The sequence below is a fragment of the Cynocephalus volans genome, chromosome 4, assembly GCF_027409185.1.
Source record: "Cynocephalus volans isolate mCynVol1 chromosome 4, mCynVol1.pri, whole genome shotgun sequence".
NCBI classification, from domain to species: domain Eukaryota; kingdom Metazoa; phylum Chordata; class Mammalia; order Dermoptera; family Cynocephalidae; genus Cynocephalus; species Cynocephalus volans.
Window position 1 is genome coordinate 143405742 of NC_084463.1, and position 286774 is coordinate 143692515.

At 49.6% G+C, this 286774-nt stretch overlaps 2 protein-coding genes across 5 annotated transcripts; one reads left to right on the plus strand and one right to left on the minus strand.

Annotated features, from left to right (window-relative positions):
- Positions 1-6184: 6184 nt before the first annotated feature.
- Positions 6185-190171, plus strand: TSPAN18 (tetraspanin 18). The gene is made up of 10 exons (XM_063094308.1): positions 6185-6321; positions 131308-131448; positions 163852-163934; positions 170624-170696; positions 173113-173307; positions 180981-181055; positions 182113-182211; positions 182704-182886; positions 184941-185024; positions 187071-190171. Exons 4-10 carry the CDS (start codon positions 170634-170636, stop codon positions 187116-187118), a joined length of 747 nt encoding a protein of 248 aa, XP_062950378.1. The 5' UTR covers positions 6185-6321; positions 131308-131448; positions 163852-163934; positions 170624-170633; the 3' UTR covers positions 187119-190171.
- A 339-nt stretch (positions 190172-190510) lies between these two features.
- TP53I11 (tumor protein p53 inducible protein 11) lies at positions 190511-207771 on the minus strand. Of its 4 annotated transcripts, none has more exons than XM_063094311.1 (8): positions 207655-207771; positions 196802-196881; positions 196043-196202; positions 195363-195421; positions 195092-195140; positions 194591-194687; positions 193068-193169; positions 190511-192518 (listed from the first exon to the last, which is right to left on the minus strand). In XM_063094311.1, the coding sequence occupies exons 3-8, from the start codon at positions 196169-196171 to the stop codon at positions 192385-192387; spliced, it is 570 nt and encodes a 189-aa protein (XP_062950381.1). In that variant the 5' UTR covers positions 196172-196202; positions 196802-196881; positions 207655-207771; the 3' UTR covers positions 190511-192384. The 4 variants fall into 4 exon arrangements, with proteins under 4 accessions (XP_062950381.1, XP_062950379.1, XP_062950382.1 ...); XM_063094309.1 differs by having other exon boundaries at positions 196719-196881; XM_063094312.1 differs by lacking the exon at positions 196802-196881 and having other exon boundaries at positions 196043-196191.
- Positions 207772-286774: the final 79003 nt, after the last annotated feature.

Genomic DNA, 286774 nt, shown 5'->3' on the forward strand with positions numbered 1-286774 from the left:
CCTTGGCCAGGCACCCACCTTTAGAACTTTCGGTGGGGAGCTCCTAGATACTACCTGAAATCCATGGTTGACGGATGCTGTGTGTTTCCTTCCCATTCCTTCTCTTTGGGACTTGTTTGCACCAGGGTGCAGAAGGGGTAGACATGAGAGGCTCTGGAGTTGGGGACAAATAGCTCACAGAGGGAAGAGGGTATCTGTAAGCAAGTGAGGCTTGGAGAGCAAAAAGTGAGGCAGAAGGTTTGACCCAAAGAACAGTAATTTGGGAAGCAGAAGACAAACTCCACTTAACTCTGAAGTCAACTTGCTGAGAAGACTTGGCTAATGCACCCCTGCCTGCCCCTGCTTAACTGCAGTGTTCTCATCTGTAAAATGGGTCAGCTGCTGCGTGAGTCAAATCAGAAAATTCACTGATTGTGTGGATTGTGCCAGGGACCATACACATTCTCTGTTCTTACTTAGATTTGGGTGCCAGATTCAGAGCCACGTCCTGGTCCACAATTGTACCTTCATAAATATTTTTGCAAGACTGAATTATACCAGGTGCTCCTGGGGGGCCCTGAGTTCCAAATTTATAATCTCAGCAGCTCTACATGGAAGATAAAGGTGATTTTTAAAAGTCCTACATATGTTACATGCTTTCTGGTTTTCAAAGCCCCTTTGCAGATATCACCTTCGATGTTTACAACAGCTCTGTGGGGTACGTGTTATCATCTCCCTTTACAGATGAGGAGGCAGGCTCAGAGACAGTTGGCCACTCAGCCAAGGTCACAAAGCCAGAAAGTTCAATGCCAGGACAGGCCCCAGGTTTCCTGACCTCCTCCTTGCCCACCACTCTCTACCTGTGTCATGAGCATATGATCCCCATATAAGTAAAAAGGGAAAGATTTGAATTCCAGTTCTTTATTTTCTGGGTGACTTTGGACAGGTCTCTCTGAGTCTCCTTTTCTGTAAAACAGGCTTCCTAACATCTTTACTTTATGGAGTTCTTCAGAAGCTTAAGGCCTATTGCAGTCCCTGCATATAGTAGGCATTCTTCATATTAAAGATTAGCATTCTGAAGCACAGAGAGGCAAAGTAATTTGCCCAAAGTCACACAGCTGGTGAATGAAGGAGCCAGGCTTTGAGCCTGGGTCTGTCTCACCTCACAACCTGAGCTTCTACTCAAGTAAGCACTCCACAAATGGTGGTTATTAGTATTGTATTATTTACTATTAGTTAATTAAGAAAATGAAGGTGGAGGATGAAGGTTCAGCAGTCTCCTTACTCAGCAGGATCTCCCCTGCTGTTCCTGGGAAGTTACTTTCTGGAAAGCCCAGCCCCACAATACACCCAGAGGAAGCTTGGCCCTGGGCCACTCCCAGCACAGCCATCCAGACTCTACCTCTTTTCCCATAGGGGGCGAGTGTGTGTGTGTGTGTGTGTGTGTGTGTGTGTGTGTGTGTGTGTGTGTGTGTGTGTGTGTGTGAAGACCATCCCTTTCTTCCAGCTCCCAGCCAACAGCATTCCTGGGGGTGGAGGAGGAGCGGGCAGGCCCTTGGCCCTTGTGCTGAAAACACTCTTAGGCTGGCCATGGCTTGTGAGTAGATTGCTGCAGGGAGAAAAAGAGAGAAAGTGTAGGGATCCCTGAACTTGTCCAGGCCCTGAAGGGTCAAGACTGTACCTTTCACATCCCCAAAGGATGTTCCTAGGATTTGTAAATTTATTTCTATGAAAGTCATTGCAAAGATAAACAATTTTAATCACTCTCAGTTGTACATTTAATGAAATGTCATTTTTTTGGAGATGATTGCAAATTGCATACAAAAGGAGACAATTCAGAAAAGAATCAGAGAGGCAATGATTAAACATTTGAAATGCACGCTGCCTTGGAAAAGCTAGATGGTAAGATCTACCCCCTCCAGTCAGCCTTTCACCCCTGGGCTCATCTTTATTGAGCATGTCTTTAATGCCAGGTGCTGTGCCAGGCGCTTCCCATGAGAACCTTACAGCCACTCAATGCCAGAGTTGCGGTTACCATTCCCATTGTAGACATGCATCACAGAGTTTAATTGGCCAGCTCAAGGTGGCACAGGTAGGAAGTGGCATGCACATCCCCCTGAGTGCCAACTCTGCTCCAGGTCCTGGAGACGCAGAGATGAACAAGGCAGGGTCCCAGCCCTTAAAAAGCTCATAGTCTCATCAGCCATAAAGTTATAAATGTCAGGAGCCAGAGGTCATCCCTTCTAGTGATTTCAAACTCTTTTTAAGTGAAGGACACATTCTCCTTAAAATCTTATGTGAGATACCATCATGCTAAACAGATGAAAAGGGAGCCAACCTGTTTCTGGCTAAAGCTAGGAGAGAGATTTCTGTTTCTCTCCCATGATCCTTAGGATACCTGGGAGCAAGAGTTACCAGCCCCACTTGAAACCTGCTGATCTTGTCCAAATGCCTCATTTTACAGATGGGGACACTGAGGCCCAGAGAGGGAAGGGAATCATAAGATGGTCAGGACTGGAACTTGGAGCTATGGATTTCTTGTTTGGGGTTCTTTGCTCTGCATTAGTGCTCCTAGAACACTAGTGTGCAAGTGCTCACCCCAGGCACCCTGTGCCCAGTGACTGGGGCAGAGAACCTGGACAGCCCAGCACTGGCCATGCTCTGGTGAGTTTGGGGCTTTTAGGTCAAGTGAACACTGAAGAAAAGGAAGTCTAAGAGCCCCTTGAAGGAGAGGTATTTTCAAAAGAACCATTCCTACTAGACCCCCCAAATACCAGAGCAGTTGAAAGGACCTTGGCCTAGGAGTCAGGAGGCCTGGGTTCAACATCCAGGTCTCTAACCATGACAAGGATCTAGTCTGTGGTTTTTCCTGTTTCCTCGTCTATAAAATGAAGTGGTCGGATTACAATGAATTCCCTACAAGGTTCCTTCTGGAATGGGTGAATGAAGAGTCTAGAACCTTCTGGGCCACTTCTGAGTTTATGCCAACTTTGACTCCAATTGGTCAGCCCTGGCCTTCTCACCTCCTCCTCTGCTGATCCATGGCCCACACTTCCCCCTTTCCCAGCCTCTCCCCTCTCCACCCCCTCTCCTTGGTGAAGCCTTCACCGTCTCAGTTTCCTGACAAGCCACAGTCTTTGTTCCTTTCTTGTTTTCATCAAATAGCTAAAGGGGTTCTACAGGCTAGTGCCCAAACCCCCATTTTACATGTGGAAACACTGAGGCCAGAGAAGGGAGCGATTTCCCCAGCATCACCTTGCAGGAGGGGGGCACACTCTCTCTGCAGCGAGAAGCGAGATCACCTTACCATAGACAGGACTAAACTCTCTCGGGTTCCTAACTTCTGACAAAAAGTACTTTCTTGCCTAGTATACATAGAATCATGTCTCCTAATTGTGGGACATTGGAGATCTTCAAGGAGATTTAAGGTCATTCATTCAAGGGCCTCCAATATCCTGAAGAGGACTGCGGGGGGGGGGGGGGGGGTGTCTGTTTCCAGTTCCCTTTTGATCCTCCTGACCACAGTTTATTGCTCATATGTGTTTAACGCCTTTCTAGCCCTTGCTAATCTCCCTTTTTAAGAGAGAGGGGTCCTTCTGCTCAGCACCTTCCTCAGGTAACAGTATCTTGTTAGAATTTTTTTTTTTTTTTTTTTTTTTTTGTGGTTAAAGATACACTGTTAGAATTTAATACCACTTTTGTTTCCATTGTGTTTATTTTTATGGTTACCTTCTATTTATAGTAATGTGATGCTGGTTTTCCATTTATGGCAATGGTATAACGTATCTGTTTTAAAACAAGCTCATTTAAGTAAAACAAAAAATAACAAAATAGGAGTTGATTTAAAGACAGCTATTAAGCAGATGGCCCTGGCTGGTGCACAGATAGGGCAGATTCCCAATGGAGGCAGAGTGGCTGAGGTCTGGGAAAACTAAGTTGGAGCTGAAGTTATCTTCCCAGCTGAGTGGCTGCACGCTCTCTACCCCCACTCCCTCCTGATGATTCTGCCACCCCCAGACCCTCAGAAGCCCCCCCCCCCCACCGTCTCTGGCCTCAGGCTTCCCCAGCCCCAGTATCCTGACTCTAGGCTTATGCATTTTTCCTCTTTAAATTTATGTGGTGCGGTAGAACACTACATCTTACTCTTCCTATCTAGCTGCGATTTTGTATCCATTGACCACCCTCTCCCTATCCACCTCCCCCCTTACTATCTCAGAGAGAGAAGTAGATTAGAGGTTACCAGAAACTGGGGGAGAGGAATAATGAAAAGTTATTGCATAAACGGATACAGAGTTTACGTTTAGGATGAAGAAAAAGTTTTGGAAATAGAGGTGATGGTTACACAGCATTGTGAATGTAATTAATTCCATGGAATTGTATGTTTTAAAAGGGTTAAAATAGCAAATCGTATGTTGCATATATTTCACCACGATAAAAATAAATAAATATGGCATTAAAAAATTTAATGCATGTAAAAATTTATGCCTTGTGTTCAAGGAGGCGGGCACAGACAGCTGCTTCCATGGGTATCCCGCAAGCGCAGGGCCTGTGTGGCTTCTTAGTGAAAAGGGTCAGCCTCTCTCTGCAGCCCCATTTTGGCAGCTGAAGGGACAAATGTGGACCCTTGTCCTCGTCCTCATTTTACAGAAATGTCACTATTAGAGATTTTCTCCCCTCAGGTGAAGCATTGCTCACTCTGGATTCATTTTAAAACTGTGGACCCAGGGCTTTTTCTTCCAGCCACGTACTCACACTATTAGCCCCTCCTCAATTTACCTGGTGACTCCTTGAAGTGGTTGAAAGGGCCAGATATCCCCAAAGTCCTTAGAGGGACATATCCGGTTCCTGGAATGTGGGCAAGGAAAGGCAGCGATTTCCTGCCCCTCAAAACTCTGCCCTGTGGGCTGACATCAGCAACATTTATATCCAAGACAGGAATAGGTTCAACTCCTATCAGTCACTCACTCTTTAGTGAGAATCAGTTGGCCAAAGGACCTCTGGCAGAGCTTGGGTGTGCTTGAATGTCTACGGTCACAGGGACTGGGTTTGGAAGCTTCATAGCTGGGAGTCAAAAAATAGTTGTCAGGGGGAGACGAGGGGGCAGCCTGAGCCCCTCTCATTTGGGCAGTGACCAAGCACCTTCGCTTAGGCTGTCTGCTTTGATCTGCTTGCTTGACTGTTTGTCTGGGGCAGGGCTGGGTAGCTGTTTAACAGAGGAGGCTCAGAGGTTAAATGTCCCAGTGAAGTCATCCGTCAGGGGCTGGAGAGGGATTGTGTGGCTGTGGCGGTAGCACAAAGATGAAAAGATAAGCTCCCCCCACCCCCACCCCTACTCCTGCCTTGAGGTTGGAGACACAGGTCTGGCCCCTTGCACTCAAGTCGCTTGCATCTGCTCCGGGGTCCGGCCCCTCCCCGGGGGAGCTGTTGCAGTCGACTCTGTTATCCGCAAGTCAAAGGAGGGTGAATTCCCCAAAGCTTCAACAGGTACTCCCGTGGCAGCGAGGAGCTGAGAAGCGAGGTCGGGATGGAGTGTCATCCCTCCGTCCGCAAGCCCCGCAGTCGCGCCTAGGGGACAGTGTGAAAGTTCCCCGGGGATCTGCACCGTGGGTCTAGCGTGCCATTCTGCGCACTCCCGCAACGCATCTTCTGAATTCAGACGAAGCGAGGGCCCCGGAGAAGAAGGGGGAGGCGGGCGCGGGCGGAAGGGCAGAGGGTGGCCGCAGGGACCCCCCCGAGCTGGGCCTGCATGCGGGCGTGAAGGCGGAGACCGAGGCAGGGAGGAGGCGAGGGGCAGCCCGCCGGAGGAGACGTGCCTTCGCGGTGGCCGCCACGGCAGCGGCGGCGGCGGCGGCGACTGGAGGCTGCAGGGGAGGAGGTTTGGGGAGGAGGAGGAGGGAGCGCGGGGAGAGGGAGGGACGGAGCGGTGGCTGGGAGGTGGGGCCGGCGGGCGGGCGGCTGCAGCTGCCGCCGGCGTCTCGGGGGCTCCAGGCTGCAGCGCCGAGCGATCCACCGCGGAGCCGCGCGAGGCCGCCCGAGCCCGAGCCCCGGCCCCGAGCCCCGAGCCCCGAGCGAGCGCCGCCGCCGCCTCGCGCCTCGGGTCCCCAGACCCGCCGCCGCCGCCGCCGCCGCTGGGAAGGCAGCGGGCGCGGAGCAAGTTGCGAGCGCGCCTCTCCGCCGGGAAAGTTTCCCCCGCGGCCGCCGGCGGGAGTTGGCGCGGGGTCCGGCCGCCGCCGCTGGAAGGCAGGGGGCTCCGCAGCTCCGTGCCCTCGGTGCGCTCCGCCGCTGCGTCCCCGGGGACTTGGAGACCCCACGCGCGCGGCCCTCGGGGGACTGCTGGACACGGTGAGGGACTGGGGTGGGATGGGGGGGTCCCAGGAGGAGCCCAGGAAAGGAACCAAGTTCTACCCAAACTAGCAACCAGGGTGGGGGGAGGGGGAAGGGGAGACGCGCTCGCCCCCGGTCCTGCCCGCAATCCGCCGAGGACAGGGGCTTCGCCCGGGACAGGTGCAGTGCCAGCCGGCGCCCAGCGCTCCGGGTGGGTGAGTGGGGGCTTCCGGAGAATGGCGGGGGGTGGCAGGTGTGGTTTCAAGGCTCGGGGTTTCGGCAAGGGCTGCGCCCGGGCTGAGGAGGTGCTCGCCACGCCACCGTGTAGGAGGACAGGTAGGGACTAGGGACAAGGAGCGGGGAGGCGGGCCGGGAGGACTGTTGGGCCCAGCAGGGGCGCTGAGAGCGGGCCGCCTTTGGGGTCCTTGCAGCGGGGCAGGGCGGGGGCGCCACGCTTTCCTCCGGGCCCCCCTTTATTCCCTACGAGATGGGTGCGGCTTAGGAAAGCGGAGGCAACGTGGGCGTGCTGGGTGGACCCGAAGCTTGGGCATGTCCAGGTTTAGGGGGTGTCGTGGGAGTCCGCTTGGGGATTGCTTGGCTGGGGTGGGTTCGCGCCGGTTCTAAGTCCTGGCGGGATTGAGGTGAGTGGGCCCCCGCCAGGGGGCGCCCTTCCCCGGCCCTCTCATCCGCAGGAAGGCGAGTCCTGGCTCTTTGGAGACCACTGCACCGAAATCCAGGACACGCGATTCACAGACGTCCCAAGACGCGCGGGGGCCCGCCCCGAGGAGCACCCCCGCCTCCGCCCCAACCGGACTGGGGAGACGGTCCGAGGGTGAGGCTGGGGTGCCCCGGGTATAACTGCGCCGTGTGCTGGGAAGCTTGGCTGTTAGGAGGTGATTTTTCTTGGAGGTCTGGCAAGAGTGAGTGAGTGAATAAAAATTTCACCCCCAGAAAAACTAAAATGAAGTAACTACACTAACAGTGAATCGGTGTGGAGAGAGAGGGTTGGAGAATTAACTTGCTGAGGCTTCTTGGAGTTGCTGAAATCCAAACCACGGAATGCACCCTTTTCCCAAAAGTTACACCTTTTCCCAAAAGTTACACCTTTTCCCCTGGATCTGGCCAAATTTCTAGGTGTGGGCAGGCCGGGGATCTTGGGCTGTGTCCACTCTTATCCATCCTCTCTCTGGGCACAGTAAACCGGAGGCACAGGGGTGGGGGTGGTGGGCGCCCTTAAAGACTCTAGCTGTCCAGGCAGAATTGTTAAATTTCTCAGCAGTCAGCGAGAGCACCCCACCCCTTTGGGCGAGGGGTCTACTGGCCACATCTATCTGGTCACTTCATAATTGTTGGTGGAAACCTGCTCTGTGTCCCCTGACCTCAGGGTTGAGTCTGTGTGTGTGCCTTGGCAAGTGAGGTGGCTGCTGGTATATATGAAGAGTGCCATCATGTATGGGACTGTTCCACTGAAGGGACACTGGAGGGACTGCTGCCTCATCTTTCTCTCTAATTCCCTCCCTCCTCTCCACACCCCAAGTAAGCACAAATGAGCAAATCAAAGAAGGGGCAGTAGCCTCACAGTAGCCAGGGAAGTTTTCATCTTTCTCTTGGTTAGCAGCGTGTACTCATGGGATTGCCCCCTGCCCTCAGAGTCCCCTGCACAAAGGTGATGGAGATGGGATGGTCCCTGAAAGAGAGGTGAGATTCCAGAGTTCAATGTAGCCTGACAGATGTTTTTGTTGGATGCTACCAAAATACTCCAGGACAAAGTTGCCATAAAGAAAGATCAGCGTGATTTTTATTTTGAGTAGAGGAGGAGGAGAGGACAAAAAGGAAAGGGTGGAGAAGTCGGTTGTCTCTGGATGTGTCTTTAAGACATTCCAGGGGGCAGAAAACAAAAGGCGTTTTTTTTTTGTTTTGTTTTGCTGTTAATGACTTGTTTTTCTGTTGAGGGAAGCCTGCTTGGCACAGCCCTGCCCTTGGAACCTGTGTGTGAGCTTGGGGCCCCCAGAAAGCTGGCAGTTCCCCTGTTCTGCCCCTCCTCTCTGCCCCCACCCACACCCCACCTGTCCTGAATTGGAGAGATGGTTAAGGCCCCTGAAGGCTGCTGATGTCCACGTTCAGACTTAGCTCAGACTTAGTGTATCTTCTGGAGACTCAGACTTCACCCAGGCGAAGTCCAAGATCTCTGACAGCAAAATTTCAAGTCTTGGACACTCTGTTTCCTGGTCTCCCTTGTTCCCAAATCCATTAAAATGGCTGTTGTCTGGGATTTTTTACTCAACCTGAGGCTGAAATGGCGGTATGTCAATGAAAGCTGCAGGACACTTTCTAGAAGCAAAAGTTAATCTGGAGTTGGGTTTCGGGCACCTTGGGTTGACTCCAGGAAGGACCCTCTACCCTTTAAAAAATTCCATATCAACCTGGAAATAGCTCCCTGAGTTACCAAATGAGGTTTTAATGGTCTGGGGGGTGGGTTGGAGGACAGGGTGCTGGGGCAGGGACAGGTCTGGAGGAGGCATTCAGGCAAGGGATTATGGCAGAGATTTGTGGGAGGGGAGCCAGAAAAGGGGGAAACAGCAGATTTGAAATCCAGCACTTCTGGATCATCAATGTGGCCATGAATGGGTCACTTCCCCTGTTGAATCTGCTTTTCCAGCCTGTAAAATGAGGGTATTGCCCTAGGGGATTCTGAGGGACCTTGCAACTTAAAGTCAGGAGAGTCTAACCTTTTAGGGGCTGGACAGCCTGCTCCGTCCTGCCTTCTGAGCCTCTGCTGGCTGGCTTGCCCCTCTGCCCACCCTTACACAGCAAAGTCCTAAGGCGAGTGCACCTGGCAGATTCTAAAACCTACTGTCCTCCGGCTTGTGTGAACACGGTGCTCAGCGGTTTCGGGTAGAGAGGGTAGCATCGGTGGCCAGTTCCTGCTGGGACTCCTGTGTCTGTTGGCCTGCTCACTCATTGCTGTTCTCCGGATGCCTGTCCAGCCCCCCACTTTTCCCTGGGAAGAGCCAACGTCGGTGGCTGGGCTGCACATTTTAGGGACCCCTCCCTTTCCAGAGGGCTGCTCTTCTGACCTATTTCATCAGCCATTGGAGAAGGAAAATCGGGAACATTTGTTCATGCTCGGCTGGGACGCAGCAAAGGGAGGGGGGCTTGGAAACCAGCACTTTGGTCCCACGGAGCAGATGACGCCAGTTGATCAGGCATTTCTGCCACCTGATGCCACTGAGCAAATGTGCCAGCTTGGGCTCCTCCTGCTGCCTGGGCTGGCACCTTGGACCTGCATCAGTGCTCCATGCCAGGGAGTGGGGGGCAGATAATGAAACAGTAAAAAGAAGGAGATTGAGGTGATGAGCCCCAGTGTTTGCAGCTGCCAAAGCAGGTCTTTCATCTGGGCACTTGTTATCTTAAGATCCAGCCCTTGCCCTGTCTGCCCCCATGACTACTGGTTTAATTAGTGAATTAAACAACTTGGAGATGAGCAAAAACATGTTTGTGAGTCATGGGTATCTGTGTACATATGGGAAGGCAGCAGGATGGAGTGGAAAGGTTGCTGTACCAGAGGTTAGAAGACTGTGTTCTAGCCCTGATTCTGTTACAAATGGAGCTGTGTGGCCTCGAGTGAGCCACCGCCCCTCTCTGAGCCTCAGTTTTCCTATTTCTTGAGAGGCGGCATTGCATGGTGGTTAGACTGCCTGCGTTCAAATGTCGTGTGACCTTCGCCATTCAACCTCTGGTGCCTCAGTTTCCTGGTCTGTAATATGGGAGTAGTAATACCCCATCAGATTACTGTGAAGAGTCAATGAAATAAAACTTGGAAAACACTTAGCACAGTGCCCACACATAGTAAGTGCTCAATAAATTTTCACTAGCATCATTGTCATTATTATTACTATTATTGTGGAATGGGAGGGATCAATTTTGATCCTTTCTAATATTCTGTGCCATAGAGTGTGTGTGTGCGTGTGTGTGTGTGTGTGTGTGTGTGTGTGTGTGTGTGTGTTTGTGAAAATCTGCTTTTGGGGTGGAAGACAAGGGTGAATAAGTTACATTTTTGGTTCTTTTCCTTCTTTCCCTTCCTCACTGAGGAACTCCTCCTGGATCTTGTGATTATTCTCACAGTGGCCCCATCCTTGTGGCAGGAAGCCCAATTTGACGTCACTGAAAATATCCTGGTTTCTGGCACTTGCGGGATGATATTTCATCAGCTAGTATTTGCCTATCCTCTCTCTTTCACCCTTTGTTTCCCGCCCTGAACCATAGTATGAAGACCATATGTGCAGATAATGAGTTTAAGCTGATAAACAATTCTCAGATTCACCCAAATAAAAGGCCATCTTCCTAGAAGACACTTTTGACTTTAGAGTAAATAATGTGACTCTTCTGTTGCGTTGCTTGATGTCTGGCTGGCCCTGCTCCCCTCTTTGTGTTCTGCTCTTGGTCTGCTGCAGGGATGTGGGCTGGGTCAGGTCTGCGTCTAAGGCTTTGGACTTTATTGGTCCGTCCTGGCTGGGACAGTCTCTTCCAACTGCTTGGAGGGGACACCCACCCTCTGCCTCATAACCAGGAAGGCTGTTACTCTGAGCGATCCTTGTGATTGTTATCATGGGGCTAGACAGCTTGGGAGTACTCACTATCGGTTAGGGCTAGACAACGCTTTCCTTTCCCTGATGATGCCTGATGTGCATGGCTCTTTATAGATTACAGACTGTGTATATGGAAATTACTTCTGGGCAGATCATACTGTGTCTGTAACACACTGGAGGGAGGTGGGGCTCAGAGAGGCCTCGGGGCTGACGAGTCAGTGCACACAAGGGCAGCACTAAGCCTGGCCCGTGACTTTCAGCCCAGTGCTCCCATGATCTCTTTTGCTTTACTGAAATTTACTGCTCTGAGAACTTTTTCCAGGACCTTCCAGAACCTACTTTTGCTCCTATCTCTTCCCCCAATACCCAAATGATGTGGAGCTCTTGTATTCATCTTATATGTGTGTGTGAGTACTGGGGTGAGGGCTGGGGAGGGGACTTTGCAGGAACTATCTGGAAGCTGAGGGAGTTAGTGGTATGAGGTGAGAGAAGCCATGGTTTTAGATATTTGTAGTGAGAGCCATAGAAGTTTGGAGCCCATGTACACTGCTTGGGAATGCTGTGCATTCAAGCTTGAGGTGCCTCCCAGAGCACACATGGGGTTACCTGTGGCTCCTGTCCCACCTACGCAAGCCCGTGCTTGCCCTTTGCCTCCTTGTGGGATTAGGAAGGGAAGATTAGAAGGCCTCATGAGGCTTTCCAACCCTGCTTTTTGGGAGACAGTAAGATGGCCAGACCCAGGTTCGAATCCTGACTCCTACTTAGCAATCATTCATCTCTCTGGGCCCACCTCTATTTGCTCCTCTGCAAAATGGAAAGAATATAGAAATGGTAAAGCCAATCAAGTGCCTGTCACAGAGGAGGTGTCAACATGTTTGCACCTCACTCCTCTTCCACTTGAGCAGGAAGGAAAAGCTGCTCCAGCATGGGAACAGCCCCTCGGGAGAGGCCTGAAGCTGCCAGCACACCTGCTCAGACTCTGGCTCCCATTCCCAGCAGCCTCAGGCTAGGCTCTTGTTGAACTTGTGATACAGCTTCCATTTGAAATGGGAGGAGAGTTCGAAGCCCTGGACCTTGGATTTTGGCCTATCTTTTCATGTCTAACTATGCTGCGGGCATGGGGCTTAGGGGGGCTGCTAAGACAGGCTCCCTGCCACCCTCTCTCCCACCCCCATGTGGCTGTTTCTCCTGCTGGGACAGATTGCAGTGTGCTCACGCGGGCCAAGTGCGCCGAGCCTCCCGGGGGAGCAGTCCCACGGCCACCTGGTGCCTGACATTTAGGGCTGCCTCCAGCAGGGCAGGCCCAACTCTTCATTTTTAGCCCCCAAGGGAATGAGACACTTCTCTAGCCCAAACAGAAATGCCCCCTCCATGACCCAATGGGGAATAGCTCATGGGCTGGACACATGAATGGAGAGGCCTGAGGCTAGGAAGAGGAAGGGTCCTCAAGACAGGGTTCTGAGGTCACCCATTCCCCTCCTGGGCATAGTGGACACTTGTCCCTGGGGGCTCTGAGGAGAGTAGCCTTCCACTGGAGCAGGCACATGTGCCAGGTGACTCAGGCACCTTGAGGTCCTCCAAACTCACCTCACTCACTCCTGCCCCCAGACTCAGCTTCTGCAGCCCTCCACCTGAAACCCATGGAGCAGGGGCAGGGGCTTTGGAGCAGTTCAGTAGACTGATGATGTGGCGTATAGGTTTCCTAGGGCTGCTGTAACTCAGTACTACAAACTGGGAGGCTTAAAACAACAGAAATTTATTCTCATAGTTCTGGAGACTAAAAGTCTGAAATCAAGGTGTTGGCCGGATCATGTTCTCTCTGATAGCTCTAGGGGAGGGTCCTTCTTTGCCTCTTCCTAGCTTCTGGTACTTACTGGCAATCCTTGGTGCTCCTTGGCTTGTAGATACATCACTCCAGTCTCCACCTCCCTCTGTCATGATGTGGTATTCTCCCTATGTGTCCGTCTCTTCTCTTCTTATAAGGACACTAGTCACAGTGGGTTAGGACCCACCCTAATGACCTCATCTTAACTTGATTACATCTGCAAAGACCCTATTTCCAAATGAGGTGATATTCACAAGTACCAGGGGTTAGGACTTCAACTAATCTTTTTTGTGGGTACACAATTCAATCCATAAGAGATGGGTAGTATTAATACTCTATTCTGTAACCAAGGAAATTGTGCAAAGAGGTTGAGCAATTTGCCCAAGTTCATACAACTATACAACTAGTAAGTGATTGGTAAATTACTTTCTATACATTTCAGTTTTCTTATCAATAAAGTGGGGGTATATACCCACCTTATAGCCAAGTGATGAGCATCAAAGGAAGTGAATGTTTGTGTCAAAACATACTTTGTCAGTAGGTAAGCATTCCCCAGTAGCTGTTACCCATCTTTGTTCCCTCCAAACGGGTCTGGAAGGTGCTGGGTGTTCAGTCTGGGCTCAGGAAGCATCGGCGTATATGAATCATAAGTACAATTAGAGGTTGATAGAGTTAGGATGTGTTGTCCCCTCCGAAACTCATGTGAAAATTTGATCTCCAAAGTGGCAGTGTTGGAAACTGATTGAGTCATGGGGGCGGATCCCTCATGAATGGATTAATGCTCTCCCTGGGGAGGAGGGATTAATGAGTGAGTTCTCGCTCTATTGTTTCCCAGGAGAGCTGGTTGTTTTAAAAAGACTCTGGCACCTTCTCTCTCTCTCTCTTGCTTCCTTTCGCCATGTGATCTGCTTGTACCCGCCAGCTGCCTGCCACTTTCTGCCTTGAGTAGAAGCAGCCTGAGGACCATGCCAAAGGCAGCTATCCCAGAATCATAAGCCAAATAAACCTCTTTTCCTTATAAATTACCCAGTCTCAGGTATTTCTGTTATAGCAACAGAAAACAGACTAATACAGAGGTAGAACATTTTCTAGAAATAATTATTTGAAATGACTAAAGGAAAGGCACTGTTTACATTCTCTCAACTTGTCTTTCTAGAGTTGCCTGTGGGCTCCATCTCCTCTCTAGTTGAGAATATCAGTGTGAGATGAATTGCTCTTGCTTGATATTTATTTTGGGTTCGCCTTTAACACTAGAAACCACTGTGACTTCTGCAAGTTTGGCTTTTCTCCCCAGTGGCACGTCTGGATATCTCTGCATAGGGAGGGCCTGTGGGAGGACTTGGTGATGACTCTCAGCTCCAGAGCCCATCCCTTAGGGGCCCAGTATGGTTAGGGGGCCCAGCTGAGGCTGAGGGGCTCATATACTCAGCCTCATCCTGGTGCAACAAAGCGGAGGAGGCAACCTGCTGTCAAGGGTTGGGAGTGCAGCTTCTGAACACGCCAGCCTGTGTTCAAATCCCAGTTCAGCCTCATATCATGACTTTTGTTTGATCTTTGATAAATCACTTAAATTCTCTGTGCCTTCATTTTAACTCATAGGGTTTTATGAAGATAAAATTGTATTAAAATGCAGGGCTGGCTGGTTAGTTCAGTTGGCTAGAGTGTGGTGCTGATAACACCAAGGGCAAGCATTTGGATCCCTGTACTGACCGGTTGCCAAAAAAAAAAAAAAAAAAAAAAAAGGCTAAAATGCATAAATGTATCTCCTAGGATCGAATATGGCACATCAAAGGTGTTCAATGAATGTTAGAATTACAGGAACCGAAATATGTTATTTGTCATCTGTGTCCCTCCATAGAGCGAGAGCAGAGACATGTCTGCCTTGTTCTCCATGGAACCCAGCAGGGTGAAGCCCAGTGCCTGGAGTTGAGCAGATGCTCAGTGTATACATGATGAATGAATGAATTCTTAGTCATAGCTTCTTCAGGATTACACCTTTCCTCACTGTGCACCATGGCCTGTACCTGTGAGCCCCTGTATGTTGGGGGCACTCAGGATACCATGGCAATAAGCCAAAGGGGAGCTGTAGGGTGCCATGAAAACACTCAGGGGGCTGGGAACAGAGGAGACCTCCTCGTGGAGGTGAAGAACAAGTTGAAGCTTGGAGGATGAGGAGAAGCTGAGGAAGGGGGGTCCAAATTGTGTTCACCCCAGGAAGCAGAACACGATTGCTCAGTGGGGAGATCACATTCAGAACATGGGGCTTCTCCCATGACTTATGGGGCAACAGAATGATACGGCCACCAGAGACCACTCCTGCTGTTTCCAACACACCAAAGAGAGGACAGTCCTTCTCCAGGTTATTACCCAGCAGATGCACCTCACTTTAGGGAGCCTGGATCTATGAAAATGCCAGCTGGATTAGAGGGTCCTCATTCAATGTATAGACAAATTACTCGAAGACTCCTGTTGCTCCCTGCTGCCTTAAAAATGAAATTCAATTTACAGAAGTTCGACTTATACACTTTGTTAGGGAAAACATCTGTTGTGTAATGTTAGCTGCTTTGTGTGCAAAAAAGGCTTTCATGCAGCCTCTGTCCCTCCCCACCCAAGCCTGACCCTCTGCTCCAGCCCGCCTGCCACTTTGTTCCTTTCTCTTGCCCCCACCCACATGGGCCACTCTTCATGCTCTTTCTTCCCCTGGACTGCTTTTTCTTCCCTCTTTAATAACCTGACTCCTCCTCATCCTTTGGATCCCAGCCCCTGCATCACCTCCTCCAGGAAGCCCTCCTTGATTCCTGAATGGGCCAAATTCCCCTCTGTTGGCTCTGATCGCTACATAGTCCTCTCTCTAGCCATTTTTGTCACTGTTGGGCAATTGTTGACTTGTCTGTGTGATTATTTAACATCCATCTCATCCATGCTGGTGTAAGCCCTAGAATGCAGTGACTATGTCTGTCTGCTCACTCCCGTGTCCCAGGTTCCTGGCATAGACCCTGGCACTCAGCAGGTATACAGAAAGTCCTTTCCCTCCATTTTCTCCTCTGCAAGCCAGTCTTTTTTCAGGTTGTTTTGGGCAATGATTACAACTAACATGTATTGATCATTTGCTGGCTGCCAGGCACGTGTAAGTCCGATCTTATCAGCCAACAGAATGGTTTACAGCCAGGACTCTGGAGCCCTCCTGGTTTGAGGACCAGCTTTACCATTTACCTTAGGTGAGTTAACCTCTCTGTGCCTCATTTTCTCATCCATAAAATGGGACTAAAAATAATATCTAATTTTTTCAGTTGTGAGGATTACGTAAAGTAATTCATGTCAAATTTATTTTCTCCCAGTTTTAGAGGCTGTAAGTTCATGATCAAGGTGTTGCAGATTTGGTTTCTTCTGAGGTCTGTCTCTTCAGCTTGCAGATGGCTGCTTTCTTGCTGATTGATGTCTCCTGTGTGTTCAAATTTCCTCTTTTAAGAATACCAGTCAGATTGGATTAGGACCCACCATAAAGCCTCGTTTTAAGTTAATCACCTCTTTAAAGGCCATCTCTCCAAATACAGTTACATTCTGAAGTACTGTGAGCTAGGGCTTAAACATATGAATTTTGGGGGAACACAGTTCAGCCCATAACACCTTCTAATTCAGTACTATGGTTATTCCCATTCTATGGCTGAAGAAATGGGGGCACAGAAGGGTTAAGTCATTTGCCCAAGGTCACACAGCTGGTAAACCTGAGGTATAGAAATGTAAACCCAAGTAGTCCAGACCTTGAGCCCACACTCTACCACTAGCTGTTCTGTTTCCTGGCTGTGCTTCTCTGCAGGACACCAGGGTCTTCCCTGTTAGAGCTGGTTTGTTTCTTAATAGCCAATGTTTAGAGGAAATCAGGATCCAGGGGGCTCAACAGCCTCTTCTCTGGCCCTTTGTTCCCTTCCAGCCCTTAATCCCTTGTTGGTGGCAGCTGCCAAACCATTGAGGGAATTGGGACTTATCCTTCTGCACCCCAGCCTTGAGGGGGGACAGGCCACAATGGGGTGGGAGAGAAGAGGGAGGGTCCCAGGAAGTGAGGGGAATTTTTGATTCCAGGGTTTTCTCCCTCTCTGTAGTTTGTTTTTTTGATTTTCCAGGAGTTTTCGGCTCTTCAAAAATAATCATGTTTACTAGTGAAAGACTTAGGAAAAAATGAAGAGTGAACTTAGTAGGAGAATATGAAAGTAGACCAGAAGCATGATCAATGACAGGTAACAGCCTTAAACCAGACTCCTCGCCCAGAGACAACCAGTGTCACCACCTCATGCCTATCTCGAATTTTCCTTGCAGTATATGGGCACATCCGTGTACGGAGTGCCCTTCTTTTTTACATCCCTGGTGGTGTTCCATGCGTACTACCCTGCATCTTGAGCTTGTTCTCTTGTTCTGTATCAGCACAGACACTTCTACCTTGTTTTAGTTGGATGACTCCAACAGCAGAACCTGAGCAAGGACTTGGTGCAAACAGCTTATATATGAAGTTGATCCCAGACAGAAGTGAGTGGGCAAGGAGGAAGGGAGAACCCATAAAAGTGCACCAGTGAGCAGCTTACCACTGGAGCAAGTGGGGTTCAGTCCCCCCAGGGACCCCCCAAGAGACTGTGGGGCAGACCCCAGAATCATTCCAACAAGCGCTGATAAGCCCGGGCATTTATTCACCAGCACCTGCTGCACTGGCTGAGGGCTGCTCCCAGGGACACCAGCTTCCCGCACTTCCTCCCTGCCTTCTGGCCAAGAGACCCAAGGGGAGCTCGAGGTAGGAGCCACCAGAGCAAACAGAACTGTCCACTGAAGCAGCGGGGGTTCTCCAGGATGGGCTGTGGGGGCGTGGGAGAGACACAGGTCAATGACTGCTACCTTCTGCACCCTTTGTGATGGGAGCCTGGCATTCTGCTGCTGCACAGCAAGCTGGCTCGGTCTGGTTCTTACCACTGCACTGAAATGCTTTTCTTATACACACCACTTTCCCAACGTCCCACCAAGAAACCTGTGGACACCACCTATTGTGGGGTGACTGGGTTGATGGCCACCTTCTCTCTCATAGTTTCTTGGCCCTCTCTGGCCTCTCCTTCTGCTTCTCCTCATGTGGCCTTTTCATCTAATGGGGTCCGGGGGCCTGAGCTAGGTGGGGTCTGGTAAAGAGCCTCTGGGGCCCTTTGGGGAAGACGTGGGGAGGGTAGTCCAGGGTCAAGATAGAGGGTGATTCCTACCTTCCTCTAGTGTAGGAGGAGGGCGTCGGTTGGCAGATCAAAGGGCTTTTTGTTGTTGCTGTCTTTTCCTTTCCAGAGGCGGCTTGCTGGGAAAGCAGGCTGAAGAGCCAAGGCAAACAGGGGCCTCTGACCCGCTTCCTGCCAGGCCCTGGAGAGGGCAGGGCCCAGCCAGGTGGAGGGGATGGAGCTGGGGCCACAGGTGGGAGTTTTTCCCAGGGACTTCCCTCTTCAGTGGTGACAGAGCTCCGGGAATGTGGTATTAGCAGGGAACTGGGAGAGCAGGACCTCAACCTAGATCTGCCCCGTGCATCACTGTCCCACTCTTCTTCAGCTGACATGATGGTCCTGGTTTGGCCCTAACAAACTCGTGACCCTGTGGACTTCTGATAGCTCATCCACATTGGGGAGTGGGGGGCTGCCTGTTCTCTGGGTCTCCTTCTGAATCCAGAGCTGCTAGGTCCGCCCTGAGAGTCTCCACTGGGGAACATGACCCTGGAGCCTCGCACCCCTGGAGAAAAGCACTCAGGAAGCCAGGCGTGTTGTTGATGGAAGTGGGGGTGTTGTTGAAATGTATTAAGAGGAGAGAGGACAATCCATCCACAGGCATTATTTTCAATAGCTGGAATGATATGCAAAACATTTCCTCCCTTTCATTTGATAATTTCTCCTTCTCAAAGTAGTTTGAAGAAAGAAAGTGTCTGATGATTTGCTGCACAATGAGCTCAAATAAGAATATTCTTTTTAAAAAGTGGTTGCTGTGTAATTGAATTTAAATTTAAATAATGGGCAATTTTTGTTTCAGAGTAGCCCAACCACTCACAAAGATCTATTCAAACCTGTTTGAGAAGTGTGTGCGTGTGTGTGTGCGTGTGCGTGTGCGTGTGCGTGTGTGTGTGTATGTGTGTGTGTAAAGAAAAATGACCTCACTGATAGAATCTTTTTGGAAAAATAATAATGATAATAATACAGTTAAATAAAGATGTATATGTGAGTTCATGCATGTCTACTGGTGAGAAATGTACAGGATTAAAATGAAACACCCTTCTAGAAGGGGGGAGTTCTGGAGGCAGCTGTGGAGTCCTCGTGGCATTTGAATGGAGACAGTAAACAAGTGAGCTACATTCCAGCTTCGCAGAGTGTTTCTGCTTTCTTGGTCTTGGAGGATCCCCTGCTCCCTGTGTGGGTGACCTAGGCATGGTACTTCTAACATGCATGGAGCAAAAGGGACAGAGGAGATGGCCCCTCCAGCATCCAGATCACCTTTTTTCCCTGCTGCACACTGTCCTGGTGTTGGAGACCCTTTCTTATGGGTCCTGGCTGAGGACATTGGTGGGCCTAGCAGGCCGGGCCTCCCTGGGCCAGCTCCCTGTTCTGTACCTGCAGAGGGAGGGCTTCATGGGAGCCCTAGCCCCTGCCCTTACCCATCTGATACTGTCTGATTCCTCGGGACTGAATTGTGCCTTTTGATACTTGGAGGCTCATTAGAAAGCATCGTTCTTAAGAGCCCTCCTATGGGAGCTGGCAGATCATCTTCCTACCTCACATCTGGATTCTTCTCTCTCCTGCAGGGGCTGTCAACAGGTAGCACATTTTCCCCCTGAAAGAATTCAGGGGTTGGTGGCCCACGTCTGGGTGCACACACGTGCATTTGTATGGGTTCTGCCAACCCCGAACCTCTGCCTTAAGGCGTCCTCAAGGGCCGTGTCAGAAATAAGTGTGACATTGAAGGTGGAAGATGACAATGTTTTGAGGGTGAGGAGCAGCAGGATTAGGCCAAGTCCTTCCTGCCAGTTCAGTGAGTAATGGAAAGAGCTGTGTGTGCAGTGGTTAGAGCTGGGGTCTGGGGTTAGGCCATCGTGCGTGGATTCCAGCTCTGCCACTTTCTGGTGTGTGTGTATGACCTTGGGCCAGTTACATCCTGGTGCTTCCTTTTTGCTGCCATGTGAAACTAGATAACAGCAGTGCAGGTGGTGTAGGGGGATTAACTGCACATCGAATGCTGAGCACAGTGCCGGCAAGGCCTCCGCAGGGCAGCCATGCCTCGCCATGAACGGCCAAGTCCCCAGAAGTTTGAGGCCATGTGGGAAGATGTGTGCCCCAAGCTAGAAATTCCCCACAGTTTGAGTTGACCTTGGATCCTTTTCCTGTCCCATCAGTGCTGCCACTTCTGGGAGCAGTAGGAAGACTCACAAATGAGCTGGCCATTCCTGGAGTCCTACCTTTGCTTCCTCGTCCTGGACAGTCCTGCTGGGTACCTTCTTCAGCCCCACAGGAGGAAAAGACTTTGGAGATGCAGATAAAGCTGTATCTGAGGGAGGAAATGCCATTGGAACACAATCCAAAGACCCAGTTTCGGCACATTTTGCTAAAAATGGCCTCAAAAAGGCAGATTTGCAGATGTTAGGAACTTTTGGGTTCTTTTGAGATTTTTTTTGAAAAAAACTTCATTCTAGCATAGGGAGAAGAGAGCAAGAAGGAGCCATCTGGCCTGGCTGTAGGGAGAAAATGAGATTTCTTGGTTTTCATTTGCAGCAAAATGCACCATGAGTTTTTCCGCAAATGTTAATAAAGACAGAAAGCAGTAAGACAACAGAGGCCTCCTGGGCTGCTGCTGCAAACACCTCCACAGTGGCGCCTCCTCCCTGGGTTTGTGTGTATCATTGCTTTGGAAAAGAGCAATTTTCAGTGATGTCAGATCACCAATCTCAGCTGCATTAGGGAAAATCTCTTTCTTATAGCCCAGGGATCAACGTGAGATGGACGCCTGGTCTACTCTGGGCTGCAGTCCCTGCTCTGCACTGAGATCCCAGCCTGCAGCTGGCCTGGGCTCTGTCTCCACTGTTTACTGCTTACAAGGGAAGAAGTGAAACAGATGTGATTGGTTTGAGATGAATGAGGTTACTGTCATGTTTCTGGCTCTTTCAGTGGTTCCTAAGTGGTTGAGAGAAACTCCATGGAGTGGGGAGAAAGAACTCTGGATTAGAAATGGGGGTGTAGGTTCAAGCTCCAGCTTTGCCACAGCCTAGCTGTGTGACCTGGGACAAGCACTAGTCCTCTCTGGGCCTGTTTGCCATCTGAAGAAACCAGGACAAAAAAACAAAAACAAACACATAAACAAAAACACACTGGGGCAGAGATAAATTATCTTCACAGCTTCACAGGGTTGGTATGGGGAATAGAATCAAATAAGCTGAAGAATGGAGCCAGGCTTGGGTTTTTTCTCTGCTTCTCTTATAACCATCCTGGCGTAAGAAGGCTGAGCTGCTTAAGACAGTAGCAAGGATTTCGGGGGCCAATGCTGAATAGCAGGAGCAGCACCTGAATAGCAGGTGGAACCTGGATGGCAAATACTTTTCATCTCAAATGGCAACTCTGATTGATTCATAGGAGCTGCATTAAGCCCAGCTGAAGGTGGATGAGGCTGTTTTATCTAGGCTCAGCGTGTTGGAGGAGGGTGGAGCACTAGCATACAGAATAGTTTTGGGGAAACTTGGGGTACTTGGTAGAGCCAAGCGACTGGGGAAACTGGGTGCTCTGTCACTGGGTTTGTTGCTGTGTGACCTAAGATGATGGTTCTCAATTGGTCCAGATATCAATATCAAAATAATCATGCATGGGAGTCTTCCTTCCTCAGACAGTCTGGTTGGTCCTCTGGAGTTGGACTAGTTTGAAGTGGTTGCTCAAGGGATTTTAATATAATTTCATCCTGGTAGAGAAACATTAAGTACAGCTATTGACAGCCTGTTGAGGCCTCCATTCGTTCATCAGTGTGAGATGGGGTGTTAGACTTTGCCTCACCATGCTACGTGAACAGGTGAGGTACCAATGAGCTCATACGGAAGGTGTCTGGCCAGTGGCTAAAATGAATGAAATATACAGGATGCAAAGCAGTGGCTTGTAGGCCAGATCCAAGCTGCAGATGTGTTCTGTTTAATGTGCACAATGTTTAAAATGTGAAATTGACCCAACATTAGAATGTTGGGAAATGTAACCCAGCAATTCCACTCTTAGGGATATACCCAATGGAATTGCATACGTATGCCCCACAAAAGCCATGTGTAAGAATGTGTGCAGCTTCATTACTCATGGCAGGCAATAACTGGAAATGGTCCAAATGTCCATAAATAGTGGAATGGATAAAGGAGCTGTGTAGCCACATAGTGGAATACTACGCAGCAAAGAGAATGAATGGGTTCCTGCTGCTGACAACAACTTGGAGGAATCTCAAAATCCCAATGTTGGGCTGGCCGGTTAGCTCAGTTGGTTAGAGCATAGCCTTATAACACCAAGGTCATGGGTTCGGATCCCCATACCAGCCAGTGGCAAAAAAAAAAAAAAAAAAGATAATAAAAAGATTTGAGTAAATAAAGTGATATCTCATGCTCTTGGATTGGACTAATTAAAAAAAAAAAAAAAGAATCTCAGTGTTGAGCAAAAGACACCAGATGTGAATGAATATATAGTATGACTCTATTTATGTGAAATACAGTCAGAAAAGTGAATCTCTGGTGGTGGAAGTTATGTCATGATTGATTACTTTTGGGCAGGAGGTGGGGAGTGCTTGGTAGGGGTCACAGGGTCTTCTGTGTGATCGTCGGTTCATTTTCTTATTCTGATTGGTGATTATACAGATTTGTTCAGTTTGTGGATAATAACTGAGCAATACACTGCAGATCTATGTACTTTTCTGCAGTCACATAATAGTTCAAGTTTAAACATTTTATTGACAAAACAGAAATCATTAAAGCTGATTCTAACCAGGTGAAAAAGTGGGAGATGGAACATAAAGCTCTAGATTTCTAGATTTCAGACAATGAGGGTGGTCTGGCAGTCTGGACTTGTGCATGGCAAACGGGGCTAGGGGTGAGCAGCGGCCACCCCCTTTGGGACGTGTTGCTTCTTCCCCGTTTTGCTTCAGGGTCCTTGCTGGGATTTGAATATGGGGTCCGTGACAAAATGCTTCTCTCTGGGACTCTGCTTTTCTCCAGTCTCTGTCAGAGAGAAAGGCTTTGCAGGTGAGTTAGAAAGGAGCAAAGGTGTCCTGCTCATGCTGGGGTTCAATCCTGACCTATCTTCATCTACTATCTGGGTGACTTTGGGTGAATTAATTAGTCTCTTTGGGGCTCAGTTTACCCATTTGCAAAACGAGGGGAATTTGGGGGTTAGGACAAGATTGTGATTAGAAACTGCACAGCCTGCCTGGTCAGTGTGGATGCTAAGTGGAGCTGCATTTGTGCATAGTCCCCACAACCTGCCTGGTCCCCTCATGCTGTTGGGAGGGGAGACTCGCTTAGTGGGGAGTAGCCACCTGGACTCAACCTTCCCTTTGCTGATGTTGGGGTGGGAGATGGGAAACCATTCTCTGGGGCCCTGGCAGTGCTCTCCTCCCTGGCTCAGCCCTGGGCACCGGGGCCCAGCTTGCATGGAAGAGTCAGGGCCAGGTGCCCAGGCAGGGTGGTGACCACAGCTCACAGCAGCTAACCCTGCTACTCATGGCGCCAGGCACTCCCCCACAGGCGAGCATCTGCTTTGCCTTGTGGGGCAGCCGGCTTCCGGGAACATGCCAGCTCCCTGGCGCCTTCCTTCTCCATCCCGCCTGCAGCCGCCAGGAGCAGCCGGCCTCCAGGGGATGGTACTCGGAGACACAGCGCTTCAGCAAGAAGCTTGCTGCTCGGCTCTCTGCTGCCCACCAGGCTTTCTTACCCCAGAAATCACCTGGGCAGGGAGGTGTGGGGACCAAGTGACTTCCCCTCTCTGAGCCAAGGCTTTCCAACCTTATCTGGAAAATGGGTGTTAATAACACCAGCCTCTTAGGAAGGCTACGAGGAGGAAATTTCGTACTGAACCTGGTTGCTGCTCAAGAATCCTAAATATGATTGTGAGTGTTACTGTTGCTGTTATGATTGGTTATGAGAAAGCATCGAATGGGGCCATTTGGGTTGACTTTGGTATATGGGATGTGGTTTGAAATGGCTTCTTTGTCTCAAAACAATCTGTTTTGATTTATTCAACTGTGGGAATTTTAAAGCGGTCCAAATGTTTTTCCTCCTCCTGTTCTTTCTCTCTCTTTCTCCCCCTAGCACTCAGATTTCCTCTCTCTCACTCATTCACATCCCTCTTGCACACTCATTCTCAATCCTCTATCTTGCTCACACTCATCTACTCACACTCAAAGTGCAGGTGGAACTTCAAATGGCCCAAATATTTTTCTTTCTACCTCGGAGGCTCACGCTCTCTTAGCTGCACACGCTCACACATATGCACAGTCACTCGCACACTGGAACTTTCCTCTCTCTCAGCCCCTCGCTGCCTCCTTCAGCCCTCTTTTTTACCGACTGGTTCTATGGTTGTGTGACGTGGGCCAAGTCATTCAACCTCTCTGGGCCTTGGTTTCCTCCCAGTTAACAGAGGCAAAGCTACTAGTTTACATTTAGAGAGATCCTCACTTTCTCATACAGGATCTCAGATGATCTGAGATAACACTCTTTCTGCATCTTAAATTCCATGACTGTGCCAACGAGTGGATTCGATCTCATTAGGCAGACTGTATGCCAACATAGAATTATGTTTTAGCCTTTTCCTGGTACTGAAGAGACATCTTTTTATTTTGAGCTAGAAATTAACACAAGGTCAGGAGAAAATAGAAAGTTCAAGACAGTGATTCATTCTTGACTTTAGAGAACACGTCATAGCATCTCACTTGCTTTCATTCCTCTTTCTTCCTCCTGATGCCTCCAGCAGAGGTGACTGGGGAAACAGAGGCAGCGGTCAAGTTGCCACTGCGAGTGGGGGAGGGGTGGTGGAAATCAAGACAAAGATTCTATGCTTCGTGCACCAAATCCACCAGAAGGATCCACTTCATTTTGGTGTGTCCCCCTCCTCCCTACCAACTTTCAGGGACAAAGAAAACTAGAATTTATCAAGAACATATGGCATGCACTGTTCTGTTGAATCCTTGCAACTAATCTACAGGCTAAGTATGGATGTCATCCCATTTTAGGGTGAAACTATGAGGCTGAGTAACTAGCCCAGCATCACACAGCATATCAGTAGCAAGGCTGCACCTGGGTGGTCCAATTCTTGAGCTAAGCTTTTGATCAACAAACCATGCAGTCCTGAGTGTCCCAATAGGGCTGAGGTGGAGTGTGTAATAGCCTGTTTCTTTGCTTATAACAAAATACATGGAACTGGGTATTTTATAAAGAAAATGACCTTTACTGCTTATGGTCTCTGAGGCTGGGAAGTCCAAAGTCCAGGGAACACATCTTGTGAGAGCCTTGGTGGTGGCAACAGTGATGGCAGAGTATCCCATTGCAAAAATGGTGGAGCAGACAGAGACAGACTCTTCATGCTCCCCTTTAAAAGCCCTAGAACCATACCCCTGACCACCATGTTTAATTCTTTCAGTAGGCATGGTCCTCAGAATCAAATAACCTTTTAAGGGCCTCACCTTTAAATTACCGTAATAGGAGTTCCACCCTCAACAGTTACAGTGGAGATTTAAGCTTCAATGAGATTGGTGGGGGTAGGGCGCATCCCATCTACAGCAGAGTATAAAGACAAGATTTAAAGATGGTAGTCAGTTTTACTCCTGTTCTGCTACAAATCCATTATGAACCTTGGGCAAGTCCCTTCCACTCTTTGGGCTATAGTTAACCCATTGTAAAATGGAGGAGAGGGACCAGTTGAACCCCTCTTCCAGCACAGTGTTCTGTGTCTCTCTGGGGTGGTACATTTCAGGAAGTAATTAAGAGTCAAGGTGTTGTGGTTGAATCCCCACTTAGGAGCTATGTGGCCTTGGGCAGGTAACCCAACTTCTCTGATGCTCAGGTTCTCCATTTGCACAATGGAGAGAAAATCGAAACCTATTGCATAAGGTCGCCATGAGGGCTGAGGGAGGTGGAATGCCTGGGACAGTATAAGTGCTTCTGTATGGGTAAGTTCTTGTGGTTTTATGATTCATCTTGGTTGGCTTTCTTGCTAGGGATGGGGACTTGCTCCCTGGCATAGAGAACCCCAGCCTAGAGTTAGTGGAATTTGTTCCCAAGTGGTACTGTACGTGGGTCACCATGATGCCTTTGGATAAAAGCCATTGGGCCATCAGAATTCTTCGTTGTTTCTTAATCAAATTACCGTCTTCAACATTGCAAATGCTGGGCCGAGCCCGTGGCGCACTTGGTAGAGTGCTCCGCTGGCAGCGCGGCGACACTCCCGCCGCGGGTTCGGATCCTATATAGGACTGACCGGTGCACTCACTGGCTGAGTGCCGGTCACAAAAAAAAAAAAAAAAAAAAAAAAACGACAACATTGCAAATGCTAAAGTGAAAAAGACCTGGGATGATTTAGTGCTATTCAACTTTACTTGTAGCCATGGAACTCAAAGAAAGTTCTACATGGAACTTTCAAACGTGAAATCACTCAAAATGGAGCTGCTCTCCTGAAGCCGGTGTAAGGGCTGCTCCATCATCCCCAACTTCCTCCTTTTGGTGTCTCTCATGAAATCCCTGGGGAGCCCATTTTGAAAATCACAGGCCATTAGGTAACAGATAATGAAACTGAGACCCAGAAAGGGGCACTAACCCACCCAGAAATCCAAAGCAAGCACTTATGCTGAAATCATTTTCATTGGCAGTATTTTTTTTTTTTATAAGAGGGCTCTCATGTGTTTGTTTTGGCCAGTGATCTTAATTAATCACCTAGAGACACATCTTTCAATATTGACACTTAGTGGTGACATTTCTGAATTATTCTTTCTCCTACCTTCCTCACAGCCATAGGTAAAGGTTGGGCAGGTATTTATTGTTAAAGTAAGGAAAATGGGGCTTTTTATTTGGAAGCTTTTGAAAACACAGTATTTACCCAAACAATCCTGCCTGAGTCTGCAGGTATTTGAGACCTGGAAAAATACATAAATGAATACAAATTGTGGCCGGAATGAATCCACACATGAAGTGGTTTGCAGGGGCTGTCAAGAGCCCAATTTTAATGAAGTACTTCTCCCCACTCCCCACATTCTCTCTTTTGCAGCCCCCACCCAATTTGGTTGTCCAGGCCACGTGGCATTCTTCCTTCAAAACCTAATTTCCGCTTGGATTTAGCCAGCAGTGAGCCACCACATGAAGAGTGGGAATCAATAGGCGAGGGTCCCTGGTGTGGGCTGCATGCCTGCTGCATGTAAAACACACCTGCGAAGATGAAGAGCAGTGGAAGGAAGATTGATGTTCGCAAAGCATCTGGGTGTCAGAGCCCCTTCCTTTTAAAGGCGAGGCAATGCGGTTCAGAGAGGCTTGGTTGCTTGGCCAAGGTCACACAGTGACTTAGAGGCAGAGCCCATGTCCTCTAGGGTTTCTTGGCAGGGCACCTTTCCAACACACTGAACCATTTCTTTGCTGAAGGCAGGTGACCCTTTGCTTTATTATTTAGGCAATAAACCAGTTCTTTAGAGTGGGCCAAGAGAGAGATGGAGTGAACTATTAATTAGAGGCTGGCTTTTAAAGGAAATAAATGGAGTGCTATCTGAGTAGGCAGATATCACTATAGTGTGTCCAGCTGTTCTGTGTGATGGAAGGGTCAAGGATGGAGAAGACCCCGGCCTGCATGCAAGTGTGGGAGGGAGAGACATGTGAATTCAATTCAAGGCTGGTGAGGCTCTGGCTTAGCTTCCAGCATGCTCCGTGTTCTGGGAGTGGGTGGGGAACACAGTCTTCTCCAGGACGGACCCTGGCAGCCCAGCAGATGTGTTTATTTCTTCCTTTCCCACTTGGAAGGCAGGCGGGCATCTGGCAGGGTGGTTAAGCAGGCAGGTTCAGGGGCCAGGCTGCCTGGGTTCAGATGCTGGCTCCTACTGCTTGGACCTATGATCTCAGGAAGCTTGTGCTTCCGTTTCCAGATCTGTAGAATGGGGCTAGTGGCAGCACCTTTCTCATAGGGTGGTGTGAGGCCCTGATGTGATAATCCATCACTTGAGTGCTTAGAAAAGCAGCTTGCATGGGGAGTCAGTTTGGTAACCTTAGAAGGGAGTGTGTTTCTGTGTTTTAAAAATAATGTTTATCACTTTTCTTTTTCTGACTATAAAAGTCACACATATACGTATGCCAACTCTCTTAAGACAATATTTGGCCTCTATTTCTTCCCAGTGTTTCCCCTGTGCAGTGTGTGCTTGTATGTGTATGTGTGTGTGTTGTTAAATAAAATTTGTGGGAGGCCATTGTGTTGACTGAGCTCCTGTACTCGGCCCCAACAGAACAACCCAAAATGGAGTTACTCATGCTGAGGTTCCATATTACCAAACCTAAGCTATTTGCTTGTAAGATCTGACCTTCTGAGAAACCGGGCAGAGATGCCCAAACAGGCCAATTTAGCTGCTGTGATAAGGTGGTCCTCTCTGCTCAGCTCAACGGAGTACCTTTTTCTTTTTCACATGGGATGCTGCTCCATTCATAAATGACTAATAAAATCTAATTAGACCTTTGAAAAGCTCAATTTGTTGAGAATTTTGTTCTTTGACAGTCCTTGTATATAAATATATGTTTACACATACATATATTATATAATTGGGCATGGATTGTCAGTATAATTTTCAAAAAGTTGAAACCATGATTCTCATATAAATCTAGAATGAACATGGGTCAAAGACTGATTTAACTCATTAAGAAGGGAGCAGCAGGAGGGTAACGTGGGTTCTCAGGAGAAACAGAGCAACAGTGCTTATCCAGGTGGAATAAGGTGACTGGATTGGATACAAACCTGGTTATTGCCCTATGTAGGGCAACAAAACCATGACCTTGGAGGCTGCCTTTCTTGTGAGCCCAACATTCTACAGGTTCATATGTAACTTCTTATAAACAAAGTTACATTCCTCTAGAATCTCCAATAATTAGATGATCTTGGGTGGGCTTGCTAAACAGTGCACCAATATGATGTTTAAAAGTGAGGACTCTAATTTTTCTTAACAGTATCTATATATTCCTTCTAATCATAGTCTTTCTGAAAACACTGCTCCTCACCTTTCACACAATATTACAGCACATTCATTTTCGAAAGGTTTGAGGAAGGACCAGGCATCCCCCAAGGGGTGTGACCCGCCCATAAACCAGCCTGACTGAAGCACCCTCTGTGGGCACCCTCTACCTCCTGCCAGGGTGCCAAGCAGCTGGACTTGCCCATCAGTTTCAACGTAATCGTCAATTTCTCTGTCTCTTTCCTCATGTAGAGTGAGTTTCTTGAGATCAGGGATTTGTTGATCCGAACTGTCTTCCTGATTCTTCTGTTCCTAACCATCTATGTGGGCACAAAGTGACTCACTAAAGAGGTGCTTGCTGGGTGATGTTAAGAGACTTGGCTGTTGTCAGTTATGAACAGATGAGCCTTGCTGTTAGGGGCAGGCTGTTAAGGACAGGCTGTTAGGGACAGGCCGGGGCTCCTCTCCGGGACTCGCCTTTTCAGTCCTTGAGTCAGAGAAACTCCGAACCCCCACGCTGTGTGACAGCCTTTTTACTGTCCCCATCTCTAACTCTGCCATTTAATTGTGTTTGGAGAGTGGCAATCTAGAAAAGTGGTCTTGTCTCTCCTCTCTAGAATTCTTAACCAAGCTCTTTGGTCTCTTAACTTTCTTTCCTAATCAAGGTTTTAAAGTGGTAAAAGTTCTTGGCCTTCTCAAGCTGGGTTGGGAGGAGTATTACTTGAAGGATTAATCTCCACACTATGAATTTTAAAGCCCGCTAGTTGCATGTGTTGGGAAAACCCATCAAAATGCTAATGGCTCTGCGGTCTTACCTCCTGCAGACCCGTTTCTGCATTAGAATATATTTACATGGACTTGGGCCGGGAAGAATTACTAAGAGATGGGGCACAGTTTGGCGGATTCCACCGCAACCCTGTGGGTTATAAAGTCTGAATTAATAGCCCCAGTTGCAGAGGAAAGCTGTGGTTGGCCATGGGCTGGGCCATTCACTCAACTCCAGTTTTAAGTTCTCAGCTTTCAGCTTCCTTACTAGCTGCAGGGTGGCCAGTTTAGGAACATCTCTATTACTGTCATGTGGCTTTTTAATTCTGTACTGCTTCTCTCAGAAGCAGAATAGCCTTGGACATGAGTTCCTGTATTTTTAAGACTGCACATTGCGTCCACGTGGAGGTCAAGGTCTGGAACATGTTGAGGCGCAATTCATACCAAAGCCAACTCCAGCACTAAGGCAGTCTCTGTTCTTCTTGAACCTCGTGCCAAAGCACTGGCTGTTCTCATAGCCTTTAAACCCCAATTATCTTTGCTCAAACAGCCCAGTGGCCTGAGAACCTCACAGATGTATCTTTGGGAGAACGGACACTATGGTGCTGGCCACACACACCCCTAATGTGGGCTGGACTCTAGGTGCTGTGGCTCGGGTGGCTTTGGCTGCAGACAAAATCTTGGGTTCTGGTTTTGCCTCTGCCAGGTTTAGCTCTGTGACTGTAGACAAGGTCCTTGACCTCTCTGAGCCTTAGTTCCTTCCTTCGCTAGTGGGCAGAACACTGATCTCTTGGTGCAAAACTTACAGTGCTTACCTCTTTAGTGTGTTTGTTCAAGCAGATGACACGTGGAAAGGGTGTGGGACTTGGAGCCAGGGGCCAGGCAGTCTGGGCTCTACCTCCAGGGATAAGTCTCTTAAACCATAGGGCTTCCAAGTCCCTCTGGTACCAAATGCCTCAGTGACTACTGGGTCACTTCCTGCTGAGGGTTTCCCCCTCCTTTTGAGAATGAGTGAGCCTTAGCAGACATTGTTGATAGAATCCTTTATGTCTTCTGTTTCCCTTTCTCTGTGAACAGCTCACTAATGTTTAGATACATAACAAGACGCTGTGGCTCATTTCCTCTTCTGTAAAATGGGGATAATGTTAATACTTCCCTTGCAGTGTGGGAGAAATAAAAGTCAAGTTCAAATGTAAAGTGAGTTCTAGCAGATAGTCCTTGTCCTTACCCTCCTTCAGGTAGGGAGGAAGTGCTTTCAGACAGGACAAAGGGGGAGCAGATGCAGGGTGGTGCCCGCTGATGGCAAGGGGTCTCAGGCTCCCAGGGCTACACGTTCTCCTTCTTGGTCAGTTGGGCAGCGTGGCATTTCTGTCCTACACGGGTACTATGCGGGAGGGCACCCAGAGAACCTGGCTGGCATATGCCAGCTGCAGCAAAGCCCCAGACCAGATGCGAGGCGTGAGGGGAGATGATTATTAACAATAATTACATTGAGAATAAACAGTTTCATGTGTTAATTTATGGGTTTGGTACATTCCCTTCCTCTCTGGCCCTTCTGCCCTCCCCCAAGCCACCAAGAACGAATGGGCTCAGACTGGGAGTCCCATTGCCTCTGGGCAGACCCACTGTGCTCTGCCCAGTTACATGAAAGGGGTGCCACCCCTCAAGCAAAAATAAATCCCAGACTTTTTGAGGATGCCAGGGCTCTCACCTCAGCCACAATTAGCAGGCTGAATCAGGGCTTCTCATGGGAATCAAGCATGATGGGGCTGAGTGACAGGGAAGTGTGGGTGGGAAGAACCCTCTCCCTCCCCTCCCTCCCCCTCCTCTAGCATGACAAGTGCAGGTAGAGAGAGCTCAGGCTCAGGAGGCTTCATTAAGGGCTGCCCAGACCAGGGATCTTTGAGATGCAGGATGCAGCTCCTCTCCCTCTCTCTGCTGCCCCCACTCCAGCCCCCTGTGTTGTTAATTTAAAACAAAGCAAAACAAAGTCTGGGCTTTGCTTTGGAGCCACAAACTGCAGAACTTTAATCTGTCAACAAGCAATGCATCAGGCTGGCAGAGGCCCTACCTTGGATGCTGTGGCCTGGCATCCGCATGAGGGGAGGGGACCGAGGCTGAGCCACCTCCAGAGGCAGCCTCCTGGGTCCCCCTGAGGATGCTGCCCCTTCTTGGAGCATAAGACTGAGGGTTCTTGTGGTCTCAGAACTCAGAAGAGTGGCTCTTCTGCCCAGGAGCCAGGAAGAGATGTGGGGGATGGGGGAGGAGATGGAAAGAGAGAGGGAGACAGAATGGTGTAGATAGAGATTGCTAGCAGGAGCTGTCCAGGGAAAGGCTCTTGGTTGGGCTGTTCATCTCCTTCCCTCCCTCCTTTCTTTGCTGCCTCTTCTAGGAAGCCTTCCACTCTCCTCCTCTGAAATCTACTGACTTGGGACTCTAGGAGATAAGAGACTCTAAACCATGGTTTTCAATATTATCTGGAAATTTAGTGTATAAGATGTTCAAAAGTCCAGCTGTTGAGAATTAAATGATGGCATGTGTATAGGGTGTAGACCCTGTCTGTTCTTTGTGTGGACCCCGGAGGAAGGGAGGGAAGGACTCCAAGGAGCATAACTTGGAACCGTTGATCATGGCCAATACCCTCCCCCCTGCCAACTTTTGTTATTGTGGTAAAATACATGAAACAAAATTTACCGCTGTGGCATAATCCTGCCGACAACGCCAATTGTAAAGCTACTTGACCGCAACGATGCCAGTTGTGGTGCTTTTTACCTGCTGGTAATCCTGCACTGACTGGGCCGATTGTCGAGCTAAGTCTGGGTCTGGAGCCCACAGACCCCTCAAGCCTGTTCACAGTCTGGGTTACAAACCCTTCACATGACAGGCTGGGTCCCCAGACCCCTTCACACAGGTCTATGAGCTAGGTAACCAGCCAAAAGGTCCTTGGAAGCTGTGGGTTGGAAAGCATGGCTGCACCGGGTGGAAACACAAGGCAGACACCCACCCGCCTGCTTCACTAAAACTCCTCTCTCTCTCTTCTCTCTCTCTTCCTCCCTCTGTCTCTGTCTCTCTCTGAAGAACACAAGAATAGCAACAAATTTAAAAAGATACATTGGCGCACATGCGCACTAACTCCACAAACACACATGCACTCAATTTGCTTACAAAGGATGCTGAACCACACCCAACTGGACCTGAGGCGAGGGCCCTGACCAAACTATTCTATTTTCCCAACAACCACCTTGACCATTTTTAAGTTCAGTGGTATTAAATATATTCACCACCATCCATCTCCATGACTCTTTTCATCTTGTAAAATTGAAGCTATGTATCCATTAAACAGTTATTCTCCATTCCCCTCTCTACCCGGCCCCTGGTAACCACCGTTCTGCTTTCTGTCTCTGTGACTGTGCCTACTCTGCATATCTCATATAAGTAGAATCATGCAGTATTTGTCTTTTTGTGACTGGCTTATTTCACTTAGCATAATGTCCTCAAGGTTTATCCATGTTGTAGCGTGTGTCAGAATTTTCTTCCTTTTTAAAGCTGAATAATATTCCATAGTATGGATATACACATTTTGCTTATCTGTTATCCATCTGTGGACCCTGTTGTTGCTTCCGTGTTTTAGCTATAGTGAATAATGCTGCTATGAACAGGGGTGTATAAATATCTCTTCAAGACCCTGCTTTCAATTCTTTTGGGTATATACCCAAAAGTGGAATTGCTGGGTCATATGGTAATTCTATTGTTAATTTTTTGAAAAGCTGCCATACTGTTTTCCACAGTGGCTGGACCATTTTATATTCCTACCAACAGTGCAGAGGAGTTCCAGTTTTTCCACATTCTTGCCAACACTTGTTATTTTCTGTTTTTGTTTTTGCTTTTTGATAATAGCCATCCTAGTGGAAGTGAAGTGGTATCTCATTGTAGTTTTGATTTGTGGTTCCCTGCTATTAGTGATGTTGAGCATCTGTTCATGTACTTATCAGCCATTTGTATATCTTATTTGGAGAAATGTCTATTAATGTCTTTTGCTCATTTTTTAATTGGGTTGTTTATTTTTGTTGTTGAGTTTTTCAAGTTCTCTATTCTAGATATTAACCTTTCATCAGATATATTATTTGCAAATATATTTTTCCACTTTGTGTGTTGTCTTTTTATGTTCCATTGCCTTTTGGAGCACAAAACTTTTTAAATTTTAAAATTTGCATGAAGTCTAATTTGTATATTTTTCCTTTTGTTGCCTGTGCCTTTGGTGTTGTATTTAAGAAATCATTGCCAAACCGGTGTCAAATTGCTCCAGTTAGAACTTCCAGTACAAGTACTGTTAAATAGAAGCGGCAATATTCATCATCCCTGTCTTGTTCCTGGAAAAGTTTTCAGTCTTTCACCACTGAGTATGATGTTTGCTGTGGGTTTTTCATATATGACTTTTGTTATGTGAGGTAGTTCCCTAGTATTCCTAGTTTATTGGATGTTTCTGTCATGAAAGGATGTTGAATTTTGTCAGATGCTTTTTCAGCATCAGTTAAGATGATCATGTGCTGTTTTCCTCTTCATTCTGTTAATATGATGTATTACATTGATTGATTTCTTTTTTTTTTTTTTTGTATGTTGGACCATCCTTGTATTCCAGGAATGAGTCCTACTTGGTAATGGTGTATAATACTTTTAATATATGGCTCAATTTGGTTTGCTAGTATTTTGTTGTGTGTCTTTGAATCAATGTTTATTGGGGATATTGGTCTGTAGTTTTCTTTTCTGGTAGTGTCTTTGTCTGGCTTTGGTATCATGGTAATGTTTGTCCATTACCCTTTTTACAGAAAGTAGCAGCAGATTATATTTTATGAAATTCCTGCTTCCTCTATTTATCAAGTGCTTATTATGTGCTGGGTATCATGGGCATCAGTTGCAATTTATTAGCTCATTTTATCCCTAGTTCAAGCCTGCAAGGTAGGACTATGATTGTCTGCTCATTGTAGCTGAATATCCTGAGATTTAGTGGGATAAGCAACTTTTTCAAGGTCACATGGACGGAAAGAGGCAGAGCCAAAATTTAAACCCACACCTGAGACATGAAAGCCTTGTCTCTCAACCACAGTGCTTTACAGTCATTTGATGCCAGGGGCTCCGCATTTCCTATCCTGTCTCCTACCCATGTTGTAGACAGGCAGCAGGCTGTATTAGGGAATTAGTCCCCATACAAGCCCATTCACAGGTAACCATCCAAATGGTGCAGTGCTGTGCAGTTTTCCTGACCTTTTACCCATCTTAGAGTTCCCCCCAAATGATCTTTTTGTAGGGCAGTGTGGAGCTTCCATCAGCAGCCATTTTTCTGCCCTAAACCAGGCAGTTGGCCTATCCCATGCTTGTCTACAAGCTGGCCTATTGTACACAGTTGGCAAACCAACTGCCTTGCAGGCTGGGGCTTGACTCAGATACCGGAAAACTTTGGTCTCCTTATGGTGCTGTTGAATTTTTATCCACCTGGTTCAGCAAAGACCAAAGCAAGTAGTAGCTCTGACCCCTCCTTCTTGAAGGCCTCATCTTGTAGATCTACAGATAGAGCGGGTGGTGAGATGGGATGAAGTGGGGACTGACAGTGTTTGACCATGTGGTCTCTGTCAGCTCTGCAAACTCTGGAGGACTAAAGCATGATTCTTTATAACTGAGAGTCTCAGTCTCTCAGGTCTAGAGAAAATTATAAAGGTTGTTGAGAGTTATCCATTCCCTCTCTTTCCATTAACCTAGTTCTGCCTTTCTACAATTCATTTAACTTGTCTTTTTATAGATCCATTCATCTTTCATCTGTCCTTCTATTCATCCCTGCATTCATCCATCCACCCACCATATTCATTCATCCATCCATTCATCTTTCAATCCATACAACCAATTATAACCTAGTTCCTCCTTTCCACTGTGCAAGTTCTTTTATAGATTCTTTTCCCATCCATCCATCTGTCCTAGTGATTATCCATCCATTCAACCGTTATGTGCTGTGTCAGGAACTGAGACCCACAGAAGGAGTAAGATACCATCCTATTGTTGAGCTCATAATCTGGTAGGTGGGAAAAGTCACATGAACAAAAAATACTATTACCTCTGCACACAAATTATGAGAGCCCCCAAAATAATGATTTATCATGCCTGTTGGGTGACTGGGAAGATTTCTCAGAGGAGGTAATTGAAGGAAGGTTTTGAAGAATGAGTAGAAGTTTGCCAAGTGGGGGAGGGGTGATGCTCAGGGTTAGGAAAGGAAAAGGGAATTCCTGGCAGAGTGAACATTGCTAAGGCTGGGCTGAGCAAGCTGGTAGGGTGTGTGAGTCTAGGTGAACTCAGTTTGGCTGTGGCATCTGTGCATACTGCAAGGACCTGAAGATGAACCTGGAAGGCAGCTGGGGATCAGATGATAAAAGACTCTGTATATATGCAAAGAAGGTCAGGGAACCCACTGAAGCAGGAGACAGACACAGTGCTCTACACTTATGGGCTTGCTCTGACAGTAAAGGGCAGTTTGGTAGGAACAGAGGTGGCAGGCTGGCAGACGAGCTGGGAGCCCATTAGCAGCAGGCAGACAGGCAGTAGTGAGGCTGAGCCCAGGCAGGAACAGGCAGGAACTGTGGTGATGCAGAGTCAGGGCTGATGGGAGACATGACATGGAAGAAAAACAATAGCTGGGAAATAGAGAAGTTTCTAACCTGGGTGTTGGTTACACACTGTGAAAACTCGGTAGGTTGTATACTCATGGTGTGGGCATGCTATTGTGAATGTATATTTTAATTAAAAAAATAAAAATAGAATAGGAAACATCAGGCTAGATATTAAAGCTTCTCATTTGGGTCTCTCCCAGGACACTGAAGTGCCTTATTTATTTATTTATTTGGGCAGCTGGTGGGTACTGGGATCTGGACCCTTGACCTTGGTGTTATCAGTACCACACTCTCCCAAGTGATCAGAATTTTTTTTATAAATTGAGAGCTCAGCCTTTAGTTTGGAAGAAAGAAGAGGAGGAAGAAGATCTAACTTCTGAGGTTAACCTTGCGAAATGGGGGGACTTGGTTAAGAGTCATCGTATTCACTATCATTTATTATAAGCTCACTATATTTTGTGGATTCTAAGGCACTTTTTTTTTTTTTTCATTTTAATGTCCAGATGCATCATATGAAAAGTGACATCATAATTAATTTAATTAATTAGCAGTGTTTTTTTCTTTCTTAGAAGTACTTAAAATTAATCCATGGTGATTTACATTCAAGAACTATGATGTTGGGTGCCAGGCTCTCTGCTAAGTCCTGTGCATACATTTCTCATGGACCCTCACAACGTACAACATCCTATGAGTTGTTAGCAGTTGTTAGCCCCGTGTCCTAGATAGGGAGTTGAGGCACAGAGGAGGTAGGACACTTGCTAAAGTTCCCAGAGGTAGTAAGAGCTGGACCTAGGATTTCAACTGTGCCACCTCAAACGTTGGGGAGAACTTTGTCCAAAGCAAGAGCAAGTCTGGGGCCAGGAGGGTAGTGGTGAGGTGGGAGCTAAAGCTGTTTTCCCCTCTTGGCTTTTGCTTTCCAGAGCCCAAGAGTATAAGGTGAAGGGCAACTGTCATCCCCCTGCCCACCATCTTTCCACACTGCCTCTTCTTACCCTGCGCCATTTCCTGCTCTTGAGCCTAAACCCTGGGATTCTTTTCTCTCTCCCAGGAGAGCTCTGGCTCTCACATCTGTAATGACCCTCCTCCCCCACAGAGAGGAGGGGGCTGGAATGAGATCTCAGGGGAAAGAGGGCAGAAATTCCAAGTCCAGCTGGTTTTCCTCACACAATGCAGATTTGCTTAAATGGGAATTAGGATTAGTGCTGGATTTTGCCTCTCCTGGCAGACTGGTAATAAACTAATCTCCTCTCAGGCTGCAGGAAGGCAGAATTCCACCGAAGACAGGAGATGGCTTAAGGCCGGGGAGTGCAAAACCTGGAAAGTAATTTTGTCATTGACAGGCCTGCCCACACCTTCTGACATGCAGCCTGCAGCTCTTTCCTGGCATGGCCACGGCCTTTAATTTCATTAATGTCTGACATTCGCCCAGGCTGTGCAGCTGACGGGTTCACTTGACATTAATATGTGTTCTGCGCAATCCCCAGAGCTCATAAAAGCTCATCATCAGTTCTGAGCCAGTAAACGCAGTTCCTAGCTCAGGTAGGTGTGAGTTTCTCAGAGATGCCTCCAGCAGGGCAGCAGTGGCCATCTGTGCTAGCCAAGTAGCAAACTCCTCCCTTTGTCCAGGGCCACGAGGAGGTGACCAGAAAAGCCATTCCATAGGCAGAGCTCTGAGTTCCAATTTACATCTAAGAAAAGGGGTTCCTCCTGCCCTATGCACTGAGGCAAATCCATGCAGCATTCTGGGCAGGCAGTTTCTCAGTATCTATCCAAATGTGGATGTGCTGAGCCTCTGCCCAACTGACTCACTTCTAAGCACATAGGCTTTGAAATTACAGAAACATTTCCTCTCAAAGATGGGCACCCAGGGAATCATTGCAGTAGTGTTGTAGTGGCTCAAAAAGTGCCCCACCTAGACATGGTGGTAAATAAGCAAATGGTAGATAAATTGTGGTCCACACATACTATGGGATACTGAGCAGCTGTGAAAAAGACTTAAGATCTGTATATTCTTATGCTATGGGCAGACTTGTATCAGTGACAGATGACATTGAAGAATGTGTGTGGTGAGCTCCCATTTGTGTAAAAAGTCACACTGCATGTGACTCACAGAGGCACATGCTCACACACATGCACACACATATGTGAATAGGTAGAATAAGGTCTAGAAGGTTGCACTCCAAAGTTTTTGCAATGACTGTTTCTGTTAATTAGGATGGGTGGGTAAGGAAGAATGCTCACTTTTGTGGTTAAAAATGAAAATTATATATGTATGTGTATATATGTGTCTACATATATAACGAATTCTGCTGATTGGATCCTTAGTCTGGCCCACAATGCATGAGCCCCCTGGGCTGACACTGTCTGGATGGACATCTGAAGCAGAGATGGCCAAATACAACAAGGCTGTGTCCTCTGGCCAAGCTCGGTTTCCCATCAGTGGACAGGAGTTCTGAGAGCCCCTTCCATGCATGGGGTGCCCTGATGCTGGTGGCTGTGCAGTAGACCTTGAACTCACCACTCTTCTGCTTCTACTGTGGAGATGGCACTAGCACCACGCTTGGCTTCCCATGGCCTGAGTTTGAGTCTCATCTTTGCTGCATTAAATCCATGGGACCTTGAGCAAGTTATTTAACTCCACTGAGCTCACAGTCCTCATCCCTAAAGTGGTGATACTTTCTCAAGGGGTTATAAAGGGTGTAAGGATTATTGACATAATCATTTGAGACAACGTGAAACTTGATCAGTTTCCACCGTGCAGCCCAGTCACTGAGGGCAGGAGTCTGGGAGAAGAAAGACTGAGGAACTTGGCCGTCTCCTCTCTGCCCTTGTGGCTATAGGTTTTGCTCTTGTTTCTCAGTCGTGCATATGAACAAGCCAGTCTGCTGGGACTGGCCTAAGCCTCAGCTGGCAGGTATGTGGCCTGAACATGGTGAATTTGATCCTGCCCTGGTGACCTGGGGACTCTGTCAAACTGACACAGGGGAAGGGTGGGAGAGACTGAACTTCTGGCCCCTGCACTCTGGGGCTGAGGGTTTTTTTTCCTACCACCGACAACCTCTCCTCTTATTACTTATCTCTTCATGGATACCAGACCTTGAAAATATTGGTCTGCCTGCATTCATTAGGCAATGATTAATTCTCTTTCCCATTTTCAAAATGACTAAGAAAGGCTTTTTTCAGCCTGAGGAAGCTGGAGTTCCCACACCAAGTTGATAATATTCTAGCTAGAAGCGAAGAGACTTGGGGTGGTGTTTTGATTAGCATGTTCAATGTCATCACATTGGATGTTGTACAGGCTCCAGGCTGACTTGGGAAGACTGAAAATATGCTCCGATCCACAGGCTCTGGGGACACCATCCTGGGAAGCTTTGTGGGGCAGGGCACTTGGCTCTGGCTTCTCAGCCGTGGTTGCCCTGTCTGGCTTCTGCACCTGCAGAGATGGAAGGGCAGTGGGGAGACCTCAGGGACTGGGAGCCACATCTGTACTCAGGCGGCCCCAGAAGCCACCTGTTCCATGAACCCTTGCCTTTTAAAAATGTGTTTCTCTCTCTTCTCCTTCTAGAGTCTATCCTGAAGCCACCATTAGAAGGAGACCTCAGGAGAATCTCGGCACTGTGAGCTGAAAGGCAAGACACCAGCAGAAAGGTGTGATTTAGCTACATGGTGGGGTGGCATCTTATTCAAACAAGATGCTCTGATCTTCTCTCCTGTCCTCTCCTAGCCCTCCAAACCCACCGTTTCTGAGTGAGAGGGCTCTCAGCTCGTGTTGAAGGGGTCCAGGGCAGGCAAAGTGTGGCTTCACTTGTCCCCTGCGCCTCTCCCCTGATGTTTATTAAGGGATGGGTGCAAATGGCTGGGAGTTGATGCAGGAAGTGAAGGTCAATGAGTGGGGGGGAGTGAGCCCTCCAAGGACAAGCAGAGTTCCTGGGGGCTTACGGAGCTCATAGGGGCTCATGGAACCTGTGTGCAGGACCCCTCCCACGCTTCACCCCTCCCCAACCTCGTCCTCCCCTATACCCACCCCTGGTCTTGGGCTGTGAGAAGGAAATACCTGCCAGGGGTGATTTCTACCAGGATTCTCTTTTGGATAAAGTTTACAGCCATGGACTTGGATCAGCCACCACATTCCATGATGAAATTGAGAATAGAAAAGCCTTAGTCTGTTTCTGAGGCTCTGGGAAATCTTGGGCTGCCCACGATCCCAAGACTGGTGATGGGCTGGGGGGCTTCGTGGAAGGTTCTCAAATGAAGAGCCAGGATGCCCGTCCTCCAGCCAGCCTTGGACATGTCATTTGCGTCGCTGGGCCTTGTTTTGTCATCTGTGCAGTGAGGCAGCCACGGCTTGGATCTCTGTTCTGGTACTCAAGTCCTTTCTTCCTGAGATTCTAAAACCAGGGCTGAACTAGAGGGAGTGGCAGCTGGTTGGGGAGGGGGAAAGCAGGAGGCAGAGATGTAGTGGGGCTTGCTTGGAGAAGGCCCTGGAGAGCAGAGGAGACTTGAAAGCTCCAAGGAGATCTGATTGCCTGTCTTGGGCAAAGGACAATGACTTGGGCCCTAAGTGGTAAGCCACAGGGTCTGAGGTGCAGAGGGAGCAGGGTTTGAATCCCCCTAATCAGAAGACTCAAACTAACAACCATGATTGAGGGCTTCACGTGCCCCCTGCAACATCCCGTTCAGTCTTCTCAACCACCTGTGACCCTGGCACTATTGTCACCTCCATTTTAGAGAAGAGAAAACCAGGATTCAGAGAAGTTAAGTGCCTTGCCCAAGGTCACACAACTCTGAGTAATGTAGCCAGGATTCAAAACTAGTGCATGAACCACCCTACAATTCTTGTGTCTTTTGCTTACTAGCTCTGCAACTTGAAGCTTAAGGTTAAAAATAACCTATGAGCCAAATCACCTCTCTGAAGTTCCATTTCCTGAAAATATTAAGAGAATGGTTTGTTTCCTTGCTCTAGGAATTTTTTTAACTTTGAGCTTTTCATAAAATCCCTGAGGGTCTTGGTTTTCTGATCTCTAAAATGGGAGCCTAACAGCTACTTAGCAGGTGTTTGGGGAAAAGATGAGGAAGACTCAGGAAGCTCCCCGCATTGTTCCTTGTGTGTGTTCCCACACCCCCCACCTGCCTTCCCCACCCCGGAGCTGCTGTCAGGGTAGATGGGGCTCCACACCGTAAATGCTGCACCACCCATCTGGTGGCATTTTCTGTTTCACTGCCTCTAGTGCCCGTAGTTAGGAGGCACTTGGCCACTTTCTTAGTCACTGCTCTCATACTTCACTCTCCTTTTCAGAGTGTGCTGCTGGCTGCCCGGGATAATTTTAGGCTGGAACCCAAGGCAAGGTGGCCGGCCCCCAGCAGCAGATAAAGCAGAGCTGGGCCAGGCCTGAGTGGACAGTGGCAAAGGGAGGGACGGCGAGGCCAGGGTCTGCCCCTGTCCCTGGCTGTCCCTCACTGACAGCACCTATGTCATGCGGCTCATCTACTCTGCTAGACACCCAGGCTGTAATCTTAACTGTAACCCTCCTGGCATGGCTGCCCTGATCCCCACAGGAAGTGGCTGCCTTATCACAAAGCCTGGATCCTGCCTGGTTTTCTTCATCAGGAGAAGGCGCTGAAATGAGTTGGAGAAGCTTCATGTCCCCAGGACCTTTCTGCTAGGGATGTTTCTCCATCAAAGGAAGTCATGGGCCTCAGTGCGGAGAGGAAAGAATCTCTTTAAGTACAGAGAAAAGCAGCAGTTGGTCTTGTTCTTGGTTTACCTCTGGGAGGGGAGCTGAGGAGGGCACAACGATCTAGCCTTGCCCTTCTCATTAGCCAGGAAACAGGTAAATGTTATAGAGTCACAGGGAATATATCAAGATGAGCATAAAGCAACAGGCAGAGAGGGATGTGCTGCCGTGGAGAAGGTTTGCTGGGTTTTGCAGCCAGAATGGCAGAGGCTGAGTCCCAGCTCTGTACTTCAGGAACTGTTTGGCTCAGGGTGAGTGATCTGATCCCCAACCGCCTCAGTTTTCTCATCTATAAGATGGGCAAATAGCATGCACCTCACTGGGTGGTCATGAGGTCGAGGTGACCGCCAGTGGGAGGCCCCTGCTTGCTCTGAACGACGGCAGCCCACTAGAACAATGCAGCCTCCCAAGGTGACCTTGAAGTGGCTCAGGCTCCTGGGATGTAAGAGTCGAGTGTTTGTGACCAAACAGTGGGGTTACCCTGGAGACACATACCTCTTTCTGTGCATGGTCTATAAAAGGGCTGTGAGTGGGGTCTGGGTTGTGTCAGCTCTCTGTTCTGACGTCCTGGGGCTCGGAGCCACCTCAGGTGTAAACAGTTCTTCCTGAGCCTCTACCCTGTGTCTGACACTTCACTCCCAACCATCTTTACTGGACCCTTCCTGTAGATAATTGTTAATCCTACCCATACCCTGGGAGGCAGACATTATGAATAAGCTCTTTACAGGTGAGGACATTTGGGGTTTAGAGAAGTTGTAAATGACTCCAGGCTTCATGTCTAAAAGCAGCATCATAAGGACTCAAACACAGCCTTCCTGCCCCAAAGACAGTGTTGGCGGTAGCACCCTATAGCACCCAGAAAAGCACCCCACATGGCACCCCCCACACTCATGGTGGCACTCTTCCCAAGTTCTCCATCCAGCCTTGCTCAGAGTTAGGAGCCCAGGCAGAAAGGAAGGTCCCCTGATGTTTTTATCTGCCAGCCCTCTGTGGCAGGCTGAGTAAGAGGCAGTTTCTATGAAGTGTCCTGAGATCTGATAGCAGGAAGCAGGTGACGAGGGGGAGGGTGGTGACAGAGGCCTGGCTGCCACAGCAGAGCCCATCCCGGGCTCCAGTTTATCTTTTTCTTCTTTTGTTGCTTTTGGTGTCCTGTCTAAGAATCCGTTGCCAAATCCAAGGTCATGAAGTTTTATGCCTATGTTTTATTCAAAGGGTGTTATAATTTTAGCTCTTATATTTAGGTCATTAATCCCTTTTGAGTTAATTCTTGTGTATGTGAGCTAGGGGTCCAGCTTCATTCTGTTGCATGTGGCTATCCCAGCAACATTTGTTGAAGAGACCATCCTCTCCCCATTGAATAGTCTTGGCCCCCTCGTTGAAAATCAATTGGCTGTAGACGTATGAGTTTATTTTTGGACTCTCAACTCTATTCTGTTGGTCTATATGTCTGTCCTTATGCCAGCACCACACTCTTTTGATTACTATGGCTGTATGTTTAACTTTTTGAGGACCATCAGTATATTTTAAAGGTCCCCAGGGAAATCCAATGGACAACCAAGGTTGAGCACTATTGTTTTTTACTGTAGTCGAGGCACAGTCAGGCAAGCCATTTGAGAAGCTGCCAGAATGACCCTGGGCAGTGCAGGGCAGAGAGCCCTGAAGCAGAGCTGCAGTCATGGGGCTGGAGAGGCTGCGCTGGAGTTGACTGAAGTTGTAAGGGAGATACCCTGATTCTTCCTAATTCCAGAAGGCCTTGGAGATGCCAAAGGTGAGAAGCCAGTGGTCCAGGTGAGCTGTATTAACCTCCTAATATGATGGAGGATTAACCCCCCAATATGATGTGGAGGAAGTCCTCAGTCCCATCACAGCTCTGCTCCACTTTGTGACCTTGGCCAAGTTGCTCGACCTCTCCGAGCACCTTCTGTCAGGTGAATCAATACTCTCTACCTGCTTATGCAAAGGGTTGGCCGAGGGGCAAACAGGTTAGCTATGCAAAGGCTGGAAGGGGCTTAAAGATAATTGAATGGTAGAGTCTCCACCTCAAAGTGCCTGCTAGGTGGTTGTCAGTACACACCTGCAGGGCTCCTCACTTCCCATTGTAGCGTGTGCTGCCTTGGACTGGCTTTGACTGGTTGAAAGTGTCTCCTTGTGCTGAGTTGAAATCCATCTTCTTGCATCCTCCCTCTACTTGCCCCCACATCTGCCTTGCAGAGCTGCAGAGAACAAGCCCTGCCCCTTTTCTTCTGGGCTGTTCTCCAGCTTAAGCCATTCCACACCTCACCTGCTGGCTGAAAGGTCATGGTTACCTCTGCCTCCCTCTGAGGACACAGGTTTAGGTGCTCTCTGGATTTCATGCTCGGCTCCCTCTGAACAGACCCTGGCCTGTACCTAACATTTTCATAGTTCAGCCCTTAGAGCCATGTCCAGAGCTCCAGCCGTGTTCTGACAGGAGCCAAGGCAGGCAGGACCATCACCTCCCCCAGTCTGGACCTCTTCCTTCTATGGGTACAGCTGGAGAAGGCATTCAGGTCCAGTGATTTCCATACCCTGATTGTATTCAAGCTCTCATCTGCTTGTTGGCCAGGTAGAAAAGGAATTCACCGTTGCTAGATATATGACATTTACCATCCGGAAGTTATACATCATAAAGCAGGTTAACCCAAGAAGAAGAGCATAGCTCTGGCATTAGATGCATTTCAGGGCTGTTTTTTAGCTAGTATATTAGCGCAGACAAATGAACTCAGTTTATTCTCCTCTTAGATGAAGACAGGCAATTGCAGGCTTTGTGGTGAAGATTAAATGAGATGATGGATGTCATGCATGTAGTCCACTGCCCGGGAAGGAGTCAACAGTCCCGAAAATGGTGGATATCATTACCATCATCATCCCAATGCCATCCTTCATTTTTCTCCAAGTCTGACAGATGGGTCTCAGCCCTGAGCTTATACACAGGAAAGAGTAGAAGCCTCAGCCTCGTCCCCTCTTCTGGCTTCCCCCTTGTTCTATCCCTGGGACACGTGTGTGAGGGGACAGGATGACAGGTTCTCAGCACACCAGTTTTCTGCTCACTCAGCCCAGCATCTGCTGGAACTTTCTGGCCTCAGGCCAGCCCTGCATCCACCTGTAACTCACTACAGTCCCTGGCCCATTTCTGCCCTTCCTGGATATTTTCTATCTCAAACCTTTCTTTTTTTCTTTTTCAAGTTCAGTTTTAAATTTACACAAGAAGTTTCATGCCGGGGCCACATAGCCAGCATCCCTGGTAGGAGGCAAAGCTGGTGAAGATTCTTTCCCTTGGAGATTCCCCAGCTCCCTGACATGGTTGGCCTGAGAGTCAGGCCAGACAGACTCCTGTGCTCTGCAGGGTGACCATTCCTTGACATCATGGAGATATAATAAGAAGTCTTCATTTTCTTCACCTAAAGAATGAGCAGATCACTGCTTTTCTGTTCATGCAGCAAAAATTAGCACAAAGCACTCTTAAAAAGCTTTATTATTATTTTTCAATAATGATGTTGTATTAGTCCATTTTGCTTTGCTAGAACAGAATACCTGAGACTGAGTCATTTATAAAGAAAAGAGGTTTATTTGGCTCACAATTCTGGGACAGCTGCATCTAGCGTGGGCCTCAGGCTGCTTCTACTCAAAAGGGAAAGAGGCAGGTAGCCCATGGGTACAAGCAGACCACATAGCAAAAGAAAGCAAGAAAGAGGTGGGGGAAGGTGCCAGGGTCTTTTAAACAACCAGCTCTCATGGGAACTAATAGAGTGAGAACTCACTCACTACCCCCACCCCCCAGGGACAGCATTAAACCATTCATGAGGGATCCATCCCCAAACTCAAACAGCTCCCAATACTGCCACATTGAGGATCAAATTTCCACATGAGTTCTGGGAGGATAACACATCCAAACTCCATCAGATGTGTATCTACATTGTGAATCACAGGTGGAGAAGAACTTTCACACAGCCAGATGTGGCATAGAGGGAGGGAGTGGGAACACCATTTTCAAATGCCGTGGCAGCATCAGAGAAGGGAAGTGACTGGCCCAAGGTCACACAGCTATTAAATAGTAGAGCTGGACCTTGTCTGCAAGTCTTCTGACCTGGTCTGCCACACCTAGTTGCCTCTTTCATTAGTTAAAAGTGTAGAATGGTATATTTTAATAAGTAGCCTACCAATAAAGGAAAACGCCTAAATTGCTGGCAGTGCTGCTTTGTTGACCGTTATAGTTTATTACCTGCTCAGAGCTGCTGATGTGAGAGGAAATGAACAATCCCACTGCTTGTGCTTTGGAATTTGCAAAAGCATCTCCCCCTCTGAGGCATGGGCAGTGAGGGCACCATGCGGTGGAGAGAGGGAATTGGGTTCTGGACTCTGAAGCTTATTTTTTTAATAAATAGTCTTTATTTTCTAGACCAGTTCTTTGTTCACAGCAAAACTGAGGGGAAAGTACAGAGTTCCCATATACATCCTGCTCCCACATATGAACGGCATCCCCAGCTTTTGACATCCTGTGCCAGAGTGGTACATATATTGCAGTCAATGAACCTATATTGGCACATCACTATGACCCAAGGTCTATAGGTTATGTTAGGATTCACTCTTGGTGTTGTATGTTCTATTTGTTTTGACAAATTAGTAATGACATGTATTCTCCATTGTAGTATCACACAGAATAGTTTCACTGCCCTAAAAGTTCTCTGTGCTCCACCAATTCGTCCCTCCCTCTTTCTAACCCCTGGCAACCAGTGGCCTTTTTACTGTCTCCATAGTTTTGCCTTTTTCAGAAAGTCACATAGTTGGAATTAAACAGTATGTAGCCCTTTCACGTTGGCTTCTTTTGCTTAATAATGTGCATTTAAGTTTCCTCCATCTCTTTTCATGGCTCAATAGCTCATTTCTTTTTCTTTCCAACTTTTTTTATTGTGATAAAATACACATAACATAAAATTTACTATCTTCACAAAAAATTTATAAGTGTATAGTTCACTTTCTGTCTCTGTTATTCCTTGACTACTCCAAGTACCTCATGTAAGTGGATTCATGCAGTATTTGTCTTTTTGTGACTGGCTGGTTTCACTTAGCATAGTGTCCTCAAGGTTCATCCGTGTTGTATCATGTACCAGAATATCTTTCCTTTTTCAGGTTGGATGATATTATGTTGCGTGTATATACCACATTTTGCTTGTCCATTCATCCACTGATGGACACTTGGGTTGTTTTCATGTTTTAGCTGTTGTGAATAATGCTGCATGCTCATTTCTTTTTAGTACTGAATAATACTCCATTGTCTGAATATGCCATGGTTTAGTTACTCACCTACTGAAGGACACCCTGTTGCTTCCAAGTTTTGGCAATTGTGACTACAACATCTGTGTGCAGGTTTTTGTGTGGATATAAGTTTTCAACTCCTTTGGGCAAATACCAAAGAGCACGATAGCCGGAGCCTGTGGTAAGAATATGTTTAGTTTTATGAGAACTTGCCAAGCTGTCTTCCAAAATGGCAGTACCATTTTGCATCTGCACCAGCCAAGAATGAGAGTTGCTGTTGCCCCATATCCTCTCCAGTAATTGGTGCTGTCCGTGTTTTGGATTTTGGCTATTCTAGTAGGTGTGTAGTGGTATCTCTTTGTTTTCATTTGCAATTCCCTGATGACATATGATGTTGAGTATCTTTTTATATACTCATTTACCATCGGTATATCTTCTTTGGTGACGTGTCTGTTTGGGTCCCCATTTTTGAATTAATTTTTTTTTTATTGTTGAGTGTTCAGTAGCCTATTCAGTTGGCCCTCTGTATCCATGGGTTCCACATCCATGGATTCAACCAACTGCAGATCCTAAATATTTTTAAAAAACCAAAAAAAAAAAAAAAAAAATGCAAACAAAAAACCAAAACCAAAAAATACAACACAATATAACAACTATTTACACAGAATTTACATTGTATTAGATAGTATAAGTAATGTAGGGATGATTTAAAGTATATGGGAGGACGTACTTAGGTTACATGCAAATACTACACCATTTTATATAAGAGACTTGAGCATTCACAGATTTTGGTATGGGCGGGGGGGTCCTGAACCAATCCCATATGGATGCTGAGGAATGACTGTATATATAAAGAGATTTATTATAAGGAATTGACTCATGTTACTACAGAGGTTAGGAAGTCCTAAGATCTGCCGTTGGCAAGCTAGAGACTCAGGAGAGCCAATGCTGCAACTTCCAGTTCAAGGGCAGGAGAAGACCAGTGTTCTAGCTCAAGAAGTCAGGTGTGTGAATTTTCTTTTACTTATTCACTTTGTTCTATTCTGGTCTTCAGTTGATTGAATGAAGCCCATCCACATTGGGGGTGGGTCAATTTTCTTTGCTAGTTTACCCATTCAGATGTTAATCTCATGCAGAATCATCCTCACGGACCCAGGATGTACCCAGGATGATGTTCAATCAAATGTCTGAGCATCCTGTGGCTCAGTCCTGTTCACACATAAAATTAACTCTCACTCAAGGGTGACACCTGAGGCAGATGATTTTTTTAATACTCTCCTCTAGACAACAAAATTATTTTCAATAATAATGATGAAATAAAATCAATTCTAATAAGGTCTACAAAAGAAACAGTGGGGCCGACCCCGTGGCGCACTCAGGAGAGTGCAGCGCTGGGAGCGCAGCAGCGCTCCCGCCGCAGGTTCCAGGTTCCGATCCTATATAGGGATGGCCGGGGCGCTCACTGGCTGAGCGCGGTGCGGCCGGTCACAAAAAAGACAAAAAAAAAAAAAAAAGAAACAGTGAAACATTTAGCAAACTTTGTATGTATAACCATGCCAGTAAACAAACATTACAACACAAAAAAGGAAAAAAGTCATGAGTTAACACTTCTTAATTACATTAATGGATGTTTTGACAAAAGACACACAAACAAAAAATACATTAAGAAACTTTCAAAAGTGAATTCCACAAAGTTTAAAGAGTGATTTGCGCAGGGACATGGCAGCCCTCGCAGTAACCCAGCTTCTGTGTCCTATCCTCACAATCACTGTGCTACCTTATTTTAAATCTATTGTTTAAGAGCAGAGATATCTAGTACCATGGGGGTTGGAGACTCAAACTGCACGCAAAGAGAACTCTAACGTTTTTGAATCCTTATTCTTGAAATGAACATGTCGTAGAATCTGTGTGTGTTGGAGTCTTACTGAATAAGTAGGTGTTCTCCGAATTAACATCCAGGCAAACACAATGTTTTTTAAAGGCTATTTAATAACAACGTACTCATTTGAAGCTACATACATATTATTAAAACTCACCAGTGACTGCAGCAATTGTTTAGAACTTAGATCACTAAAAGATTTTTTTCTTTTTTCAAAGCAGAGTGTTTTATCACTGATGTTGGGTAGAACTGTCAGCTTTTAGTTGGTTTTAGGTTTGTTTTTAAATTCCCTGCAGGCAATTCGTCCCCTTATCACCAGTTTTCTGAAGGACAGCACGCAGCAGCCCACCCTGCTGCATGCCAATAGGTTGGTGTTTCCAAGAGAGTTGTTGCTGGGGGAGGAGGATGGAACGTGGTCAGAAGGTGGAGGAGAACCTGTGGCTGAGTTCTGCACTGTGACTGGGTAGTTTCCAGCTGGAATAGATGGAGGCGGGACAGAGCCTGGCATCCTGGGGACCCCTGAGTTGGCACCTATTTGTCTTGTGTTCCTAAAAACCATCAGGGTTCTGAGCACGATCTGCATACCCATGCCTGGTGTTATGGAGAATCAGGCACTGAAATCTTCATCCTCAGGGTGGCAGTTTGCCCTGGTGGCTATGAAGCTGCATCTTTCCTGGGGAGGTGATCTCGCCCTACCCAGTGGGATCTCCGCCCTTGCACCCTCCCTCCCTCTCTCTTTCCATCCCTTTCCCTTTCAGCAAGTGCAGTCTGTGCAAGCAGCTGTTCTAATTAAAAATCTCATAAGTACCAGGAGATAAAGATCCAGGGGTTTTGTTTTTTATTTCTGCCGAGACTCCCCAGGGAGTCTCTTTGGTAGGAAAGGTCCCTTGGGAGCTGGGATTTTCTCCCAGACTTCAAAGACGGGGTTTCTTAGGAACAGACATCTGTTTAAACTGAACATGAACCCAGAGGCAGGCATGCCCCAAAGGATAGGGTTGGGGCAGGCTACAAGGGTGAGGATCCCAGCTTGCTCCTTTGTCCTGCAGTGTATCCCCTGCTGGGCACTGGCTGTCGGTAAACGCAGAGGACTTGGTTACAGGGAGCCTCAAGCCAGGGGCCAAGCATTGCTGCGTGTTGTCCAGATGGCATCCAGGCCATGACCTCGAAGGTTCCTCCAGCCAGGAAAGTTGGCAAGGAGACGTGGGGCAGCAGAGCGGGCTCCTCCCACCTGGGAGGTCCCTGTGGCCTCAGAAGTCACTTTCTAATGGGGATTTCCCAGCTGTCAGTGTTTATACTGATGGAGCCTCCTTCATCTCTCCTCCTTCCCTCCCTTTCTTTGCTTCTTGCCTCTGTTCTGCACTGAGCATACAGTGGGGTACAGAGGAGAAAACCTCCTGATCCCTGACCTCAAAGCTCTCGCAATCTGATAGAACCACCAGATTCTTTTCAAAAGATAAGAGCACTTTAGTTGTGTGTGTGTGGCTATTATTGTTAAGACAGTAGTACCACAATTCAGAGAGCGTGGACAAGGGAGGGAGAGCATTGTTCAGTTCCCGTCCCAGGACAAGAGGCTCCTTTGCTTCCTGCTTTTGTTCACTCTCAGGCACGTGTTCAGCCGTTGCCACCAGAAGGTCCGTTTGGTTTGGCTTCTTGCTTTTCTTTGCTCCTGTCTCGACGTGTCGCCATATGTGTGATTCCTTGCTGGGCGGCACAGGGTGGGAGGGCTGCTGGACATGTGGCTGGCTTCGTGTCCACGGTTCTGCGTGCTCCTAGAAGGCTTGCCAGGTCTAGCAAATGAAATTACAGGACACCCAGTTACATTTGAACTTCGTATACACAATAAATAAATCCTTAGTACAAATCTACCCCATGCAGTATTTGTTCCATGTGCTACTTGGGACATAAACTGAAAGATTCTTTGTTGTTTATGCGAAATCCAAACTTAACTTGGCGTCCTGTATTTTATCTGGCAACCCTATGCCTCGAGTATCTTTTTGCATGTGTATAGTCAGTGCTGCTTTATTTAATGATGGGGAAAACTTTCTGGCTGACATGTTTTCTTTCCCATCATGGGGAACACTCTCCCTAACTTGACTCTCTCCTCTTCTCTTGACCACGCCTCCCCTGGCTACTCTGGTCTGTGCTGCTCTGTAGCTCAGCACACTTGGAGGCCACTGAGTCCCTATGGGTCCCTCTAGGCACATCCTGTCCCCAGCCTCCTTCTGGGGCCTCCAGTGATTGCAGATGTTTGGTTTGCTCCCTCTAGGGGGGCGGGAGGGGACAGTGGGAGGTGTGAGTTAGCATCTCTCCTGGGTGCACTGGCATGTTTGGCAGCAGTGGAAACAAGAGTTGTGTTCTTGCCACATTGGAGGGGAAAAGGGCTTGAGGATGCTGGTCCAGGGCTGCAAACCCATAGAGGCTGGTGACCTCTTTCTCTCCATCAATGAACTTATTTTTCATCCTCTGGCAGCTTCAGGGTGATAAAATAAAAAGCTAAGTGTCAGACAGCAAAAAAAAAAAAATGAGAAAGAAAAATGTGACTGGAGGCTGGGAAGACAGGGTGTTGCCTTGTGGTTCAATGGATTTTCTGTTTAACTGAGGGTTAAGTAGAAAACTCGTTTTGATTCAACCTCTGTTGTTGCCAATCTTTCTAAAATGTATTAGCCTGCTCCCTGGTTTTCGTAAGTGCACCATAATGACCATAATTGAATCTCTTTGCTGGCGGAGGGTCCTGTGGGGCGTCAGACACACTGTTGTAAATGTCAATCTTCACGTGCAGCCCGGTTCTGGGGCGTAGAGCCTGCAGTGCGGGCCGGAGTGCTGTGCAGCTGCCCTTTACGTTCACTGCCATCTCGTTCTGTCTCACCAGCCACCCTCAGTGGCTCACGACAAGTGAGGCTGGGGCTCAGAAAGGGAGAAGACCATTGTATGTATGGGCAAACTGAGGTCTGCACGGTAAAGGACTTGCCCAAGTCACATCTGGCTGGTGGAGGAGCTGGGCCGGAAGCCAGCAGAGGTGGCTGTGGTGATGGCCCAGATTTAAATCCTGGCTGTCACTTGCTGGCTGGGTGAAGACCATTAAGCTTCACTAGCCTCGGTTTCCTCCTCTGTAAACTGGGCATGATAACCTTCCCTTGCAGAGCTGCTGCTGGGGTTAAGTATATGGGCTGCACACCAGGGCCTTTATATATTTAAAGGGAAAATAGCACCCCTCCCTGAAAAGAATCAAACATACCCTAGTCTTGGGAGCCTGCATCCAGCTTCCTTTCACTCTGCTGTCCCTCCTCTGTGCTCTGGGGCTTTTACACAGAGACCCTAGGGCCAGAGTGACTCCTGACTCCACCGGCTACGTGACTGCAGTTATGGGCCTCAGCTTCCTGTCATAAAATGGGGATCATCATGGTAACCTGCCTGTTAGGGCTACCATGAGGTCTCGGAGGAAGGGAGCCCATCCCAGGCAAGTGCTGTGTCTGCGTTTGCCTTTGTCATTCCAGGACTTGGCTGGATGAGTGCAGGTTAACCAAGCTTCCCTGAATTGGGTTCACATTCTGAGCATTTTAACAGGATTGGACTTGGGGGCTAAGCTCCCTGTTGGTGCCCCAGGAGTTTGCATGGCCAGTCTGCAGAGGAGGAAAGACTTCCCCTTCCCATGAGCTGGCTTCCTGCCACTGTCTCACCGGGTGCTCCCTGGGCCTGGCCCCAAGGAAAGGCACTGAGAGAGAACCACGGGTGACTTATGAGAGGCCCTGGGTCCTGGGTGCAAGACTTCTTCCCAACACAGCCCCTACCCTAGGGCTCCCCACCCTGGTATGCTGGCCCTCAAATGGCCTCTCTCTTTGGGACCTTCTGTGCCCCTTCCCTACATGTCATACATTTCTGGCATTTTAAGAAGCATTTGTTTTTCTCTTTAACCCGGGATTCATGAAGCACAGAGGCCCATCTGTGTGTGACCTCTGGAACCTCAACAGGGGGGTGGTTTGGGGGTGGGGAGGACACCCTGCCAAGCCAAACCCTGACAAGTGAGGCCATCTTGTTTGTCCTCTGGGCTGCTGGGTCATAATGCCATGGGTTTTGTAAGCAAACCTGCTCCAGCTCCTGAGTGACCAGCACCTACTCCTGCCTAGCCACCGCCTTGCTCTCCAGCTCACCAGCTTTCTGACACCCCCTGTGACTCTTTGCGGGGGGAGAGTTGCAGCTAAGTAAATAATCACTGTGGTATTTTAGGAGAGGAACAACAGCCTGTGTGCAAAGCCCCTGGGTAGCGCTGGTTTATTTATGCGTTTATCTTTAATGGGAAGGCTGAGAGAAATTGCATGGCTTGTGAATATTTACAGGCAAATTACTACAGGGAGGAAATGAATTCATTCTCTCTCCTCTCCCACTGTTAATAGATCACACTGTGGTTCCCCATGCCTGCCTCCCACATTCTGCCCTTGTCTTTCTTGCAACACCTTGCAGTCTTTGTGCAAGCTCCAGAAGAGGCGGGTGGGTAGACGTGCCAGTTTAATGCACCATGCATTTATTGAATGCCTACTGTATGCCAAGCCCTGGTTTAGGGGTTGGGGGTGCAGAGGTGAGCATCATGTGCATGCTGTCTGCAGGACTCTGGGGAAGGCTCGCTCCATGGAGGGAGTGTCACTTGTCCTGGGCCTTGAAGGAATTTTTTCCCCAGGAGGTAGGGCATCTCAGGCAGAGGGAAGAGCACAGGTGGTATGAACGGATGGGAGCTACTGGGGGCAGTGAGTCTTCTGGCGTGGTTAGAGTATAGCACCTGTGGGAGGGATTAGGCTCAGGTAGGGCTAGAAGTGGGCGTTGGGTTGGATTATTTCAACTTTTGATCTGGGGAAGGAAGGTACAGAGAAGGGAGAGATTGCCCAGGGTTGTCCAGTTGCTGTAGCTAGCCAGGCTGAACACCTCCTGGTGTAAGGGACCGAGCTGGCAAAGAATAACCTCTTTATTGTGGCAGACATCACTAATCAGTTGTGGCACTTTCATTGGCTCCAGAATCCTCAGGACAGAAAGCTAGGCAGGCCCTACCAATCGATCCCAGCCAGCCATCCCAAAGTGGAGGCAAGTGGAGGGCCTCATGGTGGATGGCTGGACCTTAGGGTAGCCTTGGTCTATGGATTTGTGATGAGGAAATAGCTGCTTCTCTCTAGCCTCAGTTTTCTCAACTGTAGAATGGGGAGAGAGGTGGCTCACTTGATCATTGAGGAGCTTTCCAGTGCTAGCCAGCCAGCTGGTCAACCAATCCAGTCACTTATTCATGCTCTCCACAGAGCATTATTGTGCGCCTACCATGGCTGGTGCTGGATGGGGCCCTGGTAATATCTTGGTCCAGGCAGCTGAGACCCGGCCTCCTGAAGCTGACAGTCCTGGTGGTCTGTGCTTCTCAGAACCTCAAGTGTTGAGGTCAACTGAGACCAATGGCAGCGTTGGCCTTGACTCTTCCACTCGACAGCAACCAGCGTGGCCAGTGGCTGGAGGGCATGGCGATCTTTTGGGACATTGGTCTCGGTCTCTGGGCCCACATACCAGGCATTCTCCCAGAGGAGGATTAGATGCCATAGTTCCGGTTTGTGCAGTAAGAGCCACAGCCCAGGCTCTGGGTCCTGCTGAGCCAAGGAAGGAACTGGCATGGCCACTGTGGAGGGGCTCAGGTCAGTGTCTTAGGAGCCTGGGCCCTTCATGGCAGAGGAGCAGCTGCCATTGTGCTCGGTTTCCTTCCAGTTTCCACCGCTCCCCTCCCACCCCTGCGCCTGCACGGTTCAGAGGTGTGCCTGTGGATGTTGGAGGGAGTTTCCTGTTGGCTGTGTTCTCAGTTTACCCCAGGTCATGTGAAGTGGGACCAGATCTTTACCCTCAACGTTCTAAAATGGAGAGGCTAGAAAGTTCAGAACTATCTAGGGACCCCTCAGGCATGGGAGCTGTCAGATGCTAATAAAAACAGTGTGCCCTTTGGTTTTCAGGGAGGGCGCCTTCCTGACCTGCTGTGGGCAGGAGTGTGGCAGGTCAGCTGGTGTCAGAGCCTGCGGAGAGTTAATGGGGGGCGGGGGCACAGTGACCTCTAGGCTGGGAGCCTTTGGGATCAGAGCTGTGGCTGAAATTTCTCAGTCCTTTGGAGAAAATGGAGTATGCCACCATGGCCTTAAGACACAGACTACCTTCAGCTGCTTCTAATGGGTCTGCACACTACTGCAGATTATGTCTTCTCACTTACCTTCCCATGCACACACCTGTGCATGTGACTGTGTACACTTGTACACACACCAGCATGCACCCACCCCCATACCTGTGCATACCTATACACACACCTGCATACACCCACCCCCATACCTGTGCACAGCTATACACACCTACATACACCCCCCATACCTGTGCACATCTATGCACACACTTGCATACACCCACCCCCATACCTGTGCACTCCTATACACACACCTGCATACCCCCACCCCCATACCTGTGTACACCTATACACATACCTGCACACACCCACCCCCATACCTGTGCATACCTATACACACACCTGCATACACCCACCCCCATACCTGTGCACAGCTATACACACCTACATACACCCCCATACCTGTGCACATCTATGCACACACTTGCATACACCCACCCCCATACCTGTGCACTCCTATACACACACCTGCATACCCCCACCCCCATACCTGTGTACACCTATACACATACCTGCACACACCCACCCCCATACCTATGCATACCTATACACACACCTGCATACACCCACCTCCATACCTGTGCACACCTATGCACACACCTTCATATACCCACCCACATATGTGTGCACAACTACACACACCTGCGTGCACCCATCCCATACCTGTGCATACCTATACACACACCTGCACACACACACACATACCTGTGCACACCTATACACACACCTGTGTACACTCACCCTGATACCTCTGCACAGCTATACACATCTACGTACACCCATCCCCATACTTGTGCACACCTGTGCACACACCTGCACACACGCATTCATGGGAATACCTTCAAACCCCTCACATACCTCTCCTACACACCCATCCCCGATCCCACTTACCCACCCACACATCCTTCCCTATATGCTATCCTTTTTTTCAGACAGATTTCCTTATTCCAACCATATGTCCTCCCTATCCCTCCCCACCATTCATACAATGCACACATGTGCATGTGTACACACACACATACACACACAGCCTCATGTGTTGCAACAGGTCTCTTGGGTGATCTTGCTGTTTCTCAGCTCTAGGACTACAGAACTCTGCATTATCTGGGCCCCTTTTCCCAGATGCTGAGCCCAGCAGGGGCTCCAGGAAGGGCAGGAAGGTTGAGTCAGGGAATAATCTGAGCCTAGGACAAGTGCCCTCTGAGGCTGGGTGCATTTCCTGACTCCTCCTGTTTCATGCCTTCCTCTGTCCATCATTCATTCACTCATTGATTCATTTGTTCACCCACCCGTGCATTTTTTCCAACACTTACTGATAGCAGAGATCCAGACTGCAACATTGCCTTTGCCCTCACGGGGCTTCTCTTCTTGTCCACCTGCTTCATCATTTCCTTCATGGCTCTGAGGTTTGTTAAGGAGAAAATGACGTTGGATCTTGGTACTTCTTTTTGGAACTGAAAGCTCTGGAATCCAGTCTCTGTCACTTGCTAACTGTGTGGCCTTGGCCAGGTCATATCATCTCCAAGCCTCAGTTCCCCTTTGTAAAATAGGGGTCATGGTGCCTAACTCCCAGCAAAGGCCTTGGGCCCTACGTGTGGTAGCTGCAAGCACTACTACTGTGTATATCTGCAAAATTGTCCTTAAAACAGGGGCCTCCAGCCTGCCAGCTTCCTGCATCTAGGCTGAGAATGCGGACACTGGGGAAGGGTTTTGAAGTTCTGGTGAGTCTTTGAGCATGTCTGTGCAATACCTACTTTCCAGCCATGGTTGATCAGTTTCTTTTTTCCCTCTCTTTAAGAGAAAGAGGCTGAGAAAGGACTGACTTATCACACACATTAAAGAAATATGATGCTCTAGAAGTTTCTGCAAAGGGGAGGAGAAGCAGCCAGAAACTGGTAGCTTAGTTACCTTGTGGCTGCAGCCTTGCTGGAGGGCCCCGGGCCAGCCATGCCGCTTCCATTGAGTAGAGATAGTGAAGCTGGTTTGTGAAGATTTGGAAAACTTCACTGACCTCTGCATGTTGAGCATGGCTGGATAGCTGTGCGCGCTGTCACCCAGATTCTAGGGAGAGGCCCCACCCCTCCTCACCTGGTTTCTCCAGGAGGGGGTGGGGCTCCTCCACGAAGGTCCAGATGCTGGGGCTGCCAAGGGCCTGGGGGAACAAAGAGGTGGCTGAGTGGCTGTGTTTTCAAAGGTGTTATAACACCTTTAATTGGTTGCTGGAAAATATGATGGCTTACTTCTATAGAAAGAAGTGAGACACACATGTGCACAGGCATACACGCATAGGCAGGACAACTGGTAACTTCCTGATGGATGGGACACTATTGGATTTGTCTTGGTTATTCAAAGGCTGTAATAGCACACAGTAGAAGCCAACAGATCTTTTGGATGATGAATAAATGGAATCTTCATGCAGCATGTGCCGCCCATCTGTCTTCTCCCACATCCCTGGGCAAGTTTGGAAACAATGCAGGACTGTAGAGCCTTTTAAATTAGTCCAAGTACTTTTATATGCACTCATTCAGCAACATTTTTTCTTTTTCTCCCAAAGAGCTGCAAACTTTATTGAGGTATCATTTATACACAGATCTAAATTGTGTAGTGCAATCCATTTTGACCTTATATGTATATAGTCAAGATAGAGAACTTTTCCATCAGCCCAGAAAGGTCCCTTGTGCTTCTTCCCAGTCAATCCCTGTTCCCTCCCCTGGGATAACCACTGGTCTGCTTTCTATCACTATACGATTAACTTTGTCTGTTCTAGAACTTTCTATAAATGAAATCCTGTAGTATGTACTCTTGTATCTGGCTTCCTTTACCCAGAGTAATGTTTCTAGGATTCACCCATGTTGCCTGTATCAGTACTTTCTTACTTTTAATTGTTGAGTAGTATTCCATCTTACGTATATATAATAATTTGTTTATTCGTTTACTCTTTGATGGATGTTTTGTTGTTTTCAATTTTTGGCTACTGTGTAAACAAGCTGCTGTGAACATGTGAGTACAAGTCTTTGTATGGACACATGATTTCTTTTCTTAAATACCTAGAAATGCAATAACTGCTTCCTAGGATAAGTACATGTTTAACATGTAAGAAACTGCTGAGCTGTTTTCCAAAATGGTTGTGTCATTTCACACTTCCACCAGCCATGTGTGAGTTCCAGCTCCTCCACGTCATGACCAAAACTTGGTGTGGTCAGCTATTTAATTTTAGACCTTCTAATAGTTGTGTAATGGTATCTCATCGTGGTTTTAATTTGCACCTCACTGTTTAGCTCTTCATGGGTTCATTGTCATTTGAATTTTTCTTTTGTGAAATATCTGTTCAAGTCTTTTGCCCATTTTTTATTGGATTGTTTGTCTTTTTATTATTGAGTTAAAGGAATTGTTTAAATTTCCAGAAGAAAACACAGGAAAATATCTTCACAACCTTGCAGTAGGCAGAAATTTCTTAGACAGGATATTAAAACAATAGTAACCATAAAAGGAAAATTTGATAAATTGGACTTTATCAAAATTAAAAACTTGTGCTCATCAAAAGACACTGTTAAAGAAAATGAATAGGAAAGACTATAGATTAGAAGAAAACAAGCACAACACTTGTATCCAGGATATATCAAGACCATTTCTGAGGACTTGCTTATGCCAGGCACTCGCTGGTCTTATGTGTCCTACAGATCCTGCCTCTGGTCCGCAACGAGTGTTCTTTGTGGAACATTGCTGTGATGGTGGCTTCTGTTTAACTTCCAGAGTTTGCAGGATGCCGGCCTTGCTTCTCCTTTTGAGGCTTTAGCTTCAGTGTGCTTTCATCAGGAAACTGCCTTGGACCCCAGAGGCATGGCCTGGCTCTATTGTGGGGGCTTGGGTGGGAGGGTTGAGGTCAGGCACAGCCTGTGTTGTTGGCTTGCGGGGAGAGATTCAAGTGAAATTTAGAAGCCCATCCTTTGTCACAGGGACAAAACATCAACTATTTACTGACAAGCAGCGTGTAAGCACTGATGAGTTCAGAGGACATTTGGCTATAATGCTGGGTCCCAGAAGCCCTTCCTGGGGCAGATGTCTACCCTTTAGCTGCTGGGATGTGGGAAGGAACTTGGGAGGCTGTGGGAAGCCTCTGGGGCTTGAAGCAACAGCTGATCACTGACTAGTACCAACATATGTTAGTTTTTTGTTCCAGTGTGTATGGATGGGCTCTGGGTCCTGCCTGCTTTGACAGCCGCTGTTCCCAGCTCATGGTCTTGCTTTTACCCCATTTGTCTCTGAATCCTTTTTATTCTTGTCTTTACAACAACCATGTCAACCCATTACCTTCCCCAAAAGGCCATAGATTTTGAGAATGTGTTCAGACATTAGTGTCCCCAGCTCTGCCCCCCAAACCAGTTGGACTCCATGCTGTAAGCTCTCTGGGGACCCTGTGCCATCACTTCTCATATTTATCACAATGCAATGAAACACTATTGTAATATCCTTTGTCCACTGTCTCCATCCCTGGACAGCAGACTCTGTGAAGGCAGCCACCACATCTGCCTTATTCTCTGCTATGTCCCCAGCACTCAGGGCTGTGACCAGTGCACAGGAATTTCTCACTGAATACTTGATCAATCAGTGATGCTTAACGAACAGCCACCCAGCAAGATGCAAGTACAATCTCTCCATTTTCCTGATTGGGAAACTGAGGGTCTTTAAATGGCTTGTTCAGGGTCTCACAGCTGGTCAGAGATAGGGTTGTGAGTGAGCAGCAGATCTGGTTTCGAGTATTTCTACCCTAGGGCATCTGCACTCCTTATTCTAAGTTTAAAACTCATAACTCGAATGGTGAATGCTATAAAAATGCGGAGTGTAATATAAATAAAATGTATCATTAAAAATATCTATGGTGATTTTAATCATCCCTAACCACAGTAATGAGACAAAGCATTATTCTAAATCGGGGCAGGGCTAGTGCTAAAATCCAGATGTTTCCTAGGGACGTGATGTATTTTGCATTGTGAATGCTTTTGTTAAATGCTGATGAGGTACAAAAGGACATTTATAAAATAAATGTAGGGGATAAATTATAACAATACATTGAACACCTGAGTACCCACCACCCAGACCCTGAAACATGGAAGAACCCCGGTGCTCTGCCCAGACTTGCTTTTTCCCATCCCAGATTTTGCATTTATCTTCCTCTTGGGTTTTTTTTTTTTTTTTTATGGCTTTTCCACATCCGTTACTTTAATGTTTTCTATTCATTTATATATTCATTCAGCAAATGCTTGTCAAGCTCTACTACCACGGATAGAGTTACAGAGCTTCTGAATCCCACCCCTGCAGCCTTGTAGTTGTTAAAAAGGAGGAAATACAACAAAAAAATCTAACAAAAAAGTTCTCCTGGTGGTATGTGCCTCCTGCCCCCACCCCCTGAAGCCAGCTTTATCCCCTCAAATACCATGTTTGTCTTTTGGCCCACACTGCAGCCCCCTGAGAGTTTTTTTCCACCAAGTATTTGTGGCTTTGGCAAGGTAGCTTTATAGCATTTATAATGTTCCCTTTGTCTGGAGGCTTTTCCCCCTTTCCTTTTCACTCTGTATATGTTGGGTCATTGACTGGACTCAGCAGAACTGGACTTGGCATAACTTTGCTTCAGGGGCCTCTCACTCCTGCCCCCTGCTAAACGGTGGTGCCCAGGCAGCTGCACTGTGGGGATGGCTGCTGTCGGAGGGCAAGGGAGGGAGGTGCCCAAGGCAGAGGACTTGCTGGCAGAGGGTTTCAAACACTTGCTACTTAACATCTGTATGACCTTTGGGCAAGTCACTTAACTGCTCATGTTCCCGTCCACAAGGTGGGTACAACAGTACTGCCTACCTACTAGAAAGCTTTGAGGGTTAGGCCGGCAGAGCCTGTGAAATGCTGAGCACCATGCCTCGTGCACAGTGAGGGCTCCATCCAGCTTGCTCTGATTATGATCAGGTGAGACCAGGGCACCTATGGGTGCCACAGTACCCCACAGTGTTGGCAGTTTGGGATTCACAGACCTTTACACACCACCATGGTCATTCAAGCTCCTGATGCTGTGTGGAGTAGGCAGAGTGTATGTCGTGTCCCCATTTGACAGATGAGCAGACTGAGGCTCAGAGGGTGGAAGTTTGCCTGTGGTGCCCCTCTTGTAAGTGACAGAGCAGAGCTGGAGCCTCCTTTCTGTTCCGTGGACTGCCCACCCCAGCTCTTCTTGTGGACAGGGGCCAGACGAGCTCTGGGAGCTGGGCACAGGGGGTGGAAGGAGCTGCCGGGAAGAAGGCTCTGTGGTTCTGGGCTTTGAAAGTTGGCATTGGGTAGGTTCAGAGTGAGACTCGGTGATATCCTCAGTGTCTCCCTGCCACTTTTGTGGCATCTGTTACTCCTATGGGACAACAGTTAGGGTCCTCATCCCCTGGGCCCTGCTGGTGAGTAGAAGTTGCACAGGGATCTGGGATGGTGTCAGGGCTGCAGTCACTTTCCCATACATGATTGTCTACTTACATTTTTAACTCTTACCCCATTTCTCTTCATCACTATCTAGAGTTATCTTAGGATGGCAAACCATTTTTACTATTAGCCAGAGCAAGAGCAAATCAAGAAGGCATATATATACTGCTTGTGGGGCAGGGACGAGATTTAGGAGGAGGTATGATAAAGATAGAATGGATTCCAAATCTAAACAAATTGTGTAGGACAAAAACTTCAACTCTTGAAAAATAGCTGCCATTTTTGAATGCTTCCTATGTGCTAATATTTCACATGTTAACTCTATCCTCATATTCACCCTACGATTGTATATACTTTTAGGATTCCCATTTTTCAGACAAGGAAACTGAGGCTCAGAGAGGAGAATCAGCTCTCACTTAGTTAGTGAGGAACACAGTTGGGATTCCAAGTCAGCTCCGCTGGATTCCAGAACTTGGATTCACACCCCTGTGCCCACCAGCAATTTGGATCTTTCTAGTCACAGCTGGTGCAGAGCTGACAAAATTCATATCAAGGGTAATTCTATGTGCTGAAGATGCTGGCTGATGGAGGTTGATTCTCATCTTAGAGAAAGTCAGAAGGCAGTGGGTTTAAAGGGTAAGAGCCAGACTGCCTAGCTTTCTTGGTTTCCCTGTGCCTCAGTTTCCTCACCTGTAAAATATAAATAATTGTAATCTGATCTCATAGGATTGTTATGAGGATTAAAGAGATACTACGTGAAAAGCATTAAAATTTGGCCAGGCCAAAGCAAACATTAAATAGATATCAACAGATGTAAATATCATCTCTGCTCAGGCAAAAACCAGGGATCAGGCTGCCCTGTCCTCCAAATGATTTGGGACACTTTTGAGGTGATCAGCAATGGCCCACTCTTGGCGAGGCTGCTCTCTGGAGCTCTCAGAAGCCCCCCAGTGTCACTGCTCACTTAACTTGCCCATCCTAGGCTGTGTGTCTAGCACAGGGCAGATAGTCACACCGTGGAGCTACTAGGAGCCCAGGCCAGGCCCAGGTAGGTACAGTGCACTCTCTCTGGCAGGGCAGATACCATTGTTCCCATTTTGTCAATGAAGAAAAGGCTGAGAATCCAGACATGGAAATGGGAGCTGGCTGGGTAAACTTTTTTCATGCCTTTTTTTCCATGGGTCATGCAGAAGCCCAGGGACCATTGTAAACTTTGGCAGGTTGAAGCTTCAGAAATCTGGAGACCCAGAGAACAGCCCTTGTCCCAGGACCCTGCCTAGGTAGGTATGATTATTAGCAGCATGTCTGCCATAATCCCAGCAGCTCTAGGGGCCGCACTGTTCCATGGAACTTTCTGTGAGGACGGAAATGTTCTATATGTGCGCTGTCCAATATTGAGAGCCACTTGCCACATCGAATGCTTGTAAGTGTGACTAGTGCCACAGAGGGACTGGCATTTCAATTTTATTTAGTTTTTATTAATTTAAATTTAAAGAGCAACACATGGCTTGTGGCTGCCATATGGGACAGTGCAGGTTAGAGCAGAGGTTTCCTGCAAAAGGAGGTGTTTACGAGAGTTGGGGACTCCTTGCTGGTGGCTTTGTTTTTCTTGTACCTGGAGAAGCTGGACAAGATTCAGGAGGTCACGTGTCAGAGCTGATTTTACACTAATTCCCTCCCTAAGTGGAAAGAAAAATCCATGCCTGTGGCTTGCTTTGTCTTTCTGCAAACATCTACACAGGGTGCCTGGGCTCGGCGTGTGGAGAAAACCGTGAGCAGCAACACAGTCACGCTGAGCTTTCTGTTACAGCCACATGTGGCATCCAGAGAAGAGCGGGAACAGCAAAGGAAGAAAGACCTGTGGGTTTTCCCTTTCCAGCAACCTGACAGTAACACTTTTGTGTCAGTCGCTGGGTTTCATTCACCGGGGAGAGTGTGTTGCGTGAATTTATCAATGAATTCTTTTCACAGCTTCCTGATGTTTACACGAGGCAGAGCTGGGGTCATCGGAGAAGCTAAGGTTCTTACTTCCCAACAGAAATAAGTACAGGAGGGGAACTAAAACAACTGCCCAATGTCAAATTTTGATATCTTCCCATTTTTAGCTGACACTGAAATTAAATTGTCCAATTTGGAGCCTTTGGAAGAAAAATAGCTCTATTGGCTTTTATGTCTGCCAAGGAAAAAGCTGTCCTCGATTTGTCTGTTTCTTCATGAACTTGCTGTGTGGCTTAGGACAAGTTACTTAACCTCCCTAGCCCTCAGCTTCCTTGCCTGACAAAGGCAGATAATGATACCTGCAGGGGGCTTGTAGGAATTCAATGAGACAAAAACTGGGGCTGGCCTTGGCAAGCAGCAAAGCTCTGTCCGCCCTTGAGAGTGGCTGTGACCTTGTACAGAGGGAAGTGTGCTCTCCAGGAGGCTTTGAGATTAGTGATGCTGATTCAGGAGCAAGGCATCCACCCAGAATTATGGTATTTGTGGAATGAGAGGGAAAAAACACCCCAGATCAGTAGGAATGAGTCTTTAGTTCTATTGCCTGATAGCAGGACACCGTGAGCACTGGAAAAGGAAAACAATAGTAATCCGTGTTCAAAATGGATTTCTGGCAGCTCTGGGGAGAGGCAGCCCTGCCCCTCATCCTTCTAATCCTTGTCTGTGTGGGACTGGGCAGGGTGCAAAGGAGCTGGAAGACTGCTTCTGGAGCTCTCGTTCCGTGCCAGTGCCATGTTCTGAATGCTTTAGGGGCCTGGAGGATGATCTGGCTAGCACACAGGGGAGCTCAGGGTTCTCTGGGCTGTCAGAACTCCCATCATGAGGGTGTCCTCACCCTGTCCCTGAGTCCGAGACCCCAGACATCGTGAACTCACTGCCCTTGGGTGGTCACTGGGGCAGCTGCTTCACTGCTGGGCTTTAGGGGCTAGGGAATGAATGTAGCTGTTGGATGTGTTCATGCGTGTGTGTGTGTGCGCACTTGCTCTGTGCGATAGGAGAACAGAAAGGGAGATGAGATGACAGACGTCCAAGTAAACTGGGAACCTGGTCAAGCAGAGCAAGATACCTCAATAGGGAACACCATGAGGTTTAGAATCCTATGTCCCTCTCTGAGTCTCAGCTTCCCCATCTGTAAAGTGGGACTGCTAAAAGCTAACTCACAGGATTAGAGAACAGATCAGTGCAGGGCCAGGAGCACAAATGGGTGCCAAAAAGTGTCAGCCAGGACAGGATGATATGGTGATGTTGTCATCCCAAAGGCAGCATTTTTGTGTCTGAGGCGGGAGTTTTCCTTCTGCTGGTGTCCCAGAATTGACTCTGAGCCCCCAAGGACAAACTCCAAGGCATAATTTACACCCCAGAGCTCCCTGGCAGCATTGGGCTAAAGCAACTTTTCCCAGCTCCCTCACCACCTCCCCCCAGAAGTAATCATCCTTAATGAATCCCTTGCACATGAATCCTGTCTCAGGGTCTGCTTCTGGGACAACCTGACCTCCTCGGGTCACACAGTAGGCCCCGCTGAGCTGTACCATTACCCAGCCCCAGCTCCTATGGCTTCCACATCCCCCTGCAAACCCTGGACTTCCAGCCACACTGAGACACTGCCCTTTCCCCACAAGCTTTCATGAACTTCTGGGCCTTGGTATGTGCTGTTCATCTGTCCACTCTGGCCAGTGCATCCTTCTGGGGCTACTTCCTGGGCTGAGGTCCACTTGTCCTTCAAGGGCCAGCTGAGGCCTCACCTCATGCAGGAGAACTTCCCTGTCCCTCACCCCACCACTGAAGGGGTCAGAGGTGCAGAGTGACCTCTTTGTTCCTACTTCACTCCCACGTGGCTCCACCTGTAGTGGATTGAACTATGTCCCCCCAAAACTCCATGAAGCTTGAATTGTGTCCCCCAAGTTTTAGGTATTAGGAACTTAGCCCCCACTGTGACTGTTAAGAGGGTGGGAAATCCTATTATGGTAATTGAAAGATGGGGCCTTGAAGAGGTGATTAGATTGTAGGACCATGCAGTAGTGAATGGATTAATAATGGTGGTCAGGGGCGTGGTTCTGAGGGCTTTAAAAGAAGAGGAGAGTCTGTGTTGCTCTGTCTCTGCTTTCTCTTCCACCATCTTGCAATGTGAGACCCCTGCGTCACTATCGCCACCACCAGATGGACTTTGTACTTCCCAGTCTCAGTAAGCAATAAATGTTGTTTTTCTTTATAAATCACTCAGTTCCAGGTATTCTGTTATAGCAACAAAAATGGACCAATACACCACCAAAGCCCCATGACAGGGAGGACCACCAGCTCTCTACCTGGTGCCCCAGAACTGACCGTGAGTCCCTGATGGCAGGCGCCGTGTCTCCATCTCTGAACTCACACTGCCCCACACAAGGTCTGCTGCTGAGAAAGTGCTAATGAAACTGAGTGAGGGAATGAAAGTGCACTTATGTAGCACCTACTGTGTGCCTAGCGGTCAGCAGGACAGACATCGCAGTCCTCACAAGCATCTGCAAGGCCCACACAACCGTCCCTGGCCTCCTGGGACTTACCAGCTCCTCCTCCCCACGCCCTGTGTGGCTGCAGCACCCAGTCCCCATAACTGCGTATCCCACAGGTGCTCAGGGCTGGTCCCTCTCTTCCTCAGGACTTGGCTTAAATGTCACCCATGAGGGAGGTCTCTTTGACCTCTGTGGAAAACAGCTTCCCCATGATTGCTCATCGAATTTCTCACTACAATATATATGATACAGTATATATAAAATTTGTATATGAGCCAATAATAAATATTTATTTAATTATACACATAAAATTATATATAAATATAAAAATATATAAAAATATATAATGTTTATGTGATATATAAACAAATACTTATTATATAAAAATAAACTCCCATTGGATATATATTTAACTGTCTGTCTCTCCCACTAGAATGTAAGTTGCGCAAGGAGGGATTTTTGTCCACTGCAGTAACCCAGTGTCCAGAACGCTGTCTGCAGCACATTGTAGGCGCTCAAAAAATATTTTTGAATGAATGAATGAAATGCTACCCCAAATTTACTGCTAATAAACCGTCCTTTGCTGCAAGTGCTATTATAAACCAAAGCTCATGGGATTAAATGACTGCCCAAGGCCACACAGCCAAGAGCCCAGGGTGTCCTGACTACAGCCTTGACCATGAACCTTCCGTGGACCCTCTAACAGCGCCGTACACTGCACGTCACTCCTAGAACCCATCCCTTTTCCAGAGCAGATGTCCAGATCTTGGTGACTGGCTCCCTTGTGGCTGGGGATGCAGTGGGGACCAGGAGGAGGAGATGGTGCACAGGGGAGGTGACGAGGCTGCCTCTGAGCACCTCTCAGTGCCCATGAAAAGGAGGGGGATTGGTGGCAGCATGGGCAGCAGTTATTCAGATGGAAGTAGACTCCCCCACCAGCCACTAATTACTGCCAAGGCTTCCAGCCTCCCTACACTGGGACGCTGTGCGGAGCATCCAGATGGACGCTGTCTAGCCTCTTCAGGGGACCTGATGTGTCCACTATTAATTAAACACACGAGCCGATTAGTTCAAAACTTTTCATGGAAATTATTACAAATGCATTTCAGGGGTACCTTCCCTGGACCCTTAGAGTGGGAGGGGCAGACTGGCACCACTGCCTCCACCTGAGACCTGGGCTGGAGCCGTCTGATGGCAGAACGCTGTGCCCAGGGCTCATCCTCCCTGGCGCTGATCCCTGTCCCCGTTCACTACCTCAGCAGTCTGAAGGGAGACAGGAAAAAGGAGAAAGCCACATGCAGGCCTAGTTCCCCAAAGCTCAGGGGGACTGGAGTCTCTTGGAAGGCTGCCGCTCAAAGCAGGCTTGGGACACAAAGGGCTGGATGCCTCACGATGGGGACTGGGGTAGCCTTCATTTCCTGAGGGCCAGGAGAAGGGTCAATAGAGAGAGCCTTCTCCAGGTCCTCAGGAAATAAAGAGAGCCCCAGGAGTGCTCAAACCAGGATGGTCAGTCACCTGGAGCACCAACAATAACAGCTACAGTGACCTAATTTTCTTGAGCCTCAGTTTCCTCCTCCATAAAATGGGGATCCTAATAGAGCCAACTTCATGGGCATGCTGGTGAAGAGTGACCGCAGGTTACCCAAGTGCAGCATATTCACTGCCTGGCCTAGAAGTCACTTGAGGAGCATGTGCATTCTGAGCCCTACCCTTCACTTGCTGGGTGCCAGGGGACCCCAAGCCCGAGGACAATGAAGCAGACATTTCCAAAGCTGGGTCTTCCTAGTTTTTCTCTTCCTACCACACTCCCCTCCCACCCCCTCCCCAGCCATTTGACAACTGCCCATGGGCTGAGTCCCCGAAGAGGAGGAGGCTGTGTCTTTAAGTGTTCAGAACAGCACTGAAATGTTATGACAGTGCATCTCACAAGGGATGCCGTTTCCATGGCAACCCCACACTGAGATAAGCAAGTCTCCTGTATTTTTTTCTGAAAGGTTGAGGAACGGGAGTGGGGGGACTTGGGTGATCTGTCAGCGGGTGGGACTTGAGAGCCACCTCCATTAATCCTGGAACGCTGACTGCTTTCTCCAGGAGTGAACATGAGCCATTAGAGGGAAAGGGAGGGCCTCTTCCCTGGGCGTCCCAGCTTGTGGACCTGAGCAGGGGCAGCCACTGACACATGGCAAGAGGAAGAAAGAAAGCCACAGTCAAGTTTTGTTTGAGAAATTGCAGCCCTCTAGACTCTACCAGCTCCACCTCCACCAAGTGTTTGCTAGCACATGGGGAGTACCTGGCCCAACAGCCAGGGACTTCGTGTGTGCACGTACTTGGGGGTGGGGGATTGCTCAGGGTGGGGGCTGGTGTTAAGGACTCAGGCTCTGCACTCAACCAGCGCAGGTTCAAATTCTGGCTCTGCCAGTGGCTGGGGTATTGGACAAGCTAATTAACCTGTTGGTTTCTTCATCTGTAATGTGGGATAATAACAAAAGTACCTATCTCGCAAGGTGAGCGTGAGGATCTAATGAGAGAATGAATGTATGTAACTATGCTCAATACAGTGCCTGACACACAGATGGTGCTTAATAAATACTAGTTATTAGCATTCATTATGAACTTTTGTTATTAACATTCATTATTAACATTCAAATGGTGCCATTTTGGTTGATGCATGAGAGAAGGGTGATAACCGGCTTTGGGTAGAAATTGGCGTTATCCTAGCCCATCCATCCCTAAGAGCTGCTGCCATTTCTGCCACTGGAACCCCACCACCGACACCTCCCAAGTCTTCCCATCACACTTACGAGTCAGATCTAAATTCCTCACCATGGACTGGCTCCTGCCAACCTCATCCTCACAGCCTTCCCCCCGCTCCCTCTACTCCAGCTATGCTGGCCTCCCTGGGTCCTTTCAACAGATCAGGCTGGTTCCTGTCCCCACACCAGCTGCTTTTCTCCTGAGACCATTATCTCCACACTGGCCCACTCCAGTGAGGGAGTGTTTGTCATCATCTAAGGAATGCCATTTCCTGGTCCTTTAGTCCTGGTATTGGCATCAGATGACATTTATGATGCCCACCCTGGAGCCAGCCTGCCTGGGTTCAGATCCCATGTCCCGCTGCCTACCCCAGTAATCATGAGCCAGATGATTTCTCTAAATCTCAGCTTCCTCATCTGTGAAATGGGCATGATGACAGTTCTACCTGCACTCATCCATTCGTTCTGGCAAATAGGGCCATGGGGGCAGCGGGAGGCTACTGCAATAGTCCAAGCAAGAGATGATGGCGGCCAACCTATTGACAGGTGCAAAGATCAGGCATGCACTGAACTCCCACTAATGAGTTCACACCCAGTAAGTGCCATCCCCTTCCTCCTGCCATTTCTGGTTGCCCAGGTCCCCAGGATCTGAGACCCCATTTCCTGCTCTAGGGGCAGGAAGAAAGCAGAATCTCTCTCGCAGACCTCCTGGGGGAATCATTCTTTACCTTTTGGAAATTGGTTAATTCCCAGGTGGTTGGGGCCTTTGGGTGTGTAGGAAGGGGATGTCCTGTGGCCTGAACCTACTGCAGGCTGGCGCTAAAGGCCTTCAGATGCTTTGGAGTGACCTGGGACCAGCCAAAGCTCCCTGCTCTCAGAACTGCTGAATGTGGAGGCACAGCCTGTGGGTGCAACCTGTTGTCATCAGTGCTCACCCCAACCTCAGGGCTGAGCCATGCTGCATATGCACTTCCCAGTCCTTTTTTGTGACCCCAGTCCCCCTAAGGGGCCCCCTTGTGCCCTTTCTGCTTCATGGCTGTGTCTCACTCATTTGCCCCAACTCCAGGAGACCCCTTGCCCACAATCAGCTTTGACGTACTAGCAAACTGAGAACTCTACAGGATGGCAAAGAGGAGGAGAAAATGGAGCGTCCTAGTTCTTTGCTAATTTATTTTGACAACTATAATTTCATTTTAATTATTTATGATTATTGTGCTTCAGAGTTCACTGGCAAATGACCTCAGGTTTGTGTTTCGTGCAGTGTAGAAGGCACGGCAATAGGAGATTGGTTTTCAGCTTTGATGATTTTTTTGCTGATTCAGGGGGTCAGGGTCTCCTGCCCCACCCCCGTGGGCTCCTCCACCATCAGTGAAGAATTATTCTATCTTTACACCATGAAGATATAAAACAAGAATCTGGAGCTCAGGTTCATGTGGACTGGCCGAGTCATTGTCCCTGTTTCCAGCTGGGTTTCTCCCCCTTGGATTCTATTGCGAGCCCTCTCTGGGGGATGGCCTGCTCACAGAGCCAGCATGGTACTCAGAATGTCGGGGTAGGGAGAATGTTGGTGATCACTGGTCTCACACCCTTGTTTTAGGCACTTGGGAGATAATGACCAGAGAAGGACAGGATATCCTCAATCACACAGCAACAAACAAGCAAACCTGTTGACCCCAGGCCAGCCAGAGCCCACTCACCCCTGTTCTGTCTACCCTCTAAGCTCCTTCCCTGCTGGCAGATTAAAGCAACACCTGGGAAGTTTGTTTACATGCATATTTCTGGGCCCCAGGCCTGAGTCTGCAAGGACTTTCTCAAGCAAACACTCACTTTGAGACACTGTCTTAGAGGATGTGGTCAGAAACTGTGGCTTCATCAAGGCCATGGCTGGTGGCCTGTTGACTCTGAGGGTGTCAAGGACATTCCCCTGCTCTCAAGTAGCATCTTCACCTCATTTCAGGTATCATGGGACCTGAAATTTTCCTGTGGAGATTCTCTCTCTGGGGATAAGCATTGCCTTCCTTACTCTGGATGTCCCTGGGAGGAGTGACTCATTAAGGCCAGGAGGAAGTTCAGAATAACATCCCCTCATACCTGTTGAGTGTGTGTTGCACTATTAGCTCAACTGATTTCCCACAACTTTGGGAGGCAGACAAAGCAAGATTTACTCTGCCCATTTGATAGATGAGAACCGAGAGGCTCCATGAAGTTGGCTCCTCCAAAGGCACAGGGCCAATGAGCTCGCAAACCAGATTCTGTACGTTTGAGCCCCTGCTGTACCCTGATGGTGGCAGGGAGCTAGGTAATAGGAGAGGGTGTTAAGAGTCTGGTTGGGTGGGGTGAGGGAGTGAGAGGGGAAAGGCTGGGAGGGGCGGTGCACCGTGGCCACCATTGTCTCCCTCCCCATTTTGGCAGCTTGGAACGTAGATCTGGTGGGACTTGATGGGTGTGAGGGATGATGGTCGGGGATGAAGAATGATTAACAGATTTTGGGCTGAGCATCTGGAAGAAGAGTCCTCCCATTAGCAAAACGGGGGCGGGGTAGTTACACCTGCAATGAACGTCTCCCTGGTGAGACTAAAAGTTCCTTAAAGACTGTTTCTGTGCCAGCTTTATCATTTTATCACCCTTGTGCCTACTGCAGGTCCTGACAGGTTCTCAGGAATGGTTTGTCAAGTGCAAATAGGAATGAGGAAGGGGAAAGGCTTTATGGAGGTATGAAAGTGTGAATAAATGAAAGAAGGAATTAATACCCTCATGCCTGAGGGGAAAAAATATTTGGCCTTTCCCTAAATGGGGGAACACTATCCTTTCTCAGCCCTAAATGATTGTGCAGTAGTGAAGTTTAGGAAACGACATGTACTCTGCCAATTCAAGATGCACATTGGGTAGAATAAAGGCCCTGATAAGTCCCACACAAACAAGCCTATTTTTTAATGTTTTAGTTTTATTTATTACTTATTTATTTATTTAATTTTTGGCCACAAAACAAGTCTTAATACATTTAAAAAGACAGAGATCATAGAAAATATGTTCTCTGATCCACAATAACAAAAGGAAATTTATAAAATTCACAAATGTGTGGAAATTAAACAACACTCTCCTAAATAAACAATGGTTGAAAAGAAAAACCACAGGGAAATGAGAGAGTTTGAGATAAAAATCAAAACGCAACATATCAAAATCTGTAGGATGCAGGGTTCATGCGGTGCTTAAAGGAAAATTTATACTTGTAAACACCTATTTTAAAAATAAGAAGAATCTCAAATCAGTAATGTAAACTTCTACCTTAAGAAAATAGAAAAAGGAGAGCAAACTAAACCAAAAGCAAATATAAGTAGGGAATAACAAAGATTATAACAGAAATATATGAAATAGGGAATTAAAAAACAACAGAGAAAATCAACAGAACCAAAAGTTGATTCTTTAAAAAAGATCAACAAAATTTGCAAACTTTTATCTAGATTGATCAAGAAAAAAGAAGAGAAGACCAAAATTACTAAAATCAGAAATAAAACAGGGGCATTATTACATTGTCATTGTGGTTTTTTGTGGTGTAAGATTTAGTTTCTTTCTCTTTCTCATTTGCATTTTTGTTCTAGCAATGGGTTTATTCTTTTTTGTGTATTCATGGTAGTGATTATCATTTCTCGGATTCCAGATGCAGGACTTCCTTGAGGATTTCTTGTAAGGCTGGTCATGAGGTGTGTACTCCCAGAGTTTTTGTTTGTCTGGGAAATACACTGTTTTCCTCTCATTTCTGAAGGATAGCCCGGCTGGGTACAGTATTCTTGGCTGCCAGTTTTTTTCTTTTAGTATTTTGAATATGTCATCACATTTTCTTCTGGCCTGTAGAGTTTCTGTTGAGAAGTTTGCTGTTAGTCTGATAGCGGCTCCATTATAGGTGACTTGATGCTTTTCTCTTGCTTCTTTTAAGATTCTCTATTTGTCTTTGAGCTTTGCCCATTTGACTGTAATATGTTTTGGAGATCTTTTTGGGTTGAATCTGTTTGGGGATCTTTGAGCCTCCTGGATCTGAAGGTCCGTGTCTCTCCCTATGTCTGGGAAGTTTTCCATTATTATTTCATTGAATAGGTTTTTCATGCCTTTTTCTTTCTCCTCCCCTTCTGGAACACCCACAATTCAAATGTTGTGTGCTTAAGGTTGTCTGCTAGCTCTCTTAGATTTTCTTCATTTTTTTTAATTCTTTTTTTTTTTTTTTTTTTTTTTTGTCTGCCTGGGTTATTTTGAAAAGACTGTATTCAAGATCAGAAATTCTTTCTTTTGCTTGCTCTAGCCTGCTGCTTAATCTCTCAATTGTGTTTTTTATTTCATTGAGTGAATCTTTCAGTTCCATGAGTTCTGCTACATTCTTTTTTAAGGTATTAATCTCTGTAAATTCCCTCCTTCATATCCTGGGTTTTTTTTTTTTTTTTTCCTCATTTCATTATGTTGTCTAACTGAGTCTTCTCATACCTCAGTGAGTTTCCTTAAGGTGGCTGGTCAAAAATCCTTTTCAGTCATTTCCAGGGTTCCCTGCTCTATAGGGTCTGATATTTGAGAATTACTGTATTCTTTTGGTGGGGTCATATTTTCTTGGATTTTCGTATTTCTAGCATATCCACATTGGGGTCTGATCATCTGGTTGAGCAGTTGCTTCTTCTGCTCCTCTGGAATGAGCTTTGAGGAGAGAGATGTCCTCTTCTTTTTCTGATCTCCACTGGTGACTCTCCTTGTATCAATGCAGTCAAGAGTCTGGTGGGCCACCTGCACAGTGGCTGTGGCTCCTGCTGTGGCATCAAGCTGCTTTTGCAGCAGCTGTGGCTGTGGCTGACCACCCTTGTGGAAGTGGTGCTTTTGGTGTGTTCCTTGGCTGCTTCTGGGTGGGGTATGCTGTTTTCAGCCCCTGCCTAGGACCCCAGGCATGTTCTGCTTCTTGCTTGATTCCAGGTGGAGACGGCTGCTCTTGGCTCCCACCTAGGACTCTGGGTGTGTTCTGCTCCTTGCCTACTTCTGGGCAGATGGGGCTGCCCTTGCCAAAGGAGCCTATTTAACTTGCGTTAAACCAGCATTTTCTTGACTTCACTGATGGCAGATCCTTTTTTTTGCTGGTGCACTTATTAACATCCTAACATATTTCAGGCCAGTCCCCCTCATATCTGCTCAGTTGCTGGCTGTCACTGAAGAGGGTCAGAGGGGCACAGTGCCCTCCTACACTTAGCTCTTGGGAAATCACTATCTGCTGTTGAGAATTATTTTGAAGATGATGCCGTCATTAGCATCATAATAATGGCTTTTACTTACTCAGTACTTCAACTGGACCAGGCTATGCTGTAAGCAGTTTTACCTGCATCTTTCATTTAAGGCACATAGCAGCGCTGTGACATGGTTACTGTCATTACCATCTTGGTATACAGAAGGGAAAAGCAAGGCTTAGAGGGATTAGGTCACTTTCCCCAGGTCACACAGTTGGAAAGTAGCATAGCCAGGATGTAGTCACAGGAGGACTCTAGAACATCCCTTCCCCAGCCTACCTAACCTCAGCTCTATCCTGCCAGGGGCTTGGTACCCTCTCCCATCCATCTCAGACCCTGGTCAAGTCACACTGGGGACCCCAAACTTGTTTCCTGTATTGCTAGCTTGAGTCTGTACTCCCCCCATCTCTCTCCCCACAGGCAGCCCCTGGTCCCCCGTGCCACCCTGCCCCCAGCCATCCGGGGGCTGATGCTGAGTATATCAGAAGCCCATGGAATTGGAGAGTTTTAAACAGGAAACTGGTATAATTTTGGTCAGGAACTCAGGCAAGAGTAGGGGAAGCTCTGCCAGGCTCAGCCGCATCCAAAGGAAATAGAGAGGGAGGGTTTAGGGTTTCAAGTTTGTGCATTTAAAGGATATGAAGACAAATAAAGGCATTTTGTTCAGCCCTGTTCGGGCTTGGCCGTCTTCTGCTTTTCTTGTCTCCCCTCTCCCTCCGTATTGGAGAGAATGGGACTAGGGCCAACCAGGGGAGCCCAGTGCAATGAAGCTCCATCCCATGGCTCTATCCCCGCGCCCCTCCACCCCAGACCTTTGTGCCTTGGCATGTCAGGCCCTGCTGCCACCCCCGGCCACCCCCTCTCCCAGGCTCTGTCCCAGACAGGGCCTCCCCTTCTCACCCTTGCCCTCCCTCTGTTGTGCTTCTGGAAGTTCCCCAGAGAGTGAGCCACTGTGGGGGCTGTCAGTGCAGAGAGGACACAAGAGGGACACAATAGAACTCTTGTGATGCTGTATGCCCCTCCTGCCCCCTTCCCGGGGGCCCTGTTGAACATTCCTCAGCCATGCCCCAGACCTTCTTGAACCCTTGTCTCCTTGGAAAACTAGATGAAACCAGTCTTGTGGAGAGAGATCTTTTCTCTGACCCAGGAGCCTGTCCCCCATCCCCACCCCAACTTTTGGTACAATGCGCCCTGTACCTCCCATGGCCCAAACAGCACAAACACAACATGCCGCCAACTCCAGATTTAACAGTTGTGTTAGATTAGCATGGTCATTCTTCCCTCAGCTTTCTCCAAGCTCCATTACCCTGCATTTTAGTTCCACAAACATCTCTTAGCCCCTCCAAGTGTGGAAAGACCACAGTGAGTGAGCAATGGTGGGCAAGAGGCACCATGCTGGGGGAGCTGGGTAGGTGACCCCTCTCTGGCATGTTATATGGAGTAGCATTTATTCAGTGTTTATTATGTGCTAGCTGTGATCTATGTGGTTACAACAACCCCATGACATAGTGCTGCTGTTATTCCCTTCCCGCAGAAGAGGAAACTGAGGCACGAGGAGTGAGGCTCCTTGCCCAGGGCTACAGTCAGTAAGTGGCTGAGTCAGAATTCGAACCCAGGCAGTCTGTCTTCAGAGCTGCCCTTAACCATCCGCTGCACTTACTAGACTGTTTAGCAAGTATTTATTGAGCCAGGCACTCTTTGCCACTAGAACAGCATCTCCCCAGGGCACACCTCTAAGATTCATGGTGCACTTTCAGATCACAGTCTTCAAGATGACCATGCAGACATTGCTATGCCCATTTTTTTTTTTCATTTTAAAGAGTAGTACTTTATTGAATAAGTTTTATTCCCAGAAAAATAAGCTTTAATTTATGACTGCCAGATATTACAGCAAAAAGCAATTTTCATAGTTCTTAACACTGATGGAAAAGTTCCTATGAATGAAAAAAGCCATAGCATTATATTCACAAATATAGTCCTCTGTCTCAAAACATTTCATGTGATTATTCACAATACTAATACAATGATGTAAGAATCAGTCATTCTGTCAGGTTAAAGTATAACAGTGAAAAAAATGCAAAATCTACCTTAAAGCCTTTGTTACATCAAATCAAAAATGCAAATTTGTTACTAAGTATAGACAGAATGATAAAATATACAAGTAATGTAAAATGTTACATTAATGATACGTAAGAATGTAGTAAATGCCAAAAATCTATATGCATATCTGTAAACTTTAGTCTTCTCATCTTTTCTGGTGTTTCTCATAGTTAAGATGTAAAATATAATAAATAAGTAGGTCAAGCCCTTAAAAATATTCAAATTCTTTTAAAAAGTTTTGATAAAATTATTCTTGTCAAATTTAGTTGAGCTTTCCTCGTAGAAGCAATTGATTTATTCCAATCTTAGTAATGAGTTTTGATTTGACTCTCCTACTTGTACACTTGAACACAATGTGAATTTCTTTCTCAGCATAATTTTCTTTTTCAGAGGTGGAAGTGACCTTAGAGAGTATCTAATTTATCCCCTTCATTTTACAGGTGTGGCAACTGAGGCTCAAAGAGGAGGTAATTTGAGCCCTGACTGGGACATAGTTTGAAGGTGAAAAACTTCACCAAGCTACCTTCTCCTGGGAGGTCTCAGATGTTTATTTTTTCAACTATCCCTTTCTCTATGCCATAACTTTCAGTACATATTAAATGACACTTTGTAACTAATATAATAGGACAATCTTAAATACTTATATCTTCAAATTGAGCAATACTACATTAATGTTTGGGTGGTAAGATGATATTTTGAAGTCTAAAGTTTGCAGATAGATTTACTACATTCTTATGTATCATTCATGTAACTTTTAAAATTACTTACAAAGCCCATTTTGATGATGGAGAAACTGAGGCTCAAAGACGTGAAAGGAATTGCCGGAAGCCTCAGAGTTTGTGGATCTGGTGAATCTAGGATTAGAACCTCTTCTGGCTCACTTGGATTTCAACAAAGCCCTCAGCTTGGTGCCAACACTCAATACATGTACTATGGATGAAAAGCCCAGTTCAATGCAAGCACAGGGCCCGGGTCCGCACAGACCCCTCTGCGTGAGGATGGGCCACCTGGTCCAGGGCTTTCCCTGACTGTGCCAAGTCCCCTTCCCCTGGGTTTTTGTGCTCACAGCAATGGGAAGCTTTGCTCAAAGTGCATTTGCAACTGTTCTCTCCGAGGGGCCCCTCCCTGGGCTGTCTGACAAGATTCTGACACCTGTCTGCAGAAGTTTCTGGTCTCCCTACCTGGACCAGATTTTCCCCAGACCCTTCTAGTCCCCTTTGTAAGAGGGGGACTTCCTAGGATTGGGGACCAGTGGGGCAGAGACTTTTCAGGCAATCAGTGGGGTCATAAATCAGGACTAATTGCAGAGCTCTTCCCCACAGAGGCTCAGTGTCTGCCGGGAAGACTGTCTTCTGAGAAAAGGCCAAGAGAACACAGTGTCTCTTTACTATGCAGAGACTCCTTAGGGGCTGGAGGGACATGACCCCACAGGCCAGGGCTGCACAGCTTGACAAGGGCAGAACCCGACCAAAGCTCACATCTTCTGACTTCCAGTCTGACAATTTTTAAGCTGTATTTGCTTATTTATTTATTTTTAAGAATCTTCGAAATAAGGATTGCAGGATTATTGAGGCCGAACAATTGGTACATGGGGGTTCATTGTAGTATTGTCTGTGTGTGCATACACACATACACGTGAACACCTCCAAAATTATCTATCAGTTAAAATGATAAATTAAATGTTACCTTCTCAGAAAGGCCTTTGCTGAACAAAAATGTTAGATTGCTGTTCTCCTCTGCAGTCCCTACTTTGCTTCCTCCATGGAATTACTGTAACTTCTATTTCTTTTATTTTTGCCTGTTTATGTCAGTCTCCCTCACTGGAGTGTGAACTTTCTGTGTTTGCTTGGTTTACAGGTGTCTCTGTGTCCTCTAGCACAGGGTTGGGCATATAGAAGGTACCCAATAAATACCTGTGGAATCAAGTAATATACCTAAAGCATCTGGAGAAAGCACACTAGCTTTGGGGAGTTGGTAGGGGAAAGTGGGAAAAAGTGAAAAAAAAAATCTCTCCATGAGCCAGGGGTGCCTGAGGGCAGTGGTTAAGAGTGCAGAAGACTAAAGGAAGCTGGCTGGTTTGAATCCTAGCTCGATTCCCTCAGTGACCTTGGGGGAGTTAGTGGCCTGCCCCAAGCCTCCACCTCTTTGCCTGTAGAACAGTGATAATAAGGTTCTAGCCCCTCAGTGCTAGAGAGTGGCATCCATGCCCCTTCCCGTTGGGTCTTGCAGCTGCCTCATTAGGAAGCAGGGAGAGTCCCTTCCCGGGGTGGAAAAGGCAATAGAGTGGGTGTCTGGGAGTGGACCTTCAGGGTCTTTGATGGGTCAGGAGCCCTGCAGAAGAGGGAACAGCAAACACAAAGGCTCTGAGATGCATTCAGGGACCCAGAGAAGTAAAGCTTGATGTGTCTGGGGTGGGTGGGGGAAGAGTCGGGGGAGAGAAGCCAGGGAGGGCTGGAGGGCTGCAGGGCCTTCAAGAGTTTGGATTTTATTCTAAATGCGATGAGAAGCTTTCAGAGGGTTTTAAGCAGAGGAGCTCTAGGTTCTAATTTGCATTTTAAATAAATCCCTCTGGCTGCTGTATGGAGAATGGATTATAGGAGCAAAAGTAAGAACCGAGAGAACAGAGGAGTAGGGCGACAAAAGTCAGGGATGCCTCCCCAGCCCCCACTGGATGGGCAGGGTGCTGCATGCACACACACACATCTTCCTTTCGTCAAGGTGGGCTCACGAACCTGGAGGAGATGTGGCCAGAGCTGAAGGTGAGAGAGGCTATGGGTGGGGACCCCAGGACATCTAGCCCAGAGGTAGGAAACCTCAGTTTGTCCAGACTGGTCCCAAAATGTTGGGATGGGGAGAGGAAACGGTGAAAGAAAATGATACTGAGGGCTTTGCTAGGGAGGCCCTCCCCTGGTCTGCACAAACCTATTCATTTTATTATTGTTGTTATTATTTTCACCTTCAGCTGCTGTGGTGAATCGGTGCACCACTGCCTTGATGGTAGGCATGGTGGCAGGGTCAGTGGATTGGGATAGGAATTGTGGAAGCACATGGTGCAAATAAATACTTTCATTCACCACCCATTAACTAAGTACCCAGTGTTTTCTGGGCCCTACTAGGTGCTATAAGTTATTCACTGGTCTATACGACCAACTTTCTGACTCCTAGGAATTCAGCCTAGCAAGAAAATAAAGGGAGTATATATATACGGGCTATAACACAAGGTGGAATATTAATAGTGACAGAAGCAAAAATCCACAAAGGCAATGTGATAAGGCTTTTTAGAAGACAAAAGTGAGGAGGGGGGATGGGTCAAGAAAGTCTTTATTAATTTGTCTTCAAGAACCAGGGTTGAGAAGATGGTATTCCAGGTGGTGGAATAGCATTTGCCCATGCTTGGATGTGGGAAAACACAAGGTGTATATTTTCAGCAAAGAAGGTATAATCCCTTTTGGCGATAATTCTGGGAGCATCTAGAGGAGCAGGGAAATATTAAATCGGAAAGGTAGGTTGGGGCCAGATTACAGAAGTTCTTAAATGCTGGATTTGGACTTAACTGTTCTGCTCTGGGGAACCTTTGAAGGTTTTGGATCGGACCTGTGGTTTGGAGATTTTGCTTTGATAGAAGTGTAGAGCATTGACTGAAAAGATAAGAGATTGGAACAAGTTGTCTACTGCAATCGTCCAAGAAATAGGAGGTGCAAGCCTGAAGTGGAGCAGGGACACTGGGGTGGAGTTAAGGGGGCAGATGCAGGATGCAACAGGATGACTCTGCAGGCTTTTGGAACTAATTAGGGCAAGGACAGAAATGCTCTGAGTTTCCGAGTCTTTGAGCTGAGTTGCCTACAAGATTGTTGGGGCTGCTGAGAAAAATGATGGGAATTCAGAGGATGGAGAAGGAACTAGTGGGAGAGGTCAGAGAGACGATGAATTCAGCTTTGGGCAAAGAAGTTATGATTCTTACTATATCACCCTCCCTACAGCAGAATCCCATTCCAACAGTATTCTCTCAGCACTTGGATGGAAGTCTGACCAGCAGTTCTGAAGCCTTGAAAATAAGAATAGAATATTACCAGCCCACAGAGCCTGCCTCTATTGTTTTTATCAGATTACTTTGTTATTCATCTGTACTTGCTTCCTTGTGTCTTTCTGCTTCTAAGTGGTGAATTCCTTGAGGACCACAAGACAGGGGCCACATCAGTTCTTTTGGACTTCCGTGGATCCAGAATACAGCACAGTCAGTGCCTGGCAATAGAAAATTTCAACAAATATTTGTGGAAGGGGGTGGAGTGGGGGTGGGGGGAGATGCTTTATTCATCTCAGCTCAGCACAGAACCTAGGCTTCAGCATCTCCTTAACTAATATTTGTGGACCTGTGAGTGGTGGATATGTGATTCTTTGCAGGCTGAGTTTTCAGAGCTCCCCTCTGGTAGCTGCTGTGCTTGCAGTGGTGTGTTTATCTTTAAGGGTCTGGATCTAAATTTTTCTTTTAAGTCCAAAGGCTTTTACAAACCCCAGCCTAAAACAACAACTGGATTGCATTTCTGAGGAAGAAGGGGGCAGTGGGGGGGAAGGAAGAGGAGAAAGCAAGAGGACCTCTCCACCCTCCAGACCCTAATGATTTCTCAGATGGAGGTTAGAGCTATAAAAACAGAACAGGGTGTTTAAGTGGGGTAAGCAACTAGCCCAGCCCCCAGGGAGTGCCTGGGAAGAGGCAGGGGGAAGAAATCAGTTTATGGGGAAATAATAGACCTTCTCCTGGTTGGCTGCATTTTGCAGGGAAACCACGGCCGTCCTGGGGGGGCTATGGGGAGTGACTGTCTGGCACCGCATGGACCGCCACCTTGTTAGTGGAAGCAGGTCCTCCTAACCACAGGCTGGAGCTGCCAGCATTGGACACCACCCAAAAGAAACAGAGCTGGTTATCGCTTTTCATAAAGGTTGGGTCTGATCAATGTCTGGGTGAGGCTCCCTGGCAGGAAGAAAAGATTCTAAACGGGAGTCACAGATGTGTGCATCTGTCCGGAAAGCCAGTGAGAATGTGCAGGGGGACTTGGCTAATGACAGGTGGCATTTCTGGCCACTTTTCATAGTTCTTTGTGATATAGAAGTAAAAAAAAGAAAAAGAAATTAGAAGAAAAAAATAGAAAAGCTGCTTCCACCGAGGCATATATAGTCTCAGGGGTTTTCCCAGTGTTGTTAAATTAGAAAAGGTTTGGCAGGTAGAATCTTGATGCCCAACTCGTGTTCTGGCTGCTGGTTTCCAGGAAGCTCCTTGTCAAGCTCTTTTGCCTGCCCGTAATCCTGCACCAACCGGGCCAATTGTAGAGCTAGGGCTGGGTCTGGAGCTCACTGACATCTCAAGCCTGTTGTCCAGACTGAGTCACAAACCCTTCACATGCCAGTCTGGCTCACCAGACCCCTCACATGCAGGTCTCTGAGCTAAGTAACTGGCAAATGGGTCCTTGGAAGCTGTAGGTTGGAGAGCATGGCTGCATGTGCAGTGGCTTCCTGAGGCACTAGATGCCAGCCAAGGTGGCTAGGCAGCTCATGCACACTAACTCCACCCACACAACTTATCTACAAAGAATGTGCTGCACCACCCCCAACCGGAAGGGCAGGTGATAGGCCTGATTAAATTATTCTATTCTCCCAACACTCCTGTTCCTTTCTTTTTTTTTTTTTTTTTTTTGTGACCCGTAAGGGGATTGGAACCCTTGGCTTGGTGTCGCCCACACCACGCTCAGCCAGTGAGCTCACCGGTCATCCCTATATAGGATCCGAACCTGCGGTCTCGGCACTCCCAGCGCTCCCAGCACTGCACTCTCCCGAGTGAGCCACGGGTTCGGCCCACTCCTGTTCCTTTCAACATGAGATCAAGACCCAGGCCAGAGAGGCTTGAGTTCTAATCCCAGCTCTGAGATGAAATCATTGTGGGACCTCAGCCCTACTGCTTGGTCTCTCTGTACTTCCGTATTTGTCTTCTGTATTGCTTTCTTACGCTGCTATAATAAATTACAGTCTGGGTGGCTTACAACAAGAGAAATGTAATCTCTCATAGTTCAGGAGGCCAGAAGTCCAAATTCAAGGTGCTGTCAGGGCCACGCTCCCTCTGAAGGCTCTAGGGGAGAATCCTTCCCTGCCTCCTCCAGCTTCTGGTGGTTGCCGGCAATCCTTGGCTTTCCTTGGCTTGTAGATGCATCACTCCATTATGAGGCACATTGCCTCCATGTGTCTGTGTGTCCTCTCTTCTTATAAGGACACAGCCACCGGATTTAGGGCCTACCGTGATCCAGTATGAGCTCATCCTCACTACCTACATTTGCAAAACTTCCTTTTCCAAATAAAGTCACAGGCAGAGGTTTCGGGTGGACATGAATTTTGAGGGGGCATCATTCATCTCAGTGTATCTTCCTCCTTTAAAGGGTTGTATTTTATGAAATCGAACACATGTAGTTCATAAACAATTATTAAGTCCTTGTTGGGTGCAGAATGCTGGGGAAGGGGCCTAAAGTAAGACACTGTTGGGGATTTGCCATCCTCATTTATAACAAGCCAACGTCTGCTAAACTTTAACTAGGACTGGTAGAAGGGAAGGGGTGGTTCCAAAAAGCCAGGGCTTTTTCCAAGCAATGTAGCTGCTTAACGACAGCACCTGTGATATTTGCATTCGACAACCTCAAACTTGCTTGGATGTCTAAAGAAAATTGTGAAAGCTATAATCTCACTTGTTCCACTATAAAAATCTGTCTTACTTGTCTTGAGGCTGAAAGAACACTTTCTGATTCCGGAGACTCTCTCCAACAATTGTTGGAAAATTGGCTGAATAATCTAAGAAGTGTTTGGCAGATATAAATCAAACATAGCTTTGCGAGCTGGTTCCTTCAACACCTCCAGAGTGGGGAGGAAGTACATATGATCAGCAGCATGTGGTATGAAAGACAGTTTTAGGTGGAAGTCACATGAACTGGAACACTTTTTATTTTAATGGTTGTACAGTTATCTGAATGAATATTTGATAAAGTATTTTTAGCACGTCAAACCCATGGTTTTCTGGATAGCATTGCTGAAGACAAGGTTAAGTTTTAAAAATGAGTTGATTTTAAGTTATTTGGAAGACAAAGATTTGGTAAAGAATAGTACAGGTGGGATATAGAGAAGGTAGAATGAGAGAAAGTACACTCAGTGGGTGTGGATATTGCAAAAATCATGAGGGGATTATGTGGGCAACTCAAGTCTGGGGAACACTGTTGATTGGGTTAGACAGTTTCTCCTTCTTACCTAGGTTTGAATCTCTGCTCCACTGCTTACTGGCCTGGTAACCTCAAACAAGTCACTTAATGTCTCTGAGCCATCAGTTTCTCCATCTGTAAAGCAGAGGTGGAGAGAGTCCCTGTGGCACCGATGAGCCCTTTCTTGGGGAGCACTGGGCACAGAGGAGAGCTAATAAAGGCTGGATGTGGCTTTCAGATCAGAGGTGCCTCCAGTGGGACAGGAAGATAGACACAGACCCCAGTTGCTCGAGGGAAGTGGCATGTGAGGCTGGCTAGGTTCCAGAGCTCTGAGCTAGAGAAGTCCTCTAGAATGCTGGACCCTGCAGGGTGGTCCCAGGAGGCAGCTGCCTGTGGGTCCAAGACTGGGAATGGGGCCAGGAGGAGATGCCATTTTAATAATTCAGGAAGCTTTGGTTTGATTTTTTTTAAAGCTCCTATTATGTGGCAGGTGTTTCGTATGGATGGTTATTGCTCCTGCAACAACCTCATGAGGAAAGTGATTATCATTACCATTTTCAGATGAAGGCACCGAGGCTCAGAAAGGTGAGGTAACTTGACCGAGGTCATTCAGGTAGAAGAGGTGGAGGGAAGATTGGAAACCTCCACCGTCTTCCCCCAGCACCCTGCCCCTACCACGCTAGGGGTGGGTATTTCTGAACCTGGATTTGGAGAACAGCTGTGATGATGGACAGACCTAGTATAGGAGATGAGACAGGAAATTGACCAGAAAATCCTACACCTGTATAAAAAGCAGCCTCTTTATCCATAAGGGCCCCCTAAGGAAAGGCATTGCACAGGCTTAGTGTTTCTAGAGAAGGATACTGGGGATCACCATCTTGCCTTTGGTTTCACTTTTCTCTGCAGTGTAGGAGTGAGTAACATGGTCCAAATGCATCCTCTAGAGACCACGGGGGCAGGGGAGTGGGGTGTGGGAGGGGAGATGCAATCTCATGGGATTAAGAAGCAATTTGAACATGAAATTACCCCCTGGGGTCTGGCAGCTACATGGGGAGGAGGATATAATTTGGTGCTCCTTGGAAATTGATATTCTCACTTCCCAACAGATCTGGGTTTGTGAACAGTCTTCTGAGTTACACCTCTCTCACCTTGGTTTGGGATAACTGCTGATCACCTTTACTCATACAAGACTTGCATCTCAACACAGATTTTTCACTTGAAAACAGGTCTGTATTAGTTTGGCATTTGGATCTGTTATGGTTCACTAGGTGTCTCTCCATGCCTTAACTCCTTCCCAGGCTTACACGCACTCAGAAATCATGGTAGTAATTGCTAACACGAATTATATAGCAATTACCATGTGTCAGACCATGTTCCAAGCCCTTTACATGTACTAAATTATTTAGTCCTCAGCACAACCCTTTGAGGCAGGTACAATTAGCGTCATTTTACAAATGAGGCACAGAGAGGTTAGGTGACTTCCCAAGGCCGCACAGCTCATCTGTGATAGAAAAGCCAGAGTCTGCCTTCTTAACATTGTGCTCTCCCGAGTTTCCCAGAAGGTCCTTTTACACGCAGCTGTCATACGCTATGCAGATGTGTATCACTGGGTTGATAATACCAGGGACTACTTCTTTATTTTCCTATTAATCTCCACTGTGAGTTCTCTGAAGCCGGAGCATGAGCTTTTCATGTATTTCCAGGTCCCAGCATGGCACTTGGCACATGGACACTGTTTAATAATGTTCTTATAATAAAAGGATTTAAATTTGAAGTTCATTTTCAGGGAAATCCACATCAGTGGGTGCCAAAGAATCAGGAGGAAGCCATTTGAGAAGCAAAGAGCCTCAGGTCCATAGACTCTGCTGGTTGTTGGGACATGGGACAAAAACCCAGCTTCTTCCTTGATGCTGAGCATTAGTGTGGAGCCGAGGTGGGTGGGTCCCTGAATCTTGAGGGGGTTGGTGTTTGGTGTGTTTATCTCAAGATGGGTGCCAACTCTTCTGAACAGTGGTAAAGACTATGCCACGGGCAAGGAGTGTGGCATATGATTTACAGAAGCTTGAGCTTGAAATCTGGCTCTGCCACTGACTTTCTTCAAACCTCAGGTTCCTCTTCTGTAAAATGGGTTTGTTACAGGATTAAGTGAGATGCACAGTGAAAAGTGCTCAGCACAGTAACTAGCCCATACGTCCTCGGGACGTGTTAGCTGGATGTAGCTTACATTTTCAAAACCACTTTCTTATTGGACACCTAAGGATCTTCACACAGCCCAGCAAGGCCCCTTTGACAGAGGAAGAAACAGAGGCTGAGAGCACAAAAGGGATTGCCTTAGGTCCTGGGGTTAGAAAGCTATAGAGCAGGAGTAGCCCCAAGGCTCCTGACTCATAAACCAGCCCCTTTGCCAGCATTACCCTGCTGCCTTCATATCATTGGGAGAAACTCAGGCTTTCTTTAAATTAATTTTTTTTTCCTTTTTCCAAAAAGCAATTTAGTGAGGTGAAGTTTGCATAAATAAAATTAAACATCTTAAAGGGAACAATTCAGTGGCGTTTAGTGCGATCACAATGTTGCGCAACCACCACCACCTCTATCTAGTTCCAGAACATTTCTGTCACTCCAGAGTAAAAACCTCATACCCATTAAGCAGTGTCTCCCCATTCTGCTCTTCCTCCAGCCCCTGCAACCACCAGTTTGCCTTCTTTCTCTATGGATTACCTGCTCTGGATATTTCATATAAATGGAATCATAAAGCATGCAACCTTTTGTGTTTGGCTTCTTTCGTTTAGCATAAAGTTTTAGAGGTTCATTCACTTTGTAGCATGTGTCAGAACTTGATTCCCTTTGATGGCTGTGTGATATCCCATCATACACACCATAATTTGTTTATTCATTCATCTGTTGGTAGACATTTGAGTTGTTTCCATCTTTGGGCTATTGTGAACAGTGCTACTGTGTTTGAGTATCCTTTTCAATTCTTTGGGGTATGTACTGCTTTCCTTAAATTTTAAAAGAACAGGCAAGGGCCGGCCCGTGGCTCATTTGGGAGAGTGTGGTGCTGATAACACCAAGGCCACCGGTTTGGATCCCTTTACTGGTCATCTTTGAAAAAAAAAGAAAAAAAGAAAAAAGAAAGAAAAGAACAGGCAGATGCATGCTCCGCTGTGATTTCTTAATACTACTTTACCAGCAAGCATTTATAATTAAAGAATTTGGTTAATATCTGTCTCATCCCAAATAATAACAGGCTTTCTGTTCTACAAATGTGTTTGAAACTCTTCCACATCCCTGGTCAATAGCTGGAGTTTCAAACACATGAGTGGGCGCGTGTGCACGTGCACACACAGACATGTGCATGCATGCCTGTGCCTTCTCACTGAAGCCTCAGCTTTTCTACTGGTTGCAGTCCAACTGGAAGATTGCATCTCTGTTGATGTTTATTGACATAATCTGATGTTTTGGGGTTTTTTCAACTGCTTCCATTAGGTCCTCAGCACCCTGCAAAGGATGTAAGAAGAGAGAGAGGGAGAGAAAGGCACACTGTATCATTAACCTCAGAAATAGAATCAGAAATATAAGCACAATGAGTCTTCTAGTCATAGCTCCTTGACAGCATGCCCCATGTTTTATGCTTTTTTAAAAACCATGCTCTGAGTGTAAAGTCAGGGCTCCAAAAATATTTGTTCAATGAGTTCATTGCAGCAGTATTTTGAGGTGCTGACAAGCTTCTTAATGTAGATGGTTGCTGTGGGTGAAATAAGGAACCCCCACAAGGAGAATACGAGGATCATCTCATTCCCTGGAATGACAACTGTCCTGGTTAACCCTGTGAGTGGGCAGGGCCAGCAGCACATGTGTCACCTCAGCCTGCTTCTCCATGCTGCACCTGGTGGAGACGGGCTCCAGGTTTCCTTCTTTGTGTCACTTTCAGTGAATAATCAAAGCAAGCCTCCCAGCTCTCCACCAGGTAGCTGGGGGAATCTTCTGTTCTCCACAACCAGGAAAGTCTATACTTTGCAGGGCAAAATGCATATACTTTGTAATCTGCAGGCCTACGTTCAAATCCTGACCTGGCCACTCCTGGCTGTGCCATCTTGGACAAAAAACTTAACCTCTCTAAGCCTCAGTTCCCTGGTGCGGTTACAGTAACAATGACATGAGTTTGAGGTTGTAATGTGCTTAGTGAGGTGGCTGGCACATATTAGGGGTTCAGTTCTATGATTGCTCTTATTTCATTCTTTCCTTCCTTCCTTCACGCTACAGGCATTTTCTATCTGATGTACGATAGATGCTGTGGTTACACTGAAGGGCTCCTGTGCTCTCGCGGAGGACAGTTTAGTAGAGAATGACAAGTGAACACAATCACAGCAGGGTTACCATCTGCTGCTGGAACACAGGAGTGGGAGTGGCAAACTCTGATGGGGGGCGTGTCCCAACTGCACAGAGAGTGACCACCCAATCTGGTTCCTAGAGTAGGAATTTGCCTGGTGGAGAACGTGGGGTTGGCATTCCCAGTGTAGGGCCCAGCATGGGCACAGGCAGGGAGATGTTTCAGACCAGGGACCAGTGTGGCCTGAGTTTAGGCAGCTCAAGGTATCCAGGTGTCCTGAGGGTAGGGTGTGTGTGTGTGTGTGTGTGTGTGTGTGTGTGTGTGTGTGTGTGTGTGTACACATGTATTCAAGGTGAAATCTAATAATGCCTTATTACATGAAGCCTAAGGGAGGTATTATGTTAGGGTTTGAAGTTAGGGGCTGTTTTGGTGGAGGAGCAGCAATTACTTTGGCTCTTGTACCCTGTGGAGCTAACCAATTCCACGTCAAAGAGCTAAGAAGGAAGCCCATGGAAAATGGGGAGCTCAGCAGGTGGCAGAACAACTTCCCCCCTGCCTGCCCACCAACCTCACCTCCAAAGGATGTCCAGCATCATGAAGCCACAGGCCAAGTTCATGAATAGCTTCATGGGCCCAAGGAGGGCAGGTGGGTTTTTAGCCAAAGGGGGTCTTTGAGAGAGGGAGACGGGATGCCACAGGTAGCCCCCAGCCCATGATGCTGCTGTTGGCATCAGCAGGGCCCCTAGGGCTGCCAGCAATGCCAGGACATGTCAGTGTATACACATGCACATGCACACATGCAAAAAGAGCACTATTGCTTATATTGCTCTGGGACAGAAGTTACTACTCCATGTGTGCCAGTCAGGTCATTGAATGACAGAGCACAGTCCTGTCTCTCTGAGTAGCTCCCCAATACTAAATTTGCCCTTTCAGAGGCTGCACACACCTGTCACCTTTCAGCAGCCTGCCTGATGCCCCTCTGTGCTCAGCTCCCTTGCTCTCCCAGAGAATGGGTGGCCTTCATTTTCATCAGCCCTGATAGTCTATTCCTGGCCTCAGCAGCCCGGTACTTCCTTCTGCAAGACAGATTCCCAGCCAAGCTGCTTCTAGAGAGATGACCTTGAGCAGAGAGGCCAGCTTAATGCCCTGTGGGCAGGGACAGGCAAACTTCAATGGGAACAGACACAAAGGAGAGAGTGTGCTTAGAGCAGATGCATCCCTGATCCTGATTTATTGCTCGCTGTTTGACTGCAGGCAAGTCATGGAATCTCTCTGAGCCTTGGTTTCCACAGGTGGGAAGTGGGGATCATAATACTCGCATTTGTAGGGCTGAGATAATGTATATAAAATTCCTTGCACTGTCCAAGTGCTCGGCACACAGTAGTTATGAGCACAGGGTGAGTTAATTGAAGACAGGCTTTCATTTTCTCATGTCCGGGAGTGGCTGCCAAAGGACTTTTGAAATTTCCGCTCAGCCTGCGCTGCTGGGAGAAAGACCTCTGAGAACTGGCTTTGTGCCTCTCTTTGCTGTGTGACCTTGAACAAGGTACTTGGTCTCTGAATGAGGCTAAAACTGGGGATCATACAACTACTGCCAGCACCAGGGCCCCAGATGCATGCACTGCAAAAATATACCTCAAATGCTGTTATTTTGCAAGATACACAAAACCTGGCACGGACAGGCCCAGAAAAGAGTGTGTGGGCCAGTGGGCAGTGGTCATCATCAGATCGCCATGGAAGGCCAAGCTCAGCGGGGTAGAGCCCTCCTGAGTCCTCTGCCTACTTGGGATCCAACCACACCCAGACCTGGAGAAAAGTCAGCAATGCAGGGGCCAAGATTTGAAAATAAAAATCAAGGGCACCAAGAGCCTGGGAACAGGACCCTTGCAGACAGATCCTTCAGAGATCGTCAAACTTTATAAAGCAGCAAAACCTCTATTTCATAGGAAACCCAAAATAGAAAACAAACAAAAGCAAAAAAGGAGTCCTCGGGCAGTTTAATTCTTCATTGTTTGGTGGAAAATGCCTCATTGTTTGTGGCATCTCTGCAGAGCACCAGGGTGGAGGTTCCCAGACTTCATTTCCTTTACCCATAAAAATTTTTTTAAAAAAAAGTCAGCACTGACATCTGCATCTGGTTGCCAACCTCTTCCTGTTGCAAAATAAGGATGTTTTGTAAAAAGACAACAATCATCTCCTATCACCATTATTTCATAGGAGAAAGAGTATTTGTCCCCCAAATAGGAAGGAGAGGGCTTTATGATGAGGACACTTTGTGGAAACTCACTGCTTTGTCTTGAGTTTCCTCCTTTGCTTATTTGACAACTGCAGCCACCGAGCAACAGGTGGGAAGCCCTTCCAGAGGCGTTCCAGCTACACAGTTTGAAGAGTGTTAACTAGTCCCAATGCCTCATTTTACAGATATGGAAACTGAGACCCTGGAAACAAGACAACTCATTCATTCAGCAACACTTCGTGTATGTTCCATGCTATGTACCATGTCTGGGTTAGTACTGGGCTTCAGAGAGAAATACCATCTAGGAGGACTGAATCCCTGAATCTAGGTGTTAGAATCATTTGTTCATTCCTTCATTCACTCATTCATGCATTCATCAGTAACTCATTGAGCCACTACAGTATATTAGCCAACTAGGAATACAGTCTATGAACAGGGCCTACAAGGTACTACCTAATGGAGTTTATAGTCTGGTGGGACAGGCAGGTAAAACTAAAGAAAGCAAATAAGTGGGATGATTTCAGAGAGTGAAAAGGAATGCAAGGACAACGAGACAGGATAGCACGAGAGGGTGACCATGGGGGGTGATCAGGTGTGTCTCTCTGTTTAGGTCATATTTGTGCAAAGACCTGGACCATAAGGAGAAATCAGACCATGCAAAGAGCAGGCAGAAGAACATTCCAGGCTGAGGAAATGGCAAGAGCTAATGACTTGAGGTAGACATGGGCTCGCTGTGGAGCAGCAGCAGCAACACGCAGGTTCCTGTGGGCAGATGGTGGTGGGAATTAAAAGGGGTGGGAGGAGAGCAGGTTGTTGCTGGCCTTGGGTGTTCCTTGCCCAGGGGCAGGAAGTGCTGAGCAGGCAGGCAGCTGGGGCTCCCAGGGGCCTCACACTGCAGGGCTTGCCCAAGGTTTGACCTGGCTGGGAATGAAAGCCCAGCTGTGCTCCTGCCTGCGATGTTGGGGGCCAGCACTTCTGGGGGCTCCCTGAACCAGCTGGGACCTGCTTTCTACTTGATGCATGGATCCAGGCACAGGTGGGATGAACCAGGGGCCGGGTGCATCTCTCTACCTTCTCAATTCCCTTCTCAACCCATCTTGGGTCTGAAACCAGGGACCAAAATGAACCCATCCCCACTCTCAGAAGGAGACTGAGGATGAGGAGGCCAGCGGCTGAATCCCCCCACACCACACTACTGGGGACCAGCCCTCAGCAGGGGACACTGGACTCTGGACTTGAGAGGGGCACCCTAGGAGGTCTGGAGGCCTGCCCAGCTGAGGTGTCCTCTCTTGTCCTTGGCGTGTGTGTGTTTAAAGTGGCGGGAGGGGGCTGAGTGCTTGAAGACTGATAGGATTTAGTCACTCATTCAAAAAATATTGAGCACCTACTCTATCTTGGGGTTTATTCTAGAATGGTCCTGAGCTTACCATGGTGATGATGATAAATACATACATGCCCTAGATAAACTCAGGTCATGGTGAGTGCTCTGAAGAAAATAAAAGTAGATCATGGAGCAAAATGATGGAGGTGGGGGTGTGTGTGTGGAGATATTTCAGATGTCTTGGGTGGTCGGGGATGGTTTCTCTCTGAGGAGGGGCATTTGAGAGTCAAACTAGAGAGCTCACCAATGCTGTGACATCAAAAGGAGGGTGTGCCAGGCAAAAGGCACTGAGGTGGGAACAAGACAGAGAAAATGGGGCAGAGGAGAGTGAAATGAAGTAGAGCATGTGGTGGAGGGTTTTCCTGTGTCTCAGATGTCAGGGACTGACCTTCTCTCTGGTATGTCCAGAAAACACGATTGGTGTCAGTATGCAATGCAGGTGCAGTGGGGGAAGCACCAGATCTAGAGACCTGAGTTCTTGTGCCTTCCCGTGTGATGTGGGGCGAGTCTATCAACCACTCTGGGCCTTAGCTTCTCCTCTATAAGACAAGACTGGCTGGACTAGACAAGGGATGGTAAATAGGTTTTATTGTTAGTGCTAATTTAGACCAATGATAGCACCTGCCAATGCACTGGACCGAAAAGGATTCTGAGGTCCCTTCTGGGTTGATCAGTAAAGAGCACTGTTATCAATTAGTGATGTCTGCCATAGGTGAGAACCAGAAGGTGATTGCAAGCATGCCATTCCTGAATTACTGCAACTGAGACAGTCAGGAACCACACTGGGTATGTATGGGCTTGTACCTATATTCAGCATCTGCATATTTTCCCCTCAGGTTCACCAAAATCAAGTGCTTCCTGTGCCCTGACACAGACCAACATTAGAGAATGGCAGTAGCTGATGTGTTAAGCTTCCTTACAGTTTATACCAGGCCCTAGTGCTCATAACCTACATAGGTCTCACAGCAATCCTGTAATGGGTCCTACCCCTTCTCTCCAGATGTGGGGATCTGAGGCTCAGAGAACTTATTTCTGGTTGTGCAGCCAGCAAGGGGCAGAGCAGGATTGGAACCCACCTTTCTGCAAACACCCCTCCTTCTACTATGCCAGGTGGCTTCCTCGGAGAAGGTGAGAGCCCTGTACACATTCAGAGACTGCACTCTGAGAATTGCTTGGGGAAGGAGTGAGTGAGAAACCAGTGCTGGCTGACTGCTTCTGCTGTCCCCTCCTGCTCACCCAGAGCCCACATGACTCCAGTGAATTCTGCCTCCACATGCAAGTGAGTGTAGGTTTACTGGAGGATCTGGCTCCCAAGCTGCTGCAGTGTGGGTGCAGGAGGGTGGGCTGTGGGGCCTCCCGAGCAGGAGCCTGATGGCTTTCCTCTACAAGCTGCTTTCTGCCTCCCCTCTTTCCCCCATTTCACCTCAGTTCTGTCCCTGCCCAGGGAGCATGAGAGTCTGATACATTAGCGGGCCCAGGCCCAGGTGAGGGCGACCTTCAGATCAGTGGATCCTGTGGCCAGCTGGGCTCTGGTGCAGTTAGCCACCTGGGTTAGTCCAGTAGGGCTACTTGAATGAAGGCTCCCTTTCAGGGAAGTGTGAGGCTGGAGGGTGGGCATCAGGGGCTGCCTGGCTAGCCCTCAGGGAGCATCTGGTGAGTACCACCAGATCAGTGTGCTGGAGAGGCACCGAGCGCATGCCCGAGGGGCTGTCCTGGGGTCCAGCCCTGGCTTTGCTGTCTGCCTGCATCGTGAGCTTGAGCAAGTCACTCAACCTCTCTGAGTAAAATGGGAGTTGCACTCATTGTCACCAAGAAAATGCCACATAACAAGGCTCCAAAGCTCAGTGGCTTAAAGCAGCACTTATTCTCATGTTCAAGGGCTGGAGGTTGGCTGCAACTTGGCTGGGCCAGCCTGGACACCAGGCTTCGGGCTCCGGGCTCCAGCACAGATTGGCTTCAAATGTGCTCCATGTGTCTCTCTCCTTAAATGAGCAGCTGCCTGGGGCCCGTGGTCTGCTCTGTGTGTTTATTCTGAGGCCCAGGATGAAGGGGCAGAGGCTCCTGAGACACGTTCTTTTCACGGCAGTTGGCCAGAGGACAGGAGGGCCCTCGCAGCCATCAGAAACAGTCATGCCTCTGTTCTGACATCCCATTGGTCAAAGCAAGTCACATGGTCAGGCCCAAAGTAAGGGTGGGCAGTGACTCTGCCCATGTGAGGCCATAGCAAGAGTGTGGGTGAGTGATTCTTTTGCTGGGAAGGAAGACTTGAGAAGTCTAATTTAGGGTACTGGCTGGCTGATTAGCTCAGTTGGTTAGAGTGTGGTGTTGACAACATCAAGGTCAAGGGTTTGAATCCCTTTACCAGACAGCCACCCCCCTGCCCCCCCCCAAAAAAAAATTCAGGGTACCATCAAGGTGCAGAAGGACTTTTATACTGAGCACAGCTTGCACTCCCAAGTACTCACTACGTGCCAGGCACAGTGCAAAGTGCCCACCCACATCTACTTCACAAGTTCAGAGAGGAGGCCTCAGGAGCTGCAGTCTCACCCCTAGCCACTGTGCCCAGGCGCTTCTGCCGTTCTGGTTTTGCTTAAATCCAGCCAGACAACGGTCCTCAGAAACAACTGCAATTATTCCTGCTTCGTACATGGGAAGTCTGAGGCCAGACAGGGGAGGCCCATAGCTGAGATCACCCATGCAGGAAGCGAGAAGCCTGTCTGCACATTTCTGATTCTTCGCATGCTGACTGCTGAGATCTATTCCTTTCAGCCTTACTCATTTATTAGGTTAGGAGGGCAGGGAGCACAAGCCTGCAAGTCAGGATATCCACACTTTGCCAAGTGACTAGGTGTGTGTTGTGGGCCAGTCCGTTGTTTAACTTGGCCAATGCAGAACTGACTGTGAATGGCACGAAAGCCATTTCCTTCCACCAGCCCTGCCCCTTGTGCAAAGCCCTCCCTGGGCAGAGGATACTATTTCCATACATCCTCCAGGACGCAGCCCTCCTAGGCCCTGACCCTCACCTTCCTCTGTCCCCGGCTGAGAGCCTGGGGCCCAAGGGCCAGAGGATTTCCTGGCTCAGTCCTACCCCAGGCCCTTGCCTGAGTTCTGTTTCCAGCTGATCAGGGCAGGCAGGGCAGGTGGCCCAGTGTCCTGTGTTAGTCTAAGACCTGGCTCCCTGCTTCTCTCCTCTGAGAAGCAAGAGGGGAGGTCAGTGCCCACTTCACTCCGGGAAGAGATGGGGCACCCCCGACTCTCCCCTCTGCCCTCCCCCCAAACCCCCTACCAATACTCCAGGGCTGGGAAACATGGCAGCCAGTGTCTGACTCTTACCCTTGCAGTGGAAGGGAGGAAGAAGTGAACTATGATTTATTGACCTTTATGTGCCAGACCCTACTTAGCAATAGTTATTATGTTGAAATTATAGTTTACAATATAATGTGTCCTAGATAATATATTATAATATAATATAATAATTAGAATATATATTATTAGCCTATAATAATATTAGAAGAGCCCTGACTGGGGCTAAAGGGGCCCAGGCCTGAGTCCTGGTCCTGCCATTAAAAGCTCATGGACTGAGTTTCCTGAGCCTCAATTTCCCCATTTCCAAGTGGCCTACGTGGTGATCTCTTATATCCCTACTGACCCTGATGGTCCAGAGTTGGGCCACACAGGCCCCTCCTGAGCAAACACCTTGGGCCTCTGTCTGTCTGAACAAGGAGAATCATCTTCTCAGACCCAGGTTTTAAGGATTTTTTAGAACATTCACTGGAATGTGTGTGGTGTCTAGATGTAGATCTGGACCTGAGGATGGCGTCAACTTGTTCTGGACCCCCTTCCTTGGAGTTCGCCTTCAGACAGACTTCTCTTAATTGGTCTGGGCCTGTCTCGCCTGAGGCGGGGACTGGACTGGACAGTCCTTTGCTGCTCCCTTCAGGCTCCTATGTAAGAATTTGCACCCAGGCAAGTTTCTTAGTGCTAATTAGAGAGCTGGGGGGAGCTGCTAATTATAGGGACTGGCATTGGGGCATCTTGACTTCTGGGGAATGGGGACTGGGACAGCAGAAATTGCTGCATTTCATGCCAATCACAGGGGCCCAAGGAGCCTGGTTCTGTGTGTGTGTGTGTTTGTGTGTATGTGTTTGTGTGTATGTGTTTGTGTGTGTGTGTTGGGTTCTTTAAAACTGCTAATTGTCAGGGTGAAAATATTTTCACACATTTCCTCCCTGGAAGCATGTTATTACTGAGCACACTGGCAGCCTTGTGGAAGTCAAACGGCCACAGTCAACATGGAACTCCTAATTAATAGACGTTCATGCTGCTCTCGGGCACGGGAGCGGAAGTAATTATCATGATTTAATTGACTTTTCTCCCCTCTGTTATGCACTCTGCTTTTTCCATTTTCTCGAGCTGGGGAGGGTTTTTTTTAAAACCCTCTTTCTTGTTCTCTTTTTTTTCTTTCATACAGACTGTCTCTCACACCAGTGCTCTATTTGTCAAACCCTATTACAATAAATATTGTGACAGCAAAAATATCTGTAGTACAGAAAGGTCCAGAGTCTGAGCCAATGGCTTACCGATTACAAGCATATTGGTTTTGTAAGGTGCAGTCAGATCCAACAAAGATGTCTGGCAGGGAGAAGGGGGATCAATTTGCTCAGAGGTTTTGGTTTCAGCAACCTCCTTGGGACTACAGGGCCACCTGCACTAGGGCCAGTCAAGGAAGTTTGCTGTCCGAGTACAGTCAGGGCTCAAGGATATCCAAGGGGCGAAAATGGAGCACCTCTGAGCTCCTGGGGCCAGGAAACTGAAGAATTCTGTCTCTCTGGTCAGGTTCCCTCCGGGGGGCTCCTTGCTCTCTCTGATCTGACAAGTGTGGTCTGCTGACTCATCTTGACCTTGACCTACCTGATGACTGGAAATGCCTCCTCCTGCGGGCAGGGCCTTCCATACCAGGCCATGCCTTATACTGCTGACAGTCAAGGGGTGGGCTGCCCTGGGTGTAGGTGTCCTCCCTGGTCCAATCATCTGAAGCAAGGGGGCGGGGGCATGTGGTCCACTGTCTACTACTCAGAAGCTGTGGACAGAGCCATTTGCAAATAGGTGGGACTGTGAGAGGTGCACTTGAGAGCTAGACTACTTACTTGGGTTTGAATCCTGGTTTGGCCACTTACTTGCTGTGCATCCTTGGGCAAGTTACTTAAACTTTCTGGGCCTTGGTATCCTCATCTATAAAATGAGATAGCTTCCTAGGGTTGCTATGAGAGACAATGAATTAATGCTTCTGACATACCAGATAAGCACTCAATAAAATGTTCAGTGTTTAGGGTATGGGAGGACAGGTAAAGCGGCTTCCAATGTGTGATAAGCAAGTAAGAATATACTAGAACCACAGGCATTGAAGATTGCAATGAGCCCAAGAGATCACCTAATTTAGCCCTTTCATTGTACACATGGGAAAACTGAAGCACAGAGAAGGAATGTAACCTTTTTTAAGGTCAAATAATTTTGCCTAATATGATATTGGACTATTTCTTATGGAGCTAAAATTAGGACTAAGACATTTCCTTGGTTCTCACTGGGGATTATTCAGAGTGCTTGACTTTTAATTAGAACATTACAGATAATAAAATCAGGTAGAAGAGAAGATGGACTGGGATTGTTCTATTTCTTTTCTTTTCTCCATATGGGAATTATGAATTAGGCACATCTTAAAGTTTTGACCTCTTTCCAAGAGCCTCGTCTTCATTGATCATCTTTTTCACATGATTCCTGTGTTGGGGCAGTGGGCAAGATGACGCTAATCAGCTATATTATTTGAGACACTTCGCTTCTCTGAGCCTCAGTTTCCACATCTGAAAAATGGGGATACACTCTGTCCTACCTGAACAGAAAGCCTCTCAAAGGCAAGGATGGTTTCTTCTTGACTAGAACATTGTCTAGCACTCAGTAGGTATCTGCAGAAATTTCTAGAAATGAGCTGAATGCTTCCTTAAGGTAGTAATGAGTGTCAAAGGAATCAGGTGTATGGACGGGCTGTGTGGTCAGCTTGACTGTGCTTCTGAAAGGAGAGGCCATTTGAGGCAGGAACTGAAGTACCAGGGAGTCAAGATCCTTCAAACCTATAACAGACTATAACAGAGGAAGGGTGACCTTTGCTGGGCCTGTCTCTGAGGATGTTGGTGATAGAGGCCAGACTGGAGGGGGTTGGGATGTAAGTGGAAGATGTAGAAATGGCAACAAGAGGTGTAGACAACTCCTTTGAGAAGGCTGGCAGTGAAAGGCAGGAGAAAGAGAGAGTCATGGCTGTGCGTGGGGATGGGGGTGCTTAAGGCAATGCTTGGTGCTGTGAGAAGTAAATCCTGAATCTCAGTGGCTTAACTCAGTTTATTTCTCACTCAGCAACAGTTCCATGAAAGTGTTTGGTGGACAGCTTTTCACACAGTCTTTACAATTCCAAGTTCCTTCTGTCTTCAATGTGTGGCTTCCAAGGTCACCAGGGAAGGAGGAAGAAAGGGTGGAGAGGGCTCACCTGCTTCCTTACCACGTTGGCCTGGAAGTGCATACATTTTACTCCCATTGGTGGGAACGAGTTGTGTGGCCACACAGGTGCAAAAGGGGCTGAGAAATGTCCCTTCCCAGCCCCAACTCTTCACTTTGGAAGGGAAGCACCAGTGTCTGGGGGACAGCCAAGCTTCTGCGATGACAGCCCCTTCCCGCTGTGCTTCCCAACAGCCCGAGGAAAATGTCAAACACATAATGAAGACCAGGACCCTGCTCCTGAGGACAAAAGAGATAAATCATTGATTGGGCCTCAGTTTCCCCAACTGTGTAATATTAAGTCCCACTGGATCAAGTTAAGGAGAGTGAAGGAGCTGAGACTGAGTACTTGCCTTCCCATCCACTGGCCGGACGACATGGGGCGGCTTTCGTAAACTTTCCGAGTCTTCGTAGAACCTCCCTGCGGTGCCGTGAGGATTAGCAGCATACCCCTGGCATAGAGCTGACCCTCAGCAAACGTGAGTGCTGCTGTGGTATCCGTGTCCGTGCTCTGTTCCCTACAGTGGCAGAAGTTAAAGGTCTTGACTTAGGTTTAAGGCCAAAATGAGTAGCATTGATGTTGTCGTGAGATATTTTTGTCTTCAGCATTTCCCATCACCCTCTGTGACCATTAGAGAAGCTATTTGCATCAAGTAGGGGAGGAAGGGTAGAGACAGAGGTCGGCCACTCTGAGTTGGGTCCCACTTTTCCCAGAAGACCAGGATCTGCAGGGCTTCTTTCTTGCCTGTCTCTAAAAACAGGCGCTAGATTCTGCTCCGTAGCCAGCTGCTGTGAATCAGCTGCCAGGACACAGGCTTGATTCTGACCACCCCACCCCTACCTCCCGCTTTCCAGAGTCTTCCCTCAACATGAAACCTGCCTCACTATCACACGTGGAGTTTGGAGTTAGGGATGTTGAGTCCTCTGAAATCTCTAGGTTTGGGAATGTTTGCCTTCTTCCTTCCACATTTTTCCCCCTCCCGCAAGGAAGAGTGGATTTGCACCCCTCCCCTTACACCTCTCCTAGAGTCATTATTTAGTATTCTAATTTATTGGTCCTGGTTACTTGTTTGGCATGGTAATTTGTACCTCCCCCACCCCTCAGCTAATCAGTTGGCCTCTTTGGGGGCCTCTGACCACCAGCAAGCACGGGATCGGGGCAGGGACAGGGCATGTGGTGGCCTTAGTGTCTTTGAAGAAATTGAAATGTGTGGGGGAGGCCACTGGGAAAGATCAGAAAGGAATGTTTCCCTAGGAGGAAGATTGGGCATTCTGCTCTACCTTGTATCTCTGGGGCAGTCAGATTGTGGCCTCCAAAGCCCAGCCCTTGGCCTGGGGCTGTGGGGAGCCAGGCAGGACAATGGGAGGAAGGAGGAAGCATGGAGATAAGGCCCAGGGTCCAAGGGTCTGAGCCTGGGATTCCAGAGGCCTGCTCCTCATACCCCAATGAGGGGAAGCCTTTAGTGTAAACAGGGCTGGGCTTCCTGCTTTAGAGGGCCAGTGCCGGTTTTTATTGCGTCTGTTATTGTTGAGATAATTATTTCATTTCAGGAGAAGCCTGAGCAAGGACAGACTGCGAGTCTGATGCTTCCACAGGGATACTGCTATCATTCATTCTTTCATTCATTCATTCATGCCACAGACATTTATTGGCAACAGCAGGGTGCCAAAGGCTTGGCTTGGTGCTAGGAGTATAAAAATCAACATCAGCACACCCTCGTCTGCCACACACTTCGCTGGTCCTACAGACAGACACAGACACCAAACAGAGCCTCACAGTTCAGTGTGGTCAGGCAGTAGGAGCCCGCCCGAGGTTTAGAAGTTGAGCTGAGGCTGGAGTGATTGACTGCAGTTTGGGAGGTGGGCAGGGCCCAGTGCTGGGGGGAGGCTTCTGACCTGAGTGCCCTTTATGACCCCTGAATATCAAAGGTAAGTGGAAAGTTCCCGTTTGATCTCTGCTGTGACTCCAAACCAGAGGACTCTTAGAAGGCAGTCAGGTGGAGCCTGATGTTTACCCAGCACCTTCCTTGTGCCCCATTATGGGAGCTTTTACAGTTTACCCCAGTACATCCTATGAGGGAGGACTGACTTTCATACCCATTTTGCAGATGAGGGGACTGAGGCCCAGCTAGATTAAGTAATTGACCCAGTTCCAATCACTAGGAAGTGGGCAGCTGGACGGGAGCCCAGGTCTTTGTAACTCCAGCACCCTCCAACTTCTGCCTGGGTCCTGCTACCTTATGTAATGCACACCCCACTCTACCACTGGGTTCTCAGGCACCAGTAGAGCTGAGTCCATCCGAGGACAAGACTGGTGTTACTCACTCGATGCATCCAAGCAGAACTCCTCCTATGTGAAGCATCTGGATGCACTTGAACTGGAAATGGGAGTCAGGATCCACCCAGCTCTCATTAAAGGTATCAGAGACGTCACTGGCTCAGCCTTTGAGCATGACAGAAATGCATCAGCATGGCTTTTCTGGGTTTCCATAACCCCTGGGGCTTGTATTCTTAAACAAGGCTATTTCCTGGTTTCTCAGACTTCCCCAGTTTACACACAGATACCCTGGTGGGCTTGTTTCCCCATAGTATGTTTAGGGTTGGGAGCTTGCTCTATCTACACGCCTTGGAGCTCATGCAAGCCAAGGTGGCCTTAAACCAGGTGCGAGCCCTCACTGTGCCAGATCTTCTCCTCGCTCAGCCTCCATTTGCCATCACCACAGCAGAACAAGGATCTTAGCTGCCTTACAAGGCTGGAGGAAAGATGGAGGGAGACATGGCATATAAAACATTTATTACACTGCAAAGTTAGGGGACATAGTAGAAGGGACAGGGAAGGCTAAAAGAAAAAGTTTGCATTCACCCGTAAGTGAACTGCAGGCATTTTTGGACCACCTGTGTGTCTGTCACCTGAGAGTATCACCAGTATTAGCACCTAAGCTGGCAGTGTGCCAGATGCTGTGCTCAGGGCTTTCCATGCCTCATCTCCTTTCAGCTGGTGTAGAGATGAGGAAACTTATGCACAGAGGGGTTAAATAACTGGCCCGAAGTCACACAGCTAATAGGTGGTAGAGCCAGGATTTGAAACCAGAAGTGTCAGGCTCTAAAGCAAGAGCTCTTCATGCCATAGGTCATGTCTCTTAATGTCTGTGTGGACTCGGGATAGACACACACCAGTGTTTTGATTCGGAGCAGAGTGTGAGTCAGCCATAGTGTTGGGGGCACACTGGGTGTCTGGGGTGGGGCATGATTTTGCTCTCTTTCTGCATAATGTCATTTTACCTGTATGCCTTGTCCCCCTCCCTGCCCTGCTGGCTCTTGGGCCCAGCTTTTCAGAGTCTTACCTGGTTTGGAGGTGCAGAGGATCTCTCTTCCACAGGTGAAAGCATTTGGACTCTAGGGCACTTCCTACTGTGACCAGCCCATGATCCTTATAGTTCACAGGGGCCCTGCCTGGGTGACTGGAGCCAAGGGCAGAACCAGTCAGCTCAGCCACAGTGTGTCCCACCTCCAAGGTCACTGCCCCTACTTAGCCTTTCCAGGGAGCCTGATGGCTTCCCAGCTGGCTGCCATAATCCATCCTCTGGTCCTCATCCTGGGACTTCCAGGCCTTGGGGTTGCTTTTCCAGGTCCCTGAGGTTACTGACCACATGACAGAGACTCCAGTGTGGAAAGCCAGTAAACAGACCAAGATCAACAAGCCTCAGGTACCATCACCAAATGGTACGCAGGCTCGGAAAGGTCCTCACTCTTCGAGGGCTCGCGTCTTGAATGGCTTCTGACAATGAACTCATATGGACGGTGGGGTGGGGCTGCGCCAGGAGGAGGAGAGAGCAGTTTTGGCATCTGAGCTCCTGGCTCTGGGCTGTGCTGAGACGAAAGCCCTGTGACTCTGGAAGCCACTTACCATCCCCCAAGCCTCAGTCTCCTCATCTGTGAAATGGGGAGATGCGTGGGGAGTTGAATCAGATGATGAATGTCTTATGCACCTCAGTTCCCGCTGCTGTGAGTCCTCGAAGTCAGGCAATGGGACTCCTTGAGGAGAAGTAACAGGAAGGAACTGAGGCAAAACCAGGCCTCATGCTCTGGGAACATGGGAAATAAGCAAGGTTTCAGTATTTACAATTCATTCATGCACCTGTTGTCTGTCCAGCCCTGCCTCTTTCACCTGGTCCATGTGCCAACACCCAGAAAGATTGGGTCCTGCTTCCTTGGCTCCATTACGTCCCCATCTTGGACCCTTCACTGAGTCTGTTGCCTGCTCCTACCTGTCCAATTTCTGCTCCTCCCTCCTCGAGTTGTAGCTTCACCTTCTCCCTTGGTCCCTCTTGAGTCCCGGCCCCTGAATGCCTGTGCAAGCCAGGTGTGTACCACCTGGACCTAGGCCCTGGAGGATATTAGCTGATTCTGCAAGGGAACTGGGAAAATGCCTAGAATCCGGGAGGCAGCATAGTGGGGTGGGGGGGTCCAGGTGGATGCTTTCCTTATGCAGAGGGTAGATTGCCGCACCCTGGGGTGATCAGGGGCTGTGCTGGAATAAAGGAGGAGGTTTATCTTTGTCGCCACCTCAGCCTGAACTTGGGCTAAAATTATCCACCTTGAACAACACGGTGTGCCTGGCCACTCATGATTTCGAATACCTTTTAAGAGACCATTCCCACATTTTGCATCACTACAGATGTCTTTCCATCTAGGAAACTTATGTGTGTGCTTGAGAGAAGGTGTGCCAGGGGATCTGGAGACATGTGCATGGGAAAAGGGCAGTGTGGAATCGTGCAGAAGATGGCAGAGATGGAAGCTTCATCCTTTCTCTGCCATGGACTGGCAGGAGGGTCTTTGGCAATTCTCCCGATTTCTCTGGAACCCGGTTTCCTCATCTGTAGAGGGATGAGGAAGCCCTTCAGGCCATTGCAGGACTGGTGTTGCCCTGGATAAGTCTACAATATGATAGGCTCTGTGGCAGGGGCCCTGGAAAGGCTGGCTCAATTGGATTGATGACTGAGCTCCCTTCCACAGCTTCAGCTGCTGTCAATATGATGAAGGTTCCTGAATTTCTAGCTAGACCTCTGTATTAGTCTGTTTCTCTTGCTTATGACAAAATACTTGGAACTGGCTAATTTATAAAGAAAATGAAATTTATTACTTACAGTTTCTGAGGCTGGGAAGTCCAAAGTCTATCTGATGGTGGTGACAGTGACCCAGGGGTCTTGCATTGCAAGGTGGTAGAAGCAGAGAGAGCAGAGAGCAGAGACTCTCCTCTTCTTTTAAAGCCTTCAGAACCACACCCATGACCACCATTTTTAATCCATTCACTACTGCACAGTCCTACAATCCAATCACCTCTTCAAGGCTCCACCCTTCGATTATCATAATAGGATTTTCCACCCTCTTAGTGGTCACAGTGGGGGCTAGGTTTCTAATACATAAAACTTGGGGGACTCAATTCGAGCTTCAGTGAGTTTTGGGGGGACATAATTCAATCCCCTACAGCCTCTTTCCTACACTCCAGACCCCCAGTGTGTGGGTGTCCCATGGGCCCCTTACTGACTGAGTAGCTCCCCTCGCCCCCATGCAGTTCCCCCTTCTGTAGCCCAACTGCAGAGAATGCAGAGCCTCAGTCCACCCAGTGCCAAGGCCACTACCAGGGAATCCTCCTTGACTCTCCCCCACCTTCACATCCAAATCCTGCCCGCTACCAGGTTCTGCCCATTCTACCTCCTAAATAGCTCTTGAATCTACCCCTTTGTTTCTATCACCATCCTAACCTATGCCACCACTGTCTCCTGCCTGGACAACTGGTCTCCCCACTCCACTCTCCCCCTCCCCCCCACTAATCCAGTCTCTCCACTATAGCCCAGTTTTTTTTTTAAAGCATACTATTTATTTTTTTAATTTATACTTTATTATTTTAGAGCAGTTTTAGGTTTACAAAAAAATCGATTGGAAAATACAGTTCCCTAATACGCATCCACCCCCCCCACCTCGAGCACACATACAGTTTCCCCTGTTATTACATCTTGGGTAATTGTGATACATTTGTTACATTGAACTAATATGGATGCGTTATTATTTACTAAACTCCATCATTTAATTTAGGGTTTCCTCTTTGCATTGTACATTCTATTATATAACGACAATTTGTATAATGACATGGGTCCACCATGACTGTATCATACAGAATAGTTTCACTGCCCTAAAAATCCTCTGCACTCTGACTGTTCATTCTTCCCTGCCTCCCTCCGAACCCCTGGCAACCACTGGTCTTTTTATTGTCTCCATAGTGTTGCCTTTTCCAGAATGTCATATAATTGTAATCATACAGTATGTAGCCTTTTTGGACAGGCTTCTTTCACTAAGCAATGTGAATTTAAGGTTCCTCCATGTCTTTTCACGTACAATAGCTCATTTCTTTTTATAGATGAATAATTTCCATTGTATAGATGTACCACAGTTTGTTCATCCATCCACCTGTTGAAGGATGTCTTGGTTGCTACTGGTTTTTTGGCAATCATGAATAAAGCTGCTATAAACACTTGCACACAGGTTTTTGTGTGGACACAAGTTTTTGATTCATTTGTGGAAATCCCAAGAAGCACAGTTGTTAGATAGTACAGTAAAAGTACTTTTAGTTTCATAAGAAGACACTAAACAGTCTTCCAAAATGGCTGTACCATTTTGCAATCTCACCAGCAATGAATGACAGTCTCTATTGTTCCACATCCTTGCCAGAATTTGGTAGTATAAGTTTTTTTGGATTTTAGCTGTTTAAATATGTATGTAGTGGTATCTTATGGCTGTTTTATAGCCCAGACATTTTGAATCACGTGATTTGGATCAAGTGTGTCTCTCTCACTGCACTTGGAATAAAATCTTCATTCCTTCGATGGTCTGCAAGGCACTGCGTGATCCAGCCTCTGCCTTCCTCACCTGGTCACGCCACCCCCTTCCCCTCCCCCACCCCACACCATCCACTACAGGCTCATTTCAGTCCCTAGAACAGCGTAAGCCCTTTCCTGCCTCGGGGCCATTGCCCAGCACGTTCCCTCTGTCTGCAGCACTTGTCCAGCCCTCTCCACCTGGCAGGTCCCTCTCATTCTTCAGTGTTCAGCACAGATTTATGAGGGGACTTCAAAGAGTTCTTGGAAAGATTCATATTATTTCTTAGTTTCATCTTTTCATGAACTTTTTGAAGTACTCTCATACTTCTTTGGAGAGACCTCCCTCTTCTTTTCTGTTCCACTCTACTTATTGCCTTTGTGGCACATATTTCAAATTGGAATTACAGATTTATTTGCTGGATTGCTTATTTAATCATAGTTTGCAAGTACCATGAGGACAGGGACCATGTCAGTTTTCTCCCGGTCACATCCCCAGTGTCTTGCATGGCACTGGCATAAGGGTGTTCCTCAATATTTATTTGCTTATTGGAGGATGAATGGCTGAGCTAGTTTAGCTGGACTGGAAAGGGAAAGGGGAAATATTTGCTGAACATCAATTAGGTACCAGCCATAGTCTGGCCACATTCATGTTTGTTATCTTCTCTGATCCTAGGAGAGAAGATTATCTGTACTTTACAGGTGAGGAAACTGAGGCAAGGGGGCTTAGACCAGGGATAACTCAAATTTCCACAGGGGCCAGGAAGCTAACACATATAAGTGAGCAGACTGAGTGAAAAACAAACAAACCAGCAGACAGGCTCAATGATAATGGGCATTTAGGCCACGGTTTTATTGTCTGGGAGATGCCAGGGAGCGATGGGGACAGTGGTGAACTTCAACACATGCTCCACCTGAAGGAAAAAGCTACTTTGCAGCTCCAGTATTTGCAGATCTTTTGCAATTTTTAAAAGGAAGTTGGAAACTTGGATTTTTAAAGAGATATTTGCCAATTGTTATGTATTGCCAGTGTAATTCACAATTTTAAAAAATGCTGCTGTGACACTGCCAGCAAAGCTATGGTCTGCCAGACACTGGTTTTCAACTCTGGCTTAGAGTACAGGAAGCAGAAAAGCAGGAGAGTCCCCTGGGAGTCCCCATCTGTGCCACCCTGCCAGACACGTAGAAAGCTGTCTCCAGCCTCAGGACCTGATGAAAAGATAATGCGTGCTCAAGCTCTGGACTCAGACAAAAGATGTGGCCCAAAGGAAAGATGACAGGACTTCACGGTACACTAGAGGTGATGAGGTTTGTTACATTTCTTTGTCCGTTGCTTTCAGGGTCCCTCACCCAGGCCTCTACAAGCCCCGTGGGAACCCAGGACTTGGCTTTGAACAAACATGTCCAAAGATCCAGACCCAGACATCACTGGGCTTGTTTACAGTCTATGGTCCTATTCTCCTGTTTGGTCATCAGGGTGTTTGGGTCATTCAATTACTCACTCATTCATTCATTCACTCACAAATGTATATCAAGTGTCTATATGCACTGGGCAGTATTGATATTGTGTGTATTAATTCTGTGTGCTGGGGAAACAGGGAACAAGGTCTTTCCCTTCATGGGAATAACAAGTTAATGGGTGAATATGTAATGTAATGTCACAAAGTGGTTAGATGGCAGGAGAGACTGGTGGGGAGATCTGAGATGGTCCAGTCCAGGAAGGCCTCTTGGAGGAGGTGGCATTTGAGCAGAGACCTGATGAAATGAGGGAGTGAGCTAAATGAAGATCTGGGATGAAAGATTCTATGCAGAGGGAAAGCCAGTGGCACAGCCCTGACAAGGAACAGCTCAGGTTTCAAGGAACAGTGAAGAAGCCGTTGATCAAAGAGGGTGACAGAGGAGAGCAGAGGAGTGTTTGGTAGATGCTGGCCCCTCATCCAAGCACTTGACTTGCGCTGCATTTGTCTCCTTTGGTCCGCACCTGCAGACATAGGCATCATGCTCATTTCATCAGATGGGGAAAGTGAGGTACAGGGAGGCTAGGAAACATGGCCCTAGCTGGCAGCCAGTCCTGCAAGGGCAGTGTGTGGGATTGGAACCCAGGCAGTGTGCTTCTGAGTCTCCTCCTTTCCAACACGTATTCTGCCTCTTGCCAATGTCTGTGTATCTAGCACCCAGCACAAGGCCTAGCATAGTCCATGTTAGGAATGGATGAATGAAACTCAGCTCCCTCCTCCTCCTTTTTTTGTCATTCCCCTCTGGTCTGCCTGCCCCTCCCCAGCCCAGCTTCTGTCTCCAGTTTTCTATCCAGAACCCTCTGATTCCACCATCCCCAGCTCCCAAAGAGTCTTCCCAACTCTGAGCTGCATCTCTCCATATTGACAGCCAGAACATAAGCCCAGAACATGCTAATCATGTTCCCTCCAAACCACCACTGTCCCCTAAGGGATCTGTTTCTCTCTGCAGCATGGTTTCCCAGAGACCCCAGGGAGGAGCCTCCTCTTCCTCTGGCCCCACAGCCTGAGGCTGCTGGTCTGTCCTTGCCAGGCCTCCCAGAGCCACCTCCATCACCATTCCTGCTGCTTTGGGTCCTTCTGCATCTGCTCTTGCCTGGTCTTGCAGCTTAGCTCCTTGTTCAAGGGACAGCCTCACCACCCACCGACTTCAGAGATACTCATCGAAGGAAACCCCAGTGGCTCCTCACCGCCAATCTTCCCTGCCTATTCTACTCCTTCTCAAGAGGATTAGTCTGAATATCCTGGATGTCCTTGGGGCTTTATTGCCAACAATGCCCCTTGGATATCTATCAAATGAGGCTGTTCACCAGCACCACCCTGCACTCCCTCTCTGTTCCTTTGCCTGCATGGTCCCCTCTACCAGAAATGCCCTTCCTCCCTTCTCTGCCTGCCTGAAGCTTCCACGTTTGGATGACATCTCCAGGAGGTCTGCCTCCACTGCTCCGATGGAAACACTCTCTTCCACGTTTGAGCTTCAGAGTCCATTGTCTGCCCCTTATTCCATTGTCTGTCCACCTCTGTGCCTGGCTGTCCATGACTTAAGACAGAGCAGGATCCTAGGTGAACATATGGATCTAGGTTCAAATGCTAACTTTCCTTCCTATTGGCTTAGTGACTTTGGGCAAGTAGCTTAACCTCTCTGAACCCTGTTTCTTAATCTGTAAAGAAGAATAATAAGACTACCTTCCCGAGCTGGATTAATGATTACAGGCAAAGCCCTAGCTCTGAGCTGGCATGTAGCAAATGGCTGACTCTGAGGTCATTATCCTTCATTTGACTCTAGCTGCCCTTATGCCAAGGGTCTTCCCTTCCACCTCCTCTAGGAGGGTCTCCCTGACCTCTCAGACTAGTCCCTCCTTCCTGTTATCACCAACAACACTAATAACCATTCCTACACCTTAGAACAGTTATTTGGGGCCGAGCCCGTGGCGCACTCGGTAGAGTGCTGCGCTGGGAGCGCGGCGACGCTCCCGCCGCGGGTTCGGATCCTATATAGGAATGACCAGTGCACTCACTGGCTGAGTGCCGGTCATGGAAAAAAAAAAAAAAAAAAAAAAAAGAACAGTTATTTGAATGATTTTCTCTTCTATGCTAAACGAGGCTTGTGAGGTTGAATGACATAATCTTATCTCAAAGAGCTCACCCGTGGTGGCTGAATTTCACTATGGTTCACTGTAAACCCAGAGAGATGGCCAGGCCAGGAGCAGGCAGGCAAACCCTGCAGAGTGCCTGTGTGCAGACACTGGGTCTGATACACACCTCCCCTGGGCTTTGATATTTCCTTTTCTTTTTTTTTTTTCAATTTTTTTTGGCAGCTGGCTAAGGGGATCAGGGGATCTGAACCCTTGGTCTTGGTGTTACCAACACTGTGCTCTAACCAACTGAGCTAACCTGCCAGCCCTGATTTTTCCTTCTCAAAAGTCAGCCTGTGGGTCTCTGGGATGTGGGGACATGGTGGGGAATAAAGACACTCCGACATCACCTGCAATTAGGTGTTCCCTCCCCTGCAGTAGAGGAGCCTCCTTTGCCCATAATCCACCCTCCTAAAGAGAGCCTACTGGGCAGGTAAATAGCAATGGGCGGGGCTTCCCTTTGAAAAGGAATTTATCATGGCTGCTTCGAGATAATTAATTACTGCTACCCCCCTCTGCCCTGGAAGAGCAGGCCCAGGAGCCAGCTTTTGTTTCCAAGGCTTAAACCCAAGCAGGAACCGTGAGATTGCTGAGGCCAGGAGCAAAGAGGGGGCTTTTTACAATTCTTTTTTCTCCTTTTCAAAAGGACCCACAGGGAGATGGGGGGGATGGGAGGATTGGGGTGCAGAACAGGGAGCTATTAGCTTCTTTCCAGCCTGTCCCTCAGGCAGCTCTGGCAAAAGGACCTGCCAGCTTCTTAGGGCCCCCTGGAGCCTCCCTCCTCTGCTTAGAAAACAAATACGTGTCTGAGCTGGGGCTTCATGTTGGCTCCAAGGGGAGAGAGCCTGAAGGTTCTTTCTGGGGAGGAGGAGCAGCCCCAGGGAGAGGACTACCAGGGTGGGTTTCAGATTGCACTGTGTGCCTAGAGATTGGGAAGTTGGCACATGATGAGTCTATTTTTATTTCCCTGCTTTGATGAAACCCAAGGCCCCACCCATCACCCTTTACTGAATGCATCTCCCCAGCACCTCTTCCGCCATTCTCTCATGTCTCTGGGGAGTTGGGGAAGTCAGAGAGAGGAGGTTAGTGTCGGGTTGATGTGGGTTCAAATCCCACTCAGCTACTCACTCACTCTGTAACTTGGGCATATTGCTTAACTTCTCTGACCTCAGTTTCCTCATCCGGAAAATGGGAATAATCACAACACCCACTTCAAAGGGTTGCTGTTAAAAGGGATAACCTGTTTCATAGTTTGGATGCCCCAGAAGTAGATCCCGAGGTAAACATTTGTGGACAAAGGATTCATTAAGGATGATTTCCAAAAGACGCCAGTAAGGACATTGAGAGGACAGGGGAGGGAACATTGCCAGGCACAGTCCTGCAGAAGCTGCTCTTGCCGATTTCGCAGGGGAACTCTGCGGGTTTAGTTGTACCACCAAGTTTGTCTCAACTCGAGATGAGAGAGCTGGGCTTTCATCTGCCCACACCCTCAGACATTGGCTAAGAGCCACCCCGAGGGTGGGGGAGGGACGGGGGCTTCCAGGCACTTCTGGCTCCCTGTACACAGGACCAGGGGCCTCCAGTAGCCCAAAGGTAATCCTCCCTTGAGAGTGACTGGCACAGACCTCTTAAGGAAGAACTCAGAAGGGGGACCTGGGAGGAGCCCTGACAGTGCCTCAGCAGGATGTGAAGCTGCTGGCCTGATACAGAGTGAGTGTGCAGTACGAGGTATCTGGGATCAGAGTCAGTGGACAATTCACAGAGACAAGGATCGATCTCAGAGAGCTGAGGACATTGAGCTGCAGCTGCCCAGCACAGCTATGTACAGGCTGGAGTTGGTAAGTACTTTCTCAGACAGGCTGAAGCCTCCTGATGTTTAGTCTTTGGAGTTCCAAGCTGGGATCTCATTCCTATTCCTTAGAGTCCTTCTCATGCCTTCCCTGGGGGTGTGGACTGTTCCCAGGGAAGAAGGAAAGCATGGGTCAGGCATTACTGGACCAGACCTGATTCTGTTGGGACACTGATCTGTAGCCCAGCTCTGATCAAGCCTCTCCCCAGCCCATCTCTTCTTATGGCCACATCGTATTTTGTTGGGGGGAGGGTGGGTAGTACCAAAATATACCCACTTCACTCTTGATAAGCATCTGGGTGGTGGGGTAGGAAGAATAATGCCCCCTCCCGATGATGTCCACGTCCTAATCCCAGGAACCTGTGAATATGTTTTCTTGCATGGCTAAAGGGAGTAGAGATGATTAGGTTAAGGACTCCAAGGTGGAGATATTATCCTAGAATATCCAGGTGGGGCCAAGTTAATCACATGGGTCCTTAAAAGAGGCAAAGGGAGGTTTTACTACAGAAGAGGGGTGTCAGAGTGATGCTGCCTGAGAAAGACTGGACTGGCCATTGCTGGCTTTGGAGAAGGAAGGTGCCACTAGCCAAGGAACACAGGCAGCCTCAGAATCTAGAAAAGGCATGGAAAAGGATCTCCCTAAGAGCCTCCAGAAGGGACCAGGCCTGCTGACACCTTGTTTTTACCTCACTGAGATCATGTCAAAGGACTTCTGACTCTCACAACTATAAGATGACAAATATGTGTTGTTTTAAGCCACTAACTTTGTGGTAGTTTGTTTCAGCAGTCATAGGACACTTTATTGGATAGTGTGATTGTTTAACTCGATCTGTCCACTTGGCTAGCCTAGAGAACCCAGCTATGTAATCAAACACTCATCCAGGAGCGGTTGGAGAGGTATTTTGTAGATGTGGTTGATACCTGCAAATCAGTTGACATTAGGTATGTAGGAGGGCCTCATCTGATCAGTTGAAAGGCTGTAAGAGCAAAAACTGGGTGTCTCAGAAAAGAAAGAATTCTGCCTCAAGACTGCAGCATCGGACCCTGCCTGAGGTTCCAGCCCACCTGCTTGCCCTGTGGTGTCCAGACAGTATATCTCTATGAATGTTTTGATGAGCATACAAATACATTTCTGTTCACTTTACCTCCATGGGGACGCTGCAGTGCAGAGGGTCAGTGGCTGGGACCTCGGTCTCCTGTTCCCTGTCCTGGCCTCTCTCCACTAAGGCTGCTTCCCTTGCCTCCTGCAAAAAGAGAAACCATTTCTCAGACACTACCTGGGATTAGGCCAAATGCATGAGCCTGTGTCTGTCTGTTTCCCTCTAAGCAGTTTCTCCCTCAGGCTCTTCTTTTCCCATTCTCTTGGGTCTCTGTCATCTCACTAGGGCCTCCTGTGTGTCCTTGTGTCTTTCTCTGTCTCTCCCTCCATGGCTTCTCTCACATCCAAATCCCTCTGCTGTTCTTTCCCTCTCGTCTAGCCTGCCTCCGTCTCTCTGTCCTCCCCGTGCCCTGAAGTCTCTCTGCTCCAGGGGTCTCTGTCTGCCAACAACCCCCACCCTCGCCTTCTCTCTGCCACACTAATTCGTCTAATTGCTTCCTGGAGCCAACACTTGCACCATCATGGAACTGAGCATGCAGTGGAGGAAGGAGGGAAGTGATGGGGGGCGGAAGCTCAGGGGTCATTTAGGAACCAGAGGCCTTTGGCCAGCAGTGAGCAGCCAGAGGGCAGGGCAGCCAGTAGCTGTCCATCTTGGGAGGAGGGGTAAGTGTGATTTGTTGATTCCCTGGTGCTCTCCAGGATGGCTCTCCTGAGGCCTAGAGCTGGGTTCTGTCCTCCTAAGTACACTGCCTCTTTCTTCTGTGTGCACACTCCTAGATGCCACACTCAGAGTGGGTGGATGTCCTTGGCCCTGGCAGAGCTGTGACTGGAGCCCATGGCCAAGGATCTCCCGAGAATGCACATCTATGTCAGGAGTTGTCCCAGGTCAACCTGGGCTTTGCTCTGCAAAAAACAGATGCGCTGCCTTGGCCAAGTCCTCCACAGGGAGAAACCTCTTGAGGCCACCTGAGGCCCCACTGCCACGGCCAAGGAACCTTGAACAAGCTTATTGGAGGCTCAGTTTACCCATCTGTAAAATGGGGCTAATGATGCAGAAATGACTACTGGGCTGTTAAGGAGACCACTTCAAGAGGGGGCCCCCGCAGTGCCTGGCACACAGTGAGGGCTCCATAGAGACTAGCCTGTGCTGTCACTGAGGTGGGAGAGACTGCCTTGAGTGTCCTTGCCCATTTCACCTGGTCCTGATGTCTCTACAGGGAGAGTTGATATGATAATAACTAGATGTCCTAAGACATCAAAAGATGAAGCAACATTTGCACAGTGCTTTGGAGGAATAAAGCCCATTTTGTAGGTGATCTCTCTTAATACTCCTAACAGCCGTGGGGTGAGCAAATTTTTCTTCTCATTTTGCAAACAAGAAAACTGAAGTTGAAAGGAATGAAGTAGCGAGCATGCCTGAGGGCACCCGGCTCTGAACTGGGATGGAGCAGATTCAGGTCCACTGCAGGCTGGCTCTGTTGACTCGCTCCTTCCACCCCTCAGCTGCCTCTGGAGAGGCAGGACACGCACTCCCAAGGGCAAAGCAAACCCCAGGCTCTGTTTCTTTTTCATCATCAATGCAGCAGCATGCTGCTTGCCAGTGCACAGAGCACGCCATGTTAATTACCCTGCTTGATCATGACACAGCTTGCAGTTCCGGCAGAAGATCTTAGCCCCACTTTGCAGACAGAAAAGCACAGCCTGGAGAGATTGAATCACATATCTGTGTTCATCAGCCAGCAGGTGGCACAGAGCCATCAGCCTCCAACCTCAGGGTTCCTGGTTACTGGTATATGACCATGGGCCCATCTCTTCACTACTCTGAGCCTCAGTTTCTCCCATTAATCTTGTCTCTGAGAGTTGTAGTGATAATTAAATGGCACAAGCATGCAGAAAGTTTGGCATGATTATAGTACCTGGTGGGACCTTAATACCTGAGCATTTTCTTCCCTTTGGGAAACTCTTACATCAGCCTCCAAGGGCAGCAGGATCTCTAGAGTACAGCTTAGGATTAAAAAAATGCACAAATGCCTACTGAGTGTCTCCTCTCTATGTATCAGAGGGTTTAATGGTGACAGACATAGTGTCTGCCCACATGGAGCTTACACTCCAGTGTGGGAGACAGAAAACAAGGCAGCCCTGAATTCATCAAATGACTGCCTATTGTAATAAGTGGTATAAAAGGTTGGGGGGGAGGCCAAGGGAGAGGGGCTGCTTTATCTGGAATGGTCGGGGAAGGCCCCTGCAGAGGGCTCCTCTGGGCTTGTCCCTAGAGCAGGTGAAGCCGGCCAGGCAGAACTGGGGAGAGGAGGGTTCCAACTGAGAGGGCAGTGTGTGCAAAGGCCCTGGGGCAGGAGTGAACTTGGGGTGTTCGAGGATGGAAAAAAGAGCAATATGGCTGGGGCCTACTGACAGATGTGGTAGTGGCTTCAGTGGAGATCAGCAGGGACCAACCATCAGGACCTAGTGATGGGTTTGAATTTTATTCCAAGTCTAATATGAAGTTGTAGATAAAGCTTTAAATGTGAAGGAACATGACGTGGTTTAAATTTTAAGAAGTAAACAGTTTGTAAGTTCATAAATGGTTAGAGTTCATAAATGGTTAGCCCACCTTTTCATGGTGCAGTGGGGAAACTGAGGCCCAGAGGTGGGAAATGAGTTGCCTGTGTCAGACAGCACATCAGGACAGAAGCAGCCCTTGAACCCAGGTCCTTAGACTTCAGCTCCAGTGCTCCTTCCTTTGAGAGGCTGACAGAAGGCCCAGGGTCTCCTTTAGGGATGAGTTCTGCATGGCTTCTCCTGGCCCGACAGCCTGAAGGACCACGCCAGCATCTAGGCCTTCCAAAGCCAAAGCCGAGGCTGTCCCTTTCCTGTGATGACTTTTGCTTTATGGACATTATCTTAGGTCCCTTTATGCCAAAGAAACACACATAGGCCCAGTTTGATTTTAAACCATTCCCTCTCCATAGTAACTGCAATTCTGCCTGAAGTGTTTGACCCCATGCAACGATACATCTGCTAGCAATTCCGGGAATGCATTTAGCATTTTTGTTCTGTGATGTGCAGAGCATTTTCCATGGATAACCATGTCTCTTTGGGAGCAGAGTCCCAGCAGCATGAGCCTCTTTTTGCAGATGGGTTGATGAGGCCAAGATTGGCTGGTGCACTTGCACGTAGTCAGAAAGGGAGAATGAGCAAGAGAAAGTTCTCTGTAGCTAGACCAGGTGACAGTGAAAGGGAAGAGACAGAATAAAACAAACACAAAATCCTCAGATTCCAGTGTCAGAACCTGAGAATTATTGTCCAGGCTCTGAGAATCATAAAATGATAAGAGCTGAGGGCCGGCCCATGGCTCACTCGGGAGTGTGTGGTGCTGGTAGCACCAGGGCCGCGGGTTCGGATCCCATATAGGGATGGCCGGTTGGCTCACCGGGTGAGCGTGGTGCTGACAACACCAAGTCAAGGGTTAAGATCCCCTTACCAGTCATCTTTAAAAAAAAAAAATGATAAGAGCTGGTAGGCCTTAGAGATGGTATGATTCAATTCATTCTCTAGTCTGATAATTTTAAAAAAAACACATCAATTTAAGTATAACATATACACAGTAAAGTGCATAAATCTTCAGTGTGCAGCGCAATAATTTTTACTCTCCAAGTGACCACTGTCCAGGTCAAAATGTAAAACATTCCCATCCCACCAGCCCATAAGGCTGTCCTGTGCCCATCCCAGTCAGTATTCCCCTTTCCCATCCCTTTTCACCTTAGGTGACTACTGTTCTGTCACCATCAAGCAATTGTGCCTGTTCTTGAACTTCACCTAAATGGAATCATACAGCACGTGCCCCTCTGACTCCAGCTTCTCTAGCTCGGCATAATGATTTATGATCCATTCATGTTTTTGCATATAGCAGTTCTTTTTCATTGCTGTGTAATATTTTATTACATGAATATATGACAGTTTATTTATCCATTCTTCCATGGATGGACAACGGGTTGTTTCCCATTTTGGGTGCTTATGATTAAAGCTGCAATGAGCTTTCTGGTCCACGTGTTTTTGTGGGTATATGCAGGCATTTCCCTTGGGTTTGTAACTGGGAGTAGAAATGCTGAGTCATAGGTTTAGCATTAAGGGATACTGTGAAATAGAGTGGGTGTGCCACTGGACAGTCCTGCCTGCGGTGTGGATGAGTTCTGGTCACTTTACCTCCTAATTCACACCTGGCAGCCTCCATCTGTTCAGTTTTAGCCAACTGGTGGACTCACAGTGATAGCTCATTGTGGTTTTTAACTTGCATTTTCCTGGTAGTAATGACACTGAGCTCCTTTACATATGCTTATGGGCTGTTTGGATATCTTCTGTGGGAAATGTCTGTTCAAGGCTTTAGCCCAACTTTAAACTGTTTTTTTTTTTTTAAATTGTTTTGCAGGAGCTCTTTATGTATTCTGGAGAAGAGTCTTCTGTTGCACATATGTATTGCAAATACTTCTCTCAGTCTGTGGTTTGCTTTCTTACTCTCTTAATGGTGTCCGAGGTTCATTTGAGAGGAAAGAGAGTGAATGTTTACTCAGTTTCCTTTGTGCCAGGCCTGGTCCATCTGGCTCACCTTACCTGATGTCCTTGTCACTCAATGAACTGAGCATTGTCTCACTCCACCCCTCCATGCCCCCATGCCACCTGACAATGAGGGGTTTAAGGAACTTGCCCAATATCTCAGAGTTGGCAAGTGGCTTGACTGGATTTCTCTGGTCCCAAAGCCACCTCTTTCTGCTTTGGGTGTCAATCAGAGAGGAGGTACTCCCTGCCCCTAGCACGTCCCACTGTGAACAGCTAAACAGAGAAGCAAGATCGGGGAAGCCTATGTCTCTCTGTGTTCCCTGGAGTGTCTTGTCATCTTTAACTAATTTACATTCCATTGCAGATTCAAAAGAGCTTTCAAAGGTGTATTGCAAAAGTTGGCACTATCTGGTGTTTGGGATTGTTCTAATGCCAATACTTTAAATGTACATATATAATTCCTTTCATTTAGAAGGTTCTTCCGTGATGGTTGTCTTATTGCATATTCATTAGTTTAAGCCAGTGGGGTAGGTATGACAACAATTATTAGAGAGATCATGTGTCATAGACTTACCAAAGACTGACCTAGGCCAGAGGACACAGTTGAATGAGTACTGTGTTTGGGCATTCAAAGTGTAGTGGGTTAGACATATGGGTCAACATCCAATGTGGGGTGCAGTCATAGGACTTATTCATGATTCAGTGAGTTTTCACTATGTGGAGTGTATATACCAGGCACCATGCTCACTGCTAAAGACAATACAGAGAACACACTAGATACAGTCACCACCCTCGTGGAGCTTGCAGAGATAAAGAAAATAGAATGGGAGTACAGCACGATAGTGGCCCCTTTGCACTGGGAAACATGAGAGGCTTCACCCAGGAGGGAGCATGTGAATTGGGTCTTGAAGGATGAATAGGAGTTCAGCGGGTAGAGGAAGAGAGGTATGGTGTCCAGAACTAGAGAACTGCATGGACAAAGCCTGGAGTTGGCACTTACCCAAAATCTCCTGACGAGAACTCCTGCCTGAACCAAGTTCTTCTGTTCCCAGACCTGTGTCCTTTCCACCCTCTGTGCTGTCCCCTGTGATGCTCCCCAGGGCACACAGTTGACACAGAAGTGAGTGGGTAAGTGCAGACTGTGCCATTTCCATCCAGCAGGCTGACCATCACCAATGCCAGGACCAGGGACAATTTCCCAGGGCAGCAGTGGCTATTCTGGGTGTGTCTCATCTAAGAAAATGGGCTTCCTGAGGGGAGGAAAGCATCAGCTTGGGAATCCTGTGACTCTCACAGACTCCTCCTTGTTTTCTTGGGCTTCAGTTATTGCATCTGTAAAATGGGAATAATAATAATAACAATAATTGCTACATTGTTGGAGCCTTTACTTCATTCCAGGCACTGTGCTGAGCACTTTGCACACGGTATCTCCTTTAATCTATGAGGTATAGGTTTCTTGTTGCCCCCATCTTACAGCTGAGGACACTGAGCCTCAGAGGGGTAAAATGACTTGTCCAGCATTTCACAGAGCCAGGAAGTGGCAGAATCCATATCACTCCCAGCTCTGTGTGACTCTAGCATTCCAGCTTGTACCTGCTAGGTCTTCCTGTTCACGCCTCTGTCCCCACCCCCTCAACATGCATCTCAGGTGTTTAATGAGTATCTGTTTCATGAATGTGGCCATCCCTTCTAGCTGGGATGTTAGGCAGGCCTGTGATTTGATGGGGGAGAATACTTGGCAGACGCCTGTATTTTCCCTGACCTGTAGAACCCAGAGCTTCTGATTTTCCTGAGAAGCCAGAGCTTCTGATTTTTCCTGACCTGTAGAACCTGCCAGTGGAGGTGCTTCAGGGAGCAAAACACCACAACTCACTCTGGAAGAACATTTAACAGAATCAGCCGGCTGTGGGCTGGGCTCGTCCAAGGGCCCATGTGGGTGAGTGTGTGTGTTTTTGCTGGGGCCAACCCCACTGAGCAGAAATGGAGGTGCATTTATTACATTATTATCACAGAAATGGAGAAGCCTGTGAACTAAGACAGGCTTCCTGCCCAGCAGGAAAACAGGCTCTTCCCAGGTAGGAAGGCGTCCCCTTGTCAAGGGAGTTTATCTCTCTCTCCCTTCTGTCCCGCAGTCATTGGAGGAGTTCTGCTGAGATCGGGACTTGGACCAGGTAAGCAGAGATGAGTCTGCAGGTCCTGGTTCTTCAGGAGTGAATCCAGCCCATTAACAGTTGCCACTTATTGAGCGCTTGTGTGTGTTGTGCCTAGAGACGAAAACTCTGAGGGCACGGATATTATTAACTCCCACAAGGGCCCTGCACCTGTGATGATTCCCTCAGGCTGTGGGGAGCCTGTGCAGCGCCAGCTCCAGCAGGAAGCAGAGGGGGGCTTGCTGGGGGTGGGGAGGTGGCAGGGGCAGGGGGAGATCCAGGGCTGTGGGGCTCCAAGGCCAAGAGAACTTCCAGGAGATCGGGGAAGGCTTCAGGGACAGGAGTAGCTTTTAACATAGGCCCCTGAAGGATGAGTAGGATTTTGACAGCAGAAATGGGGAGAAAGGGCTCTCCTGACAAAGGTGACAACAGAGGCAAAGGCCCAGAGATAGACATGCACCAGCGGGCAGCAGGGAATGGTGGCCAAGGGCTCAGGCCCTGGACTCAGAGAGACCCAAGTGTGCATCTGGATTCTTTGACCTTCAGTGAGTTATGTTGCCTCTATTTCTTAAAAAAAAAAAAAAAAAGGGGGGGGATGTGAAATTTATATAACATAAAATTAGCCATTTTAAGTGTAAAATTCAGTAGCACTTAGTACATTCACAATATTGTGCAACCACCACCTCTGTCTAGTTCTGAAATATGTTCATCACCCCAGAAGAAAACCTCATATACATTAAGTTACAAGGCTCCTTCCGCCCTTCCTCTAGCCCTGGCAACCATTAATTTACTTTCTGTCTATGTGAATTAAACTATTCTAGATATTTCATATAAATAGAGTTGTACAATATGTGGCCTTTTGTGTCTGGCTGCTTTCACTTAGTATGTTTTAGAGGTTCACCCACACCAGATCAGTACTTCATTCCTTTTCGTAGCTGAATTATATTCCATCATATGGATATACCACATTCATCTGTTTATCCATTCAGATGTTGATGGGCATTTGGATTGTTTCCACCTTTTGGCTACTGTGGATAATGCAGCTGTGAACATTTGAGTACAAGTATTTGAGTCCCTGCCTTTAGTTCTTTTGGGTATTGACCTAGGAGTGGAATTGCTGAGTCAAATGGCAATTTTTTGTTGAACTTTTGAGGATATAGCACCTCTTTGAACTTCAATTTCTTCATCTGCAAAATGGAGATAATAATGATAGTTATTTCATGGGGAAGTAGGTGGGAAGGGGTTTAAGGATTAAATGGAGTAAAGTGTCTAGAGTGACGAGGGCTCCAGGGACCTCAGGAGAGCCCTGTTAAGGAAGCTGACAGGTTGTGGAAAGGAAGGATGAGGGGTAGGGGTCTCCTGTGCCTGGTGGGCTCTCCGAGGCTTTCTGCCCTTCCCCCACCAAGGATGGGAAGGTAAGCAGGCGGCTGGTGCCCTGGAACCAGCCCTTTCCTGCCTGAGGATCCTGGAGGCAGCTCCCTGGGCCCCACTGGGTGACACTCACCCAGGGAGCTGGCTGTGGGATTCGTGCCTGGGGACCCCATCAACCGCCTGCCAATGTCGTTTTCCCCACTTGCTACTTGCCCCTCTCTCCCCCTCCTTTCGGAGCTGTTCAGGCTTGGCAAGCAGCAGGGGTTCAGAAACTGAATTAACAGGTAAAATTCCCATTCTCTGCCTGTTACCTGCCTGACTGAGCCACAAAATCTGCAACATAACAGCAATTGGGCGTGGGGAGGGTGGGAAGGAGAGAGCCAGCATCAATGACAATCCTTTGAGGGGAGAGAGCCTCAGACTTGCTACATGGGAAGAAGCCACAGTGGTGCCAAGGGAAGCAGTCACTGAGGTAATTTCCCTTCCTTCGGGAATTGCCTCCCACAGTCTGTGGTCCCTTGATGCCACATGGCCTGCAAGTGGCACGAGGTGGCAGAGGGGACAGCAGCGAGCTTTGCCCAGGGGGTGACCCTAACCATTTGGATTCCCTCCCCCATCTCTGCAGCTGTATCCAGGTGCCATCTGTTAGTGGGAGGCAGATGCTGGAGCCCAGCCATCGGCAGAACTGAGTTCAAGTCCAAGTGCAGCCACCTAGGAGTTGCAAGCGACTTTGGGCAAATTCTTTCTCTGAACCTCAGCTTCTTCATCTGTAAAGTGGGAGATAACACGCCTTCTTGGCTGGGTTGTTAGTTTTCATTGAGATCAGGAGGGAAAGTGCATTGCAGGGCGCATGCACATGGTAAGCTCCTATATTAGAGGGGTTGGGGGGCAGTGGTCACAGTTGAAGCGATTATGTCTTTGTCAGTCCCTGTCTCAGGTTTGAATCCCACTGGTTGTAGACTCCTGTGATGGCAGGAACTGTGTCTGTCTCCTTTATGAGCTCCCTTTGTCTTAGATGGAGTTCCCTGAAAGCAGAACCTAAGCAGGTATGGTTGTGCAAGTGAATTATTGAATGAGGATTCTCGGGAGAGTTCTGCAAACCGGGAAAGGGCAGCAGGAGAAGGCAGAGAAAGCAGCTAACCAAGGGTGAGGTCAAGATGAGCCTAGCCTCGGCCTGACCCTGCAGGAGTTCTGGGGCATGAATGGCTTTGCGGGCTTTGTCCCCAACAGGGGGAGGGGGCTGGGCTGTCATACCCCTGCATCAGTCTGTTGGTGGCTACTGGGCTGTGCCTGGTGGGGACAGATGGTGTGGCCTCCCAGGCGTTTCTGGGCAAGGTGGCTCCATAGTCAAGAGCAGAGCCTCTCCTCCCTGGAAGGTGCAGCAACTGACGCTGAGAAGGTTGGGGGCGGGGGGTGCACTGTCCAGGAAAGCAGGTGAAGGGCAGTGGCCACAGCACCCGCACGCCCTGTAAGCCCTTACTTAGGAATTATGAAGAAAGCACCGGCTGTGGCACCTGACAGACCTAGCAGTGAAGCCTCTTTCTGCCACTTCCAGGAATCACTGACCTCCCTTGGTCTCTGCTTAATGACCCCTTCCAGACATCTGTTATGAATTCCCAGGGTCTGTGGAGGAGACATCACATGCCACATGGACAGCGGCACACCAGGCCTAGCTCACAGTAGGCCGTCAGCATCTGCTGGGTGGTTAGCATTGGACTTGTTGCTTTCACCTTCTGTATGGAGACCACCCCAGGGTGGGGTCTCTCCTGCCTGGCCTGGCCCATGTGAACTCTTTCCCTCCTAAAGGAGTGAGCTGGGCAGCTCACTCACCCCTCTGTGCCAACCTCAGGCCAGCAGGGAAGTGGCCTGCCTTCATCCTCCTCCTCGCTGGGATGGTGGGTCCCTCCCAGCCCCTGGCAACCCCAGCCCTGCAGGGGGACTTTCCTGACCACACCTCAGGACACAGAGGTGAGTGACATCAATTCTCTGGGCAAAGGGTGGCCATTCCTTGGAGCATTGGGGAAAGGAGCCTGGCATTAGGGATTCTAACTGCACCTGAAATGTATCATTTTTACAAACAGAAATTATCCACATATCACTTGCTAAATAACAATGGAAGTAAATCAGGCTTTGGGAGGACAAGCCCCTCTGGGGAAATTCCAGCCCTTGGCTAACCCCCCCCACCCCCACTGTGTTTCTCATTCCTGGAGGAAGGGAGTGGAGAACAATGGCTTTCTCCTCTGTTGGCCCTGGGGACAAGGGTTATTAGGGGTCATGTTGTCCATCTCTCACCCTCAGGAGGGAAGGAGCTCACTTGGGCCAGGCAGGGGAGACCCCATCCTGGGGTGGTCTCCATACGGATGGATGGCGGGAGCAACAAGTCTGTGGCTACAACAAGGGTTTCTTGCCTCTTGGTCAGTATCCTTAATCTTTTGACCTTTTTGCTTTAATCCAGCCCCAGATGTGGCCGTGTGTGCCTGCATGCCTGGGTAGGTACATGCGTGCATGGACGTGAGTGTGTGCATGGGGACGGGAAAGAAACTTCTCTCCTCTGTCACCTTCACCATATATAGCCCAAGCTGTGGGCCAGCGGGGAGTGACTGAGGACGGGCCGGCTCCTAGTGGAGACAACTGCGTCCTGGCTTGCTTTTCCCTCCCTATGGCTGTCTACCTGCAGCTCTCAGCAACGTGCTTCCTGTTTCCAGCTGGGCTAGCCCCGTGTCCTCTGACCTCCCAGAGGTGGGAGTCTGCAGCTGGAGCACTTTCTCTGTGGCTGAGCTTTATACAAATTCCAAGCAAGAGAAATAGATTGACTCTTCCCTGGAAATGTTTCCAGCATCTTCCTGGGGGGGTGGCTTCAGAGTTTCAAGTCCTGAACTTCAGACAAAGAGGGAAGACCCAGGATGTAGAGTGGCCCCTGTCCCCTCTCCATGAATTTCTTTTGGCTCCCTATGAGCCCAAGCACTCTCGGGTCCCACCACCTGGTCCCTGTCCACCTGCTTCCCTCTCTCCTCTCACGCCTCTGCCAAAGCACAGCCTGCTTGCTGCTATCTACACCTGTCATGCAAGTTGAGGCCCCTGCGCTGTTGCCTTGGCTGTGCCCTCTGCTAGGAATGCATTTCCTCCCTTCTCCAACCCCCACTGGAACAGAGCCTACCTGTCCAGGTGCTACACATCCCCCCATCCTCAACAGCTTTGTTATCCATTCATCTAGCGCCTAGGTGTGACCAGGCACTGGGGATACAGCAGTGAGCAGCAGTTTAGAACATTCCCCAGCCTCTGCCTTCTCCCCTCTATTTGGAAACTGCATCTCCAGCTCAGCTTCACTGCAAAGATGGTGCCAGAGTCCCTTTGCCCTGCCCTGGTGCCTACCACAGCAACATACAGTAGGCATTCAGTGAGTGTGTGCCAAATGAAAGCATGACAAACGATTGGATATAGCTTTACTGCTTTCTGTTGTAGTGTCTCTGCAGGGACTTCTCCACCCATTGGGCTACTACTGTATGCCATGTTCTGCTCTAGGCACTGAGTATCTGTGTTCCCCAGGTTTATAATTCTTAGTAATAATAAAAAAATAGCTAACACTGCTCTGGCCCTTCCCACTTGCCACATATAGCAATCCTAATAACAATGCTATTAGTGAGAGCTATGATTATCCCCATTTTACGACTAAAAACTGAGGCTCAGAGGAATTAAGGCATTTTGCCCAAAGTCACAGAGCTAGTCAAAAGTAGACAAGACTCTTATACCAGCAGTCTGACTCCAGAGCTCAGCATCTTACGTTTATTGAGTGATTGAATGAGTGTCTCAAGCTATTTGATATTTTCGTAACTGAAAGAGTGAGTTCACATTCAAAAGTGGCTGCATCAGCTCTCTCTGTGCAAGCATGTACACACCACACACACATGCAAACACATGTGTGTCCTCCTGGGCTCTGCTGTCTGCACTGGAGTCTGTCACCCTGTCCCCAATCCTCATCTCTCAAGCAGACCATGCACTGGAATCTGGGTCTGAGGGTCCTTATATAGCCTCTTTGCTCAGCTGGACATGTGGTTACTGTGCCCTAGAGGATCATTCCTAAATGCATCAGGGTTTGTGGAGGACATTTGTCAGGGGAAGGGGAAGGAACCAGGATGGTCTGGAAATGAACTGTGGTGGATAAACCCCATCTTCCAGGAGGCTCTCGCAGAGATATGCAGAATTGTGAAATGATCTGGGACATCCCAGCTTGAAGGGCATGGATGCCTTTAAAATCTACCAAAAAGTTCATTCATTCAGTCACTCATTGCTTCATCAAAATCTCAAGTGCTCATGCTACACTAATGCCCTAGGTATGGTGGTAGGACCTGGGCATCTGTAATCTTCCAGGGCCTACAACAACAGGGAGGGAGGTGGACCTTGATGCAGGCAATGGTGAGCTACAGAAGGTTGTTGAGCAGGAGGGTGGCATGGTCCAAGCTCCACTACTGAATATCTGTCTTCCTGGTTGGTGGAGGATGGGATGGAGGGGCAGTGAGGAGGCTGTGTGGAGGTGACAGCTGCAGGCCAGGTGAGAGAGGATGAAGGCTTGGATTAGGGAAGTGGGGTCCAGCGAGGTGGCAGGTAGAAGGGAGGGGCCTAGGTAGGGGGATGTTTCCAGGCAGATGGGACTAAGCTGTTGTTGTAAGTTTGAAAGACTAAATGATTGGAGGAATTCCTAGAGGGGCCATTTCTGGGAAAATAATAACAGGAATAGTCACATAGGTGTTACCGAATCTTAACTGTGTGCCAGGCACTGTGCTAGTTATTTATGCATTTTATCACATTCAATACTCACAAGAATTCCCTGAGGTAATTACTGTTATCATCTCCACCTTACACTCGGGGAGACTGAGGCACAGTTACCTTGACATAGATCACCCTGCCAGTAACTGGTAGAGCCAGGATTCAGCTGCAGGCTGCAGACTGCAGAGTTTCCACATGTAACCCCTGCCCCATCTTACCTCTCCAGCCGCAGACCTGCAAGAGGCTTTGCTTCTGGAAAAGACATGCAATTCCAAGCTGAAACGCTGAGAGGAGAGGACCAGGGCGATTTAGGGTTCACGTGAAAACTGACCAGAGTGCAGAGCAGTGCCTTGGGGAGGAGGCCCGTAGACTGCCTGGGTTCCCTGTTCTGTGAAGTGGGGACACCAGTGCAGAAGATTAATGAGACGGCAGGGGAGGGAAAAAGGAAGGAAAGGAAGGAAGAAAAATTGCTGCCCATTATACCTGTCCTTTGGCAAAGCTGGGTAATTAGCAAACCCTCGGCAATAAAATATTTCGTTTCGGTGTAATTGCAAACTAATTATGTGGTATGGGTTGTGTATTAATCGTGTTGATTAATTACACTCAGGTAGTAATTAAACATCTGCTTCATAATTGTGTGTAGCCTGAAGCTTAACACAAACACACACCAAACACACACACGAGTCTCGAGACCAAGGAGTTTTGCATGTGGCACAGGCATGTGTTTTTTTTTTTTTTTTTTTTTTTGCGTGTGTGTGTGTGTGTGTGTGTGTGTGTGTGTGTGTGTGTGTGTGTGTTTGACAGAGCCTGGCTGAGTTAAGAGACCCTTCCCTACCCCACCACACAATGACGGCTTTGTTGCCCAGCCTCCCCTGGGACAGGGGCTGTGCCACCCTGCAGCCCCTCTCAGAACAGAACACGTGGCCCTCAGTGTGTGCCTCCTTTCTGGCTGAGCTGCCAGGCTGAGTTGGGTGGGCACAGGGACTCAAGTGCTCTGTATATGGCAATGTGCTGTCCTGTCTTAGAACTCCCCTGTGTATCTTGCCACCAGTCCCTTCCTGCACCCTCTCAGGCTGTGTTTGGCTTTGACAATTCTTTCTTGGGCAGGTTACTTTTCCTCAGCAGCTGGGAGAAAGTTCTTATTGTAGGAACCACTTGAGCTGGAGCTCAGGTAACATCCCAGCACACCCATTAGGACTGGATTTAATGATTGATCCCAGAGGCCGCAGGTACAGAGCAAGATGCTAACCTGGGTGCAGGAACCCTGGTTCTACCTAGAGCCTACCCTTGCTGGGTGACCTTGGGCAAGTTGCTCCCCTTCTCTGTCCCTGGTCTGTAAAATAAAGAAAACTGAGCCCAGAGGCCTCCAAGGGCCTTTCCAGTTCTGCTGTACTCAGATTCTAATTTGGTTGTACTAATTAGGAATCAGAGACAATTTAAATTCAATACATATGATCCTTAGTGAGTAAACAATCTAAAATAATTCCTTCCTTTATGACTTCCCAAAGACTCACTCATGAGCAATGAGAACCCAGCTAAAATCAATAGCTTTTATTCTTCAGACAGAGAAATTGCAGGTTCCTGGAGCTGCTGGGCACTGCAATTCATTCTTGTATTTTAAAATTTCATGTTTATGTTTATGGATTGCCATTAGGTAATATGGATCCATCCCGAAGGTTGATTTTTTTCATTAACTTAACTCATTTTACTTATTAGTTCACATTTATAGCTTGAGTTTAATAAGCTCTCAGTACAGAAGTCATAAAATAGCCTTTTTCTTTAACAATATTTTAAAGTCAAGACTCTTCTCTGAGTCATTCCAGGTTTATTTGCTCATAACTTGCTTCTCCTGTGATTTGAGGCCCAGCACGGCCAATTCTAGCCAGTTATTTGACCTTGAGCTTCCGTGTCTTCATTTGTAATAGTGGAAGGGCATCCCTAGTTAATAAAAGCAGCACATTTTAAAATGCAAGCATTCAACAGTCACTTACTGTATTCAGAGTTGTTCTCATATATAATCTGGTAGAATCTCACATCCCTTTGAGGTGGCTTTATTTTTTCCACTTTATAGGGGAGGAAACTGAGGCCCAGAGAGAGAGATTAAACGACTTGCCTGAGGCCACACAGTCCTGGGCTGCTTTTAATCTACCTGAAGCACATCTCTGCTCTATGACCTTCAGTGGCTCCCCAGTGCCTATGTATAAATTTCATCATCCTTGGCCTTGCATTCAAGGACTTTAACCATCCAGCCCTTGCCTTCCTTTCCTGTTTCATTTTTCATTCTGCACCAGTAGGTGGCCTTGGCTCATGAAATACCGATCCCACACTTGGGTACTTCCATGCCCTCAATAGCCATGGTCTCTCTACCTGTAGTGCCCTCCTCTCATCTACATACGTTCAAATCTGCTCCCTCCTCCAGGAAGCATTCCCGGGGGCCCCTCTCTCTGAGCTTTTAGCGAAATGATGAGTCTCTCCCTAGCCACCTTGAACTACAAAGCCATGGAAATTGTCTTCACCGTAACAGTGAGCTTGTTTGAAGGCATAGTCTGTGCCTCACTCATCTCTGGTGCCCCTGGAGTCCCAGATACACAACAGGTGCTCAATGAATGTTTTCCAAATGAATGAATGTTTATGTTCCTCGTGATCTTCAGAAAACAGACTTCCCATCTTCTCTGCTGAATTCAGGACCAGCCCAATGCAGACTTAGAGAAAGACTTTGTCTAAGTTCTGTCTACTTTCAACAGTTCTGCCTCCCTCCCTCCCCACATGCTTCCCTCTGTCTTCCTAGAATCATCACATTTCTTCTTGGTCAGTGACGCAAACAAAACCATTGTCCTGTCTCCTCCCATAAAACTTGCCTGTCCTGAGCTGCATTTACTCAACTCACTGCTGCGCCAATGGCCTTCTGGTTTCTGGAAAATTAATTCCAGCTAAGATGTTAATAGTAAAGAATGGCAAAGAAAACCAGAACCTAGGGGCTGGACACCACTCTGTATCTGAGCTCGAGGATCCTTAGTTTTATAGGTGGGAAACTGAGGCCCAGAGAAGGAGAAAGAGGGACTTCCTAAAGAGGTTGGTTGGATTCTCAGTCAAGGCTCTCTGGGGAATTCTGCTATTTCCTGGGTTATCTTGGCCACCGAGAATTGAACCACAACCCTGTTACTGGGCACAGCACTTAATAGTTTGTATGCACTTTCCCTCGGATGGTCAGCTCAGCGGGTCTGTGAAGTTTCACTGAGGCTCAGAGAGGTGGATTGCCTGCCATGATCACACAGCCAGCAGCTAGTGGTGGGCCAGGGTTGGAACGCAAGTCTGGCCAGACCTCAGCTGCGCTATCTCCACCTCCACACCTGCTGCTCTGGCTCTCTGGCTTCCCTACCCGCTGGCAGCAGCCTCGTGCGGATGCTGGGCATGATCTGCAGGACCTATTCCCCAGCTGGGGCAGGCAGACCAAGGGACAATGGAGGAGACGGAGCCAAGGAAAATGCCAGGCTGAGCCACTCTTCAGAGCTGCAGTGGGATCTGGCCTCAGGGAGTTTGGGATCCAGGGACAGGTGATGCTGGCCAGGACCTGTGAGAACAGGCCGGCTCACAGCCATTCTTGCGCTGCTGTGGGATGACCAGGGCCTTGTGACTGCCTAGCCCCAGCTTCCACCTGGCCTTGTCCTCCCCAACGGGCATTTCCAGGCCTGGACTCAGGAAGAGAGCTTTATTTGAGGATGACATACATGCATTTACAGCCACACACATTCACACACTGTGCACCCCCCCACACACAGACTTGTGTGCCACCTGCTCGTGAGCACATTTATGACACGCCCTCCTGGATTTCTCTAGCTCACGTTGTATTTTAAATGGTCTAGATGGCAGCATTCCACCGGGATTAAGAGCTTCCACTCTCTCGGGCCGGCCGTGGCTCACTCGGGAGAGTGCAGTGCTGATAACACCAAGGCCCCGGGTTCGGATCCCATATAGGGATGGCCAGGGCTGAGCGTGGTGCTGACAACACCAAGTCAAGGGTTAAGATCTCCTTACCCGTCATCTTTTTTTTTAAAAAAAAAAAAGAGCTTTCACTCTTAAATCTAACATGGGTTCAAATCTATCTATTTCACAGCTGTGTCTGCTGATTTCCTTAACCTCTCTGAGCCTCAGTTTCTCATCAATAAAATGGCAAGACAGTACCGTTAGGATTAAACAGGCAAATGTGTGCAGAGCACTGACTACAGGACTTTCCTGTCTCATTTCCTACTTGCCCCAGAGGCAGCCTAGGCTGGTAGTCCTGGTCTCCTGCCCCCACCCCACACATTTGGTTATCTCCATGCTGTTGCTCACCCTGACCCCTGTGCCCATAGCACCTTGCTCTCATCTGCACATATACACATCTGCCATCTCCTCCAGGAAGCCTTCATGTGCCTGCTGGTGTTACCAGGGAAATTAAAGGAGGAGCCTTCCACTGGGCTTCTCTACCTGTGAGATATCAGAGCCCTGGGCTTCAGAACTCACACTGAAGGGACTATACAGATTGACTGTAGGGCCAATGCCTTCTTTGACAGATGGGGAAACCGAGGCCCCCACGTAAGCCAGGCTGTGCCCAAGTGCTCATAGCAAGTTAGTGCGGCATTGGGACTATAATCCAAGACTCCTGCCTGTGGGTTGGTGGGGGGTCCACTGCTGCCCCTTCCCTCTGCAGATGAAGACTGCCCCCTTGCATGGATCTGTTAATGGGGTGGGCGATCTGCTTCTCTCAGCAAGTTTGAGGGAGTGTGGGCTGGGGGAGAAAGAAAGGTGGGGGTGAGGGGGGACAGATGTGCCTCTTCATCAAAGGTGTGTTTTGGTGGGGTGTGTGCAGAGAGGAGAGGGAGATGCTGGGGAAGAGACTGAGAGAGACCCAGAGAGGCTGAGAGACAGACACGAGATGCAGACAGGGTGGCTGAAGCAGGGACTGCAGGCCAGTGACCGTGATGAGCTGGTGAGGACTGCACAGCTGCATGTCCTGCTGCTTAAATAATCTTTGTTGTCACTTCTTTCCTGCAGCTGTTTATTTATTTCTTTATCATACCCTTTTGGAAAAAGCTGGGAATGCCAGCCCTCTGGGGAATGCACCCTCCTGCCCCTCCTCAGTTCTCACTCTATGGCTGCCGTCTGGTGTGACATTAGTGCTTAGCAGCTTGCAGAGTGCTAATGACATTTGCATTTTGCTGGCTGGCAAAATGTGGGCTGTGCTTGGTGATGGGGTGAGGGGATCCCACAGGCAGGCAGGGATTCACGGCCCAGGAAGGGCAGGCATGCCGGTCTGGGGGCCCACGCTGGTCTATGAGGGGCAGAGAAGGGGGAGAAGGTGAGAGCAGAGGGAACAATGACTGGCAAAGAGGTAGTGTTTGTCTAAAGACTTGCCAGAGACACAAGGCAACTCCCAGTCCAGAGCTCCCCCTCCCCTGCTGTGCACGCACACATGTGCACACTGTCCTCCTCTGGGTCACCTCCTTAACGTTTATTGAGCAATTTCTGTGTGCCAACTGATCTCCTGTGGGCTTCACAGACCTATGAAAGTTATCTTAACTACCAGCAATCCTTGGGGAGAGATGCTATTAATATTCAGATGAGGAGACTGATTCTCTGCAAGGACACCTGACTTGCCTAGGGTCCCACTTCTGGAAAGAGGTTGCCCCAGTGTCTTAGTCCATTTCTGTTGCTTATAACAAAACAGCTGGAACTGGGTAATTTAGAAAGAAAGCAAAATGTATTGCTTACAGTTTCTGAGGCTAGGAAGTCCAAAGTCCAAGGAACACATTTGGTGAAGGCCTTGGTGGTGGTGACACTGACAGCAGGGAATAACATTCATTGCAAAATGGCAGAGCAGAAAGAACAGAGAGAAAGACAGACTCTCCTCTCTTCTTTTAAAGCCCTCAGACCCATGTCCTTGACTGCCATTTTAAATCCATTCACTATGGCATGGTCCTACAATCTAATCACCTCTTCAAGGCCCCACCTTTCAATTACCATAATAGGATTTCCCACCCTCAGCAGTTACAATGCAGATTAAGCTTCCAGTATATGAAATTCAGGGGACACAATTCAATCAATCACAGCTCTCAGCATGTAGCCAATGTACATCTGCATCTAAAGCCTACACTCCTGACCATTGTGGGCACTATCTCCTGCACTTTTCCTGGGCTTGAACACAGCCAGGAAGCAATTCTGTGCTGTGACCCAGGCCTGGGTAGAGGTGGTGTACACCCACCTGATAGCGTGCGGCAGGCTCCCTCCATGTTCCTGGGTCTACTCCAGGGGCAGCAAGTCTGATAGCACAAAGGAGGGGGTGGCCCTGGAGAGAGTACCCAGCCATGAGTCAGGAGAGACCCAGAGTTGAGGCCTCACTGTGCCACCAGTTTGCTGTGTGACTTTGAGCAAGTCACCACCCCTCTCCTCATTAGCAAAAAGAGACCATTGTTGTGGCTGGAAGGAGCATCCCAGGAATGTATTTTCACATGAGGATAGAACTTTTCTCCAGTGGGCTTGGACTCACAGAGTTTCCTCCCATTCACTCAGACATGTGAAATTATGTTTCACAGCAAAGCAAATCGTGAAACACTTGCTGAGCCTCTCCCTTCTGCTAAGGGCACTGTGCTAGATGCAGTGGGTGTGATGCTTATGTGTTTTCACTCAGGACAGGCACACATGGGCACATGTATATCTGTGTGTCTCAGAATCGTTTCCAGGCTGGTTCAGAGCTGGGAGAGCATTTCAAACAGAAAGTAGAGCCCTCACCTTGCAGAGGAGGTGATGAGACCTCCTCCCCAGACATTCACAGCTAGTTCTGCTTATCTCCGACAGGTAGGCATCTCCTGAACAGCCTGGAGCTTGCAGTGGCCAGAGCTTCTAACACCGTCATCAAAGCAACTTGAATCCCTTGAATTTGATTGCTAGGAACGTGGGCATAATACCTTTGCAGACTTCCCAACGTAAGCTACCCAGGTAAGGGAGTTCAGGCTTGTTCAGCACGGGGTTTTATGCTTCTTTTGTTGTTGCTAAGAGTAACCATCAGCAGGGTACCCTGTCATTCTCTATCATAGTGTCCTGTTTTATTCCCACTGGTTAAGGTTCTAAAGTCCAACAGATGTAGGTTCAAATCCTGGAACCACCAGTTACTGGCTGTGTGACCTCAGACAGGTTCTTCAACCTTTCTGTGTGGTTTGTGGTAAAGATAAAATGAGGTAACATAAAAAAAGAGCTTAGAACAGGACTGACATATAACAATCTAAGAACCCAATAAATGATAACTCTTGCTCATAGTATTCCTGCATTCATGACAATCCACATTTAATTTATTCTCACATCAATGGTCTTTCTCCTGAACCGGAATGTGGACTCCATGAGGATAGGGATTTTTGTCTGTCTTGTTCTTAGTCAAATTCACAGATCCCAGCCAAGAGACTTGTTGAATGAATGAATGAGTGAGTGAGTGAAGTTGCTTTACCGATATTAAACAGAATCCTTAGGACAATCCTTGAAGGTACTTATATTAATGAGAATAAAGATTGTTTGTGTGTAACAAAACCCCAAAGCAACAGTTCCTTAAATAAGAGAGAAGTTGACATTCTGAGCTAAGGCGATTCTTTTACAAACAGCAGCAGGGGTCCAGCCTCCTTCCATATTGTGGCTCCACCATCACTCATCTACATGATCCATGATGGCTCACCACAGTGTCACCATTCTGGTTGGCAAGAAGGGAGAAATCAGTCAAGGAGAGGATGCTCCTTCCTTTTAAGAGGACGCATATATCACTTCTGCTCATGTCCCATTGCCCAGAATGTAGTCATGTGGCACCCCTAGCTGCTAGGAAGACTGGGCATCACAGTCTTTATTCTTTTATTGTTCAATTACAATTTTATTTCTATGGAAGAAGGGGAAAATGGGTACTGTGGGGGTAAGATGATTCCTGATTTTTTTTTTTTCTCAACCTTCCCTCCCTTTCTTCTCCCCCTGGCAACCAATGATCTTTTACCATTGCTACAGTTTTGCGTTTTCTGGAATGTCACCTAGTTGGAATCATACAGTACACAGCCTTTCAGATTGGTGTCTTACACTTAGCAATATACATTTAAGGTTCCTCCATGTCTTTTTGTGGCTTGATAGCTTATTCCTTTTTATTGCTGAATAATATTCCTTGGATGTGCCACAGTTTGATGATATGCTCCCTTATCGAAGGACATCTTGGCTGCTATAAATATTCATATGCAGGCTTTTTGTGTGAACTTAAGTCTTCAACTTATTTGGATAAATACCTAGGAGCACAATTGCTGAATTATATGGTCGGAGTGTAAGAACCTGCCAAGGTGCCTTCCAAAGTGGCGGTATCATCTTGCATCCCCACCAGCAATGAATGAGAGTTCCTGTTGCTCCATATCCTCTCCAACAATTGGTGCTGTCAGGTTTGTGGATTTAGTTCTTCTGTTAGGTGTGTAGTGTATGATCCCCATTTAAAAAGTGATACAGCAAGTAAGAGATCTAGGAGGTTTTTGTGGCCTGCTTGACAGCAGAGCCCAAGACTCTCCTGCCACACCCCACAGTCCCTCCCCATGGCAGTTCTCCCTGAGACTGAGAACCAAAGCCCTGGGGTGACACTTCCTGCCCCAATCTCAGGAGTGACTGAATTCCAGGACCCTCATTCATTCATTGCATAGTGTCTGTCTGCTCCACCCATGGGACAGGACAATAAGGCATGGGGACACAGTGAGCAGATCTGAGCCAAAGTTGCAGAGGGAGGTCTCACTAGATCAGCCAAAACTCTGGGATGGGCCAGATGGCTGGGAAGGCTGGGGTGCAAGCAAGCCTAGCCAGGCTGCTGCCTGAAGGTCCCACAGGCCCTACTGGGGAAGGGTGGAGCTGCTGCCCAGGTAAGCGAGAATCAATGATGGGTCAGAAGTGAAGGTTGGCTGCAGGGGGGGATGAGAGGCTGGGCAAAAGCTGAACTGAGGTCAGATGCTGCATCACTTGGGAGCCAATAGTCAACCCAAACCGGATTAAGCAAGACAGGTAACTTGTTAGCTTTTTATTGTTTTCCAGTGTATTGGCAATTTTGAGTCTGTTTATTGTGTCAAGGCAGGGCTAGTTCAAGGCTCAGATGATACCCTTAGGACGATGCCCTCTGCTTCCCTCCTTGTGGTCTTTAGTCCCCATCAGGCACTCCCTGAGTGGCAGCAGGGTAGTAACCAGCAGCTCCTGCTCATTTCAAATCTCAGGAGTTCCAACAAAAGTCCCAGAGTTGAGGCTTATTGGCTGGTTTGGCATCACATGACCAGCTCTGACCAATAACTGAAACCTGGAGGATAGACTATGCTGATTGGCCAGGCCAGATCAGAGGTGCGTGTAGTGGTGGGATGTGTGTCATGGGTGGGGGACGTCGGCCTGAATGAGGAAGGGGGGAGGTTCTACAAAGGGAAAGCCCAGGTGCTATTTTTAGAAGAAGGAGAAAGGAATGCTGTGCAGACAAAACAACAGGTGCTCCCTACTCGTACTGTGGCAGAGGGTGGGGGACATGAAGCAATTGGGTGGTCTGATTTGTCCCAGACCCTTCCTGTGGCTTATGGTACCAGGGTTGGCATCTCTCTGACACGCACCTCATTTTTAGTAAATCCGCTGTCTGAGAACCTGCCTTTCCTGCACACACACACACACACACAGACCCGGAGGTAGTAGGTCTGGAGGTGGGAGCCCCGGAGCTGGGAAGACTGTGCCAGGCAGGAAGTGAGATGACCCTGGTCAGCCTTCTTTCCTGCAGCCCTCCAGGCTTGGCCGGGCAGGCCTGTGGCTGGCTTTTGTTCAAGGCTGCCTTAAATTACAGCCCAGATTTAGGGTTGAGTGGCTCCTCCCTTTTCCTTTTTATTCCCTCCCTCCCTGGGAAAGGGGTTTTGGAGGGGCCCTTTTGAAGAGATAGTGCTGCACATCTTGGAGGGACCAACAGTAAGTAATCCTCTCATTCCCGAGGTACTTTTAGAACTTAGATCTCGTTTTCACTGACAGCATCTCAAGCAGCGGGCCTAGGGCCAGACCCTGGGCTGGAAGTGGGGAGACTTGGATTCTGGTCTCAGCTGTACTGCTGATGTCCTCAGCAACTTGCCCTGTTGTTTGTCATTGATAAAATAAGGGGTGAGCCCCCTTCCTTTAGAACATTTTATTCCAAGTCAAACCTGGGTTCAGATCCCAACTCTGCTAGAAGTGCGGCCTTAGCCCTCTGAACCTTAGTTTTCTCATCTGTAAATTGGGGATAATAATAGTATGCATCTCATAGGACTGATATGAAGATTAAATGAGATATTTAAATGAGAGAAAGTACTTAACAGAGCACCTACCAGAGGGTCAGCACTCAGTGGTAGCACTAATGCTCTTAGTGTTATTTTTATTTATTTTTCAATTTTATAACTCTGTGGGAGGAATCCTAGTTAGAGTCTTTGGTGTGCAGGTGCCTGTTTGCTCATGTCCCGAAAACTTGGCAATGGGGTGGGGAGTCATGCCTTTCTCATCTCCACATGGGGATGGAGCTGCCTTTCCCAGAATCACATTCATTCATCAAACCCTTAATTAAGCACTTGCTGTATGCCTGGACCTTGAAAGGCACACGGGATCATATTGGATAGAACACCCAGGCTCCCTGCTTTCAGCAGCTCAGGTCTGCAAGCTGGAGCCTTGGGGAAAAATCCCACCCGTTTCCAGCAGCTCCTGGAGCTTTGTTTAATTCATCCCTTGCCGTCTCGAGCCTAAGGCCTGGGTGGAAATCCAGAGAATCCACTAAATTTGACTGGTCCAACACCGTACCTGCACTTACAGGATGGGTTGGATTGTCAAGTCCCGGTTCCGCATTGTGCAAACTGAAGGATTCTGCAGAGCAAGATGGGCTTGCCCCTCAGCATGGACTTCAGGATTGTGTTTTATTTTCACCCCCTTTAATGCTTGTTTGGATCTCAAATTGCTAGGATTCTTCAGATATTTCTGGAGGACACAAAGCCTGCAAAGTGGAAGATGCTGCGGGGTCCAGTCTGCCCCTGTGTTCATCTTGGCCTTTCCTGGTGGCTGTGGGCATCTCACCCTCTCTCATCTCCAGTGGCAAGCACAACCTGGCATTTGGGGACATCAGTCAGTGGTTGGTAAATGGATGGATGGGTGGGTGGATTACAGAGGTTTTACTGTCATACATGCCTTCCTGGCTCAGCCAAGGTGTCTGCAGACACCAATCTCTTGGCTTGTTTTCTTGTGACAATTTGATTTTGGCTCCCGCAGAATATCAGTAGGTTTCAAGTAGTGGAATAGACTCAAAACAAATGGCTTTTGAGCTTATTAATTTCTCAGTTTCATTGCAGGAGGCAGCCTTGTGTGTGCCTTGATTTAAAGACTGAAGCTGGCTGTCAGTCGAGAGTTCAAACCTCAGCTCTAAGGTTGGGTGACCTTGGGCATGTTATTTAGTCTCTCTCAAATTCTCTTCTCTCATCTAGAAAATGCTGGTACTAATAGTATCCAACTCACAGGGCTGCAATGAGCTTTAAATGAAATAACGGGTGTAAAACATGCAGCAGAGCTCTGGGCAGGTGGTGAATCTAGAGAAAGGACGATGATGGTGTATTTAATGACCCCCCTTAAGCTATTTGTTGCATGAACTTATCTCTTCCAAACGGATTTCTGCAGAGTGCTTTGCATTTTTAAGACAAAAATTATTTTTAAAGGTTATTATTACAGAAGTTAAAACATGCTCCTTAAAAATTCAAACGATCTGGAAGGATTTAAATTGAAAAGCAAATCCCCCCTCCACCTCCACCTGCCAACTCTATCATTTGCTTTCCCCAGCCACATTCTCTCTGATGTGGAGCTTCCCACGTCTAGAACTTTTCTCCTTTTTTACCTCCTTTTTTCTCCTTTTATTCTTCTTAAGAGCAGGGGAAAGGTACACAGTCAAAAGGGGACAGTAGCCTGGTGGCCGTTGCAGTGAATTGCTGTCCAGTCCAAAAGTCCTGAGTGGTCCCATAAGGGCAGTCTGGTGTCCCCTGGGTGGACTGGCTTTCCTGGCACTTGATTGCTCTGAATGCTGAGGATTTTCAGCACCCTGTGGGGACTCAGAGTCCTGGGGAGGGGATGGCCTGAGCTATGCCACATTTGAGCCAGGCTTAGAGTGCCAAGCTTGCAGACACTATGTCTGGCCGCATGCCTGGCCCCCTCTTTTGTTACAGTGCCCCAGGGCTCAGACCAGCCCCAGCTTCTATGATCCTGGTAGGCCAGTCAGTCACCCACTCCTGTCCACCTTCTGACATTCTGCACTTCCATGCCTGTGCCCTCTGTTGCCTCACTCAGAAAGAGGCCCAGGTCCAAGCAAACACAATTGGCATTAGGCCGTGGCAGGGACTGGTACAGGGCTTACCACATCCTTGGGGCTAAATGGACTTGCAGCATTTTACCTCCCAACACTAAGGTGCAAGATGCACCATCTGCCTTTACTTTTCTGGACCTGATGTAATCTTCCCCTGTGCCCCGCCGTGCTTGGTTGAAAGACATACAATCACAGTCATGTTGGGGAGGGATGCTACTTGTCCCCTCAGATCACTTAGGTGTCATGGTGGGCTTTTGTGGTCCAAAACATTTGAGAAAGGCTGCTGGACTCGAGCCCACACGGGATCCCACAGATATGCTCCTTTGCCAGCTTCGGGGCCTGGTGAGGGCAGGTGGGCAGCAGTTCAACCTGCAACTCCCAGCCGTGAGTTTTGGTGTTTAGACTCCCAACTGCTCTCAGGCATCTCAGGGTCACCCCATTGAAGTCCTATCACCTCTTAGGAGGGATGTTCCAGGAGCAGGGCACCTGAGCCTGTAACTTTTGGATCCCACAAAAATCCCCTTTTTGCTGGTCTCTACCCCTCTCCTGAGGCTGGCTGCCTCTTCTTCCCTCCTGCCCATCCAGGCTCACCCTTGCACCCCCACCTTCATGGACTAAAATACCTTCATGGGCTGCAGCCTAATGGCCCTCGAGGTTTCCAAAGCACAGATGGTGGGCTGTCTTCCTAGGTCCAGCCATTTCTCTGTCTGGCCTAGGAAACCAGCATCCCCCCAGGCGTAGGATCTAAAGACTTGGCCACCATCTTGGGAAAGAGGAGAGAGGAATGCCCACAGCAGAGTGAAAAAATCAGGAAAGATTTTCTCAATAAATTATCCCACCACCCACGTGGGCTGCCACAAATGAATCAATACCTTTTATTCATTTATTTATTGAGCACCATCTGTAAACCAGATTCTTTCAGAGCCTGGACGTGAAAAATCAAGTAAGACCGCCCTCATATTTCTTAGGGTTTAACCAGTGGTTCTCAAATGCAGTCCTCAGACCAGCTGCATCAGCATCTCCCTGGAACTTGCTGGAAGTGTAGATTTTCAGACTCCCACCATGGACCTACTGAATCAGAAACTTAGGGACTGAGGCCCAGCAATCTGGGTTTTAACAAGCGGTCCAGGAGATTCTGGTGCCAGCTCAAGTTTGAGAACCACAGGCAGGTGGAGGAGGAGGGAGGGGGAGGTGCTGGGGAAGGCTTGGTTTACAGATGACTCAGAGGTGAACAAAAAAGAGGTCTGTGTGTGAGCTGGGGGAGGGGAGTGGATTCCAGGCATAGGGATCAGCACATGCAAAGTCCCGGGGGCATGATAGATAGAGCAGAAGCTTCAAGGAGCTATAAGGGCTGCCCTCTCCCCACAACCCTGATGGAGTGGGCAGAGAGTGTGGGGGAAGGGAGGGGGTATTAAATACGCCTCCTGTGCTGTAAGTTTGGGATCTTCCCCAGAAGCACTGGGGAACCACGAAAGGGGTTATGCAGAGGATGGGGACAGATCTATGCCCTGGGAAGGTGGCAGGGAGGTGGGGGTAATGGTTGAGGATGAAGGGCCCTGGACTCAGTTGTAGTCGTTGCAAGTCCTCCAGCTGGTGATGGGCTGTCTTCTGGGGGCAGGGCTGGGCCTGCAGGTGGATGGGGGAAAAGGAGGCAGAGTGCAGCTCAGATACTCTGGGTCATGGAGGAGCCCTGTACTGTTGCTAGAACATTCTCTCAGGACACCCGATTGAAGGCTGGACCCAGGTGGCCATCCGTTGTCCCTCTCTGAGTACCTTGGAAGCACTCAATACCTGTCAGGCACTGTATTAGTCTCTGCATGCTTCCTGTGCCTTCTTTGGGGTAGAGATACTATCTGCACATGTGGGTACTAGGCCTGGAGTGGAGGCACCAAGAAATACAAGAATAAACCGAGACCCCCTCTGAGTGTGGAGCTGGGTGAAGACCAGATGTGGGTCAGCAGGGTCCCTGCCTCCCCACCTCAGTCCTGGCTTGGAGAGCCCCATAGAGAGGGGATGGCAGAGGGAGCCCACAGCCCAGCCTCGCCCAGCCCCTTCCTCAGAGACCCCAGTCTTGCTTACTTTCTCCCCAGGGCCAGGCAGGCACATCAAAGGGAATGGGGGTGAGGGAGTGAGTAGGGGGTGCCTCTGCCAGGACCAGGGCTCTTGTTTGGGAAGGGGCCTCAGTGAGCTGGCCCTGCAGTGAGTCCAGCCACTGACAGGGAGGAGGGAACTTGCAAACCATAGCCAGAGCCTCAAGTCCTTTTGGCAGCCAGAACTGGGGAGAGGGAGGGTGGAGGTGCCCCGCCCCCTATCTTTGCCAAGGGCAGAGAGTGGGGCAAGTATGAAACAGGCTGCTGGCTGGGTGGGCAGCAGCTTTAGGTTTGGCAGCTCCTGTTTCCAAAGCACCCACTGCTGGTTTATGCTAAAGTGTGGGTGCCTGGGGCCCCGTGATGCCTGCCCTGGCCCGCGTGCATTCAAGTATCACAATAGCCGCAGCCAGCAATCAGGCTGACCTGTGGGCACGTTGAGAAGCTGCGGTTCCAGCTGAGGGGATGACAGCCAGGCCCCTCCTCAGCATGGCTTGGGCCTTTTTTTAATGCTTGACTCTAAGCACAGATTTAACTCTCGAGGTAAATGATCAGTAAGGATATGCGGCCTCACAGACTAGCTAGACTGGGAGGGGTTTCAAGGTTACCAGTTTGACTCCTTGGGAGGTGGACATTGAGCTTCTGCTTACATACACCTAGTGACGGGGAGCTCACTACCAACCACGAGTGGTGTTCAGACTGCTTTGAAAGGTATTCCCCTTCTTTCCACAGGCCCTGGCTTCAAATCCTATTCCTGCCATTTGCTGTGTGGCTTCAGGCAAGTGACTTACCTTCCAGAGCTCTGTTTTCCTCTTGTCTAAAATGGGTTTGGTAAATACCTGCCTCTCACTTGTGCAGAGGTTTAAACCAGACATCAGTACAACCATGAGCAAGTTAAATCTCTCCATAGTACACAGACCGAAGCCAGACAGGTCTTCTCTGCTGATCTCCACATCCCACATCCAGGAGTATCAGCAGGATGTGTTAGCTCCTCCTGGGCACATAGTAGGTGCTCAGCACGTGACTGGTGCCAACACTTCCTCCCTCAGATGGAACCACCTGCCTCAGAGACAAGGCCTGGCCACGTCCATGGCTTTTATCCTAACTCAGAAGTGCCAGACCGTAGCCCCAGTGTCCAAAGGCTGCTACTGGGAGGCCCTGCAGCCTCCCTCCCTCGTGCCGCCCTCCCCAGGCTATCCTGACCCCGATGGGTCTGTCGGGGCCCAAGCCCCCCTACTTCTGTATCTCACTGCCTCACATCCCCAGGCTTCACTTCAGGCTTTAAGTGAGGTCAGCTGGTGCATATGTTCCTGGCCCTCATCTCATGTGGCAAGAAATAACCAGAAAGTGCCAGTGTGAAACCACAGGTGGAGAGAGTCACCAAAACTGGTGGTGACCTCAGGCCTCATGACCTGGGATCTTGTGACCTCAGGCCTCGTGACCTCAGGCCTCATGACCTCAGGCCTTAGCCTGCAGCTGCCATGCTTCCCACAGGACTTGGGCACCACCCCTGATCACACATTGGCCCTTCTCCACTCCTATATTGTTGTTTCTGTTTTGTTTTTAGTATTTAAACAGTTTTATGGAGGTATAATTTACACACCATAAAAGTCACTCATTTTAAGGGTATGATTCAATAGTCTGTGGTAAATTTACAAAGTTGTGCAACCATCACTACCATCTAATTTTAGAATATTTCCATCGCCCCCAAAAGAAACCTGGTACTCATTTGCCGTCAGTCCCCATTCCTACCCTCAGCCCCAGGCAACCCCCAATCTACTCTCTGTCTCTATAGATCTGCCTTCACCGCACATTTCATGTAGGTGGCATCCTACACCATGTATGGACTCCTGTTTTTCATAGCCTGGTGGAGGTGGGAGGAGACTGTTCACTCAGTGCTATGCCCGTCCTCCCACAGCCAGCCACAGCCAAGTCGTTAGTACAGTTTTTAGAGTTAGAAGTGCAACCGTTACTTTAGTGCAAGAAAGAAGTCCTTTTACCCAGATGCACACTAGCACTCTCTGACCTCTGCTGGAATACACCCAGTGTCAGGCAGCTCACTACCTGCCAGAGACCGAAGGAAACACTCAAGTCCTGATCACCAAGTGCTGAGTGACAGTTCGGCTGATGGCATTTGATCTTTGGTTCTATCTTCTGAGGTGGAATCATTTCACAATTTCAGGAAATTGCAGTTCAGAGAGGTTGAGGCACTCACCTGAAGTGACAGAGTAGGAAGCCAGGATTTAAACCCCGGGTCTTTCTGATTTCAAATCCATCTTTTAACACCTGCACCACATCTCCTGTCTACTGGGGGGCTACTCATCTTTGTATTGGGGTGAACTCTGTCTTCGTGTAACTTCTACCCATTGTTTCTAGTTTTGCTGCCCAGACCTACACAGGTCACCAACCTGGATGTGGGAAGGTGGGAGGGGCAGAGAGGCAAGGAAGACTGCTGGAGGAGGTGATGTCTGAGTTGGACTTGAAAGGTGAGCAGAAATTAATGACAGAGCTTGTAGGGAAGAGTTTCTAGGGACTCTTTTAACTGCCAACCCTTTAATATGTCACAGCTGCTTGAAACTTGAGGGAACTGATGAGAATATCTAATCTTGCTGTCTGAGTCAGTCCAGGCTGCTGTAACAAAAATACCATAGGCTGGGTGGCTTAAGCAATAAACATTTATTTCTCGCAATTCTAGAAGCTGGAAGTCCTAGATCGGGGTGCCAGCATGGTCGTGTTCTTGGTGAAGACCCTCCTCCTGGTTTGCAGATAGCCATCTTCTCATTGTATCTTTATATGGGAGGGCAGGGAGCGAGCTTTTGTGTCTCTTCTTCTAAGGGCACTAATCACATTCGTGAGGGCTCCACCCTCATTGCCTCTCACCCTCAAATACTATCTCATTGGGGGTTAAGATTTTAATAGATGAATTTGGTGGGGATACAAACATTCAGCCCATAATACTGTCCATTCTCCCCCAAATGTCACCAGTGAGTGGCAGTCCAGCAGCATGCTACAATACCTCCAGGGACAGGGAGTTCACCACCTTACCTGGGAACCCATTCCATTGTGGGGCACAACCAGCCTGGGACCACTCAGGATATGGCCAGTCCCTCTTTGTACCACCAGCCTTGAGAATGCTGAGCACAGCAGGAAGGTCCCAAAAGTCTTGGCTGAAAGGTGCCCAGTTCCATGATCCATTCTTTGAGTAGGTTGTAGATGCTGCTCAGGCCTGGCCACCTGCCTCTGGGATGCCCAGCCCATGCCCTTGGGCTTGGAGGCAGGTCAGGGTAGTGGTTAAAAACCACATGCTGTGTCCTCACACTCTGTGCTGTGCAGCGAGAGAGAGAGAGAGAGAGAGAGAGAGCGAGAGAGAGAGAGAGAGAGAGAGAGAGAGAGCACTCTCTGGCGTCTCTTCCTCTTCTTATAAAGATATCAGTCCCATTGAATTAGGATCTCACCCTTACGACCTCATTTAACTTTAATTACCTCCCTAAAGGCCCTGTCTCCAAATATAGTCGCATTGGGGGTTAGGGCTTCAACATATAGATTGTCGGCAGTGGAGACAAGGGGACACAATTCAGTCCATAATATGCACTGACCTCATAGGGTTGCCATAAGGATGAATTGAGTTAATGCATGTAAAGTGTTACGAGCAGTGTCAGGCATATGGTAAGTGCTATATTAGTGTGCACTGTCATTGGAGCATTTAGCATTAAGGGAGAATCCCTTTTCCATCCTTGCTGCAAGTCTAGACCCTATGAAAGCCTAATGAATACATACATTATTTAATAATAGTAGGTATTTATGTTGTGCTTACTGTATGTCAGGCTCTGTTTTAATTAAGCTTCACATAACTTATCCAAGCCTCACACCAGCCTTATGAGATAGATACTCTTAGTATCCTGATTGTGCAGATGAGGAAACTGAGGCACAGAGAGATAAAGAGACTTGCCCAAGGTCACACAGCCATCAGGTGCCTAGTAAGTTAATAGCATACAGTTTTTTGTTTGAGTAACACTCATTAAGTGCCATCTGCCCGACTGGGCACACACCCCTGCCCTCCAGGAGTTCATGGTCTGGTAGAGGAGACAGAACTGTGACCAGGCAATGGGACGACCATGTGCTGAATGCTCTAATGGGGACCCAGCGAACTGTCATGGAGCTCATGATACCTGCAGCTCTGGCACCTAGCAAGGCCTAGAGAGAATCAGGGAGGGCTTCCTCGAGGAAGAAAGATTTAAGCTGAAGTCACAAAGAAGGTGGGAAAACAGCTTGGATAAGAGGCTGGAGGTGAGAGACTGTGCGGTTGTAGGTTGCTGGAGGACTCATTATCCAATAATTTCCATTCTGAGATATTCCAGAGGTCCCATGGCAGCACAGGAAGTCCACACAGCCTAAAGATTCTGGGGCAGCCCAGTGCCCTCTGGTGACCTGGGGGTTCCATGTTGGTTCAGGGAATGTTACAGTGGCCCAGAATTTTTTCCAGCACCAAAGGGACCTGTGTAGTCTCGGCACACTATGACAGCGCAGGGATTCTGGATACTCCCAGGAGTACTATGGCAGCTTCAGGGAGTTCCAGACTTTTTGGACCCTGAGGATTCTGTGACAACCCCAGGGATTGCATGATGGCTCCAGGGTCCCATGACTGAATTCTTATGGCTGCAGAAGGAAGAATATGCAAACTCATAGCAGACAAACTCCTTGAGATAGTACTATAGTGATCCCATTTTATAGACAAGTAAACTGAGGCACAGAGAAGGCAACTAAGTTATCCCAGGTCACAGAGCAAGGATTCATACCCAAGCCTGACTTGATTGCAAATTCCTGGACACTAATCACCCCTCTTCCCAGGGAATCTTATAGAAACACCCAAGGGACAAAGAGGAAAATGGTGAGATGAAAACCAGCTGGAAGACTACCTGGGTGGGGGTGTATCTTTGTCCTTCAGGTCTGTGTCTGGCCTGGCCAGCGGTTCCAGGTCAGCAGCCAGCTGGGGAGGATCTGAGGACAGAGGAGACTGGCACTGGGCTTGGCCTAGGCTGGCTCCTTGACCCATTTGAGGATCTCCCAACCCTCAAAAGCATGGAGGCTGCTGGAACCGGGCCCCTCCCTTTCAGCGGCCCTTTCTCAGATAAATTCGGGAGGAGAGTCGGGACCTCTGGTCTGAACAAGAACCAGTTCTGCCCATACTTCAAAGGAATGGGCAGGAGGGAAACAGACATGGTGACCATAGAGAAGGAGGGGCCTAGCAACCCACCGGCCTACTTTGCTTTTCCAGCAACGTGGGGATCAACATTAACAGGAGGGCAAGACTCATTTCTCCCAGCCCCACTGTCACTTCATCTCCCCTGGAGATGGAGAAGCATCTCTCCCCAAGAGTGGGACCCGTCAAGCCAGCCCCTGTGCCCAACCCATATTCTCCTCCATGGGGCCCTCCCAGCCCAGCATGGGCCTGGAAAACCAGACACCCAGACCAGAGCCAGCCTCTCTGATGCAGCTGCCAAACGCCAGACCACTTATCAGGCTTTCCCAGAGAGCTGGTGTCCCCATGCAGAGCTCCAAGCCTGCAATTAGGCAAGTGGCAAAGCGGATAACTTTCTCTGGACTGTAGGCATTTCAGTGGGAAAGATAAGCTTGATCTGGATTAAACTGGAAAGTAAAATAATATTTACCCTCAAACAATACTCTCTGGTGAGGAGCAAGGCTGGGCTCTGGGGCTTTGGGGGGTAGGACAGCCAAGGGATCTGTCACCTCCCTCCAGGTCCCCAGGAAATTTCACCTCCCTACCTGCCCTCAGCTGAGCTGGTTGCATGGCCCAATCCATGGTTATGAAGTGGAGACCAGAAGAAGCTATAACATTCAGTGCGTTATTACCTGCAGGGCACTCAGCCTATGCAATTATCTCATCAGATCCGTAGAACTACCTTGGGAATCGGGCTTATTACCCCCAAATAGATCCAGACTCAAGTCTCGGCTCAGTCACTTCTAGCTCTCGACCTCAGAGAAGTGGCTTGATTTCCTGTGAGCCTCAATTTTTCACCTGTAAAATGGAACTGATAATAGCTGCCTCAGAGCGTAGTCATGGAGATGAGCTGGGGTTTATAGAAAACATCTAACCAGTGCCCTGGTTGCACAGTAGTGCTTAATACATGGTAGGTTGTTTTACAAAATATTAGTATTTCTGGTTATGTAAGGCTCAGACATGTGAAACAACTTGCCTGTAGTCACAGAGCTATTAAGCGGCACAGATGGGCCTGGGGCAGGAGCACGCCTGGACTGCATAGGGGGTGGCCATTCAGACACAGCCTCGAGCTCCAGAGAGGGCGGAAAGACCTCAATGCTTCCTGTCTCCACAGCTCTTTGTGGAACAACAACCAGGCCTTTCTCTGTGCCTCACCCCATGCTCCAGCGATTTGTGCCCCTAGAGGCTGAACAAAGAAAGGGTCAAGGTTGCCTCCGATGGGGCCAGGGCTGGCTCCAGAGAAGGGGGTGTTGGGAATCAAGCAGCGTATGTGCCAACCCCCCCCCCCCCCCCCCCCCACCCAGCCTGTACACTGTAAAAGGAGCCCGTCTGGGTTCTCCTGCAGCCTTCGCCATCTGTGACCTTGCTGTGTGGCCTGGGGACATCCCTGCCCCTCTCTGGGTCTTGTCTTCTTATCTGCAAAATAAGGGCATTGAGACTAGACAGAAGGAACCACTGCCTAGGAGAAATCAAAGACGGCTTCGTGGCCGAGGAGACATAACAAGCTGGGTCTTGGAGGGTGAGAAGAGTTCTCCAGGCTGACAAAGCCAGAAAAGGTATTCCAGGCCCAGTCTCAGAGTGTAGAGTTCAATGGCCCTTTTACAATGACTTGTTTTACTTACATGAATAATACATGTTCCTTGTTTTAAAAAAATAGAAATCATTGGAGTACAAAGAACAAACTAAAAATCACCAAAAATCAGCTAATATTTGGTACCATTTCAGCTCTTTTTAACAGGATTAAGAAAGTAGCCTTTAAGCTCCTTAATATATGTAGAATCTCAGGTTCTGGGAAGACATTAAAGAACAAAGAACTGTCTTCAGGAAGCTGAGCAAGGCCCCAACTCCTAGACAGACAGACAGGGTTTCCGGGGGTGGGGCTGGGAGACTCCCAGCAGTGGGGGTGGACCACAGGGAGCAGGTGTTGGTGTCTCCTCCCAGGCACTTCCCAGAGCCTGCAGCCGACTGCCAGGGAGAAGGGGATTCTGCACCTCTGGGGGGAGGCAGGGGGCTTTGTGTGCATGAACGAGGCCCTGTGGGAAGGGCCATGCACCGCTGCTTCTGGGAAGTCCCTGGGCCTGTCAGCTGGCAGACGTGGCTGTCCCGCCACCAGGCCACTGAGGGGTCCCCATAATGGCTCAACTCTGTTTCCTAAGACGTCTGGCTGCAGGGTGTGGCAGGCTGGAAGGGGGGCTAATGACACTGTGAAGTCACTGCTGTGATCTTGCCAGTTCTTTGGCGCCACTTTTAAAATATGGTTCATGTTAATGGACATTGGAGGTTGGCAGGAGTTGGGTGGGCGGCCCAGGAAGGGTGACCTGAGCCAGGGTCAGTGAGCCAGCATTGGCATGGAGTGGTCTGTTCACGGTCACTCTGAGGGAAGAGGCACAGTCCACAGGCTGCAGGGGTCTCAGAGTCCATTCCTTGGGCTCCTGCCCCCATTCTCCCAGCCCCTAAGTGAAATTTCCCCAGAAGTTTCACCTAGACCCTCCTCACCTAAATGAGGAGGTTAAAGCAGCCCATGAGGGATCCCTCCCCCACCCATCTCCCTGGGCAGTTGGGCATCTGGGGCCCCCGGGGAAATCCCTGTGCCTTGGGCAGGTGGGGGGATCAGAGGTCATAGCAACCACCTGAACCATCATCACCTTGCAGATGAAAACAGGATGGGGGTGTTCCATTTCCCTCACGGCCCCAGTGAAGTCTGTTAACAGTAATTATGAAGTTATGGGGAATTCCCAGTCCTCCTAATTAGTGTTAATGGGGGCTGGGTGAGCTAGGCATGAGAAAATAGACGTCTTTGTTTGCATTCGCAAGATTACTGCTTTCTACCTTTAGGTGTCATGTAGCTGGCTGTCTTCTCTCCCTCTCGCCACTCCCCAGGGTTCTAGACCCCTGTGCTGTGAACATGCACCCGGTCGCACATGCCCACGGACCGTCATCTCTGTGTGCGTGGGAGCATGAGCACGTGCGCGCGCACACACACGGCAGCACAGCTACTACAAATCTTTCGATCCTGGATTAAGACATCACTTTGCAAAGCAAGCACCAAAAACTGTATAGCATTTCAGCCACACTCCTAAGCCCCCTTTTGACAATACCGTTAGAGGCCCCTTCCCCCACATGGATTCCTACCTCAGAGACCCCAATGCACCGGCCTCCCCAAATTAGACTGTATGAACAAACCAATTAGAGTGGCCAGCGAACCTGGCTGGCTGAGCAGGGTAATCGTGCTCTCGTCTTACACTAACAGGCTGAGGTGCATTTTTCCCCAGGAGAGAACGAGCCAAGCTGGGCTCCCCTCTGGACTCTGTGGGGATAATGAGGCTCCCTGCTATGTAGGCTGTGGCCATCCTGGGGGAGGTTTCCTTTGGACCAAGCAGGAGGGAGGGAATGAATGAAGGAGTGAAACTAACATTTATTATGCAGTATTGGCTGTTGAGCCTGTGAGAGGAAATTTTACATAGGATGGTGCTTTATAAACTGAATTGTGAATACCCATAGTTCTCTGGCGTACTTCTCCCCAAACCAGAGGTTACACAGAGTCTCAGGATTAGCCTCGTGCGTCCTACTAGAACATCAATACTCTTTGAAGATTTGGAAGACAACACCTTATTTTCATATTAAAATTACTGTGGATATATTTTGAAGTAAGATGCAAAAAAAAATTGCACGAATATATGAGATAAAAGAAGAGACATACGGGCAGTTGTGCTTTCCCACTCTCTTCTCTGGGCTGAGTCCCCAGATTTCCAAAAATGTGGGTAACGTGTTTTCTTCCATAGCCATTGCAGGAACTGAGGAGAGCGTTTGTAACGTTCTAAGGCTTAGGATCATGGTTCAGCCACTTTGATGCTGTGAGATGTTGGGTAAGTCGCTATACCTCTCTGATCCTCTAATCCCTCAGCAGCACAATGGAAATGGTAATAACACCTCCCCAGGGCCAGATTTACAGGCATGTGACTTATGCAATTGCACAGGGCCCTGAGCTTAGAAGGGCTCCACACTTGGTTTAATGCTATGTTATTGCCATCTTGAAATTATTAATTTTTTAACAAGGGACACCTCATTTTTACTGGGCCCCACAAATTATACAGCTGGACCATCATCCAGTGCCAGGCCTCTGTGACTGCATGTTGGAGGAGCTATGCAATTAAAAGTCCAACCCAAAATGCACCCCTGACAGTGCCTCCACCAAAAGAGCCCCCTAGAATGGCCATTGCAATGCAGCTTCACAAGCCTTTGTCCCTGCCTCCAAATGAACTCCAAGAGGTAGGGCGTGAGTGCCAGGAAGTAGGAGAGCCAGGCCATCCAGGCTTCAGGTCCATCTGCAGAGCTGGGAGCTGTCCTTGCTAGTGCTGTGCTGGTGGATGTGTACAGACCCTTGTTCCCTGCGCAAGTGCTGAGAACCATAGCTTCTCTTCTCCCAAGCCTGTGCAAGCCTGGGGAAGGGGTGTCACCTCCGAGGACCCCATTTCCTCATTCATCAAATAATAATATTGAGAAAATTAAATGAGAACACAGTGAATCTCATAGAATGTCCCCTGGCACATGAGAGTATTCACTTGTGTGAGCTCTTGGATGCAGAGACCCAGCCTGAGTGACACCTCTGAGCCACTGGAGCTGGTCACAGCTCACCTGAGAAGTAAGCTACAGAGTGAAGAATCTTAAGACCAAGCCAGCCTATTAATAATGCTGAAGACCTTCACAACACGCTGTGTGACCAGGGCCAGATCCTCAGAACTATGTCTGTACAATGAAGTGGCTGGACTCAATGACCTCTGAGTCCTCTCAAGCCCTGACATTCTCTGCAATGGAAAAGTGATCATTCCTCCACGAGAGCCCACCCACCAGGACACCACCACCCAACACTCGGTGTGGGCACCAGACTGTGGGCCCCCATGTTCCCCTTGTGGCCCCAGAAGGCTGCTCAGAAAAGGGACTGAGCATCCCCTAGGGGCTGGGGTTATGGGGAGGAACAAGAAAATAAAAAGGGGACTGGCCTGCAGGCTGGAGGTGCTAGCTGTCAGTCCTTGTGCAGCAGGCCTGGGGCTCGTGCTGTCCCAGCTGGCCGAGGGGCAGTGTTGGGCAGTTGTTACAAGCCTAGACTTTGGAGACAGATTGCCTGGGTTCAAATTTCAGTTCTGCCACTTTCTAGCTGTGTGACCTTGGGCAAGTGACTTAACCTCTCTGAACCTCAGTTTTCACAGCTGAAAAATGGGGCTAACAAAAATGGGGGCACCTACCACATAGGGTTGTGGGAGTCACTGAGAACCGTCTGGCATGTACAGCTCTGTAGGAGTGCAAACTACTCTTGTGATTGGTTGTTCTTTTGGAACTTGGTCCCCAGCCAGGTCCTGGCCTGGTGAGCTTGTTCCACAGCTGAAGCGGGGGGGGGGGGGGGGCTCCTTCCGAGGCCCTGGCTTCTTGGACCCCAGCCACCCTCTGAACCCTGAAGACCAGTCCCCTCTGGGAGCTGCTGGGCTGCTATAACCTTATGGCAGGGACAGAGTATCCTGGGAAGAAACGATTTCTTTGAGCATCACTGATGAAGTTGAACAAAGGATCCTGAAATCCAGATGTCACAGGGAAGCATGACCTTAGGATGGGGTGAGGTAGCTGGGAAGTACAGAGAGCACAGAGGCTGCGGCTGTAGAATTCTCCCAGGGCCCACTGCTGTCCAGCCCTGCGGGGGTCTTCATCCCGGCTCCTCCCCTGTGAACTGAGGATATGAATACCTCGCAAGGCTGTCGGGAGGCTTCAATGACCTGTAATGTGAAAATATGTCTGTCGCCACCCAGAGCCTGGCAATGTAAGTTCCCGCGTTGTGCCGGGCACTGTTCAAAGCACAGCCACCTACTTCCTGCATCCCGACTGACGGGGCAGGTAGGAGGTACTAGTGGACTAGACCAGTGCCTGGCCCTGTTGTCTCCAGCTGTAGGCCCTCAGGTAATGGGCTCCAGGTTCTCCCTCAGGTTTGTTTCTCATCCGAACATTTACTTTGGAAAGCCCGATGTGATGCCTTCTATAGAAGATCATTTCCTATAGAATTTCTTTTCTAAAAATATTTGCAATTGATGGAGTAACGCCTCAGGCAAAGCTCAGGGTCAGCTTCGTAAGTCTGTTAGCTACAGTGCAGCCAGCTTCTTAGGTCCTCCAGGGACATGACCCAGCTCTGCACGAGCAGTTAGAGCCTCTGGTGGCTCTGGAGTCACCTAAGTGGGGCTCAGATGTGAAATGACTTGCCCGAGGTTGCACAGCACCCGGATACAGGGTCAGACTGACCCAGGACAGCCTTATTTTTAAAGCCTCCTCCCCAACCCACCCCCGACCCCCACAGGAGCACAGCGTCCATGTGGTCCCTGGGAACACCCCCTGCCCCTTGGAAACTTGCTGAGGCTTCCTCTTCTTTCCTTAAGGGGCAGCCAAGGGGAAATGAAACACCTACCGCGTTCTTCCTTTTCCCAGCATGGAGTCTTCCAGGACCCCCTGCTCCCAGCTGGGCCCTGCAGTCCTGAGCTACTTTGGGCCAGCGGGCTTTGTGCAGTGGTTCACACGTGCAAAGCCTCTAAATTAAAGGCGGCCACCTCCCTCTGGGGGTCGCGGTCCCAGGGCAAGGCTAGGGGATTTATGTCCAGGCCCCTACGTGAGGTGTGCTTTAAGAGAACATGTTCCATCTGATGTTAGCAGGTAGCCTTCCGCCTCACCAGGAAATGGCGAGAGTGTGTGTGTGTGTTAAGAGAGCGGAGAGAGAGCAGACAGCGAGATGAGACTCTGAGATGGAGAGAGGCAGAAGAGACTTGGCACACAGGACCCAAGGCCCAGAGAGTGGGGCTTCACTGAGCCGTGGAGCTAGCCAGCTGGCTGTGAAGCCTAAACTGGAACCCAGATCCCTGGACCCAAGGGCAGTGAGCTTCATCATTAAATTTCTTAGCTCTGTGGGCCACAGATTGGCCTTTATTTACATTTTTTAATGATGGGGTCATCTCATCAAATATTCAGATCACTATTTTCATTTATTTCCTTTTTTGGAGGCTGGCCGGTAGAGGAAATCGAACCCTGGACCTTGATGTTATCAGCACCACACTCTAACTGAGCTAACCGGCCAGCCCTCATTTCTAAGAGGGCAATACCTGAATCCTTTCCACTCAGAAATGGAGCCAGTGGCACCAGATGTTTCTGCAGCCTTGGCACTGGGAATCATGAACCCCGGCACAGTGGCCTGAGGTAGGCAAGCAAAAGGCGTGGCTTCCAAATGAGTGATGACAACAGCTCGGCTTCTAGAGAGGTTTTCCATGTTCCACGCTGTGTGGTTTCGTTCAACATTCACAGTGACCTGTGAGATTACCGGGTACACTGATGCTCACAAAGGCCAAAGGTAGTGAGTGGGCAGATAATTCCACCCAGACTGCTCTGGTGCCCTTGGCCTCTCAGCATGATGCCTCCCCAGAGAAGCCCAGGGAGGGCGAGTAACCTGTTCAACTTCACACAGCTGGTTAGTGGCAGAGCATGGATTAGACCCTGGGTCCCGATTTCCACTGAAACACTCTTTCTAGTGGGTTTCCCAATACTGGAGAGCTCCATGACTTGCTCCACCTGCTTTGGGACTTCTTTGGGACAACTTTGAGCCCAGATGCTGGCACCAGACTGCCTGGGCTCAGATGCCAGCTTAATAGCTGTATGATTCTGGGTGAGTTACATCATCTCTCTGTGCCTCAGTTTCCTTGCCTGTAAACTGGGCATAATAATCGTACTTACTTGATAGATTGTGAGACTAAAATGAGTTAATAGATGCAAAGTGTTTAGAACTGTGCCTGGCACTTAGTAAGCACTCAGTAAGTAACTTATCATTGCCATCATGGCCATTATCGCTATATCCCCCCTTTCCAGATATGCAGAGGAGATGACTGGCTGATTTCGCCAGTGTCCCAGCCTCCTCTCAGCTCCAGATCTGCCCACACTGCCCTTCAGCCTCCCTGCCCCTTCTAATTGCTGTTGGGCTCAGCACAGCAAGGAAGAGCCTTTCCCAGGTGCAGCAGGCTAATCAAAGCGCACATCCTTGGCTTGTAATATGTTCTGGATGGGTCGTTTATCATCCATTATGGCCTCCGAGAGGGCCAAGGCCCGCAGCAGGCAGGCTGACCAAGGCTGCCAGACAGATTTCAGGACAGCCACTCCTTATGCCAGACTCGGTTCTTCCTGCCTGGCCCTCCAGCAACCCTCATGCAGCAAAACCCTGCTCCCAAGAGCTCTCGGCAAGGGATGTGGTCCAGGGAGGTTTCTTGCTGGGTTCAAACAGGGCAGCAGATGGTGACCAGCTCTAGCTCTAGTTCCTCGGTTCCTTCAGCTTCTTCTGTTGGGAAGCTCCTCCCCATGCTGTTCAGATCCTTGCATTCCCACTCAGTGCTCTTGGCTGGGCCTCACCTGCTCCCAGGAGGCACGGCCACAGCTCCTGCCTGCTGTGGTTTAAGTCAGCCACCACAGGCTCAGTGTTTTCTGATTGCTCAGGGCATTGCCCATTACCCACAAGCCTCATTGACACTCCTGACAACCCTGGGAGGTAGGTGCCGTCTTTATCCCTGTGTTCAAGATAAGGCTGCTGAGACTCAGAGAGGTGCTGAGAACTGCCAGGAACTGCACAGCCTGAACACAGGGCTTGATCCCAGCTCTCTGGATACGCAGTTCTGTTCTCTCTCCCATTCTCAGCCCCCTGCACAACAGAGGGAAACACGTTCACTCCTAATCCTCTACATTAGCCCACGGTGAGTCCCTAAATATTCACTAAGGTCAGGGATCCACAAACTATAACCTGTGGGCCAAATCCTGCCCAGTCTTTTTTTTTGTAAAGTCATACTGCCCACAGCCACACTTATTCACTTATGTGCTCTCTGTGGCTGCTTTCTCAACTCAAAGCAGCACTGAGTAGTTGTGACAAAAACAATATGGCCCCAAAGCCTAAAATATTCACTATCTGGCCCTTTTGTGGAAAAAGTCGCCTACCCTATTCTAGATGAGTGTTTGGCAAATCTTCTTTTCTCCCCTTCAACAGGATGTCCCTTTTCTTAGCTCCTTCTGTCCTGCCCAGCCCTAGCCCAGGGGATGAGCAAGGTGGGGATTGCTGTCCCCATACTGCAGATGGAGAAACCAAGACTGCAGAAGAAGATAATGACAGGTGTTATTATTATTGTTACTATTTTGCAAAAAGGAAGTAGAAATCCTCTCCTGGAGCTCTGTGAGACTGAATACTTGCTCATCCTGGAGGCTTCCTGAAGGGATTACCAGCCTCCTTCCTGGCCTGGAAACCAATGGTGTTTTGGAGGGACTGGTGACCAGACTTCCATGGAGGGATGAAGCATCGCTTAGCTCCCTTTGTTTGGGCCCCATGCCTGTCTCCTTCTGAGCCCAGCCCTTTCGCTACCCCCACTCCTGATGCACATCTTTCTTTATGACTTGAAAGAGCAGCTGGAATGTTCTTTATGCGAGAGGAAAGAAAACAGGACTCTCTGACTCCCTCTTGTCCATCTCCTCAGGCCCAGGCCCAGATTTTGTTTGATTCATTTCCTTGTAGGCTTTTCTCAAGCAATGCAGGGCGCTTCTGTCACGGTTTCCCTGTTCCGGTTGTTTTCCTCCATAATTTGAGCTCCAAATACCTGTAGCCGATCCTCTTAGGGGAAGGGGTTGTGGCCTCCCCTAATTCGGGCCAGGTGACTAGAATCAATTGCAGTTGCCCTGAGAAGACCCTCTGTCTCCATTATTTATTACCAAGCAAATGTAAGTGGGGCAGTGTGCTCCGTGGGGCTGAGGCTCGGGCTGGACTTGGTTTCTGCTCTGATGACAGTTCCTGGGCCCCAGGGGTGTGGAGAAGCCAGCCATAGAGCCGGAGGATACTGTGAGAAGGGAGAGAGGCCTCGCCAGTCTGCCGCCAGCACAGGAAACCTGCCGTCTCTGGGGCAGGAAGACACCTGTCACCTCTGGGTGGGGGGGCTTCAGGGTATCCCAGGCCCTTGAGTTCTGGAGAGGCCTGGCCTCCATGCTGCACCCGGGCATTATCCAGGCAGGAGGAGACATGAGCCAAAGCCAGTGAAGTCCCCTTAGCGAACACAGACAGGCTAAGAGCGGAGGAAGCTCACTGCAGAAAGGAGCAAAGTGAAATTGATGGGACATTGACAACAGCCTGCCATAGTTGAGGGAACAATGAACTCAGCAGTAAAATCAAAGGCATAACATCTGGGTTGAAACCAGCCCAGCCCCAGCAGTAGCTGTGTCAACTCAGGCAAGCTCCTTAACTTCTCTGGGCCCCTCTCCCCATAAAATAATCATCTCTGCTCTGCTCACCTCACTGGATGGTTGTGAGGATCAAGCAAGATCATAAAAATGGAGGGCTTTGGGTATTGTAAAGCAGAGTATTGATGCAAAGAGTTGTGTTGTGATCAATGTAAAGCAGGAGGGGATTTGGTTAGGTGCCAAGAAGAGCTTCCCCCCTTGAGGAGGAGAAATGTGAATGAGGTAGTGGGGTTTGTCCTCGTTCCTGAAGATCTTTAAGGATAATATCAGTTTGGCTGTTTAGAAATAGTCTTGATGTTGGCAGAGGCATTGGCCAAATGCATTTGGATGTCTTTTTCATGACACTATAGTTAGTTAGGTCATTCAGGCAGGAAAGTGACCAGCAGCCATATCTGTGAGTGTGTGTGTGTGTGTGTGTGTGTGTGTGTGTGTGTGTGTCTGGGTCGGTGTCTAAATGTGTGCCTCTGTGTGTATACCTATGTGTGTGCTATATCTGTCTGCATGCCCGTGTCTGTGCATCCATATTGCTGTTGGTATACGTGTGTATCTGTATGTTTGTCTATGCATGTGTGTCTGTGAGTGTGTGCATATCTGCGTGGCTGTGTCTGTATCGTGTCGGTGTTAGTATCTCTATATACACCATGTCCGTGTGCCTGTGTCTGTATTGTCGTCTGTGTGGGTTTGCGTGCATGTGTCTTTGTGTGTACAGTGAGATGCTGAAGCCAAGCCTCAGGCTGACTCATCTTTATTACTAAGTGGTTGGAAAAATTTCCTCTTGCTGTCCTAACCAATTTGGGAAGATTTGGACAATGTACCAGGGTGAAAAAGGATTTAAATGTGATTTTTATTTATTTTTTGTTATCCAACTTTCTAAATTTGGGCTAATAAGAACTAGATGAAGAGCGCCAGCTCTGGAGTTGACTGCAGAGGCCTGAATCCAGGGTCCGCCTATTACCTGAGATCTTGTTTCTTCCCTTCTCAGGGCCTCAGTTTCCACATCTGTTAAATGGGGGTAACAATGCCTAACTCAGATGGTCACTGTAAGGGCCAAGTGAATTAGAACAAGGAAAGCCCTTAACACAGTGCCTGGTCTGTACACAGGTGCTTCAGACATGCTAGCCGCTACTATTATTAGCCATCATTTGTGTCTGGCCCCGGCTCCTGATCAATGGAGTAGAAAGAGCACGGCTTTGGAGCCACACTGCCTTGGGCTCAAGTCTGCCATTCAGCAGCTGTGTGGCCTTGGGTGGGTCACTTCATCTCTCTGATCCCAGTTTTCTCAGCTGTCAATTGGGAATAATCATATACTTGCCTCAAAGGCTTACAGTGGGGCTCAAAGGAGAGAATGTAATAACTTACTAGCACGGTGTCCACTGCACAGCAGGCATTTAGGGGAAAAAGTAAGTTTCCTTTGTCTGTCTGCAAAAGGGCCCACCCCAATCCCCCAACGTACCTCCAGCCATGGAATTCTGTGTCTCACCTACTGCCTGAGTTCCAAATGCCACCTGTTTTATCCTGTCAGACACTAAATACAGCAATGGAAGCCAGGAGCTCTGGGGGTGGAGGGTGTGAGGATGGGGACTGCTCTGGCAGGAGTTGCCAGGGCTCCCCCACCCCCTTGCCCCGACTCAGGTCTGTGCCCTTTCCCTCCTAGTTCCCAGGCTCCTTTAATACCCATGAAGCCATTAAATATTTAAATCCGGGTTGTGCGGTGGGCCAGGTTGCCCAGCAACCGCCCTGCATATTTTGGGATGGATTACCAAGTCTTTCAAAGGGTCTCTTTTGAGCTCCAGGCCCTGGGGGGATGAAATGTGGGGAAGGAGAGCTAGGGGGAAGGAAGCAGGGGGCTGAGGGCTTCTGCTCCCCTCTGAGGCTTATAGATGCAGTTGGCCTTGAGAAATAGCCGGAAAACTTGAGGGTCAGAGAGAGGGCAGAGTCTGGACTCGAACCCAGGACCCTGCCTGCCAGCTCATTGTCTTTGCCACTCGCTTCAGCCTTGTGGTGTGTCGTTTAAAATAAGTCATTGGCCAGCAGGTGCCCTGGCACTTAGCAGTAGCATGCCTTCTGGGTCCAAACCCCTGTTTTTTCCTCTCCAGGTGGGCCACTGTGGGAAACTTACTCACCTCTGTGAACCTCAGTTTTCTTCTGGGTAACTCCAGGATAGCTCACCTCCTTTCAAATGAGGTTGGACGAGTGCTTAGCATGATTCCTGGTGCACATGAAGCAGGAGCAGTTATTATATTGATAATATTACTATAATAACTGAATCCCTATTGGGGGCACCATCTGGTACCCCCTGTATGCCTTGAAGGGACTCAGAGGAAGTGGGAGAAATGGCCCAAGCCACCAAAGGATTTATAATCTTGTGGGGAACGTACATTCAGAGGATACTTCCAGGGTTCCCCATCCCCGCTCCCTCCTGTCCTGGCAGCTCCTGCAGAGTCCAGGGTGCCTGGGGGCTGGCTTTGCTTGGGCTGCATTTTGAGGTCATCCAGCCCTGACTGTGCTACTTCCAGCAAGTCCTGTCCCCTCTGGATGCCACTCTCTTCCGCTATAGGATGGGGGTGACCTCAAAGTTACTTTCTGGCTCAGTGCCCCCTCCAGTATTTGAGTTCCAAGGCAGCCCCGAGGCCCAGCTGGGAAGGATGTGCCAGAAAGCCATGGGGATGGCCTGTTCTCCCACACTTAGTCCCATGGGTGCCTTCCTAGGAAGTGGGCCCAAGGAGGGATGGGACCAGTCCCACAAGGTCCTCCTGGTCACCATGTAGACCCCACTCTTTGAAGATGATTTCAGGGCTGAGGTGAGTGGCTGAGAGGCCTAGAGCCCCCCACTCCTGGCCAGAGGACCTGTCAGCAGTTCTCCTAGCACCTCCTTTCCTGTATTCAATTTCTCATCACAAACCTCTGGGGGAAGTAGAGAAGGCTTCAGCCCCCACCTCAGCCCCAGGAGGGTTTCCAGAGAATTCACATCTCCTCTGAAGACACGTGCTGGCTGGTCCCAGCAGGAGGCCAGTGGCATTGAATCATTGTCCAGTTTGGGCTACCTAGGAGGGGAGGGGGTCAAATGGGATACAGAGAAGGAGGCCGTGAGCCAAATGCCCATGCTAGGTGATTTCAGAGAACCCAGGGCTCAGCTGCTGGGAATGATGGGGAGAGAGAGCCCATGGGGTTTGACTAGCAGATGGATATTGGCTGGTTACATGGGTACCCCCCCTGGGTACCATGATTTTTTGGCCCCCCAGGTAACCCCCCCGGGGGCTTCTCACCTTGAGGTCTCTGAACCTGATCAAGTAGACCCCTCCCAGGGGTATGCAAAAAGGAATATTAGGGCTAGAGCCTAGAGGTCTGAGGGTGGACAAGCTCCCCAAGGGATTTGCAGACACTGGTTGACCCCCTGTCCTCCCCCTTGGCCCTAAATAGGTGGCCACAGTGGCCTCCCTTCTCAGAGACTTCTGTCCACTCCACATGCTGTTTAGCTGGAGTTTAGGGTTTTGGCCCCGGCTCCCCTTCCCTGCTCCCAATGTGGTGCCCTTTGCTCCTGCTGCAAACTTTCTGCCCCTGTGCTGGTGGGGGCTGAGCAGGAAGGGGGACTTTGTCTGGGGAGGGATGCTGAGGACAGACTGGACTGCTGAGCCGCAGGTGGGGTGGGGCGTTCCCTTCAGGGATGAATGATGTTCTCCTCTTGGGGTCTAGGGATCGCATAGAACTCAAGGGATTGGCAAACTTGGGGAAAAAAATTATATCTACACTTTCATTAACATTTAACTGAAATTGAGTGTTTCCTTCCATTATGGACTCAGGCAACAAACTACATTATGTTAGCAGTACTTAAGCCTTTGTCATCAGTAGATCTAAGCGTATATTTTCATATCACCTAAAAATTGCATCAGATTTCTTGAAATGATGATAGTTATCAGATCTTTCGCTAGATCTTGAATTTCATGTGTTATAAAAGTATTTACATTACTCTATCACAAATTTGGGGGTTTTTTTTTGTCATTTTTTCGTGACGGGCACTCAGCCAGTGAGTGCACCAGTCATTCTTATATAGGATCCGAACCCGCGGCGGGAGCGTTGCTGCGCTCCCAGTGCAGCACTCTACCAAGTGCGCCACGGGCTCGGCCCCACAAATTTGTTTTTTAAAAAATACTTTGATGACTGTATTTCAATATAATTAGTTACCTTTTTAATCCTATGTATTGTATTTTATGCATTTAAAAGGGGTCCAGAGGCCTCAATGGACTGCCCAAGGGGTGGGGAAAAGGTGAGAGATCCCTGCTAAGGGGCCAAGTGCTTGGCTTAGAGTCAGGCCGGGTGGCTCTTGCAGCCTGGCTGAGTGACCTGAGGCAGGTTGCCCGCCGTCTCTGAGCCTAGTTCAATCACAAATCAATTGGGAACAGACCCATCTCCTGGGATTCTTGTGAGGATCCATATGCCCTTAGTTCAAGGCCAGGTATACAGTAAGAGCTGACTAACATCTGGTTAGTGTGAAGTTTCACAAAACTTTCAGGGAGGCAGCCTGGAGGATGAGAAGCAAGACTCTGTGCAGGTGAAGCCCACAGCAGGTGTTGCCGGAAGCCCCTGCTCATGCGAGGCTGGGCAGGGGACATGGTGAGGACTGCTGGACTGCTATGGCTGTGAGCCCCCGTGTGTGTTTGGGGGAGACATCTGGGATGCTGAGGACACAGTGACACTTCAGGGCAAGGCTATCATCAGAGGAGCTTCAGAGGCTGCTGCTGGCTGGTCCCCCAGACCCAGGTCCAATGGGCCGTGGGTCAGCCCTTCCAGTCTGTCTGGCCAGTAGGATTCCCACAAAGGCCGAGGGTGCTCACTAAATGGGGAATGAATGAAAGAGTGCATATAGGCAGGAACAAGTGAATGAAATGCTTCATAGTGTGAATTAACGGTTGGTTGGAATAATGAACGAATAATTGTTGGTTGGAAGGAAGCTTGTTTTTAGACAGTCCAGGAAGGCCACAGGTGGACGCTCTCAAATTGTGTGGAAGCAGCCAGGCGGTCTTCCCCCTTCTCAGGCTCTGGGGTGGCTGCAGGGCTGCCTGCTCATCCCAACAGCACACTGAGTCCCCTTCCTTCCTGTCCCCTGGTGCCCACACCATCACCAACACCAGGGTCTCCTGGCCACAGCCTGTCCTCCCTGGGGCCTGGGGCCCTTGTTTGCCTGGAATGTCCGCTTGTTCCCTCCTCGTACCTACCTTCCTCAGATCATCAGGCTTGGCTGTTGGGGAGCCTTTCCTGGAGGACTCGGCTGGGCCCAAGGACAGGGTGTGGATGGCAGCCTGGAGGAGAGAGGGTCTTCACTCTGTCCTCCCGCCGCCCCTCCTGGGCCCTTGAACTCAGTCACTCTCCTGCCTCAGCTACACCTGGCTATGGGATGCTGCACTGGACTTGGACTCTGGTGTCCTGAGGCCAAACCCAGTTCCTTATACATGGAGTGACCGCCACTGTTCTGTGCTCCTGCCCAGGCTCACACTGCCCCATTGCCTTGCCTTCAGCACCCTGACCATGGCAAGGTAGTCTCCATGAGAGGGTACTGAGCCCTACTCCCCAGAGGCCTTTGCAAACGGGCTCTTTCAGTGCAGTGTCAGGTGTCTAAGATAGGGGGATGGACCCAGTGACCTGTGTCTGGAACCAGCGCCTTCTGTGGCTTACGTCCAGCCCTGGTTCATGGGGGAATAGGAAGCATGGATTGTGGCAAGGATCACTGTGGGAATCAGCAGGCTCGAAGTCCCTGGAATCACGCCTCTGGAGCACAGCCAGGAGAGAAGAGCAAGGAACCCTGTTTTGTCCCAGCAGTTTATCTGACCTATTGTGTGATTTTGGGCACATGAGCCTCAGTTTCCTCATCTGTAAAACCCGAGTGCCCACCCCACACGGTGGTTGGGAGGATTCAGTGAGGTAATGCGTGTGAGATGTCAATCTCAGGAGGCTGTCTTGATTGATGGGAGGAGCAGCAGGCTTAATATGAGCAGCTCCTTGTTCTAGACATGCTGAGTGAATTGGGGCAAGACCCTGTCCCTCTCTGGGCCTAGCACCCCCAATGTGAAATGAGGAGTTGGAGACAGCACAGCTGTAAGGCATTTTCTTCTTTGAAGATTCTCTGATGGAGACGGCCCCATGGGAGCTCTGGGTGGGACAGAGGGAAGGGCTGGTGGCAGAGACAGAGCACCCAGCCTGGCTCCACGCATGGACTAGAGATGGGGCCTTCCCAGATGCTGCAGATACTCATGCCCCCTTGACATTCATGGTTCAGAGTCTGGGGGCTGCGGAGGCTGTCATTTAAGATCCGATTATACCCACAGCAGGCTCTGCTCATGGTTCTGTTAACCCTCCAGGCACCTGCCCCTCAGGAGCCTAATTAGATTTTATCCCCCACTCAACTGTGCCCATGTCCCTGCATTGGTGCCATTGCCAGGCACGCCAGGATTTCTGGCCAATTGCTTGTTTATGAGACCGTCTGTCTTGGGATGAGGCCCAGCCGGCACAGTCAGAGAGCAAATAAGTCCTCCCTGCTCAGCCTCAAACCCGATCTCACAAGAATCATTGTAATTCTTACAAGCCTCGGGCCCACGTCCTGATGAGGGAAAGATACGGGTTTTAGGGTCCAGCAAACCTGGCTATGAATTCCAGCTCTGGGGCCTTTCTAGGCCCTTGGAGCCTTAGTTTCCTCATCTGTGAAAGGGAATGATGATTATATCATCTACCTTGCAAAGCTTTTTGAGGATCAAGTAAGATCATCAGCAGTAAACACCCATAACACAATGCCTTGCATTGTCATTAGGCTCAACAAATGTTAACCCATCCCTGTCCGTCCCCCACCACCAACCCCACGCACACACAGGCCTCCCCCGTTTCTAGGCCCCTCTCCTACCCCACCCTGCAGTCAGTGCCTCATTTCTCCATCCTGCCCAGCATGCCCAGAACACTGACCGGGTGATTGATTCTCACTAGACTTGAGTGAGTCCTTGAGAGAGGGCAGCCAGTGGCCTCTGTGACTTGGACCAAACCCAGGGCTGGCACTAGCAGGCACCCAGTGAACAGGAAGGAAGGAACTGGTGTACTGCCTGGAGAGCGCTTTCTCCTACACCATCCCCTCCAACCCTCAAAGTGGCCCTGGGAGTTAGATCTGAGAATCCCCATCTCACAGATGAGGAGACTTGGCCCAGATCTCACAGTTCAGCTGCTCCAGGTTGTGCCGGAACACAGAGGACCTGTGCGGCTCTGCCCTGGACCACAGCGCCCCCACCTGGCCGGGTGCATACAAGACATCTCTTGGCTCTACATCAGCCCAGACCTATGAGCTTCCTCTGATGGGGGCTTCTCCATCACTCATGTCCACCTGCCTCCTTTTCTCTCTCTCCAGAAAGCATGCCAGGGGCCAGGGGCAGTGAGAGTGAAAGGAGTGATTTATGAACTGAGCTATTCTTCGTAATCAGAGAGCCCCTCCTGGGCCTCACTCGGTGCAGATGGGGCTGAGCTGCCATCTGGGGCAGTGGGAGGGGCAAGATTAATAAAGCTGTCTGGGCCAGGCAAGGGTCTGCTGAGGAGAACCCTGAGGCGCTGCGTGACCCTGGCCCCATCTCTGCCCCTCTCTGGGCCTTGGGGCTCCCATCTGTCAAGGGGTGACAGGTCTAGGTCATCCCCCACAGTCCTCCAGCTGGCTTGGGGGAGGATTCTAGGAGCTTCCCAGGACTCTGCCTAGTTGCCCGAGTCTGGGCAGAACAGCACTGGGTTGGAGATATTAGAGACTGAGGCCTGGTGCTCCCTCTCTTTGGTGTCTTCTCTCTGTTGCCATGCCCAGGGACTGGTGTCTTGTCAGGAGCTCTGGTTTGTAGTCTAGCAGACTTGGGGCTGAATCATAGTCATATCTTACTAACCATGTGAATGAACCTTCTCTGGGCCTCAGTTTTCTGATCTGTAAAATGGGATGATAATAGTACCCACCTCCTAAGTAAGGATTAAATAAGAACATGCAAGAGAAATGCATAGCAGAGTCTGATACATGGTCAATGCTCAATGCTATTAGTTTTCAGGCTCAGTTATCACAAAATCGTAGCAATAAATCTGAATTTGGGGCCGTTTAGGGGAAAGATGTTTGTATCTATCCTGACCAAGCCATATGTCCATGGCTCTCCCCCACACCTGCCTCCTCTGATAACTGGTGAATGTGGGTTGAGTATCCACTTATTTCTGATATATGATGATGCTGGTAATAATAGCTTCCCATGGGGCGACTGCTGTGCAGGTTTCCAAGTCCTTCCATACCCATGGTACCATGAATTCTTATAACCACCTTTGACTTCAAAATTGATCATCAAATCACAGTTTTCAGGGAACCTGGCATCAAGGGAGGGTAGTGACTTTCCTAAGGTCTCAAGGGAGCTGGCCACGGCAGGCTCTGCAGAAGCAGTGGTGATGAGGGTGAGTATAGCAGCTATCACATGGACTGCCCTCTTCCAGGACAAGCAAGGGCTAGGTTAATGGATAAATGGGTGGACGGAGGGATGGGTGGGTTGGGTGGATGAATGGAAGCATGGATGGATGTATGCATGCATGGATTTGTGGGTGGAGGGAGAGGTGAATGAATGAAAAGGAATCTTTCACCCACCACCCCTTCACTGACCCCAGACAGGCTGGCACTTGTGTGGGAGGGAATCTGAACAGGCATCTTGAGACCTGGAAATCTCTCCCTTCTTCCCCATGGGAATACCCACCACAGTCCAAGCTCCTCCAGGCCTCAGATTTTTCTTCCTGGGACTGTCCTCTAACCCAGTGTTTGAGCAGGACCCGGCTGTGGAAATCCCCACCGGTGTGATAGAACAAGAGTCTCCATATGGGCCTATTTGACTTCTGAAATCAAATTCTCATTTCCACTGCTGGAAGCTGACCCTCTAAAGGAAAATTCTGGCAAATCCTTATGCAATGCCAAGGAACCCTTCCCAACATCAAATTTCTCTCTCGTGGGAGTCTGGGTTTCTGGGGAAGGCGTTTGATAAGCAGGGTCCTGTTGGCACTCTCTCTGCTGAAGCATTGCTGCAGATGCCCAGGGGGCATCAGGTTTCTGGTCCACCTAAACCCACCATCTCCTCCCAGTTCAGCAGCCACGAGCAGCCATGTCAGCATAGATGTAGCCTGTGACAGAAACCACAAGTTTCTTGAAGATGTGGTTCCCAGCAGGGGCACCCAGTAGCTGCCATCCAGGCAGAAGATGGGCACCTGTGCAGATGTCCCCAGATGGAGTGGCCCCAGGTGCTTAGAGCTTTTCATTACTGCTAATGGGCCCAGATTAACAATGCACCCGAGTGTGTGCATCAGGAGGGCAGCTTTTCAGAAACAGCCCCTTTAATGTGGCAAGTCCTTATTGACTTCCTATAATGATTGAATATTTTCTTTTATAGGACAAGCTGGGCTGATAAAAGATAAATACACAAGCCCCTTTGACAGGAGACTCCGTCCTGCAGATACCTGAAGAACTGCCCAGGTGACAGATCAGCAGTTGCGTCTCCTCTGTACACCTCTCCTCCATCACCTGACACTGCCCCATCTCTCCCTCTGCTTCTGCCTCAGTCAGTCTGTCTTGCTTTGTCTCTTTGTCTTTCTATATCTGTCTCCTGCGGTCTTCCCCTCTTTCTGACTTGTCTTTGTCTATTTTTCTGGTTTGCTGTCTCCACTGTTCTCTGTCCCTATTTTCTTTTCCCACTGTGTATTCATTCATTCATTCATTCATTTATTCATTCAGATATATTCATTGAGGACCCACTATGTGCTGGGCACTGCTGTAGACACTAAGAATACAACAGTGAACAAAACAAGTCTGTGCTTTTATGAAGCACACTTTCTAATAAAGACAGGTGCATGCTCCCGAAATAAATAACTACAACAGAATATGTGCTGTATCCACAGTGCATCGGGCTAGGCTTCCAGACTCAGGAATTGGTTAAGAGCTTCCAGACTCGCTAATTGGTTTGGTAACTCGGCCAAGTCCCCTTTCCCTCTCTCAGCCTCAGTTTTCTCATTTCCAAAATGAGGGTGCTGGGCCAGTTCAGTGCTTCCCAATATTTTCATGACCACGGACTTCTTTTAGATATGCTGGTAACATAGGTTATTCAAGGGCCAGATCTAAGTCAGCACTCAAACAGTAGCATCGAATCAAAGTTTCCCTTAAATTCTCTTAAAGCCCTTGAACATCTGGTTTTGTTATGCACAGTTGGTTGCATCTGGGGGTCACGTTTTATGATAAAACATCTGTAAACACGGGACCCTCAAGTGGCCAGGTGAAGGGTTACTAGGACAGGCGCACAAGCCTTGAGACCATGAGATCCATAGAGCAGATCTACAGCTCCCAGTCCTGCCCTTCCTGGGACAGATGCCCTGTGGAAGGGGGGGTGGGATCAAAGTGCCTACGCTACTCTCAAATGCGCTTTCCAGGCGCATGTGGGGAGTTGAATTCACACTCAGCTTGCCCGTGGTGCTGACGTCTGCATTTCATCCCTGTGAGCCCCAGGACTTAAAGTACTTTGTCTACCAAACAGCGCTTCCTTTAACAAGTCATTTATCAAGTGTATGTTAAACGTTCTCTAGTTTTTGTACTGCAAAGTCATACAGACCTGGTGGTTAGAGCTTCTGAACAACTTGAGCCATGAGGTTACCACCCTGGGGTTGTTCAGTTGCTCCAGAACTCAAGACCCTCGCCTCTTGAGCCAGCCTGTGGTGATGAATTGATTTCTGAGATGTTATTTGAAATACTGGAAATAACTTTAGGATATTGCTAGTCTCAGGGAACCCAGCTTGAGAAACCACTGAAGGCAATTCCTCTCCCTGCTTAAAAATCCTCCTCTTCTGAGTTCTCTACTCTCCTGCCTTGGGAGAAGTGCAGCTAATGTGCCTGGTATCTGGGGAAGCAGGTGAGAGGAGCCACCGTGTGTCAGCATGGCATGAGGAACTCTGCATGTATCATAACACATAATCCTCATTTGGTACAATTTCCTGAGAAGGTCACCTTTCCTGGTCCCATTTTGCAGACATGAAGGCAGAGGCCCAGAGTGGTTATATGACTTGTCCATGGTCACGAAGAAAGGAGGTAGGAGGGCTGGGTCCCATCTGACCCTGCAGCCCCCACCCACACTGACATTGTCCCCCAGGTCCCTGTTAGATCAGTGGGATGGGGAGACCTTTGTGGGCCTTTCACACCTGGCCCAGGGAGAGTATGTTATTTCAATTTAGCAGATGGGCCCCAGTCTCTTTCCTAAGTGCCTTTTGAATATCTTTTTTGAGGAGCAACACAGACCGTGCTCCTAATGGTCTCAAGTTTCTTCTCAGCCCACTGTCCAGAGATTCTTCAAGTCCCACCCCCCAGAGGTAAATTAGGGAACTGTGCTGTGGTGACTTAACTTCCAGAAGGATCTGGGAGTGGGTGAACCTAACAGCCAGATCCAGGCAGAGACTGGTGGTCCCGTGTATCTGTCTCTGTAGTCTGACCAATTGGCTGTAGAGATGTGTCTCCACATCCAGAAGCCCCTTGTCAGGGGTGGAACAGGCAAGCATTGGTCTTTTGGCTTCAGTCTGGCAGGGACTGATAGCCCAGGAGGCTGTGTCCCCTGGATAGTGGGAAGTAAAGTAATATAGGAGGTGTGAAGACAAATCTGCACTTTGGAGGAGAATGAAGAATCGGGGCAAGGGAATCAGCATTCATTGAAAATGATGATTAAGGGTTGCAGCTCCAGATTCAGACAGACCTGTGTTCACATTCTGGCTCAGATCCTTCTGTGCTGTGTGACCGTGGACAAATGATTCCACCTCCCTGAACCTCAATTCCTTCACCTGAAGAATGGAATTACATTACCTATTTCCTGGAGCTTTATGAGGATTAAATGAGATTGCACGTGTTTCCTGGAAATAATGAGAACTCAGGGTATGCCAGCTGTTACTAGTCATGTTAAGCTACCATGTGCCAACGCCTTCACTCAGTATCTTCTGAGCATGATGAGGAAGACATTATTTGTACCCGAACTTTACAGAGAAGGAAACTTAGTTGCATGCAGTTCAGGAACTTGCCCCACCCGCTAAGCCTGGCAGACCTGGGATTCAATCCTCTATTGGGCACCAAAGCCCTCTTTCCATTCGCCCACTCTGCCTGAAGCTGGAACCCAGCCCCCACATTCTCCATCCACCCTATGGCCCGTATCATCTATTTTTCTACCCGACTCACCTTTGAGGTTGTTGGAAGTTCTTCCCAGGAGACACGTCTCCTTTTATTGAATTTGTCTGGGAGCCCAGCACTCTGCAAAGCCCAGCCCATCAGATGTAATCTGCAATGAACGTGGGATGTAATAAATACAGGTAGCCCATTTATGAGCTGCCATATTTATTATGCCCCTTAATTGCTAAACAGCCAGTGCTGGCTGAAGCTGGATCCTACCCTGGAGAGAAGCTCTGCCTGGGTGGGCAGACAGGAGGGATGCCATAGCCTCGCCACCTGCACAGACTTCTCAGCCTCTCACTTCCTTGGCTGCTTCTGCCCGCTGAAGGCCTGTTCCTCCAAGTCAGAGTCTGATAGAAGAAACGGACAAGTCATCAAATTCCTGCTTCATCATTTTACAGATGAAGACGCTGAGATCAGAGAGAGGAAGTAATTCGCCCGAGGTCACACAGCAGTGACTTACAAGGCAGAAGCTCTGTCAGTCCAGTGCTCCTTGTGCTCTTCTCTCTGCCTGAACGTCTACTCCTGGATCAGTGGGGCACAGGATCTGGAATCAGTTGAATCCTGATCCGTGTGTACAAGCTCCATGACTTTGGGCAGATCGCTTGACTTCTCTGAGCCTCAGTGTCCTCATCTGTAAAATCGGCACAGTGCCTTTTGCCTCATGGGGTTGTTGAAAGATTAAAGGCAGTCGCTTCCTAGAGCTGGCATGTGGCTGGCCATGAGTCAGTGCTCAATAAATGTTCTTTCCTGTTCTCTTTCCCCTTTCTGAAGAGAACAGGGTCTCTGCAGATGTGTGGAGTTGAAGTCAGCCAAGAGCCGGAGGGAGACAGGGGTTAGCTCGAAGAGGCCAAGAGTGCAGGTCATGTCCTGGGTTCCTAGTCTGACGGGGAAAAACAGGCCTGAGGGGAACCTATGAAGGCAGAAGTAGGTGTGGTTGTGTTAAGCTCTGTCCACACCCCTGTGTGCCAGGTGCGGTGGGTCCTTTACGTTGGATTTCTCTTTTGAGCCTCACAGCACACCACAGTGCAGGTCAGTCATAAATGCCCACAGTTACAGATGACAAAACTGAGGCTCACAAGTTGAGTCACTTGCCCAAAGACACGGCGCAAAAAGATAAAGAGCTGAGATTGGAACTCAAGTGTGTCTGACTTCAGAGCCCATGCTCAGAAACACTGAGATTAAATGCAGGTTAGATGCTGCTTCTAGGCCGGGACATGGCTGGTGGATTGGCCTGGAAATGGCATCCTGGGGAACTGTTCTGGAGGAAGAGATCCTGGGTTTAGTGATGAAGGAAGAGGTGAAGTCCCCACAGCCAAGTATGATGGTCAAAATGTTTAACAACCGGTGGCACTGGTGCAGACAAACCAGAGAGACACCAGCTAAACAGCAAACCAGCCATCCCCATGTGTTCCCAGTGAAAGTCCTGCCCATTGCCCACTGGGAGGATGGGGCCTGGAACAAGGGCAGGGACAGGTCCTCCTGGTGCCTCCTATCCTGTGCAGCTCTGGGCTTCCAGGTCTCAAGAAGATCTGGAGAGAAAGGCAAGCCAGGGGGCATCAGGAGGGGCCACATGGGACTGTCCTCACCCTGGAGAGGGCACAGCAGAGAGAGAAAAGGGAACGCAGAAATTAGAGCCCTGCTGCTGGCTTGCATCCTTGTGCCGCCACATTTCTAGCTGTTGGGGGTGAGGAGGACATGGACGGCCTGACGCATGCAAAGCCCTTAGCCCAGCACCAGGGTGGCTACACATGCTGCTTAGTTAACATTCCCTATGTTGAGGGTTTTTATTTATTCCAAACCCTGTACAATCCCTGCTGCATCCCAGGAGGGATGTCATAGCCACCATCCCACTCCTCTGGAATTCACAGGAAGGAATTCATAGCTGGTGATATAATGGTACACACTGCAGTGGGGGCAGTGGTGGAGGTCAGCAGAGGCCATGGGAGACTAAGGAAGGCACTGAACTCAGCTCATTGGGGACAAGGGGGGGGGAATCACAGAAGGCTTCCTGGAGGAAGTGACACCTGTGACAAGTCTTGAAGGATAAATAGGAATTAAGTGGGAAGGGATTAGGTAGAAGGCAATCCAAGCAGGAGGGATTAGAACCCCAGTCACTAAATGAGCATTGGGGAGATACCTCTGGGGGACTCTCTTTTGATGTTAGTGATGGGGAAGTCAAGGCAGGGAGTATCAAGAGGTGGCTATGGAGGGTCTTGGAGAACCTTGGAGTCCACAGTTAGAGGGTGCTTGGTCTCCTGTAGAAGTTGGATTTTTAGCAGGGGAGTGATGTGGCTAGATGTGTTTTATGGAAAGGTCCCTCTGGAGGCAGGAAGCACTTGACTGAAGGGGACTGGCTGGAGGCAGGGAGGCCAGTCCCAGTCAGAGGCTGTGGCTATGTTCAGGTGAGAAAGGAATGGGCCAGGAGCAGGGCTGAGGCTGGGGGCTTTTTAGAGGCTCCTGGAATGGAGAGGATGGTGTGCCAGATTTTACCTGCAAAGGCATATGGCATTTCATGAGCTCAGGCCATGGCTGATGTAAGGATTTGTGGTGACTGGAGCACACTCCTCAATGGTTGTTGTGAGAATGAGGTGAAAGAATGTGTAAGGTGCTTGCACAGTGCCTGGCTCCCCAGACAGTAGCTACTGTGGTTAAGATTAATAATAATAAGCCTCACAGCAACCTTTGGAGGTAGGACTTGACCTTATTTTTGGATGAAGAAAACTGAGTGCAGCCACGTCCTGTGGGAGGAAGTAGGAGCTGTAGAAAGTGATCAAGCACCATCTCCCCACATCATCCACACCCAACACTTACTCCCAGAACCCTTTGCACCAACTCCTGTTATCCAGATACAGACCACCTGCTGGGAGCGCCTACACAGAAACTCAGGGCTGGCTTGAATTCTGGCCCTGCCCCTTACTAGCTGGGGGACATTGGGCATGTTGTTTTCATTCTGAGCCTCAGTTTCATCATCTGTTACCTGCATCTCTAATCCTGGCCCTAAGTCTGTCCCCAGGGCTGTGATGAAGAACATGTGATGATACCAAATACCAAGTTCAAACAAGCCTTGAGTACCTTGAGGTGTGACTCATGGTAGCAGATGCTACCTGCTGCCCCCAGGGGATGGAGAAGGACCACATCTCATTGGTTTCAAGCCCCAGTGCCTGGCACACAGTAGATGCTCAATAAATGGCTGAACAGAATTATGTTCAGTGACTCACTACCGTAGGTGCACTTTTAAGCAGAGACAGGGAAAGCTCCAAGCGAGATGGGATGCTGGATGTCTCAGGATGGAGGTAGTCAGGGCTTGGTTAGGGTCTGGCCCCAGGAGCCGGGCGTGGACCTCCAGGTAGGTCCTTTTCCATTCAACGCCGCTGCTCACTGGCACCAACGACCAGCCTTGGTCAATCCTGTAGTTGGAGGGCACATGGGGTGGTGGGAGTTTTGTCAGGCCTGGGTTCTGATCCTGGCTCAGGGACCTGGCATGTCCCTCAAGGCTCTGAGCCTTAGTTTTCTCACCTACCAAATGGAAGGCTCGCACCTGCGGTAAAGTCATAACGTGAAGCAGCACCACCAAGCACTTAGCACGTGCTGGACGTTGTGCTGAGCCTGTGACTGCATTATTTCAGTTCATCTTCACAACGCTGCTAGGAGGAATGCTCTATTTTTTAATCCATTTTAAGGTTGTAGAGAGCAAGACTCAGAGAAGTGGAGTAATTTACCCAAGGTCACACAGCAAATGAATGGTAGAGCCAGGGTTTAAACCCGCACAGGCGGGCTCCAGCGTTCTCACTCCTGATTTCAGCCCCACAGGGCAAATCGCTGTCCCTGCGAGGGGAATCATTACCTGCCTCCCTCTTTCTTCACCTGCCAAGGGTAGGACGGGCGGCTGGGCCCCCCATGGGAAGGAGCCGGGGTTCTTTCTGGGTGGGGTCCCCAGTGGGAAGACTGAGGTGGCCTGTGTTTTGTAGGTGGGACACCATGGAAGGCGACTGTCTGAGCTGCATGAAGTATCTGATGTTTGTTTTCAATTTCTTCATATTTGTAAGTATTTCTGGGTCTCCCCGGACATCTGCTGGGCAAGCAGAACCGGGTGCTGCTTTGAAATAATCACATTGGGCCGAGTCCCTGGGGCGGGAACAGGGGCCAGCACTAGAAGCAGATGTAGCTGCCCAGCCAGGCTCTCATGGGGGGTGGGAGGTGGGCCCCCAGCAGTGCCTGCTCACTCCAAAGAGCCCATCATCATAGGAGAGGCATTTTGCACAGACCCAAGGATGGTTCAGCCCCTCTGGCAAAGGTGGGGGAGCTCAGTCCCAGCCACTGTGGTAGGATATGACCGCTGGTGGGGAGTGGAGGAGGAAGAGGGAACGGAGATGACCAGAGGGCTACAAGGACCCCCAGCCCACCTTATCCCCCAGAGTAGATTATAGACATCAGAGCTAAACCTCTCTGGGACCGGGAGACCTGCATTCAAATCCCAGCTGTGCCTCTTACCAGCTCTGTGATTTGAGACACATTTCACCCCCGTGAACCTCAGTATCTTCATCTCTTAATGACATACCTCAATAGCTTTTTGAAAATTAAGCAAAGGTTAGTCTACAAAGTACCTGGGATGTGGTTGGTGCTCAGTGTTGAGCTCCTCTGTCCAGCCTGTGGGATCTGTATGTGAAGGGGCAGAGGCCCTGAGCCCCCCCGCTGGCAGCCCACCGGAGGCTCTGCTCAGGCCCCACCCAGGCCCTGTGGCCTCTCCTAGCAGCAGAGCCCCATTCCCAGCTTTTTGGGCCCCCACAGGCTGTCCTGACCCAGCCTCAACCTTTGATCTTGGCGCAGCCAAGACCTGGATGAATAAACTCCAGTAGTGTCCTTCAGGGCAGGTCACTGTGAAGGACAGGCCCCTTTTCTGGCCAAGACTGACTCTGTCTCTCTTTCTCCATCCAGTTTTTATACGTTTCAGTAACTCCCTTGGAGTCCCTTTCCTGCCTCATAATTCTAGAGATCCAGGTGCCTACAGACTTGAATTCTAGACCCAACTCGCTACTTTACGAGCTGAGTGATCCTGGGCGAGCTCATCCCTCCTCCAGCCCCAGCGTCCCCACCTGAAATGGGCTGGGCCACCTGGGCCACCTTGGTCTGTGCCTGAACCCTCCATGGGGTAAAACTTAGCATATAATTGCTGATTCCCCAAACCTCCAACTGCAGTAGGGAGGAATGGGCTTTACTGGAGGTTTTATGGGGAGAACCTGGCAAAAACGTATTTGCCAGTCCTGTTGTGTCTTCTTCCTCTCTCCTCTGCTGCTGGGTCCCTGCTCTCTGTCCCACATCTGCCCAACTGCACCTAAAAATGTCTCTTGCCCCAAGCCATTCGGCTCTTCCTCTCAGCTTGCAGATCCCACTTGGCCAAACCTAATCTCAGCAGTTTCCCTCGGCCTTGTCTGCCATTCCTCACTCATGCCTCTAGGGACCTCAGGTCCTCCCACCACACAGAGATTTCAAACACTTTGCAGCCCTCAAATCTGCTGGTGTCAAACCTTGGTTCTCCCCATGACAGATCTGCTTCCAGTAATTGTCTGTGCCCAAGAAAAATGGAAAAGCTATTTATTGAAGTTTGCCAAAACACGCTCACATCCATTTAGTCCTTTCTTCTTTGGGGCTGCCTTAGAAGGTGAGAATTTGCATTTCCTTTTAACTATGAGGAAGCTAAGGCTCAGAGACGTTAAGCCACTTACTCAAGGTCACACAGCCCTTTCTCTGAACTAAGCTGCTTCTTTCCAAAGGTAAGTAAGGCACAGAGAGAGATGGACCACGCAGACGAAGACATAAATAAGAAGGCTTTCAAGCCACAGACTTGAGAGTGGGAAGGCTACTCTTATGTTGGGACCTCACTGGGAACTCCCACTGAGGACAATGACAATGACTTTTGTCTCTGTTTTCCCAGTCCCTGGTATGGATAGTGCAGACACAGCATAGGTCTCAGCACATGTTCATGGACTTTTGTTTTGTGTCCTTGGGGCTGAAGTCAGGGAGGCCTGGTATGAAGCCCTGACTCTGCCATGAACCTGTCATGTGACTTTCAGCAAGTCGTTGTCCCCCTCTGGGTCTTAGTGTGGAATTAAAGGATTGGACTACACCTCATAATCCTGCAGCTCTGACATTTAAGGAGAATGTAAAAGTGGCAAATAAACTGCATGACACGGTCCACAGCAGCCTGAGGTGGGGCATGGGTCAGAAATCGGATTTAGAGGATGCATGCTGCACTTAAGGTCAGGGTAACTAGAAAGATCCAAAGCAATTAAAAGCATGGCTGGGCCATTGGAATTGCTGCAAATGGGACTCCTGCCCAGCTCACCAAGCTCCAGCCTCTGTGCCTGAGGCCTCACCCAGGGGAATGGTGTGTAAGGAGTGTCTAACCTCCATGTCTGCCTGTTTCTTTTCCTCCCTGCCTCCACTGCTCTGCGAACAGCTGGGTGGGGCCTGCCTGCTGGGTGTCGGCATCTGGGTCATGGTGGACCCCACTGGCTTCCGGGAGATCGTGGCAGCCAACCCGCTACTCATCACAGGCGCCTACATCCTCCTGGCCATGGGGGGCCTGCTTTTTCTGCTCGGCTTCCTGGGCTGCTGCGGGGCCGTCCGCGAGAATAAGTGTCTGCTGCTGTTTGTGAGTACCCTGCCCCCCACCCCACCCATGGGTGCCCTGGAGTGGGAGCTGGGGGACTACAGACTTCCAGGCCCTGCCTGACTTGCATTAGAAACCAACCACATCCTTCCCAAACTTGAGGCTTTAAATGCCAGAAGGTACCTTTGACATTAGTTTGTCCAACCCACTCACTCTGAGATACACAGTGACTTGCCCAGAGTCCCACAGGGAGTTGGTGGCAGAGGGGACAGAACTGAGATCTCAGGTCACAGGCTGCCTCCTCACCATGCCTTTGGGAGCTGGTTTCTTGCAGCAGCAACCCTTCCTCCCTCTTGTTAGACTTTACTTCATCCCTCTAGTCTAGCCAGGACCCTTGACCTACTGCATGCTACTCCGTTTCCACACTCCTGGGAACTCAGAATGAGGCTGGAGCCAGTAGGAGTGTGGGACAGTCCCCAACCTTTTCCGTTGGCCTTTGCTGTCCCGGTTTCTGGAACCTGTTCTTTGTGCTGGGCCTATGCTTGCAGTTTGGGCGAGCTGACCCACGTGGAGTGTGGCCTTGGCCTCCGTCTGAACAGCCAGGCTTCTCCGAGGCATGGTTAACTGAGAATGTTGACATCACCACCATGTTTTTCTACTTGCTTGCTTTTAAAAATTCTAATATATAACTCCTTAGTAAAATAGCTAAGATAGCTATTGGATGAATCATTGACCTTTTGGATATCCACTTCCAAAACAGAGATGATATGATCTCTGAAAGTTTCTTATTCATTAAATAAATAGTCTTTGAACTCCTAAAGGGGCATGTAGTTCACTAGGTGCTGAAGATGCTTCCGGGGCCAGGAGTGACCGTCCCCTCCCTCATGGACAGACATATGGATGGCAGTTGAACCCACAAGGATAAGCTGGGTAGCAGGGAGGCCTGCTCTGTCCCCTAAAGGTGTGGCTCCAGTCTAGCTTATTTTTGCCTGTTAAATGAGGGGGGCAACCAGCTCAGCTGTAGGTTGGCAGTGGATGTTCCAGTTCTCTGGTCTTCTGGATTCCCATGGGCTGTGGCACTTTGGGCCTTTGCTTACTCTCCTGACCTTGGTGGATGGGTCTTTCTCTCCCCTAAGAGCTCCTGTGGGCCCCCAGGGCAACGAGTGGTTGATTCTGGTCCTGCTTCAGCCCTGCTTACAGAAGTATTCGTGTGGCTGGGTCACTTTGCAGATGCTCCTCGTGGGTGAGTGGTGGGTCGGAGTTCAATGGCAGGGAGACCTAGGCTGGTCAGTGGGAAGACCTCCTTGCAGGCTTCTGTCCTGTCCTGTGGATGAGCTAGCACCCATAGCACTGGGAGGCAGAGACCTGGCTCAGTGCCTCATCCCCAGATTAGAACCACACTCTACGGCCCCCATTCATGTCACAGTGAGATGTCCCACATCCAGAGAGAAAGTGAAATCAGCTGTGAAATGAGTGAGCGAGCGGGAGCCTTGGGTCGATTTGTCTTTCAACAGCGGAAACGCTGCTAACTTTTCCTCTGGAGAGAAACAAAGAAAAAACGTGTGCGCCCCCTGGTGGAAAGTTCTCTACCATGTCAGACGGTGCGAAGAAAAGGCTTGGCTGGGGAGCCAAGGAACTTTAAGGAGCTGGGAAATGGCTCCCAGGACGCACCAAACTCCCTTTCCTCCTCCTCACCTTGGCCCCCAAGGGCTCATTTATTGTTAATGGGCTCTGAATGTCTCTGAAGCCAAGACAGGAAGCCAGGCTGGTGTTTTTGGCTGGGAGCAGGCTGGGGGCCTCTTCTGCCTCTCAAGTCTTCTCCAGCTAAGTGGCTCTCTGCTAACCTGCCAGCTGGACAAGAACGTCCTCTCTCCCCAGCGCTCATGGAGGAGAAGACTGAGATCCAGGGACAGGATGAGATTTGAGATTTGTCCAAAGTCCTCTGAGAGACAGTAACGTCCTGGCTGCCTGGCTGGGGCCCTTTTCATCAAAGCTTATTGTAGCCCCTCCCCATCCTCTCTCTGTCTCCTTCCTCCTTTTTCCGCTCATCAGTCTGTGATCTCCATGTAGCTCCCTCTTCTCTCTCTCTGCTTCTGTCTCCCTGCCTCTCCATCTCTGCCTTTCTCTTGATCTCTACTTTCTATTCCTGCTCCCTCTCCCTGTTCCTCTCTGAGCTCTCCATGCCTCTGCCCAGGCTTCTCCCTGCCTCTCTCTCTTTACTTCCCCGGCTTGCCCTTCTCTCCTCCTCTCTGGGCCTGCACATACAAGCCTGAGGTTACAGTGTGGGTCAGAGGCAAGGGACACTTGGATCCAGGTCTCCTGTCTTCCAGACCAGTGCTGGCACAGGGGCTCCTAACCTGGAATGGATTCAGATAGTCCAAAATTCACCTAAAATTATGTGCAAAACGTTCTGTCAGGGCCTTTGTGTGCATGTGCGTGTGCATCGTGTGTTATGTGCATGTACATGTGCAAATGTGTTGTGTGTATGTATACATGCATGTGCGTTGTGTCCACATGTATGCTGTGCTGCATTGTGTGTTGTATTGCGTGTGCACACTGTCGTGTACACGTGCATGTATGTTGCATGTGTCATGTGCATTGTATATTGTGTATGTGTGTTGTGCGTGCATGCATGTTGTGTTGCCTTGTGCATGTGTTATGTGTACACATGTGCAACATGTTATATGCTTGTACATGTATATGCATCATGTGTGCATATACATGTGTATCGTGTATGTATGTTGTGTGTATGTGAGTTGTGTGCATGGGGATTGTGTTGAGTGTTTCTGAGGAGAGGCACCCCAGCTTCTGGAAGGTTTTCCAAAAGGTTCTTGATCTAAAAAATTAGAAAAACCCCTTCTCGCTTCCATCCTGAAGCTGGCTGTGTGGTGGGTGGTTCGAGCTGAAGAGGGGCAAGGAGTCTCACTCCTGGTAGCCTCTGGGTCCTTCTGGAAGCCTTTGACTGCCTCCTCAGCCTGCTGGTAGGGAGGGAGGGCTTGTCTTGAGAGCGGCCAAAAGGGATCGACTTTAGCCCCCTCAGGAACCCTGGCTCAAACGTCTGCAGAGAAAGGAGACCTGGAGATGGGGACAACCATGTGCCCCCTTCCCTCTGCTCTAAGGCTGAAAATCCTCAAGGCCTAGGAACAGTCAGCCTAATGACCAAGTCACTAATGATCAATATATCTACAGATGCGTTTTCCAAACACTCGTTCTGATCAGTTTCACAGCATTCACATGCAATAGGACAATTTCATCCTCTTACTGAAATTTTGTGGCATCCCTTTTTCCTATGTGCTTATCTTGGAGTATTTCAAGGATCTTTGAAGCCCACTTATTTAAAGATTCTAATGTCTAAAATATTTTATAACAAAGGTATGCCAAATTGGAAAAGAGAACTGCAAAAGAGAGACAAGTGTAAAGAGGTAAATGAGCTGAACATGAAGTATGTAAATTTGGTAAATGTTTATTAGAAATGAGAACTGAAAGCAGACTTTGCCCTAAGCAGGTGGGTTAGAAAAGCCTGGAAATGCTCGCAAGTAGGCAAAATAGCAGTTTCTACCCCTCTGTTAACTTTTTCATCCTAAGCAGTGTCGTATATTAGAGGTTCAGGAGTTACTGACAAATGCATCCTTAGGCAAACAGGATGCGGTTGATCAACCCAAGTGGAACAAACCCTGGGAAAGGCCCTGATGAGGGGAAGCCCCAGGAAGCATCAGGACAAGCCCCGCGGGTCCAGGGGAACTTCCCCAGATAACCAGCGGTGAACTGTGTTAAGCAGAAGGACATTATTTCCTGCTGGAGAAGGGCGAGCTAGCGGAAGTGGTATTGTTACTGACGCAGAAACCACAGCCCTGGACTCTCACCTGATTCACACTCCTACACACTTAAGTCACCCCTGAGTCACTATTCCTGGGAAGCCCTGCTCCAAGTGGGAGCGGTGGGAGGGAGGTCCGTAGACCCCTTTCCTCTGGGGAGGCCCACTTTTTCCGGCCAGTGAGTTACCGGGTTCATTCATTCACTTCACGCTCTGATGCTTTAGCTCAGTGTACACTTCGTGAAGATGGGACTGTGTCTGCCTTGTATGTATTTATCAATACCTAGCATAGTGCCTGTTACAGGATAGGGCTCAATAAGCAGCCCTGGAATTATGGAACAGTAAGGAGGTGGAGAGGAGGTAGTGTCAGAGGTGTGAAGTCAGAAAAGCTTGGGTTCTAATTCCTGCTCTACCGCTTTCTGGCTGTGTTACTTAACGCAGCCTGGGGCTGGTTACTTAACATCTCTGAACCTCAGATTTCTCATAGGTAAAATGCAGATAATAATACCTCGTCTCCAGCCATAGTGTTGTGTTCATGATCCAATGGGAAACTGTGTGTCTTGTTTGCTCTGTTCCTAGCACACATGAGCACTTGATAAATGGAAAACTAAAAGAATTGGTGTTGAACCACAAGAGACTTTACAGGCCATTTGAAAGTCGTAAGACCTGTAGGGCTTGTAGGGCTTCCAGGATAACATGGTGTTCAGAGATTGTATTCTGGAATCAGAGTCCCCAGATGTACTGCCTACTGGCTGTGCCAGCTTGGGCAAAGTACAGCTCCTCTCAGAGTCACAATCTCCTATCAGTAAAATGGGGGTGTGGCTGATAACAGCACCTGCCTCACCAGACTGCTGAGGGGGTGGATGAAACGATCCATGTGAGATCCACAGTGCTTAGGTAGGAAGTGCCCAGTCAGTGGCAGCTATCACCGTTGGCACAGAGAGTACCCACACCTGCGCTCATCTTCGGAAGGCCACGCTTCCTCTTGGTCCGGAGCAGCTCTTCTGTTGTGCCGGTCTGTGCGATGCACTTCGTTGATTCCGTGCTAAGTCATCCTGGATCGTGCACACACGCCCCAGAATGATGAGCACGCAGCGATCTGCCTCGTCCATAATTTATAACCATCTAAGCTGCGGTTGGTAGCCGCAGCCAGCTCAAGCACATCACCGTGGGTGGAAACCATTTCTGAGGCTGCTCTTTGCCATCCTGAGGTCCTGCCAGCGGCTCCAGCAAGGGGCAGAGGGCAGGGAGGGGCTCCTCATAGAGGCTGTGAAATGGAACTGGATGACCATCCATCCCCAGCCAAATGGAAGTGCCAGGACCCCTGCCAGGGGCCTCCATCACTGTCACAGGGGAGGAAAGGCCGCAGAGGCGGAGAATACTTCACTCGGTTGCAACTCAACCCAAGAACCAACCAGCCTCCTGGAAGTGAGGATCGTGGGGGCAACAGGATGGACTGCAGGTGTCATGGCCAGGGCAGCCTGCCCAGGGGCACAGGAGGCCCTCTGTCTCATTCTGCTCTTGCTGGGGAACTCTCCTTCCTGACCTGAGCCTAAAGTCACCCCAACCTTCAGGAAGTGCAAGAGCACCTGGCCCAGATGTTCCAAGCAGGCCATACGTTGGACCTCAGCAAGGCTACCCACTGACCTGTGGGGATAGGCCTCCAGGACTTAAAAGAGTTATTGACAGACTTATCAATCCCTGAGCCTCGCTTGCCATCAGCCAGCAGAGGTAGCATGACGCTCTGGAAAGAGCTGGATTAAGAGGAAAGCATTTCCTCTGAACCTTTCAAGCTTCGTACCTTTAGGCTGGTCATCTCCCTTCTTCAGCTTCCTCAGGAACAACACAGGATAGAGACTGTGGGAAATGCATCTGCACCGATGCCAGACAAACCTGAGACTGGAAACCTGTGCTGGAGGCAGCTGGAATCTCGTCAGACCCTCGTGAGATGTCAGGGACAAGCGGAGCCTCCAAGTGAAATAGCAGAGCTGATTTCATGGCTGGAGACAAAGGCCAGGGGCCAAATCAGGGATGGGGAGTGAACACGTCCACATTTTGTGCTGGCGATCTGTTTAAGCAAGGAGTTCTGCTTGGGTTTGGGTGTTTTTTAAAAATCCAGTTGACAGGTCTAGGGGATTTTTATGTCTGTGTCCTGGTTGGATATTCTCTAAATGTATCCTGAGGCTCTCCCCTAACATGGTCCATAGCAGTCTGGAGATACCTCAGGACGTCTGTGGAGTAGCTGCTGTTGGAGCTGAAGTCAGGGAGGGAACAGGACTGGGATCTTCCCGGGGCAAAGGTAAGGTGACAGAAACCTTCTTCTGACCAGAAGAGGCATATTCCAGGAGACAAACCCCCAAAGACATTGTCAACAGCCCACAAGACCATCTAGGAGGGAACCAGTGCTGAATCTCTCACCAGGAGCCAGGCTCAGGGAAGCTCACAGAAGGAGCCTGCACTTGGGCTGGGCTTTGCTCTCCTCCTGTGCTTGTAATAGCCCCAGCAAGCTCAGCTCAGGCTCTTTTACAACATACGAAACACTTTCACATACGTTATGCATTATTCCCCATGATGAACCCCAGGATGTGGGTGTGATCCCATTTTATTGATGGGGAAACTGAGGCTCGAAGGGGTTTGAGTGATTGTCCCAAGTCTCACAGGCAGGGCAAGGCAGGATCTGAGGTGTCCTGATGCTAAACTCAGCACCTTTCACCTCCTTCCAGCCCAGCACATCCAGAGCAGCTGGCCGTTCTGAGGAATGGGATCCCAGTGAGCAGGTCTTGGGGCAGCAGGCCTAGGAGCCAGTCTCTGTGTGTGCACTGGAATTAGGTCTCCTGTTGGTGGCTTCCAGGTGGGGTAACAATGGGCTGTAAATGCCAAGGGTACCAGCAGTGCTGAGTAATGAAGGTGAGCCCACGACACCCAGGGCCTGAGATGTAGATGAGAATGCAGATCAAACAAAGGTCATTATGGCCAGTCATCCACTCATGGTCTCATTCATTCATCCAGTAGCCACATAGCGATACCTATGCTGTCCCAGGCACTGGGTGATGCAGTGTGCTGAGTTAGGCACTGTGATGTGGGGGGCCCAGAGGAGGGAGGGCTGCCCCGGGCTGGGTAAGTCAGGGAAGTATTCTCATCAGGACAGGGGCTGGTCTTAACCTGGTCTGAAAAATAATGAGTTGGTGAGCGAGGAAGGGAGGACCCTTCCTGGCAGAGGAAGCACAGCGTGGGACGGCCCCAAAAAGAGAAGCATTGTGGCTAATTTGGAAAACATCACATAATTTAGTGAGTGGAGCAGAGGGGGCTCTGCGTTAGATAGATATCAAACCCCAGCCCCTGGGTCTTCAGATTTTGATTGTCACACCACCTTCCTTCCCATCTTGCTCCTTTATTTTGGCTGAAGATCAATGTGACCTCCCTTCTTCCCATGGGAACCAGAGGCAGCGGGACAGGAGAGGTCGCTCTAGGGCTAGAGGGGTAAGGAAAGCCAGCTGGTTATCCCCAAGGAACTCAGGATTCCCACAGCTTGTCAATCCCCCTGGAGGAAAATCCACCCAGAGGAGACTCAGACAGGTTTCATCAGCGATCTCCATCCAGGGCTGCTGGGGAGGGTCATTCAGATTGTACACTGCACAAAGGGGCCTCATCGAAGGGGTGCCATTTGAGCGGAAGGCAATTTATTTGTTTATTTCTTTCATATGTTTATTACAACCTTGTTAACTCCAAGGATGGATCGTTGTTCTGAAAGACGTTTGTCTTATGGCAGTGGAATGTCTTAGTCTTATAAAATCAGCATATGACATTAATTCTGTAACAGATGGAAGGGTACATTGGTTAGCAGTGCCCTGTCCCCTCCTGCCTGTCCTCAGGGCTCACGAATCTGTCCCTGTCTTTGCAGTTCTTCCTGTTCATCCTGGTCATCTTCCTGGCAGAGCTCTCAGCGGCCATCCTGGCCTTCATCTTCAGGGAAAATGTACGTACCAAGTCCCAGGCTCTCCCACACCCTTCCACCAGCAAGGGGTTGGTGGCCTTAAAGGTCTTACAGATTTGGCAGCCTCTCATCCAGCACTTCCAGCCCAAATCCTGACCCACCAGTCCAGTGAGGCTCCACAGCCCAGAAAAAGACCCCAACGAGCCTCTTCCTGCAAGGGCTTTTCCGGAAGGTCACAGGGTCAGGAGGCCTTTAAGAGTCACTGCTCCCAAGGCATCTGGAGCAGCCTCACACCTGATTCTGGAATCTTCCCTCCTGCATCTTGCCCATCAATGGCCCAGTGATAGTTGCTGAACAGTCTGAGGATAGTCAAGCTGTCCCCTGAGCCCAGGAATGTGCCGTGGAGCAGGACGAGGCAGAGCCCTCTTGGATGAGGCCCTGGAAACAAACAAAACAGGAGAGGGAGGAGGGGGGAGAGGGTAGGAGACACAGGCTGGCTCTGGGGGACAAGGAGGTGAGTGGTCGGCACAGAGGGGAAGAGGAGGCGGGATGTAGACAGAGGTGGTGCCCACAGGGTCTCCCTCTGCTGGGTGCCTCCCAGGCCCCACCTTTCACTGAAGCGGGAAGGAGGTGGTCAGACCTTAGATTATTCTGAGAGTTGAAGTGATGTACAAGGACATCTCTGGAAACCGTGGTTGTGCAGAGACTCCCTGTCCCCGCCCCCCCTCCAGCTTCTTCAGGGCCTGAGACGCAGGGCATCTGCTTGGCTATGACTGAGGAAAAGCTCAGGGTAGAAGAGGTGGGATAAGGGGCAAACCCCCAACCTGGGATAAACCCTCCCTCTGAGAAGAGCAGCAGGGCTGAGTGAGGTTCCCAGCATGCCCTGACCTCAGGTTTCCCAAGGTGTGCAGACGTCCTTGTCATGTTGGGGGTTAAGGGGCTGCCCCAAGTTGGCAGCCTAGGAGAAAATCCCAGAAGGCCTGGACCAGGACGAGGAGGCCCAATCTCCCACCTCCCAAGCAGATAGATGGGGAGGTGAGGGAGGGGTGGGGGCTGCACCCAAATGCCAGCTCTCAGCCCACCCTCTCTCTGCCCCTAGCTCACCCGTGAATTCTTCACCAAGGAGCTCACCAAGCACTACCAGGGCAATAACGACACAGATGTCTTCTCTGCCACCTGGAACTCGGTCATGATCACAGTGAGTGACCCCCAGGGATGCTGTGAATATTCAGAGCCATGGTGTCCACTGCAGTAAATGTTTGGCCTCCCGTGCCCTCTCTGCTCATATGCCTGTGCCCGACATCAATAATCAATTGGGGTACCCTCCCACCAAGTCTGGACCTGGCCTCAGGATCAGTATCCATGCAGAGATGAAACCTGTTTCCTATCCCTGACTTGGGTCCCTAAGCAATAAATCATTGTTATTGATGATGATAATCACAGCAACTGTTTACTGAGTGCTTATAAAGTGCCCAGTGATGTAGAGATTGTTACTGCCATCTCATTGTGCAGACGAGAACACTGAAGGCTCAGAGAAACCGAGTGAATTTCCCACAGTCACACAGTAGGGGCAGATGGGCCAGCCCACACCCAGTCTTCTGACCTACCCTGTTGGAGAGATTTGTCTCTCCTTCTCTGCCCCCGTGTCCAGCTCCTGCCCAGCAGACCTCTGTCTTTGCTCTCCTCTTAGTTTGGTTGCTGCGGGGTCAATGGGCCTGAAGACTTCAAGTTTGCATCAGTTTTTCGGCTCCTGACTTTGGACAGTGATGAGGTGCCAGAGGCCTGCTGCCGAAGAGAACCCCAGACTCGGGATGGGGTCTTGCTGAGCAGGGAGGAGTGTCTCTTGGGACGGAGCCTATTCCTAAACAAACAGGTACGGGGCCCTGCTCCCCTGGCAGGGAGCTGGTTCATACAGACTTGGGTGGTCAGGGCTGGGTGGGAGGTGATGTCAGCCCAGGGGGTCTGAAGGTACTCCAGGAATCCCGTGGACATGTTGGCCATGATATGGGACTTCTGCTGCTGAACAGGGGCTGCTGAGATCCAACCAAGGGGAGAGAGGATGAGAGTGGCAGAGGGTCCAGGGCTGGAGTGGGCATTTGGGCTGGGATTAAGGGCTGAGTAGGAGTTTTCCAGTGTTTCCTGAGCTTCTGATAGTGCAGATCAGGGGTTGCTGGGACAAAACCAGAATTACACAGAGGGGGCCCTCCTCAGCCATGCACGGCATGGAGGAAGCTCACATTTGTCATTGGGGGTACTCCCTGGTCCCAAGGGAGCAAGGTCGCCCTGACCTTACCCTCCAAGGTCAGGGAAACTCGTAGACTTCTCTCTCAGCCTTGGATGAAACACTTCCCTTCCTGCACGTGCCACCTCTCGGGGAAACACGGGCCCTGGCTTTGTCCCCACTCTGTGAGATGCACAGTGCCCTTGTACTTGATCTTCCTCTGTCCTACCATACCCCCAACCCTTGAGGGTGTGTGAGAGACACAGCCAGGCTGGAGGGGAGAGAGGGAGAGGGCCAGGGTAGAGGGTGGTGTTTGGTGCTGGCAGGCAGGTGGCACACTGAGGGATTGTGAGCGGCCAGAGGCATCCCCTCCCAGGGCCGCTCCCAAGACTACCCGTCTCCCTCCCTTCCCCTCCAGAGCAGGTCAGCATTTTGCTGCTATTGTGCTACATGTTAGGGTTCCAATGCTTTAAAAATTGCTAAATTGAGGGTTTGAGGTCAGCTCCAACACGAGTCTGCAAGCAGATCCAGGATGGATGATCTCTGGGCCTGACTGGGTAGGTGGGGCTCCCCTGCCAGCCCTAAAGGGACCCCCAGCCACAGAGTCCCTGACCAGAGGGAAGTGTTCTAATCACACAGCCCTTGCCTGGGCTCTCAGTGGCACAGCTGAGACAAAGCCCAAATGTTCAACTAAGACCTTCTTTCCTTGGTGTCATGTCTAGCCTGGGGTATCTCAAATCCTGGTCGTGGTACAGGCACTAGGAATTTCCTGGGGCATCTACCCATAATGCTGATTCCCTGGCTCTATGCCAGCCCCACTGATCCAGAGTTGTTAGGATGAGGCCTGGGCATCTGCATTGTTAACCACCTGTCCCATGATTCTGACACACGCTCAGCCCCAAGAGCACTGTGGACTCATATCACTGTGCTTGTGAGGGCTGTTTATGTCTGGGGATACCCTGTCTGCTCCGTGGGGGCCTTCCCTGCTCAGCTCCTGGCTAGCCTCCACCAGGTGGGGACCATGACACCACCTGGCCACTACTCCCGGATCAGGCCCTGCTGTCCACTGGCCTGGGTGCAGCGTCCTCATTTCCACTTTTGGGCAAAGAGGCTGAGCTTCTGGGTGATTGACAGCAGGTATGTGTGAGCACCCAAAAATCCTGGGTCTCCACAGAGCCCAGACATAGCAATCGTCACCCAACAAGGACCAGGCATGATCCCCCAGCCCCACCCCAGGAACTTGTTTCCTTTAGGTGCTCTGGCTGGACCTAAAATATGCACATTCTTATAAAAGAAAGAGACTTTTTCTCCTTTATGAATATATTTCACCTTGCTGGATCTTCCGATTTTTCAAGGACAGCAGGAAGTCCAGACACCTATAGGAAATTTCCCGGTATTCCAATCACTGTAATAGCTACAAAGAAGGGGTCTGTGGCTGATCTGGCCCTCAGGCTGGCAGTTTTCAGCCCTATCTTAGAGGCTGGGTGGTAGGAGGATCTTTGGTGTAATGCTACCAAATCGCTGTGTTGAGGGGTCTCCTGCCTCCCACCTCCTCCCCACTGTCCTGTGACAACAGCGGTTTGATAGGGCAAACCTGCCGCCACCGAAGCTCTGGGGCCACATGCCGCAAACCCTGGTCCTGATGCTGCCCCTGACCCCAGACTGTCCCTCCTGACTGTGGCTTCACCTCTGGTCCTTCCCCCCAGGGCTGTTACACAGTGATCCTTAACACCTTCGAAACCTACGTCTACCTGGCTGGAGCCCTCGCCATAGGGGTGCTGGCCATCGAGGTAAGTAAAGACCCCCACTTCTGCTGCTCCCCAGGAGGAGGCATCAAGTGGAGCCTGCATCCCCCTCCCAGCCCACCTCCCATCTCCATTTCATTGGCCCAGGACCAAATGGGTCCCCACTGAAAGGACTGTGGGGTGGTAAGCCTGGCTGTGTCTGTCTGCTGCTGGAGAGGCATCCTCGGACTCTAGAGATGACACATCTGAGCCAGTCTCCCAGCAGTGGGGATGGACAGACCTTGAGAGTCCCCAGACTTCCTCCCACTCCCCTGGCCTCCACCCCAGCTCCAAGGTCCAGGGTGCGCCTTGCGGAGGAATTGGCACAGCCGCCTTGAGGAACAGGCTGCAGCCTGTGGTTCTAGATCGGGCTCTTTCTCTGTGGGGTGTTCAGAGCCTACGGGGCCCTGTTCACCTCACATCATGGTCTTAGCCCGCTTTACACGAGGACCCCAGAGCCCTTCAAAAATGAGCCTCTGCAGACCATTTGCAGCCACCACTAGATGGCACTTCAGCCAGAGGGATGAGCGGCCTCCTCCCTGGTGCCCTCTCTGGGATCTCAACCTGGCTGCTCCAGGGGGCTGACGGGCAGCCACCTCCACCCACCCCAGGAAGGGGCACTCTGGAGTCTCAGCCAGTCCTAGGCCTGTGGGGAAATGAAATCAGGCTGCTCTGTCCTCAGTCTCCCCCTCCTGCCTTGAAGGGCCCCCTTCAGGGGTGCTCTGAGCACCTGGCCCCATAAACTTGCTCAGCTTCTTACAATGCCCTGCCGCCTGCCGAGCGCAGTCTTGTGGGGGCTACTGGGGGTGAGGGAGAGGGAGGGGCATTTATTTACTCATTCATTCATTTATTCAACAAGCATATATTGAGCCCCTACTGTGTGCCAGCACTGCTGGAGGTGAACAAGTCCTCTCGTGGGAGGCAACAGTGAACAGGAAACATAACTCTGTACTGTGACCCGGGGAAATCTCAGAAATATATCCTGTGCAGGAACACGGGCTGTAGGGTCCAGCTCCCAGCTCTGCCTCTCCCAGACAGACCCAGGACGTCTGAGCCGCAGTTTCCTCATCTGAAAAATGGTGCTGATCACCCTGCTCCTAGAGCATTGTGGGGATTACAGATGACGGGACAACATGCCTGGCACGTGGCAGGGGCTCAGCAGTCAGTGTCCGGGCACTCGAGCCACGGCTTCACACCCAGCCCAGCCAGCCAGCCCCGACATGAGGCAGAATCCTGTTCCAGACGGGGACTTTTACGGTGGCCCTGTCCCAGCCTTGCTTCCCCCACCCCACTGAGCCACCTGGCGATTTGGCCATGAGTTCGTGGTCTGGGGGCTTGGGCTACTTGCAAGAAGGGCTCTCCATGGAGACGTCAGGAAATCTGGTCAGAGGGGGAGGCCCCAGGGACGTTAGACAGGTGTCCAGTGATTATGCTTGTAACCCTATTAATAACAGTGCTTGCTGGTAACGCTTACTAAGCATCTACTATCATTACATCATTAGATAATTGCCATTTACTTAAATCTCACCACCTTTCTGTGAGCTAGAAGGGGTTATGAGCATGGGCTCTGGGGTCAGAATGCCTGGACTCAAATCCTGGCTTCCCCACACGTAGCTATGTGACCTTAGGCAGGTTATGTGACCTCTCTGTGCCTTGCTTCCTGGTCCATGGAAAGGTTTCCAAGAAAGTACTTAGAACCGTGCCTGGCACATGGTAAGCTCTTGATACATACTCAAGCCCAGAGAAGGGAAGTGCTTTGCCCAAGGTCACTGCTGACAAGTCAGGGAGCTGAATCTGAACCCATAACTCAGTTTCAAAAGTCTCCCTTCTTTCCATGACTATACCACATGGAGCGGGCCAGATGGCTTGTGAGAGGGGCTTGCCCCCAGAGGAATGTCAGGAATCCCTACAGAAGGAGTGTGGTGAGAGGGATGGGGAGCCCCTGTCCTGCCCAGAGGCAATGGCCCTTCCTTCCCTTTGGAGCAGGGTGGGTGGGCAGCCGTGGAGGGCTGTGGGCCCAGCCTGACAAGCCAACTCTTGCTTTTGTTGCAGCTTTTCGCCATGATCTTCGCCATGTGCCTCTTCCGGGGCATCCAGTAGAGGGTAGGGCCTGCAGCCTGAAGACACCCTGCCCACCACTGCCCAGCACACAATGCCCTCCCCTGTCCCTCCCCCCATCCTCTTGTTCCCCGGGGAGGAGGCAGGCCATCATGGATGGCCAAAAGAAGGGCCAGGGGAATAGAGCTATTTTTTTAACAAAACAAAATGAAGACAATATGGACTGATGTACCCTCACCTGGACTCCAGGCAGGTGCCATGGGCTCTCCACAGGAACCCTAACATCTAGTCCAGGATGCGGTCGCTCTAGAGACCGAAGGAACACCAGTACCAGGTCCCTTTCTTGGCCCAGCCAGACTCTGCCATCCCAGACCTGGGCCTTCTCTCTTCACAGAGTCAGGACCTGGTGCCACGAAAGTGAGGATTTATGAAACAGGAGGCAAAAGCAAATCTCGGAGGAGTCGCCAAAGTCCAGGGGGCCCCAAAGAGACTCAGTCCCCACGTTCTTGAGTATTCAGACCCTACAGCGCAATCCCTCGTGCACCGGAAGATGGAGTTGTCCCTGCTTCAGGCTGGGGCCAATAATGGGCTGTGGACGCTGGATCCAAGAATGGCCCAGCTGGCAGGGTCCTTGCTTTCCCATCTTTTGGGACCAAATAATCTCAAAGGCCCAGAGAGGGGCAGTGACCTGTCCACAGTCACACAGCACAGGCATGACAGTTGTGAACAGGAACCTGGGTCATCTCTAGGCTGCTGTCACTCCATCCAGGACTGTCAGATCTGCTGCTCACGAGCCCCTCTGGCCTCAGCTAGGAAAATTCTGTACTATGCCCTCCCTGCCCTCCCACCTTTCCACACTTCTCTCTAAGCCCCCACAAACACACATGTACACACATCGCATTCCCTTGTCTACACTGCCCACCTCACCCCACAAGCCACCCCTTTCTTGTCTTTCCCCAACTCCCTGGCTCCCAGGGTGGAAGAAACATCCAAGATCATCTGGTTCTCCCTCTCCTCACCCAGAACTGAGGCTTGGATGTCTTCTGCATGATCCCTGCCAAGACTTCTCCACCTCTTCTTGCATACCTCTGTGGACGGGAAGCTTACTACCTCCCAAGGCAGCCTCTGCCTTCGGACTGCTCTGGCTTTAGAAAATCAGCTCAATATACAGAAGAGGTCTCTTTTTCTCTGGTTCCGTCCATGGCATCCCACCTGCTCACTCTCTTTCCTGGAGTGTTACGGTCACACTCCCCTGAGCCCTCTTACCTTCAGGCTAAAGAACCCCCAGGACATCTCAGCTGTTTCTGCTGTGACACAGTTCCCTGTCCTTTTGCAGTCCACGTCATATTTCTGAGTGTTCCCTCCAGGCTCAGGCAGGGAGAGGCTTCCCCACAGACTCACAGATTCATACCCACATGACACCCACAAATACACAGGCCTCACATTCTAGACCAGTGTTGGCAGCTGGATTGCAAGATGCCTCGACCCTAATCAAGTTCTGCCAGCGACCTGAGTTTTGGTCTGGACACAGCGGGAGAGAACAGCGTAATCCTGGTTAGTCATGTCTGCCATGGGTACAGGGATGGTAGAAGCTGCCTGTTCTCTCTCCACTGTCCCTCTTCAGGTCCTAGGAAGAGGCTGTTCTGTCTCACAAGCCACTGGCACCCTGTACCAGCTCCCAGCCTCTCCTGGTGCCTGGGGGAGAGAGAGCTACAGCCTAGAGCCCAGGGTTGCCTGCCCTTGCCAGCTGCCCCCCTCTGAGACGCAGCCAGCTCTGTGCCTGCTGTAAAGATTGTTTGACCTTCTCCCATCTCCTTCTGCCCCCTACCAGCCCTGGCCCCTCTCTCCAGGTATCTGAGCTTGGGCTTCCCAAGTTGTCCTACCAGCCTGTCCTGGAGACTACAAATAATGCCAGGAGCTCCCTAGAGGCTGAGCTCCCAGGATCCAGGGGCACTTGCAACTTGGTTCCCCAGCCCAGCCTCAGAAGACCTGGGGCCTGCCCTCTCAGGACCCACTCATTCTTAGCTCCAGCTTCCTGGAAGAGACAAATGGCCAGTCTGAAGTTGACAAAAATCCCAAACGCAGGCTGGGTAGGACTAAGTCAAATCACACAGCTGTGGCTCCAGTCCAGGGACATCCCAGGCTTCTGGGGCCCATAAACAAAGTTAGAGGGAGGACCCAGGAGAAAGGGCAGGGCACGGAGGGGCAGCTGGCTGAGGTGGGTTCAAGGGTGGATCTGACAACTTCATTCCCACGGCCTTTCCATAAAGGTGTCAAGGCGCCCTAAGTCAGCCCCAATTCACTCCCCAGCCATTGACCATTCTCAGGCTGGAAGGGGAAAGCTGGCAGTCTCTGTTCCCAGCACGGGCTGGTAGCTATTTGCAAGGCTGCCTGAGGCCATTCCTAGGGGGCATTCAAAAGAAAGTTCAGCCCAAATCAGACTTGAGCCTCCCTCCAGACCTGCAGGCACCAGGATTCACCCAGATACAACCCACATTAGGTTCTGGTGGTGCTGTTTGGTGGAAGGAGAGGGATGGGTAGGGATGCTTCTTTTTTTCTTTTTGCTCCAGGATACAACAGCGCACACCCCACTAACAGGGCAAGGAACAAGGAAGACTTTACACTGTTAGTCACACACCCTGTCCTGTACTGAAAGCCACTTTCCTGCTCCAAAGCTTCTGCCTCTTGGAGAAGGGAATATATCTTACGGGCTGGGAGTCAGGAGCTCAGGCCCTTGCCCAGGCTCCTTGTTAATGTCCAGCCTTGTTGCTTGGGCCTCTCCTTAGCCTTTCCTGTCCCTCTGTCCATGCCCAAGGGGCCCAGACAGGAATCCCCAAACCAGCAGAGGCCCCAGCATCCCTGTCTCCCCAGAGGCCCCCTGTTCCTGTCCCCCGTGAGTCCTATGTTGAAAGTCTATTTTAAAAACTGTACATGTTCCTTGCGGTAGATAGCAGAGCTAATTTATCATGTTTATTTCCTGTGAGCCCCCCCCTTTTATATTATATATCGAGAAGTTTTTGTAATATAAAACAGGACACCCACACTGATGGTTTTGCACTGGTTTTTGTGACTGTTTCTTACAAAAAGAAAAAAGAATGAAGAATAAATAGTGACCGTGAAGAAAGGTGGTCTTGATTTGGGGGTGGGGGGGCTGGGCCGGGGCAGAAGCTTGACAAGAAGGGCGGGGCTCCAGTTGCAGGTGAGCTGAGGGAAGATGCATTCAAGGTCATCTCCAACTTAGGATGGACAGCTGAGCCCACCTGGCCTTCCTCACTGGATTTGAGGGTCCCTATCCCTTCTGTCACTGCCTCCTCACCTTAATGTCCCCCACTCCCCAGCCATATGTCTATCTTCCAGGTCTTACACAACCTCCCATCCCCACCCCCAGGCTTCACTACCTCCCATCCCCACCCCCAGGCTTCACTACACACTACTTCATGAGCACTGCAGCCATGTCCCCGTGTGTCCTTGCTCCCACCCCGCAGGGCAAGGCCATGCCACCCTCCGTGCCCCACAGCTAGATGTGCAAAATGGGCAGTCTCAGTCCCAGCAGATGCTCCAAAGCTTGTCCTTTGCCTTCCTGGGTGGAATCTCCATGCCATGCCCAGTGGTTATTGGAGGACAAGTCAACCATCACCCACTGGAGGACTAGCCAGGCCTTCAACAGCCTGGCTCAGAGGTGGACTGAGGCTTTGGCCTGGGGGCATGACCCACTGGCAACACCACCTGCAGCAGGCGACAATAAATTCCTGGCCTCCCAGGGTTCGGCAGCAGGGAGGTGGACTTCTAGGGAGAGGCACAAACTTAAGTGGCAAGAAGTGGACACCAGGAAAGAGCGGGGCCCTTTTCCAAGTCCAAGATCCCATCTGGCCCAGCCAAGGTTACCAGCAGCAGGGCCTTGGGCACCCGCTGGGCATGCTCTCCAGCTGTGTAACAGTGGGGGTGGCACCACTGCTGGGCACAGGCTGTGTCACTGGGCACATGGCTACAGGGACAACTGGGCCCACCTGGTCGCAGCAGCCAGAGCCAGCTGCACCTATGCCCACCTCACTCACCCCCACCTACCCCACCTACCCCACCTTCAATTCCAAAAGAGAAGCGAGTTTGGGGCGGGCCTGCTTCTCTCTCCACATCTGTCCCCAGGCCACAGGGGTGGCCATTCCTGGTGTGTGCACCTGTGTGCTGGAGGGAAGGGGGTACTGGAAGCAAGGACAAGGTGGGGCGCACAGCACAGGCTGGCAGGCCTGCAGGGAGGGGCGGGACGGGGGACTTCAGCTCTGAGGGAGCCAGTGGTCAACCTTCTCCAGGGCATCAGCTGGGGAGGGGCAAATGAGAGCAGGTGGCCTGCCGAGCTATTTATTTCCCCTGCTGAGTTTAAGGGGCAACCAGTCCTACTCAGCCAGGCCCTGAGGGTAGCCCAGGCTGGAGGTCCAGAGGGCAGCACCCTGCAGGGGAGGGGCTGAGCCAGGTGGACATCAGGCCTTGGAGGGACAAGGACATGCCACAGATTTTCTTTCCTTTCCTTCCTCATCTCCAAACCCCATCACTTTTGGGTGGCCTCCATCCGGGGCTGCGTGTCCATTTGTCTTAGTTGGGGGGAGGGGGACAGTGGTTGTGACTGCTGGCAGACTCTGAACCCAGGCCAGTTGAGAGGCTTCCTGGGGCCTGGTGTGGCGGCAGCCCTGGAAGAGGGGCAAGGCTGCCAGCTCACAGGAAGGCTAGAAGAGCAAGTTACGACTCAGCACAGCCTGCCCTGCCTGTCCCCCACAGCTGGGCTGTGGGAGGCGTGTGTGCGCATGCGTGCGTGTGCGCGCACATGTGTGTGTGTATGTGTGTGTGTCTTTGGGGTGCAGAGGGGGCCTGCATGTGGGAGGGATAAGGGCACAGGTCAAGTTCCCAGGTTTTCCAGACATATAGAGAAGCCAAGTTTAGCTACTTGGCCACTAGGTTGGCTGTGGGTACAGGGAGCAGGGTGGGGAGTGGTCCACAGCCTCTCTCAAAAGAAAGGAGAGATTCCTGGCAGAAGAGGCTGGAACCTTGACTTAGCTCAATCCCCCCATGACTAGAGCTCTTCAGACAGTGTCTATCAAGGGGATCTGGAGGCCAAGAGACCCAAGAAAAGGAGGTGTCATGGTGTGGGGTAAAGAAAAGGGGTTCAGAGGCCCCTGTCTCTCCCTAAACCGGCATCTCAAACCTGAAAGCCCAGGAGATCACAGCATCCGGGGGTCTCAGGAGGAAAGGGAGGCCGCCACCGCTACCTGCCCAGGGCAGGGCTGGGAAGGGCAGGGTCCCCTGGTCCAGTGGGTGACTAGACTTTCTTAGGTCTCCGGCCGACTTGGTAATAGTAGTAAATGCTGATGGCAACAAAGAGGAGGCGGCTGGCCAGGAGCAACAGGATCCCCAGAGACATGAGGCCCGTCTCAGCTAGTGTGGCAGTGACCACTGCGGGAGAAAGGCAGGGAAGGGGACAGAGGTCAGAGGAGGGGAGGTGCCCTCGCCCCCCACCACGGGATGCGGCACTGAGCCAGGAGCCCTGGGGTGGCCGCCTCGCTGCCTTTGTTCTGAGCCCAGGGGTCCTGCCAGCTGGGAGGCGCAGGACCTGAGCTGTGCCCCTGCCAACCCCACAGACACTTCTGTTCTGATGTCCCCCATGTAGCAGGTACCAGGGCAGAGCATGCAGGCAAAATTGAGCATGTGTTGTTACACAGGTGCACAACTGAGCAATGGGTGTGGGAGGCTGCACGTGTGTGGGGGGGAGTGTACAAGGCTGTGCATTCAGGAAGACGCAGGTGTGTTAGGTGTGTGTGCACAGGTGTGCAGGCTCAGGGAAACACAGCTACCTGAGTCCCTACCCCTCTGTCCCGTCCCTGCCTCCCTCTGACAGGTTTTCATCACTTCCTGCAAACCCAAGTGGCTAGAGCTGGAAGGTCGGGGGCAGAGCTGCCCATCCGCAGCCCCATCAGCCTCTCTCACTGTCCACTCAGGACTCACCCAAGAACTGGACCCCGAAGTAGCAGGCTTCAGTGAGCAGAGTCCATCGGATGATGACCTTCTCAGCCGTGTAGAGGGCGTTCCACATGATTAGGGAGATGCCTGGGGTGGGGGACAAAGAGTGGACCAGGGAATGGGATAGCCTGATTCCCTTGGGGCAGGGGAAGGGCCTGTTCCTCCTCCCTTTGGCCACTGCTGCAAGACAGCCAGGGTCCTGGACCTCCACTTCCATAGCCCCTACTCACACTCCTCAAATCAGAGCAATCTGTCCCCTGTGCCATTCCCTCCAGGTTCAACTCTGCTGCTTGGGACACCAGGCAAGTCACCTCCCCTGGGAATCAGTCTCTCCATCTGTAAAATGGGAGCTTGAGCTCTGGGCCCCCTGCCTATATCCAGTTCTGCCATGATGATTCTGCATTGATGGAGTCTTGGAGTTATGGGTCACCTGGCCCCAAAATTGTGACTTCTTTCCGAATGGGCTCCTGGGGACAGAAAACCTGAGTCCATTAAGGAATTGCTCTAAGAAACACCCCAGGAGGAGAGGGACGGAGCATAATTTTTTAATGGAAGAATCATGGTTCCACCTCTAGCAGGCCCAGCTTGCCCAGCATCTGCTGGCTCTAAGTGCCAGATATGTCACCGGAGGTGTCCTCACTTTATTTCAGCAACCTGACTCCAGAACTCTAGTTCTCCCACTGTGTAAATGAAGTACCGCCCAACCTCCACCACCTCCTGCCCCAGAGATATCTGAGCTGCCCCTGAAGGTTGAACAAGAACAATTGGCACAAGACTGGGGAAATTGCATGTGCAAAGTCACAGAGGTCATCTAAAATTGGGGAGTGGGGATCACCAGGTGTGGCTGGAGTTCAGGGCCCACCATGGGATGTGGGGGAGAGAGGCATGGGAAGGCAGGCTGGATCCACCCCACAGAGGACCCTCAATGTCAGCAGAGGAGTTGGGACTGTATTCTGCAGGCAATAGGGAGCCATGGAATGCTTTAGAGGAGGGGAGGGACACTACCTATGCTGAGCCTTCAAAACTGTAATTCAACTTCCTAACAGCCACTGCATGCAGCGCAGATTAGAGAGGAAACAGAAGTGATTCAAATTCTCTGGGGATAAAGATGGAGCAGGAGTAAGGGGTTTGCAGACACTGCATAGACTCTGCTTCCTCCTCTAGGCTGTGAGACCCTGGAGGCTAGGGTCTGGGCCTCATTCATCTCTGTACTCCAATGCCCAGGGCAGTGTACGAACACACATCAGGCATTACTGAGTGCTTGTCCCAGTTGGTGGCAGACAAGAGTCCCAATCCACTGAGTGCATCCCACCAATAACCACAAGATGGCAACACACACTCAGCAGGGACAGACTCTTCAGAAGAAGGGGGCGGGGCCGCAGCACCCAGCCAGGGAAAGGAAGGGGAGCCCCAGCACGGAGGAAGGCTCCCAGTGTTCCTCTCTTAGCCCCTGTTGGGTCCCCCAGCTGCTCATCGCCTCCTCCAGAGTCCGCCCCAGCAATACTCACTGAGGAGGGCCCCACCATAGAGGCGGATGGGGGTCTTGCTGGTCACCTCGGCTCCATCAAAGACTGCATCGTAGAGCTGGTCAGGGAAGGCGAGGGCCTGTGAACAGCAGGAGGGGCTCAGAGGTCTGGGTTAGGGTTGGTGGGCATCACTGTTGAGACCCTCGTGGACATCTCCTTCCTTCCCCAGGAGTAGGACCAGGGTCCTTGTGGCAGTCCAGGGTGGGGACCTTGATTGCCCCCGCTACCTCTCCATGTCAGGATAAAGGCTCTGGGCTCCTGGGGCAAGGAGCAGGGGCCATGGACCACGGAATGTAGGCTGTTCCAGGGCAGGGCACAGCAGGGATGTGTCAGGAGCCAGACCCATGGAGGCAGTCAGAGAGCATGACAGGTGGGGCCTCAGCATGATGGCAGTGAGGGAGAGGCAGCCAGGGCCCGGGCAAGGTGGAGAGGGCCGGGGAAGCCTCACCCAGGGCAAGGGCCCGGGAAGTGGCAGGGGCTCACCATGATGGCAATGCCGGAGAAGAGCACAGCAGAAACAAACTGCCAGACCCTGAGGAGGCGTGGAGAGGACAGTCACAGTCAGGCCCCAGGGGACCCTCCCCTTTCCAGCCCAGATGCCCCAGAATGGTTGGTTTGTGGGGAGATGATGAGATGGGATGGAATCAAGGGCAAGACCACACCGGGGCAAGGCCAAATGAGGTGGGGTCTTATGCTTCTCACCCTCATGCCCACAATCCTTCCCCCACCCAAAGAAACTCAGGTAAATGCTCACCTGAGCCCCAAAGGCTCCCGAACAGCAAACTTGATTTCATTGCCCAAGACCTGGCTGATCTGTGGACATGGGGGTTCAGAGGCACTGGGTGAGGACAGCTCTCAACATCCTCAGCCACCCCCCCCCCCAGCCCCCTAGCATGCCCAGGGACCCACCTAGGTATCTCTTCTTAGCCAAAGGGTCCCCTAGGCTAGGAGGGTCACACTGAGGCTGCCCCCTCTCCTGGCCTCCCCTTGACACTGGCTACAAATGAAAGCTCATGGATCTGCAGATGAGACCTGAAGCATGGTTTCACCACTTACTGATGAGGCCTCGGGAAAACTGCCTAACTTCTCTGAGCCTCAGTTTCCTCAACTATAAAATGGGTTAATAGTTGTATCTATACCTCCCAGGCTAGCAGCAGAGAGATTAAATAATGCTCATAAAGTAGTTGGTCAATACCTGTCACATAATAAGCCCTCAATTAATTCTAATGATCTGTTTTCATTATTATTATTATTCCCCTGATATGTCCATTAAGTTTCATGAAAAGTGAGCTAAGTCCGAGGGCCCCTGCAGTATATAGGCCTCAGCTACTCTTCTCCCCAAATGGCAGGCCAGACCTGTCCCCGCCCCCAAATTGGTGCTCAGAGGCAGACCCCCAGGCACAGGCAGCTCAAGGCCCCTCCTCAGCAGCCCACCTTGGACCGGTGCACCTCCCCATCGTCGTCCTCCCCGCCCACACCGAGGATCTTCCGGGTCTTCAGGCGGCTCACGAGGTCCGTCTGGCTGTGTTTCTTCATGAGAGGTGGGGGCTGCTTGGCTGCCATCGTGTCCTTGAGCCTGGCCTCTGCAGAAGGGCTGAGGGGAGTCACCGGCCTCAGGCCACTGTTCCTGCCCAGCTTCCAGACCACAGGGCAAGGGTCCTGTCAGTAGGGGGAGGCCAGACCTCACCCCAGGGCCTGCAGAGGCCTCTCCATAAGGCTGGGGCAGCAGGTGGAGCCCCAGCTGGCCTCAGCTTCCTCATCTGTAAAATGGGTTGGGGCAGACACTCCTAAGGCCCTTCCAGTTCTGCAAGCCCATCTGGCCTAAGTGGACATGGCACACCTAATATGACCAAGCTGGATGGAACCTTACCGACAGCTCTGGATGGAGACCACATCCCAAGCTTCCTGGGGGCCCCACTGAAGTTCTGCCCAGATAACCCCTGCTACCCAGTAAGTCCTCTCTCCCTCCTCTTATCTCCTGGATGACCTCCTTCAAACTTGCCAGGACTAAAGGGAGGGGAGGGGTGGCCATGGGACCCAGCTGAACCAAAGGAAGGATGGGAAGAGTGTTGGCAGCGCCCTGTGGGTGCCCCCCAGGCCCTTCCCCCACCTTAGGTCCGTCCACAATCCTCCACAGCTCCCAAGTCCCGACCTCCTCCCAGCAACATCTCGGGCCAGATCTTGAGCACCTACTGTGTGCCAGGCGCTGCGCTGGGTGATGGAGATGCAGAGATGAGCTAAGTGTCCGTCCTGGTCTGCAGTCAGCACACAGTCTATGCAGAGGAGACAGGAGTGTAAATGGAAAAGGACTGCAGAGGACGTAAAGGCTTGGGGCGGCCCGGGGTGGCTCTGGGCTCCTTTAATCACTGCAAGATGCGCACTGTTTACGCCCATCCTACAGATGAGGAAACCAAGCTCCAGGAGGTTTGGCGGAAGACCTACTGATGAACAGTAGTGCCTCCACCCCACCACAGGCCCCACCGGCGCCTCCTGTATTCCAGCAGCTCATTCACACTCGCAACCACCCTCTGGCAAGGCAGGAAAACCATCCCTATTTACAGACAAGGCTCAGAAGCTGCCTGTCCCTCAGCCAGGGGGCCCTGCCTTCTTAGTGCTGGTGTGGCCCCAGGCAAATCTCATCCTCTGAGCCCCAGAGCTGCCAGAGGCAGAGTGTGGAAGTGTCCCCAGGATCACAGAACTGTCCCCTACCATTTTCAAGCCTGCTAGTGTCTTAAAACAAAATAAAGCACCCAAACAAATAAACATCAGAACAGAGAATCAAGCTGTGGGGTATGTGAATAATGTGGCTTTGAAATAGATAAACTGGGAAGGTACTTAACCAGCTTGGAAATGACAGCAAATACTGCAGGTCTTTAGCGAGTGTGACATCTAGGCCATATGGCCCCCCTAAGCTCCCTGGCCCTAGTTACTCATCTGTAAAATGGGGGTGGCTATACCCTTCCCCCTCCCCCCCAACACACTCCAGATAATGGGACACGGCAGGTGGTGACCCTGAAGGCGGTCTCACGCCCCCAGTGTTGCCATAGAAGCCAGGGTCTGACCTTTCCTCGCACTACTCCTGGAGGGCCGGTGCTGTCCCAATACCTCAGCCTCTTGCCACCCCCTTTGTGGGAATCCAGATAGAAGCTATAATTAGCCCGGTGGTGTCCCTCACGCTGCTAGGCAGGGCTCCCACGAGAGCCAGCAAGACGCTGGTGACAAGAGCATAGAGCTCGGCCCCACGCCCATCCCCGAGCAAAGGACATGTCAGATGTGGCTCGGCCCTTGCCCTTCCATTTGCCACCTATCCTCTGGCCTTTTGTTTTCATACATACAGCAAAAATGACCTTTCTTTGTTGTACAGGTATATGAATTTTAGCATGCATAGCCACCACCTCCAAATCAGGACACAGGGCAGTTCTGGTACCCCCAAAACTCCCTGGTGCTGTCCCAGTCACATCCTCCCCTCACCGCTGGCAACCACTGATGTGTTCTCTGTCACTACAGTTTTGTTTTTGTTTTTTCAAATATGTTCCATAAATGGAATCATAAAGTATATAACCTTTGAGACTGGCTTCTTTCGTTCAGCATAACCTGTTGAGATTCACCCAAGTTGTTGTGTGAATCAACAGTCCTTTCCTGTTTATTGCCGAGCACTATTCCATGGGAGAGGTGTTCCAGCTGGTTTACCCATTCACTCACGGAAGGACATTTGGGTTGTTTCCCGTTTTCGAGGATTATGAATAGAGCTGCTATAAACATTTGTGTATGGGTTTTTGTAGGACCATAGGTTTTCATTTCTCTAGACAGGCAAGAGCACCATTGCTGAGTTGAATGGTAAATCTACACTGAACTCTAGAGAAGTGCCAGATCGTTTTCCAGCACGGCTGTACCATTTTCCAGCTCGGCTGTACCGTTTTCCAGCACGGCTGTACCGTTTTCCAGCACGGCTGTACCGTTTTCCAGCACAGCTGTACCGTTTTGCGTCCTCCAGCACGCACAAGCGGTCCAGCTCTCTACATCTCGCCAGCAGCCGGTACAGTCAGTCTTTGCTGTAGCCGTTCTACCAGGCCCTCCCAGCTTTGCAACCCGCCTCATCCAGGCCAGTCCTGCCGCCTGACTCAGCCGTGCTCTGCCCCTTTCCAGCTGTGTGACTCTGGGCAAGTCATCTTATAGCTCTGAGTCTCAGTTTCTCTGTCTGTGAAATGGAGCTGTAATTCCCACCTGCTAGAGAGACCTTGGGGAGAAAAAGAGAAGCTCGGTCGGAGCACTCAGGGCAGCACCTGCACATTTAAATGCAAAACTGCACTTGGTGAGGTCTGCTTTGAGCCAGGTGCTCCTTCCCCTGAAAGAGCTCCCAGCTGGGGGGAAGGGGGCAGCACTCATCTGTTAACCACTGATTAAAGCAAGTTATTTCTCCTCTCTGAGCTCATGTTCTCATCTGTGAAACGGAAACAACATTCTTACTTTTCCCCTAGAGCTGGTCTGAGGAGAAACAATATAACGGACACAAAGCACTTTATAAAAGCCAGCTTTGCTGCAGCCAGAAGCCCTAATGGTTCAGAGCTTAACTGCTGGAGTCAGTCCCCGGGTTCCAATCCCAGATCTACTACTTAGTTGCATGCCTCTGGCCAAGTCACTTAATCTCCCTGTGCCTCAGTCTCCTCATCTGTAGTCCCATGGCCCAAGGCAGTCACCAGGCCTGAGCTGTGTCAGTGACCTAACTCAGAGGGTCAGAAGTTTCTGAGCATTAGAGGTGCTGCTTTCCTCTGCTTGATGACCCCTCCCTACCAACACACACACACATACACACACACAGTGTTTCCCTCTGCACCACAGGCTTGAGCCGACAACTGCTGCAAAGCAAAGGCTGTGCGTCATGGCAGGGACAGCCTGCTGGGACTGGGCACAGAATGGGCACTAGTGTCCTGGGCAGTACCACTCACAAGTGGGACAAGCTTTGTCCACAGGCACTGCCATCAGGTACTGGACTGGTGGAACCCACTGCCAACCCCCAGAGCCCAGACCCAGCAGTAAGCTTATCACCAACAAAGGGTCCCATGGCCTCCCAGGGAGAATGGGATCATGAACTTTGTATTTCCAGGTATAAGGATGCCCTCACCTCGCCTCCCAGCACAGCTAACTGCTCTAACCACTGATTCTGTCACTGCTTCACTCCCAGGATTGGGCCTTGCAGCACTCATATCTACCTGCAGGCCCTAAAACACCCCACCCACAAGGCAAGCGACACACGCACTCCTCAGGTCTCCTCTCGACCTTTCCTCCCCTTCAAACTCCAGGTGTTTCTTTCCACTTTAAACTAAGTGAGGCCAGAGGATGCCTCACTGACTCCACCCCATGCACCCTGGCCTAACTCTGGCTTCGGGGCAGGGACATGAGCTTGAATCTTGGCTCTGCCTTCTTACAAGCCATGTGGCTTTGGGCAAATCACTACAGCTCTTCCAACTTCAGTCTCCCCCTCTGCGAAATAGGGACAATGAGAACACCCACCTCGCAGAAGAGCTGGTGGATAGAAAGGGAGTGCAGGTGGGTGCCCGTGAGCATAGCGCCCTGCCCAGGGAGGGGCCTGGCCCTCCTGCCACTTCTCTTTCCGCATTCAGTTGTGCACAGTGGAAAAAAGCCTGCCAGTAAGGGCAGAAGCTTCCTGTCCCACCCAGCTGCTTTCTGAAAGCTCCCAGGGCTTCCTCTCAGGTGCCAGGCTGTGGGTGGCTGGGGGAGGGGGTGAGGGAAGGTCTGCCCGCCCCTTACACGCTCACCTGCCAAGCAAAAGGGAAGGTGTGGCTCTTAGGCTGGCCAGCCTCTCCAACCTCAATTCCAGATTAAACTGGCAAATCATTGTCCTTTTAACAATGGTTCTCACTTTCGAACCTTTACCAAAGCGGGCAAGGTCCTCCCTGACACTGCTCCCCCACCTCACCTTGTCCCAAGGCCATTTTTGCCAGGCCCCTACTCCAGGCACCTTCCCAGGGAGCAATGCTCTTTCCCTCCCCCAACTCTCATGGGTCTCAGCGCCACTTCCAGCCAACATTCAAGGTGTGTCACAGCATTTTGGTTCCCCAAGACTGAACAGTCTGAAGACAGGGCTGGTGTCGCGCCCATCTGAGTATCTCCCTGCTGGGCAGAGGCGCACAGTAGGCACTTGGTCAGCACAGGTGGAATGAGTGGCAGTTGGGCTCAGGGAACAGGTCACCCTAACCCCTACCAGAACACTCAGAGTCTCACCCGGTCAGACGTGGCAGGGTCAGACGTGGCCCAAGGAAGGCTCTGCTCCAACTGCACACTTGACAGAGCAGAAAACTGAGGCCGGGGCAGGGGCAAGGGGGGTAGGATCTGCCCCAGGCCTCAGGTAAGATGCTGGCACAGTGCAGGAAAAGGGTTCTGCAGTTAGGCAGTGCTGGGTTGGAATCTGGCCACTCCCTATCGGTCAGGTAGCCTTTGGCCAGGGGCATCACCTGGGGCCCTCAATACATGGGAATCATACAACAGTGCCTTACTCACAGAGCACTGCAGACCTCAGAAAGGTGGGTGCAAACGCTCTCAGCAGAGGGCCTGGCTTAGGGGTGCATGGGACACGTTGGGCATTAAAGGACTGGGCAACAACACCGGGCCCCAACACTGTCGCCACTGCCTCATCACTAGAAGGTGAGTGCCATAGGACAGGGATTTCTGTGGGTTTTGCTCTTGGTGTCTGGGACAGTTCCCAGCACATGAGGAGCTCAACAAATATTTGGGATTGAATTCATGAGTTTGGAGGAGTACGAGGCCCTCTGCCGCCAAGGTCTGGCTCCCTGCAGTCCCTTCCTCCCTCCTCATCTGCTGTGGCATCTCGGGAGGCCAGGGAAGAACACCTCCAAATAGCTCCCAGTGGTGGCAAGACAGAGGGGGCCACGACAGAACCAAGCAAAGCCCCCAGAGGCTGAACCAGGGCAGAGAGAGAGGGGCTTACAAGGGATACAATTGCCAGCATATTTGTAATGACTTCTCTTAATTGCTCTGTGAGTTCAGGAAAGTCACTTGACTTCTCTGGGCCTCTGTGGCCTCATCTGTGAAACCAGCCTACTACCTCTACTCAGCTCACAGGTTTGTGATGAGGAATAGAGAGAAAAGGTAGCCGAGAGGGCTGGCACCTTGTATGTGGCTCCATAAAGGAAAGCAAGTAATAACACTAGTGGGTTGGCTGCCCAGGCTCTGCCCTGGACAGCAGGTCAGATGGGGCTAGGGCATCACTCTCATGCAGATCCTAGAGGACTCCCCCAACACCCTGTATCCTTCCCAGGAAGCCTGGTTTCCATGGAAACGGATGGACTGCACAGCCATCCCTGACATGGAGACTGTGCCCATGAGGGCTGGCTTAAGAAACCTGACCGGCCGGGGGAGGGGAGGAGAGGAAGGGACCAGAACATCCACAGCTGCTGAGCCTCCCAGTGACTCAAGGAGGAGTCACTGCTGCTGAGCACCTACGCAGAGGAACCACTTCCTTTCCAAGCAAGACCCGCTGTCATAGAAACAGCACACCTGTCCTTCCCATCTGATAAAGAGAACTGCCCCCAAGGACATCTGCCCCACAGCTGGAAGCGGGAGCGGGGCAAGCCGTTCCAGACCAGGAATCCCCTGTAATGCCTGTCACAACCCTATGATGATGGCCATACTGTCAACCCCATTTTACAGATGAGGAGACTAAGGCCCAAGTGACTTATTCGAGTGTCCTTTGGGGTAAGTGGCAGAGCTAGAATTCAAACAAAGTAAACTGTGCTTTAATTGGATATCCAAAGAGGGGCTGGTGGGGGGGGGCAGGGGGTGACTGACTGGTAAGCTTGACCTCCAGAGCTGAGCTCTAAGCCCTCTTCCCCATGGCATCTCCCCTTGAAAGTCCCTGGCGGGGCGCCAGCATCTAAACTCCTCCCTGGGGCCCAGCCTCCCTTGGGTTAAGGCCCTGCCACCCCAGCAGGCCCTGGGAAGGGCTGCAGAGAGACTCATTGTTCTGTTATCACACTGGTGCAAAATAGCTGGAAATGGGGTCTGGGCCAGGGCAGCACAAGGAGGGAGGCAGTGAGAGCTGAGCCTCAGGGCCTGGCCAGAGGGTGGAGGGGGAACAGGAGAAACAGCCGCTGCTCTGTGGGGCCATGGGATCCGGCGGAGCCTGTGTGTCCGGAGGCTGTATCAGCCATCCTGTCTGTGGTTCCCTCCAGGGCAGCCCATTACTCCCCTGGGCAAGATGGGGTCTGAAGACCCCAGCCTAGAACCCACCAGCTGGGCCCTCGGGCAGAGTGAATCCACATCTCCAGGGTATGATGGAGAAGTGTGGGGACCTGTGTTCAAATCTCGCTCTGCACCACTAGCCCTGTGCCTGTGGGCAGATGAACCACCCTATGAAGGAGGCTCGATCCCTTCGACTGTAAAGGCGTGTGATGCCCAACTTAGAAGGCTGTCGGGAGGGTTAGCGTTAAACTAGAAGTCACGGGACACAAGGGAAGCTTCATCAACATTACTGACATCATCACAGTGCTCTGGGGTGCAGGTTTGGTCAAGGGGACTTCCAGGGCCCTCGGGCTCAGGGAGAAAGCCACATGGAGGCTGCCAGAGGCATGGCCTTTGTTGGCTCGAGCTGTCTTGCTGTGGGTCAGTCCCTTGAGAGTGCTATTATACTAAGGGCCAGGCCTGCCTTAGTCAGACTTGTCACCCGAGCAGACCATGAGCCAGCCGAGGGCCAAACTGCACCATCCATCTTGCTGAGCATCTCAGCATCACTGCTAGGCTCCGTGTCCAGGCTGCTGCAAAAAGTGGGGATGCCAAAAAGGAGAACTGGGGAGGGACAGGAGGGGTCAGGAGGGGGGGTCATGCTGCAGTGACAAACTCTGTCTCCACAGTAAAGTTCCAGAGTCAGGAAAAGGATTCCACACCCTATTTCCAAGAACCTCCAGGAACATGGACCTGGACGCTGGCAGCAGAGGGTTTGCCCTGCAGCTGGAAGGCTGGCGAGTGTGCCCCGAGTCGCTGGGCTCGGAGACAGGGCAGCTAAGGTCAGCAGCACATTCTGCCATCATGGGGATGAGCCAAGGCCTGTCTTTGGGACTCAGTTTCTTTGTTTAAAAAGATGGGTGTGTGGTCCCTCAGGCCCCTCCCAGCTCAGATACTCATGATTTGACTTCCAGACACTTCCCCTCCCTAGCTATGCTCCAGCAATCCTCAAGGCCCTAGCTTAAGCTGGCCTGTCGCCCAGTCCCACTGCCTCAGCTGACACATTCTTTCTATGTTCCTACTAGTTCTCTTTCTTTTGAAGGTGCCAATTTCCAGAAAGAGAGGAAAGCTTAAACTTTCATCACAGACATCTCCAAACCTTCTGAGACAAAAATAAACATTCCCTGCTGTTTTGGAGAGGGTTAGAGGGCAGGGCAGAGCAGGGGACAAGAAGGAGACATCCCTGGGGGCCTCACCCAGTGGTCTGAAGATGTTGCTGTGAAGGAGGGTAGGGGGGTCCAGCCCTCCCACAGCTATCCATCACCACTCAGAAGTCACTGGGAGGCTCTTTCCTGTCCCAATTGTCGCTCACAAAGGGCCAGCACATGGAGAATTCTGTACTTTTTGACCCGGAGTAGGCCAGCCTCCTCCTTGGCCCAGTGACCATGTCAGGACCCTTAAGGGCAGCTGGTGCCGTCATCGAGACATCCTGGTTTCTGGATCCCACAGGACCAGGACTCTTGTGAGAATGCAGCAGGCACCTCCCTCTCCCCCTCCCCTCCCTCACCTCACCCCTCCCCCACCCCTGTGGCTGCTCAGGAACTTGAAGGGACAGGAGAGGAGGGTGGAAGAGGAGAGGAGGAGAGTTTCCTTGAAGGGATGCTCCCCCATCTTGAGCCATTTTTTTTCAGAAGCAAGTAGTGATTTGTCTTCTGGGTGGGTGGGAGGGAGCAAGCGGAAGGGTCCCTGTACTTTTTCCAGGACAGGGATGGGCCAGAACCACAGTCCAGGACTGAATGTCTCCCTCAACGTTTGGGGCTCTGGCTTAATAGTTAAAGGAACAGATCACAACTCAAAAAGCCTGTGCTTACATCCTGGCACTACCGCTTACTTGCTGTATGCTCTTGGGCCAGTGACTCTGCTTTCTGGGCCTCAGTTTCCTCATCTGCTAAGTGTGTGTAATAATGAACTTACCTCTCACCAATGAGAAGATGCACAAAAAATACCTAGAATAGTACCTGTTTTATAGTAAATGCTCCATAATAATGTCGCTGTTGTTAACGTTAGACTAGCAGACTCAACTTCTTTGCCTCGGTTTCCCCCTTGACCAAACCAGTTTTGGAACACATCCTCTTCTGGGGATTATGTGCCAGTACAGAGTGGGGTGCTTAGAAAGGGGTGGCCATAGGAAGGAAATGGGATGAGAGGTAACAAGGGTCGATTTGGGTCAGGAGGAAGATGCTATCCTGGGTGCACTGACAGCAGGTGGGCAGGAAGAACCTATGCAAGGGGTTGGCAATGGGTTCCAGGACATTGGGAGCCCCTAGAGCCTGAGTGGCCCCCCTCTGTGTCCCCCACACTTGTCCAGGCCTGGCCCTGCGACGGCACAGCCAGTGTTGCTGAATGAGTGGTTGAGATGCAGGGTGCTAGGAGGAATTCTGGGTCAGGAGTTAGAAGATCAGGCACCCCACCTTGCAGCTGCCACTCCCAGGCTGTGTCCTGGGGTGACTTAAATATCGTCTCTGAGCATCACTTTCCTCATCTGTAAAATGGGGGATGAGGGATTCACCCATTCTCAGTCAGCCTTACCTCCTATCTTTTCCCCATCCCCTCAATCCACCTTAGCTGCATGGCAGGCACATTTCAACCTCAGGGCCTTTGCACAAGCTGTTCTGTTCTCAGCAGGATCTTTACTTCCCACAGCTATCTACACGGCTCACTATCCCACCTCCCTCAAAGCTGTAGCTCCAAAGTCACCTCCTCAGGGTGACCACACTATTTAAAAGCAACCCTATCCCTGGCCTCAACACCCCCCAACACCTCCCAGTACGCTATAGAATTCGCTTCTTTATTTGCTTCTCCCCACCTTTAAATGTCAGCTCCACAAGGGCAAGAATCTTCATTTTGTCCACAGCTGTCTCCCCAGTGCCTGGTACTTTACTCAATAAATCATTTTTGGCATAGTAAACATTTTGTTCAATAAGTGAAAGTAAAGAACGGACCAAGACTATGTGCCTATGGGGGGTTACTATTAATTCTGCCCCCCCAGGAGGGGCAGGCCCTTGCTCCAGCAGAGACGGTGCTATCATAAGAACTCCAGGGAGGAGAGGCGGCTGAGCAGGGAGGCCTGGGGGCAGGGCTGTGCATAGCACAGGTCAGAACAGAACCAGCAGGTGGTGACAGGCAGACAGGGGTGAAGGGGCTTTGGGCCTCAGCTCTCCACTCCAAATTTAGAAGCACTGATTAAGCTCAAGGCATGTGGGCAGAAAAGAAGCGAGGTAGTTGGCCAGAGGGGACCTCAGGAACCAGACAGCCTGTTTTACAGATGAGACAACAGAGGCATCGTCTTATTTCCTAACAACCCAACAGGAAAAATCTTTCTTCCACTGCGCTGAGAATGGGGTTGCGGCTAAGGGGTGGACAGTGCCCCCTCCTGGCTCTTCAACGAAACGACCCCCGTGTCCCTGGGATCTGTGGGAGGCGGGTCACGGTCCCCTCTCCACGCGCCCTCAGGGGTGGAGGTACAAGGGGCCGCTCAGTTGGGGTGGGCATCCCTGCAGCCCGGGGACATCTCCCCGGGAGCTGGCATCAAGTAAAGTTTGTGTAAAGGAAACCAACCAAGAAGTGCAGGGTGGTGGGGCGCTGAGGAGGCCTTCCGCGGGGGGCTTCGGAGGACCCTGGGGGCTCCCGGCCTCCGCCTCCATCGCTCCCGGGGAGGAACCTGCTCCCTCCGGGCCTCGAGGAGGCGGCGGGAGCCCGCGACGGGGTGGGAGAGAGGGAAGGGACCCCAAGCGAGCGCCCGGTCCTGAGGGGCGCGTCGGGGGTGGGTGCGGGGTTCTGGCCTTTCCTCTAGACCCCTCGCCCCTAGGTGGTGCGAGTGTCTTGCTCACCGCAGGGGACCCCAGCCCACCGCTCCCACACCGCCCTCTTCCCGCTGATTGTGCGACTTCGGAAGGGCGGGGGGGGGGGCGCGTCTCTCTCCACCTGCTCGTCCCCTTCCCACCGTCCCCCCTCCCCCCAACAACTGGGGCTTAGGTGCGGCCTTGCCTGCTGCCTGCTCCTCTTCAGCCTGGGGACTGGGGTCTCTCCCAGCCGTGCCCCTCCCCCTTCCCATCTGTTCCTCGTCTCCCGGTTCCAGACACCCACTTTCTGAGTCCGGGGCCTGAGGGTTGGGATCCCCAGCCGGAGAACTCCGGGCTGCTGGGCACCCCCTTATTCTCCGGCCCAACACCACCGCCCCCACGGCCCCCGAACCAGAAGGTCGGGCCAGACTCGTGGGCAGCGGGAACTCCGCCACCACCTCGGTCCGCGGCTCTGCGGGGGCGGTGGCGGGGGGTTGGAGCTCGCAAGTTTGTACGGCGCACTCCTTCGGCCGGGGAACAATGGCGAGGGGGGGAGGGGACAGAGCCAGACCCCAGGGGGAGGGAAACTGCTTTTCGCTCTTTCTGTCTTGCTCCGAAGCAGAGCGCGCGAGCCCGAGAGGCGGAGACCGAGGGGGAAAATAAACCGTGCAAGAGGAAGGAGACAGCGGAGGGAGCGAGCCGGCGGAGAGAGGGAAACCGAGTCAGAGGGAGGGACGGGAAGGGGGGAGCGCGAAGGGGAGAAACAGAAGGGACTGCGGGACAGCGCCGTGGAGAGCCGGGGAGGGGCTCCCGGGGGTCCCGGCAGGATCCGTGGGTGCCGGGATGTCCCGGGGATCCCAGCTCGCGCGCACCGGGTCCTCACTCCCCCCCAGCGGTCCCCGCGGCCCCAGGAGCCCCGCTGGGCTCGCTGCGCAGGCGGCGGCGGGCCGGCGGCGGGCGGGGAAAGTGCGAAGCCCGGAATCGGCGGCGGGGAGCAGAACTTACGTTCCTAGCGCATGCTGGCGCCGGCGCTGCGCGGGGCTGGCGAGCCAGGCGGACGCTCGGCCCTCGGGCGCCTCACATGGCGCCGCCCGCTCCGGGCAGGGCAGGGCAGGGAAGGGCCGGGCCGGCTGGACTGAGCGCGGCGCCCTGCGCGGCCGGGCTTTACCCGAGGCTGGCGGCCCGCGCTGGTCCCTCCTCTCGGTTCGGCGCATAAGCCAATGGCGCGCCGTCCCCTCCCACGCGCCGGGCTGCCTCGCCCCCGAGGGTGGCCGCCCGGGCGAGCGGAAGAGGGGTTGGGGGGGACCGGGCTCCCGGGCTCCCCAGCCGAGGCTCTCCTGGAGGCCGCCTGCGGAGGGCGCACTTACGCCCTGGGAGAGGCGCTTGGGAACCGAAACCGAGAACGGTAGACCCCGGCGTAGCCCGCGCAGCCCAGAAAGACTTTCTTGGCAAGTTCTGAAGACGGTGCCCCTCTCCTGGGACTCAACCCCCCAGGTGGCAAACCGCACTGTCTTAAATATCCTTGGGGAATCTCCATTGTGACGAGTAATGTGCTTTCCCACCCCAATTCTCACTGCCCTGTGCTCCTTCTTAGAGAAATGCCTGGATCTCTCCATCTGGTCTGATGGTCACAATGAACCTGGAAGCGGGGGTGGGGAGGGAAGAGGAAGGCAGGGCTGCTGGCATGCTCCAGTTCACAAGATAAGTATATGGGGCAGAGAGAGGTGAGTGGCTGCCCAGGCTTCCAGCTGGGTGGCCATTCTGACTCCAGTTCTGGGTCCTGCACCAGTTTCATAAGGGTTAATCAAGCAGAATCTGGAACCAGACTGCCTGGGTTCAAATCCTGACTCTGCCTTTTAGTGACTGTGTGGCCTTGGGCAAGCCAGTTACTTAACCTCTCCACGTCTTGTTTCCTTATCTACGAAACCTGGGTGACCAATAGCAGGAAACGCCTGTGATGGTTGTAGAGATTTAGAGTTAATAGTGGCAGCTCGCACTTATGAGCACTGACTGTGTGCCAGGCACTCAGAGCTGACATGCCAAGCAGACTCCCACTGCCCTCACCAGAGCTGAGACAGGGCAGGAGAGGCTGTGCCCTTTGCAAGGAAGTAAACATTCAGTGACTGTCACCTGTCCTGATTACCAAGGTAACTAAACTCTGATCCCACAGTGCCACCAACCCTGCTCCCAGCCAAACACCTGGCCAGTGGTAGCCAATAATGAATGAGTGATGAATCAATCAAAGTATGTAACTTCAGATCAGGATTGTTTCTAGATGTGTTGGGTGAAGCATAGACACAAGAGCCACCTGACTTGGGGCTCTGTAGTTGTCTTCTCGACAACTCAGTCTCAGCTCGCTGCCTTGACAGAGCTGGGTCAAGATGGGATTATGAACTTATTTGTCACTCCCTCTTCTGCCTTTCCAACATGCAGGGCTCTGGGTTGCTAAAGGGAGGGCTCCAACCCCACTAATGTGCAGTGTCATTCCCGACTGCCCTCCCTGATGTGGAGACACATCTCAGTGCTCTGCTTGATATAACCCTAAAGACTCGAAGCAGAGTCTGTGTGTGGAATACCAGAGAGCCTGACCTTTCATCCCTAGGAGGGACTTTGTAACAATTGTCCTCAAGATCTCCAGCATGGAAGAGGCTGCCTTAGTTGTAATGAGTGCCCTCACTCAGCATACAGAAGAGTGGGGGAAGAGTTGATGAGGGACTCCAGAGGACGATTCACACCTTAGTGGTGTTTGATGAGGACAACCTTTGAGCTCTGGGTGTCTTGATTCTGTGTTCTTTCTGCTTCCCAGGCCCATTGGCGGGGAGGCTGGAAGCACAGGCTGGGCCGAGGCTGCCCCACCGTCCTTTGCAAAGAAGCAATCTTGACTGGGCCCTTCTGTGTGCCAGGCATGGTACAGGATGCTGCGACCCCAGGGACAAACAGGACACCTTCCCTGTCCTTGGAGGGCTCCCAGCCTCCTGAAAGAGAAAAGACTCTACCCATTACCTACCGCATACACTTTCCCTAAAGCACTCTCAGAGGCTCTTATTCTCGTCCTTCCTGTACACTTTTCTAAAGCAATTTGCATCTGTGTCGAGAACATTCCTTAGAATTCCATTCCTCCCTGAAATTTTCTGAGTTATCTCATCTTTACATTGTGCATACAAAAGCTCACCTCTCTGGGCTATAGTGAAAATTAAAATTGACGTTCGTACAGTGCACCCCCAATGCCAGGTGGGAAAGCATAGGTGCTTGGCTCAGGGTAACAGTGAGGTGCTCTCCTTCTTTACAGTGCAAGAGAAAGAACGTTGGCTGAGAGGGTGAAAGAAGGGCGTTAGGAAACCGGCTCGACTCCTAACTAGCAACGTGACCCTCTGCTGCACATGAAAGACGGAAATATACAAATATCACCTCTCAGAGCTTGTGAGAGTCAAGTGAGGTGATGAAAAAGGTTTGCAAGCTGGAAATGATGATTTCTATTATTATTATCATTATTGTGATTCTTATCCTGGTGAAATGTTCCTCTCAAAGTCCCAGGAGGGTGGGGGTGGGAGGAAAGGAGGTGACCAGCCAGGGGAGGGACACTCCCCTCCACCTCTCACAGGAGCCTGGAAGCTGCTGGGGCTCCATCTGCCCTGGTTTGCCCCAGCAAGGGGGCAGCACTTCCTTTGTGCCCGGGTGTGAGTGAGTGTGCATAAATGTGCCTGTGTGTCTGTGTTTGTTCCTGTGCAAGTGGATGCTGGAAAGTGAGGTGGGCACAGGGACTGCCAGTATCTGTGGCCAGAAGTCACGTGTGGGTTGTGAATCCCTGATGAAGAATGAGGTTGTAATTGGATTTCAGAGATGCTTGCAGAGGGACTAGTGTTCGCACTGGGAATGGGGAAGAGAGGCAAGGGGGAGAGAGGGTTGGGTCTAGTCTTTGGGGCTAGGACCTGGGCATAAAGATCTCAGCAGTGACCCCCTCCCTGGGGATGGGGGTTATGTAGAGGAAGATGATGTTGTCAGAGGCCTTTGGTAGTTGAGCCCAGGGATTTTGGTGCTGACAGACCTAGCCAGTGATTTCACTGAGCCTCAGTTTCCTCATCTGTAGAATGGGGATAATGATAGGGCCTACCTAGCGTGGGGGTTAAGCCCTTGGCATGGAGCAGGCACATAGTGAGTTATTGTTGCTGATGTTATTATCAGGCAGCCCAGAAGAAGGAAGGGAAGGAGAACAGTGGGAAGGGCAGGGGGAGGGGAGGGCCTTGGGAGTGCTGGTGCATTGCAAACTGTAAAGAGTAGCTTTGGGGTGAGAGTTGTCAAGCTAGGGTTACTTGAGGCCAACACAAGGAGCACCAAATGGAAGGGGCCTCCATCCCAGGACACAGGGAGTGAGGCAGAGGAGCTGGCTTTCATTACTGCTTCTGGTTCCCCTTCCTGGTTTCCGATCACTTTCTCCAGAGCTTCCTTCTCTGTGAACCTGCCTGGTGAAAAGACCTCCAGGGCTTTCCTCTCCACCCCTTCTGGTTCCAGACTGAGCACAGCTTTGGGGACATGAAGGAGCAGCTGGGAGCTCAGGAATTCCCAGGCACGCCTCCCCAACACTTGCTGCTACCCATCCCCTCACCACCCCACACGCCCATCCCCAGCTAGGGGAGACTGACCAGGCCTCCTTCCCCCACCCCAATCCCCCAGGGCTGCCTCTCCTGTGACTCATCCCCATCCCCACTGTTGCTGCTCCAGGACCATGAAATGTCAAGCAGTTCCTTACCTGAGGGAGAGAGAACTGATCAGGATAGAGGTGGAAGCAATGAGGGCCAGGTCTCCCCAAAGGAAGAGGGTGACAGCTGGGGGGCCAGAGGCCATGATCAACCCTTTCCTGTTTCCAGGCTCAAGGCAGCAGGTAAGATTGAGACTTGGGAGTAAGACCATCCTGGATTTAGATTCAAGGCCCTAGTCCTCTTCTAACTAGCTCTGTGGCCTTGGGCAAGTTACTCAGCCTCTCTGAGCCCATTTGTTCATCAGCCAAATGGAAAGAGGTAAATCCTGATGATATGCAGGGTATTTGGAGGATTAAGTGAGACTGTACATGGGAGTCCTGTGCTCAGGGTCTCACTCACACTAAGTATTCCATAAATGTTCCTTGACAATAAATGGATGAATGTGTGGAAATGGCAGCAAGTGGGGCTGGAGGGGGGTGCATTTGGCTGTCTGCAGGAAACGCATCCTCCACCAGCTGGAAGAGTAGGGGAGATGTCTGGGGACCTTGTATCCTAGGCCCAGGACACCCTGGGCCTTGCTGCTCTGTGCTGGTGCTGAAGGGGGCAGCTTCCAAAAACCAGACAGGATGGAGTACAGACTACTTGTGGGCACAGCTGACACTTCTGCAAGCCAAATAAGAGCCTTGGGCTAGGTCTGGATTTTCTCAAAGTGCTGAGCCCTAGCCAAGAAAAGAATTGCTTTGGGGGGAAGGAGAGTAAGCAGATTTGGGATCCTCAGCTTGGGTGACACCCAGGACTCTTTCACAGTGAGAGCCCACAGCAGCCACTATGGGCTGTGGGGTTATGGCCGTGAACCCTGGGTGGCCAGCTAGGGCTCTAGCCAACACCTCACCTGCCTCCTGCTCAAAGGGATGCTGGGCCACTTGAGTGCCACACCCCAGGGACTTTATCATTATCTCAAAAAATAGCATTCTGAGCCTTTACTATGTGCTAGACCCTGGTCTAGGTGCTTTACAAGTATTAGTCTTAGCAGATCTCACAAGGTTGGTACCATTAGCCCCATGTTATAAATGGGGAAACTGAGGCCTGCTGAGTCACATAACTTGCAAGATCACACCCTAGAAAGGAGTGAGGTCAAGATCGAAACCCTGGCAGTCTCACCTAAAGCCCCCATGGCTCTGGTTTTCCTGCTTACCAGGGCAGGGATGGCCGATCCCCCTGCAGGGCAGTGTCACTCCTGGCCCCACCCATTCCGCAATGTGGTCATCCGAGCTTCAGGGCCGAAAAACACCTGCAGATCTATGGGAACATCTGCCAAGCAGATTCCAGTTTATAAATCGCTTTAGAGTAGTGTGGTTCTCAAAGCATGATTGGGGGTGGGGGCATGTTAGAAATGCAAATTCTCAGTCCCACCTCAGACAACACAATGAGAAACTCTGTGGGAGAGAGTCGCAAGGGCAGCATCTATGTTCCAACAAGCCCTCCAGGTGATTCTGATATGAGCTAAAGTTTGTATCTGTTTGTAATAAAAAAATTTTGTAATAAACTATTAGATTAGAGCTTACAAAGCAGATTCCTAGATTCTATCATTTAAACCGACACTTTGGTGTTATGTGGCCCATTTACAGGTCCAGCTGACAAGTCTCCCCTTGCCAGGCATCCTTAAGGCAAGTGGAAGCGATGGGCTGGGAAACCACTGTTTTGGGTTCCGGAATATTTTTGCTTGTTCTTGGGACCAGGCTGGGGGTGGGGTGGGGGTGCCCTGGGGAGAGGGGCGGGGGAGGAGGTGGCGCTCGAGGGAGGGGAAGGAGAGTGCACCTCCTTCCCTTCTGGGGGAGGGGCGGCCCGTGTTTATTGTTCCCTCGGAGGCGCCCCCACCCAGATCTACATAAATAAAGCCCAGCCTGGCATTCTGAGTGATCGGTTTATTAATACTCGCCGGGCCGCTGCCGAGGCGGATCGCAGCAACAAAGGCGGCCTCTGCGCCGCGCCCCGTAGGCATCGTTATGTAATTGCTCCGAGGAGGCGCGCCGGGGGCCCTCCTGCACCCGGGGCCGCGCGCTCACCATGGGCCGGGCGGCGGGTGGAAGAAGCACCTGCTGCGGAGTCCTCACCCGGCTTCACCCCGCGTGCTCCTCCTTCCACGCCCGGGCCCGCGGTCTGCAGACGGGTTAACCCCAGCGTGGCGGGGTGCAGCCCTCTGTCCTGGCCGAACGGGCCTCGGCAGGCAGATCCCCAGTCCCTAGGGCCCCCGAAGGCTGAGCCAGCGCCTCCCCTTCCCCTCTTACCTCCGTCCCTCTTTGCCCCACCCTCACCCTCCACCGGGGAGAGGCAGAGAAAAGACCAACACGTTGCGCGATTTCTGGGTGCGAGACACGTGCGTGGCTTGAGAATCAAACTCATGGCAACCTCTGTGTGGTGGCCCATTTTTCAGGTGCGGAACTGAGGCCCAGAAGGGCTGGCTTTATGCACCAAGGATTTTAATCCCCAAATCTGTCAGCCCCAAAATCCACGTTTTCACCCCTTAGATCCCATAAGGGGTCTTGTAACCATCGTGGATCAGTTTTTGCCTCAGTTTCTCCACTCTGGCCTTTCAACCCTGCCGACCTTTGCTCAGGCTGGGCCCTCTGTCAGGAAGACCCTTCTCCCATCCACCAGGCAGTCTCATCTCTGAGAAGTCCCTTCCCAACACCCCGACAGCCAGCCCTGGCACATACCAGGAAGCCTTCAAGGTTGCCTCTTCCAGCTCTGGGAGCACCTGGTGACAGCACCTGTCACACTGCATCATGGAAGCTATTGTCATCTGTCTGCTTCCATTAAACCACACACTGTGGGATGGTGGCTCCAGATCTAACTCATCTTGACCCAGCTACCCTGCCCTGCCCCTCAGCACAGGGCTCTCACAGCCCTACTCAGTAGGGCTCTCAGCACTGGGTGAATTGGAGGATTTAGTGCTTGGTGATGGCCTTCAGACCCTGGCTTAGAAATCCCACAGACCTACCTCTGGCTATGCCAACTCCTAGCCGTGTGGCCTTGGACAACTTTTGTAGCCTCCCTGGGTCTCTCTTTCCCCATTGGTAAAACAGGGATAATAGCAACCCAGTCTCATGATGTTAGTTGGTGTTTATTGAACACTGTGCCAAGTACCTGTGCTGGGTGACTTCATGGGCTCTGCACAGCAGCCCTATGGAGGTAGCTACCGTTATTATCTCCATTTTATAGACAAATAACTTTCCCAAATCACCAACTGATAAGGAATAGAGCCTGGATTCAAACCATAGTCTCTCTGTCTCTCGTGTTTCTAATCTCCCTTTCATAGGATTATTTTGATGATCGGATGAAAATACTTAAGGACCAGCATACAGTAGGTGCTCAATGATGCTTATGCTCCTCCACTCTAAAGCTCCCAGGACAGCTCTCCTTTTGCAGTTCCCTCCCCCACTGCTGCAAATCCAGGGCATTCTGGGAGTCCCTCTCTGGGGGTAGGGCTAAGATGTGGGATACAGGACCACCTGGCAGAAGGAAGTGTTCTAGTTTCTGAATATAAATAAATTATTGTTTTACATCCTTATATTAAGAGGAAGGGCACAGCGTGCATTTGCCAATCTAGTTGAGCTGCAGCTTCGCTGTTTTGCCAAGTGCTGAAATGTGTTTTCAGTCCAAGACAGTAAATGGAAGCCCACCCTGCCTGGCAGCTCCACAGTCCTGGAGTGGGGAAGGACATCTGACCTGAGGCCTCTCAGGCCAACCCGCCAGGCAAACGCACAGAGTAGGTGTCAGTGGGGATACTGAGGTAGGGAGGAAGTCCGTGTGGGTCTCCTCCAGGCTGTGAGAACTTGAGCAGGACTCCTCACCTCTCCAAGCCTCAGTTTACTCAGCTGAAAATGGGGTTATTATTAGTGCCCTGTCTGTTTCACCAAGTGAGAAAAGTGTCTATAAAGGTGCTTTGTACTCATGAACAGTAATAATAATAATGTTATTATTATTGAGAACAAGAAGAGTACCCACCTCCCTTTGGCCCTTTCTGTCCCTCTCCAACCTGGCTGCTGCCATGTACCATGCCCCAGCCTGCTCCCATCTCTCAGCAGGACTGCCATCATTCCTCCCAACTCGTCCCCCAGCTCCAGTTGTGCCTCCCTCGGCCACTCTCTACCCAGCAGCCCAAGAGAGCTTTGAAAAAGCAAATCAGATATTATGCAATGTGGCTTCCCCTCTTGCTAAGAGTCAAACCCACACTTGTCACTGTAGCCAGCCCAGCCCTGTGTGCACTGGTCCCTGCATGCTCTGGCCCCTCCTCTCACTCCCTTCCCTGAAGCCACACCAAGGCCACCTTCCTATTTCTTGTATCCACTGCACTTGTTTCCACCTTGGGCCCTTTACATATGCTGTTAGCTCGGATGGGAATGCTCTTCCCCCCAGGCCTTCATGTGGCTGCCTCCCTCTCTCCACTGGTCTCAGCTGCAGGTCACCTGGGCAGAGAGGCCTTTCCAGACCACTAATCACAGTCGACTCCGTCACTCAACTGCTTCACCCTGCTTCACTGACCTTATAGTATGTGTCACCATCTAGGTTTACCTTTAAATTTTTAAAGGTACTTGTTTATTTTATCTGTTTCCTCTAGAATACACCCTCCTTGAGTACAGAGAATGTATCTGTCTCTCACCACTGTATTTCCAGCATCTTCCTCTATACATATTATATAAGCAGAGAGAGAGTGAGTATAATTACTACTAATAAGTGACAGTGTAGAGCAGGGCCACAGGATGCTACTACTATCACAGATGGAGTGGTGCAGTGCACAGCCCGTGCAGCAGTACATGGCAGCCCAAGTGTATAAGCCATCGTAGATCTGCCACTTGATTCTGCAAGATTTGTAATGACCTTTAAATTGTTCCAGCTAAAACAAATGAAGGGATGAATGCGTGCATTTATACTTACACACATACATAAAATGAGCAACGAGTGGAACCCCAGTTTTGCATCAGAAAAGCTCGGAATCTGGTGGAGGAGATAGACATCTGAGCAGACGCTACTCCCAACTCCCCTCGCTCTGTCCTGTGTTTGGATCTTGTCCTAGTCCGTGCTGTACCCTTTGTTGAGCATCTCTTCCCCATCATACCCCAGTCTCATCTGCCAGCTCTTGCTCATGCTGCTCTTAAGTTAAATACTGTTTTCTCTGGAAACCTTTCCTGACCCCCACTCCTGCATCCCCCATACTCTAGCCCAAGGTTGGGATGTACCCTGGGCCCCCACAGATACCTCGAGCTGACCCCAGCAGCAACTTCAGGGCATTGTAGTGGATTCGACAACCAGATTTGAGTGTCTCGGGCTGGCTGTGAGCTACTTTGGGGCAGGACTGTATTTGTTCCCTGCTGTATCTTTGTGCCTAGCACAGTGCCAAGCATATGATAGGTGTCTGAAAAGTGAGGGAAGAGGAAAGGTGGAGGGGAGATGGTGGAGGGAGGCCGTGAGAGTGGGAGTGGGCTCAGCTGACCCCCGCCCCACCACAGCTCCTCCAGCCCAGACACTGGTCCCTGGAATCCCAGAAGGCTGATTAGAACTGCCCCCCACCACACACCTGCTGTTCCCCCCCCAACTTCTACTTTTCCCACCCCCACCAAGGATCCAGGGCAACCTCACAGACGGTGAGAAATCCCACAGCCACCCTGGCCTCTCTCCTCCGTCCGGCCCTCCGCCCCCTCTCTTTTTCTTTATCTTCCTTCTGCTTTGCTTCACACAACCCCCTTCCCCCAGCCTGGTGAGTGCAAACTGAAAAGAAGAGGAAAGAAAAAAGGCCCACACAGCAGCGTCAACAGTGAAAAATAACCAATTTAAGGAGTAATCGCTGCTATAATGATTGTTGAAGCCCTGACTCACTGCAGAAAATCAGGCTGAGGTTCTGGAGCTCCCAGGCTCCCTGAGCATGTCACATGGGTTGTTTAATACCCAGGACCCCAGTGTCTCCATCTGTAAAATGGAAGGAACAATATCAGCCTAATAGACCTGACCAAGTGTTGCCTTAAACACATGATTCTCCCCGAGGCTGGAAATCAGAGGTCAAGGTGGTCCACACAGCTGGCATGGGAATCATCAGGACACACATTCTTCCTGCAGGACCAGTGAGAGGAACACAGTGCCAGAGGGGTGGCCAGAGAGGCTCACAGCTTAGGGGTCTCAGGGGAGGGTTCCTAGAGATTGTGGCATTGAGATCTGAATTGAGAAGGACAAATGGGAGCTATGAAAAGATGGAAAGTCAGCTCTAGAAGAAGCCAGAGGCAGCATTTGGTCCCATACTCTCATTTTACAGATGGGGAAACTGAGACCCTGAAGTGCTTTGGGACTTTCTCAAAGCCACCCAGCCCATTAGTGGCAGAGCCCAAGTTAGAATGCAGGTGCCTTGACTCCTGCTCCAGTGCTCTTTCTTATGATGCCAAACTAGCTCATAGGGACAATGAGAACAGAGTGTTGCGACCCGGCTCTGTGACAGGCACTCTATGTATATGCGCTATTTCCTCTCATCCCTGGAGTAATCATGTAAGGTAGGATTCAAATGTAAGCCCTGTTTTACCTCAGTAAGGCTCAGAGGTCAAATGCCTTATTCAAGGACACACAGCAGGGCTGCCTTAGCCCCTGCAGCTCCTCCTGGCTTCTCCATGCTCTACCACCAAGGGTCCTAAGAAAAAAGAGCAGCTTCTAGGCTGCAGCCCCGGGTGGGCTGCCCTTCCCTCCAGTCTCTGTCCTCTCTTAGGAGGATTAGAGAGGGGTCCCTTCCCCAGATGGGTGGCGAAGGAGCCTGGGCTTTCCCTCCAAGAAACCCCCACAGCAAGGGAAGCCAGGTCATCAAGGGGACTAGAGGCATACCTTTAAAGTCCCCATCAATAAGAGTCTGCCTTGCCAGGGCATGTCTGAGATGCCAGGCTTGCCTGGTGGGTGCATTCCAGCTCCTGGGGGAGGAAACCAGGTGGGACTAGAGGAGTTAAGGAGGGACCATGCCTGGGAATGGGAGGGGGCAGCTCTCAGTGGCCAGCCTGCCCCTCACCCATACCCTACAGTGGAAGGGGCACTGGGGACAATGAATTATCTCCTAGGAAGCTGGGATATTGCTCTGGCCTCCATGAAGCAGGGCCACCAATAAAATGAAGAGACCTGTTTTTAAGCAATTTAATATTTTTAAAAAATTAATATTAAAAAACACATGTTTTTAATATTAAATATATAATATTTAAAAGCACTGTTGTCATCATGGGATTTCTTTACAGTTATTTTAGAGTTTAGTGTATTTTTTATTTAGGACTGCACTAGGGACAAGGGGAGACACCATAGTCTTTTCAAGAATGTTGTAGCTGTGCAGAGGGGGAGTGTTGTGGGGGAGAGGCGGAGGGGGAGTGCTGGAGGGGACTGTTGGGGGGTGAGTGTTTAAAGGCCATTCCTGATCTTCCCTGAGGAGATAGCAGGGGACTGATGTCCAAGAGCCACTAACTAAGGAGCCTGAAGTATTGGGTATCTGGCCTGGCTCTGGCAAGATTTTACTGCATAAAATTTACTTTGTAAAATTGTGTGCCTTTTTGGACCTTAATTACTTCACCTGTTAAATAGAGATAATTACTCCTGTCCTGCCTACATCACAGAGCTTTAACTGCCATTCAGGCTAGAAATAAACAGAGACACCCAGATGGCAGAGACTGTGAGGCCATCAGGGGCTCGCCTGCGAAGTTTATTAAGAATGCAGATTCACAGGCCTTCCCCCAGACTTCCTGGGCAGAAGCTGTGGGGGTGGGGCCCAGGGATCTGCATTTTTAACCTCCCCTGCACTCTTTCCCCAAGGGGTCTGATGCTCATCTCAGTCTGAGGCAGTGAGCACTCACCAGGAGCCAGAGATTCGGGTTCTGGTCTTGGCTTATCCTCTGAGGAGTGTTGTGACCTTGGGCTGATGTCTCCAATGAAGGGCCTCTCCAAATAGTCTGGGGTGGGGCTGGCTGGGCAGCAGGAGGTAGGGAGGGTAGGGAGGGCTCCAGGCCTGGCAGCCCGGGACAGAGGCCCAGCATGGTAGGATCCAGGACCTGAAGTCTGGCGCTGACCACTTCTCTAAGACAAGGGTAGACTCCACTGCCCCTGAGCCTCAGGGCTCCCCAGACTTCATGGAGGGGTGGCAGGTGAGCCATCTGCTCAGGCCTGGGCCAGGAAAGGGGGGCAGACAGAGGCCCGAGCACTGAATGGCCTCTCTGTTGGGACCCACTGGAAGAACAGATGGCCTGGGCACCACTGGCAGGTGAGGGGGCGGACAGAAGAGGCCTGTCCCTTTCCCCTCTGCTAAGTCACAGAGTCCTCTCTTCCTGAGAGAGGAAGCTCCCACAAGCTGCACTTGGCAGCAGCAGCCAGGAAGAAGTGGGTTTAAGGGGGATTAGCAGGTCCCAACAGCAAGCCTAGTAACACCTGCAGCCTCGGGGCACGTGGTGGGGGTGGTGGGGGTGGTGGGGGTGGCCATCAGAGCCACATCAGGTCCTGGAGGATGGGGGCAGGGAGGGTTAGGGTTCACTCAGTTCGAGCATCTCCCACCAGTTTTGCTAATGGGAAACTGAGGCCCAGGAAGGAGCAGAGCCCTCAGTCACGCAGCAGTGGCAGAGCTGGACTGGAACCCTGCTGTCGATCCCTGTTTGCAGCTCTTCCTGCCACTCTTCCTGCTTCCCTCCTGCCGCTCCTCCTCCCCCTCCACCCTCCCCCCCACTCAGGCCCCGCTGCCTGTCCTGTCTGTACCCCTGGCCTGGCCTCCCTGCCTCTGTGTCTGCCAGTGCTCTTCTTCCTGCCTGAAATGCTCTCTTTACTCTTCAGCTCCTGCAAACCCTCCAAGACCCAACTCAAGTCCCCACCTCCTCCTGGAAGCCTTCAGTCTGTCCTCGGAACCTAAATGTATCTGGAATGGTCCTGTCCGCTTTGGATTGTGGAGGCCACAATCCCTTCACTGTAAAGAAGTAACTGAAACCCAAAGATGGAAGGACTTTTTAAAATGTTCTCCACCACCTCCTACCCCAGCCATTCTTCTGTGCTTCGTTTTTCCTTAAAAATACATTGGAAAGAGCTTCACTTCAGAGAGGCTGTCAAGGAATCTGGTAAAACAAAGGTCCCTTGGGGTCCCTTTCTTGAAAGGAGATATTTTCTCTTGCTTTCTCTCCAAGGTTTCCCAGAGGGTCGGATTTCCAGACACCGAGCAGGAGAAGATGGTTGGTGGCAGCTTGGGAGCAGCCACACCTGCTGCCACCCGCTTGCTGCCTTGCGAGGTAGTCACAGGTGATCAAGCTGTGCAAATTGCCTCACAACTGTGCCAGCTGAACAGAAGGGGCCTGAAGGGAGAGGATTAGTGGGGAGGAGGAAGGCAAGGAGGAAGGGCGTCCCCTGCAGGAGAGACCGATGTGTGAATCCCCCTCTAGCATCTACTAGCCCTGTGTGCTTGTACGTATCTCTGAGCCTCATCTGTGCCCCCCTGGCCAGGCTAAGGAGAGGTCCCAAAAGGGTGGTGTGAGTACAAGGTCTGGTAGCCAAAGAGGGAGAAGTTGGACCTTGGCCCCTGCCCTTTGCAGGGGACAGCAGCTACTGTCCCCAACAACCACCTGTGTCCCAGGATGCCACAGTGGACTTAGCCAAGATAGCCCCCAACTGGTTTCTTCACCTGTGATCATGCAGTGCCCTCACCCTGACCTTGCTGTGTGTCTTTAGGTACCATCCTTCCCCTCTCTGACACTCCAGCTTCCCAGCCCTCCAAGGAGGGGAGTGGACACTTGGCTCTCCACAGCCTCTTCCACCTCTGGAAAGCCACTCCAGGCTTTCTCTGAGCACCGTGGACCTGTACCTGTGGTTCCTTGGTATAGGGAAGGAGGCTGGAGAGGCCTGAGGCCAGGGAGGTGGGAGGCCGGTTTTCCCGTATCCAGTAGCTTCACACGGTGACCAAGGGACAAGCCCAGCACGAGAAGACATTTGTAGATCCTCTCAGACTTGATTCATTCATTTCATTACTCATTCATTTATTGAGCACCTACAATATACCAGAGACCATGCTGGGCTCTGGGCAGACAACCATGAAAACAAAGACGAGATCCTGCCTGATGACCCCAAGCCCCTCATGTGGTGGAGCAGATGGCAGAGTCCACAAATGGATTTACATAGAGAACAAATGGGATGGAAGCTTTAAAGGTCAGAAAGGAAGCACTGAGACAGAGAATAATGAGAGAGGAGGTATATTCTTTAGACGAGAGGCTGACCAGGAGGCTCTCTGCGGGGTAACATTTAGGCTGAGACCTGAAGGGTGAGAAAGGGTGCCTGCCACGTGTCATGTGGGGAGGGGGAGCTCGAGAAGCCCCCCTGGCTGATGAGAGTGGGAGAGGCGGAGGATGAGGGCGAAGAGGCACCTGATATGCAGTTTTGCTTTTGCCCAGGCCCCACGGGAAGCCGTGGGAAGAGGTGAGGGGCAGCGACTTGATAGATCTGCATGGTCCACATTTTCCTAAGCTCACAATGCCACTGTTTGTGACATGGATGGGTCCGGAAGGGAAGGGTGGTGAAGAGCTTGGCACAGAGCCCTCCAAAGTGGTGTTTCAGGTAGTTGTTTGAGGGGAAAGGAATATTAAAATTTTATTTCTATTTCCATCTCATCCAAATAAAAAAGGGGGGGGGAAGGAATTCAGCTGTACCAATATTTATAGACTGCCACCGATGTCCATATTTGGTCTTTATGTGAAATGTGACTTGAAGGCAGAGTGGGAAGTGACCACACAGCGACGCTGGCAGTCCTGCCCCATCCTTGCTTCCCGCATTTTGAAGACTTTTTCTATTCACATGAGACCAGTTAGGCAGATTTGTGGATTATAATACCTTCCAATTGATTTTCCACCAAATGGACAAATGGCTTTATAAGACAGCAGAAAAAGGAGGAACAAAGAGAAAAGTAAAAACCACTGAGTGTAAGAAAAGTGCAGCAACAGGGAACGAATGGTGCAAACACTTCACTCCTGCTGGTCCTGGCTCTGCACAGCCACGCCCGGAGTAAAAACAATGACGATCCAATAACAGAAAGAAAAAACAAATAAAAAATTTTTAAAAAACAATGATGACCTAATTGGTCTCACACAAAAGTGGCCCCTAAGTCTAAACTACAAATGAGAAGACAATTTGAAACAAAAATTCATACCCACTACTATTACTAATAACCTAACCATAAGTATAGATTTTTGCTTTGAGAGTGTAGCTAATGATGGAGTAAAACCATTCACAGATCAAAACATTTAAAAATATTATTTTAGTCTTCATTTTACTTTCTTTTCAGTTTATATTTTTGAGCATGTTTGTATTCATAATATGTTAGGACAGTAATGTATGATTATTATTCAAAATATATTGAGTGTGCATGACCCACATTTTCTGCTGTTTTAAGGGCAGGAGCAAACTAGCTGGAGACTCCCAGGCTAAGATGTGAGGAGGCTGGGATGGGAGTTGGCATGGGCAGCACTGGCTTCCTGTAGGAGGTGACTGTCCAGGTGGAACCACAGCCCCTGGCCCGGGCCTGCTGGGGCTGAAAGACCTTCTCTTGAGAATCCTCAGGTTCCCACTGGCAGCCACGCCCATGTGTTCACTCCATGACAGCAACTTCAAGAAACACTTCCCCCAGGCCAGACTTGCATCTGGGGAGGCTTTTATTTCCCTCCTCAAATGAACAGAAGTTCATTTCCTTAAAGGGTAAAAGGCAGATCCTGGCGAGGCTTTCGGATTATTTATTCACTGGCCAGTAATAGAAGAGAACACACAGCCTGGCTGGAGGAGAAGGCATTTCTGGTGCCCGCACAGGAGGCTGGAGTGCTAGAGGCCTGGAGTTTGCCCCCGGAGAGGTTCCTGCCAGCTCCTTCTACACAAAGGCCTGCTTGTCTGGACGGTCCTTATCGGGCACATCACTGCTGATATTTCTCTTTACAGCATCCTGGAAAGATGCTGACAGTGTTAACTGTGTGTACTGAGGCCCTGAACTTCACATGTGTAGAGCATCAGACCCACAGCCCCTTTGGGGAGAGGTCTTTCCCACTGCTGTGGGGGTTTCAAGAACCTCTGCAGGTCCAGTGCTGCCATCTACCCCGCCCCTCACCATTCACTTTCACCCAGCAGACCCTGGGAGGAAGATGCATCCAGCCGCCTGCGGCTAAGCTAAGCCAGTCTTCCAGACTCCACGTGGCTCAAAGTCCTCTGACTGAAGGGTCAGACACCAAAGTGCCTTTCCATTCAGTTCCTCCCAACTCTCCTTTTCCCATAAAGGTCTTCACAAACTCCAGAGGTCCTTAGATGCGCGCAGATGCCCTAAATTGGGCCATTGGGCTGCCTGCCTTCCTTCTCCCCATAGATCCCTGTCTGTTTCTCCTGTCACCATGATCTAGCCAGGAAACTCCCCAGAGCATGTCCCAGCTCCTGTTCCCAGGCAGCAGTTTCCATGCGGTTGGCATCAGTACACATTTATTAATAAAATGAGCAAAATAACCAAATGCTTTGGCAGCTCTTGAAGTTTGTCAGAGGCTCTCTGCATGCTCAGTGGCACTAGAGGGTAGAGACGAGCCCTGGGGAGGACGCCTGTGGAAACCTACAGGGGGATGTATCCCTGACCATTGGTGATGCCTTCCAGAATCTGCAAGGGCTGTCTTGGTTCAGGTGGCTTTTGGAGAAGGAACCCATGATGGGAACAGGGTGGCTTGCAAAAGGCTGCTTGGGCAACCTTGCTCGAGACAGCCCTTCCCAGCCTTCCCCCTCAGAGAGAGGACAGCCCCAGCCCTAGCGAGTCTCTTCCCCTCAGCAAAGAGTGGGTCGGCGCTGGCCCGCCAGGGACAAGTTCTTTGTAGTAAGTAATGCTGGTTTGGGGTCCTGCCTCAACATTCAAATCCCACCTCTGCCTGCCCCTTATTAGCTGTGGGACCTTTGCTAAATCACCTAACCCAGCAGGGCTCCAAACCACCTGGGACTCTGCATGCACTACAAGCACACCAAGGGACCCTTCCACGACTCACTCCTAGAATCACCCTCTGCAGAAACCTGGTTATCACACATTCTCCACCTGTGTCTGTATGGGGTCAGGTTAGCACTTAGGAGCCACTAACTTAACCTCTCTAAATTATCATTTCTTATCAAAAGAAAAAAAAAGTGGGGTGAGGTGAGGAAGAAAAATATTGTTCCTATCTTTTAGGGCCATTGTGAGGATTAAATTGATGAATGCCTACAAATAATACCAACATCTAGCGGGCACTCACTAAGACCGCCAATGTGTTAACTCATTTATCCTCATCACAGCCCTAGGAGGTAGACACCATTATCAAGCCCATTCCACAGATGAGGAGACTGAGTCTCACAGACATTAAGTAATTTGCCTAAGGCTATATGGAAGATAGTGGCTGGGATCCATGTAAGCTGCTAGACACAGTGCCTGGAATATAGTAAGTTCTCCTTACTTTGTGTTTTTTTGTTTGTTTTTGTTTTTGTTCTTTAAAAAGGCTCTGGTCTGTGGCTCAGTCTTCAGGAGAGGAATGTTTTCCCTGCCCTGCATCCCAGCACATTCTGCCCTACCTCTGGTCAACCCAATCAAAAGGATTTCCTCATGGAAGTGCCCCAACTGCCCAGATCTATAGCCAGGACTGGCTGCCTCTGCCCCATGAACTGCATCTCCAGGCCCCGAGGAGAATCCTGGCCGTGGAATCCAGCAGGATCCCTCTGGCACTAAGAACACCCACTCAGCACTGGACTGATTTACCCTGAAGCCTGTGGAGGCTCTCTCACCAGGTGGGAGAGGAAAGATGCTTTCTGCTTCCTCAGCTCATGCCTGTGCGTTCAAGTTCACAAGTGGTGCTTTTCTTAGACCGGTGCGTCATTCATGCTAGATGCATAAACTTGACACAAGGGAGGATTGTCAGGGAAAGAATGAACACATGTTAAGCCAGGCACCAGGAGAAGACCTGGACATATCTCCTTTATCTTCCCAATGGACTTGTTCAGGAAGTGTCATTACCCCCATTTTGTGGCTGAGAAGACCAAGGTTAAGCAATTGGTGATGGTAACAAACAACGGTTGACCCTCATTGAGTGCTTACTTGCTGTAATCATAAAATGCATGGGTCCAGTCCTTTAATCCCCACGAGGATCTTTTTTTTTATTTAAAGATGACCGGTAAGAGGATCTTAACCCTTGACTTGGTGTTGTCAGCACCACGCTCTCCCAAGTGAGCCACAGGCCGGCCCTCCCACAAGGATCTTTTGAGGCTGTCATTGCCCTCTCAGAGAAGATAAGTGACTTGCCCAAGATCACCTAGGAAATGACAAAGCCGGAATTCAAACCCAGGTCCATGTGGCTCCAAAACACTTCCCTCTACCCCCAAATGTCAGTGTTTAGCATTGCACAGTTTATTTTAGATGACTGTGCTATGTGACCCCACCCAAGCCACAAGTGATTGCATTCAGGTTGAACACATGACCCAATCAGGGCTAATCAGCTCTCTCTCCCAAACATCTAGATGTGGGAAGGGAAGGAGAGGGGAGGCACAGCCAGTTTGTCTCTCACGTGGCTGAGCTAGTGCCAGAGAGTTGACAGTTGCTCAGGGCAGCCACGGCCGCTGAGGAATGGAGAGAGCCTCTTGGCAAAGAGAGAGAGGAATGAAGCCACCTGGCAGAAATGTGCTGAGATAAGGTGGGAAAAATGGTCACCACAACCTCCCAGTCCACCTGTCAGGGTGGAAAATATGGAAGACACCACTGGGGCCTCATAGTGGGTTTCTTTGACTCAAAACTCTACCACCCAACCTCCATCCAGGCCAGAAAATACCTCAATGGGAAAACCTCCACCCCCAGGGCCCCTTCATCAGAAAGGCAGGTGGAGAGGAAGAGCTGAGAACAGGAGCGTTTGGTCTCCCAGGACCTGCAGGCAGACTTGGACCCTGTGACCTGGGGAGCCTCCCCCCAAGTATTAAGCAGTGTCTAGAACTTATGTTTGCTTTCATCTGTGTCTTGAGCCATTTCTGAAAACTTGATCCCAAGATGGAGCCCTCACTGTAGGGCTGAATAACAACCTAACCATGGTTCACACGTATTCAGCGTTTGAATGTACAAATTGCCTTGTCACCCCTCTGGAAAGCTGTCCTAGACCTTCCCACCAGGACAAATTAATCTTTCTCTCTTCTGCATCCTGGACATCCTTCTGCTGAGGCTGTCACACTCTCAAAACAAGCAGGCTGAGTAGAGGGCAGAGGAAGATAAGGCAGGGTTCAATTCCAGATAGGGCAATGTTCTGCCCTGAGTAGGATAAGTCCCCAGGTCTAGCTGAGGCCGAGTCCAGGCTGACTCCTTACTTTCCCAGGTTGTATTTCTGCTCAAGACTCTATTAATCCCATGTACACTGGACATGAGACAAGCTGCAGGACCTTGTGTTCTGCTCGTACAATACACATCGGTGCCTGAAGTCTCTCAGTGGGGCCCCAAGCCAAGCAGGGGACAGGGTGGGGATGGGGAGACATGGCGGCCTTCCCTGGAGGAAGCCCAATCTTGGGCCCAACTGGCCAACATGTGCTTTGCTGTGTTGTGGGGGTTCAGCGCTCAGAGTTTCAGAGAAGTCCGGGCCTCCACAATTCTCAGACTCATCCACGTAAGTGTCCCCATCTCAGGTCTCAGGGTACCACTCTCTCTCCGGCAGGGCTGGGGAGATCTGTCTAGGCTATGCCTTCAGTTTCCTTCACAGCCCTGCCACTCCCCAACTCCATCCTGAGCCTGATTTTCAGTACAGTGTACCCTTTGGCTACGGGAGGAGCGTCTTTGAACAGCACCACAGAGTATTTCGGTCTTCATTGCATGCCCTGAGTTAACAGCTGGTCGACCTGAGCCAGCTGTTTTCTTTCCTTAAGGCTTCCAAGACAGTTAACAGCTGCCAGCCAGCCCCACAGTGCTTCTAGTTACCCTTGCCCCTGTGTTGTTCAAACGCCAGTGCTTTCACATAGCCCCATGCTTCATGGTCTACTTGTGCCCTCTCCCAGCCCACCACAGGTGACTGTCTTCGTCACTCTGACGCTCAGTGTGCCAGAGGCCAGCACCATCCCACATCTCACTACAATGGGGTCCTCACTGCATTTCATCAAGTGGTCCAGTTCCAGAATGCCACCCTGTGTAGTGCTGTTCTCAGGGCTGCTCTGGTGACAACTCTCTTAGCCTAGGTCCCCCTCAAAGCAGACCCTGATGCAAGGACTTGTGTGCAGGGAGTTTATTTTGGAGGTGATTCCAGGAAGCAGAATTGAGGGACCAGGACAAGTGAAAACAAGCAAAACAGAAAAACCAACCTAACTGTGCACCATCAGGTTACTGCCATGGGTGACGGGGGCTCAGTGCTGCTGGAACCTTCTGAGCAATGTATAGAAGGACCCTCGGGCTTATCGGCCAGATGACAGATCGGCAGAAGCATCCTCCCGTCAGCTCCACGAGTCCTCACGCTGAGCACGCTCCTGCCAGCAGCCGTGTCGAGGCAGTGCAGGAGCCACCTCGTGCTGATGTGAGGCCAGGTGCAGTCGGCGCAGAGGGAGTTGAAACCCGCCTGGAACTGCGTGTAACCGCATGGCTGGAAATAGAGGTGTAGCCAAGCATATGGGAGGCGGCATACAGGGGGAATCTGGGGCAGTTCTCTAGTCGTTAAGAAAACAGGTTCTGGAGCCAGCCTGTCTCAGCTCAACCCTTCTGCTGTGCCTCCTTTTCCTCTGCTTATAAAAAGGGGAATACGAAGAGGAAAGCACGTTATTGGGTTTTTGGGAATGAGGAAATCCATGCAAGGTGCTTCAAACAGTGCCCAGCACTTAATAAACACTCAATTAAAGAGTAGCTTCTATGAGCCTCATTTTACAGTTGAGGAAACTGAGTTGTAATTTTTGAAGAGAAGATGAGAAGAGGGAAGAGAGAGGGAAGGAAAGATGTCATTTAGAGCCCACTCAAATCTCCAGAGAAGCTGTGACTTGTAGAAACTCATAGAAAACCCTAGCGTTTCCCAGCAGAGCCCAGGCCCTCTCAGCATTTCTGCCCGCGTTTCCTGTCTCACGATGCACAGAAGGAGAGGGAGCAGACCTCTTTCTTCCCCCAGACATGCATTCATGCTTCCTCCGTTCCAGCTAAAGGGTCCGTGGGTTCCTTCTGATGTCACAGCTGGTTGCTATGGAGACCAGGTTCCTGTGAATGTCAGTCTGGGTCCAGCAGGAGCACAACCGAGCCCAGGGAGACAAGGCACCCCGTGAAACCTGATAAACACCTCTCCCCCACGCCCCTAACACACAGACACACACAATGGAGCCTGCAGGCCCCACACCAGTCCTCTGGCCTGCACCACTCAGCTGAGATCGGACAACACATGTTTGGGGGCAAACAGCCCCAGCAGCCAGGAGAAGGGTACATTATAGGCAACATCGGTCACCGTCCCCTCCCACTCCTCCCTGGGGGAAAGGTGCTGCTCGCCAGTCAGTGGCATCCTGAGCATCCCCATGGCAACGCTGAGGTCAGACCTCACTGCACTGACCTCACTCTGGGGCTACTGGACTTGGGCCAGGCCAGGAGTAAGCTATCTGCCCATCGCTGGCTGTCATTGCCACCAAGGGAGATGGAAAACTTGTGAAGCATCTCTCCAGAAAAAAATGAATCTGCTCTCTTAGGACGATGGCTCTGGGTGAATCCATCCCAGCCTTCCTGGCTGCTGGGCCAGGCCTGGTTTGTCACAGGGCACAGCTGGGCCACAGGAAATGGCTTTCTTTCCTCTGAAGACAGCAGACAACCTCCCTGGAAAGGGTTCCCATCATCACCTAGCCATGGGTCCTCGAAGGGGTTGCTCTGAGGGCTGTGCATGGGGAAAATCTTCCAGGCGGCTCAGCAGAAGTGAGGAGAAGTACTCTCTGCCCTCGCCTGGATCCCAGGGGATTCAACCTCACACCCTGGCCAGGCCCTGCCCCTCCCAGGACTGGGCTGGACTCCAGGCAGCATACGGCCACTCCTGCCTCAGATTCACCTGCCTGCCTGCTGCTATCCTCGGCCAGGCCCCTCCTTGTGCTCCAGCCCAGGGCCCCACCAGACCACCTGCCTATTTGGGACACTTCGGCAGAAGGGACTCCCCCCTTCCTCTGTTGGGCCCTTTTGGGGGGTCCTTGTACTAGAAACTAGGCTAGTCTCATCCTGCCAGCCCACCCTGCTGGAGAGGACAGCAGGGATCCTGCCAGAGGGCTACAAAGGGTGAGGTCCACAGCAACTCAGAACCAGGAGGGAGTGCTGGACCACCTAGCGAGCTTGGTTGGTCCTGAGCCAGGCGGGGCATGGGGACTCATGACTGGTAGAGGAGGGAGGGGAAGGGGGTACCCAGCTGAGGTTCACTAGGACCCCAGCATCCAAAATTCCTGCTCTAGCTGAGTCCAAGAGAAGGAACTGTGGCTCAGCTGGGCTGCTGCCAGAGCTGGGCTCTGGGCCACCTCCCAAAGCTCCACAAATCTTGCCTAGATTGAGCGTGAGCCCTTGTAAATCCTTGAATTTATTGTAGTCACTGGGGTGAAGCCATCAGCAAGTTAGGAGCTGCCGCATTTGCCCATTTCCTCCTCCAGACAGCCTGGGAGAAGACAGGGAAGAGGCTTTTCCCACTCGCTGCCTGACCGTGGGTCCCAGTGTGACCTTCTACCAGCTGGGCCGTCTTGGACAAATCACTTCCCCTCTCTGAGCTGCAGCTTCCTCATCTGTAAAATGGGGTTAGTAATAGCACCTAACCTTTCACTGCTGTTATGGAAGAGTCCAATGACACCATATATATAACTTGGATTAGCTTTCCACCTGGCACACAGTATGTTCCATAAATGGAGCTATTATTTCCAACTCTGTGACCTTAAAGAAGTCACCTACCCTTGCTGGGCTTTGTGCCATGAGGTTGTTATGGGGAGTGAGTGAGTTAATGGACGTGAAGTTTCTAGCATAATTCCAGCACAGGGTAGGAATTCAGGATATAGAAGTCCCCTTTCCCCTCTGCTTGAAAACCATGGGGTACAGTTGACCCTTGGTCAGGAGAGAACATCCGGAAGAATGTTTGCTTGTGTGCACAGGTGGGCACTTGCTACGTCTTTGTGGTTATCCTATGGTGGAGAATCAGAGGCCTGCAAATGTCTCCACTCCTTCTGTGGGTCTCTTGGAACTGGAAGCAGGGCCTTAAGAAATACCTATAGGGTATGCGGCCAGTGTAAATGTCATCAGGTTTTCACCGTGTTCTTCCTGCAAAATGCTTTTGGAAATGACAGCCAGTCCCCGTTCAGTTGGAGGAACTAAGGGAAAGGGATTCAGTCTAAGCCAGAAGGGACTGTGATGATTACTGTGACATCAGGAGGCCAGCAGGGTGGTGGCCGCAAGAGAGAGCAGCTGGGTGTGACCCCGAGGGAGAGGTGAGTTCTCCCACAGCACACCTCCTGTGTTCCTCAGCTCTTGATCACACTCACGTGCACATGTACACACCCTTGATACACTTGTGCCTGGGGACTGCGGCATGACTCCGTCGCTGGTGCCCCTCCATTCCTGCTGGCATTGCAGTACACTGCAGGGCTTTGCAAACACTCCCTCCAACGTGCCCCAACAGCAAAGGGGAGCAAAGACCTCTGCAGCGGTTTGGGGGCTCAGCCTGAAGCCCCACCACAGGGAGCAGCACAGGAGTGCAGGCAGTGTGCCAGGCTGCGCATGTCATCTCACTTAATCTCATTAGCAGGAAATGCCCTGGGAGCCTTGTGCCGAAGCTTCGAAATTCATGAGCATTTTAGCCCTTGATAAAGCCAAGCTTCTTCTCATTTGAAATGAGATCGAGAAAACTATAACCATCAGAATTCCCTTCACAGACAACACCTAGCTGGGTCTCATGGTTGGGCGGGGTCAGGGGTGATGGTGGTGGCCATGAGGGTAGGGACATCCCATGGGGATATTCAAGTGACAGAAGTTGATACTAAATTGCTTTACATCATAAATGGGGCTATAGAGTATGAGGAGGAGGGAAAAAGGGTGCGTGTGTGTGTGTGTGCGTGTGTGTGACTGTATGTGAGAGTGTGAGTGCACATGAGTGTGTGACTGCGTATGTGACTGCGAGTGTGTCAGTATAATCTAGTGTGTATTGAGTGTGTGTATGAGTGTGAGTGTACATTTGTGTATGAGTGTGTGTGCATAGGTGAGTGTGTATGTGTTGCAAGAGTGTGAGCATATGTGTGAGTGTATGAGTACGAGCATGTGTGTGTGTGTAAGTATGTGATTGTGCATGTAAGTGTGAGCATGTGTGTGTGTGTAAGTATGTGATTGTGCATGTAAGTGTGAGCATGTGTGTGTGTGAGTATGTGATTGTGCATGTAAGTGTGAGCATGTGTGTGTGTGAGTATGTGATTGTGCATGTAAGTGTGAGCATGTGTGTGTGAATGTATATGAATGTGAGTACGTGAGAGCGTGTGTATGTGAATGATTGTGTATGTGAGAGTGTGTGTGTATTTGTGGTTGTGTGCGTGTGTACGTGTGTGCATGCAGGGCACAGGATCTAAAGAGAGGAGACTGAAGCAAGCGAGCCTGGGCAGCTTCAGGAGGAGGAGGCTGTGGATGTCAGAGGAGGAGCCAGCAAAACCAAAATGTTGGCGGGCTTTGTGTAGGGGAAGGAGACAGGCCATGTGTTGAGCTACTCTTAGCAGCAGACTTGGAAATCTTCAGCAAAACTTGGCTTGTGTACCCTGGGCTTTGGGTACCTCCTGGCACTGCGCTTGCATCTCCACGGCTACTGGAGCCCCTCCTGTCTCTCTTTCCTGCCAGGCTGGGACAGTCTCGGGGTGGGGAACATGTGGCTCCAGCCCTGAGCCCCAGCCCCAGCCCAGAGCCAGGACCTATCGATGTTGCTGGAACCAGGCTGAACAACCTGAGCTTGGCCGAGCTCCAAGCAGGTGGGTTTGGAGGTTTTTACTGTTTGGTCTCTAGGTTAGTTTTATTTAACAAGCGAGGCGGTCTGGGTTCAGGCCCAAATCCTTGCCTGCCCAGTTTTGGTTCTGCCCAGAAAATGAGATCAGCTTCTTCCCCTTAGTACTCAGCTGAGTTCCAGGGAGCGACAGAGGCGGGGGATGAGGGGCTGTGTCCGGGTGGTTAGATTGCCTGAGGGGAGGGAGGGGAAGGCCTGTCCGCTATTGAGAGGCAGGGGGCGGAGGGGCCTCTTCTCCTGGCAGTCTGTCCAGCATTTGAGCCCAGGGAAGAGAGGCAAAGGAAGCCTGCAGTGCAGGCCCGTGTAGCCCAGAAGAAGAGAGGTAAGCGCCCCACAGCTGCGTATTCAGCAGGGGAGGTGTCAGACTGAGCTACTGCAAGCTGCTTTTTCTCTCCGGGCAGGCATGCACCACGCACATGCACAGTCGTGGCAGCAGGAGAGGCGTATGCAGGACGTCACGGGGAACTTGACCACCTGGAATGGCTGCCAAGCCAGCCTGCTCTTCAGGGAGAAGAGGTGGGTGGCACCCCTGGGGGATCCCGGAAATTGGCCAACTCCCAGGGATGGCAGGCCCTGTGCCCTCAGGAGCCTTGGGAAGGAGGGTGCAGGTCTGCAGCCTCAGCCCTGCTCTAGGGTGGGTCACCATCAACTAGCTGCTGGTCGTGGGAAGCAAGAGACAGCAAAGGAGAGGCCCTAGTGGGGGAAGAGAATGGAAGGGCCATGTTTATGGTGACAGCTGGAGGCATGACAAGGGCCCGAGAAGGTGGAGGGGATATGGAGGGCACAAGCTCCTCACAAAATCACTTCCATCCAACTGGCTCGAGCACAGCCGCCAGCCCGCTGGGGCCCTAGGAGTCAGGGAAAGGAAGCCACAGGGCTGTGGGGGACGTGTGGAGGTGACCTTACTCACTACAGGGGCCAGGGACCTCTGGTGATTACAGAGCCACTGCTTACTGAGCACTTCCTATGTGCTGGGCACAGGGCCAGGGCCCTCATGAATGTGATAACAGCAGCACTTACTGTGTGCTGGGCACCCTTCTGAGCACGTCACCTGTATTCGTTCTTGTGGGTCTCACAAACCAGAAGAGGGAACAGAGGCAAACAGAAGTTAAGTGGCTAATTCAAGATCACCCAGGATTAGGACCCCTGACTGCCCCATTACAGCCTTCCACAATGCTGTTTCTCCACTAGGACTGGACAGTGGATATTATTATTCCCATTTGACAAATGAAGAAACTGAGGCTCAGAGAGATGAACTGAAGAGGAAAGAAGCCCCCACTTTGTGCCAGGCTCTGTCCTTGCCACGTTCCCATCTGTTATTCCCTCTATCCTGGCCACAACCATGTGAGGTGGATATTATTACTGCATGTTACGGACAAGAAAATAGGAAGAAGAGGGATAAATCATTTGCCAGGATTTGACACAAGAATCAAAGCCTGTGTGGTTTGCAGTAATCCTCATGGCCTCAGGGAGCCCCAGCTTTGGAACCTACATCTCAAGGCCCCACAGTCTCCCCAGGTCTCCCCCAATCCACTGTCCCTCCTCAGGGACCCAGGCTGGGGTGAGATGGGCAGGGACCTGCAGGGACCCCTCTCCTGCAAAGCCCAGCTCATCCTGCCCAACCACTTCCTGCTCCAGGAAATGCAGATCATTATTCTGTTTCCTGAGGGCTGAAGGAGGAACCCAGGGAAAGGGGAGGTCTGGGAGGCTGTAGAGTTCAGGGGTGGGTGAAAAGCATCATAGTGTCTAGTGTCTGGGTTCAGATTCTGGCGTAACCCCTTGTGGTCTGTGAGTTGGTCGAGTCTCAGTTTCCTGAAACATGAGAATTGTCATCTCCCTGCTACAGGTGTCATTGTGAGGACCAGATGGAAAAGGCTCCTGATACAGAGCTGCTCAGGCTGGACCCCAGAGGCAGAGCCTGAGATGAGTATTTGTGGCAAGGGATACACCAAGGACACACTCCCAGTGTGGGGGTGGGGGTGGGAGACAGGATGGGGACAGCTGCAGGTAGGGGGTGTTCTTACCTGTAGATTATACCTCTGAGTTGCTTGAACCCAAGGCAAGGCCATCAGTCACTGGCTGAGGGCCACCCTGGCTTCTGGCTCTCTGCACCCTGGGTCAAAATGCTCCACTGGCCTGCGGGCTGTCAGAGGCCAAAGCACACAGACTCCAGGGGTCAGTGGGCCACTTAGAATCAGTCAGAGAAAGACCACGAATAGCCAAAGCAATGCTCAGCAAAAAAAATAAAGCTGGAGGCATAACACTACCTGACTTTAAGCTATACTACAAAGCTATAATAACCAAAACAGTATGGTACTGGCATAAAAACAGACACACTGACCAATGGAATAGAATAGAGAATCCAGAAATCAACCCACACACTTACTGCCATCTGATCTTTGACAAAGGCACCAAGCCTATTCACTGGGGAAGGGACTGCCTCTTCAGCAAGTGGTGCTGGGATAACTGGATATCGATATGCAGGAGAATGAAACTAGATCCATACCTCTCACCGTATACTAAAATCAACTCAAAATGGATTAAGGAGTTAAATATACACCCTGAGACAATAAAACTTCTTAAAGAAAACATAGGGGAAACATTTCAGGAAATAGGACTGGGCACAGACTTCATGAATACGACCCCAAAAGCATGGGCAACCAAAGGAAAAATAAACAAATGGGATTATATCAAACTAAAAAGCTTCTGCACAGCAAAAGAAACAATTAAAAGAGTTAAAAGACAACCAACAGAGTGGGAGAAAATATTTGCAAAATATACATCTGACAAAGGATTAATATCCAGAATATATAAAGAACTCAAACAACTTTACAAGAAGAAAACAAGCAACCCAATTAAAAAATGGGCAAAAGAGCTAAGTAGGCATTTCTCTAAGGAAGATATACAAATGGCCAACAGACATATGAAAAAATGCTCAACATCACTCAGCATCCGGGAAATGCAAATCAAAACCACATTGAGATACCATCTAACCCCAGTTAGGATGGCTAAAATCCAAAAGACTATGAACGATAAATGCTGGCGAGGCTGTGGAGAAAAAGGAACTCTCATACATTGTTGGTGGGACTGCAAAATGGTGCAGCCTCTATGGAAAATGGTATGGAGGTTCCTTAAACAATTGCACATAGATCTACCATACGACCCAGCCATCCCACTGTTGGGAATATACCCAGAGGAATGGAAATCATCAAGTCGAAGGTATACCTGTTCCCCAATGTTCATCGCAGCACTCTTTACAATAGCCAAGAGTTGGAACCAGCCCAAATGCCCATCATCAGATGAGTGGATACGGAAAATGTGGTACATCTACACAATGGAATACTACTCAGCTATAAAAACGAATGAAATACTGCCATTTGCAACAACATGGATGGACCTTGAGAGAATTATATTAAGTGAAACAAGTCAGGCACAGAAAGAGAAATACCACATGTTCTCACTTATTGGAGGGAGCTAAAAATTAATATATAAATTCACACACACATACACACATACACACACAAACCGGGGGGGGGGGGGGGGAAGAAGATATAACAACCACAATTATTTGAAGTTGATACAACAAACAAACAGAAAGGACATTGTTGGGGGGGAGAGGGGGAGGGAGAAGGGAGGGAGGTTTTGGTGATGGGGAGCATTAATCAGCTACAATGTATATCGACAAAATAAAATTTAAAAAAAAAAAAAAAAAAAAAGAATCAGTCAGAGGCCACTAAGGGGATCAGCCTGATATATAGAAGGGGCTCATTAAACAGAAGCAGTGATTGCTGGTGCCCACAGAGCTGCGACAAGGACCCTTGGGCCTAGGGCAAGTTGGGTAGCCACCCAGCCTTGGCAGGTGTATTAGTTTCCTATTGCAGCAGTAACAAATTGCCACTCACTCGGTGGATTAAAACCGTGCAAGTGTTTTCGGTTTGGGTTCTGGAGGTCAGAAGTCTAAAATCAAGGTGTCAGCTGGGCTGGTCCCTTCTGGAAGCTTCGGAGGAGAGTTCATTTCCTTGCCTTTTCCAGCTTCTAATGGCCGTCTGCATTCCTTGGCTGTGGCCCCTTCCTCACATTCCTCCAACCTCTTGTTTCCACTGTCACATCTCCTACTGCTGACCCTGGTCCTCTTGCCTCCCCCTTGTGATCTAAGGACCCCTGTGACGGCATTGGGCCCACTCGGATAACCCAGGATACTCTCCCCATCTCAAGACCCTGAGCTGAATCGCAGCTGCAAAGTCCTTTTTCATCATGTAAGGAAACATATTCGCAGCTTCAGAAGATGAGGATGTGGGCACCTTTGGGGGCCATTATACGGTCCACCTTAGCAGGGGAAGGGCAGGGACATCTGCCTCCCCCGAGGTGAATACAGAGCCCTGCCTTTGTCTCAAGGGGACAGCGGTATGGCGCTGTTCCTACTCCAGAGCTCCCTGGGGGATCGGGCTGAGACTGAACTTCAGCTGGACACACACCTTTGCCTGGCTTTTTCCCCTGTCTCTCCTGTTCACTTAACTCTCCATAGGTTTTTCCCTGGAGCACTTCCCCAATCAATTGCCCAAGAATCCCTGCTTCTAGAGAGCCTGACCTATGGCACTGGGTAGCATTATCCCCATTTTACAGATAAGGAAACTGAGGTGAAGAAAGAATGACTACACCTTGCTCAAGGTCACACAGTGAGTCAGTGGCAGACCTGAGACTGAACCTCAGGCTCTAGATTCCCAGTTCTGGGCTCCCTCACTGCTCAGCCACCACCTCACTACAGGGATTTGTTTAAGGGCCTGGGAGAGGGCTGCAGGGAAGATCGAGAGCCAATGTGGCTCTCACTGCTTCCTCCTTATAGCTCACCTTTCTTTTTTTTTTTAAAGAAAGGTGACCGGTAAGGGGATCTTAACCATTGACTTGGTGTTGTCAGCATCACGCTCACAGTGAGCCAACCGGCTATCCTTATATGGGATCTGAACCAATGGCCTTGGTGTTATCAGCACCACACTCTCCCGAGTGATCCACGGGCCTTTCTCAGGCTATCTCAGCAGCATACCAGCCACCTCTGGCCAGCGCTTTTTCCTTCCCACCTCCTCTAAGTCCTTTGTTAAGGAAATGGACTTTGAAGAGCCTTCTGGCTGTTTTGCTTTGAATTTCCCCAGCAGCTATATGCTCCAAATCCTGACAGCTTGGCTTGGGGAGAACAGTCTCCATCTGGTGCCCTGGGATGGCATGGGAGGGGTTGGCAGAGGCAGCAGCCCCAGGCCCAGGACCTCTTCAGAGGACCCAGGCCTCGACACAGTAAAAGGCATAGCTAAGGTGACTCGAGTATTGTGCTGCTATTTCCTGTCTCTCCCACCTCGCCCCTCTCTGCTCTGCTCTGGGTTCCAGTCCCAGCACCCTGCAGACTATAGACTCCCTGCCCTTAGGCTTCCAGTGGGGCCCCAGCCCATGAGAGGCATTGGGAGAAGGAGAGATGGGCTCTTATTCCTCCTTTAGACCCAGGGCTGGTAACAGTCTTCCTCTGATGATCAGCTTTAGCGGCCTCTCCATCTCTGCCCACATGTGCTAGGCTGAATAATGGCCCTCGAGACGTCCATGTCCTCATCCCTGGACCCTGTGAATCTGGCATCTTATATAACAAAGGAGACTTTGGAGATGTGAGGAATTAAGAATCTTGAGATGGGGAGATCATCCTGGATTATGCAGTCGGGCCCAATAATGGAAGCACTGGGGTCTTCGGAAGAGGCAGGCAGGAGGGTCAACGTGCTGGGATGATGGAAGCAGAGGTTGGAGGGATGCAGCCAGGATCCAAGGGAAGCCAGTGGTCTCCAGCAGCTGGAAGAGGCAAGAAATGGATTCTGCCCTGAGGCCTCCAGAAGAACCAGCACTGCTGACACCTTAATTTTAGCCCCTTGAGACACATTTTGAGCTTCTGACCTCCAGAATAAGGGAATAAATTCATATTGTTTTAAGCCACTAAGTGGTTTTGTTTGTTTGCTTGTTTGTTTGTTTGTTTTGCACTGCAGTAATAGGAAACTAATACACCACACTTCCGTAAATAACGTCTTAATGAAATTCTCTTCAGTTAAACCCTCGAGTGTTCCCTCCACTTCCTGCTGGAATCCTGACTAATACAACTACTGATATGTGTCAGAAACTGTGCTTGATTAGTTTATTTATGGCTCATGATCCCTTTTACTGGAGGGGAACGTGGGACCTAAGTCACACAGTCCATACTAAGAAGTGGCATCCAACCCTCTGGCTCCAGAGCCCGAGTCACAACCTAGTGGGCTGCTGCCTCCAGCTGCTGAAGGAGGGGTGGATGCCAAAAAACGGGACATTGGTGGAGGTGAATAGCCCCTGCAGACCTGCAGGTCACCTGCCACAGGCTCCTGTGCCCAAGCTGTGTGGAGTGAGGGAAGCCTGGCTGTCCAGGTGCATGAACACTTCACTCCCTGCTTCCAAAGACTTTAAGACACACCCAGATGCTCTTCAAGGTTTAGCTGAACCCAAGGAGCTGCATTCAGATCACGGTGACTTTCTGTATGTCTCTCAACCCTCAGTCTCCTCTTCTGTAAAATGGAAATAAAAATACCTGCCTCATAGGTGGGATTGTGAAAATTAAAGCATGCATGAGAAGTGATCAATGCGTGGTAATTGCCCAATAAATGGTGAGTATTGTTAATTGCATGCCTACCACCTACAAGGCACAGTTCCAGATACTGGGTATAAATCATAGAACAAAACAGCCGAACTCCACACCCTCATAGAAGGTTCGTTTTGGTGGCATGAAACAGACAATAAACAAATAAGTAAATTATTGAGTAGGTCAGAAGATGATAAGCAGTGGAGAGTGGGATGCTGGAGGAGGCGGATGCTGGATTTTACTTAGGGTGGTCAGGACGTCCCCACAGAGAAGGTGGCATTGGTTCCTGAGCTTCCTCTTGCTGCTTCATCTATCAACGTACTGATGATGTCCTTGGCTTTACTTCAGTATAACTGGTGCCAAATTGTGACTGTCTCTTGAACCCTAGCGAGGTGAGTATGGAGGCTGAGCGTGCATTTGCGCGTGAGTGAGCATGTGTGTGCGTGACTCTGAGCCTTTGCCCAAGTCATGCCTTCCACCTGGCGTGCCTCCCTCCCCTTGGCAAATGCCTACCCATCTATCAAGTCCACAGCAGCCCAGTGGCATTTTCTTTGGTGCCCCCGCCTCTTCCTTGGGAAGAGTTAATGGCCCCTCCTCTGCCTCTGCACGGTGCTTCATACCATTCTCTGTCCCAGCACTTAACTGCACTGGGACACTGCTGTCTTCCTGTCTGTGCCCCACCCCACCCTCCAGCATGGGACAGGAAAAGCAGCACCTCACTTATCCTCAGTCCAGAAGGGGCTCCCAACAGTGTGACCTCGGCCCAGTCACTTACCTGAAACTCGGTCTCCTCATCTGAAACCTCCCAGAGTGGTAATGGTTCTACTAGCCCAGCTGTCCCCATAGCAGTTAAGAGTCATCGAGGGCTTGCTCTGCTCCAGGCATTGCAATGACCACTTGGCCACACTGTTTCATGAATTCCCACAACACACCTCTGAGCCAGCTGCTCTTCACATCCTTGTTATTTTTCCAGATGAGGAAACTGAGGCACAGAGAGGCTAAGTAACATGCTCCAGGCTACACATTTGAATGCACAGATTCCGACTGCAGAACTGTGCTCTCGAAATGATTTAATTTTGAAAAATGAATTCATGCACATGGTACAAAATTCAAAAAATACAAAAAGTTATAGAATGAAAAACCAACCTCCCTCCCCACCCTGTCCTTCTGCCACCCAGTTCCCCTCCCAGGAAGTATCTACCAAAGATATTTGTTTTTTTGAATACCCTTCCAGAGATCATCTGTGTGTAAACATACATGTATTTTGAATTTCCATTTTACACAAGTGGGAGGATAGCACCTTGTGCACAGCCCCTTGCCTTCTCCACCAGGTAGTAGTGCCTGACTTGAGGACAGCTCTCTGTCCGTGCGCACAGGGCTGCCTCTTTACCTCTGCTCTGCGCCATCCCAGGGAGAGCTTGGGGCTGGAGCACTGAACCCGTGGTTCAGAGCATTCACCCAACATCAAGTGGGCATGCCTGTCCCACAGTTTTGGCTTCCCTGAATCCATAGTGAAACAAACAGGCAATGGAAGGTCTGGGACTCCACCAGAGCCTGAGGACAGCACTTCCTTTCCTTCCCTTCTGTCCCCTGCAAACGCAGCCGGTCAGAGGAGAGATGACTATTCCTGGATGTGTTTGTCGGAACAGCAGAGGAAAGAGAAGACGTATGTCTACAAGTCTCTCGTTCTGAGAAGCTCCAAGGACACCATCCCAGGCCCTAAATAGCTCCAAGGCAAAAGCTGGTATAGAGAAAGGAAACTCAGAGAGGCACTTGGGTCACTGCTGGGTCACCTGCCTGGGACAGGCGGGTGAGCCCAGTGTCTAGCCAACATTCCTCTAGGCTGCAGGCTCCATGAGGTCTCCTCTACCCCCACCCCTCTCCATCTCGGTCTTCATTTCTGGCCTCTGGATCTTTTAGGCACAGACCTAGCCCTATGCAGCCCTTGCTCAGGCCTCAGGAGCAAGTCATTTTTCAGCCTCCCAGACAGCCATTGGCCGAATCACAGAATCACTGGGCTTAGAAACCCTGAGAGATCCTCTCAACCAGCCGTTGTTTGAGATGTGAGCCCTCTGCAGTCTAGTCCACTGACCTAGCTTTTTCCCTTGAATGCTTCCAGTGACAGGGATCTCATTCCCTCTCAAAGTCATTTTGGGGAATTCCTCTCCAGTGAATGTCAGAAGTAGAAGGGATCTTTGGAATCTCTAAGCCCACCCCCCTATTCTGCCTGCTCATACTTTTTCCTGCCTTGTACTTTATTCAGTACAGACCCAGCTCCTTCCTCTGGCTGGCTCTGAGCTGCCAAGGTGTGGGGAAGGTCCTCTTTCTTGAAGGAACTCCAGGGAAGCACCATAGGAGAAAAGTAAAGACTAATCCTGTCTTAGTCAGCTCGGGCTGCCATAAAAAAATACCACAGACTGGGTGACTTAAACAAAAGAAACTTATTTTCTCATTTTTTCTGGAGGCTAGGAAGTCCATGATTAAGGTGCCAGCTGAGGGCTTTGGTAAGGTCCCTCTTCCTGGTTTGCAAATGGTTGCCTTTCTACTGTGTCCTCATAAGGTAGAGAGAGACAGATCATCTCTCTCTCTCTCTCTCTCTCTCTCTCTCTCTCTCTCCCCCAAAGGCTCCACCTCCAGATACTATCATACTGGGGATTAGGGTTTCAACATATGAATTTGGGTGGACACAAACATTCAGTTTGTAGCAAATCCCTCTTGCCTACCCTAGCTGCCCCTTCCAACTCTACCCGGCCCGGATGTGAAGGGCCTGGCACATGCACTGCCATCCCAGTCCCCACACCCTTGGCCACCATTTTTAGCCACACTCAGAGGCAGGCTCAGAATCTTTCTCAACACAGTGCTCTAAACAGCTGCTCCAGTCACTGGGACTTAGCATGTAAGATGACACCATCCACATTGATGAGAGTTTTTCCAAACCCATCCACCCATAGGCAGTGTTTCCAATCCAACCAGACCAAAGACCCCCCCATCCCTCAAGTCTCCTCAGCAATTGACCCCCGATCCCTGTGTCTGACGACCCTGCCATGTGAGCCTCATATTCAGACAGTTCAGTCTCCATCACACCCCATTTCCCAAATGGCACAGTCCATCCCAATCTCCAAGGGTTTGTTCAGCCTCTTCTCCAAGCCTGGAGTGTCCTTCCTGTTTTTTTTTTTTTTTTTCTTCTGTGTATCCAAATCTTCTCTGTCTTTGGAGGGCCCCTTGATTGCCACCTGCCCCAGGGATTCTTCCTAGCTGTTCCAGACACTGAAGACACCACCTGTCAAACACTGGCTCTTGGTCTTGGCTGAAAAGTGGAATCATGTGGGAGCTGTAAGAGCTGCTGATGTTGGAGCACACCCTTGGAGACCCTGAATATTTAATTGGTCTGGGGTGCCCCCTGGGCACTCAGATGATTTTTATGTGTAACTAAAGTTGGACCACTCATAGGCAATGTGGGAGAATTTTCCATCTAGCTTTCAGCCTATGCTGTGGCCAGACCTTCCTGTGAAGTGCTTTTATGGATTTGTTTATTCATTGCTCACACTTACTAAGCAGTAACATGCTGAATCCAAGCATTTGCCAGAGGTCAGGCACTGTGCTGAGAGTTGTGCTCGCTCACCTCATTAAATCTTCATGACATGCCTGGGAAGCAGGTCTTCTTATAGTCCTGGTTTTCAGGCCGTTGAGGCTCAAATTGTGAAGGGCTCATCAAGTTTTCACAGCTGGGCAATGGTGACCCCAGGATGTGAACCCCGGAGCCTGCACAGGTAACACCTTCCCTGCACAGCCACACCCCAGGGGGTACCCCCCTTTTCTTCATCTGGCCGTGTCCAGCTCAGGGGGGCCCTGCCTGACCTCTGCCTAATCCCAGGCACATTCTCCTGGCTACATAGCTCTCCTTCAAAGCACTGCCACTGTCACCGTTTTCATTCATTTGTGTCATATTCAATTAGTAGCTGTCTCTTTCTGCCCCCCTTCCCCAGCCATGAGCCCCATGGGGGGCAGACTGTATCTGCTTTTAACTGCATTTCTCACTCACTTACTGGGCTTACTTAGCACAGTGCCTGGCCCGTATTTGTCGGATGGATGAATGGATGAATGGATGAATATGGAAGGAAGGAAGGAAGATGCCAGATACTAAATATAAATTTCAGCTTCCCACCCAGCCAGCCACTACCGTAAAGATAGGAGACTTGTTTCTACTTCTCTGAGCAGCAGGGATCCTAAGCAAAGGACAGAAGCTACACAGGCAACGTTGCTTCTTGGCTGTGTGACCTTAGGCAAATCCTCCAATTCTCTGAGCCTCGTCTGTAGAATGGAGATGGCAGCGCTCACAGGAAGACAGGAGAATGAAATGAGATCATGAGCAGGGACGTGCTGTGAACAAGAGCTTGCCAACAGCCATGAAGAATTACGATTACTCTCTCAGATTTCCCTGAGCTTGGAGCCTCTCGCAGGGGCTCTGTCAATAGTTGCTAGCTCTCCCCCACCCACCGTACTGTGTGCCATTGGCCTTGGTAGTGGGGGTGAGGGCAGCCTATGCAAATCCAAGGGAGAAGCAATCTAGGAAAGGGCTTGTGAGTAGACACTCCTCATGAGCCCATTCTTCCTAAATGGACTTTTCAGAGGCTGCAAAGACCAGGTTGAGAAGATACTGGAGGGACCAATGTGAAACATGGTGTTTGAGCCTGAGGGGAGACTGGGAGGTGCAGAGAGGAGACAGTCAAAAGCAAGGGGTCCTTGCAAAGCCCTTCCTCCTGTCACCAAAGCCACAGCTCTCCTCTAACCATCACCCCACAGCCCCTGCTCTTGGGCTGCAGATTCCTTTAAACAGTTTTTAACTGAGGTTCACTGATTTGAATGGAGAAAAATTGGCATCCTGATTGCTATAGTTTGGATATGTTTCACCCCCCCAAGACTCATGTTGAGATTAGATTTCCAAAGTGGCAGGTGGTGTCAGGAACTGGGGTCTAGCAGCAGGTGTTTGGGTCATGGGGGCAGGTCCTTCATGGATAGATTAATGCTGTAGGAGGCACGGGGTGGTAGTGGGGAATGAGTTCTCACTCTATTAGTTCCCACAAGAGCTAATTGTTAAAAAGAGCCTGGCACACCCTGTCCCTGCTTCCTCTGTGTGACCTCTTTGCACTCCCGGCTGCCTGCCGCTGTCCTCCATGAGTAGAAGCAGCCTGAGGCCTGCACCCAATGCATCTGTCCCAGAATCATGAGCCAAATAACCCTCTTTTCTTTATAGATTACCCAGACTAAATTAAAGCAACCTAAGAACAGACTAAGACACTTTTTCTTTGAAATTTAGCATTTTCCCTCAAGTGTGTGGTGGCAGCAATCCCCAGGCAGCACCTGTGACTTTGTCCCCCAGAAAAACCACAAGTATTTGTATAGGACATTCTAGTTGTGGCAGGCATCTTGAAATATCACTTGTGCTCATCACTACTTTGAAATCATAATAGTCACTAAACCTACTGCTGGATCTTGCTGTTTAATGAATCAGTTACAAAGCCCACATATTACTATATTCATATTACAATTTTTTGTTTACTTTGGTAATCATATTTCAACATAATTGCTTTCCTTTGTAATTCTATGTATTCTGTTTCATGAATTAAAAGACTTCTATGAGAAAGGCTCTGGCTTCAGCAGGTAGCCAGTGGTGCTCTTGGCACAGACAAGGTCATGACTCCTGTTAGTATCTGGGTCACTTTTGCCCAAGTAGGCATGCTACTGGTTCTCATTGGCCCTTGGTGGGTTGTCAGGGATCCAGGCCTATGGCCCTGTGCTAAGTTATAAGGCTGCTGTGGGGCCCCGAGCATGTTGAGGGGACCTCCCTCAGTCTTCAGGGATCAATGGATAGTGACCTCTAGGGCAGGAGCTCTGGACCTCCCTTCCAATAGGTCTGGACCAGCTCTCCTCTCTTCTCTCATCATTCAGGGATAGGAAGCTTTGTCCATAGATCCTTCCAGGAGTTTTCCCAAGCCTTGGTTTTCTCATCTGTAAAATGGGGATAACAAGGCCCAGCTCACAGGCTGACCTGTGTTCCAGTGGGTTCACCTGGGAAAGAGCATGATAAACAGTGAAGAGTCATCCACCTGGGTGGGTAACAGAGTCACCTCTCATCACTATCTGGTGCCCAGGCAACCCCCAAGCCAGCATCCCTGCAGCGGCCAGCCTAGGCAAGGGATTATCGCTGGCAACCCAGGGCCTCTCATTTCCTGCTTGGCCAAACCTTCAGCAAATGCTGTGCAGCCAGCTGCAGTTGAAGCAGGTGCAGCGTGGTGCTCGGGTCAACACTGTCATCTTGCTGGAGTGCGGGGGTCAGTGTGAACAGGGAGCCTCATCAGCCAGGGAAACCGCCAGTGCGGAAGGTCACGCCCAGCCTGGCACACCCTCAGTTCTGACTCCCGTCACCTCCTGTCGACAGCTTCTTGCTGACATCCTAATCACTCACTGGACACATTGCCGGGACAGTGATAGACAGCCAACATGTGTTGACTTACTCAGTCTTCACAGCAGTCCTATGAGGAGGGACTGGGATCACCCTCACCGTAGAGCCAGAGAAACAGAGGCACAGAGAAGTAAAGCCGTCTCAGGATTTGAACCAAAGCAGTCCTTGCTCCAGGCTGGGGCCCTTAACACTGCTGTAGATCAGAGGATTCATTAGAATCACTGGCTAAAACTCACCCCCAGAGTTTCCGATCCCATAGTCTGAGAACCACAGCGCTGCTCCCACAGCATGGGAGCAGTCTCATCAACAACGTCAGCGCTTACTGGAAATGCAGACTCTAGGCCCCTCTGGTCCTCCTCATCAGAGTCTACATTTCAGCAAGATCCCCAGGTGATTCATGAGCACACTACAGAAAGCTCTTTCCTAAACCATCCCGGGGACAAGGACCCTTTACTCGCGGAGCTCCATACCTGTGGGAGAAAAACAGAAACAAACAAATAAATATAATGAAATAATCTCAGATGGCACCATGTTCTAGGAAGGGAATAAAACAGGGCGATGAGGAAGGAGGCACTGGGGGTGGTGTGGGTCCTTTTAGGAAGAGTGGCCAGGGCAGGCCTTCCTGAGCTGGAGCTGGGACCTGAGTGATGAGAAGGAGCCAGCCCTTAACAGTCAGGGAGGGCACTTACAACAAGGCCTGGGGGTGCAGGGTGCTGAGAGCAAGGCCCACTGGGTTGTGGGGATCAAACACAGACTTCGTGCAAGTGGCAAGACATGTGTGCTGAAGACAGACACAAAGGACACGCTGAGGGTGGGAGGGATGTCAGGGCCTGGGGTTAGGCCTGGAGATTCATACGCAGGTAAGACTCTGGCCCTGTCTTCCAGGAGCACATAGTCGGGTGAGGAGGTAAGTTATGAGCACAAGAATTACTATTTATTTAGTTAGTTAGTTAGTTTTTAATTTTAACTTCTTAATATACATTGTACTTGATTTCATGGCCCTTTACCCATTCCTCTTTCCCCCCTCCCTCTCTCCACAAACATAAGAATTATAAAGCAACGCAGAAGGTGCCAAGTCAAAGACAGACAGAGAAAGTGTTGTGGAAAGTCAGTGTCCCCTCAGCAATTGGCCACTTGGTGCTGGGCACCGTGCTGTGAGCTCTCTTTCTTTCTCTTTTTCTTTCACATACACACACGTACACACACATGCACACGCAGAGGTGCACCGCCCCCCCCCCACACACAGACACACGATGCACACATGCACTACACACAAAGGCACACACATACACTACACACACAGGCACACACACATGCTTATCACACACTGGTCACGAGCAGAAACCTGGAGCCGGGCTGCTCTCTACGCCATCCTATCTCAGCTACCGATTAGGTCCTTGAGCCTGTTCCTTCACTTCCGGTGCCTTGGTTCTCTTCGTAGACTGGGAAAAAATAAGAGCGCCAGCCTCATAGGACTGCTGTGAGCATTAAGTGAGGTCATATTTGTAAAACCCCTCCAACAGTGCTTTGGCACCTAGGGAGTACTGTGTGTGTCATCTGCTGTCATTATTTTATCCTCTGGATCCTGTGACTCTCTGAGGTAGGTGGATTAGTATCTCCATTTGTAGATGGAGAGACAGAGGCTCTGAGGGGACCACCAACGTCCCCAACGAGAATATCTACCTGTCAGTGAGTTCAGAGGAAGCAAGATCTCTTCCAGCTGGGGTGAGTGGATGAGACTTGATGGGTGAGACATCTGAGCTGGGCATGTGGGATGGGGAGGATTTGGTCATGTAGAAAAGGGATTAGGACACTGGGGAAGGGACTGCCTCTTCAGCAAGTGGTGCTGGGATAACTGGATATCGATATGCAGCAGAATGAAACTAGATCCATACCTCTCACCGTATACTAAAATCAACTCAAAATGGATTAAGGAGTTAAATATACACCCTGAGACAATAAAACTTCTTAAAGAAAACATAGGAGAAACACTTCAGGAAATAGGACTGGGCACAGACTTCATGAATACGACCCCAAAAGCACGGGCAACCAAAGGAAAAATAAACAAATGGGATTATATCAAACTAAAAAGCTTCTGCACAGCAAAAGAAACAATTCACAGAGGTAAAAGACAACCAACAGAGTGGGAGAAAATATTTGCAAAATATACATCTGACAAAGGATTAATATCCAGAATATATAAGGAACTCAAACAACTTTACAAGAAGAAAACAAGCAACCCAATTAAAAAATGGGCAAAAGAGCTAAGTAGGCATTTCTCTAAGGAAGATATACAAATGGCCAACAGACATATGAAAAAATGCTCAACATCACTCAGCATCCGGGAAATGCAAATCAAAACCACATTGAGATACCATCTAACCCCAGTTAGGATGGCTAAAATCCAAAAGACTATGAACGATAAATGCTGGCGAGGCTGCGGAGAAAAAGGAACTCTCATACATTGTTGGTGGGACTGCAAAATGGTGCAGCCTCTATGGAAAATGGTATGGAGGTTCCTTAAACAATTGCAAATAGATCTACCATACGACCCAGCTATCCCACTGTTGGGAATATACCCAGAGGAATGGAAATCATCAAGTCGAAGGTATACCTGTTCCCCAATGTTCATCGCAGCACTCTTTACAATAGCCAAGAGTTGGAACCAGCCCAAATGCCCATCATCAGATGAGTGGATACGGAAAATGTGGTACATCTACACAATGGAATACTACTCAGCTATAAAAACGAATGAAATACTGCCATTTGCAACAACATGGATGGACCTTGAGAGAATTATATTAAGTGAAACAAGTCAGGCACAGAAAGAGAAATACCACATGTTCTCACTTATTGGAGGGAGCTAAAAATTAATATATAAATTCACACACACACACACACACACACACACACAAACCGGGGGGGGGGGGAGAAGAAGATATAACAACCACAATTATTTGAAGTTGATACGACAAGCAAACAGAAAGGACATTGTTGGGGGGGGGGAGGGAAAAGGGAGGGAGGTTTTGGTGATGGGGAGCAATAATCAGCTACAATGTATATCGACAAAATAAAATTTAAAAAAATAAAATAAAAGAAAATAAAATAAAATAAAAAAAAGAAAAGGGATTAGGATGGGAGTTGGGGTGAGAGAGGAATGAAATTCCTGGTGGAAGGAACAGAGTGAGCAGATGCACAGAGGGGGTAAGTCTGGGAAGCAAATGGAGAATAGTGTGCACCATTTGGCCTTGAACATGAAGGCTGCTAAGGGGAAATGTGGCTGGACCAGGTTGGGGAGGGTCCAAGGGTGGGAGCTTTAGGACTGGTTTTGTAACAGGTGGGAGTCATAGAAGATTCTAGCCCCAACCACCATATTGTAAGCCACTGGTCATCTGCAGACAAACATGACCTCATTTCCAATGGCCATACTCATTCCTATTTTAGAAGGCTTGGCATTGGCCTGGGTTCTCAGCTGGGCCTGAAGCCACATGACCCAGAATTAGGTCACATCCTATGGGCAGAGCTTACTTCTCAGGGCAGAGCTTGCCTGGTAGGACAGCAGGACTCAGCAACACTGCAAACCCCGAGGGCAGGCAGTGCCCGCTGAGTGGCAACAGCTGTGGGGTTCAACGTTTTCAGCCTGCCTGCCAACCTCTGAGGAAGCCCTGCCAATGGTCATGTTCTCTTCCCTGGCTGTCTGTCGAGGAAAGCCAGAGTGCTCTCTCCTCAGGCCTCAGCCAGCTGGAATGGGTGCTGGCAGGAAACTGACACTGCCTGGGTGCAAAGAAGGGTTTGCAACCCAGCCCTGCCACCTACTTGTTACAAGACCCAGTGCAAGTCATTTCCCCATCTGGGGCTTTGAGTCCTCATCTGTAAAACAGGGATGATGGATGGTACTTTACACTTTTTCTGATCTGCATTTTGTTTATTGTAATTGTTTAATTTGTGTGTTTGTTTACTTCCTCTGTTCATGCCAGACTCTGCACTCTGTAAAGACAAGAAACACTTGTTTCATGTCACCTGACACATGGGAGTGTTCAGCACACAGTTACTGAATGACTGAATGACTACTGTGAAGGTGAAATGAGATGGGGTATGTGAAAGTGCTTTGCAAAATGTGAAATGCAAGTGATGCTTATGACAATATTAGGTCCTTATCTCACCATGACATGACCCCAGCCTTAGCCTGTGAGAGAGTTGCTCCAGGTGGTCACAAGGACAGGAAAACACAAATTGGAATGTTCAACACTGAAAAGGAAGGCAAAAATGATAACAATTTGCTGCTGATGAGATTTTTCACCTTGAAAAATCCAGAGAACTCTGCTGGGGAAAAATGAGCTGTCCTAGTAAGAAAATTTGGTAAAAGAACTGGATATAAGATTTATGTAAAAAAATTAATTGTTTTCTCATTGAGACACTATATTTAAATTTGAAATGTTATTCAAAAACGGATCTTACAATAGCGACAAAAAGCTGAAAAACACCTAGGAAATTTGCTTAACAAGAAGTGTTGCAAGTGCTGAGTGGAGAAATCTTTAACACTTTCTTGTAGGGGGCAGAAAAGAATATTCATGATAAATATAGACACATTCACATTTCTAGAAAGGAAGTCCCAAATGTAAACATGTCAATCCTTCCTGATATAACTAATACCCATAATTAGCATATGTGTATAAAACAGCAATGGGAGTGTAAAGTTTATTTGGAAGAGTAATTCCTTGAGAATAGCCAAGAAAATTTGGGACAAAAATAATAATAAAATAGTGATGAGGAGTTCTTGCCTTACTTGATACCAAAACATACTATGAAGTGACAGTAATTAAAACAGTGTGGGCTTTGCATGGGAACCCTGCTCTTATGACTCAATGAATTACTGATAGACGATTGGTGATATGCCCTTTCTGTCAGGCATCATGGAACCTCAGCTCTGCAGGGTGTGAATCCTGCTTTAAAGGGGCCTGGTTCCATTCTCCCCTCCCCACTTCCTGGCTGTGGGACCTCAGGTAATCTACTCACCTTCTCTAGGTTCAGTTCAGTAAAATGGAGATAATTACAGCACTAGAGCTGATGAGGGAATTAAATGGGCTAAGGCATAAGTGGCACTTAGCATAGTGCCTGCAGTAAACTCTAAACAGATGATAATTTTATTCACTAAAAACAAAACTAAATAAGTAAATTGTTCATTTGCTTAGAGGCCCAGGAAAAGCCAGTTGCATTTTTCAGTCGCTGGTTGCTGAGCTCTTGGTACAACTTCCCAATTTGAACCCTTGCTGGGATAGCTCCAAGCCCATCAGAGGTGGGACAATCTGTATGTTGAGCTTGAATTTGTTTCCTCTGCCCTCAGCTCCCCTTCCAGGTGGTTCTGTGGTTTTGTTGTGGTTGTTCTTCCTGAGGGTGGTTTGGAAGACTATCCTTCCTGCCACCCTCACAGGTCAGACTTGCTGAAGTCAGGATCAGGCAGCCAAGAGCAGCCCAAACTTCATCCCGGGGATGGAGAGGGTCTTTGCCCTGGGCCACTGCATTTTTCCATTGCTCATTCCATGCCTAGGATGGACACCCCCCCCCCACCATCACCACCACTGCAGGGTTGAGTTCAGTACAGCGTGGGGAGTCCCCTTCCACACCCCTCCCCATCCGCCCGCACCTTCTGGCACTTGCTGGGCTCCCAGCTGGGAAAGAACAATATTTTCCCAAACACAATCTGTATGTGACCTGGGGTGAAGCTCCCAGGGGTGACTTTGGGATGGTTTGCAAGGAATGAAGCAGAGAGAGGTGAAATTCTCAATATCCTATGAGCACAGTCAGCAGCACACGGAACCCCACCGGAACTGTCATCACAGCTGTCCCCTCTGATGGGGGAGAGGGCAGTTCCTGAGGAATAGGCTGTGCTGGGAGGAAGGGGATTGCTCTGAGTGAGAGGTGGATGGAGTAGGAAGAGCACTGGATGGGGATGTAAGAGGCCCGGGTTGAGCCACTGAGCCTCTTAGAAGATGAGGTTACTGCCGCATGGGGGCTCTTCCACCAGGCTGTCCTCTCTTGGAGGGCAAGACCAGTGTCCTATTTGTCTGTGGTCCCCAGGCCCACTGGGGTGCACCAAAAGTCCCAGAGGTGCCCCTTGCATTGAGAAGATGGAGTGTGGGGGGCTACATGGCCTGAGCAGAGTGTAGCCACATGAGGGTTGACCTTTCAGAAGAGTGCTAAATGGTGCTCCCAGGGACCCACCCCCCCAGCTGACACATCCATGGTCACTTGGACACTGAAGGCACAAGTTCCTGGACATCAGCAGAGACAGGGCTTAAGGGTCCATCTAATCAGAGTCAATGCCCATTTTTCCCTTCTCTGTAAATGGCCTCACCATCCCCATGTACTCTCCTATGTACTAACTCTCTTGGCTACAAACACAGGAGTTTCCTTCCTTACCACCCACATCCGATCCATCAACAAGCCTCGTCAATGCCACCACCAGTTAAGATCTCAGAGTCATCCCGTCTGTCCATCTCAACTGCTGAGAACTTAGCCCAGGCCACCCCAGGCGAGTGTGGTGCCCAGAGCTCCTGGTGGGGAGTTCTGCCTAATTCCGGGGATTCAACACTAAGAATCTAATTTTCTCAGGGAGACAAGCTGCATTTTCCATTAGCAGCTTTATGAGTAATAACGATATTTTAATCTTATTTCTTAATTAGTTCCAAACTTAGGGAAGAGGAGAGACATTTATCAGGCCCCCTCAAAAACACTTGATAGCACTTTATATGTCAAAGGTTATTCCCATTCATTACTCCCTAGAATCTTCATTTCAGCCATGCAACAGATAAATTATTGTTATCATCCCTACTTTACCAATAAAAAAAAGAAGACTGAAAATTGTGATGTGGCTTTCCTAGGGTCATACAGAGTCACGCCTAGAATTCGGGTTTCACAAAATTTGACTGTCATGGCTTCTTCCTTTTGCCTTAAGGTTTAAATCCTACTAAAATGCAGTTTTCTTAGTGTATAACTACAGTAATCAAAACATAGTGACATCGGTGGAGTGAGAGACACATAGATCAATTAAAGACCAATTTATGGGAGGGAGAGGAAGGGAGGGTGGCACAAGAGAGTTTCTTTGTTTATACATGTGATAACACGTCATAGAACTGTGCACCTCCTCCTCGAGTGAGCATGTAAAAACTGGTGAAATCCGAATAAGTTCTGTAGCTAACAGTATGTACCAATGTCAATGTCCTGATTTTGATAATATACTATAACTATGTACAATGTTAGCATTGGGACAAGCTGGGTGAAGGGTACATGGGAACTCTCCCAGGTACTAACTCTCTTGTACTCATTTTTATCTTTTTGCAAGTCTTTATTTCAAAATAAAAAGTTTTAAAAAAAATGGAGGCTCCTACCAGGAGAGAGGTATCAACTTTAATTGTGAGACAACAAATAAATTTCAACTCCCATGCCCATTGACGAGGGTTTTCTGGATCACAGTTCACAGTGTTAGGGATTCTGAGGCCACATCTGGGCCCAGTGGGAATGAGTGCCTTAATCGATTAGTGATGTCTGCCGTGGACTCTGGGAACAGCCAGGGGAGCAGGGAGCAAGTTGATGCCATCTCTGCCCTCAGTTCCTGACAGGCACTGAGAATAGGAAGACACTGATCAGAGAGAGGGAGGGAAGAAGGGAGAAGGACAAAAGAGGGGGGCAGGTGTCCTGCATGATTCCATTTATGTTAAGTTTAAGACCAGGCAACATGAAACAGTGGTGACTTCTGGTGGTACTGGATCAATCGGTAGGCAGCATGGGAGTGATGAAAATGTTCTGTATCTTAATTGGAGTTTTGGTTTTGCCAGTGTGTACATTTGTTAAAAGCTATTTACCTGCACTTTAAGATCTGTGCATTTTATTGCCTGTGCATTACAACTCTAATAATAATAATAATAATAATAATAATAATAATAATAATAATAATAATAATAATAATAATAATAATAATAATAAAACAGGGAAGCAAGGCAGATCTCTGAAAAGAAAACCCTTTCAATTAATAAAACATAACCTGGAGCTTCCAGTGCTATTGGTGGAGGGAATTCCTCCCGGTGGGTGAGGGTGGTAGGTACAAATGCTCAGACGGGTCTGAGTCCCCTGCGCCATGATGGGACTCATTGGGGTAAAGTCCCAGCCCTGCCATTTACCAGCTGTGTGCCCTTGGACAACCTGTTAAATCTTTCTGCCTCAACTTCCTCAGTTGTAAAATGGGGGTAGCCGTAGTGCCTGCCTTATAGAATATTCGTGAGAATTAAACGAGTTAATCCTGCAAAGGGCTTAGAATAGTATTGTCTAGTGCACAGTATGTGCTCAGTAAATCTTAGCTGCTTTTCTATTGTTGTTCTCTCTTTGATTCCCACTGCTAGCAGCTGCTGTCCCCTTCCTACACTCTGGCACCAGGATGAACAGAAATTCTTCTTCTGGCATACCTAAGACTCATCGGTTATTCAAAGAGACCCAACACTCCGAGAAGACAGCAGGGAAATAAGCACTACTGGCTTCCCCAAGGTGGAGTCTGAATTTGCAGAGCAAGCTCAGCCCCAGACCCCGTCCCCTGCCATCTGCCCTCTGGGACACCTGCATGCCCACTCTTGGACTCTCTGCTTGCTAGCTCTGGGCTGATCTCCATACGGAGGACGCTGTCTTAACAGTCATCAACTCCCAGGTATCTCATCACCTTGGGCAAGAGCACTCTTGAGCCCCGTGATCTCTGCCTTCCACCTCTATCCCTTCTACCTGGTCACTGCCTCTAGGCATGGTCTCACCCTTCAGGTGAGGCCCTCCCCTTCCCCTCCTTCTGACCTACCATGGGGGGTGAGCCCCCAGGCAGGGCCCTTGTGTAGAGCAACATGGCAGAGAGGAGGAGTTGCTGTTTCTTTCCAAGAATGAGTCTGGGACAGCACTGGGGGGATCTGGCTGAAGAGGGAAAGAATAGAAAGTGTCCAGGGGACCAAGGAAGGAGGAGTGACTCTGGAGTTCATTGAACCCTCCCCATAGAAAGAAGAAAGGGGCCAGGTGCTCCAGGGCCACCTGGGGTTGGAGCCAGCCTGGGAGACACAGCAGGCTCCAGGCTGAGACCCAGGGCCGATCAAGCAGAAAGGACAGCAGCCTTCTGCCTGGGCAGGTAGGCTCTGCAGCAGCAGAGATTTCACAGGGCTGTCAGAAGAGTTTACAGCCAGGAATTCTCCAGTCCTCTGCCAGCTTTCAGAGAACCAAGAAACAACTGAAGGCAGCCTGCAGGCATGGTGAATCTTGAGGGCTTGTATAGGGAAGAACTGTCTGTCCTTCCATCCATCCATCTATTCATCCACCCACTTACCCACCCATCCATCCATCCATTCGATAATTTCTTGTGTCCATTATGTGCCAGGCATCAGGCTGGTCCCCCAGGAGTGCACGGGTAAGCACAGAATTTAACCTCAAGGTGCTTATGTTCTTTTGCAGGATACAAACAAGAAAACAGGCAGCTGCAGTACCATGTGACACAGAGAGGGACAGGGGTGCTGGATACCTAATACCTAATCCTGGGGACTCAGGGCAGGCTTCCTGGAAGAAGCAACATTTAACTCGACATTCTGAAGGATGTGGCAAAGTTAGCCAGACGTGTTGGAGATGGTTAGTTTTACCCCAGAACTCATGCTCGCCTTCTGTGCTTTAGAGTTGTCCGTTGAGAGGGCTACATCCTCCAGTTCCCCTCTCCTTGCTGTTGTGGGTCAGTGGTAGGATCTCGTTGGTGGACTATGAGTGGAAGTTCTATGTGCCGTTGCCGGGTTGGGCTTTTAAACAGCAGGTGTGTCTCCTTCAGTATCTCCTTCCCTGATCTGGAGGCCGGTGATGATGGGGATGGCAGAGCCACGGGACAGAAGGAGGCTGGAGCCCCGAGTCTGTGTGAAGGAGGGCCACCTGCAGGGCAGGAATACCTGCTTCGTACTGCTGTGAGAACAATCAATAAACTTCTGTTATCTTAAGCCATGGATGTTTGGAGTTTGTTTGCTATAGCAGTTAGTATTTTCTTAAAAAGTATACCTGTGAAGAGACAGAGAGGAAAGAGAGAAAGCGTTTCAGAGGAACCCACGTGTGCACAAGTCCTAGGGAGAGAGAGAGAGGAATGCTGGGGGGGTTGGTAGTAGACTGAGGCCAGCTCTGGGGGCTCTTAAGCCATGCAGTTGAGACTCCATCCTAGGTAATACGGTTAACTGTGCTAGATACCCCTAGGCATGCCCCTCTCTACCCTCAGGCTCAGAGAAGGACAACTTGCCGAATGAAATTTACCTGATCGGTGAGTAGTAGAGCTGGACTCCACCCTGCATCTTGCTGACTGCATGTACCTAAGCACTTAGCTTGATGCTTTCAACAAAATGTGATACCACAGAGAAATTATGACATTCTTCACCCAAGAACTCGGTAGGAATCCTGACTATGTGCGTTTCTTCTCCAATTTTCTGGGACTGGCCCTCTACCAAAGTCTCTGCATCTCCAAGAAAAACAAATGAATTCTCACCTGGTCTGGTCCCACCTTCTGGGGAACCCCAAAGAAGCTCCACCCAATAGGTGAGGTTGACCACTTCAGCCAGCCCCCACCTGTGGTCTGGCCCGCAAATGGGGTACAGCAGGTAACTAACAGGTTGCCCAGAGTTACCCGCTCCTCTCTGTAGCTCCCTGGGCTGAGTGAGCAACATGGCAGGACTGCAGATAACCCAGCTTCTCATCCATACGCCCTCAGTGGAGCTAGAAGCAAACATCACTGTGTCCTTCTGGGCTGCTACTCTTAGCTAGGTGGGCCCTTGCTAAACCACCATGTAGTGATTTTGGATGAGGGCAGAAAAGGCCAGGGGCTTGGCTAAGATCTCCCATGTCTCTGCCACCCCCTCCCCCTGTTTGTCCCTGTTCTGAAACCAGAATAGTCCCAATCACTTTTGTCCAAGGCCTTCCTTGGATTTGCAGAGGTGTCTCTGGCTCTCCTAGAGAGCATGAGGGTAAGTCCCAGGAGAAGAGCTTCCAGTACCTTGCCCACCTCTTTCCCTAACCCCATCCAGAGCAATTCCTCTTTTATCATGCTCAGCTTTCCCCATCAGGTAGCATTTGAAGAAAGGATTTCACTACTAAAACAGTAGTTTGAAAACAACCGGTCAAGTCCAACCATCAAATTTTCTAGATGGAGATCCTGAGGTTCAGGAAAGGAAAATAAGCTTGTTGAAAACACAAGCACATAAGTTATAGAAAATGGTCTGCCTGCCTATGTGTGTTTGTCATCATTATCCATCCATCCAACCGTCCATTTATTCATCCATCTATGCATCCTGTCAATAGGCACCGAAGGCTCAGATGTTCTGGCCTTCTCATCTTGCAGCCTTATTAACTGCATCTAAACTCTCAGCCTTCTTAGCATCATGGAAGAGAAAAAACCTGGGTTCTGCATAGATTTAGGCTCAAGCTTCTTTTCTGCCACCTTCCAGCAATGAGCTTAATTTCAGCTTACTCAAGTGAAAAGTGGAACCACTACTTTCTACCTGCAGATTACTGTGGGAAAATAGCGAGGTAGTGAATATGATCACGGAAGGAATGCATAGAATGCAGCAGGGCCTCCAGACCCGCTCCAGGTCTGAATGAGTTTGTGGAATGCTCCAGGCATGGGGCTGAGCCAGGAGGCACTGGGCCGGTTCTGATCCAGAAGTGCTCAGGGCAACCAAGGAAGGACGTCTTTCTGCTCCCCTTGCAGAAAGGCTGGCCCTGGTCCTCTCTGGACTGTGACCTAATTTTGGTCTGGCCAGAGCTGGTATCTTCCTTTTCCTCTCATTGTCTTGGAGACCGCAAATGAACTTGTCTGGGACTGTTTCCATAGGAATAACATATATGCTGCCAGCTGGGCACATTATGGGCCCACCCCATCCCCACCCGGTCTCACGCACTTTCCCCACAGAAAGCCTGCAGCTAATTCCCCTCAGATCTCCCCCAGTTGGCTGATCCCTGGTTTCCTGCAGGCCACCCCATCAATTGTCACCTCCTGACAGAAGCCATTCTGATACCCTCCCCGTCATGCTGTCCCCATTCATTTGTTTCATCACGCCACAGGAAATGTCACGACACATTCCTCCTCTCCTTATTTCCTGCCTGTCTCATCCCGCTAGGGTGTAAGCTCCAGTACTTTGTCATTGCCACAGCTCAGCCCCATCACGTGATTGGTGCTTTAAAAATCTGTTAAGTGAGTGAATTGGTGAGAAATTGGAAAAACCTAAACTCCCCTGCCCTAAAATTCACGATATTCTCTGAAACCATCCACATTGCGGTGGCAGTGGCTGTGGTGGTGGCTTTGGTGGGCTGCCCACATGGCAACAGTGGCTCCAGCAGTAGTGGACTGCTCACTTGATGATGGTGGCTGCCTGGTGGCACCGGTGGTGGCAACAACTACAGCAGTGGTAGTTGCAACAGCCACCCACTTGGCTGTGGTGTCCACACTGGTGGCCTGCGCAGCTACGGTCTCCACAGCAGCAACTGAGTTACCTCATGGTGGCTGCAGTGGTGTCGGAGGCTGCGAGAGCTTCCCTTGCATCTGTGGTGTCCACAGCGGCAGTGGCGTTACCTCGTGGGGATGGCAGTGGCCCGTTTTCTTGTCAATAGAAATTTGGGTTCACACTTTTGGGTAATTGGGAACAAAGCTGCCATGAATATTCTTGTACGACTGTATGTTTTTGTGGACTGCTTTGCAAAGTGGCTGGAACATTTTATATTCTCATCTGCAGTGTATGATCAATTGTTTTTTAAAGGAGTAAGAAAAGAGGAAACCATAATCTTTTGTATTTGCTGACATTCTTAGCTTCTATTGTGCCCTTTATTCCTTCCTGTAGATCTGAGTTTCTATCTAGGATAATTTCCCTTCAGCCTGAACATCTTATCATGTGGGTTTGTCAGCAATGGATTTTTTCAGTTTTTGTTTATCTGAAAATATTTTTATTTTACACTTTTATTTTTGAAGACTGGTTTCACTAGATATAGAATTCTAGGTTGATAGGTCTGGTTTCTTCCAGCACTTTAAAGATGCTTTCCATTGTTTGCTGCACTGTTTTCAGTAAAATGTCAGCCATTATCCTTATTATGTTCTCATACAAGCTCCTTGAAAAAGTTTGTGAAAAATAGAATTGAAAGATATTTCCACAAACCTTTTGAAGTACCATCATACTTGGATACTTTTAAGATATTTCTATTTATCATTGGTTTCTATCAATATTACTATAATAGGCCTAGTTGTGGTTTTCTTTGTGTTTTTATAGCCTCCTTTCCTTCTGGGATGCCAATTATATGTTTGTAAACTGCTTGATATTATACCACAGGTAACTGATGCTGTTTGTTTTTTTTCAATCTTTTTGTTCCTCTGTGTCTCAGTTTTGATTGTGTAAAGCTAGAGCTTACAGACCCCTCGAGTCTGTTGCACAGATTGGGTTACAAACCCTCTACACGCAGGTCTGTGAACTAGGTAATAGAAAAAAAGGTTCTGGGAGCCGTAGGTATAGAAAAATGAATGGGTTTTATTCCGATCTAGGAGCAACCATCCTAGTGGCTTCTCTGAGAGTTCTGAGAAGCACTGTGGATTAGAGCTGTAAGTCTTTTATACTTAAGTCCACAACCCTGGACACCTGGGTGCCCATACACAACTTACATTAAGTAGTAAGAAGGAACACCTGAGGATATTTGCAGCAAATGCTCAGCAAGGTTCTGAACATCCGAGGGGCCCTGACATTTTCCTATTTTTCCCAACAGACTTATTTTGATCTGTCTTCAAGTTGACTACTCCCTTTTCTGTTGTGTCAAATCTACTGTGTACTCTATCCAATAAGTTCTGATATTTTAATTTTTTCACAATTGCCATTTTGTTATTTTTCAGAATTTCTATTGATATCCTGAAATATCTCAGCTCTTCACTCATTCTATTTTTCTCCTACAAATTTCTTCATACATTTATGTATGTATTTAAGATCTTTTTTGCTTTCCTTTTTTTTTTTTTTTTTGGCTAATTTCAATAAGTGGAACTTGTCTGCTTCTGTTTGTGTTTTCTCTTGATTATAGATCACATTTTCACGTTTATGCGCTTATCTAGAGTTCAGTTTTAGTTTTATTATATTCTTGAAGGTGAGTATAAAATTTTGAGATTAAAGTGTACCTTTATAATTTTGTTTTTGTTTTATTTGTTTCCTAGAAAGTCTAAACCCTTCTGCCATCATGGTTAGATTGAGAGGCTAAATTCAGAATTCTCTTAGAGTGTAATTGAGCTGGGGTGAGAAACAGCTTTAATTAGATTGAGTTACCTGTAATTAGTTTAACCACCAACATCCTGTGTTGTATTTATCTTGTCAGTATTTGAGCTAGAAGGGAGTTGACTGTAGTTTCAAATATTTTGGGTCTTCATTTAAATTCAGCTACTTCAAGGTCCTGCAATCCAGTCACTGTGAGAATGCACAAGACTATGCAAAGCTTCTCTGTTTATGTGCCTTTCCTCCACCACTGCCTCCTAGAAACAGGTAGGATGGGTGGGGATCTGAACTCTGGACTGAATGATCTCTTCTTGCATCTGAGCCTTGTCTATCTTGCTGGCCTGAGTGATTTCTCTTTGTATTCAGGACTTTTCCAGACTCTAATTGACCTGTCTTCCCATACTCTGGTACAAAGCTGGAATAATTTTCCCTTTTCCCTGCAAAGTCCTTCCATCTGTGGCTGATGTTCCTTTCTCCACCCCTATACACAGAGCTGCACCTCCCCAGGTGTGAAGCTGCCACTGCTCTTGTTTCTTTCTAGAATTTAGCTCATTGAGGCTTCTTTGATTCCACTGCTCTTCCCTAGCACCGTAAAAAGTCTGGTGGTTATTTTTTTCTGAGTTTTTCTCGTTGTTACCACAGGAACAAAAGTCTTTTACATCTCTCTACATCATAATTGAAAGTAAAAATCTTCATCACTTAACTGTTATTATTATTAGTGGACACAGACATTAATAAAATAAGCACACAAATAATATAATTGCAATCAAGATTAATGCTATGATACAGAAGTACATGGTTCTCTGAGAGCATTTTCTGGCAAGATGATCATTTTGTGGACAAGGAAATTGAAGTTAACAGAAACAGAGAACCTTGTCCATGGTCACATCACTAGCAGAGAGCGGTGTCAGGATTTAGACCCAAGACATCCAATTCTAAAATCCACATTCTTACCCATTCTGCTGTAAAATAGGATTATTTAATTTACTCAAAGTGCCAGGCATATAATAAATACTTAATAAGTGGCACTATGTAAAATGTCCTGCCTCTAACTGGGTTAGAGACTGGAGACACAACATACAAATAGTCCTCGACAAATATTTATTGAATGAATGAGTGAATCTTTATCCCACAACACACACACACTCCCTCTATTGACCTGGCAGAAGAGCCTACTGTCTAGAAGGATCTGAGAATCTTCTGTCATAAGCATTGAGCCTGCTTTCATGTCTTTTTGCAAGATGCTTCTTCCTTCTCAGATGACAGCCAGTGTGGCTCTGAGGAATTCAGTACTGGGACAGAGAGGAGAAATCTCAAAGTTTCAGAATGGTCTCAAGTTCTCAGACCTCATTCCTGGAGCTTACTAGGTTCCTGGCTCTAAGACCCAGTGGTGTCTTCACTAGGGACTGGAGATGAGGAGGGTCAGGATAGTGACCAAGGTCCATCCACCCTCAAGCTGGTCTTCATGGACTCTATCTGCTGTTAAACCCAAGCCCTAGAGCGTGGCAGCCCCTGCTGAGTCATCCCTGTGGTCTTCTCCCGGGTGAGGGCAAAGAACACTGCTGGGTGTCAATCCGGTGGCAATGTTAGAACCTGTGCTCAACTTTTAGATTCTAGGGTAACTGCAGAGAGTGCTGCATGAGACAACCCAGTTCAAATTCAAGTTGTGCCATCTTGAGCAACACACTTAACCTCCCTGAGCCTTAGTTTTCTATCTAAAATGTGGGAATTAAAAATAGAACTTTCCACATAGAGTGGTTGATTAACTGGGCTAATGCATGGTCAGTTTTAGCACCATGTTTGGCACATAACAAGCACTCAATAAATATTAGCTATTCTTCTTAATATTAACTACTTGGGCTATGCAAGTATATTACCAGCAAGCAGGACCAGGATTTGAATCAAGACCAAAGTCTGTATGTTTTAACCATTGTACTAGTTTTCTCACCCAGAGAGCTGGCAAATAAGGCAAATTTCAGGCCCTACTACTAAAGAAGCTGATACAGCCGATCGGTAGTGGGGTCCAGGAACCTGCATGTCCGCAAGCACCCTGGATGATCCAGAAGCAATGTCTAGGACCATGCTTTGGTGATCACCCTAGTCTATTGCACCTCCCTGCTTGGAGCCAGACACTGTGCAGAGACAGAGGTTTGGGTCACATCTGGTCACCAGTATGTCATCTATCCACACTCTGCAGACAAAGCCAAGAATAACTCCACCACCCTCCCTCGTACATTTCTGGGGGCCCCATGGGGACTCCGGCTGTCAGCACGGGACTTAACACTGCAGAGATGGAGCCCTTAGCCCAGACCCTTCTCTTTCTATTCTCGGGAAATGGAAGGTTAGGGCTGCTGTCACCCTCAAAGGATAGGCTTTCAAGCTGAGTCACAGAGTTGTCACATTAGGCTGTTGACCTACTAAGCTCTGAACCTATGTGGGCCCAGCTCTGTTGGCCCAAGAGGTTTCATTTCACAGGCAAGCTCTAGCTGGCAGCGGCTGTTGGAGTAGAGTGTTGAGAAGGATGCTGAGGCTAAGTCTAAGTCAGTGGTTCTCAACCAAGGGCAACCTTGCCCCACAGGGGATATTTGACAATTTCTGGGGACATTTTTGGTTGTCACAACTACAGTAGAGTGGGATAATGATGTCTTGGGGGTAGAAGCCAGGGATGCTACAATATACTGGACAGTCCCCCACAATCAAGAATTATTCTGTCCAAATGTCAATAATGACAAGGTGAGACAATCTGCTCTGGGCTTTGTGGAAAAGAGTGTCCTGATTGATTAGCAATGTCTGGTGTAGTACAGGAGGTGGGAGTGAGAGCTCACGTGTTCTATGCTATTTTTAGATTCCAATCATGGAGCTTTGACTTCAGTCTGTATTTTAAGATTCCTGTTAAGTGGAGAGAGTAGGCACTGTATCTTCCACTGGCCAAATGAGGGAAGTAGAATCTCTGGAAAGCAACATGAAATCCCAAACTTGATGATCTTGCAGTGCCCCTGAGGCTTGGAGACATGTGCCTGAGGTTTAAGGAAGCCTATCCCCATTTGGGATTGGAGCTCCCTCTCTGGCCTAATTAGGTCTTGTCCTTGGGGACCCAACCTAGGTCAGTCCCAGGAACATAGTGAAGGAGGAAATAAACACATCCCCCTGGGCTCCTGGGGGTGGGAACAGGAGGCAGGGGGATGTCCTGGGAGAGGAAAGGGTAGTCAGAGAAAGGCATTGAAGAAGCAATTAGATACCCTCGGATCCTCTCCACAGCTCCATGCTGCAGGGTGACCACCTTGCCCACCTGACAGAGGACTCCAAATTTATTCTCTGGTGACCATAAAGCAGGGTGTTTCTGCACTGGCACAGGGGAGGGTGGGCACAATACTGAGAACAAGGAGGGGCAGGAGGTTAAATGATTATCAGATGGAAAGCTGAAATTGCAGCCCACTCTGCCTCCCAGAACACTGGCAGCCCTGACCTCTTTCCTCCAGACATGAGAATGGAAAAGTCTGCTCTAGGGAAGTGACAGAATGAGGGGAAAGATCTAAGGATAGTGATACCACCAGTGTCCCCCTAAGTGCTCAGTCCTCCCACTCACTTTGGGGCCTGGCTCTCCACCAAGAGCAGACAATGAAGCACCATTAGGAATCCCTGAAATTCTCTGATGTGAACATAGTAATCCAAATAGACTCACAGAACTTGAATAGAAGAGATGGTACACATTAAAAAATTCATAATAATATAAACATAATAAAAACAAAAATCTCTTAATCCAAAGAGAGATAACAGAAGATAATGCATCCATGAAAAAAGAACATGATGCCATAAAAAAGGAACACAGAGAACAAGAAGAGCTCTTAGAGGAAAAAAAAAATATGATAGCAGAAATAGAAAATTCAATGGAAGGTCTGGAAGACAAAGTTGAGGCAATCTGTCAAGAAAATATAGCAAGATAAATTATTGAAAACAGGAGATAAATGATAAAAGAAAAATTAGAGGACCGGGACCACAACTTTAATACTCAAATCACGGGCATTCTAGAAAGACAGAGAAAATGGTGGGGAGGAAATATCAAGGAAATAATTGAGGAAAACTTCCTAAAAGGACCCCACAAGAGCTTAGTGCAGCAGATAACGCCAGATTTCCATCAGGGAAGGTCAATGGGAAATTTTAGGACGTTGGCAGCATAGAGAAAGTCTACAAACATCCAGAGAGGTAAAAATAGAATCAGGATGACTTTAAACTGCTCAACAGAAACCCTGTAAGCGAGAATACAATGGAGCAAAAGCTTTAAAATTCTGTAGGAAAAGTATTCCTAACCTAGGGTTCTATGTCAAGCCTAGATATAAAAATATCCTTAGACATGCAAGGTCTTGAGAAATTTACCTCCCACTTCCCCTTTCTCAGGAAACTACTAAAGGATGTGCTCCACCAAGGTGAGGGAGTAAACCAGAAAACAGGAAATGTGGAGCAGGAAACAGGAACTCTAACTCAGAGCTGGTGAACAGATCCTCAAGTGAGGGGCAGGGAGATCCCAGGATGCCGGCTGCAGAGGGCAAAAAGTCTGGCTAGGAGATACTGGAAGTTTCCAGGAAAGACTTCTTTCTAGATGTGAAACCAGTAGAAAGCCTGATGGGAATGAAAATTCTGAGAAAGATTTGAACAATTGGCAAAGACTTTGAGGTTAGAAAAATTAGGAATCAGTACACAGAAAACTAAGCAAATGAACAAATCGCAATAGTCACAACACTAAATACCAATCTCACCAAAATTATGGCACAACCGTTTAGGGAGGATGGGAGGGATGGAAGTTTAGGATTAAAGGGCAGGAGAGGGCAGAGATTTAAAACTGCATCTCCTATAGTAGGGAGGCAATGGAAAATGCCTAAAACTGAGAAATATATGTAGCAATGTGAGCGTATTATATAGCAACAGGAAGCTGAATACCAGAGTGGGTGGCTGAAGGCATTGTAAGTGGCTGTTTCCGGAGAAGAGGTCGTAGAGGAGTGAAGGGCTGGAGACTGCGGTTTGTCTTAACCAACCTCCTTTTTTTTTTTTTTTTTTTTTTGTGACCGGTAAGGGGATCGCAACCCTTGGTGTGGTGTCGCCTGCACCGCGCTCAGCCAGTGAGCTCACCGGCCATTCCTATATAGGATCCGAACCCGCGGCGGGAGCGCCGCTGCGCTCCCAAGCGCTGCACTCTCCCGAGTGCGCCACGGGGCCGGCCCTTAACCAACCTCCTAAACCAGATGACTATAAACTAGGCACTTGGATAACTGATAAAAGTCGAAAATTAAAAACAATACAATTAGAGTACGTGTAAAAACTGGAACAATCTGAATATGCTCTGAATCTGATTTAATAATATTGTACCAATGTCAATTTCCTGATTTTAATAAGGTGCTTTGGTTACTGAAGATATTATCTTTGGGTGAAGCTGGGTGAAGGGTTAAGTAGGTATTCTCTGAGCTATTTTTGCAACTTTTCGAAAGTCAAAATATTTCAAATTAAAAAGTTATGTAAACAATACAACAAAAAACAACTACAACAGGAGAATTTTCTGTCCCCAAAGCCACACCTTATAGAGGAAAGGACTCTCCTGGCCACTTCTGCCCAGGTCCAGGGTGGTGGCCCAGGGGTCTCTGGCCTCCCAGTATAGCTAAACATGGTCTGTGGCCCATCTTTAAGAGAAATCAGAGGGCATGCAAGATGGGGCTCACTGAAGAGGTTGTCTGTCTCTGAGCCTCTCTAGAAGGCCAGTGTCACCAACTCAGAGCAGGCAGCAGGCAGAGGCTGAGCTGTTCTTCTCCAGCAGTTTTGTGCAGAGCTATAGAAGAGAAAACAAAAATTAAATCATAAACATGCCACTGACATTGTCCTTTTAAAAGGAAATAAATGCCTGCCTGTCACTGCTGAGGAAAATGACCCTTAATCATGTGGTGGGGTGGTGTCTGGAAAGAGTGGCCATCCTGTTCTGCTGGCATCCTCGGGGGAAGGCTGCAGGGCTCTGCGGCTGCAGGTGGTGGCCCTGCCATCGGGAGAGACGCATGCCAGGGCCAAGAAGCTGAGCGGCGCCAGCCTGCCAAATCTCATCCACATCCTCGTGGGACAGATGCACAAATAGAGGGAAGCAGGCAGAGAGAACTGGTAGATTTGGAGTCAGGCTGATCTGAATTTAAACATTAGGGCAGGCTGACTCCAAGTCCACTCCAAACTGTGTGGCCTTGGGCAAAAGCCTCACATGTCCTGAGCCTCATTTTCTTTACCTGAGTGTGGATTTTCAGTGTGAAGCCTGGAAATCAACAGCCCATTACTATTTCACATATGAAGATCAGTGGCCCAGAGAGGTTAGGCAGCTTGCCTAGGATCACACAGCTGTTAAAGGGCCAAGCCAGGATGGGAATCCTGTGGTGTGGGCTTAAAGTATGGCTCCACCAAAGCAAACCCTCTCCAGTCTTTGCCAGTACACTGTGTGGTGTGTAATCAGGCATTTGCAGACATTTATTGAGTATCTATTATGTGCCAGGCAGTGTTATAGAAACTGAAGTTACAGCAGTGAGCAAAACAAGCCTGTGCCCTCATGAAGCAGCATTCCAGTGGGGGAGATGACAATAAATAGGAGACAACATGTGCTCAGATGTCACATATAAGAAAAGTCGGCTGAGGAGGCATGTTGAGCACCTTGTGGGCATGTGCTGCCATATAAAGTCACCGTCATTGTCCAGCCTAGGAACTTGAGTATGTCCCCCACATGGGATGCAGGGGGTGGGCAATGGAGTTTGGATTACAGTGTCCTGACTCCTGGAATGTGAGTGGATGAGGCAAAGATAGCCTTCGGGATTAGCTCAAGCATGGTCTTTGACAAAGACAAGGCCACAGAGATGAGGAACTTAATCCTCCTTCTTCCCAGCCCCCAAGGAGACTACAGGGGCCTCGGAGACAGCTCTTTAGGCTCCTATGGATAGCTTCCCCATAAGGTCCCTCCTTCTACTCCCTGATGCCCGTGAGGCCACAGGTACCCAGGGAGGAAAATTGGACTAGAGGTCCAGCCCCCATTCTGCTGCCCAGTTTCGGGGGGCCTAGGATGAGTCCTTGCCCCTCTCTGAGCCCCCCTCACCTGAATAATTTAGGGGTTGGACTTAATGAAGTCAAAAGGGCAGTTCTTGTTTTAACGTTTTGGCATCTTCAAAGCCTTGAGCCTTTGAGGAAACAGCCATTTATTCAGGAATCATGGAACGCTTCCTACGTCCGGTGCTTGGTTCTAATGGGGAACAGCACAGGTAACAGAGGGACACAGACATTAAGCCAGTAATGCCATTTGGATGTGCCTATGAAGGCAGAGAGACAAGGGCACATCTAGGTAGATTTCCCTATTGGTAGAGTTTACAAGGGTGCAGGATGATGGATATAAAGTGGGCCCAGGCCTGGGGGCCAGTGTGCAACTGCGTGGGTCTGCAAAGGCAAGGCAGTGCTTGCGTGCTGGGACCCAAACCCAGGAGCAGGGCTGGATCTACTCCAGCCCAGTGAGGTTCAAAACGGCTGAGAGACCTTATGTCAGTCACTGAAACTCTCTTGACCCTGCTTTCCAAATTTGTAAAACAGGCCTGATGGTATCTAGTTCACAGGCTGGTTGGGTCATTAAATGAGACAATGCACAAGTCACCTGGAACTCAAGTGATCAAAGCAGCAGCTAACAGTCAGCCCCAACATCTACCTCAGACCTTCTTCCAATCTATTCTCCATGGGGCAAGGTGAATGAGCTTTTTAAAAACACAGACCTGTCATGCCACTCCCCATTTAAATGCTTGCCACTGTGACCAGGATAAAGTCCAGCCTCCTCACCATGGCCTGGAATGGTCACTGGCTGCTGTACTGTTTCTTGAATAATATGCTAACTACATTCCAACCTCAGAGCCTTTGCAGTTGCTGTTCCATCTGCCTATGACACTATTCTCTCCATTCTATCTTCATTTAGTAAACTCATTTTTTAATGAGTTTTTAAACTATTCATTTTTTAAGTGTCAGCTTAAAGGACTCTTTCTAAGAGAAGCTCCCTCCCAGGCTGGGTCAGGCCCCAATTCGCAACAACTATAACATATTTATTCCTGCGGCTATATGTTTAAAGTGTGTCTGCCCCACCAGACTGTAAGGTCTAAGAGGACAGGGATGCTGTGCATTATTCATGATCATATCCTCAGTGCCTAGTACCATGTCTGGCACATGGTCACTCCTCAATAGTTTGTGATTGAAGGATTATATGAATGAATGAATGGATAGATGGATGGATGTATGGATAGGTGTCTATTTATCATCCTGCTTCAACTTTTCCCTGGGACCTGGGCTCTGGGTTGCCCTCAGAACACTTGGCATTGCTCACATTTTGAGGTAGCAACCTGGACTAAGACTTCAGCACCCCTGACCCCTATTCCTGTCTCTGGAAATCTTCCAGTGAATTCGGGAAGGCACTCAACCTCCTCTGTAAAATGAGGAAATAAATCCCTTTTCTGCTTTTCCAAAGAGGCTGGAGGGGAAACGTCATCCACGCATCTGCAAAGTGCTGAGGCTTGTGGCAGGAACTGGCCGGGCTTCGTCTCCAGCACAAGCTGAACCCAAGATGCACAATGCCTGAAAATCAGAAGCCAGTGACACGTCTGCTGTTAGCCCCCACGGGCGTCCTCTGTAGAGGACAGGGATTTGGAGAAGAGGATCTCTTCCTCAAATATACCCCACAAGATCGTGGACTCACTCACTCTCATGGAGTGAGACTTTGGGGAAGTCTTGGGAGAAGGTGAGTGTATTTTGCGTGTGCAGTAGTAGTTATGATCAAACTGAGGCACTGAAGTAAATCAAAAATGAAATCCTTTGTGGCATCTCACATCAAAAAGTGGAGTCTCTTTCACCTCTTCTTGAATTTGGGCTGGCCTTGTAATTTGCCTTGATCAATAGAATGTGGCAGAAGTGACATTGAATGACTTCTACAAGAGGTCTTGTGGCTTTTACTCTTGCTGTCTTGAAATCTAGCTGCTCATACGAGGAGGCCTGAGCTAAACACCTAGAGAGGCTACCTGGAGGCAAACTGAGGCACCTGACAGCCCCAGCCAATCTCCAGACTTGTGAGTGAGGCTTTCTGGGATCACCCAGCCCCCAGCCAACCTGCCAACTTGCTTAAATCTTGTCCAGCAACACCACATGAATCAGAGGAGTCATCCCTGCTGAGCCTCGCCCAAATTGCCAAACCCTAGAATCCTGAGCAATCAACAGATGCCGTGTTAAGCCACTAAGTTCTGGGGTGGTTTGTTTTGCAGCAATAGATAACTTATACAGCTGTCTGTCTCCTTGGCAAACTTTTATTACTCTTCCTGTCTCCTGATCATAGCAGAGGAGAACGTTAAGAGCATGCAGCTACATCAGACAGTCTTGGATAAAATTCCTGATTCTCCTACTTACTAGCTGCATGACTTTAAATACCTTTCTTAACCTCTCTGAATTTACTTCCCCTCAATAAGGTGGGATGCTAATAGCTCAGGTTATTGTGAGTTTGAAATGAGATAATACTCAGTGCCTGGCATATAGCTAGTGTTCAATAAATTTGTTAAACTGCTAATAAATATTTATTAAGCATGTACTACATGCTGACACTGATCCTGGAATTAAGGAGTTGAACAAGACAGACAAGGGCTCTGCTCTCAAGGAACTTATATTCCAGAAGGGGAAGACAGAATAAACACATGAAAAACAAGACAATAGCAGATGGGTACACATACTCTGAAGCACGATGTGACAGAAAGTGACGGAGGCATGATGTCAAGGGGGGGAATGAGGCAGGTCTCTCTGGGGAGGTGACATCTAAGCCAAGATCTGGATGAGTTGGAGCCAACCACATAAAGAGCCAGAGGAAAGGTGTTCTAGGAAGACCGAACAGCACATACAAAGGCCCTGAGGAGAGACTGAGGTCGTGAGACTCCGGAACCAGAGGCGGCTGGTGGGGCAGCAACATGGTGGGAAGGAGCAAGTCACAGGAACAGGCCAGTGAGCTAAGTGGGTGGAGGTGCTTTATCATTATTGCTGCTGCACTGATACTAGCTCAAGGTCAAGGCCTGGCCCAGAGCAAATGCTCAGTTCATGCTAGACAAGTGGCAGAGTGAAGCCATCAGGCATAACCTGCACAGCGTTTCCATGGAAACCCAGCACCACTCCCTGTTGATGGCTAGAGAGGCTTCCCAAGGTCTCATATCCTCTGATCCTCCCCTGACCTGATAACACTTCCCTGAGCCCCACAAAGAATCTAACCCGGAGCCCCCACTGTTCGGGAGGACACACAGGCACAGGGGCTGGAAGCTCTTCCTGTGGCACCCCCTCCACATATACACAAAGCACCAGGCCCGGAAGGTCCCTGCCAGGCCTTGCAGTCCCAGTGCATGTCAGCACGGGCCCGGATGCAGCTGGGCCTCACCCGGCCCATGTGGTAGGAAGCACCTCCATTGACAGGGCCTGGAGAGTGGCCAGTTGACTGCCCTGGACAAAGGAGCTGACCTGAGACATGTTCCTCACAAGACTAAGCCATCAGGGAAGATATCAACACAGTGGACAAATGCTGCGTGGCCCCAGGACTGAGACCTGCAGCCCCACTCAACAGACAAGGAAACAGAGGCACAGCGGTGGGACTAGCCAGCTCTGGAAGGCTGGTTATGGGCACACATGTGTATTCATATGTACACACACACAGACCTACAAACATAACCACACATAGTCCTACACGGTTAAGATATATTCAGACATACATGCTGTTGCAAGAGTAAGGCAGAAACACATGCAAACAGACATTAAGAAGCACACACGGACACATACCATCCAGCAGGACACTCTCCATGAGGATGTGACACAGTCATGCCGCTCTACACAAGACACACACACAGGTGCTCCTTACAACACATACACAAAGCTGCAGACACATCCACCGATGCTCTTGCCCTCACTTTCCAGATAATTGTGCTAGAAAATAAAAACACCTGCACCCCACCAAGCCATTACCCAGCAGCGGCGGGAGCAGGCTAATTAAGACTTCACAGGAGGCTGGCATTTTCCTGGCAGCCCTGCTGCCTCTCACTGCCAGAGCAGCCACCAGCCCAAGTGGCCTTTGTGATGGCCCCAGGGGGGCACTCACCCAGCCCCTCTCCCCCTCATCCCTCTCCAGACCCTGTAATAACTCCCCATCTTGCTCTCCCAAAGGATCCTTCTTGGGCCAATGACCAGCTTCTGAGAGTGGCTGGGATGGAGTTCTCCCTGGAATTTGAGGCCTGGATCAGCATAGATTTTCCAAGGAAGTCCCACTTCCCCGACTTGAGGACACTTGAGGGACCTAAATTGGCTGTGGACATGAGTGATGGATACACCCAACTGCTCTCTGCCTGTTCCAAGGGCTAAACTCAGTACCTCTGGCCAGAGGGGGACTCAGTTTCTTTTTCTTGCCATCTTGGCTTGGGTCCTTGACCATCCTTTTACACACGGACCTCTCTGCCACCCTGGACTTTCTGCTCTTCTTCCAACACAACAAGCTCATGCCTGCCTCGGGACCTTTGCACCTGCTCTGTTTTCTGTCTGAAACTCTTCCCTCCCCAGGTCTTTGCCTGGCTCCCTCCTTCTCAGCATTCAGATCTCAGCTCAAGTGTCACCTCAAAAAGGCCTGTCCTGATCCACCTAGTTAAAACATCCCCTCAGTTATTTCCTCAGTGCTTCTCAATCTGGTTGCTCATTAGAATCACCTAGGGAGCTGTTTAAAAATCATTTGACATCAGGCCCTGTGTAGGCTAATTAAGAATCTCTAGGAAGTGGGTCCTGCATGATGGCAGTTAAAAAATTTTCCAAGCGTTCTAATGCGCAGTCAGGACTGAAGATTCTTAGCCCAGATACTTTACGGTTGACAAAAGAAAAGCCCTTTGCAGCGCTGTCCTCTTCACTTCTACTGTTTGTTGAGCACCTACTACGTGCCCAGCCTGTAGTGGGCATATGATGACTCTCAGCCCACCCTTGTGTGGTGCTTACTATGCACCAAGTACTGTGCAAAGGGCTCTGCATGGGATAGTTCATCTCATCCCCCTCATGGCTCTCAGATGTGAGGATTATTAGCATCCCCATTGTGCAGACCAGGAAACTGAGGCACAGAGAGAAAGTAACTTACCCAAAGTCATGCAGCTGGAAAACAGTAGAACTGGGAATTTAACCTCAGCAATGTGGTTCCAGAACCTGGCTCTTAACCCCAACTCTAGGCTGACATTGTTTTATTCAATCCTCACAGTCACTCCATGACACGACATTTTAAAGATGTGGAACCAAGACTCAGAGAGTCAGGAGTCTTGATCAAGGTCACCCAGCCAGGATTCAAATCCAAGTCAGTCTGACTTCAAGGTACAGGCCCCGGGTGGGGGGTGGAGGGGACAACTTCCTGGTCCCTCATGTCCTTATTCCTCCACCTCCCAGAAACCAGCCTCAGGGGGAGTGGGGCAGACAGAGATTAGAACAAGCAGCATGGGTTGGTCCACTCACTGTCCATGAATTAATTTAATAATGGTAATAACTGACACGTGTATAGCATACATGGCCTCCAGTGTTCTGCTTTACGTATATTGGCTTAACCCTTGAAACCCTGTGAGAAAGGTACGCTGCTTCTCCTTTTACCAACAAGGAACAGGTGCACAGAGAGTCAAACAAGTTACCCAAGGTCACATGGCTGGTCAGCACTGAGCTGAGATTTGAGCTCAGGCAGGCTGCTTCCAGAGTCTGCACTTTCAACCCTACACTATACTCCCTCTCGGCTGCCTTGCTTACTTAACTGCTCAAAGCTCACTTTTCTCCTCTATGAAATGGGAACAATAGTGCCTACCTCGTATGGAAAATCAGAGGACAAAACAAGAACAGAAAGGCCCTGGCATAGGGACTGTGCATAGTAGGCATTTGCTAAGAAAGGTCGTTAGACAGCCATGACATCACCTCTTCAGCAACTAGCTGGAGCCTCACACACAACAGGTGCTGAACTGACATGTGACGTGGACACAGGCGGTGACAGTTGGAGGCCTCCAGCATGCAGTTCCCCTAGAGAGGTGTGGGTCCCCAGCAGCCCCTTGGGACCCTGAGCTTATCATGGGCACCTTCAAATGCCCGGAAACCACCTGTGTGCATTGACGCTGATCTGCCATTAATATGTAATTGCTATTGCAGGAGAGTAGCTGTGTTCTCCCAGGTCAGATTTACAGCAGTGCAGGAAACAGGCAACAGGCATGATGGAGATGGGAAAAAAGAAGGGGCTGGGGGGCGGGGGAGAGATGACGCCTCCAAGAGGGAAGACTGGATCCTTGGGTGAACTTGCATCATGAGTTTTTGGGTCCAGACTTCATTTTATATAGTCTGCCCTGCTGCCCCTACCAAGCATGAACTGAAAATACCAATGTTTAAGCCTCCAAGCTACATCTACTGGAAGAATGTGAAAATGTGTCCATGGAACAAGCGTCATCTGAAATCCATGGCAAGGCACCAAAGACGTGCTGTCTACAGGGCATGAAGGCGGCCTTTTAGCTGCAAGGCTCTAGCTGCCTACTCCAGGAGCTGACCTCCCCACACCTTACTAGGTATGTTGCTCATCACTCCAGCCCTTCAAAGAGATCTCCAAATGTGCAAAAAACAATCTGCCAAATGACCCAGTCACTCCAGTGTGCCTTCCAGAGATGCCTTGGGAGTTAAGGAAGGTCCCTATGCCATATTTTCTACTGCTAGCTTGCCTTTGCACAAGAAGATCTCTGCTGAGGATGCTCTTTGTCTAGCCACCCTGGCAAATTTCTTCTGGTCCTCCAAGATTCAACACAAGTATCATTTATTTGTGAAACCTTCCCCAAAGATTTCACCACCAAGGCATGGCTCCCCTAGCTCTGAGTCTGTAAGATCCCCCAGCTTCCATAGCTCTCTTAGCTCTGAGTCTATAAGAAGCTTTCCAGAGCTCTTCAAATCATCTTCTTTTGTGTCTGTTTCCCAAGATCAACTTTGGGCTCATCCATCAAACAGCTTATGTAGCAGAGCAGCGTTTCTCAAGTGTCCCTGAACTAGCAGCAGCAGCTTCAGCATTGCCTGGGACATTGTTGGAAATGCAGATTCTCGGCCCCACCTCTGACCTACTGAATCAAAAGGCTGGGGGTCAGCAATATGTATTTTAATAAGCCCTTCAGCTGACTCTAATGAATACTCAAGTTTGAGAACCACTGTGCTAGAGGGATAAGGCAAGCTCATGAATAACTAATCTAGAACAAATAATATAAGTAACAACCATGGCAAATATCATCTGCAGGACCGTGTGCCAGACACTTGCCAGGCATCTACCTACATTAATTCTCTACGGCAACAAATTATACCCATTATATAGATGAGAAAACTAAAGCTCAGACAGTCATTTCCTTAGGAAACAACTAGAAAGTGGTGGATCCAATTACATTCCAACCATGGTCTCTCTGACTATAAAGCCTCTGTTACCCACGGAGAAAGCTGTCCATATGATTTGGGGGTTCAAAGGAGAGAAAGACCACATCCAAGTCAGGCTTTTCCTAAATTTTATGTTTTCAGAGTATAGTTTTAAAAAATCAGATAGTGTTTAAAAAAAAAAAAAAAAACTCTTGCTTCCTCCTACCTTCTTCTCATCCCCACTCTCAGAAGCGACTACTTTCAACTGCTACCTTTTGGGGTATTTACTTCCATCCTTTAAAATATCTACATCTTGTATTATCTCTTGATTCATTAGTTTTAGACCCATGCCAAATAAGTACTTTTGCTAACATACACCCCCTGCACCATACAACACTGTGAGTTTCATCATTCCATGGTAAGTTCTCCTTGAAGATTTCCCAGTTGCTTAGCTCTTTCTGTGACTGTGTGAGCTACCCAGCATTATCCATTAAGTCCATATTATCGATTTAGGTTGTATTCAGCTTTAAGTAGCTTAAATAAGAGAGAAGTTTTTATTTGTTTTTGGTCTTTCTCAACTGACTAAACTTTAGAAAGAAGTCCTGGGAAGGCACAGAAGATCTATGACCATCAAAGACCAGGCTCCTTCCAGCTTGGTGCTTCACTATCCTTAATACAAAACTTCCCAGCTCATGGTTCAATATGGCTGCTTGATCTCCAGCCATCACATCTGCATTCCAGCCACTAGGAAGACAGCACTCCCACTCCACGTAAGGACACTTCCTGAAAGTTGCTCACTCCATTTTTGTTTACACACTTTTGTCACAATTTAGTCACATGGCTACACCTAGCATAAGAGAGTCTGGGAAATGTAGTCTTTGTTCAGAATTGGCTACATGCCCAGCAGAGAAATTGGAGTTCTGGAGTCAGGTAAGAAAGGGAGAAATGAGAGGTGGGGCAACTGGCAGGCTTGGCCACACCCCCTTTTGCTATAGTTCATTTGAACTGGCATGCCAGCCTTCTCCCCCTGCTGAGAACTGGGCCTCTGCTGGCAGTGACTCTCTAAGAGTCCACCAGTCCTTGATATGAAAACTCCCACATATTGTCTGGTTCTCAGATGAAACGACAGCTTTCTGGAGAACCTTCTCTGATCCAAACAGGGTCCTATTAGATAGTCTTACAGCCTCCTGATCCTCTTCTTCATAGCATCCATTGCAATTATAATTAGGTATTGATTTTTGTGATTAGTTGTTCACTCACGGTCTCTTTTGCTAGATTGTAAACACTTGGAGACAGAATCACGTCTGTCATGTTTATCGACCCGGCACATGAAAGCATAATAAATATTTGTGGCATGAACAGTTGCCTCTTCCTGGAACCTTCTTCCTGAATCACATATCTTAAACTTCTTATCCTTCCAGAACCAACTAAAATGGCCCCTCCTCCAGGAAGTCTCCCTGTGCTCCCTCTGAAACAAGCAGCCCTCCCCTCCTGAGTGCCCAAGCTCTCTTTTTCATGATCACTTTCTGCCATGATATTGACTGCGGGGAGCATGTCCCAGCTCCTCTCTGAGGCTCTGAGGCTCTGTAGGGCAGGACCCATATCTGATTCTTCTGTGTTCCTCCTGCTCATGCACAAGAAAAACCTAGAAGACTCTTTGGCCCCGCAGCAGAATTGCTCACCAGGAAGGAGAACTCCTGGTATGGCCTCTGGTCCATCTTTGACATCCAGCAACAGCCTCACTTTCCCCACCTGGCCTTTCAGGGCCCTTCCAGATCTGAAGTTCTCCAATTTGCCACCAATGCTGTAGCTTGGCTTGAGTGCTGCTGAGCTCTACCAAGCATGCCTCTCTCCGTGGGCCATGGGTTCAGGTTCCCTGGATTTTGTTTTCCATTTAGAGATCAAAGGAACAGAAATGCTGGACTCCAGGCTCACAGGCAAAACAAAACAAAACAAACAGACGAGAGTGGAGGAAATTATTAACTTAACAGCTGGCATCAAGAGCTTCTCATTGGAGAAACTGCAACATTGTTTGGAAAAAAATATTTTGACAATATTTTGTCAAAATATTGTTTGATAAAAGATATGCTGGGAAGGAAGGTAAGAACTTGTGGGTCTGGTGCCAAAGCCTCAGAGTAAGGAAGGACACTGCTCTGTGAGGGGGAAGATTTTGCCGCTCGATGTGGAAGATCGAATATTTATGGATACCTGATCTGCACAAAGGAATGTGAGCAATTTGTCCCTAATATATTGCAGCAATCGAGGTGCTTCATTAATAAAAAGAACAGAAAAGAAAGAGAGAGAGAAGGGAAAAAAACAAAAAACAAAAAAGAAAAGGCAGAGGAAACACCTCTGGCTAGCTAAAGCAGTGGAGGATATCTATCAGAGGTCTATTAGCTAGATAGAAGGCACATGGCTACTAAAAAGGAGAGCCCAGAAATAATAAAGGCTTAAATCAGACGGGAATTTTTTTCTTTCTCAGTAAGAAGCCAAAATGTTATGGTGCTTGTCTTAGTCTGTTCGGGCTGCTCTAACAAAATAGCTTAGATTAGGCAACTTATAAACAATAGGAATTTGTTTCTCACAGTTCTGGAATCTGGGAAGTCCAAGTTCAAGGTGCTGGCAGACAGACTCAGCATCTGCTGAGGGCTTCATAAATGGTACCTTCTTGCTGCGTCCTCACATGGTGGAAAGGCAGAAGGGACCAAACTGACTCCCTCAAGCCCTTTTGTAAGGGGCACTAACCCCATTCATGAGGGCTCCCTCTGCTCTGGTGACCTAATCACCTCCTACAGGCCCCACCTCTTAGTACTATTGCATTGGGGATTAAGGTTCGACATGAATGTTGGAGGGACACCAACATTCAAACCATAGTAGTGGTCCTGCTTCACCTTTTGAGGCCCTGGATTGTGGATTCCCCAATGCTCGGTGTTGCTCTCAGCACGTGGTCCAGGCAGTCTCACTCCATATCCGCACTCCAGCCAGCAGGGAGGAGAGAAAGGGAAGGGGAGGGCCGTTTCTTCCTCAAAAGGCAGCACCCGGAAGGTGCACACCCTGCTTCTGCTCTCACCCATTGTCCGCAGCTGTCAATGGCCACACCTGGGCAAGGGAGGCTGGGGAGGCAGTTGTATTCTGAGCAGCCATCAGCCCAGCTAAATATTCCATTACTGCATTAGCAGGAAGATAACTCGGGGTGGGGGGAGGACTCAAAAGTCTCTGCTACAGATGAGATTGAGCAGCTTACAGAATTGTTGGGAAGGCTGGGGAATCAGACTCAGCAAAGTGGCAGGAGCCAAGGGTGGCCACAGGTCAGGACCCACAGCTACGTCACCTTAATGGGCTGGGAGGCTGGGGCACACTGCTGCTGCCACCGCTGGGAAGGACTTCCAGTCTGTTTCTGCATCTTTGCATAGGATATAGAGGGGCAGCATTCAGTACATGGAGGCAAGGTCACGGGCCTGAGCTTCAGCCGCTGGGAGTGGGGAGGGAGGACTCTAAGTCCCCTCATTGGCTTCCATGGCAGAAGATGGGACTAGGTTCACCCACACCACAAGGCGATTGAGAATTCCCGCCCAAATGCAATGGAAGTTGGGTGCCTGACAGTGCGCACCACTTCCCAAAGCCAAAAGCAAATGTCTGTGATACCTGTGGCTCATCCTCAGGGCCACCCCGTTAGGTAAATCATCTCATAAGCCCCAGTGTTAAAGTGAGATTGAAGAGCATAATTGGGTTACATTTATCCTTCACCTGTGTGGAACTTCCTACGAGGTAGGCATCTTTGTGAGCACTTTACACATATTATCTCTTTTCATTTGTCTTAGCCTCAGAACAACCATGTAGGACAGATGCCTTTGATATCTCCAGTTGATAGAGGCACGAAGATAGAAAGGAAGTTGCTGAGGATCCTGCAGTTACTAAGTAGTAGCATAGCTGGGATTCAAACCCAGGCAGCCTGGCTCCAAGTCCATGGTCAACCACTGTACTACACTGCTAGCAAATGCAGGAAGCAGCCAGGGAAAGGTTTATGGCTGTGCATTCTGAGATGAGGTCCACCCCCCAGGTTTTCCAAACAACTTTCAGTTAAAGATACTAGACTTATGAATGCTTTCTGTGAATGCTTGTTGTCCTGTTGTTCTGGAAATCAGGCAGATTTCACATCAGGGTCAGAGAGGCAGCACCTCCAGGGAGCTAGGGCTCAGGAAGAAGAGAGACTCCGAGAGGTGAGCATCTCCCCTTACCTCCCCGCCAATCCCTACTGGGAACTAGCAAAAATATAGGAGAAAGCTTTGAACTTCACCAGGTCTTGGAACAAAGGGCATAAAGGCAATCTCATTTAGACCTTAGAGGCAGGACGGACAACAGCTGCCATATGGATCACCCAAATTCTCAATCCAGAAAGCAAGTGGCTCAGTCCTAACCCCATGTTCCAGCAGGAGTGCCCAAAGCAGGCTGCAGTCACAAACTGGAAGGCTGAGAAAGGGGGTCTGCAAAACCCCTCAATGAGATATCTGTCCCCAGAATTCAGCCAGAGCATCCTGTGACTTACTCTGGGGTGCTGGCCCCTGGTCCCCCACTGGGGGTCTGGCTGACCTTGGGAGTGAGTGAAGAGGCTTTTGGGGAGCCCCGTATCCCAGAGACACCTCCCCTCCTCCCACCAGGCCGCAGCTGGTGTTGGGAGCTGTTGGATGCTCTGAGGCCTGCTGTCCATCCTCCTGCACTGAGGAGGCCAAAGGTATCATTGGCTGAGTCACACGACACCCTGAGACCATGTTTCATGTCCCCAGGCCCGAAGAGGCTCTACCTCTCATCCCCTGAAATCGCACAGGCCAGGGGGCAGCAACTACTGTGATACTTACAATAGACGTCACAAACAGTTATTATCATTCTTCTGATCCCAGCCATCCTTCCTTAGTATTTTCAGTGCCAGATTGGGCACTTGACATTTGCTACCTTTGCTGCCACCCACCCCTCATCACAATGTGTGAGGTCCTGATGGAGTTCGGATGTGTTGTCCCCTACAAAACTCATGTGGAAATCTGATCCGCAGTGTGGCAGTGTTGGAAACTGATTGAGTCATGGGGGTAGATCCTTCATGAATGGATTAATGCTCTCCCTGGGGGAGGGGCACTACTCGCTCTATTAGTTCCCACGAGAGCTCATTGCTTAAAAAGACCCTGGCACCTTCTCTCTCTTTTGCTTCCTCTCACCATGTGATCTGTTTGTACCCGCCAGCTGCCTGCCACTTTCCACCATGAGTAGAAGCAGCCTGAGGCCCGTGCCAGATGCAGCTGTCCCAGAATTCTAAGCCAATAAACCTCTTTTCCTTATAAATTACCCAGTGTCAGGTATTTCTGTTATAGCAACACGAAACGGACTAAAACAGGTCCCCATCCTGCAGATGAAGAAATTGAAGCTCAGAGAGATGACCCAATGGTCTCACAGTTCACAAAAACCAGGACACAAGCCTCCCCCCATGGATAGAGAGCACCTCACCACCAAAAGAGGGAACGGCTTGCCCTTCTGGGAGCAGAACAGCCGCTTTTGAGGAAAGCGTTGTCATGGGCAGGCTTGATGGACTGACCAGCAATGCTGTGTCTCCTTGAGGTCCCCTTACCTTGAACACTAGGAGGCACGTTGGAGGCCTCTTGTTGGGCCCAACACCCCAGGGTGGGTCATGACCAAGTTCCAGCAGCCCCTGAACTTCTCCACACCCACAATACCAGCTGCAGGCACATCTGGGAAGTCAGTTTTGTACCATGTGACACCTTCCCTGACATTTGCAACTGATCCAGGGGAAGCCAGAGACCCATTTTTCTTTCATAAAAATATGATCTAAGAGATATGAAGCCTCTGGTTAAAGGGTGGTGGGTTCTGGGTCCAGTTTGGCCCCCACAGCAAGTCACTATTGACCAGCTTCTCTTTCATGCCACTCTCCCAACAGACCTGCAGACTCTTGCTTGCACGTCATGGACCAAAATTATCAGGAAGAAAAGAAGCCACAAGGATGCAGAGTAAGTGGATTTCCAGAGAAGAATGAAGCAGGCAGAGAGAGAGAGAGAGAGAAAAGTGTGGAAGAAAGACCTTGCTGAAGAAGTAGAAAAACAAATTAAATGAGAGAAACGTGTTTTCCTGGTCCCTCCCTGCTCCAGGTTCCATGAGGTCTAACACCATTTCATTTCTGTGGCATCTGTTCCATCCCCAACCTTACCTGAGCTATTTTGAGTGGTTTCTATCTTTGCAAATAAACAATCTCTGACTAATAGGAAAATAGAATGGGCTTGTAAATAATAAGCTTTCAGAAGACATATGAAGCCATTTATGGGACGGATGCAGTGAGAGGCAGTGAAGATTCCTGTAGTAGATTGCTTCATGGCAATATACTCCTCCCATCCCAGTATTCTGGGAGAAATTAAGTGCCCCCAGATATGAGTTATAGGAAATGCATAATATTTAAGGGAATTGTATTAACAAGAGTACCACTAGCGTAGACTAAAAGAGACTGAGACAGTTCAAAATGCAGGGTCCTCGGGGCCTCTGAATTTATGAGCAGGAAGCAGGAAAAGAAAGCTACTCAGCTGTAAATAATTCTTATGAGAAAGGAGAATCTCCAAGGGCAGAGGCAGGAGCTCAGAGGGTGGAGCCAGGAGCTGAAGAGAAAGATGAACTGGGGGCACCCCCAGGGAAGCAGAGCCAGGCCCTAATGAAGGAGTATCTCCTGTCCCCAAAGTAGAGGGACTGAACAGGATGTGCCTGGCTTGATTTCAGAATTGCTGTGGACCAGTGATTGTCATGTGCCTCGTGTTCCTCCTTTTCATGGATATTGTATGTGTATCGTCTCATCATTGTATGTTGGGTGTGTGAGGGTTAAGATAACTTGTCTTTTTTACCTCACCTGTCTTTAGATGAAGAGGAGCCTTGTGACATCCAGACCTGGTCTAGACCATGGAACTCTGGATGTTGATGCTATAATTGGAGTGAGACTTATAGGGGCTTGAGGGCAGGTATATTCAATTTGCTATGGAAGGAAGGTGAATAATTTATGGCCAGAAGGCAGATGTGGTAGAGTTTTTAATGGCTGCAAATTCATCCCATTTCCAATATATCTACCCCTTTGTAGTGTGACTCTGCTGAGCCTGCCATCCAGAGGTGAAGTCTGATTCTCCATACCTTCAAATCTAAGCTGTCTGTCCTTGTGACTTGCTTTTACCAACAGAATCTGGGAGAAGTGAGATTATGTGAGTTTCAGAGCCTAGACCTCAAGAGGCATTTCAACTATTGGCTTTGTCCTCTTGGAAAAGACATGGGGTCTGGAGCTGCAGCAGCCATCTCGTGACCATGAGACCTCAAGCGTAAGGATGAAAACCAATCAACTAAGGATGTCTAAGAAGACAGACTCAAATTCTGGGCTCCTTATAGCATTGTTGAAGCCTAAACTGCCACCCCAATCAGCTACTATAAGATGAGAAAAAGTACCCCCTATGTGTTTAGGGCCTAAATTTCAGGCCAATGTTTCTTAAAGGATGGCACCTACTTGAACAGCAGAATCAGCATCATGTAGAGACTATAGAAAAAGCAAATTCTTGGGCCCCTCCCAGACATGCAAGATCAGGAACCATGACCTATATGGGTTTTAACAAGCGCTTGGTGACTCAGATGCACACTGAAATTTAGAAACAATTGGCTTAAGCACCTCGTTAATCTGGTATTTGTTTACTTGCATGTGAGCATAAGTGTCACTGATACCCCATCTCTGAGCTTTTACTCAAAGACTTTTCTCTGCCTAGAATGCCCAATTTTCCCCTTCTCTGCCAGTCTTTTTCATTAAATGAATTAATTTTAATCATAAAAACTCAGAATGGCAGAATATTCAGCAGCTGCTATTTTGCAAGGGGCATGACTATATTCTGGGTTTGATCTCAGCAGCCCCAGAGGGCTGGATATAATCAAAAAGTTACAAAACTGTCCTATTTAAAAATTTTTCTGGTTCCAGCTGGAAAACCCAGAATCAGTGTTTGTCTTTCTCCCTTTTACACTAGAATAGAAGGAGTGATCAGCATGCTCCAGCATCCTTCCTTTCAGCAGCCACAAACTCCTCAAGGCTCCTCTCTTGGGGGCATCACAACTGAGCCTGTGGCTTATGCACTAGGGACTGCTAGTATGTTGAGGCAGACAGTTGTTTTAGTTAGAATGTGCTGCATAACAAACCATGCCAAATCTTGGTAGCTTAAAACAACGATTTACAATTTCCCTGATTCTGAAATTGACTGGGTATTTCCTCTGCTGGAATTGCCTGTATTCAGCTGGAAGGTCACCTGGGACTGAGCTCAACCAGGACAGCTGTAATACTGGGCCCTTCTCTCTCCAAATAGTCTTTCAACCCAGACATCTCTAATGCATGGTGGTCTCGAGGCAGACTATTTAAGGAAGGAAGAGAGTAGAAAGAAGACGATCTATATATTAGTGGAGTTTGAACTCTTTACCAAGAATCCAGAGCTTTCCTTGGACAACCAATTCACCTTCCGCTACTACTTGCCCCAGCTCCCCCTACCAGATTGTCAGATCCATATTATGGGCCATCTCTAGCTGTAAAATAGGCTGGGAAATTGAGCGTGTAGCTTTCTCACCTTCATAGGACAGGCAGGCAGAAAACGGATGGGAGAGGAAGCTACAGTGTATGCCATTGATAGGAAGGTCCCTGGCTTGCAGAACAAGTCTGTGGCCAAAACGTCTGGAGTCCAGACTTGCTGGACTTGAGTGGAGGACATAATAGGCACTCAGCAAATGTTTGTTTATGAATGAATGTCAGCAATGGGGGCAGAAAGAACAATGGGATGGGGCTTCTTTTGCTTACCTTTTGGACAATCTAGGACATGTCTCTGCCTCTCTGGATCTGTTTCCCTTATCTGTGAAAACAACAAATATCCACATTGAGTTTTTGTGAGTATTAAATGAGATACCATATGAGAAAGGGTCCAGGATGGGACCTTTGACCCTAAAAGCTGGGACAGAATCAGAAGTGTGCAGCTGTAACAATAGCCACCCTTGACCAAGCGTTTGCTGTGGGCTGGGTTCTATGCTAAATGCTTTACAGTATGCCCTTTTCTCATTTCCTTCCCACAGTAGCATTCCCATTCTTCAGATGGGAAAACTGAGGACTAGAGAGGCTTTGGATGGTCACCAGCTGGAAAGTAGAAAGCAAGGACTCAAACCAGGTCACTTGGGCCCCAAGCGTGAAACCCTGACCACTACCCTAAGCTGTTTTTACAGAAAAATGAGTCAATGCAGAGCTTCCAGTGCCCCCAGTTCAGCTGGTGCCCTTCCCCATCCTGCCCTCACTGGGTCAGGACCGCAGCTGAAGCCAGAGCACGAAACTCCATCCATCGCCTGGGCTGTCCCTGCCCCTCAGCAGGAAGGTGCCCGCAGGAGCCAGCCACAGCCAGCCTTGCCCCCAGACTGCCTCCCCAGCAGGAGTGGAGTCCTGCCAGGACGATAAAGCGGCTTCCAATTAGACACCATCCCTTGCCCAGGCAGGAGGCAGAAAGCAGGCGGGGTGCGGCGGGGTGCAAGCAGTTAGAGGGTAATTAGATGTGGATGTGGAACAGCTCCATAATGAGGAGGCTGCTGTGGGCGAGGGACACTCGGGAGAAGTGAGTGTCACTTCCGGCACCTGCTACCACCGGCATCTTACCCTGGTCAGGAAGGGGAAGAAAGAAAGAGCTCACTTTCTTTGTGGCCCTTTACCCTCAAACCACCCATGTGCAGGTGGGGACATGAAGACTCGGAGTGGGAATGCCCCTCTCCCCTCAGGGCACACAGTGAGGATACAGCAGACAAGGAAAGCCAAAGGTCTGAATACTGCTGTGCTGTTCCTCCCAGCACACCACAGGTCCCCTGTTCATCTGCTCACATCTGACATTAGAGCATCGGATGGGCACTAAAGTTGATACCAAGTGTGATATTCCAATTATTTATCAACTGCTGTTGCAGGACAGTGAGCAGTCAAAACAGACCCAGACCTGCTGGAGATCTGAGGCTGGGTCCTGAGCACCCGAGCTGTGCCAAGCATTAACCCGTTGGTTGCTGAGTTGTGGGAAGGCCCAGAGGATCCCATGAGAGGGGCTGGAGTGGCAGTGGTGGTAGAGGCATTCGGGGGCTTGGAGGAGCAGCTTTTAACGGACTGATATGGAAGAATTCCCATTTGTAATAACCAGCATCTCAGGAATGACACATCTTGACAGACACTTAGCCACTACTGGGTCTGCCCCGAGAGGTGGCGTTCACTCTCTAGGCCAGAGGACGATGGTGAAGGAGGCTACCAGTGCCCTCCTGCTGCACACCCTCCCCGCACCTCAGAGCTGGCACCCAAAGCCCCAGATGGGTGACTCATGTCTTCTCCCCAGAGCAGGCAACGGAGGGGATGGAGACTTCCCAGGCAGGAGCAGCCAGCCTCAGGGAAGCCCCCAGCTGGCTTAGGCCATCTGTCCATCTGGAAAAGGGTAGAATGTGCCAAGCACTACAGCAGCTGTGCCCAAAGTGAGTTCTGCAAAGAACTCCAAAGAATTGTCCTCAGAAAAGAAGGTTCCCTGTCCATCCAACTTCTGGCTCCTTGGTAACCTTGTTGTCCACATTTGGTCAGCATTTTCATCTGGTGGGAAAACTTGAGTGTCATTCCCTGTAAAAACATCTTAAGGATACATGTCAAGACAGTTTCTTTGATCCTTGGAGTCTGGTGGCTCCCTCCTTATAGCTAAGACTATATCCCCAGTGCTCAGCTGTTTCTTTGCACTTCCTTCCTTGATTACTAGTCATAACACTCAGCTCTCTAACTGTTAGTTGGAGAGCCCAGTTCCCAGATTTTAGATCCCTTTAATTTGGGAACCAAGGCCACAGCTTGCTTTCATCTAAATTTTGGGAGCGATTTATCGAGAAGGGTACCTACTTGGTTTCACTACATTCTAGTCATATAGACAAGACATCCCACAGCTGGACATGAGTAGACAACAGGGCATGTCTTAGCCTGGGTCTCCAGAAAGCAGAGCCTCTGACAAAGGCTTAAGTGTGACTACTTAACTGGAGAGCGTGTGTGTTGGGGTTGGGGATGGAAGTGGGTCCAATCAGAGTCTCTCCATCCCATGGGACCTGCCAGGAGCACTCAGCCCAGGGAGAAAGAGGGAGCATTTATCCACAGGCTCATCTCCCACTGGCTGACATCGCCCCATGGGGCAGTAACTGCTCCTGTACTTCTGGGCTGTGCAGGTGTTTGTGCCAGGGAAGTCCCAGGCCAGAAAGGGATCAGGAGGTGGACAGGCAGGCTTGAGGTGGGACAGGTTGCTCCTGCATGAATATGTTCAAATCTTGCATGAAAAACAGAAACAAAACAACCTGCCACCTGCATGAATCTGTTCATCACAGTTGTGTCTGGAACGAGAGGTAAGACAAAGACGATCTGAAGCAGTGCCCAAAACTCTCTGACACTGGGAGCTACTAAAGGTTTTTGAGCAGCGAAGTGTCATGATCTTGTCTGAATTTTAGAATGATTCAGTTGATTTCACAGTGAAAAATGCATAACCTGAAGCATTTGACGTGGGGAGGCCATCCTGGAGGCTGTGATTCTCTAACTTTAGCATGCACCAGATCAGTTGGAGGGCTTGTTAAAACACAGAAAACCACCGGTGTAGGTTCTGAGACATGGGAAACAAAAAAGAGGCTTCCAGTCAGTGTGATATCATATGATGGAGATGGAGACCCGAACTCCCTGCAGACTGTCTCTCGGGCCTCAGTCCTCTCATCTGTAAGGCGTGAGTGCTTTGCCCCAGATGGTTATGGAGTCTGACTGTCCTGGGGAAAGGGATGTCTTCTGGGGCAGAGAGAAGACTAGGAAGTTTTGTGCTCCCCCTGCTCACTTCTGGAGGGGATAACAGCAACTCAGATCATGTTGCTGGACCTCTCAACCAGCCCGGGCCACAGCACTGTCCTGGAGACCCAAGAGAAGATGAGATATGGACAGGGCTGAGAATCTATGAAGATGAAGCCTCAGGGGGACGCTCAGCCAAGGCAGTCAGCTGGGTGGCCCCAGACCCTGCTGGGACCTTCACTTTATTGCTTCTGCGTGGATTTGAGCTCCACAGTCTGGAGTCCTAGGTCCTCTGCAGCCACACCCACAGTCACTAGCCAATTTGCTCTGGTCAGAATACACCCACCACCTTTCCAGGGCTATGGTAGGAATGAGGGCTTTGGAATCAGACAGACTTGGGTTGACTCTTTGTGCCCTTGAACAAGACACTTAACCTCTCTGAGCCTCCATTTCCTCAGCTATAAAATGGGGATAACCATGCTTACATCTCCGAGTTGTGTCAAGGATTGAATAAGATAGATAAGGTAGATAATTGTATGCCCGACACAAAGCATGACTCAAGAAATGATAGCAATTGGCATTAAGCCCAAAGCGTTATGTGACACCGTCCTGGTCATTAAATACCACCTATAGACTAATGCCCACATTTATTTCTCCAGCCTTGATGTCCAGACTCAAATGGACAACAGCACATGCAACATCTCCACTTGGCTGTCTAATGTGTGTCTCAAACTCAACGTGGCCAAAGCAGAACTTTGGTTTCATCACATCTGCCCACCCTCCA

Excerpts from the sequence above, each read along its gene's own strand:
- TSPAN18 (XM_063094308.1), top strand. The coding sequence starts at position 170,634 with ATGGAAGGCGACTGTCTGAGCTGCATGAAGTATCTGATGTTTGTTTTC. Across the intron at positions 170,697-173,112 it reads TTTTCAATTTCTTCATATTT|CTGGGTGGGGCCTGCCTGCT; the intron begins GTAAGTATTTCT and ends CTCTGCGAACAG. Across the intron at positions 181,056-182,112 it reads CCTTCATCTTCAGGGAAAAT|CTCACCCGTGAATTCTTCAC; the intron begins GTACGTACCAAG and ends CTCTGCCCCTAG.
- TP53I11 (XM_063094312.1), bottom strand. The coding sequence starts at position 196,171 with ATGGCAGCCAAGCAGCCCCCACCTCTCATGAAGAAACACAGCCAGACG. Across the intron at positions 193,170-194,590 it reads CTATGGTGGGGCCCTCCTCA|GCATCTCCCTAATCATGTGG; the intron begins GTGAGTATTGCT and ends CCCCCACCCCAG. Across the intron at positions 192,519-193,067 it reads CTTCGGGGTCCAGTTCTTGG|TGGTCACTGCCACACTAGCT; the intron begins GTGAGTCCTGAG and ends TTTCTCCCGCAG.